The 264,914-nt window shown below is 43.9% G+C and overlaps 2 protein-coding genes and 2 long non-coding RNA genes across 15 annotated transcripts; 3 read left to right on the top strand and 1 right to left on the bottom strand.

The window, feature by feature from the left end:
- Positions 1–1,511: 1,511 nt before the first annotated feature.
- On the top strand, positions 1,512–18,218 carry DCUN1D1 (defective in cullin neddylation 1 domain containing 1). Its single transcript, XM_081862808.1, is given in 9 exon segments — positions 1,512–1,601; positions 1,603–1,655; positions 1,657–1,678; positions 8,860–9,076; positions 9,924–10,092; positions 11,112–11,242; positions 12,356–12,438; positions 13,110–13,206; positions 14,732–18,218. Coding segments are annotated over 9 exon segments (927 nt in total). The 5' UTR covers positions 1,512–1,526; the 3' UTR covers positions 14,812–18,218.
- A 3,163-nt stretch (positions 18,219–21,381) lies between these two features.
- Positions 21,382–102,522, bottom strand: ATP11B (ATPase phospholipid transporting 11B (putative)). 11 transcript variants are annotated; one of them, XR_014156699.1, is made up of 31 exons: positions 102,147–102,520; positions 84,691–84,807; positions 82,672–82,761; positions 77,800–77,880; positions 75,353–75,460; positions 75,015–75,143; positions 73,989–74,092; positions 73,036–73,083; positions 70,544–70,608; positions 68,387–68,468; positions 67,380–67,530; positions 66,408–66,605; positions 64,941–65,099; positions 63,976–64,151; positions 62,943–63,011; positions 61,359–61,432; positions 61,109–61,212; positions 60,149–60,330; positions 58,631–58,834; positions 58,222–58,375; positions 57,618–57,720; positions 56,207–56,352; positions 53,728–53,787; positions 52,572–52,699; positions 50,890–51,028; positions 46,958–47,023; positions 46,293–46,396; positions 45,385–45,550; positions 31,119–31,252; positions 23,448–27,131; positions 21,382–23,081 (listed from the first exon to the last, which is right to left on the bottom strand). XR_014156699.1 is itself a non-coding variant. In XM_081862172.1 (31 exons), the coding sequence occupies exons 1-30, from the start codon at positions 102,171–102,173 to the stop codon at positions 31,150–31,152; spliced, it is 3,423 nt and encodes a 1,140-aa protein (XP_081718298.1). In that variant the 5' UTR covers positions 102,174–102,522; the 3' UTR covers positions 21,382–25,264; positions 31,119–31,149. The 11 variants fall into 11 exon arrangements, 9 of the variants coding, with proteins under 9 accessions (XP_081718298.1, XP_081718297.1, XP_081718296.1 ...); XM_081862172.1 differs by adding an exon at positions 40,306–40,391 and having other exon boundaries at positions 21,382–25,264; positions 102,147–102,522; XM_081862171.1 differs by adding an exon at positions 40,306–40,391 and having other exon boundaries at positions 21,382–27,131; positions 102,147–102,521.
- Positions 102,523–102,730: 208 nt separating this feature from the next.
- On the top strand, positions 102,731–182,691 carry LOC309342419. Its single transcript, XR_014156795.1, has 3 exons — positions 102,731–102,770; positions 178,729–178,912; positions 182,247–182,691. It is a non-coding gene; the product is annotated as an uncharacterized lncRNA (long non-coding RNA).
- A 2,273-nt stretch (positions 182,692–184,964) lies between these two features.
- Positions 184,965–196,093, top strand: LOC309342413. Of its 2 annotated transcripts, none has more exons than XR_014156789.1 (3): positions 184,965–186,213; positions 187,341–187,529; positions 194,813–196,093. It is a non-coding gene; the product is annotated as an uncharacterized lncRNA (long non-coding RNA). The 2 variants fall into 2 exon arrangements; XR_014156790.1 differs by lacking the exon at positions 194,813–196,093 and adding an exon at positions 190,162–191,051.
- The last annotated feature ends 68,821 nt before the right edge of the window (positions 196,094–264,914 follow it).

The raw sequence follows: 264,914 nt of genomic DNA, 5'->3' as shown, positions 1-264,914 counted from the left end.
ACACAAGGATACCAGTTTTCTTCCTTTTCCTTGTGAACCACCTCATCAAAGCCCAAGTGTCTCATTGCTCCCTACAGCAGGGGTAGGCAACCTATGGGCCGCAGGCTGGATGCGGCCCAATCACTTTCTCAATCCGGTCTGCAGATGGTCCGGGAATCAGCGTGTATTTACATGAGTAGAATTATGTCCTTTTATTTAAAATGCATCTCTGGGCTATTTGAGGGACGGTGGACTGGCCCTCGACTGAAAAAGGTTGCTGACCCCTGCTCTACAGGATCATGATCCTCATTCACATGTCAGGGAAGGCATCATTAGCCGGAAGAGGGGGTGAAGGAGTGACCCTGCTCACCTTTGCCCCTTAGGGGGTCTCCATCTCAGGTGTGGCCCATCCAAAGAAGGAGGGGGAGGAAGAGGACCAAATGTCTCCTTCCCCCCTCCCCATAAAGAATCCCTGTGATAAGAGGCACGACTCATATTGCCTTGGGGTTTTTGCACAGGCGAAGATAGGATTTTTGTTAAGGGGGAGGCAGCCAAAGCTGCTTCTTTTTTTGGGGGGGGGGGGAGATTTTTTTTAAAAAAAATATTCTTTACAATCACACTTTCCTCCAGGGACATCAAATAACTTACAAAAAAAAAAGAAATTAGTCGAAAATCTAACTATAACTAACATACATCAAAATCATCCTCCTATTAGTTATGCATAACAGTATATTCTTTTTAAAAAATTCCTTCCAGTAGCACCTTAAAGACCAGCTAAGTTTAAGGTGCTACTGGAAGGAATTTTTTTATTTTGTTTTGACTATGGCAGACCAACACGGCTACCTATCTGTAACTAGTATATTCTTTTATCTATCCTAATTTTTTCCCCTTCCTCCCTCCCCCCCCCCAATTGTTCTCTCTTCAAATCTTTAACCATGTGCACAGATTAATCATTCTAATTTGGATGCCTGGGTTGGCTTTCCCTATTTTTTTGGGGGGGGGGGTAAAGATTGCCCCCAAAAGTTGAACTTTTGTCGGGGGGGGGGGGGAAATCACAGGTAAAAATACCCCCCCAAAAAGGGGGCCATTATGGGGAGCAAGCTTTCGTGGGGGTGGGGGGGTTTACTTTCGATGTTTTCCGATCATTTTGAAAATGCTCTCCCCCCCGTTGGGATTCGCCCGCCCCCCGAAGACAGAGGGGTGAGCAGCTCCACCAGGCCGCCCTTTCCCCACATAGGTCACCCCACTGAGCTCTCGCTGTCACCCCGGGAGACCCCAATCTCCGCCCGTCTTATTTCAGGCCCCTAAATGTATGTGAGTGGGGGGGGTGTCATGATCTCTTGCCCCCCCCCCAAAAAGAGCCCCCCTCAGAGGCGCCTCAGAGGCTTCCTCGCGCGTGAGGAGAAGCAGCCCCCACGGCCTATTCCTCCTCCCCCCCCCCCATCCCGCTCGCGCCTCGCCTGGCCGGATCCCCGGCCGGGCGGGCGCCGTTCTCGCTCTCCTCACACCGGTCGGTCTCGGCCCGGGGCGGCCCCGCCGCAGTGCGCATGAGCGGGTCGGCGGCGGAAGGCAGGGCCCGCGAGGAGGAGCCCCGGGAGCCGCCGCCGCCGCCGCCGCCACCGACCCTCCTCCCGCCTCCTCAGTGTCCGCCTCAGCCGGCCCGGGAGGGGAGAGAGGCCCGCGCGCAGCCCCCACCATGGTGAGGCCCTTCGGCCCCGGGAGCGAGGCAGAGCGGGCGGAGGGAGGAAGCGCCGCCATCGCCTGGCAACGCGGGGCCTAGTCGGGGGTGGGGGGGGGGGGAGAGAGAGAGAGAGAGAGTCGGGGGTGCAGGGCTTGGGGGGGGGCGCGGCCTCGGCGCCGGGGAGAAGCAGCCCGGCCCTCTCCCACTTCTTCCCACAAGCCGCCTATGCTGAGGGGGGGGGGGGGGGCTTTGAGATATAGGGGCTGGGGTCGGCCCTTGTGTGGAAATCCACTTCCCACCCCCCTCAGGGAGCTGAAGTGGGGGGATTTGGGGGTGCCCCGTTGGGGTGTATGGAGGGGCTCCAAAGGGTTTGCGTGTGGCTGGGCTTCAGGGGTTTCTGTATATGATGTGTCAGGGAGGTTTAGGGTTATTTTTCTCTCCTCCCCCCCCCAAAAAAAACACACACCTTGGAGGACTGGTGGGGTGACTGGTAGGGGGAGAAAAAACCCCTGGGCATTTGGGTGCTGCTTCATCTTGGGTGCCTGGGCCTCCTCTTCCTTGTTTCCTTTTTTTTCTTTTTCCTTTCCCCTCTATCTCTCTCTCCAACCTGGGGGAAGCATCTCTCCCCCCCCCCCTCTCTCTTTGCATGCTGCACCTATCTCTGTTTGCAGTTGCGTTTTGTGCAGACCCCTCTTTTGTTGCGGTGTGTGCGCACGTGTGCATGCAAGCAGGCGGGTACTCCAGAGAGGGTTAGCTGGGGTTAGCCTGGTTTCAGCAGAAGCTCCCCCAAGTGCCTCGTGGCACCTCAAAAGACAGTTTTAAACCCTGCGAAAGCGTCCGTGGGCAGCAGCAGCAGCTGCATGGTGGTTGTCCTTAACTGGCAGTAGGGGTGGCATCCTGGCACTTTGTCCTCCAGCTCTGCCTTGTGGCAGGCATAGTTAAATCTGCAGCACGTCATGAGGCTGGTGCCCAGGAGTTGCCGCTCACTACAGGACAGGACCTGGAAGAGAAAGTGGAGGAAATGTGCATGTTGCCCTCTGCGGCCCCCAGCCAAAAACTGCTTCAGAGTGACATAAATGATCTATGGAAAGGCCCATTTTGCCAATGGACAGCTCCATAACCCAGCGGTTGCTCACTTGCAACAACTGGCCGCCTGATAGAAGCTCAGACAAAGGGGCTGAGCCCTGCTATGAACCCAGATGCCAACTCTGCTCCTGTATTGTGTCAGGTGGTGCTATTGCAGGACCTAACGCCAGTAATTCCCCTTAGGGGCTTGGTTGCTTGCTTGCTCATCCTGCGATGTGAATGTGCCATCACCTCTCATTAATGCCTTTTTGTTATTCACGTCAAAGAAACAGCAAGATGCCAAAAAAAGGGGGAAATAGAGGCAGAAGGAAAAACGATACTGAAAAATGGAAGTGTTCAGAAGGTAGTGGGAGAGAATCTATTGCTCACCTCAAAATCGCCACATTTCAACAGAAGACTCCAAAGTGAGGCTCCGGTTTGAAATTGATGCACTACAGTTTATGAGCAAATTCGGTTCAGGTTGATTTAAGCTTGACTGGACTACAGCTTTTCTTCCCACTCCAGATGTTAAATTAGCATAGTGCACCTCGAAAGATATTGAATAGTACCACCACTGACTGCTGTTGTGAACAGTTTGCAAACCTGTTGCTATGCTGTCACTTGGATATCATGACTTTTTGACGTGTGTGTGTGAATGATTGCATCCCATGCTGTTCTTCTGTTCTTTGCAGTCCCCCTGTGCCAGTGTTCATGCTATTTAGAGGAGTGGGATGTGCAGAGGCAGCACAGGGAAGGGGGGATTCCCCTCCCCCCAAATGCCTTCTTACCTCTTTCATTCACAGAAAGCTTTACTGAATCAAAAAGCTTTCCATGAATGGAAGGACAACATTGGATACATACTATATACTATATATATCTGACGAATAATCTCAGGTAACTGCTGAGTAATCTTTTATGCATCTGTTGGAATGAGATCCAGTTCACAAAAGCTTAAGACCATAGAAATCTGTTAGTCTTTAAAATGCCACAAGACTGCTTGTGAATGCATATTTCATTTATGTTTCTCTGTGTTACACATTTTTTCTTGCTTATGAGGCAAGGAAACCATATCAACCATATTTATTCAGATGTAATCCCCTCTTATTTCATGGGGAAAGCATTTTAAGATGACAAATCATATGCACACTTACTTTAGGAGTCTGTCTCATTTAGATTGGTAGCTCTTACTTCCAGGTTGCTGTTGTTGTTGTTGCTGCTATTATTTATTAAATTTAAATACTGCCGTTCATCCGAGGATCACAGGGCAGCTTCAGGTCTGTTTGTTAGAATAGGGTTGTAAGGTGCAGTCATCCGTATTTACCTTTTAGGCTAGATTTTAAACATCATGCTAAAAGGCTTCAGTTTCCATACCATTTTTTTTTTGCCATTAGAAATCCTTACTAAAAGGCAAGCAGAAGAGGAATAGATTTTAAAAAATGATTTTCTAGGTAAAATTATTTTACAGAATTATTTTACAGAATTTATTCAAGTTAATGGGATTGTTCCATAGTAAGTCACTTGAAAATTGTAGCCATGGTAATTTAGTTTACATAAATTTAGTTGATTAGTGGGTTTCTGAGGTTCTTTCAGGTACTTTAGCCTGTTAAGCAGTTTGAGAAGTTCTAACTATTGGCTTCCTCTGCCACATTGCACAGGCTTCAGGAAAACATCATGCAAGATTCTTCAGGAAATAGAGTGAGTGTACAGAGGCTCCTGAACTACTCAAGGTGTTTTGAGTGCATTTAACTTTGGCCTCACAGCACACACACCCAGGATGTTTTCTCCTTAAAACTAATTTATTGCCTTTGCACAAATCAACACCCAACTTCCTGTGAGGAGACTAACACAATGGAGCACTTATCCAGTCTAAATATAAGCTGTGGCAAGGCATATTTATACTGTAATAAGTGTCTCAAGAGGTGTGGGACACCTTCCTCTCTCTATAAATAGTTGGGCTAAAGAACTAGAAAATGATTGGATATGTCATCTGGACTTGACATGTTTGGATATATAATTAGGTTCCAAGTTTGTTCTTGCTATCATAAGTTGGTGTTCTTCAGTAAAGGTGGGCCAGTAAATTGAAGCTGAATCTTGAAAAAATAGAGGTGCTGCTATGCGTTCTGAGTTCTTGAGTGTGGAAGATGAGAAGACGGCCTATTTTTGATGGGATTGCAGTCATCTGAAAGGTGCAGATCTGTAGCTTCGGGGTGTTCCTGGATCCAGCACTATCACTGGAGACTCAGATGTGCCTTTTTCCAACTCTGACTGTTTTGCCCCTCATGGATAGAGATGACTTGGCCACTGTATTGCACCTTCTGGTAACCTCTGGATTATACTGTTGCAATACATTTTACTTCAGACAGCCCTTGAAAACAATTTAGAAACTTTAGCTGCTTCAAAATGCGGCAACCAGATTACTGGCCAGGGTTCCTCTTAGATGTCATATAAACCCTATTTTAAAACAGCTGCACTGGTTGCCAGTGTGTGAATTAGGCCCCAGATATATGAATGAACACACACACACACACACACACTCTGTCTTCATCCAGAGGGGCTTTTCTTGGTAGTTTCACGGCCCTCAGGATTGAGAGGAATGGCAGCCTGGAGAAGGACTTTCTTTGTAAAGGGACCCCTGACCATTAGGTCCAGTCGTGACCGACTCTGGGGTTGCAGCGCTCATCTCACTTTATTGGCCGAGGGAGCTGGCGTGCAGCTTCCGGGTCATGTGGCCAGCATGACTAAGCCACTTCTGGCGAACCACAGCAGTGCACGGAAACACCGTTTACCTTCCCGCTGGAGCGGTACCTATTTATCTACTTGCACTTTGATGTGCTTTTGAACTGCTAGGTTGGCAGGAGCAGGGACCGAGCAACGGGAGCTGACCCGACATGGGGATTCGAACCGCCGACCTTCTGATTGGCAAGTCCTAGGCTCTGTGGTTTAACCCACAGTGCCACCTGCGTCCCTCCTAAACTATACCAAGTTTCAAATACAGCTTATTTGTTATAATTCTTACAATTCCCTGTCAATTTGATGTGCTTTTGAACCGCTAGGTTGGCAGGAGCAGGGACCGAGCAACGGGAGCTCACCCGACACGGGGATTCGAACCGCCGACCTTCTGATTGGCAAGTCCTAGGCTCTGTGGTTTAACCCATAGCGCCACCCGTGTCTTTCTTTGTAGCAGCCCCCAAATTGGGGAACTCCTTTTGCACAGAGGTTATGTTCTGGGGTTGGTGAATAGACATAAAAGCACATGAACAGTCTTACTTTCTAGAGGCAGTGTGCCAAATGGTCTTCACCCTCAAGCAAGGCAGAGAGCTTTAAAACTCCCACTCTCTGGTAGGCTTTTGCAAGATCTTGTGGGCCTGTTGGAGATCTTGCGAGAGCCTCCCAGAGAGTTGTAAGAAAACCAGAGAGCTTAAAAGTTCATTCTGGCATCAGCCCAGTGCCATAAAGGCTCATCAGCAACAGCAGTTTGGTCGCAGTGTGGGGGCGATGATTACTGCTCTGTTGTCCTGAACACCTGCTCATGATACTGCGTTTTGTGATTGTTCACTGATATTTAAAGAAATGTAGCCCCATTGAAAGTGGTTCACAGGTACTGAAGTGCTGAGCGACGTGGAGTTGCTGTTCAAAACGGCACTGTCCTTTCTCCCTTGTAACCTGCCACATCATAATGTCGGCATGCAACACATTTCTCTGCCTGCGCTCCACCCCTTAAATGACAGGGACGGGGAAATGCACAATACAGTGACATCACAACATGGCTAAGTGCTGATGAACACTATTGTGGGGAGTGGAGTGGAGAGACTTTAACAGGGTGGTTTTCTTTCTTCTTTCTTTCTTTCTTTCTTTCTTTCTTTCTTTCTTTCTTTCTTTCCTTCCTTCCTTCCTTCCTTCCTTCCTTCCTTCCTTTCTTCTTCTTCTTCTTCTTCTTCTTCTTCTTCTTCTTCTTCTTCTTTCTTCTTTTTTTAACAGCAACACACCTGTTATATGTAGTTCCACTCCAAGAAGTTTCCTTAAGTGTGTTGAGGTAGCAAGCCAAAATGTCACTTCCTTAAAGCTGTGCTAAGGTGCCTTATGCCCATTGTTGAGGGCTGAGTTCCCAGCCTCACTGAACAGCCAGCAAGTAGGTGGTGCTCGTTTATCTTATCACATGTTTGTCAAAGGGAAAAAGTAAACAGCCTGCCATTTTTAAAATTTGTGTAGACAGAATTATGGAATTGTATTTTTCAACTTCCTTTGTTTAAATTTGCTGTGGCTGGGATGCAAACCTAGTTTGTTTGTTTGTTTATTAAACTTGTATACTGCCCTTCATCCATAGATATCAGGGCGGTTCACAAGATAAAAATGCAAAATAGGCTAAGGTGGGCTTTAGTTTCTCAAGCAACAGCTCCCCCCCCCCCCACGGTATTTGCTTTCATGTGTTTGGGTACTTTGTGTGTGCGTAGTTGTACAAACTTTGAGACCTTTTCTGTAGGTTCTGTTCTGAGTACCCCTGAGTGCCTGTTGAGGTTTGGTGGGTGGGGATCTGGGCTAAGGTATTTCCCCCCCCCACTTGTGGTGGTGTCCCATCTCTGAGGTGTCAAGGTGGCAGCAAATTTTCTGTTTTCCAGGAGACAAGTCAAGAAGATGGTTTTTATTCTTCCATGTATTTGACAGATTCATAGCTGTCAACGTTTCCCTTTTTTTAAGGGAAATTCCCTTATTCCGAATATGATTCCTCGCAAGAAAAGGGAAAAGTTGATAGCTATGCAGATGATTTCCTTTACTGCTTCTCACTGCTCTTTTCGGTTTAAATTGTAATGCTCTTTGTTGTATGCATGTTTGTCTTGTTAGCCACCTTGAATATTTATTGTTAAAAAAACAAGGGAGAATCTATTCAAATAAACAATACAAGATAGAAGCAATTAAAATAGGAATGCCTATAAATAAACTTGTAATATAGCATCTTTCCTTCTATAAGTTGAGAGACATGAATAGGAATTCAGTGAAGCTATATTCTGTTTGTACAATTTGTGGCTTTTACACTTGCCTTCTTAAGCCAGGGGGAAATAGGTAACCATAGATAGATGTGGATTCTTATCACAGTCGTAATGTCTGAAACCACTTGCTTTATCATGTGACTGTTTGGTGTAGTTTCTCCATCAGATGATGCTACCGTATGGCCTTGTTTACTGGCTATGAATCTCCATTAGTCAGGAAGCCAAATTAATTGTTGTGTGATAATGGAGCAAATACACCAACAATTTGCAATACTGAAGACTGTGCCAGGCTGTTAGCAATAAGGCTTCAGGGAAGGTATAGGCTGTGATCTAAAGGGACATACGAATACGCTTCCTGCATGCTCCTGCATTTTTGCATTTTCATTGCAACCTCACATAGCTCTTATACAACACTTCTTCCCCAAGTTCAGCCAGTAGTTTGGGGGATTTGGTGTAAGAACAGTTTATATGAAACCTGCCAGTAGTGTCTGCGTAGTGCTGAAACCTGTTGGGCAGGTTTCTCTTCTAACTGCTCTCCTGTAAACTGACATATTTGGATGCTTGTGTGTCTCTTTGTGTCACAGCTGTTGTCCCCTCCTAAGCCCTGTAATGTGCTTTCTGTGGAACATTTAGAGCCTTGGTTCTCAACCTGTGGGTCCCCTGATTTTGTCAGACTACAACTCTCATTCCTAGCCAGCATGACCAGTTGTCAGGGATGATGGGAGCTGTAGTCCAACAACATCAGGAGACCCACAGGTTGAAAACCACTGGTTTAGAGGATCTGCAATGAGTGTTTCTGTGGCTGCTGCATCCTCCCTATCACAAAAGAGCGGGACACATCCATGAGCCAAGTTGCTGGTTGTCTCAAGTAGAAAGGAGAGCCATCACACAATGTTTTATCCTTGATTCTGTTGTTTGTTGAACTTGTGAGCTGCTTTGGGCACCATTGAGCTTGGAATTAAATTCTTAATTAGAAGGAGTTGAGCAACACCACAGGTAGGCTTTCTGTATGTCCACCTTAATTCTCTATCAGGTACCATTCACTTGAGGAAAGTGGCCCTTTTGAGCTACAGGTTGAAGCTGGATATTCCTCCTCAGGTAAGCACACGGGAGATCTCACTGTTCTTGTGTTTTCTGATACTTTTCTAGAACAAGCTGAAGTCATCACAGAAAGATAAAGTTCGGCAGTTTATGATCTTCACACAGTCCAGCGAAAAGACCGCAGTGAATTGCCTGTCTCAGAATGACTGGAAGCTAGATGTTGCAACAGATAACTTTTTCCAAAATCCTGAACTGTATATACGAGAAAATGTTAAAGGATCATTGGACAGAAAGAAGTTAGAACAGCTATATAATAGATATAAAGGTAAGTATAGGGCAGTTTTTTCTTTTTCTTTTCAAAAAGATGTGTTAAATGCATCATTTTGCTGGCAATAGATTCCATTTGGAATCCAGGCCAGAAACTTGAGTTTCAGCTGTGGCCAGAACAGACCAAGAACGCAGTGCCCTATAAGCATTACGACAAAGGCTACCCTTTATTTATGACATTTTTATCCCACCCTTCCTCTAGGCAGCTCAGGGTGGGAAACATTCCCCCACCATCCCACATTGTATCCTTGCAACAACCATGTGAGATCGGTTAGACTTAGAGATGGTTAAAGGGTCTTAAGGTGAGTGTCATGGCTGAAAGTAGATCTGGGACCTGGGTCTTCCTTCTGATTGCTACACAGATGCTCGTTCTTGCCGTCATGCTGCTAGACTTACTGGCAGAGCATCTGGGTTGCCCGTTTTTTTCTCATCCTCCCAGGCAATCATTTGTCAAGCCATCTCATCAACCCTGAGACACAGGAAAGCCTTCCTTTTCCTTTTCCCTAGAATCTTTTGTCCTGGACTGCATTTTAACTCCTCCTCACAGAGGTAAAATCCAGTCCTTCAGGGAGCACATTGGGCTGAGTCATGCTCTCTTTCTTTAAATGGGAATAAGTGACCCACCTTCCAATGCAATTGTGATTGCAGGTAAGATGAGGTTTGCAGAGGGGACACACTTAAAACAGTGCATAAAAGTGAATGCTATGTAGCAGCCGACAGCATTTAATGGCCTTAGGAAGCAGGTTCTTGAACGAGTGCTTGGCCGCCATACCTTTTATTAGAAATGGTTTCAAAAAGACGGAGACTTCCATTCATTTTATTTTGTTTCCCTCTTATACTCCAAGATCCTCAAGATGAGAATAAAATTGGCATAGATGGCATACAGCAGTTTTGTGATGACCTTGCACTTGACCCTGCCAGTATTAGTGTATTGATCATTGCCTGGAAGTTCAGAGCTGCGACGCAATGTGAATTTTTAAAAACGGAATTCATGGATGGGATGACAGAACTAGGGTAAGTGCTCAACAACTCTATGAAAGTAGGCGGGCCATGCTATTCTGTGCAAGGAAAGGTTTGTACTTCCATGCTTGAAGCAGAATCTTACGTAACTCAGGAAGAGCCATTCAAACTCTTATTCAAACTCTTATCTGGTGGAGGAATGTGTATTATGTATTTGTGTCTCTATGAATGAACACAATTTATTTCACACACACACTTGATTTCCCAGTGCCAGCCTCAGGTGCAGCTTTGCCATAGCATCTCTGGGCTCCTTTCAATGCCATGCAAAGGGCTCCTGGCAGCTCCCTCAGTCCCCATGAAGCTCCTAGGAAATCATACATACTGCTACTTTCAAGTCAGTAAAAATATAGGTCTGGGCCATATGCTGAAATTTAAAACAAAATGCTCCATGCAAATCTTCAGCTACAAGGCATTCAAACTATCTGATACATACATTTGCTCAGTGTTTTGTCTTCTAAATGCCAATAAGCATGTCGATGCAAGGTTCGATTGAGGTATGAGGGAGCACAGATGGTGTATTTGAGCATGGCATTCTTTGCGCTCCTGATAATGCATTTCTTTGAGACCTTGTCTGTTCACAAGAACAACTCACCATCTGCCAGATTGTTGAGATTAAACAGCCTGTTTTCAAATGTTGCCCCTTCCTAGCTGTGGTATTTTGCTTGATTCTTCTTTGATGGTGTTTGCCGCTGTAATCATATTCATAGATTTGAACAGAAGAGGAGCTGGTCCCCAAAGGGGGTTTCTTGTATTTCTTGGAGGGGTGGCCTCAGTCTCTGCCTCCCAGGAAAGTTCCACAAATGTGTTGGTGATAATGTATTTTCAGCACCGCTTAATAGAAAAGAGAGCTCCAGGAATGATCGGACTATATATATGTGACATTCCTTTTTTTTTTGTTAAAGCAACTATTTAGTAATGCCATTTTACAAAGTATTTAGAACATGATCCTAAACTAATGCACAGATAAACTTTTGTGTTTGTTTTTTAAACCAAATAAATAAACCCAACAACAGATGTGACAGCATAGAAAAACTAAAGGCCCAGCTTCCAAAAATGGAACAAGAATTGAAAGAGCCAGGAAGATTTAAGGATTTTTATCAGTTTACCTTCAACTTTGCAAAGAATCCGGGACAAAAAGGTTTAGGTATGTATGCCAATATTTCCTTGTACAGAAAGTGAGTGGTCCAAGTCAGGGTCCATACTGGGCTACAGCTGATTGTGATGAGAGAAAACGCCCCTTGCCTCCAAAGTGGTGCTTACACATTGAGATTACCACAGTAGGCTTCCCTAAGCAAACGTATCTTCTTGGAAAAGTGTCCTGATACTTCGGCATGCTTGTGCACTGGAGGACTGCCGATAAGTTTGGTGCGTTCAGTCGTGTTTCTAAGTTCTCTTTTCCCAAAAGCATTTTCAATTGGCAGGGAATTGTAAGAATTATAACAAATAAGCTGTATTTGAAACTTGGTATAGTTTAGGAGAGACGCAGGTGGCGCTGTGGGTTAAACCACAGAGCCTAGGACTTGCCGATCAGAAGGTCGGCAGTTCGAATCCCCGCGACGGGGTGAGCTCCCGTTGCTCTGTCCCTGCTCCTGCCAACCTAGCAATTCGAAAGCACGTCAAAGTGCAAGTAGATAAATAGGTACCGCTCTGGCGGGAAGGTAAACGGTGTTACCGTGCGCTCCTCTGGTTCGCCAGAAGCGGCTTAGTCCTGCTGGCCACATGACCCGGAAGCTGTACGCCGGCTCCCTCGGCCAGTAAAGCGAGATGAGCGCCGCAACCCCAGAGCCGGTCACGACTGGACCTAATGGTCAGGGGTCCCTTTACCCTTTATGGTTTAGGAAGCAATCTTTGTCACAGCGTGCAAAGGGGGAGGGAGGGAGAGGGTGATTGCCGCATTGAACATGGGCAAACGCCTGCCTGCACGCTGCCTTTAATATCTTGAGGAAAGGGCGGATACCCAGGATCATGACTGGGAAGCCTTGGGCCTTCCGGATGTGGCTGGACTACGACTTCCACCATCCCTGACCATTGGCCAGGCTGGCTGGGACAAACAGGAATTGGAGCCCAATCACATCTGGAGAACCACTCATTCCCCAGCCCAAGATCCCGAAACACTGTTAAGTGTTACTGTACTAAGAGAGTGTTCTTTGCAACCCTCACTTTTACTATGTAATTCCCAAACAGGTGTGTCTGGACAAGCGGGGAGGGGGAAAGCCTCAATTACTTATTTAATTACCCATTTTCTTTAATGTTGCAGACTTAGAAATGGCCATCGCCTACTGGAATTTAGTACTTCATGGACGATTTAAATTCCTAGACTTGTGGAACAAATTTTTATTGGTAAGCGCAAGTATGAATTGCCTCATTAGTAATGACTAAGTGCCCAGTTCTGGGAGGTTCTGCAGCCTGACTCTTCCCTACGGGACCCAGATCAACAATCTTGGCCGCACGTGGCATTGGTCAGCAGCTAGTGGCCTACCACCCAAATCCACACTGTAGATAACCGGCAGCTTTCCTTGCCCCAAAACCTTGTTTGATTTTAAAACTTGAAGAAAGAGGGTGTTGGGATGACAACCAAAAGCAGAAATCCCAAATGGCATTCTTTTAAAAAAGGATTATTTTGAATATCTCTTACAGAATTATTTTGGGGGTTCCCCCCGACCCATCATGGTTCTAAACCCTGTGGGACTTGCAGCTGTGTAAGGCACCTGACTGGCTTTGCTGCAAAAACGGGCCTGGTTGATGGGCTGTGTTTGACTTCACAGGTCATATGTGAACATGCAGTGGTGCTGCAGGTTTTGTATCTTGAGCCACTAGCCCAGTCTGTTCTTATTGGCAGTAGCTCCCTATGAACAGGATTCATAGCCAGTCCTAAGGGCCTCTCAGCTGGAGATAGATTGAAGCTGGGACATTCTGCATGCTCTTCCATTAAGACAAAGCCTTTCTTCTGGCCCTTCCAGAGATGTCATGTGTAGCTAATGCTTTTCACACTCTGATTTCCCTCAAAACAGGAACATCATAAAAGATCTATACCAAAGGACACTTGGAACCTTCTTCTAGACTTCAGCGCGATGATTGCAGATGATATGTCGAATTATGACGAGGAAGGTAACGTTGCCATTTGTTCCTCTTGGGGCACTTTGGCCTGTGTGGAGTGCTCTGTCCCCAAGAAGCTTCTCTCCCTAAGTGATCCTGCTTTTGCCCTGGACCTTCTGTATTTTCCTGTTGGCTTCCCCTCCTACTATAATTTTCAATTTGTTGGAAATCCCTGATATCATAAGGGGCACAGTGGGTATTAAAACAGTTTCTGGAAAAGTAAAGCCGCTTATTTCTTGCGTATACCGAGCTGAATCCAGGACTTGAACAATTCTAGTCATTGCCATCCTCATAGTGGCCACGGATCTAATTCTGGCAAGCCAGCCTCTCCACAGCAAGGAACACCTGTTGTTGTTTCCACTATTGAGTTGCTTCTCCTCTTACGCTGCTCAATTGGGTTGCCAGGTTGGCCCCTGCACCACTGAATCTGCCACACCTCCGTGTCTGATTGGCTGAAGTAGCAACCATGTGTGACTTCCCTTTCTGCCTGCCCTTGAATGTTTTGCTCAGCTCCCCAGACTTGCTCTCTTCACGTCCCTTGGGTGCGAACGAGGAGCTGCCTGTTTCTGCATGAGGGAAAAACCAAGATGGCGGGGTGAAAGACAACTCTTAGCTGTGTACAGCAGGGATGGGGGATCTTGTTCAGTTTGAGGGCTGCCTTTCCTTCTTAGCCACCTTCCTTCCAGGGGCCACTTGGCAGTAGTGGGTGGGACCAGATGTAGATGCAGATGGAACAATGAAGGTGAACGGTACCTTCATATAGTGGGCAAGCTCCTGCACATGCTCTCCCCTCCAGCCAGGCAAACGAGGCGTTTTCAGAAAACAATCCAGCCAGGAGCAACACCCCATGAAAGGAGCGAAGTAGCACAATGGGTGGTGGTCCAGGGAGACTCTCAAGGATCAGATAGAGAGGCTTGGAGCGTCTCTATAAAGAGGAGTGCAGAAAACAAGGGGGGGAGCAAGCCTTGTAAACTTCTCTTTTGCGCTGGGCAGGGGTAAGGCTGCACTTGCTTGGCAGGGAGCGAAAGGCCCTCTGCCCACATTTCGAAGCTTTTTTAATATAGCCCTTCTGGCCCATTGCTTGATCCAAAGATCTCCTTCTGCAGCAGGGTGCTGTGTGTGGCTCTATGAATGCTGATTTTTCTTTTCTTTTTTAAATTTTATTTTTAAAAATCCCAAAATTAGCATATCCAAGAAAAAAACTTAGCATTCCATCTTATAGAACCTTGTATAAAGTTTTCTGACTAATCACTCTCACTTTTTAAAAAGTTTGTGTCCAAAGAGTGGCTGTCCCAGGATTAAAAATTTTAAGATTTTAAAAATTATTATTAAATGATGAAAATAAAAATACTGTCCAAAATTGAAGGGCTGTTCTGAGGTAAAAATGCATGTGAAGAGCTTGGAACACATAAAATGCTAAATATTTTCTGGTGACATTTTCTTGTAACAGCTAGGGGGGCAAATTATAGTCCCCAACTCTTCAGATAAGGCATTCTGCAAGCTTAATAATTCCACCCCTCTCCCTCTTTTCTTCCAGGGGCATGGCCTGTTCTTATTGACGACTTCGTGGAATTTGCACGCCCTCAAATTGCTGGAATAAAAAGTACGACAGTGTAGTGCTAAATGAACCTTCTAGAATGTACATAGTCTGTACAAAATAAACAACATGGGGGAAAATTGCACAGTCAATTTCTGCTGACTGACTGAACAGGACTGAAGACCAATCCTCAAGAAATAAAGGCTGGGGGTTGAGTCAAACCTTTAAGGATCTACTTTGGACCATATCAGACGATGGGTGGTTTGGGCTTCTCATCTAGCCTGGGCCAGCCTTGCCCATTGGAAAACTCCAGCATTGTGGATATCATTCTTTTTCTTTTTTAAAAAATGAAGCACCCTAATCCTTTCCATAAATCTTAAAATGCTTTTTGGATTTTTTTTTTTTTATTTCTTGTTCCTCCTAAAGGCACATGCTGTCTTCACCAAGCAAAATCTTTTGACGTAATAATTTCACAGATCAGCATCGCAATCTGTTTCAGAAAAGCTTCAAGTAGCACACCTTTGGGCTAGCTGCAAAGACTTTGCCGAGAATATCCTAAAAGGGTGATTCGTTGGATCTGGTTCCATACTGTCCGTTCACAGCTATTGTCCCATGTGAGTGGCAAGGGGTTTCTTTGCTTTGTTCTAAAGCAAATGTCAAAAATACCCTGGCAAAAGGTCTGGGCTTTTCTGCCCGCCAATATCGGGCTATCCAGCAATGTAGGTGCTTGACTGAAGTTCTGTTGTGTCTAACAGTGAACGCTGCTGAAACGCAGGACAGATACGGCGCTCAACGGTATCCATATTTTAATAATCTAGTCGGAAACACTGGGTGCCTAATGTTGAAAGGTGAACCATCCTTTAGGGCCCCGATCCTCAGTAGCTGGGCCATGTGAATCTTGCTAAGTCTCTGCCTCTTGCTTCTTGCTGTCCCCCCTGCCCCCTGCCAACACTCGGTGGCTTCCCTTGTCTGCCAGCACTCCACCCTTGACCACTGCGTATCTTTGCAATGCCATGCATGCAGAGAGAAAGAGGCAGGGCCTGGAATACCTGTGCCCACCTAAATTAGTGATACCCTCTCCATCACCACGCCCTCAGTACTGTCTTGTAGCTAACTTGGATGACACCATTCCAGGGCGGCAGGGGTGTCCACCTTCTTCAGGGAATTGGGGCACTTACCCTTACCCCTCAATCCTTGGGGCAAAGTATCATGGGTCATGTTATTTCTAACTTCCAAGAGTGGGGTTGGGTTTTCTGATAGAAAGACCAGCAGGATTCATCCTAGAATGTGGGTGATAAGTTGCTCACAACTGCTCTTAGTTACCCAATAAATTTTTTTGTAGCATCTCTTTGTCCAGGAAATCTTTCCCGCCCCCATTAACTTCTACTGAAATGTTAAAACTTGAATACAGTACTGAATTTATAATGTTTGCTACACAATACGTAGAATCCTTGATTAGGGCCAACAGAGGTTTTTGGTCGTGGGTATAACAATGAGTGTGATATGCATTTTCTTCTATACTTGATGGTTTGAGCCATTAATACAATTTTTTTATGATGTTAGCGGTACTGACATTATGGTCCACGTCCTTCATCGGTGACAGGCAACTTACCGTATTAACAGCAAATCGCTGTAGTTGTCAAAACAGAGGGATCCCTACTCCGAGCAAAAGTTCTGCCAGGCTCTAGCACATAGACACCTTGAGCAAGCAGGAACGCTTCAATTCATTTTTGCAATCGTGGCCACAGAAATCCCTGTGCGAGGTTATTGCTAGCACAAGAGCTCTCCTGCTTAAGTGAAGCTTTTGTGTGAGCTCCAGACTTGCTGGGTTCACAAGTTTATCTTTCTCAAGCAAGTACATAGTATAACTAGCATAATCCGGCCAAATGGGTTAAGCACTATTAGTGGGAGAGTCTTAAGTGTATCGTTGACTCTTTAGTGGTGCTTAACTTTGGCTGGGTCAGGCGAAAGAAATGTTTTGCTTAACCATGGTGGAGAAACTGGGAGTGCGCTTTGGGCTCATGAACCCCTCTTCCCTTTTAGCCGTGTGTAGCAATCCCATCTCCCCAATGCTTTTAAGATAGAGTTTGAAACTTAAGTGAAGGAGCTAGTTTGCATACCTTGGTTAAAGTTGACTACAGTATTGATCTTGGTTCAAGTGCCACACTAAACATGGTTAATAAAAGGAATGGGGAGAGATCTGGCATGGGAGAGAGTTAGTGGGAGCCCCTGGGATCTTCCAGTCTTCCCCAGTGCCTAAGCAAGGGGGAAACTTTTGCCTCTGAACTGGGCTCCACTGCACTCCACTCCATCTGCTTCTACACTTGTGTCCAGTTCACAGAGTCTGGCTTTTCCTTTTGAGCCACGGCTTTAGCCCTTGTGTTTTTACATGGCAAAAGCAGCACTTGAGATGCCTTCTGGCTATAATGTCATGTAACTTCACGAGCGATACTAAGCTGTTTTCTGGAAATCATTTTGCAGAGGAAACATGAGCTGTTTTCCCCATCCGATATTAGAAGTCCTTTTCTAATCTTTAAAAAAAGGAAAAGTTCAGGCTTGGCATATTGTGTCCTGTCTCATTTATCCATAAAATTAGAAAGAAAGAAAGAAAGAAAACACTTATGCACATGCAAAATAATTTTAGGGAAAATACTTGAGTATTAATTTGCTTTATCTTTTTTAAAACCTGTATGAAGTTGTGAGAAAGGGGCTTCCCTTTTTCCCAGCTGTGCCCTTTTGGTAAAGCTCAGTCTTGTGTTAATTTAAGAAAACCATTAGATAAAAATTGGGAATCCCTTCTTCAGAAGCCAGAGTTTGCAAAGTCAAATATATTGCTTTACTGCTTGCATTGTTTCTTTTCTCTCTCTCGTGTAAATATCAGTGGAGACTTGAATTATGAAAACTACAAGGTGTGTGTGCTGTTTCCGGTCTTAAGAAAATTTGGGTACAGTTTTTTCAGAATGAGTCATTGATGTATGTATGCTGTGTATTTTTTGTGTTTTGGTGTTTTTTTTTCTTCCAAATGAGATGTACTTAACTCTGTCCCTGTGGAGAAGGTTGGGGCATAAATGCTGTGCTGTTTTTTGTTTCTTTTTAAAGATAATTCCTTTTGCAATGTTGAGGCCTTTTCAACAAAATGGATTTTGCCATCAGTTTGGTACTACACAATTTATAATTACTGTGTAATTATAAAACTGCATTACATAAAGCATTGCTGTCTTAAGTAGCAGAGAAACTAAGGTTATTTGTGTGATCGCCTCTCTGAATTTTAAGAAGAGTGTTCAGTTCAACAGGCACAAACTGGTCAAATTTTCTTTTCAGTGGGAAGTGTGCTATCAAATCGGCGCTTGGTTGGATTGTGTCCAGTGGCAAGAGATGTTTGGCTTATTGTTGGCTTGCTTCTGAATGTAAATGCCCAGCTCTTCGAGAGACTGAAAAATGCCCAAACTTTATGCCCATTTGTACGTGTGTGTTGATTTTTTTTTTTTTATTAAAAGTTGTGAACCTTTTTGGGTTGATAGTATTCATAAAATCAACCCACTCTTCAACTTGGCAGTAATCTTCCCCTTCACAAATCACTTTCTTTTGCCAAATATTAGAAAAAGTGAATGCTTAAACAAAATTCAAACCCTCGTATTTGATTTATATATATATACCAATATGTAGAATTAGAAATACCTTGCTACATGAGAATATTTGGGAATCAAGGCTTTTATTTCAGTCACGTGATCAGAATCTGTAAGTTAAATTGTAACTACCTAGAAAAATCCCTCCGACAGACCAGAGGCAATAAAGTTCCGGCCCAGTTGTCATGGTGAAACTTTCTCATGAATTATTTTGTTTAAAAACAATCCCAATTTTTTTTTAAAGCAAAAGCAATTCATGGCCAGGAATGAGAAAGCAGAACCTTGCTAACGGCCTCCTGTTTGCCATGACATGCCACGACTTTTTGGTTGCACAGTGGAGGGGTTTTTATTCCCAGCCGTGGCACATTGCTTTGAGATTACTTGGGGTGGGTGGGGGAGAGACTGAGGTACCTCCATGTTTAATGTGGTTGGTCCAAAAGCTACAGCATTGTCTCTTGAACAACCTGTTAAATAAAGTAACTTATTTCTTAAAACTGTTCTCTGATGAAAATCCATTTGAGTAAGTTAAAAGACGATTCATTATAGCTTTAATAGCTTTAAGGTAACTTCTCACGGGTCTTGTTTTCAAGATGTGATGGGAATTTCCAGAGGGCTCTCCTGAACAAGAGGAGCAGGTTAACTTAGGAACGTTTTACACATTGCACAGAGGCAGATCTCAATTTTGCCCTCAATTGTGCCACGAGTGTAAACTCTACATGGCTTCTTAATGAATGTACCTATGTGCTACATGCATTTATACTTATGATATTTTGGGTGTACACCTAGAATTGATGTGGAGGTAAGGTTGCCACCCTATGCACCAAACTCCATACCTCTGAATAAACACTTGTAGGAGTTGTTAAGATTCTTTACACATGTTGTCCTCGCTGGAATCTAGTGAAGAATTGAGGTCCAGATCTCATCTGGGGAAAAAACCTTTTATCAGCAGTGTAATGTTACAAAATCAGCAGCTTCAAAGTATGGTACACAGTTTCAATTTCTTGGCTTCCCCCAATTTGCGCTTAGGTACTATATTGATGCTTAGGTGCTTGTGAGCCAACGCCCCATTCACTAGATATTTAGAACACACACCCCCAGCCTAATTTCATGTGGGTGGCAAGGAAGGGGGAAATGGAGACTGCAATGCAGGGCCTTGCCCGCTGCCAGCTTTGTGTGCCAGCCCCCAGCACTTGGGCCAAGAGCTTCCCTTGGAGGAAACGAAGGTTTTTATCCCTGCGCTTGAGTATCCCAAGAGGTCACCTCAATCTCTTCCTAGCGCAGCGTGACGGCGGGTGCTCAGGAGTCCAAACTGAGTACCGTATTTTTCGCCCTATGGGACGCACCTTTTCCCCTCCCAAAATGAAGGGGAAATGTGTGTGCGTCCTATGGGGCGAATGCAGGCTTTCGCTGAAGCCTGGAGAGCGAGAGGTGTCGGTGCGCACCGACACCTCTCGCTCTCCAGGCTCCAGGAAGCTATCCGCAAGCCTTGCGTGCCCGGGGGAACTCCCCCCGGCGCGCAGGGCTTGCCGGCGGCAGCCGGCAGCGCGGAGCACGGGGCGCCCTTTGGAGGACGCCCCGTGCTTTGCGCAGGTGTCCGCAAGCCTTGCGGGCGGCAGCCGGCAGCGCGGAGCACGGGGCGCCCTTTGGAGGACGCCCCGTGCTTTGCGCAGGTGTCCGCAAGCCTTGCGGGCGGCAGCCGGCAGCGCGGAGCACGGGGCGCCCTTTGGAGGACGCCCCGTGCTTCGCGCAGGTGTCCGCAAGCCTTGTGCGCCCGGAACTCCCCCCGGCGCGCAGGGCTTGCTGGCGGCAGCCGGGAGCACGGGACGCCCTTTGGAGGACGCCCCGTGCTTTGCGCAGGTGTCCGCAAGCCTTGCGGGCAGCAGCCAGCAGCGCGGAGCACTCTTTGGAGGACGCCCCGTGCTTCGCGCAGGTGTCCGCAGCCTGCCGCCGGCGGGCGGGGCGCCCTGAAGCAGAGTGCCCCGCGCGCCGGACAGACATCCGCAGCGTGGGGAGCCCTGCAGGAGTTCCCCGCAGGGCTCCCCACCCTGTGGATAGCAGCCTGCTGCCTGGCGCGCATGGCGCCCTGAAGCAGAGCGCCTCGCGCGCCGAACAGACATCGGCCAGCCCCACAAGCTCGGGGGACAGCGGGGAGGCGCAGCGCCGCCATCCCACTGTTCCCCGACCTGGTTTTGGGGGGGAAATAAAGGAAAAAAATTTTTCCTTTATTTCCCCCCCCCAAAAAAGTAGGTGCGTCCTATGGGACGGAGCGTCCTATGGGACGAAAAATACGGTAATTCAAGAGCATCATTTGCAATGCTTGCTACACCTGCAGCTGCCTTTGTGGTTGTATAGCAATTTCTGATTTGGGCAGGCAGGCTGGTGTGAACTGGCCCTATTTTTCTTCTTCGATGAAAAGCACAATATAAGCCATGGCTATTTGCTGTGGTGGATTATTCGTGTAAATATAAAGCACTGTATAACAGGTTTAGGTTTTTTTAGCTTGTTATTTTAATTGTAGGCCCGACAGTGTAGGGTAACAAACAACAGATAATGGATTATTGTTCAATGGGTGAATGAGTGCGTGTTAACACTAGCTGCTATTATGGTGCATCCTAAAGAAAGCTTGCAAATATTGCAGCCCTTTTAATGGGACTAAACAAGAATCTAAACCAATGCGTTAAAATATGCAGAGTAACGATGAGGAGCTGTGGCCCTCCAGGTGTTAGAATAAAAAAGTTTGAAGGGCTCTTGGATTCAAGTGAGAGGCTACTGAAGCCTCATCCCTACTGTGGAAGCACAATGAAACACACAAAACACTGGGAAAAGCTGCCACCTTCTATTTGAACTCCTTGCTTTTTAAAAATAATAATAATGGCAGGTGGATAGCAGAGTTGCTGAGCTGCAAACCTTTTTCCTTTCTCTACCTGTGCACAGACAATTTGTAGAATGCACTAAAACATGCAATTCCTCACCCTCAAATCCTTAAGCACCCATTCTTAAGCAGTGAAGACAAGACAAGTGGCATAAAAGTCAAAAGATTTATTCAATAAATATAATTTCCATAAACTTTTGTAGAACAACCTATTGACATAGCAGTACGGTCAGCACGCTATATTAAACTCTTGTTTCCACAGAGGATCTAAAAACGACGGTAGAGGTGGCCACAGTGCCCGGGGTCAAGATTACTTGGTACCTATTATTGCTCTGGTTCCCAACAGGCAATGCTGCTTTAATGTCCCTCTTGCACAGTTTCAAACAGCTAAGGTGGGGCTGCATTTGGTGCTCCTTCCAAGGGCACCATGCAGGGGCCTTTTCAAACCCTGAAATCAGTGCACCCCACCAGGCTTGTCCACAACTGAGAATCAAGAGGGCTTGCTGTTTCTTCATGAAGGAGGACCTTGAATCAAGCATGTTTGATGAAGCGCAGTCTTTGGCATAGTAAGAATAATGTCTCATACCTGAAACCACCCTCATTTTTAAAAATAAAGTATTTCCCAGCTTCTTTTAAAAAAACACAAGTCAGTAAATATTTAATCCTGCAGCTAAGTAGCAAAATAGGCTTTCTCTGAAATGGCAATTCTTGTTGAAAATGGTGAGTACACACACAACAAGCACTATCTGTCGCACGGGATCTCATTGAAACCTAAATTCTGCCCCAAGACAGAGATTATGAGCTGCGCTTTACCCGCCCCCCGTTGATTTTAGTGAGACCGAATTACAGCACAATCCTATCCAAGTTCACTCTGCTACAAAAGTCCACCATGCACAGTGGAGCTAAGAGACAGGAGGTTTGAGCATGATCAACCATCCCTTTGCAGTGATTTTTCTCCAACTTGGTGGCCTCCGGCCACTGCATGTGGTACTTCAACAAGAGGATGCCAAGTGAAGGAAAGCACAGCCTGCATACTTCCTAATATGTCTCTGGGCCCTTCTCAGTCACTTATCATTCTACTGTCCATCAGCTGTTACAGAGGTTCAACGCATTTACATGACACATGGCAAAAAGGAGAAAGATGGCCATAGTTGTGTCTGCCATGAAATTATTGTTGGCATTGCTCCATAATAAGCACACAGGCTCTACTTGTAGTCAGTCCTTCAACATTTCCAGGGTCCAGCGTTAGTCACATTTCTCAATGTGGGGCCCGGGTTTAACACAAACGTCCCTCCTCAAGCCAGTCTACACTGCAGAAGTTTGGGTTTGCATTCCTTATCCCTGGGGAACCCTGGAAGTTCTGTAAGTGTTGGCAAATGTGTAGTACCTGCACCCAATTTCAATCCCTGGGATTTTAGGGAGCGGAGCCACAGCAGGTTTCCGCAGCATCCTTATGACAATGGGTATGTGTTACAGGAAGCCACTATGCATCAACTCCCTAGCCCATCTAGCTCAGTAGCCTACACTGGTTGGCAGCTCTTCGGGGTTCAGTCCAAAGTGTTTCAAAGCCAGTTGACGCCAGGGCCTAAACTTGGAACCTTCTGCGTTCAAAACAAGGTATCGACACTTGAGCTACCTGGCTGCTTTCCCCCAGCTTTTCCTATTGGGCATTTAAGTCATTCCTGCATGATATATAGAGAGATTTCAATATACAAATATTCTACTGATTGCATGTTAGATAAACTTGGAAAGTGAAGCAATCAAATTTGGAATATTAAATTTTAAAGAGAGATTCTATTCAGCCTTAAAAACTTTGGGGGGGGGGGCAGGTCAAAAGAATGTTTCAGACTACCTTCTTTCAGGGACGCAGGTGGCGCTGTGGGTAAAACCTCAGCGCCTAGGACTTGCCGATCGCATGGTCGGCGGTTCGAATCCCCGTGGCGGGGTGCGCTCCTGTTGTTCGGTCCCAGCGCCTGCCAACCTAGCAGTTCGAAAGCATCCCCGGGTGCAAGTAGATAAATAGGGACCGCTTACCAGCGGGAAGGTAAACGGCGTTCCGTGTGCTGCACTGGCTCGCCAGATGCAGCTTGTCACGCTAGCCACGTGACCCAGAAGTGTCTGCGGACAGCGCTGGCTCCCGGCCTATAGAGTGAGATGAGCGCACAACCCTAGAGTCTGGCAAGACTGGCCCGTACAGGCAGGGGTACCTTTACCTTACCTTCTTTCAATGGCTGAGCAATGTTTAGCACTACAAAATGCAGCTTCACACAGGGCGATACCGGTGAAACTTTACATGGGCAGAGGCTGTGCAGGCCCACTGAAGGCAACGGGACTTTGCAGGGAGTGTTTTTGGTACGATGCCCCCTCCCACAAATCTCCAAACATCCTTAAATATGCATAGCATGTTTTAAGCAGACAAAACTCTATAGTATTTGGAAATAAGTAGACTCCTTGGGGCTCTGCAGATACCCCCAAAGTATTGCAAATAGAGCTGCATGTAGGAGATGCCTGACCCACTGAGTCCCTGAGTCCCAAGCTTATTTCTTGTCTGTTGTCATTAGGAGTTTCTTTCTCCCAGCAGCTGAACTTCTGAGGATGGCCAAGTCCCCTTTTGTGGAAAAATCTGTAAAGCCTGAACTGGTTCTAAACAAGGGGACCTAAACACCTGATTTCCATGGGCATTTAAGTCTCCTCTCCACATTGTACTCTCCAAGCCATGGGTGAAGAACTCATGGCCTGCCCCATGTTAGTGAACTACAACCGCCATCATTCCAGACCACTGGCCATTTTGTATAGGGCTCGAGGAAGCTGGATGTTCCTTACGCCTGTTCTCATGATAAACAAGGCCCAATTGTCAAAGGTTATTGTGAAAGGAGGATTCTCTTCTGTTGCTTTTGAGCCAGATACATCCCAATATTTTCTGTTGAGGGTAACATTTTGGGCAGCAGCAGAAAGCTTGTCAGCAATGCCAAAATACAACAGATGCACATCGCAAAAAGACAGCCGCAAAACTCTTCCCAGAACCATTCCCACACCAACACCAACGTGGAGAGCAGGGAACATGCTCCACAATCAACGTGTGGCATTTAGAAAAGACACACTCAACTATGAATGGGGATGCCACAAACCTGGCCATGTGCAGACTGGGGTTGGAAGAAAGAACGGACTTGGCCAACGAAGCAACGCACAGAGCTGCCCGTAAGGTGGACAATCCATGTTGCCTTGTTCTGGGCATGACTGTGCCAGACAGCATGAGGCTATATGCACAATGTCACACTCTGTAAGAGAGATGGCTTTCTGAGTCACTTGAGTACCTCCAGAAGCCCCATCTAGAAATCCTAAGGAGCAAAGTCAAGGGTTTAATGCAGATGCAGTTCTCCGTTGCCAACGTTTTTGCCGAGTTCCTACCATGGTGAAGGCTTCCACAGTGATATGAATGAAGAAGGCCCTGTTCGTACATCATGCCTCTTCGCAGGGTTTCAGATTGGGAATCTTGTATGAACATTTGACTGCTGAACTGGGATTTTGCAGTTCAGATTCTTCCAGGGAATCGGCAATACGCAACGCTAATTTGACACTAGGTTTCCTTGTGTGTATTCTGTGAACTAGAGAGACTTAACAGAACTTACCCCTTACCTAAAATCAGTAAAGCAGGGCCCACTCTACTTTTACTGGCTGGTCTTAACAGGTACAAATATGTTATAATTCATGAATTTCACACTTGATTCATTTTGTTCGGCCTATGGCTGAACCTAGAACTAATCAGACCAAGAAACCAAAATGCACAAACATTATTTTTTTAAAAAAGAGATAAAATTATAAAAGCATCTGTGGTCCAATACAAAATATATTAACTCTGCTTCCATTTGCCCCAGGTCCTGTTTATCATGCACAAAACAAATGGTACAATGAAATAAATCTCTGACTTTGCTTTTCCCCCTCAGATAGAAAATTATACCTGGGCTTGGACAGATGGACTCTTATACTCTTCCTGAATTTGTTTAAATACATGCTTCTTCTGCGCCCTTACATACACTGAGGAGGGGAGGAGAGAGAGAGGAGGGAGAAATGGGAAGTTTTGAAAAAATGAAGTCAATCACTCTTCAAATTGAGCAACTGAGGACAAAAATATTTAAAAATCTAACTCTTCAAACACGCTCTCTTTTTTTTAAAGTAACTTAAGTTATACAATAAATGCTTGGAGCTGGATTATTTGTCAAGCCTGATGCCTTTTCTAACCTTTTGCCTGAAAAGATGAAATGAGAAGATGAAATGAAAAACCAGGAGGGCAACAGAATGTATGAATTAGTGGTTTATGTCACTGACAAAATGGACTGAATAAGGAGAAAAAATGGAGACAAAATCACTTATGCAAACAGCAGCTATCTGATCACAAGGGGTGTCATCCACCGGGAACGCCTGCCTTCCTTCGCGCATCTAAACTGAAATGCACGGGAGCTGTGCCAGAGTGCTGCTGGCGTCTATTGAATACCCCTCCTTTCTAAGGAAAACATGAACTTCTGGCAAAAAACACTTGCAGAAATTCCTAGAAATGACAGTATCTGCAAGCAGAGGACCAAACCCAGAGGTCAACGCAATGAGATCCAAACACGGAACGGGGTTCTTTGAGGCTTGCTGCATTTTTGGAAGCAGCCACCGACGCAGTTAGTTAAGGCTGCCTTCAAAAGCAGCGTGGTGGGAAAAGCAATGACACTTCCAATGTGGACATTTATAGGGGCACGTGGCTGGTGACAGCAGCAACCCCACTGGTGCCTGGCAAAAGATGAAGGGTGTCATGAGCTCATCGCACTCAATGCAGTTGAGCCCCGATACGGAAGCGAAACACAATGGCCTCATTTTACGCATTGTTGTTGTTTTTTCCACCACCAGGAAGATGATGCTCTTCTCAGTGTCACTCATGACCTGTTTGGCTCAAAAAGGAAACTGCAGTGGACATGCGAGCAATTTGCACAGGGGTGGCATTTTGAAATGTGAACTCCTGCACAGGGAAGATACGGGATTCATAAAAGGGCTGCCACTAAGTCTGCAGTCCCTGCAAAAAACGGGAGAATAATTAACTGCTTAAAAGTGCTCTCCTATGAAGAGGATAATATTACTAAATAAATATATGGAGGGGGGGAATGTGTACAAAAAAGCAGCCCCCTGATCATGCATGCCTGGGGAACAAAACGATTATTCATTCAACAACACTTTGCTGTGATTTTCCATGTTCAAAACTTCCAGGTAGTCTAACAAGGGTATGACAAATATTGAGTTTGTGGAGATGTTGGAGCTACCACATTAATAGTGCTAGCAACGTCCTATCTTGATTATCTTCTTAAGATTACGGATCTCTGGACAGCAAATCAAACCACATCTTTCCTTTTAAAGTAATTCCAACATAATTGTTGTTGATTGACTCGATCATGGAAAACCAAGAGTATCCATCTGAAGAATGCCAATAGGCTTCAGCTCCATTAAATGGCATTTTCAACATGGTTCGTTGCAAATGATAATCTGGAACCTTCAAAATCAATATTCTTGTAGTAGGACAACCCATAACTGCTTTCCAGCGACATTCAAATGAAATACAAACTATTCCACCCAGGCTGTTTGGAATGGAACCCAGAGGAAAATCTCCTTAAATCTTCTGCAACAATTTGGGGGGAAATAAGACACATTCCAGGACAAAAATACTTTTCTTTAAAAAAGAATTGGGGGTGAGGGGTGGGTAGCAGATTTACTAAACCAGTGGTATACTACTGAATTTGTTTGTAAGCTAGCAAACTTATGGATTTCCAAAAGACACTGAGAAAAGTCTCAACATATGATTGAGTCCATTGTGGACAACGTCAAGATGCTTCGGTCGTTGGTATAGAAGGGTTCCGTAGAGCTCCATGATCTAAAGTAACAATAAGAAAGAAGTTTTGCTGACTGGAAATGTGAATTTCTGTTTGGAAAAAAGTGGGGAGGGGGATTTTAAAAGGATTAAAAAAATAAAAGCAAACGGAAGCGAGCCAAGGGTCTATGTTTCCCCCTCTGGTGTGAATAGTTTAAAAACAGGGAGGCCTTCCAGAAGTTGCTGAACTCCAACTCCCATGAGCTCCAGCCAGCACGGCCAATGACCAGGGATGATCATGGGCATCATCTGGAAGGGCCCTGAGTTTCAAATCTGGGCTTTGTAACATTTTGGATGTGATCAACAGAGATGCAGAACATTCCCCAGAAAAATGGAGAAAAGCTTCATGTTAGAAGCACCCCTATTACTAGCTCATAATTATGTAAACAATTATGCCCCTTTACACATATGGGTCTTGTTTTCATGTAGTGGCCATGATTCGGAACCCAACTCCTGTGGAGGATTCTCAGGATTGTCTACAGGGGACTGCTGCTTATCATGCACTAGAGGTGGCTAACCTATGGCCCCCCAGAACAATATCCACCATCCCTGACAATTGGCCACACTTGATGGGGCCAATGAGAATTGCAAGTCAACATATGGAAGGGGCCATAGGTTAGTCACTCGTGGCATGCAGTGAAGAGCAGGATCGTCTAGTCATTGTGGAATATTTTCCTCTCATTGGAACGAGCGCGAAACCTTTGTTAAAGATGCGTATTAGTGGCATGCAATTGTGCCACATGTATTTCGGGAGAAAGGTGTAAATGAGCACAGGTACTGATTGGGAAGTTAAAAAAACACACACACATTCGGAACAAAAACCAAAAATAAATAATAATGGAAACATCCATCTCCATCCCAGCTATCTGAAATATCTTGAGGAAGTAGCTGTGAACATGTATCATTAATAAAACCACACGATTCAGTATTAGCACTTGAGTGACTAATGCAATGACGAACAGTTTGATTGATGGAAGACAGACGAGCAACATATTTTGGCAACTTAGAAAAGTCATGCACAAATTCTTGTTTTGAAAAATCAATGAAAGCTCAGAATAGAAATCATATTTTAATTTTAAAGCATTAAAAGAGGATTTCATGTGCTGTACCCATTTCCCCTTCACTCCAAGCATTTAACACCATTAGATGAAACAAAAGCATTCCCATTCAGAATGTCACCAGGTACTGATTTCACATTCCAGTTCTCTTATTTGACAGAATATTCAGTGCTGGTAATCATGGGTGTCACACAATGTCTTCGAGCCAATAAACCAGGTAAATTGTTAGCATGGGTAAGTCAAGAGACTTGATGGATACTGTTGGCCAAGTGGAAAAATCGTAATACTGGAAGTGGATAACTGAAATGGCTGAAACAGACATTCTACCTATACTACGAATCATATGGAAAACAGAGCCTGGAGACGTGTGTTTCATCTGACAACAGACAATCCTGGGACAGATAACTAGAAAGTTCTCAGCTCACACCCAAAGTGTTATCAGTCATAAGCACATGGCGAGTCTACTGTCACTAAGCTTACTTATTTCCCCCTGGTCCAATGACTCAGGACAGACACTGAGGCCCCCGTGCTAAGAACAGGTTCCCCATTCATTCCCAGTGCAGCAGCTGATCTGAATACATGCTCTGCAGCCTTTCATGAAAGTGAATGAGGACTTCAGGTGCCCAAGAGTTTATTCTGGGTGCACATCTCAGTGCTCCGATAGATTCGGGGAAGAAATACTGAAGACTGATACTGTCCTGTCTGTCTCAGATCACAGTGATTTGGGCAACATCTACTCCATGTCTAGAGCACAACTGCTCTAAATCCATGATTTTAGGGAATCAACTTTTACTCTACAATTGCTGCATTATAATCTTGGCGAAGAGATGAGCTACAATTCCAAACTGTCTGAGGAACGGTGCTGTGCAATTTACAAAGTAAAACTGGGCCAGGAAAATTATTAAGTCTCTTTCAAGTGATGATCTAAAGCAGCGGTTCCCAACTTGTGGGTCCCCGGATGTTGTTGGACTACAACTCCCATCATCCCTGAGCTCTGGCCTTGCTAGCTAGGGTTGATGGGAGTTGTAGTTCAACAACATCTGGGGACCCACAGGTTGAGAAAGGCTGATCTAAAGGGAAACCAAATTATTTCAGCAGAATTTAAAACCAAAACAGAAAATGCTGCGGGGTGCGCTGCGATGCTGCCAAGTCATATTCTCGGATTGCTTTTTAAGATGCATGGTAAGTTCGAGAGGGTACTATTCTGTCAAATAGGAGACTTTAGTCACACCATGCTGGCCATACACTTATAGATGATGCAGAAACAAAAGCAAAAACCATCAGAATTGTTAGCCAAAGTTGAACATGAAGCAGATTATACCTACCTTTTGTGAACACCATGCATAGCCAGAACCTTTGTGATATTGGCCTGGTTTGCATATAACATTAAACCCAACGATGGCTTAGCGAGAACAAGAAAGCTTCGCTCCACCTCCCAGTCTTGCTGCTGCTACTACTCAGAGCTAAACCACGGCTGCACACACTTGCCTTGCATAGCAATCTGTGCTCATGGTTTGTCTCACTTCCAGAAAACCATGAGCTGCAACAGGCAATTTTTTTCCCCTTGAGTAGCCGCTCGCGGCCTGTTGGCACGCGAGCCAGATTTGCACGTAACTCTAGGTCTATCCATGGTTTAGCTCCGAGTAGTACGGTGGCCGCAGGGCCGGAGAGGGAGTGAAGTGGCTTTGATTTTCCAGAACGTGGTTATCAATCGGAGGTGTTAGGAGAAACTCAGCTGCAACAGGTGATTTTCTACCCCACAAATATCTCTCTGCATTTGTGTCACGCTGCTTCCTCCCGGCTACCCTAGTTTCAGCAGAAGGACGAAGTTGCAGACAAATTCTGCAGATTCTAAAATTTGCTGTTTTAAAACGGTTCCAAACATAATAGTGCTCGTCAAGGATATTTATATGGGCTCTATTGGATATAATGCTTTTTTTAAAATAATAAAAAATAGGTATCTACAACTGAAGGAACATTTAGCACTGATTTCTGAATGGCATGTATTGCAGATAGAAGTAGAAAAGTCCCGAAAATTTAAAAACTGTTATATTGAGCTGCTTTGGCTCCGTCAAGTTTTGCTATTCAATTGTACGTATATAAAACTCCTGTTCCATATTGTTTTAAAAGTATTTTTTTAAAAAAACAAAACACTGCCAATGAACAAATAAAAGCCCCAAAATAAAACAACACCCTCCCCAAAGCGTTCCTTTTACATTTGCAGAGGAAGTTATATTTCAGGGGGGAAAATGCAACCTTTGTATAACTAGAATCAGACACTGCAATATATGACTAGTGAGCAGACAGACACTGAACAAACAAGGGATTGCACAAACCGTTTTCTAATTTGCGAACACAAGGAAGAGCTAAATCAGGGGAATAAATCAGGACAGTGATCAGATTTTGAGGAAAAGGAAATACAAGGCAAGAGAGGAGGGGGGGAAATCACATTGATATATGCACACAAGAAAAGGAGAAGGAAAAAAACGGAGCTTTTTTTGGACTGCGGCACACACACAAAGCTTGGCATGAGCAGAAACTACTCTCTTCTGCTCCCTGGCAAATGCACTCGGATCACTTGTTGGTATTGCAGAGAGCAGGGGAGCCCCGGCTCATGTGCAGCTTCATGCGTATGTCAAAGCCGCTCTAGGCACACTGCAGCTGCTGGATCGGACGACGTTGCGGGAAAAATTCAGGAAGTTTTCGGAACAAAATACCAATACAAAGGCAGCTTCCTTTCTTGCACTCCACTGAAAGGGCTTCCAGGAGAAGCAGAAACACTGATCTTTTGAGATCCAAAAATAAAAAAGGGGGGTGGGCCCTACGAGGAGTGCCTCCTGCCTTTCCTTAGACATCTACAGCTGCCGGCTCGTCGTGCTCCAGTTTATAAGAGAACCGTCGGCAGCAAAGGCAATTGAGAGAAATTCCACACCTGTTGATTCGCGTCGGGCTGCAGCTCCCCATCATTCGCTCCAGCATTCTTCTAAGAGGCGCACATGCTGTTTCTCCATCTGAGAAGCAGCACATGGAGTCCAAGCAGTTGATACCTGCACTTGTCTCAGTAAGCTGAGGGGGTGGGGAAGACAAAGGAGAGATCAGCATATCAGATTCCTTTTCTTATTTCCTTTCTTTGCTATTACAGGTCACAAACCTCTTTAGAGAAAAAGGAAGCAACACAAATCTTAGGAGCATGAACGCAATACGTATGAGCTAGCCTACATGCATCCTTCTTGCAGATCCTGTAAACTTATGTTGGGCAATTCAGTATAATGGAGGTGTAGCAGTGATGGGGCACCGTTTAAAACAGGGGTAGGCAACCAAAGGCCCGGGGGCTGGATGCAGCCCAAGCACCTTCTCAATCCGGCCCGCGGATGGTCCGGGAATCAGCGTGTTTTTACATGAGTAGAATGTGGCCTTTTATTTAAAATACATCTCTGGGTTATTTGTGGAGCCTGCCTGGTGTTTTTACATGAGTAGAATGTGTGATTTTATTTAAAATGCATCCTCTGGGTTATTTGTGGGGCATAGGAATTCATTTATTTATTTATTTTCAAAATATAGTCTGGCCCACCACATGGTCTGAGGGATGGTGGACCGGCCCACGGCTGAAAAAGGTTGCTGACCCCTGATTTAAAACCTGGACACCTTGCCATTAATGAGAGCACTTTCTTTTGCACTAGATCCAAAATGGGAAACCAAAACAACAACATTAGCTATGAGGTCTGGGAACCAGGATCCCTGACCTGGGACCCAGGACCCCTCATCCCTGACCCATGGTGCCCCACTAGCTATTTCTGCTTTCTGTTTAGGTCTCATTGGCCTAACCCAGACCATACTTTTGCCCCTGTTGTTATTTTCCCCACTTTCCAGCAGTGCCCACAAGGTCAAAAGCAGCTTTGACTCAGCAACCTACTGACAAAGTCTCATTGACCTGCTGGGTTTGAACTCAACAAGTGAGAATCACTTCTGTGGCTGCGTTAATGGAGAGAAATAAAAGGAAACGACAATTAAACCATTTTGAATTGGCATATGCCTGACATCCTGCCAACAGCTGCTGCTGCTGCTGCTATCGTGACAGCAGGGATGATTTTTATCGAGAAACAAACGAAGGGACATTCGTTTTCTTATGTGGCGTCAAGGTGCTAAACCTGAGAAGGCAGGTGATTGGAGCTCCTTGGAGGAAGTGTGTGGTACAAATACCAATGAATAAAATTATTTCCACTTGAATTAGGGAGTTTGGGGAGACAGCTGGGCAAAGGAGGGGGGGGAACATGTTTAAAGTAGTAACATTAACAACCACCAATAGCACAAAGGGTAAACAAGCAGCGGGGCATTCAAGCTGAAATGAACAACAAAAAAGTAGGCTTGTCTTATTAGTTAGTATGAAACCGGCTAGCGGAAAGAAAGGCACTGAGGACTCCCCCCCCCCAAAAAAAACCCCAAATGGTTAGTGAGGGGGAAAAGCAACAATTACATACATGGTTGAACTTCTTAGCTGAAACCCATGTCAGAAGTCTCACAACTTTTTGTACAACTTCAAAACCACATTTCAGAAATCTCACAAACGCTGCAATTGTCAATTGAATTGAAGCTTATCGCTGGCACTTCAACAGCCATTTTCTACTGTAAGACTCATAAGCCTAAAGTCTGCACACCCCTGCCCTAAATGGCCTCAGCCCAGTATAGCTGAAGGAGCGTCTCCACCCCCATCATTCAGCCCGGACACTGAGGTCCAGCTCCAAGGGCCTTCTGGTGGTTCCCTCCCTGTGAGGTTACAGGGAACCAGGCAGAGGGCCTTCTCGGTAATGGCACCCGCCCTGTGGAACGCCCTCCCATCAGATGCCAAGGAAATAAACAACTCTCTGACTTTTAGAAGACACCTGAAGGCAGCCCTGTTTAGGGAACCTTTTAATGTTTGACGTTTTATCGTGTTTTTAATTTTCTGTTGGAAGCCACCCAGAGTGGCTGGGGAAGCCCAGCCAGATGGGCGGGGTATAAATAATAAAAGTTTTATTATTATTAGACAGCTTAATGCCCTTCTCTCCTCTTTCTTCCATTCACTCCCACGTCACCACAGTCCTGCCGAAATAAAATCAATCTTCTCCCAACTTCGACTTACCAGGACATATTTGACTACATTTGAGAACCCTAAACCTAACCCCTGGACGCTTCAGGTTCCTTGCACATACCCACCCACCCCACCTCTCTGGTGGGTCCCCAACCCTCCAGTGGTGCTCAGAGAGGTCCAAGAGACTACAGGAAGAAGAGAAAACTAATGGGCCCTCCTACAGACAGATCTCTTTGGGTCCTACCCAGGAAATCCTTTCCCAGAAAGGGAAAAATGTTCTATGGACACCAAGCAACAGACCAGACTACAGGCTACAAAAATAAGAGGAACTAGCTGAAGTCTGCTACATTTCCAAGGAGGATAACCAACAAGTGGCCTTCCCATCATTCTTGAACACTGACCATATTACTAGGGGCTGATGGGACTTGGGAGTTCAAAAACATCCAGGAGGACTAGCCATCCCTACTTTAAATATAATCAGTGCTCTTAAAACGCTTTTTAAAAGACCGCAATGCAGCGCGTCCCACCCCACCCTATTAGTTCTTAATGGAATTAAGAAACCAAATTAAATCAATGTGACAATATTAGTGATCAAGTTTGTTAGGAAAAACACAAAACCAGAGGCATGCCAAGATGTCAAAAGTGCTTCATGGTGAAAAGTGCAGGGCACCGGGCACCAAAGATGAATCGATTCATGATGAGCTAGATTATTAGGATATAGAACTCGGGTACTACCTAGGGCACACGGTCACTCTCGCTGCCTAAGAGCATCTGCTAGCAGTTGCCTGCTGTCCTCCCCTCTGTGCCTGCCTTCAGTAAAATCACATGCTGGGGTGACTGAACCCCTTTCTTCTTCCATCTAAAAAAGGACACAAAAAGCAACAGACCTTATAAAGCACCCAGCCGTTCTACAGAAATAAAGACAGCCGTTACACTCAAGTAAACGAGGCGCTCAGGGCAACATTCTCGATGCTAGTGTACGCAATTTGCTTACCCACAAGCTGAAATGCCAGCGAACAGAAAACAAAAATTAAGCAGAGTAGGTGCAAATGTTTAATCAGCAATCTGTCATAAGTGTTTTCTGAAGATATCTGGTTCTGTCCTTGAGCAATGCAGCAATTGTGGCACTTTAATCCACTGGGGGACGTAACCTGCAAACCAGGGTGTCTTGAGTGCCACCCCCCCGTGTTCTGTATAGCACCTTGCACAATAATGGCGAGTACCATGAAAAAGGCTACAGACTTTTGCTTTATTGGACCCAAGAGAAGCATACTGGCACTTGAGCATGGCTGGTCTTACAGTTTCCACAGCTGGTGGCTGTAAAAATTGCAATGAATTGTGGGGGGAGATGCGTCAAAGGCTAATGGCTTAGGCAGCACACCCTGCTAGCTGAACTAGACCCAGGGACAGTGGCTAATTTAAGACAAAAAGATGTAGAAACTCAAGCCTGTGATTAGTGTCAAGGTATGGTGATTAGTGTCGGGACAACGACTTGGGAGACCAGGTTTCAATCCCCAGTCATCCATGAAGCTCACTGGGTGACCTGGGTCCAGTCACTGCCTCTCAGCCCAATCTACTGCACAGGGTTGTAGGGATTAAGTGAGATGGGGAAGAACAATGTTTCCCATCTTGAGCTCTCTGGAGGAAAATGCGGGATATAAATTCAATTAATAATAATTATAATACAATCAACCTTTCCCCCCTGCTCCTACAACTTGCTCTGAGAACAGAATGAAAAATTCCAGGAGTTCTCTTGGTTTGCCAAGGTATCTCTGATGACCACAGAGGGAGTGGCTACTTCCTCTCTTTTTTCTCTCTCTCTCTACAGCAGCTTGCAATGACTTATGGTCAAGTTGCCAGAATGCTCCTGAATCCACCCCCTGCCTCAGTTGTGATTTCACAGAAGAGGAGGAGTTTGGATTTGATATCCCGCTTTATCACTACCCGAAGGAGTCTCAAAGCGACTAACATTCTCCTTTCCCTTCCTCCCCCACAACAAACACTCTGTGAGGTGAGTGGGGCTGAGAGACTTCAGAGAAGTGTGACTAGCCCAAGGTCACCCAGCAGCTGCATGTGGAGGAGCGGAGACGCGAACCCGGTTCACCAGATTACGAGTCTACCGCTCTTAACCACTACACCACACTGGTTCCCAGAATATGCTCTTCCTTGCCGGGTAAATACGGACCTGAGCATTACTGAAGTGAGCTTCATTGAGAAAAGATTAAATGGGCGGGGATGAATTTTCATATCTTGTAAATATAATACAAGAAATCCAATTCATAACGTACATAAACAGATTAGGGCTTTAAAACAAAATAAAGGGACCACTGGTCTGCTGTTCTGCATGTGCTTCTGCTAGAAAGGAGTTAATTCCTAAAAGCTGCGTCAGCATCCCTTTTCTATGTACTTCATGTACAATATCTAATAGCACTATTCTATCGACTGTTATAACTTTTACTAAAAGCATATTTAAACCACCTTACTATTGCTTTGGGTCAACATGCTCCTGGTTCCTGCCTGATTTACTCCACAACTTCAGAATGAGCAATGAGGGATTCATTCCTGGGGAAATAATGTCATTTACATGAGATATTGTCCAAGATTAGATCTGGATGCTCTGATGGCAAGAAGTTGCACAATAATTATTTTATATTGGTAAAAGCAAAAAGCATGAGATCTAAACCAGGGTTTCCCAAACTTGTGTCTCCAGCTGTTTTCGGACTACAGTTCCCATCATCCCTGACCCCTGGTCTTGCTAGTTAGGGATGATGGGAGTTAGTCCAAAAACAGCTGGAGACCCAAATTTGGGAAACACTGATCTAAACAAATCTAAAGGTAATTACTATGCTCATTGTTTTTCAGTGCAGTACTCATCTGCAATGGGCTTTGATAATTGGTATTTATTTTGCATTTGACAAGATTCACATAGTACTTGATCAGTAAAAACCTCCAAGGGCTTTTTAAAGTAGCATACTCCCAAGTCAGCTTTCCATGAAAACTAGCAATCCATTTTTAACTGTAGTATTTGCAAGCTTCAAAATTAGAACTTCAGATTTCAGACTGCCATTTTTGAAGGCACTCTGGCCAATGCCCCACGTTCTGCAACACAGGTTTCTCCTGGAAAGAGGGAATTAGGCAGAATAGCTTTAAATTTGAGGGGGCTTGCAGCCTGAGCCTCAGAAGTAAATGCCACCAAGTTCAATGGTATTTACTCTCACATGTGCAGCCTTAGTCCTGTAAGCTTAGTGGAACTACAGGGTATTAGACATTTATCTATTAAAGTGATCCATATGCTGCTTTACAAATTTGTTCACAAGCTTTAAAGATAGAAAGCCATTGAGTTCAAGGCTTTATGCTTCTGTGGGCTCTGAATTATGGTGGCATGCTCATTCCTGCACCTCCAGGCAAGGAAGAACCGATATGACCTTAAACACTACACTGGTCCAATTGAGATTTTAGCATATCAACTCTTCCAGCAGTGGATAGTTAACAAAATAACCAAACCACATGTCCTAGGCTCAATACATTTACCGATGAAGCTACAGTGCCATGTGAAATCCTTTTTGGCCTTCCTGGTAAATGGTAATTAACATTTTACCTGGGAGGGGTCATTTATCAGTAAACCTGAAGAACTGTTAAAGCAGGATTCCTCAAACTCGGCCCTCCAGATGTTTTTGGCCTACAACTCCCATGATCCTTAGCTCAGGGATGATGGGAACTGTAGTCTCAAAACATCTGGAGAGCTGAGTTTGAGGAAGCCTGCGTTAAAAATGGGAGGTCATCAGCTAAATACTTTATCTTTTGCAGATTTAGCAAGGTATGCTGGGAAACACCCACAATTATGAGGTGCTGAATTAATGTTTCTGTCAAGTCTTAACTCCGTTCAAAATCAACATTATCCTTAATATTTCTGTTACTTGAAAGCTGCTATTCTGATGAAAGGTGCAGAAATGCTTGGGAGTTTATTAACAGAAGAAAAGCAGCATATAAATGGAGATAGAGGGACCCATTTATTCATGTCTGCAAAACTAATGTCCGGAATGACTTACTCATGTCTGGAAAACAGCAGAATCCACCACTACTTCCAGACTAAGGTTTTCTTCATTTCTATTGCTAATACATCATTAGAATTTGTTATTGTTGTTGAAAATCAAAAGAGAGATACTGGGTCATTGATTGCAGCAACCATGGAATTGGGTTTTTGATTCTGACATTTAGTAGCAGCCAGCGCCTGACTAGGAAAGGGATTTTGGATCATAGTTGATAGCTCAATGTAAATGTTGCCCTTGCATGTGGTTGCTGAGAATGGGGTAAATTCCACGGAAAGAACCCAAAAATAAAATGGGCAGCATCATCATGTCTTTATACAAATTTATGGTCTGATGGCACTTGGAATATCATGTATGATTCTGGTTGCTATACCCCATTTTCAAGAAAGCTGAAGAAAAGGGAAACCAAAATCATAAGTGGTTGGAACAAGTGCCCTATGAGCAAAGGCTAAAATGTTTTGGAGAAAAACGTGAGGAGGAGGGAACAAAAGAGAGGGAACAAAAGAGAGGTATGTAAGATTATGCATGGCATGGAGACAGTGCAGAGAGGTTTCTCCCCCTCTCATGCTGCCAGAACCTGAGACCATCTATTGCAAGATGGATGGCTGAGGATTCAGGACAGAAGGAAGCACTTCACACACTGAATAGCCAGACCAGTGTTTCCCGAATGTGGGTCTCCAGCTTTGTCGGACTACAACTCCCATCATCTCTAGCTGGCAGGACCAGTGGTCAGGGATGATGGGAGTTGTAGTCCAAAAACAGCTGGGGACCCAAGTCGGGGAAACCCTGAGCTAGTTTATGGGATTTGCTGGCTAAAGCTGTACTACGAACTTCAAGAGGTTTAATAGGTTAACCATATTAATGGAGATTAAGGCTGTCAGTGGTTACTAACCACAGTGACTACCACTGTTGGAGGCAGTGTGGTTCTAAATACCTGCTTCTGGGGACCGCAAGTGGGTAGAATGCTATGGCACGTAAATCCTGGCTTGTGAGCATCCCATAGGAAACAGGATGCTGGGCTAGAACACGCCTTTATCAGATGGAGCAGAGTTCTTCTTGTGAGATTTAATGCCTTGGGAAACATCAATATTTACTATTAAATGACAGGCATCAAGCTGAAACTCAAATCGTTCTGCAAAAGCACTCAGGTGGTTTGTGTTTTCACTGTTCTGTGTCAGTTTTCTGACCTTTCCCACTACAATTCCACACCACCACCATGGCAGAAAGACTGCTTAAGACTTTTGAAAAGAAAGATAAATGGAACGAGCCACTTTTATGGTGTGGTACAACTAGAAGAAGCACAAGTACTTCAGTGGCCAAGTTTCATTTCTCCCAGTTTCCTGCCTTCGAGTAACAGGTGATGCTAAACACACTTGGGGGCATCAACACCCAAGGCAGAAAGCAGAGATATATACTTGAGGGCTGCTCATAAAAAAATGCGGAAGGAGTAGTCAATAACCGTAAGATATGCTATCGGCTTAAACTATGCGAACTGGGGGAAATGTGCTTTGGATAGGCTGAAGACCACAAAAGCCTGTGTGATGCCCAAGAGTACCTAAGACGACATATGAGTACTTCCAAATATCAAAGTAAATGCTGACACATTATTAGTACTTATTGTGATGACATTCTACCCGCCAGGGACAAGAAGCCTCGACACTTTAAATTTTTGACAGGTCAGATCGGAACGTGCTTGTTTACATACTGCCAAGGAAACATCTGTATTGGCTCCGCTGCAAAATCAATTCAGTTTTTTCTCTTGTGCTGTCACACACCAGCCCAGTTCGGAGAAATGTATATTGACTTAATTCACTAAGGTATGCACGAGCCTTGTGTGCACATGATCTGACCTTGAAGTGCCCCTTTTTCGGCCCATCATGAAAGAATACTTCCAAGCTTAATTGACCGTAGCTCCCCATTATGTCTGAGCTGAAAAACTACAGTTACCGCAGCCAGAACTGGTCAGGACCTTAAAAGCAACTTCCAACTGTGTTTTAAGATTCCCCGATTCAGAAGCAACCTGGAACTATGGCAGATTGATCCAGGAAATGAATCGCAGTGCATCCAAAAGGAAGGACCAATACAAGGGCAGAGCACATGGGCAGAAGGCTTGTACATATCTTGGCATGTTAAGCTCGGAAAGGTAGGCATGTCTGAATTTGTAATTCACAGTTGTAATTCAGGATGTCAGTTTTAAACCTTGGATGAGAAACACCACCTTATAACATGGATGAAGAGCAGAGCTGGAGGCCTACAGGCCTTTAAACTGGGCCTTTATTTTTGTGCAAATTTCTCCTTTATTTGCTTTCTTTAGGTCCCTGCAGAATATCACCCGCTGATCAAGTGAAGTATGTTTCGGCTGGTAATGCATTCACTCAGTCTAATCAACACCGTCCCATCAACCCCTTGCTTACAATAAACACATCCATAGGGCATTCAGGTGCAAAACACAATATAAAGCTGCACAAAATTTACACATATATACACAAACCACAAGGAAGTTGCCCAGCACTTGTGCTTTTTTTTTGCTTTTTTTTTTTAATCAAATTAGCAAAAGTCAAAGTAGTCAAGAATGAGCAGTTATGTTTGCTGCAGCTGAAACTGTCCGACATGCAAAAAGCAGTTAACATCATGGATGGTTAAGTTAAGCAGAAGCACTGGGACCATGCTTGAAGGATTTTAGTTATTTTATACAGCAGAGCGGGGAGTAGACTTGGGATTCTGAACATTGATCGTCATGCTTGCAACCTCTCCCCCACCCGCCCGAGCCCCCCAATAAGAACTATTTATGTTTTTAAAATGCATGCTGCGTTTGGGTCTGCAAACACAGAGCGAAGCTAAGGGCTGTGTGGGAGACAGGAAGGCACGAATGTGCGCTGCCACTACTGCGCTCTCAGTCCACACCACTGTCCATGCCTCTTGCCCCTTTCTCTCTCTCATTGCTGGTTAGCTGGCCTTCAGCATGCATAAAAGTGGGGAAGGAGCTGCTCCTCCTACTCTACCTAATTTTGCTCAGCTGACTCGGAGCCCTGGACAATGGCTGCAGTGCGATGCATTCCTCGCTTAAAGCAACTCTGCTGGAGTACATCTACAGGTGGACAAAGAAGGGATGGAACACACAGGTCAGTGAGAAGCAGTCACCTTTATATATATATATATAAAAAAGACAGACACAGGACAGGATCTTTAAAGGCAAAGATCTTTTTTCAAAATGCAGGGACTAATCTCGTGGGCAGAGCACATAAGCGCAGGGACACTGGTTTCCGAATGGTTAACATGCGTCACCTAGCCCAATATGGGCTGTACATAATGGTTTGATAAAGGAAGAGAAAAAGCTTATATTTGCAGTAAATTAAGAATGCACTGCGCTGAATTAACACACGGCTGTGTCAGTTACGGGCAACATAGGCTCAAACTGCACAGCGTGGCTTCCCTGGCTGCATTTGTCTTTTTAACTTGTTGCAAACCAGTGTTCCTCCACATAGGGGATTTAATACAAGCAGGTCAATTTCTAACACCATCCATGTCATTTGGCCTTTGCCATCCCATTTTCAGCTTCCCGTCATGTGGCTGGTGGGTGGGGTGTGCAAAATAGGGATAGGCGAACCAAAAACCTGACTTACATCCCATTGTTTGTACCAATATTTTTAATTAAGATGTTTCCTCCGTGGGTCATTTCTTCCCACAAAGTTTTACATAAGCTCTGGTACAAAAGCCAAGAGAAGGAGGTTGCACAGCAACCATGGACTGGTTTGCACATCATGGTAAGCCAGAATACAGTTTACTGTGACCACACAAATGCACTCTCTCTCTCTCTCTCTCCTGGAGAGGAGTTTGAATCCAGTTTGCTCCTCCTTGGGGATTTTTCCGCAAGTGTGGGATGGCAGCTAAGCAAAGGTTTGACTCAGCATGTCATCCAAACAAAGGATCATGGTTAAGGCCCCCCGTCTCCTTGACCATGATTTGTAATCAAAGGGCAAACCTTGGCTACTGAACATGGTTAAGGAGGAGTGACTTTAAGCACAATCTTAGGTTCGGACAACATGTTAAGTCAAACTATGGCTTAGCTACGAGGTCAAGAAAGCCAGGGAAGGAGCCATTAGGCTCATGCTAAGCCACAGTTTGGCTTAATGACACCTGCAAACTTAGCCGCTGTGAACTGAAGCTGCGACTTTGAGCCAAAAAGGAACATTTTACAGGCACACAAAACAGGAAACAGAAAAAAGCACACCCTTAGCAGACTCCCCACGAACTATTCTTCATTAATAGGAACTGGAGCACATAATTTTAATTTAAGGCTTTTTCAAATGCCATTTTTGGTGAGTGCTTCTATTAGTACGTTAACAATGCACGCTGTAAGTGAGGGGACCTGTCTCTACAGAGGATGGATTTGAAGCCATTTATGATTAATGGAGCTACTATTTATTTCATATTTTCATCAGTTATTGGCATCGCTCACGCACAGCAAATCAACACTAAACACATTTAATGCTTTATTACTTAAGCATGAATGCAAGCTATAAAAATCGTTAGGGGGTGTGTGGTTCAAGCACTCTTGTTGTGGCACAAGACTAATTGTATAGTTAAATCACACAAGCAGCTGAACAGTAAACATTCACTTCAGCTGTTTTAATGTCACTTCGGAACAGCTAGATGTCCGCCTTCAACTCTGACTCCCTAGCCATAAACTGACATGAAATTCATTATTATTATTTTTGAAAAAGACACAATGTGGGTCTCATTGCATTCTCCTTTATAGCTAAATGCTCAGTGTTCAGTTCCAAATATATTTTTTCTCCTTTTCTGAGCTGAAAATAGCATCTTAAATGCCAACTTTAGTCAGGTAAAATAAATCTAGCTTAACAACTGATGAACTTAAACAGGAATTTCAGCTAATGCATTAAAGTGGTGTGAATATCAGCAGAGAATTCTCTAATCTGCTCTCAAATGCAGGACTAGTTGTCACTTGAGTTATCAACTGTGCCTGGGCTATACCAATTCAGAAAACAGGTGGGGGCTGAGGTGATGTATATGCAAGATATTTATATGGAAGACGGCTCAGACTAGCACATCAAACGGGAGGATTCTAGCCTAGCTGTCTTCTCCCTGATGTGTCAAGTTTTCTAGGAATAGGGGTAAACCCCAGTCTAATGTGGTGTAGTTCAGATACAGGATTGTTGCCTCTGCGAGAGTCCCACCATTGTCCACAATCATAGAATCATAGAATCATAGAGTTGGAAGAGACCACAAGGGCCATCGAGTCCAACCCCCTGCCAAGCAGGAAACACCATCAGAGCACTCCTGTTTGGATACTTTTTGTAGAAAGGTCGTTAGAAAATTTAACAATAAAGTTCAATAAAAACAATAAAGATCAATTAAACTGAGATGTAACGAGTCACTTGCATGATGAGTTAAGTGGGGCCATAAAGTATGGCAGGCGTAAGACTGCTAGGAGAAACAGAAGTACTGCCCTAAAGTGACCATGTTTGATTTTCACCTCCTGAAAAAGTATTTTGTATTAGAGGGTTGCCTGCAAAAAAGTAGTTAGAGATACAATCCAAATGCATGGAATGAATTTTGCATCCCTTGCACTTAACTAAACTCACATTTATAACTGTTTTAAACATGTCTTAAGGCATGACTCAGTATGGTTGGGAAGGATGAGACTGATTTCAATAGGCTGTATGCAAACAACAAGGAAATATGACTGGTGTTTTCAGATGCAGCTCAAATGAGACATTCCATTATTGCACAAAATACAGATCACATTTTATTAACTGCACATCACAAATTGCTGGAGGACCATTCAAGGTCTTGAAAGACCACTGATAATTATATGCAGATATTAGCTGCTGTGTTGGCAGTCATGTTTAAGAAATACCTAGAACTGGACTTTCCTAGCATCACAGGTGGTTAATGGACCGCCTACCAAGTTTAAGCTGAGGAAAATAAACATCTAAATGGAACTGAATTCCTAAAGCATAAAACAATGATTCACACACCCTGGGCTGGATCCAGGCTCCCTGTCAACTGAGTTCTGCTTATAGGGAATACCTGGAGAAAAGCAATTTTCGCCAATTCTTCTTTCCTCCTGTAGCCCTGTGTCCTATGAAAAGCGGCCCCAGAGGGTTGGGAACTTCCCCACAAACAACATGGAAGATGGTGCAGAGAGCTGCAGAGTGAACTGGGGTCTCCCTGCATTTCCTACACTGGGAGCCCCTACAGCAGTATTTCCCGAATGTGGGTCTCCAGCTGTTTGGGGACTACAATTCCCATCGTCCCTGATTACTGGTCTTGCTAGTTAGGGGTGATGGGATATGTAGTTGGAGACCCACGTTTGGGAAACACTGCTCTACAGGATCCAAGCCAATGATCCCCCCCCCCCCCGCTACTTGCATATGGAGTCTACTTCCAAGACAAATAAGAAATCAATTACAGATATTGGGAGTGCTGAAGGAGGCTTCCTGCGGCTTACAGACCTACAATTCAAAGCAATAAACAAGTCACTCTGATTGGACAGAGTGTTATTCTGTGCCAGTCTTCAGGAAGGCATTGTTTATAATGGGCTGTATTGTGGAAGACAGAGTTGTTAAGTACAGGTTCTGAATAGCCACTGGCGCAGTTTGAGACTTTGTGGCATCCTGAATGTAAGGAGGGGATTGTTCTGCTTATCAAATAATCACACACACAAAAAAACCAGGGATGGGGAAATACTAGCAGGAGACCAACCTTCACAAGCCTCACCCTAATACGAATCACCATGATGCTTCTCCATGCGTCATGTCTAGCAGGAATAGTTTGTAAGAGGCCCAGGCAGGGCTCAAGGAGACTGCCCAGAGTATTACAGCAGGAGATAAACTGCCTGCGCAAGGAGGAAGAAGCTACTGGGAAGGGGTTCTCTCATGTAACTCACTAAAAGACAGGACCTTCTACTGTTTGGCGGCACACAGAGGAAGCACTGCCTCTACGTCATCTTCTTATACTTGGCTCTGCTTGTCTGGGAAAGGAAGAATCTACTGTGAATTCAGCTGCCATCCGCTGAATGCGGAATACTGCATCTGTATAGTTAACGGGCAATATTAGCACACATGTGTGCGTGTGTATATAGAAAGGGCACATTTGTTGCCTAAATGGCTCCGGCCAAAAAGTTCCCTGAGCTTGAACCGAGACTCAGAATGAATGCTTAGGATGCACATTTATAAGACATGCTACCATGTCAGCAATGGCTGATCTCCCACTATGACTTAAATCTGTGGAACATGAACCAGGAATTAGTGGCTACCAACAACACTGAAACACAGCCCCAAAACAACAGGAGCACTAGAGCAGGAGGCCGTTACAGAGTACTTTGGGCTGCCAAGGGTCAAGAGGAAACCTGGTGTAGTATCTGGTGATCTGACAAATGCAGAGGGTTGGGTTCACAAACCAAATTTTAGACATTTTCCTATCTCCCCAGATCCACTGCAGATTATAGAGCCCAGGCTTCCCGGGGTCTGGCCTCATCCAAAACAGATCCATAATTGCCTCAGCTCTGCCATGGCGTTACTTGAGGAATTACAATCACATACACATGCCTTTTCTGGACAATGTCCTAGGGGCAAGGGGAAAATAATGGGGGCAGATCCAGGAACTATGATCCAAGGTGCTGTGCAAGCAAGAGGAGCTGAGAATTGTGGGGAAAGTAGTTCCCCTGATGCTGTAATCATGTGGATTATCAAATCATCCTCAGTGAGGAGTTGCAGTGATCGACTTATGACTAAAAGTAAAGTGAGCTAGACTGTACCTGGAAGAATTCCTAAGACCTTAAGCAAGAATATATATCACTGAAAATTCCCATCCCTGGCAATAATCACACTTTCACTCCCATTCTAGTCAAGAGACTAACAAAAGAAAAAAAGCCATTTACAATCTTCCATGTAGAAGGAGATTTCTATTTTACGCACAGCAGCATCACAGTAATTCATCCAAGAACTGCAGGAAAGGTTTCATATGCAGAGAAAAGTTCATCAGACTTGCAGGGGATCTCCCTGGTAAAGCCTCCTCTTTTAATGTTAGAAAAACCACATGTAGGTGCAAGTTACCTGGGCTTTTTCTGTACTTGTGGGCTGCAGGTGTCTGTACAGTACTTTTTTCACAATATCGAAAAACAAACAAGAGACAACTATGATGATTATGGCAAACCAAGCAGAGCCACTGGAGAGCAACTGGACAAATACGAAGTACATGTCTTGGGTGTGCAAAAATGGCCTGGAATAGTAAGAACAAGTTACAGGAAAACAGATGAATGAACAAGAACAAATCAATTTTTACCACTGGCTAAAACAGAAAAGCATGCACAATCCCACACCCCACACCCCAGCTGCCCAGCAAGGCACCAGTAGCGGAAGACTCACATTTTATACTATTTTCTAGGGGTAGCTTAAAATTTCTGGTTACAGTCATACTCCTTTTTTTGTCTTTTGAGCAGATTTTGGGAATGGCTACCTAACACACTGTTGGGATGTATGCGTGTTCATTGACTCAAGTCCTGGGATGCTCCTTGCTTCTAGAGCTTCTAGATCAGTGGTTCTCAACCTGTGGGTCCCCAGATGTTGTTGGACTACAACTCCCATCATCCCTGAGCTCTGGCCTTGCTAGCTAGGGGTGATGGGAGTTGTAGTTCAACAACACCTGGGGACCTACAGGTTGAGAAAGGCTGATCTAGATGATATACCACTGAAATACTACCCACCATTTTTTTAATCCATGGGGCTGTGACTTGCCTGCTCAGGGGAGTACTTGAAAGAGCCAATAACAGCAATCCAAGTTTCTTGGGCACATGCATATGTACGGTGACCTTGCATTCTGCTCACTGACCTTTTAAAACCTGTCGCTTAACTTATTCCCATCAATCTACTTCACTGCATTCATGGCAAACATTCCCCTCCCACCCCCTGCACAGACTACAAGATACTGACTCTTCTGTTGGCATGCAAACACACACACTTACCAGATAATTCCCCCATAGAACAAGGAGAATACAAAGTAAAAGACAATGGAACCCCAGGTAACAAAATGGTTTATCCAGGTCCAGAAATGAGTCTCTAAAGCCATCTAAAGCAAAAGAACACAACAAAGTTGGCAAAAAAATCACCAAACAGAAAATACATTTAATTAGTATAAAAGTGGTCCCCACTCTTTAAAGGCTGCGCAGTTGTTGGAAAAAAGCAATGCTGGGATTCTTTCCCAAGTTGACACCTTTTGGCTTAGGCTGGTGGCAGAACAAGTTCCCTTTAAAGAAGTCTTCCAGTGCTTCCCCTTAGGGTTCACTGGGAACTACACCATTTTTCCAGCTGGTGTATTCTTTTAAAGTTTGCCTGAGAACTCCAAAGCCAAGGAGATCCCTTTGAAACAACCCAAATCCAAAAATGTATTTGACACAGGATGCCTACTTTCTCGGCCTCACTGAAAGGTGAAATTTTCAACGTGAAAATGAAAAATGGTGAAAAGTTACATGACTAATTCAGTTCAGCCCTAGTTTACATCTAAAACTGGTTGTTCTTGAACATTCAAGAAAAAGCTAGAAAAGTAGCGTGAAAGCCTCGCCTTCTAAACCGTTAGGGAAATCTAAGACAATTAAATGTGCATAGCAAAGTCACAACTGTGTTACTATACCTTCATTGTCACTGTTATAACCATAACCGTGAAAACCAGAGTACCAAATGTCCAGTTTCCAAACATCTGTGAAAGGAGAAAGAACAAGATCCAGTGTGTTTAAAGCAGATGAAAGTTACTTTAACTCCCCCCCCCGCCCCCGTCAATGCAGCTACAAGTGATGCAACTACACTGGTCAAACTAATTCTACTGAAAGCACAGAAATGCAAAACGCTAACTATTCGGTAAGGCAAGAGGGGAAAGTGCAAAGCAAAACAGGGAAGAGGAGTATGAGTTACAACATTCAGATCCCCACCAGACAGCCAATTATACGTAAACACCCGGCTACTGAAAAATTCTACAGCAGTGGGAAAGCAAGTAGCCTTGAATTACTGGGGTTGAGATATTTTCCTTTCAATGCAGCATCACATTTAGATTTTGCAAACCAGAGCCTGCAAAACTCAAAAATAATGGTGGGCACTTATTTCAAGGATCAACTGTACAACAATTTAGAGCAAGGCTGTGCAGACTTTTCTGAAAGAAACAGTGTGAACTAAGAGAATTCAGGCACATGTCCATCAGTTGTGGTACTTGTATCCCTGCTACAATAAATGCAATCACTCCAAGTATGTAATCATTCACATCCTCCCATCTTAAATCTGAACCAGCTAGCTTTGTTGTTGTTTTGGGATATACTCCCTGGACTCTGCTATCAAAATCTGACCACATATTTTTAACTGCTACCCTAAATGACCACGAAGTCTTAAAATATTGCTGTGTAGATTAGATGAAGGTGTGAGAAGATGCATTTCATCTCACGGGTCATTCCAAGGATTACCAGAATGGAGACATGAAAGACTCTAGCCAGAAATGTACAAGGAAGGAAAGAATATTCTACTAAATTGTATTCAATGGAAACCTATAGAGAAGCAAGGGATCTTTACTTCACCCCTTTGCCACACACTGGAGGAAACCAAGTACATGGAAGTTGCTGGCTGGGCATCTTCAGCCCCAACACAATAGCTGCTTTAAAGAAAAGAACTCATGGCAACTATGAGGCCTATTTGTTGAGACACTCAATATGAAGACACCATAGTCTTCTAAAGAGGAAATTTACCCCACACCCCATTTCTTGGCTTGCCCTTCCAATTTCTCCCTAAAAACTGTACAGCAAACCCTCTTGAGAGCTACCAAAAACTGAAAACCAGGAGCACTGCTGGGCTCTATTAAAATAGCGGCCTGTGTCCTGCCCCCACCCAAAAACCACTTACTTAATGGACGACTTGTCCACAAAGACTCCCCCTAGCAAGCAAGCAGGAGGCACTTCTGACCAACAGCTTGTGGCTACGGTGATACTATTCCACAGAGGAGTGATAGATGACGGTAAACATCCGAAATCAGCAACAATTTTTTTGGAGGGTGGGGGGATGAAGGGAAGCAGCCCACACTTGCGCAGCAGTTATGCTCATCTGCTCTGTGCTCAGCATTGTAAGAAATACACTGTCAGTCTGTTTACACAGACAGTCCCTTTAATACTGGGTTTAGTACAAGGGTTTCTTCATCTATTCCAGGATTATAATATAGAAGTACTTCTAGAGTAAAATCACACTTAACACATAAAGTGTCTATCCATCACACGGTGCCACTGTCACCTGAAGTGAGACACAGACAATCTCTTGCCACCATATATTTTTGAATGTATTCACGGAGGATACATGCTGCATTCTTCACCACAGATACAAAGACACTGTATCTGCTGGTTTTTGTAGTGCTCTTCCTACAACACAGACTCTTACCATTTGCCTGTTAGATTTCAATATCTGATGACATGCACAGCGTGAAAAAAGGGGGGGAAAGAAAACTAAAAGATCAAATTGAAGTACAGTATGACAGAGTAAGGCTATGAATTAGAAAGAGAGACAGAGGAGATAGATAGGAGAGAGAGCAAGAGAGAGGCAGAGACATTCACAGAAAAACATTCTCTCTTAGCTTCAACCCTGCCAAAATTCTTGGTTGAAACCACTGTGTCCCATTTTACCGCAGATTTCAGGTTGGTTAAAAGGATCTCATGGGGAGGGAAAAGAAACTCTGCCTGCAGTGCAACTATGACCCCTAACAAATAAGCATTTAGTCACAGCTGATGCATGGCCAAACTCCTCCTTATCGCTTGACAGGGTGAAGCCAAGCTGTACCCTGGAGTGATTTTTATTGTGGCAGACGTGGACCATCAAAACCCTCAGTCTCACTTTCAATGTGGACAGGCTAGGAACGGCCTTGGAAGCAACCGAAAAAGGAGTGCCTGGAGGTTCAAACTGACTACTGAATTAGTTCAGCTATGGTACCAAGGTTGCTGGCAACTGCCAGCAATAGGTGAATTTTGCTGCAGTGACATGGATAGCACAGAACCAAGTTTCTGAATTCTGTTGTGGGACGCCACCACTAATTGCCACTCCCTGATCCTATGCATGCACAGACAAGGAGGAAAGCAGACACAATCCTCCTTCACATCTAAATGGAATAACGTATTTTTCGCCCTATAGGACACACTTTTCCCCCTCCAAAAATGAAGGGGAAATCTGGGTGCGTCCTATGGGGCGAATGCAGGCTTTCGCTGAAGCTTGGAGAGCGAGAGGGATCGGTGTGCACCGACCCCTCTCACTCTCCAGGCTTCAGAACACATCCGCAGCCTAGGCAGCCCTGCGGGAGGTCCCGCAGGGCTGTCTATGCTGCGGATAGCAGCCTGCTTCCCGGAGTGTCGTCCGGTGCTTCGGGAACACATCCGCAGCCTAGGCAGCCCTGCGGGAGGTCCTGCAGGGCTGTCTATGCTGCGGATAGCAGCCTGTTTCCCGGAGTGTCGCCCGGTACTTCGGGAACACATCCGCAGCCTAGGCAGCCCTGCGGGAGGTCCTGCAGGGCTGTCTATGCTGCAGATAGTAGCCTGCTTCCCGGAGCATCGGGGGCCCGAAAGCAGAGCGCCCGGCGCTTCGGGAACACATCCGCAGCCTAGGCAGCCCTGCGGGAGGTCCCACAGGGCTCCCTACGCTGCGGATAGTAGCCTGCCGCCTGGCGCGAGGGGAACCCTGAAGTAGAGCGCCCCGCCCGCGGGACAGACATCGGCTAGCCCCACAAGCTCGGGGGACAGCAAGGAGGTGCAGCGCCGCCATCCCGCTGTTCCTCGACCTGGTTCGGTTTCCCCGACCTGGTTTTGGGGGGGAAATAAAGGAATTTTTTTCCCCTTTATTTCCCCCCCCCCAAAAAAACTAGGTGCGTCCTATGGGATGGAGCGTCCTATGGGACGAAAAATACGGTAAATGTTGTGACTAAGTTATAAACTCATAAGTCCTTGTTCCGATGGCACTTCCCTCATAAACTTTCCAGGTAGCCTTAATGTAATTCTAAACCTCTCAACCTGCCTACATCCAATTTGCAATACAGGAAAGAGTAATGCAATCACCCCGTAGGGATTAGAGAGAATATATGTCAGCCCAATTAACACAGTTAAGTGCTCTGTAAAAGTATTTTGAGTTATTCGCCACCATATCAAGGCACTGAGTGCATTGACATGGTGATCCTCAAGTTGGGCAAGCCAACAGCATTTTTAACATTTCCAAACCACTGGAATTAAGAGCCACATGATAAACACAAAGCCCATTATGCTCTGCTATGATCTGGGCAGCCCAAGAACAAGATCTCTGTGTTATCCACGTGGAGGTACCCTCACATTATTCTTGTTTAGAAGACCACCATATGCTTTTGCACACTTCCAACAATGGTTGATTTAGCCCCGGCTGCATGAGAGGTCAAAGCCTACAGAAAATCTTATTTAAATAGTTTAAGACACCCATGGTTTAAGTATGCCTAACAAGTGATTTTGTAGTCGATGGAATATAAACTTCCCAGAAACGTTACAGGTGATTGTGATTTCTCTATCGTAAGTGTGCATTCTACCTTACCTGGCCATTTCCCAGCAATGAAGTGTCTTCTCCCATCAGAATATATGAGCCAAAGAAGAAAACAAAAGCATGAACGAATCCCAGGAAGGTCCAGTAAAGGAAAGGCTTAAAGCCCAAGTGGGCATTTTTACTGATGTCTCTGTAAAGGGAAAAGGATACAAGGCCTTTACTGCTACTTTCCAATTAACAGAAAGCCCATTTTAATTCTGTATGCACTTGAGATACAATCACCATTGCATCAGAGAGCACCTCTTCTGCTAAAACCATAAAAACGTTCTCTAGCCACCTGAGATGCAATAGGGTAAACATCTGATAGTGTCGCTGCAAAATTAAATGATGTACTGACCTTGCGGCTTCCAGGAACATTCCCCAATGAGCCAGTTTCCCCCATTTGTCAAAATACAATTGGCTTGATTGATGAATTTATGGGAGCCAGGACTTACAGATAAAATGACCTTTTAACAGATCAAGCAGTACATTTCAAGCTTTGAAACCAGAGGGCTTCACAGGTTCTTAGCTTTTGCAGCTCTGTGGTGATGTGGTTCAGCCCAGTCTCTCAAAAAAAATATCTTGTGGCATTCTTTAGCAAAATTCCTTAATTAACAAAACCTAGGATTCAAATGTTAAGGGTAGCATCTCCTTAGTTTTCAGAGCGGAAGGGAAACATCTGTGACTGACCTCCCTCAACAAATGAAGGCAGCCAGCTATCCATCCTGACATTTGATTTTGAAGTTTTACTCCGTACCCGATTTGAAGAATGAAAAGTACCATGGCAGGTTCAATAGTTTTCCAAGCAAAGAAAACTATTTTGCGTATTCTGAGTGTCATTCTGTCAAACAGATGAGAAGATGTTCTATCATACTATCAGAGAACGGAAAGGAAAGGACAGCTTTTTGGTGTTCCCTGCACCGACACAAACGTTCCTGAACGTTATTAAAAACTGACCTCATGAACATGTGGTTGCCTTATAGCAGCAGGTGGGGAACCTGTGGCTTTTCCGGATGTTGCTGAAACTACAACTCCCATCATCTCTCGCGTTTGGGACCATGCTGAGGCGGATGGGAGTTGCAGTCCAGCAACATCTGGAGGGCCAGGGGCTCCCTAGTCTCAGAGTTACAGCCTGACCCTTGGACTCATTTAGCCTAGCGTTGCCTCCCTTTCTTTGCAACAGTCTCAGCCCAGTCCTGCCGTCATAAACAGGATATGGCTAGACTGAGCAAGGAATCTTCCATGTGCAAACTATATACAGTGGTACCTCTGGTTACAAACAATTTGTTCAGAAGGTCCGTTCTTAAGCTGAAACCATTCTTATCCTGAGGCGCACTTTTGCTAATGGGGCCTCTAGCACGTGATTTCCGTTCACATCCTGGGGCAAAGTTCACAACCAGGAGCAGCTACTTCCGGGTTAGCGGGTCTCATAACCTGAAGCGTTCGTAACCAGAGGTAACACTGTATTTGCCTTGATGACTGACTATGGCTCATCCACTTTTCACTTATTCAGTGTTCACAAGAAGAATATCTGCCAGTTACATGGAAACAAGCAGGCTGGGACCATCTAGCGCTTGTGCTTTTAACAGCTTCTGGTGCCGCTGTTTTTCTACCACTTGAGGTGGGGCGGGGGGGAGTGCCCCATTACTCATTTATTAAGCACAGCCTCCTGCCCCCCAGGAGAGCATGCTTACCGATACAGCGTTGGCTTGCTGTGTAATACATGGGGATGCACGTGCTGTTCAAAAAGACTGTACATGAGGACTGGCAGGGAGGTGAAACAAATGTTGTATAAAGTCAGGTACACACTGTCGTACAGAGTCTGAAAAGCAGGAAAGGAGGGGAATTAGTGGTTCTGAAATGCAGAAACAGAAGACAGGACTTACGAGTCAAAAGTGCTCAGTTGCGAGCAATTCAAAAGCCAGGTTTTATTTCTATAAAACCCAAAGGCATCCAGTTCTATAACGTCAAAGATACACCACAAAACCAATATGCCCGCATTCCCTCACTGCAGCTTACTTACAGTGATGCTTCAAACCACAAGAACTAGTGAATGTTACGAGTTCATCATGCTCTAAATGTGTTTTTAGCTTCCTAGCACAAGTCTACCTCTTTTGAAGTTTCTTGTAGACCCTAACACCTCAGGGAAAGGAAAAAGATTGGCACCCAACCAACTGGTACAAAAATGGGTATCACTTCACTTTGTGCATCTCAAATTCTGTAGGGCAAAGTCTTTAATGACCCTTGAGGCTATTTTCACATTGAACATAAAAATCTTCCCCAAAGACACAGAAGCGTTCTTGTATATTTCTATGACTTTACAAATGATAATTTTAAAGGTAGATAGACAAAAAAAGGTAGGGGGGATAGAGAAGAGATGTGATACCAAGATGTTAAAGGTAAAGGACCCCGACAGTTAAGTCCACTCGTGAACGATTCTGGGGTTGCGGTGCTCATCTCGCTTTACTGGCTGAGGGAGCCAGTGTTTGTCTGCAGACAGTTTTTCCGGGTCATGCGGCCAGCATGACTAAGCCGCTTCTGGCAAAACCAGAGCAGCGCACAGAAACGCCATTTACCTTCCCACCAGAGCGGTATCTATTTATCTACTTGCACTTTGACGTGCTTTCGAACTGCTAGGTTGGCAGGAGCTGGGACTGAGCAACAAGAGCTCACCCTGTCAGGGACCAAGATGATACTTAAGGGTTATTTGGCTGTAGGAACAGTCATTCTGTTTTAGCTATCGTATAATATAAAATATTCTATTTTTCTTTCTCTCACTTCTCTATATCCACCCATAAATGCATTGGGGTGGGGTGAGGAACTGGAAGAAATATTCAAATGAATACTTACTTGTTGTGAAAACAAGCAAAAGAATTGATATAAAAACTGTGGTGTAATAAAGCACACATTCTGGAAAACAAAAAGTGAAGCAGAACCAGTTAAGTGACATCAAGCAAGTACAGTATATCACGGATATTGAAACGGGTCTAAGTTTATATAGGCCACTAGCCATAATGTTTAATTAGGAATCCTAGGAGGAACAGAGCAAATCCCAACCTTACACAGATGTTTAATCCTGGACACTATCGAATTCAGGATCAGGGTACAGTGGTGCCCCGCAAGACGAACGCCTCGCAAGACGGAAAACCCGCTAGACGAAAGGGTTTTCCGTTTTGGAGGCGCTTCGCAAGACGAATTTCCCTATGGGCTTGCTTCGCAAGACGACAGCCCATAGGGAAATCTCCGGGACAGTGGGGAAGCGCAGCTCGTCTTCCCCGCTGTCCTCGGACCTCCTCCGAAGCCTGGCGGCGGGGCGGGGACACCTCCTCCCGCCACCCGGCTTCGGAAGGATGTCCCGAAGCCGAGCGGCGGGGCGGGAAAGTCTCCCCCCGCCGCCCGGCATCGGAACGATGTCCCGAAGCCGAGCGGCGGGGCGGGAAAGTCTCCCCCCGCCGCCCGGCATCGGAATGATGTCCCGAAGCCGAGCGGCGGGGCGGGAAAGTCTCCCCCTGCCGCCCGGCATCGGAACAATGTCCCGAAGCCGAGCGGCGGGGCGGGAACGCCTCCCCCCGCCGCCCGGCTTCGGGGCGGGAAAGCCTCCCCCCGCCGCCCGGCTTCGGGGCGGGAAAGCCTCCCCCCGCCGCCCGGCTTCGGGGCATCGTCCCGATGCCGGGCGGCGGGGCGAGAAAGCCTCCCCCCGCCGCCTGGCATCGGAACGATGTCCCGAAGCCGGGTGGCGGAGCCGCGAAGCCTGGGCGCGCTGGCAACTCTCCGCAAGGAGCGCTCCCGCTGCTTGCGGAGAGGTCCGCGAAGCCTGTCCTGGACCTCTTCTGAAGGCAGGCGGGGGGCAAAAGTCTTTGTCCCCCCTGCTTGCCTTCCCAGGGGCTTTTAAATCGCCCGGACAGCGGAGAAGTCCTCCGCTGTCCCGGGCAATTTTAAAATGCCGCCCGCCAGAAGAGGTCAGGGGAAGGCGGTTTCCATAGGAACGCATTAATTGATTTTCAATGCATTCCTATGGAAAACCGTGCATCGCAAGACGAAAAACTCGCAAGACGAAGAGACTTGCGGAACGAATTAATTTCGTCTTGCGAGGCACCACTGTAATAAGATACAGCTAGCTAGGACACACTGGTTGGACTAAAAAGGAAAGTTCTAATGTGGGTAATATTTATGATACACTAAAATGCTCTCCTGTATCTCAGATACCATCGTTTCCATTACCAAATAAAGAATCTCAGGTCCTAAGTCTACACTAGAGTGAAGACTTAACAGCTCTGGCAATTATGGTTTACAAATGGAGAGCATGTGGACCCTGCGCCCCCCCCCCCCGGAGGGATCCCTCCTTCCTTGTCTATTGACCATGGTTTTTCATTATGTGTCCATCACATGGAGGCCACAGTTGCCTTATAAAACTAGGTAAAGTATGATCACATCTTGTGCACGATGAACTTGCACAATTTCAACCTTGTGTGGTTGAAAGCTGGCCAGCTCAAATCCTAAAAATTAATTGCACATAAGGCAGAGAGCTAAAAAGCTACTTTTGCACTGGGTTTTCCCGGCGTGGAAAGAGATGTTAAGCTCTCATACTTACACTTCCTGGGCTCCGGGATGCTCTTGTGAGATTTCACAGGAACTCGGATGGCCCTGCGAGATCTCGTGAGAGCATCCCAGAGCCTGGAAAGCAAGCTGGCAAGCTGGAAAGCTCTTTGCCTTGCTTGGAAGGTAAGGTTCACCATATGGGGGTGGTTCAAGTATATACATATTTTTTTGCGGTAGATGTGCCATCCCTGGAATGTAACCCCCGACCCATGACAAGATACTACTGTACTGAAACTACCTGGTTTGCAAACTATGCCGTTTAAATGACAATCATTTTCAGCTTGAATCCCAAGTTAAGGGAAGGGAAGTTACCATACTCTTATCCCATCTGCAAACCCCAAAAGGCTTATCTGGAAGACCAGAGGGCATTCTTGAACAATGCACGATGGAGCAAAAGAAGAAGAAGAAACAGGAAAATTTCCTTCTCTAACATAAAGTTCCAGACTGAGTCAGTTAAAGGTATCTCAGCTCGGCTAATAAATGTTAAGAATGCAAAGTACCATACTGAAGACAATTCCATATTGTAGCTTTGAATGATGTGTGTGGCAATTCAGAGTCCTTAAAAGACCAGCAGTGGATAACTTCTGAAGTTATGTGTTTGGTTAGCAGAGGTCCTGTTTAGGTGTTTCTGAATGTTCTTCCACCTGGTGCAGTTAACCTTAAGGAAGTACCATCAGAACAAAATGTTTCTAGCAATGGAAAGATGCAGTCATGATCTGCAGGAACTTACCTTGTAAAAAAAGTACTGTACAAGGGTTGCTATTCTAATATAATAAAGGTGGCCGTGGACCAAAAGTAATTTGGAAAGAAATTTAAATCTTGCAATTGCATAGTCACTGTTTCTTACAGCTTGTCTTCCTTCTTTACCCATAATACCTGTAATATATGGAGAAGAAAAGAAAAATTAAGGTGCCTTTATCACCTGCCCCCGAGGCATGCAAAAATCAAAGGCAGTGGCCTGAAACACAGTAAAACTAACACAAGCAACTGGAAAAAATGACTAGAAGAGAGGTCTTGCACGTGTAAGGTTGTGTTGTTGTTGCTGTTGCTGTTGCTGTTACCTAGTCTGGGGCTTTTAATAACAACAAGCCCATTAATGCTCAGTTCCTTACTGCAAGAATGAACTCAATTTATGTAGCACAAGTTTCTAAAAAACCACTTGCCTGTTGGTTTGGATTAGAAATAAAAAGGCCACATGTAATTAGCATCACTGTGTGAGAGCAAGTAGGTGAATAAAAATGAAGGCTTCTAATTTTTGCAAGAAAATACTGGTGTAGTATTTTCTCTGTGTAAATGGTCTTCTAGAACAGATTCTGCCCAACTCTATGCACTGTCTTACAGATGCTGTAGTGCTACAGAAAAGGGCTGGTGCTTAGACCTCCTTCTGGCATTGTGAATTGTTGCAAGTGTGTACTGAATTGTATTAATTCATCAATGGGGTTTTTTTTTGTATGCTACTGCATTTTTGATACTATTATAGCGATTGTGATGTTTGCTAATTTTCAGTGTCATTGCCATTATTGTGAGCTGCTTTGAGCACAATACAAAGGTTAAATCAATGGAGTGGAAAGCAAGCCAAGCATCTACAAAGTAAGGACACACAAACTGAAGTCCCACGTATGTTCTCCCCCCCCCCCTTCTTTACATAGGTATTTCCCCTATTTTCTTTTTGGTGCCAGGAACTTGAAGGTCAATGGAAGGGCTGCTTCTGCAGACTGGCATTTTCACCATCTGCTAGCCCCTTCCGTCACTTCCCCCTGGGAGAACCTGGACTGCCTCTCCCCCCCCCCCAAGCATATCACCCAAAATCAGCCTTCCTCAACTGGGTGCCCTCTGGATGTTTTGTGCTACAACTCCCATCAGCACAAGCCAGGCACCAGGCTGAGGAAGGCTGCTCTAAACTATATCATACCTTTGCTTTAAAAATTGTAAGCCTCTTTAGAAGAAAACCTTGGCTAAAAGGGAGCTATAAATACATTTTTATATGTCATCCGTGTGCAGACAGGGCCTCTTGTTTATCCCCCAGGTCTTTCGTGCACAAAGCAGATACGTATCATAACTCCATTTATTGAATGCAAGGAGACTCTGAAGACTCCAAAACAAAAAACCTAGATAGAACTGCACAATGAGAAGGCTCTTACCTATCCCAACATGAGCTTCCTGTATCATGCTCACATCGTTAGCTCCATCTCCTATAGCTAATGTGATAGGCTTCTCTGGAGAGGTTTTCAACAGCCGCACAACCTGTACAGAAAAACAGGGTTTTAAAAAATGGAACCCCAGGTACTGCCTTTTGGGGGTTTTTGTGGAGCTGCTCAAATAACAAAATGCCATTAGCAAAGTCAGTAGGCAGGACAGTAATTAAGAATCCACCAAACCTTGCATACATTAAAAAAATATACACTTTAAGCTCCTTGGGGTAAGGACCTACCACCTCCGGACACAGATTAAGGGAGTAATGTATTATTGGATGGTAGCTGGAAGTCTAATTTTTGATGCCTAGAGTAAGAATGTGGGCTGTTTTCACATGTTTCAGGCTTGCTCTATAACCACTCAAGTGCGGGAGACTACGTCAGTATAGAGTACTTGAATGGGAGATAGGGAGGGAGTGGCTATGTTGCTGTTTGGCTCTCAACCAGTCCATTAGCAAGGGATTAAATAAATAACAGAGGATGCTACAAGTGTTGAGGGCGCCTCCACAGCAGATCGTGGCTGCCAGATGACCCTGCAACCTGAGCAAATTACCTTTGCTTTCTGCAGAGGCGCCATGCGACAGCACAGGACGGCAGAGCAATTTCTGCAGACTTCCATGAAGAGCTTCTCATGCTGCCTGAGTGCGAGGGAGAGGCTGGTCCCGTCCACCACCAGCCCATGCTGGATTACATGGTCCTCCTCTATTCTAACAAGGGAAGGAGGAAATGTTACTGTTTGCAATCCATTCCTCCCACCCCTTTTGCTGAAGACCAAATCCTCAAAAGAACCCGAAGGACAAAGATTCCCTCTCCCTTCCCAAAGCAACTGGCTTGTTAGCATCAGGTGAAGAGTCATGCAGCAAAGATGGGAGATGCAAAGCGACTGGCTTATTTATGTATCAAGAGAGTTCTGCATTAAGAGCTGTTAACGTTATCCACCCAGACACAGCACAGCATTTTACCTTCTGGCTAGCTGCCTCAGCTGCTCTGCACATGTACTGTCTGATTTGTGTTGCACAAGTTCCAGGATGTTCATGGTTCTATGGAAGTGTCCGCAGGATAAACTGACACTGACAGCGGTTTCGTGCTTGTCGCCAGTGAGCACCCACACTTTAATACCTGCCAGTCGGAGGGCTTCTATGGTTTCCTGGACTTTGTCTTGGAGTCTGAAAGTAAAACAAGCCATTCTCATCAACAATGCTACAACTGATTTTATGATTATGTGTCTCACTGTGCTTGATTTAGTCTGGTTTCGCTAAACAAGCCCCGTTCTCAAGCCACCGGAAGAGTTATTCTAGAAATGCTCTGGTTTCTGGGATTATCCTATCTGCAGTCCGCACACTCTCAAGCATACCTTTTCCAACCACAAATGTTTAAAAACCCTCCACAAATTCTCATTACGCTGAATTCCAGTTTTAATACCAAGTTCAGTGCTATGTTTCAGGCTCCAGTAGAGTGCAGGTGGCGCTGTGGTATAAACAACTGAGCCTTGGGCTTGCTGATTGGAAGGTTGGTGGTTCGAATCCCCATGAAGGGGTGAGCTCCCGTTGCTTGGCCCCAGCTCCTAGCAACCTAGCAGTTCGAAAGCACGTCAAAGTGCATGTAGATAAATAGGTACCACTCCAGCGGGAAGGTAAACGGCGTTTCCATGCACTGCTCTGGTTCGCCAGAAGCGGCTTAGTCACGCTGGCCACATGACCCGGAAAAACTGTCTGCGGACAAACGCCGGCTCCCTCGGCCAGTAAAGCGAGATGAGCGCCGCAACCCCAGAGTCATTCACGACTGGACTTAACTGCCAGAGGTCCTTTACCTTTACCTTTTACCAGTAGAGCTTATAATGCACATTATATATGTATATTATGTATATAATACCTGCACTAGCTTCAAGAGGCACTCGTTTTCTTAGGCTTCTACACAAAGCCTTTACACACCTCACTTTTAAACATTTGTATTTGGTAACATACTTCACCAAATTCAATGAATGCTCATGCCTGCTACTGAAGTGGTCAGAGGATAATCCCAAGGAGGACTATTGCCAGGCATTTTTTCTAGTGTCAGGCTGGCTGGCACAAGGTATATAGCACAGCCACATGGTACAATTTTCCAGCCACTGAACACCCAAGGTTTTGATGCCAAGAGCATTGATTTCAGCCCGATATGTAGAAACTGCATGCTGCCTATTCACATCCCATGATAGTATGGAGTTCAGAGCGAAATTACTGCACTTGCAACTACAGGTGCAATGGCCCTGACTGTACTCTCTTGCATTCTGAGAGGGTGAGAAGCATCACAGACTCTGGCTACATGCACACAGCTTACCATGGCACAATATGTGATTGAGGGGTGGGATATATGCTCAGATCACCCCCACAAGAAGGGAACCAATCCCCAATTTGCATGGAAAGCATTAATTTGCAAGCTGCCCTGCAGTGGGTGGGCACAAGTCCCACATCCGAATAATTAGTTCAGGTAGTACATACTTGTCTTCCACTCCTGTAGCTCCAAGCAGTTCCAGGTCATTTTCTATAAAGTTATACACCTCCGACAATCGCTCTTCCCGCTGTTGCAAAGCGGTTTTTGCCTCAAAAAGGCGTTTTTCGACTTCCTGATACTCCTTAGCGGTGAATTTTCTGTAAGCTACACACAGAGTTCTTAATCCTTTCTGTGAAAAGCAAAAAGGGTTACTTCAGCATTAGATAGGCCCAGCTGACATCCATCAGATTTCTAAATGATTTACTGTTTTTTACAAGCTGGGTGGTGACCCATTCTGTACTTTACTCTCTTTCATGTATTTTGCTTTGGTTTTGTTTGTCATGTGGTGTTAAATGAGATCTTGTACATGGCATATATTTTATATGTGTTTGCGGTACAGAAATAAATAAATCATTGACACCCAGAGGCCTGTTGTTGCTGCCCCATATCTTGCAATAAACAAAATGAAGAGAAAGGATAGGAAGAGCATCTGAAGGACAAAATTAATACCAAAACCAATTCCACGATACAACTGGTTGACCATAATCTGCAAGTACTCTGGAAAAGGCAGCTTTCATTCTATTATTATTCAGATTTAAAAATTGGATAGCCTCCATGTCACTGCTCTGGCCTCTTGCAAGGGAGTGGCACTTTTTCAAAGCGTTCACATCACGGGAATGACAGTGGCCATAGAAGCCTATCAGCAGAGAGTAGTTGACACAAATTCAACTTTTACACAACTCTGCCTGCGTGTCTGAGCTCACAAGCCCCTGAAGGAGACAGCAAGGGGCGGGGAATCCCCCATGTATGAATCAGTTCTTAGTCCCACATTGAACAGTCATCAATCTTCTGTATCCATAAGTCATCTGTGTCAACCACAGCACTAACTGGTTCTCAAGTTTAGCAGAAGTTTTACCTAGATATCTACTAACAAATTTTAAAGAAAAGCAAAAAACACTTGTACATACCAAAGCAAATTCATCCACATGAATTCTGGTTTTTTCTACCTCTCCCCTTGTACTGCGAGGAAGAATAACGGATTCTGCACCTTTGGTGAATAAGAGCTTCTCACCTGCAAAGGATTTAAGTGTAAATCATGTTTACAGTTCATAGTAACCTGTTTAGCATCCAGAAGAGTCCCCAACAAGGAAACTGAGCAGGAATTTTTGGTTTTAAGAAGCAAGGTAAGGAGCAATAAATATGCATGATGTTTCTTACCTGATGGGCTTTCTACAATTACGCTCATTCTTCTGCGATTTGCATCAAACTCCAAAACATGTAGTAATTTGTACCTTCAAAAGGGAAAGAACATGTTTACAATATGTATTAAAAAACTGAAGGCAAAAATATCAATACAGGATTACTTGTTAAACCTAACAAAGAGTCTTGTAGCACCTTAAAGACTTAAGAAATCTATTATGGCACAAGTTTTTACGGACCGTACCATAATAAGTTTGTTAGTTACTTAAGGTACTCAAGACTCTTGCTGTTTGCTGCCCAAAACTAAGGCAGCTACTCCTCTAGAAATTGTTGAATCTAAAGAACCACAAGAGCTACAGAAAACTACATGTCTGCTGCTGCACTGATGAGGCTGGAGAAAAGCAGCAGCATTCTCCCAGCTCAGACACTGGGTGGATGCAGGAACAGGGAGCAGCTTTTAACCCTCAAACATGGATGAGGTGCCGAGACTCAAGGGGCATCTGAGACTCAAGACGCAGGCGTAGAGAAAGAATATGTGTACAGAAACAAGTATGTTTCTAGATATAATCCTTCTACCAAATCTCTTCCATTTATTTAGTCTACGTTCCTTGTGTTTTCAGAATTCCTTTCCTTCGGAGGAACTCAATTTAGGACCACACACTTCTCTTCATTGTATATTAGAATATACACTTTGAAAAAAACAGAATGCTCGCTACATATTTATCCGAACGTGTTTTAAAACACTGGAATGTTTTAAAGCTGTAACCTGTCAAGCAACAGTTAAAAGCAACAAGCTTCTCATTCGTGGCTTATGAAGAGCCACTGCCAATCAGACAAGAATGTATCTGTGACCGACATACAGCTATCATATTTTCAAGCAAACATATTATATAATTGGCATTTCCCCTCCCCACCTCATGCAGTTGCAATGTATCATAGATAATGACTAAATAAGCTAACTATGGTGTAGATATTGCAATCAAATCTGCCTTCAGGACTGCCTCCATTTGTCATTTATGAATAATATGACATAACTGGATGAATTGATCAATAGGCATAATAAGTCCAACCAATGGCCCATTCTAACTAAGTCTTGTTTAACCTCCACCCTAATATATCTCTCAAGCATCTCTCAAGGCAAATTTTTTAAAAATGTAGTATAAACATTGACAACTGGGAAACACTGGCCTGCAAGCTCTCCAACTGGAGAACAGCCTTTACCAAAGGTGTCATGGGCTTTGAAGATGCTCAAACTCAGGAAAGGGAGAAACGTGCTAAGAGGAAGGCATGCTTGGCAAACCCTCACCGTGATCAACTCCCACCTGGAAACCTATGTCCCCACTGTGGAAGGATGTGTGGATCCAGAACTGGCCTCCACAGTCACTTACGGACTCACTGTTAAAACTGTGTTTATGGAAGTAAATCTTACTCAGCTTCAAGTGATTGCCAAAGAGAGTTCTCCCCTGAGATTAAAGGCAAGCCAGTTAAACTGCTTTTTGCTAAGAGGGCATAATGCAGATTGGTTTGATGTATCAACACTGATTGAGACACCTTACAGAATCTTAGCAGTCTGAGAAACATTATTACTACTTAATTACTAACCTTTCTGGCTTTCCACAGCTTTTAAGCTCCATACTTTCTGCGCTTGCTCCAGTAAACACAACACCAACCCTTAAAAATTTGGAAGAAAGAAGTCAGTTTAAAAAAGTGTTCCCATGAAAACAATTTGCTTGGATAATACCAAAAAGCATTATACTGCCCTGCTCCAGCAGGAAGAATTATCTTAGAAATAAAACAATATTTTAAAGAAGAATTAAAGTCTTTGTACAAGCAATCGTGATTCCAGACATAGAACTAATTAGTAATACTTCTTAATTTCCCCTGCTGTGTCACTAGCCACGAATTGAGCTCAGAGATCATTGAGCTGTTTTGGGGTTGGTATTCTTTTTCTAACATTTCCCCCGCAAATCTTTTGGTTCCTCTAAATATCATGGTACGTCTATTTCATCACCCAGGAGCTACATTTTGACTAAAAGCTGTAAGCTGCAAATTTTTTTGTATGGGAAAATTATTGTTTTATTAAGTTTTATATTAGTTGAATACAGTCCTTTGTCCTATCAATGAAATAGTCCGTGTAATAAATTTAAGACATCTAACAATACCCCCCTCTGTATATATTTGTGTATACATCATACAAAAACAGTACCAGCGGCTGACATTCCAGCTGACCTTATCTCCAAAGCACCTTTTCATTAAAGGAAAGTTACCAATGAGGAAGGGATGTAGCTTGAAGAGGAAAGGAAGGGGCTAAAAGTCACTGCTACCCTTCTGCCAGAGATCTGGCCTTGTGCAAAGTTCCTCTGGATGATGACCTTGAGTCACTACTTCATTATGCATAGCTGCTCCAGGAGCCCCATGAGATGTTAAAGAAAGTCATACTCTCTACCATGACCGACTGGTACTCCAACAGCTATGCTTGCTTTATGAGCTAAATCAAGGAAAGGCGAAAAGCTTGTTTCATCACTCTCCTTGCTCTTCCGGGCTCAACGGGACAAACGATGCAAGTTTCAACTTCTCCGGCGTTGCCATTTTTGCCTGCTAAATAATGCACAGAACCTTGGCTTCTAATCCTCACCTGCGGGCAGCTTCGACTAAAGCCTTTTCATCTGGGGAGGAGGCATAGTACTCCAGCTGAGAGGATATGCCATTGCTACGCCAAGGACTGTCACAAATGCCATCAGTTTGGTCATTATTAATTTGTACCGTGTGACAGAGACAAACAGCTTTCAGGAAGATTTCCTCCTCTTCTGTCTGTTTTTAAAACATGAAGGCAAAACATGGTATTAATACAGGTTAACATAAAATTGACAAGCAATTCTTTTTATTCTTCTCTAAAGTTACTAAAACCTGCAGAACTTTCAGACCAAAAGGGAAGAGAGGCAACTTCTCAGCAAACAACATAATCACTTTCTTTTCTTGAACCCTGAGACTGTGACACTTGTCTACTGCCAAACCTTGGAAATATCCAACCTGGCATCATAAAATATCCTAAATGCTGCAGGGTTATAGTGGATCCACATCTTACAGCAAACATGGCGCTACCAATCCTTTGCAGAAGTGGTATTGTGAGCTCGGGCAATACACAAGGCAACATTTCACAAAATCCAGAAGTCTCTCTCACACAAAAATGAGACAAGCGGATGCACAACGTATATGGTCGTTCTTGCTAAAGGTTGCACTCCTATGCAGCACTCGCTTGGGGTAAAGCCCCACTGCAAGAAATCAGATTTGCTTCCAAGCAAGAACATGGATAGGCTCAAGATGCATGACTGCAATCCTATGAACGTTAACTTGGAAAATGCCCCATGGAACACTGTTCGAAGTAAGTGTGCACATCACCTAGCTGTTCTCTCCATATAAACAATTCATTGTCCCTCAAAAAAACAAAAAACCACCTAAACCTCTACTCAACGATCATTCAATTTTCCTGTTGAACACTTCAATAAGTCCCTTTTGGAATCCAATCTTGAGGAGTGTTAAGCTACTTAACCGGAATACTACATGAGACATTAATCAATTGAAACTGGGAGAAAATCTTACCAGTCTAGGCTGTATTCCATCTGGAACATCCTCAATCAGCCCTTCTGGAACCAGTTTGCCATTGATCTCTTGGTACTTTATACCATTAATAGAACATTCCCGAAACTGCATCACATTTTCAGTTAATGTACCAGTTTTATCTGTAAACACATACTCCACCTATGGTAAGTTGAGAAGAGACATAAGAAAAATAGGTTTAGGAGCAGTGAAACCATGTTTGTCTGTTCCCCCACCTGCACACAAAATGTTGATGTGATCTGTAGGACACAAGGCTGAACTGGGAGTGGTACTCAAATCCCATTACATAGCAGAACACTGGGGAAAAGCCACTCTCTCACCTTTAGTGCATAAAAGTACCGTATTTTTCACTCTATAAGACGCACCCGACCATAAGACGCACCCAGTTTTTGGAGGAGGAAAACAAGGAAAAATAATATTCGGAATCTCAGAAGCCAGAACAGCAAGAGGGATCGCTGCGCAGCAATCCCTCTTGCTGTTCTGGCTTCTGGGATAGCTGTGCAGCCTGTATTCGCTCCATAAGATGCACACACTTCCCCTTACTTTTTGGGAGGGAAAAAGTAAGTCTCATGGAGCAAAAAATACGGTACTTTCTCTTGTTTATCATGAATTGCTCACCACTGTTGACCTAACACACAAACACGCATCAAGATAACACAATTCTCTGGTTTCTGCAACCTGCATTATGGAAAGTTAGCATAAGTTTTGAATGTACAAAACTGTTTTAAGCAGAGCCAGGCCACTGGTCCACTGTCCAGTTGGAAGAACTCTCTAATGTCTCCTTTCCTTTTCATTTGAAGTACTGGAATTTTGAAACTGGGGTCTTCAGGAGGCAACTATGTGCTATGCAATTTGTTCTACCGTCTAGGTAATAAAAAGGATCGAGGCACTGTTGCATTGCACTGAAGCCCCAACCCACAGCAACTAAAAAGCCCATTGAATTCTCTCTGGTCTCAGAGATTTCTACACATTTTCTAAGGGGTAGGAAACGGTTTTTTAAAACTAAAGTTCTCAAGATAATGAATGTCAGTTCAAAATTCTGCACCTTTCCCATGCTTGTGTGAATTGTGCATCACTCTGCTTATAGGTAATGCAAGGTAAGTACAGTGGTACCTAGGGTTACATACACTTCAAGTTACACACTCCACTAAGCCAGAAATAGTGCTTCAGGTTAAGAACTTTGCTTCAGGATAAGAACAGAAATCAGGCTTCGGCGGTGCAGCGGCAACAGGAGGCCCCATTAGCTAAAGTTGTGCTTCAGGTTAAGAACAGTTTCAGGTTAAGTACAGACCTCCGGAACAAATTAAGTACTTAACCCGAGGTACCACTGTACACAAAATCACTGATCAATAATCGATAACAACTTTAGAATAAATTCAGCAGATACTGGAATTATAGACTGTTCTGAACCTGGGTGGGGGAAATAATATTGAAACATCCATTCTATACCTGTCCCAGCTCTTCATTGAGGTCTGAAGTATTCACTTGGGCCTTCTCATTTGTTTCTTCATGATAGAGGTCAAGATCCCAACCAATAAAAAAAGATCCTAGAAATTTCTGCATCTCAACAGTCACGTACAGTGAAATGGGAATAATGAAGTTGTAAAGGACCAGGAAAGCAAGGAAATCTGAAATAAATCTCAGAATCTGAATGAGAAAGAAAGAGAAATATTATTCACCAAACTGAAAGTGAAACATATTTATTTAAGAAGAAATAATAATCATTGCAAAATGCCCTGCTGTCCTTTAGTCACTTGTTATCAACTGGACACACCAACATCTCCTTCGAAAAGCTAACCTTTCTATTTGGGTTTATATGAAAGCTTTGAACTGGGATGATTATTTTGTTTTTATTTTATTTAGGTTATAGTTGCATCTCACCTTCAGATAGCTTTGAGCGGCATCCATGGTTGCTCTACCCCCCCCCCCCGCCATATTTTATCCACAAAGCAACCCTGTGAGGTCAGTTAGTCTGAGAGATAGCGACAGAACCAAGATGACCCAGTAGGCTTTGTTGTTTGTCAGTCGGAAACAGAACTCAATTCTCTGCAATGTAAGCCTAATCACCGTGCCACATCTTAAAATACACCTTTGCTATAAAATACTGGACCCTTTGCAAGCTTGGATGCACTGCACCATTTTCCTACGAAATCATTTTGCAGTACTACCTTCATAGGCTAATATGCCTCTGTAGACTTGGCTAGTGCATGCAGTTACTCAATGTGCAAAATGGCTTGTAACAATGGGATGTCTCTCAAACTTGGGAAACTTACATTCTGGCACTGCTCCCTAGAAGTGAAGAGAAGGAATCCCTGAGCAAGTAACTGTCTAAGCAGCATGACTACATCCCTCTAGTACTAGGCAAGGCAGCATGGGGAGAGGGGGAATCACCTAGAATGTGCACATAATTTTACACTGTACCTTGCTGCTGTTTCTTTCATGATCAGTTTGCTGGTTATACCAAGGCTCATGCCACTTTTCTTCAGACTGCCAGGCATATTTCAATATAGTACTCAAGATTGCTTCAAAGAGGAGGATTATTAGATAGATAATCAAAAAGGAATTCATAGACCTAAGGAAACAAAATTGGTGGGTGCCGATTTAATGCACAAATATCCACAGGATGGCAATAACCCTGTGAAAAAAGCTTCATTAGCAAGCATGGAAGACTGGGCACAATTCAAACACAACCATACATTGCTGCAAAAACACATCCTCATGCATATTTGTGGGTGGAGATAAAAGCAACTCCAGTTAAAAAATAAGAGGGTGATTCGGTCTTTGCGTGAATATGACCTTCTAGTTTGTAGCCAGAGGTCAAAATTGCCCACAGTAGTGGATTATCTTGCTCGGGACAGAAGGAAGGAAGAACTGTTCAGTCTTATGTTCCCCTCCTGTTTCTAACCATCTCTGGTTGCGCAAGAAGAACACTGCTCTCCCCTATGAGGAACAGGGGATGCAAAGTCAGGAGGAGAAATCCTCTGTTCCCAGCCTAGGGAGGAAAGGGACTGGAAAGACAATATGGCAATGGGGGAGTTTGGAAGGACAGGCTCATTAAGCAGAAAGTGCAGCAAAGCAAATCCTTGGAGAGTGAAGGGCAAGTAGACACGGCTCATCAGTCTTAGAATACTCTGGACTACGTCAAATATTGTTGTTGTTTAGTCACGTCCGACTCTTCGTGACCCCATGGACCAGAGCAGGCCAGGCGCTCCTGTCTTCACATCAAATATAGAAGGCCCAATTCTCATGTCATTTTCTAGCACGACACCTCAGTTCTCTTCAGAAACTTAAGAGATTACAATAGGATTCTTTTTCCATTCCCCCGAAAATTAGCACTTAAAACTTCCAGTTTTGCAGCTTGCAATACCCTATGAGAACTTTTAAAGCATTACAGTTTTCCAGTCAGTGAAAATCTGCAGGACACATACTTTTCTACTGCTGATCGTTTCTGTGATTTACTCTTGTAATTTAATGCCATCTTCGTCTCCATTCCTGTATACACTGCAACACCTACAACAAAAAAAATCAATGTTTAGACTTGATATCTGCATGAGCTGATTTTTTTTTTTAAAAAAAGAGCAGAGTGCTATTTTTATCGTTGTGACTGCAAAGCCATACAACAAACATTAGATTTGTAGCAATACTCTGTTATGAGAAACTGTGGGCTTGCTCAGATACAAAGATAAATCCCAGCTTAGCGTCATGAGAGGCTAGCTGCAGTGCACACTCCCTGCTACCAACGCTGCCTCCCCAACACCGGCAACAGCTGTAAGGAGGCCTCTGAGAGTTGTTGCTTCTGTTTTAATTTAACTGCAGCTTGTTTTGCCATCCCACACTATGGACTAACTGTCGCTCACTATGGTAAGGGAAAAACCAACTGCTAACCATTGTTTATGAAGCTATTTTATTTCAACTAATTGTTGTATTAAAGGTAAAGGTAAAGGTACCCCTGCCCGTACGGACCAGTCGTGTCCGACTCTGGGGTTGTGCGCCCATCTCACTCTAGAGGCCGGGAGCCAGCGCTGTCCGAAGACATTTCCGGGTCACGTGGCCAGCATGACAAGCTGCATCTGGCAAGCCAGCGCAGCACACGGAAACGCCGTTTACCTTCCCGCTAGTAAGCGGTCCCTATTTATCTACTTGCACCCGGGGGTGCTTTCGAACTGCTAGGTTGGCAGGCACTGGGACCGAACGACGCGGGGATTCAAACCGCCGCAGGGATTCATCCCCGCCGCGGGGATTCAAACCGCCGACCTGACGGTCGGCAAGTCCTAGGCACTGAGGTTTTACCCACAGCGCCACCCGCGTCACAATTGTTGTATTAACCATTGCTTATGCTGAACTGTGATACAAAAATGGAAGAAGCAGCCTCTGCTCTTCTCATGGTCATGCTAGAAGGGGAAAACAGGCCTGCCTGATACAAAGTTATGTCCAAACACAGCCAATTTAAGTCCTATTGTGAGCTTTTTCTGAAGTCTGTGCTAATATCCATTATACAAGGGGTATGTGAAACCCGTTAACCATAATGTTTCAGTTGTGGAATTTCCTCCCCGAAGAGTTGTGTCTAGCATTTTCATTAAGCAGTTTGCGTTGTACACTGAAGATGCACTTCTTTACTCAGGCTTTTGACCCCAAAGAGAGAGATTTTTAGGACCCAGCCTACTCTTGTGACTGCCATTTGTTTTCAACTGTTTTTAATATTGTATTTTAAATTGCTGCAACCCACCCCAAGACCTTATGGTAAAGGGCAGGCAATACATCAAAGTATTAATTATCATTATTATTACATTTCATCTAATGTACTGCAGTTGCACATGAAATTTGCTTTGAAAGTAATAGCCACCTAAGTCAAACGCTCCACAAAACTGCATCAGCTTTTTCACTCTTTGAAACATGCTTGGGAAACAGCTGGTCAAGCATATAACCACCAGGGTATTAATTAAGGCATTCCAAATGGAGATATGCTGGTTTTGCAACATCTTCATTGACTTTCAGTTGGTTTCAGAGTCCAATTCAAAGTGCTGCTTTTGCCCTTTAAAAGCCCTATATTGTTTGTGCCCAGAATGCGTCAAACTCTATCTTTTCCTAAGGGGCTCTGCTCTGTGTTCACCCAGAGTCAAAGTATGGTTGGCAGAACGGTGGTACCTGGGACAAGGCCATCTCTGGAATGGCAGAAAGTCTGTGAAACTCCTTTCCCAAGGGACCAACTCCAACCTTTCTGTTAGTTTTTAGAAGCCAGACAGACATTTTATTCTAAAAGAAGGCTTCACGGGGCTGGTAACTGCATTTCTGGTTGATGGGTCTGCTGGGTTTCTGCAGCACATTTAGTCTGTGACTATTTAGCAGTCTGCAGAAACTGTTCATTAATAATTATGGGTGTGGGCCCTTAAGCCACCCTGATTACTCAGGCTATGCTGGTGAATAGCAACGCCAGTGGCCTAGTCAAAGGGAGAGTGGGAAGATGATTCAAGGTACACCAAAGTGTTCCCTTCTGACTGACGCTCAAAAGATAACTACCGTACATTCTGGGGAACCTGCCTCAAGAATCTTTGAGCAATTTGTGAAATACTTATGTGGTTACAAACCAAAAATTTCTTTGGTGTTTTTCAATCTTGCTCCACGAAGTAAGAGACTTTCGGGTCCAAGAGGTCTGAAAAAGAGGTCAATTTTTATGTTGACAGAACACAATGTATCAACAGGCATTTGCTTAGATGTCCACTCCACCAATTCCAAAATGCAACTTGCACCAAATGAGAATAAGCAACAGGGATAAAGCTATGGTTCATTCAAGGTGAAGAAAGCTATGCGTGACATTTCATCCAAACAGAACAGGTAACATTCCTATTTTGCCTAAAGTAACTGAAAACAGAAGATGAAATGGGGAGGGAGGGGAAGGAGGTATACACTGCAGTTAACATAGCTTGTTCATAAAAGGGGCTAGGACAAGTTAATGGAAGACTGCCCTTGATAGACGTCTTAACACTATATGGACTCTCTCTGGTGTGGAGGCTACTAAATACCAGCTGATGGGGGTGGCGGTCCCCTACTGCTGTTGATCCTCAAATCTAGTTTCTGAGCATCCTGCAGGCATCTGACTGGCCACTGGAGGAAACAAATGCTAAACTAAAACAGACTTATAGCATGATCCCGAAGGACTTTTAATTCTACTGTGTACGTCTAAGAACTAAAGAACGTTTGGTTTCAATAAATTCACGCAACATTAATTATCTGCACATTTCAAAAATTCCTGCAGTAACTCCAGGATTATTTGTACCTGTAGCAAGTGTAGCATCTGCGTGTAATGCTCACACCACTAAACAGTGGCTGTATTAGCTTGTGTTTCTTTTAGAACGTCATTATTATCCTACCATTTAACAAGATGCAAACCTTGGGCAACTCACAATTTCATTTCCCTTTGCAAACAAGAGGTTGAACTTGTAAAATTACAGTTCTGTGTTATTTTTTACTGCAAGGACAAGAGTAACAACTCCAACTCCTGCAGTTACTCTTAACAGATACCCCTGGGGTGCTTGAAACTCCTGCTGTTCCAGTAGCTGCTGTACCAGCATTTAAGGACTCTCCAGGAGAGTCAAATCAGTAAATGGAGGCCCTCGGTCAAATAAGGCCGCTACCCAGATGAGTGCTGTCAGTCTCTTTCCCACAGCTATAACCCCAGAGAGGAAAGATATGGGGAAATGTTACGGGGAAACGTTGGTGTAAGGACTTGTTTGTAAGCTACTTTAGGGGAGAAGCATGGTGCACGCCAGAAACTTCTCTGATTGACTGTCTACAGAAACCAAGTCGTTTAGGCATAAATGGGGGAACAATCATCAATTGCATTAGATCACATTTCATCTGGTGGTGGGGCAGTCTACTTAGGGAAAAACAGTTTCTATAAGACATCTGTAACTTCAGGATTAGTATATATGTGAGATACATCTTCTTAAAGGATTGACATGATTAATGGATCTTATCAGCAAGAAATAAAAACTGGCTTTGCAAGTTAGTTCACTCCAAACTGGTCAAGCTGGGATACAGCAGTTCATGGCATTGCTAAGTGCAGGAAGAAGTCACAACCTGTAGCCACCTCTTCACAGTTTCTGCTACAAAGAAAGCCTAATTGCACTGGAACTGAAGTTGGCACACTCCCTACAAGCATTTATGTGCTAGCAAAACAAGCTCTGGAATAAGGAAGCAAATTCTTTACTAACTACCTGAACGTTCTCTGCTACACAATAAATATGGTCATTTTCTCATAAAAATGCTATCAAAATATTGAGGAAGTAGGGTGCTAGACTAAAATAGACCTACGGCCTGATCCAGCAGAGTTTTTGTGGGTTTTAATTCTGTTATGAATACCTGTCAAATAAGATTGGTGGTTTCAATAAATACACCAAATTTTTCAAGTAGCACAAAAGAAGGAAATTAGGGGGCAATCCTAAATGTGGAAAGCCAGCATAAGTTACAGTGGGTTAAATAATGCTAGCGTAAAGTATGCCAGAGCCAATCTCCATTCAGGAGTCTGGCCTAAGCCTGGAAGAGGAAAAACGAGTCTTTAAAACAAGAGTTGCAACACACTTTTTGCAAGCATAACTTACATGAGATTGCCAGGTCATGTAACCAAACTGAATGGGCTTAGCATAAATTAGAGGGTTTTTTTAATTATTTAACTCAACTCAGTTAAGGAACTGCAGCTCATGCCTCCATGATCCAGCAGCCACACCTATGTCTGATCTGGGCAGTCCCAGGCAGGCAGTAAAAACACAAAATTGTCCTATACAGAGCCAGGTCCTTGGCTCATTTTGCGCAGTATTTTGTACTGGCGGCACTTCACCAAGGCCTCAGGAAGATGCCTTTACAAAGCATTTCTATGAACTGGAGATGCGAGGCACTGAATCTGGAAAGTCTTATGTGCAAATTATGTGCTCTATCACTGAGATTCAAGCCATTTACTGAATCCCTGGTGGCTGAAGGATTGCCCCCAGCTTGGTGGTTCACAAGCTGTGGAGCCCTGCTGTAAACACATGCTGTTTGAATTCAAGGGAAATCACATGACCTTTACCAACGCTTGGCTTACCGTACTATTTCCTCAATTTGTTGACTTATTGTTATTCGTCCAACGAATCTGCGAAAGAGATTAATGTGTCAGAAAGACATATTTCTTCTATTCCAGCTCTGCGAGTTAGCAACAACTATGCAATAGAAGGAAGAGGATGTTTACTTATTTATAAAAATTTGTCTACCACCCTTCATCCGAAGATCATAGGGCAGCTGACCAAAAAAGAAAATAAATGCGAAACGAAAACACAAAATACATAATAAAACAAAACCAAAACAAACCAATAACCGCCCCACCCACCCCCGTGATCTGACAAAGAAATCCTCCTGGTTTGTGAAGGATTCCAGAATGTTGCAGAGATCTGTTCCAAATGCTGAAGATGTTACCACTATAGGGCAGTGCAAAAGTAACTGATTTAAAAAAGAAACTACACAGATCTCCAGAGCTTTTGAAAATTATGGGACAGTTGTTCTCATTCTACAGCTGCGCAGAGTGATGCAGATGAATGTTCAAATCTACTGACCCATTAAGTCAGGCATTGTCAACCTGGCCCCTACTGCCCACTAGTGGGCGTTTCAGGATTCTAGGTGGGCAGCAGGGGGTTCTACGGCACAAGCTGAATCCTCCTTCCATCGAGCACTGGTGGGAAAATTTTACCATCTAGAAAGATGCATTAGTGGGCAGTAGGTATAAAAAGGTTGACTACCCCACATTAACTTATCTGGTCCTTGCCAGGCCTTGCAACCAGGTTTATCATTTAAGAAGTGGATGTTTCAGTCAGGAGTGTTATGTATGCACAGTCACTGCAAGGTTCTCTGCTAGTACTTACAGATTTAAGTAGCTCATGCATTCACATAAAGATGAGAATTTCTAGAAGAGTTTCCTGCAAAATCATCTAATCCTTAGAACACTATAAACATTGCTTTCCAAATCCGCTTTGGGGGAAAAAATTATATTATAAAAAATGGCACCTGTATAGATCTGCTTCTGGTTGCTGACATTCTATAACAGCTACAAGTTTGTCCAGATTGGCAACTGACTGCAATACTGCTGTTTCGGGGACTGCAACATGCGTCTGAAATAAAAAGAAATAATCACTCAGGTTCCATTAGGTAACAATAAGCAGCATATTGTGCAAATGCTATAAAGACATAGGCTTGCAACTTACACAAAACATATACACACACATTAAACAGAGCTGTCTGGTTAAGATACCAACTAAGCCTCCAAACCGCATCTTAAATTTTCCAGTACATTATCAGCTCCCAAAGCAACACTGAGTGCACATAAACGATGATTTGTCAAGTGCTAACTTGCCAAAACGTGCATATTACCTTTTGAAAAATCAGTCAGCTGTACTGTGCTGCATCTGTTCTGTTCAGAAATCCAAAGTGTTTAGATTTCTCATCATTTAGCAGAGCAATGCAGATGACAGGCTTATCAGGTGATTTACATGCACACCACTTGATAAAACTGTTGCAGGCTTCTGACTGATGAGCAAACACGGAAGATCAATCTTGGGTGGGGCAGCCATCCCCTCAAGTTACTGACCCCTATGCGTACAGAATGCACACATCATCACATGCACATAAGCCCTGCATCTCTGGTACGCCAGTAGTACACACACATACTTTTCTTACAGATTCTTCTATCTATAGAGAGTTATAAAATTATTTTCAAGGGCAGACGGTAGTAACTATTTCAGAATCAGAATACCGTAAACACATACATCAACTGCAGTTCTGTCACTTGCTATTTTAAATGTGTACAGGTATAACTGAAATTAGGTTCATTTTTCTCCAGGTCATGTCACTACTGATGCAGACCTTGGTTTGAACAACATGCTTTGTGATTCTGATATTCTGAGGTGCACCCAGGGGAATTCAACATTCTCCTTTTCTGTAAGAGGGATTTGGAATATATCAATCTTGGTTATCAGGAAACAAAACCTAAATCTGTTTCTAACTTAAGGTATACAAAAGGTGATGAATACAGACCTTAAGATTAGTTTCTCCATCCAAGCTTGCAGTAGTAACGTAGCAAGAGCCATCTGCTCTGTCAGATGACAGAAGTACGAGATCAACAGGGAAAGTTTCATCTTTGGCTACTCTGACAATATCTCCCACCTGAGAAGACAGGCAAAAATATCTGTTCAAATACACCTTCACAAAAATATTTTTGTAACTTTCATTAACACACGCTATGTAAAGCAATGGCCCTTTAAATTGCCTTTTTAATTTGCATGTATATACACACAAAAACACACACACATATATAAACATACACGCACACTTTTGAAATGTTCAAAATCATTTTGCACCACTCACACACATACCCGAATGTTCTTTGATCTTGTTTTTACAAGGCCACCACTGCGAACAACATACACTGGAGCTCCATTCACTTCATTGTCTGCTTTATGGCGTAACCAATCTTCATAGCCCTGGAAAAGATGCACAAAAGCATTTTTGGGGGGAGGGGAAAGCCAACAATACACATAACTGCCTAAGCAAAAGACCTATGCAATCAATTTGCTGATAACTACAGGCAACTCCCAATTTATGCACATTCTATTTGCTCGCAACCGTGCACACGAGCAGTGCTGGGGAACTGGAAATGGGGAGCATCCTGGAGAGTCTGCCTGGCTCACAAACAGACCCTTCCCAGAGGATGTCCTCTCTGGGCTCCAGGCAGGTTATCCTTACAAGCTGGAGAGGCAGCAAGGCTTTATTGAGCTGCTCAGCCTAAGAGCTGACATCTAGGGTAGCGCAGCAACAGCTGTGGCTTTCCTGTGTGTCAGCTGAGAAGTCCCGCTGCGCATCCAAGCTCACGTGGAGGCTGTCACCAGAGCCCGAAGAGGAGCTCCTCTTCAGACTCTGGGGAGTGAGCCTGAGGCTTGTTGAGGTTGCTCAGCTGATGTGCACAGGAAAGTTTCTTTCCTGCGCATCAGCTAGGCTGGTTGACAAAGCTCTGCTGTCCCTCTGGCTCACGTGAGATGAACTGTGGCGCTTGTTTGTGAAATATGGAGGGGCAGCAGTGCTTGGTTGACCAGTCCAGCTAACACATGGCGAAGGTTCCTGCACATCAGCTGAGTCAGCCGGGGTGGGGAAGCAGGGCTTCCTCAGCTGACACGCAGGAAAGCTGCTGCTGCTGCTGCTGCTATTGCACCACCCTGCACATCAGCTGTAAGGCAGGGAGGCTGAGCAGTTCAACAAAGCTCCAATGCGCCTCCTTGAAGACTCTTCCGGGGGTGCTCCCCATTTTACGCAATTTTATGCACATAAGAGTCCAGACTGTAACCCCCACATAAATGGGGAGTCACCTGTATAACATTATTAAGTCAAGAACAAGGATCAGCAACTGGCAGCCCAGTTGGCTCTAGGTAGGGTGCTGCTTCCACTTTAAATTGTGTTCTGTGACCAGAAATGTAACTTTTTAGCTGGCTTTGTGATAGTTGGGCTGAGAAAAAAGTGACTTAGGATAGAAGAAGAAGGGGAAAATAAGCAGTATTTTGTATTGTTGATATGCAACTCAAATTCACTTGGGAAGAGGTGACACAGATAGCCTCAGAAACTTATTAGAATTTCCATCACAGCACCTGCCTGCAGACATGCTATGACACATGTCCTCTACAAATGGGACAGGTCACGTCCACTAATGGGATAATCTGCTAGGTGTTGCAGTTCAGCTCATGTGGAATCTCTCACTACATTGTCAAATACAGTTAATGCCGCCTTCAAGACACACTCAAGTGATTTTGCCATATTTCTGGCCAGCATGTGTATTACAGAAATGTTCCAAAAGAAGACAGAGCTGGTGTGAGAACTCCTGTAGGCATGCCTGGAGAAGGGTCATGAGAGTCTAGAGGAAGCCACAGATGTCTGGTCTTCCCTTAGTTACCACTAACTTGACTGAATGCAAGGCAGTGACAGGCTGTGACAAGGCAATTACAATAGGCCTGGAGACTGGGAAGAACAAAAACAAAAACAAGATGTATACAGCTTTCAAATACAGCATAGCCTCTCTCAGTACATAAGCTATTGTTATGCAAGAACTTACTCCTCTGGGTAAGTGTGAGGCTGCTGGAAATAAGAATTTATGATGCATACTGACATACAAAGTCCTCGCACAAAAACTGAGGGTGAGTCTGTCACTGCCCACTTAGGGGTGTTGCTATGAGTCACTGACTGCATGGCAGCGAGACAAAAATAACCCTAGGCTGACCTGCTTGATTGGCAACATAAAACATATTTACTTGTCTTCAGCTAGAAGCTAGAGTCTAGTAGAATGCTGCGCAAATCTCATGAAGGTCCAAACAGATGCAACAGCAGCAGACGTGCCCAGAACTTGGCTGGCCGAGCTCCATTGCACACAAACCATCTCCCATTCTATCTCAGATGAACTGACAAATCCATAGAACATGTACGACAAACTCATATCTGGACTCTGCTCCACAACTGTCCATTTCCGCCCAAGATTCTCCACTCAATGGTGTATAGAAATGATGAATTTGACATGTTTCAGGTCAGAATTGTAGGTCACATAAGCCATTCTTGTAGCAAGTTTATCCTCTGCAACATACAGGATTGCACAGGGAGGCATCATGACATCATGTTAAGCACTGCTTTGCAGTGTGATGATGCCAAAACGCAAGGGAAGCAGCCCTACACATTCTGGAAGACAGGGAAGTAATCTGAACATAGGGAAGTTCTGTTCTGTATTACACAAAGCATGTCCATCTGCCCTAAGCGAGTACCTTCTAAAGCACCTGTGTTTCCTTACCTGCTTTATGGCAGTCACAGTTATTACAAAAAACAATGGCAATCCACTGGTTATTGGACTTGTAGGTGTATCTATCATAAGCTGGAGAGGAAAACAAAGATGAAGACAGCGTCAGCACATGCCACAATAGTACACTGAACAGAGGGCTCTACAAGTCTTAGAATCATAGAATCATAGAGTTGGAAGAGACCACAAGGGCCATCGAGTCCAACCCCCTGCCAAGCAGGAGTAGTTGGGCTTGGTAGCTAGCCAATGTTTGTGGCTGGCATTGACTTTGCCCCATCCCCAACTCTTCTCCTCTACCACATGAACTTTTGGGAATGGTATGCTGGTTTCAAGTGGCTGCAAAGCCTGGTCGAATGTTAGGCATCTATCATTCAAAGTGCAGGGCTCATCCCTGATGTCATGTTGGGCTTTAGAAGCATTTAGGACAACAGCAAGTGGGAATGAAGAAAACATGGTGTCCATCAGTCTAGGCTGAGCACAAGGAGTGGACACAGGTCTGAAAAGTGGCTCCCTAGATTTCCACTCTCAGCACAGAGAGGACTGCTCACAGAGCTGCTGGGAGAAGGGCACATGTGAAACAAGATTTCAGCATGACTGAGACTGAAGTTGCACAATGCCTAGCAATGTACCTTAATCCTAACTAACAGGTTCCCTTTGCTCTTATTGCATAATAGGCAATCACAATTTGCCCTATTACCACTGTTGCGCTAACTGCAGCAGAAAATATCAACAAACTCTGCTTTTATTGCTTTCATGCTGGAAAGAAAACGCCATCTTGCAGGATATGCTGCATGTGTTCAGGAAAATAAATGAACGGAACAGCAATTATTCAGAAACTAACATTAATCCAAGAGACTTCCTACCTCTAAGGAGGATTTAACACATCTCTAGGAAGCTAGAATAAGAGATTTTATGCAAACATTCATGAAGGAATTTCAAGGATTAGCATCCTATATAGCCAATCTTTATTGAAAAACAGTTTAGGGCAACATAGTGACATATCATCCACTTTGAACACTTAAGTTTCACTTAAAGGAGCCAATATGCGGGACCGCCTCTCCTGGTATGTCCCACAGAGGAACTTACGATCTTCAAACAAAAACATCTTGGAGGTCCCAGGCCACAGAGAGGTTAGGCTGGCCTCAACCAGAGCCAGAGCCTTTTCGGCTGTGGCTCCGATCTGGTGGAACGCTCTGCCACAGGAGATTAGGGCCCTGCAGGACTTGACATCTTTCCGCAGGGCCTGCAAGACAGAGCTGTTCCGCCAAGCCTTTGGCCAGGGCACAGCCTGACTCCCTCCTTTGGCAATCTTCACAGAACTCTACCCAATGGTTGCCATCAACCATTTGATTTGAAGCAACTTTTTAATGAAATGATTTAGAAATGTTGTCTTATTGTTGTTAGCCGCCCTGAGCCCGGCTTCGGCTGGGGAGGGCGGGATATAAATAAAAAAATATTAGTAGTAGTAGTAGTAGTAGTCCAAATTGCTTTGTTTGTAGAGAACTAGTTTTAAGGCTTGCCTACTTATTAGGTATCAGTTTGCAGCTAAGTACCACTTGGTATTTGTTTTGACAACAAGCTTAGTCACACTTTCATGCAGCGGCATGGGAGGTGCTGCCTTGTGGTCAATCTAAACCATCTGGAAGACTGTGTGGTGCATGCAGCAGCTAACGTGAGTAAGTGAGCGAAGTAACCACACAGTGGCACCAGTCAAGTTCTTTCCCACCCACTCACTGAGGCAAATGGCACCGACCAATTCAAGCATACAGCTAAGGAGTATGGCACTGAGCAAGAGGTGAGCAAAACCCTGTGTAGGAGAGAATACCGTGAACACAGAAACAGGGCTCACACAGCACAGATTTGACTAATGGCTTATAGCTTCTTACAATCCCAGATGCTGACGCTAACCACCATAAGAACAGCACCACAAACATGTGGGAAAGGATATCTTTGAAACTGTTGGCTAGCAATGCATTTATCAGGACATGTTGTTTCCAACTCTACACCAAGAGTCCTAGATTCTGCGCTCCTGAGTTACAAGTTCATTTACATCCATTTTGCATGCTCCAAAGGCACCTTTTCCAGCATCCTTTATGTTCTGCAAGGACTTGTATTTTTTTAAATTTGTAAGTAGCATTTGACATCAAAAGGCATCTCTAATGAAAACAAAGGCTATACCAACAGCCAGGTTGAAAGAGCCTGGGCTGCAGATTCCACTGTGCATGGTAAGCCATGAAACCTGTATGCTATCTACAGAGCTCTAAAGCTCTACAAAGAGTGAAATGTTTCCAGTTCTCATAAACTGCAGCCGGTATGTCCAGTAATCAGGGATGGGAGCTGTAGTCCTGCAACATGTGGAAAGCCACACAGTCTGCGTTTTCCAAGTTTAGCATCATGCATGAATGTGGCTTATGGGACTTCACTTTTGCAACCATGAAGTCAGTCAGTAGTCTACTGGAATGAGGTACAATCGTTTGAAGAGCATTTAGGTCGGTCTTTTGTTTCCGGGGTTTTGTTTGTTAACTGTATGCTAGATGGCTTCTTGCTTTGTTTTGTGTTTTCATTGTAAATCCAGCCTGAGCTCCTTTGTGGAAGAGGTATAAAAAAATGAAATATGCTAGTTTAATCCAATTTCATTGGGGGGGGGGGTGAGGAGTGTGTGTGTGTGTGTGTGTGTGTGTGTGTGTGTGTATGCATGCACTGAAATCCGTTAATATTATCCCAGTACTGATTCTAACCTTATTTGCAAACAGAACAAGTGTTGCAAATTAAATTGCATTTTTCAATTTGTCTCCCTGACAGAAATTGAAAGCATTCAAGTACCAACTAGGAAATACACCGGTACCGGAAAGTGAGACAAATGAGCCAAAGTAGTTCATATTGTCAATGCAGTTCAAAAGAACTCGCTGCTCAAACATTAACATTTGTGTGTTTTCTTATGAACCAGCTTTTCCTGGATGTCAGGATTCCTTTCTTTCTCAGATCTATTTTTAGAGGGGAAAAGGCTTCAACAGAACTTGTGAAATAAGCTGTAAAAAGTGTAAAGGAAAGCCTGTTCCCAATGACTCACAACTAGATGACATCACTATATGCCAACCTGCACAGACTACTCAGAAGAGAGAAAAGAACCTTTATACACGTTTATTGGGAACCTGATTTTCCAGGTGCTTTTAGAGGTTTCATGGTTTCCCGCCCTCTTTGCCCTCACTTTTAAAAAATTTATTAAATGGCTACAATTGGATTTTTAATGTACTATTTTTATGCAGAAATCCCAGCGAATATTCTGAAATCACCCAGTATAGAACTGACCAATGATACAAAATGAAACAAACAAATGAAACCAAACCAAGCCCAGTTTGCAAAGGGAGTGTGCATGTGCACAATATGGAACTGAAGGTTGTGTCAACACTTGTGTCCTGTTGTCAGGGGCCAGTTACTGCTACCACACAGCTCACGCTGCACTGAATCCAACAGGCTGGTCCTAGTTGTTCTTGGTCGTGACACATCAAGGGGACTTGTTTAGTGCCAGGCTGAAGCTTATGAGCCCATGCCAGGAGGCAGTACTTTTGTTAAGACCCTCCTACCACAGCTGGGGGCAAGGAAGCATGTCTAATACCTTTAGAAAGGGTTGCCTTGTCATGGACTGCAAAGTTCTGTCATGACCCAATATTACAACTGGAGGAAAGTTGCATTAGACCAAAGGTAGAAGGGGTGGGTTGAGGTTTAAACTGCACATTTATTATCTATCACTGAGAGACATCAAGGTTGTGAAGGAACACTTCAGTAATGCTCTCTTAGGGAATTATGCTCTCTCATATACATTTCTAGAAGGGTGCTTTATGACTTTGCAGTCTAAAGTGCGTTTTGAAATTACTTAGCAGTTTTGGACAATATTCAAACTTTAGGTTGCCTGATAGGTATTGCACCTGTTATTACAAAGCAATTTAGAGGCATTTTAATACTCTGATACAGCACTGCAGCAAAACAGCCAATATAACTCCAAGCACAGCCAGCCCAAAGGCCAGCTCAACTGAGTAAGAGGGCTGATCAGGTCGCCAGGGAGAAATCTACCCTGGCATCTGACTGGTTATTAAATAAATAGCAGAGGAGAAAGAGATGATTTAACTCTCAAGCTCTCCTTCATATGTTATAGGGGATGCTCCTTATTGACACGAGTTTGAGAAACTCCCTATCAGATTACCAAAACAAGCAAAAAGGATGTCCTTTCTTATTTTGACAGTGATGGAATACATGTCACCATGCATTTATGCTCCAAAGCCGATGCCTGAGAATTCTAACTTTCCTGAATTCTTTTCTATTCATGGTAGGTGGGTAGTGAGAATATGCAAAGTGTATCACATCAAGGAAGTTACCTGGTCATTTTCTGGCTTAGCAAGAAATGAATAGAGATGACCTCTCCCACTCCCACTTCAGAGCAAATCCATTACTATTGACTATCTCGCTCTTACCAGCAACATTTGACTATAAATTTATTTCAGAGTTTTAACTCTTCCTTCTAAATTATTCAGGTAGGTAGCCGTGTTGGTCCTACGCAGTTGGTCTAAGGTACTACTGGACAATTTTTTTAATTCTAAATTATTGTATTAAAAATCAAATTCACTGGAAACCAACCCCTCATATTTGCTAAATGTCAAGGCTTAATTCTATGCATTAAGAGTCACTAAACCAAACCCTCATACACTAGCATCCTTATATTCAATAATAAACAACCATAACAATCAATTCCCATATGCAAGAGTACACATCTGTTATATATCCTAAAGCAATGCTAGATTACCCAATCACTTAGAAGCCTATAAATCACTTAAAGCTTATTTGGTATTAAGCGGAATATAAATGACTTACCTGAACCAAAAATATAATAAGAAAATAAAAGTTGGCTACCCTTCTGAACTGCTCAAATAAATTTTTGGGAACAAAATTCCATACAGTATACTGTAAGAGAAAAAAAATATCAACAGTTACAAGCAGCATCACAAGCCACACTGCAGAAGAGAAAACAATTTTCAGCTTTAAATATTAAGGAGTTTCCCCAAGAAATTTATTAAATGGATCTAAAATAAGATAACCCTCTTCCCAAAATATCATTTCAAAAAAATTGTTACCATTAGTTTAACACCACACCAAGGAAAAGACTTTAGAGAAAGCAATAAGCGACTGAAAAACTTGTTTTCCAAGTTCAGCTTTTGACCACCTAAAATCTGGCAGAGGGATGGCAACCTCCAGTCCAGAGACCTAATTTGGCCTGGTTTGGATTCTACTTTGGACCATAAAATCATTTCCCCCAAAATCACAGTCACCTCCCCCACACTTGACATCACATGTGATGCGTCTTATACATGGAAAAATACGTTGGATTATACCTAATAAAGGATTTACATTTTCCTGAACTTACACCAATGCATTATAAATGCACTTTTCCCCACAAAATGGCCATAAAATTATTTGACCTCTCTGACTTTGAATACATTAGTCACTTTGATTGTTTATATGTTTAACGAAGTCAAACTGGACTGGATAAAATGTCTTTCCTTTCTTTTTTTTACAATCCTCTATAGAATCGAACTTTTGGGGTTAGCTTTTAAGACATGGCCAGCTACCAGACTTTGTCATACCAAGTTTACATTGTGGCTTTTCCCTAATATTTCCAAATGCATGTGATGGACAGTCTTGCTGTAATCTGTAAATAACCAGTTAATTCTCTCCCCCCCCCCTTACAAAACACATATACACAATATAATACACAGAGTGGGAACTGGAGATACTACATCTCCAGTACTTCGGAGAAAATGATGGTGGGGTGGAAGACAATTTAATAGGCATAAGGTGCCAACAGAAAATGTTTTTAAGCATTGCTTGCTTTCCTTGCATTGACACAGAATGCATTGACTTCTTACTCCATAATTTTGTCCATGCAGCATTGCCTATTGTAACTATTGCCTATTGCAAAGCATAAGGTCCCATTTCCCAACATTCTTTTAGCCTTTGCAGGGTTCTCATTTCTAAAAAGTTATCTAAAGGAATAAACTGACAGCGAGTTTTAGAAACCTGCCCTGTAGAATCTACGGTTGCCGCCAGACCATTCATTCAAATTCACTCAGATTTATCACCAGCCAAGTTTCACCAAAATATTGTTCTAATAGTCATTCATACTCTGCTATTCTTTTTCAGCATCCACTGTCATGACATCTGGCCAGCACTGGGGGGAGTTTAACTTCTTATTCTTTTATGGAATACAGACACGGTCCCTAACAAATTCTCTTTTAAGCAGTGAGCAGAAAATCAGTGTACTGACCAAGAATAGGCAGTTTGGGGAATATACTGGACTTTGGTTTAATGGATTAATTGGAAAGGTCAATAATACATTAAGTATTAATTTTAAAGAAGCCCCGATCTCTATGTGAGTCACGGGATTGCTTTGTAAACATTTCCTACTTAACGAAATCATCCTCACACCCTAGATGTGCTGGTGCATGTCAAACCATGCCCCAAAACTCAGAATTAGGACCAACCCAATGATTTTCTTGTACATGTTGCAAATGGAGACGTCAATACATATCCAGCAGGTAGATGAACGGTTTTGCATTATTTGATAATGCTGTAACAGCAGTTGTTTTAGACTTTACAGGAAAACAAGGCATTCAGAAGTTAAGTGTGCTACAATCAATGTGAAAATACACTAATATGTAGGTACATACTATTGCTGGTATGAAATCTGAGCTTTTGGACATATGTTTTTTAGTTTGGCTGCTGGTTGGTTATTTTTTTGTATTCTGACATGATCTGAATAGACAAAATCAAAACCTACCTTTATCCAGCATGCTGGACAAAGCAAAAATTCAGGTAGGTAAAGGTTCCCCTTACCTTAGAGGAGATTATTCTGTTTTCTGCAAACTTCTGAGGAACATAATGACCATGCTGAGGAAAACGATTGGCTATATAAATAGTTCGGTTATCACTCTGATGTGGTGGGTCAAAACCCTGAAAGAAGAAGAGTGATTCTACTTATATCCACAAATAATTTCTACAGTGTTTACAATATGTGATATCAAGTAAGTCTTGATTTTATCCTCAGAAGATAGTGGGTGGTACTCAGCTAAGTTTTACTCAGAGTAGATCCATTGAAATTAATGATCCTAACTATGTTATGGCACTATCTTCAGTAGAGCTACTCTAATACCACCAAATAACTCCTTGCCCAAGGGCAACCAGTAGACCTCAGTGATAAGCATGCACTGAAACTAGCATTCAACATCTAACCCAAAGATTATGTTTACTGCTATAGAAATCCCCAACAGTTTAAACAATTAATTTCCACAATTAAAAAACTGCTGAATTCAACATATGGTAGAAAGAAGGAACATCTGCTATTCATTCCTGAAATGCTCTTTAATATAATTTAAATACATTGATTAATGGTATTATTTTAACCTTTGTAGTGTTTCCCAAGAGTTTTGGACAAGAGCCATGAAAACAAGTATGAATTTAGGCAGTTGTCAAAAAGTATACAAGTTTCAGAAGAAATTAGCACCTGCGGGCAGTGCAAGTTAAGGAAAAATTACTGGTTTTCTGCCAGAGCACATAAAAAGCAGGAACTGGGGTGATGGTGCAGAATGAATACAACAAAGCGAAGTGGAAACAGATACCAAAAGGCAGAAGACAGTAGAAAGTGAGGTTGTAGATCCTAAAAGTAGCAAGTGAGGTGGCAAAAGGTTTGATACAGAGCAAAACCCACAAGAGTTAGTCACCAGATACGAGACCCACACATCCGTTGCCCGGATTTCGCACCGTGAGAAGTGGGGGAAGGAAGGAGGGAGGGAGGGAGAGATAGAGAAAGAAAGACGGCAGGAGAAGAAAAGCACCGCACCCTTTGCCTGTCCCAGCCATTGTTCACGAACGCAAAACTAAGCACGTATCTCCTCACCCTACAGAGAGGAAGGAAATACAGGCACTTGGCCAGCTAACTTCCACTGCCTCCTCAAAATGACCATGCGGTAGAACTAGCTACTGACCAAGGGTGTGAAGACTACCTCCTCCTCTTCCCCAACTCCTCTGACTTGTACAGAGAAACCTGTGGTACTGGCATCTCATTTAGCTGGAATACACTCTCAAGTGGCAAGAGTCAGAGAATTTAGGGCAGGCACAGGCAAACTCGGCCCTCCAGATGTTTTGGGACTACAATTCCCATCATCCCTGACCACTGGTCCTGTTAGCATCTGGCCATTAAACAAAATTTCCTCTAATGGTTCATTCCATTCCCTAGTAAGCATTATAAAGCCAAAACGCCAAAATAGAGCAAGAAAACTCATCAATACAGAGAATAGAAAAAAACTACTTGCAATCAAAATGACGTATAAAGAACAAGAAGTAGAGCAACATGTGCAACTGAAGGTCAATAGAGAATTAAAACCATCTGACCCAAAAGATAAATATGTGTGGTGCCAAACTATGGTCAGGGTCCAAAAAGTGATTTTGTGGCATGACCAATGAATTGACTGTGACCAGTAGCTTTCTTTTTAACAAAATTCTGAGATTTTTATATATTAAAAGCAGTTTAAAGCCTTTATAAACAATAAACACTCTTTTAAAACTCCCCTGGGTTTCAAAGATGTTTGTTATGGGGCAAAATGAACTGAGGATCCCTTGGGCCTATGGTATTATGAGCCAGATTTGGGAATTAGAAGATTTTATACCTTTCTGAGTATCCTATACAACTCGTCAGTGTTGCAACTATAATTTATTTTATAACTACTAAGTTATTAGGCAGGGCGGACCTGAAAAAAGTTGGAAACTATCTTTTCAGTCAAAATTACTTAAGATGCAAAATTCTTTGCCAATGTTCCACACAGCACTGGCAAAACACCATGTTATTTTCTTAACTGGAAGGGGCAAGTCCATTACTAGCTGTTTTATTATGTAAGAATGAGTCAGTGGCAATGAGTTTGAGATTTTTTTAAAAATTGCCGGTGCACGAGAATTTTGCACTTTTCCTGCTATATTTTCCTCTCCAAATGCACTAATTCAACGGCTGGTATTTGGTCCTGTGTAGATAAAATGTTTGTTGTCAAATTCTTCAACTGAAGGCCATGGCCAACTACTCCTAGATAGAAAGACTTGGAACTGGACTTTCCTGGTGTGGGAAATTGCTACGAAGAGCCTTCAACTGTTCAGTTTCAATCAGCCTTCTCCAAAGCATTTGGAGAGCACAATTTCCATCGTTCCTACCTACACATTGGCCATGTGGCGGAGGCTGATGGTTGCTGCAGTCCAAAATAATAAATAATAATAATAATAATAAATTTTATTTATATCCCGCCCTCCCCAGCCGAAGCGGAGCTCAGGGTGGCTAACAATAAAATAATAATAATAGTAGAGAACACCAAGTACATGAAGGCCAGTTTAGAAAGGTTCTTACACTCAGAAGCAATTATTGTCCCCTGAACTGTTCATTATTAAGGTAATTTCTTCCTTATCTTACATCAGCTCACACATGCTGTGACCTAGTAGAACAGGCATAGGCAAACTCGGCCCTCCAGATGTTTTGGGACTACAACTCCCATCATCCCTAGCTAACAGGACCAGTGATCATGAATCATGGGAATTGTGTCCCAAAACATCTGGAGGGCTGAGTTTGCCTATGCTTGTAGTAGATGAAACTAGAACACATGATCAGCTAAGAGGAAGTAAGACAACCTCAAAGGTAAATCAAGTTATGAAGAAGCAATATAAGTTGTCTCTGAAGAGGTTTGTTCAAGATCACGGAATGCCATTTTCTTCTCTCAGCTGCTGTATCTTCCAAAAGCAAAAGCAAAACACCTCCCTCTCTCTTGTTAATAAACAGTAGCTATAAATAAATGGTATTATTAAAAGAAAACTGTGTACATCTCATTCACTAGTACAAAGACAAGGATGCTTGTCATCCATAGGTAGATCAGGTTATAGCCAAGTACGCTCCCCACTGAAATCAATGTACTTAAATTATTCACCCACTGATTTTAATAGGTCTACTCTAAGTAGCTCAATTGGCTACAACTAATCGTAACCAAACCCTTTCCCTGATGTGTTTTGCATGTTAATTACATGACAGAGACTAATTGTTGGGAGCTTGTCATCTGGCTCTTATCTAACAGAGGCATATTTCTGAACATTACTTATTAAATTCAGCTCTCTTATAGGCAGTGTAGATGGTGCTCCTCAATTTATCCTCATAGCCACCCTGAGAGGTAGGTGAGGCTGAGTCACAGTTACACTCTGCTATACCAACACTGGCTCCCAGAACGCAAGTTTTTCCATTCTTTTAAGCAGGTCAGTTCACTGCTGCCTACTCTGCAGCAATGCTTCTGCATAAAAACTGCAGTGTTTAATATTTCAGTTTCCAAGCCATAAAGTAAACGAGAGCCGTTCCCAGTTTCCTAAGTTTCAGCATGAAAACGTTGCCACTGATGGCACATAAATCCTCCTCAGAGCCCCTGAATTCTGTAATATAGAAAGTTCTGTAATATAGTTCTATAATAAAGTTCTATAACCTAGAAAGCTCTCGCTGAATTGCTGCATTTCAAAAATCTGACAAGGCTGTGGGTTTTAATTAGGTTTAGACTGGGATTCATGCTTCCATTCCTTTTTCAAGCATAAACGCATTTCATTTACTAAATTGTTTCTCTCCAAAATCTTTTCACAGGGAAGGAGACATTTACATAAAATAGAGCTTAGCTGCAATCGTGCCACCTGCATTCTGCCAGGCAGAGATGACCTTGTGTTTCAGGAAGTGCTTTGTCAGATCAAATCCAGCTACTGATATTTGCTGGCTCTCAAAACTTTCATGCAAGCAATTAAAAGGCTCTTGTGCTTTTTTTCCCCTAAAAGGCATGGCTATAGGAGGAGGGTTAGAAGGAGTTGTGAGTGCTGGGCCATAAGCTACAGGGGACCATTGAAAATCAGGTCAACGAAGTAACTACTGAACGCTACAGACAAGATGCTATGCTTTTAAATGAACTTTTTTTTTTTTTTTTAAGGCAATTCTATTCCTCCTCCAGGCTTCTGGGGTCAGAATCCTTCTCCCAGCCAAAACAGAGATAAAAGGTTAGCAAACACAATTTCTAACTGCAAGCACAATCAAGGAGTGGAACAAAGGATGTTTTATTGTTAACTTACTAGAAACCTTCCAAAGCACTTTTCAGCAACATTCAGTTTCTTGCTAAGAGCTCTCACATCCTCTGGTTTCATTTTAATTATAGTCCTAACCCTTATTGATTGAAGAGATGTGTTCGTAAACAGGACAGTAAAGCTGCAGAACTGCTAATAAGAATAGAACCAGGCGTGCTTCCACTACTTGAGAGAACTAGATAAAATCAATATTGTAGCATGTGAAAAGTGTGTTGTTTATGATTATTTATTGCATTTATATACCGCTTTTCTGCCAAAGCTCCCAAGGTGGTTTGCAATTTTAAATATTATTACAATCCCCTTAAAGAGAGACGTAGTTCACGTTCAACAAAGATTTGGTACATAGAATTGTAGAGATGGAAGTGACCCCAAGTCCAATCCTCAGCAATGTAGCAATCACAGCTAAATACAGTGGTGCCTCGCAAGACGAAATTAATCCGTTCCGCGATTCTCTTCGTCTAGCGGTTTTTTCGTCTTGCGAAGCAAGCCCATTGACAGCTTAGCGGATTAGCGGTATTAGCGGTCTAGCGGCTTTTAGCGATCAGCTGAGAAGCGGCTTATCAGCGGAACAGCTGATAAGCGGCTTAGCGCTTAGGGAAAGGGCGGAAAAAAGCGGGGGGGGGGAAACGCGGGAACTCGCAATATTTTTTCGTCTTGTGAAGCAACCCCATAGAGAAATTCGTTTAGCGAAGCGCCTCCAAAAACGGAAAACCCTTTCGTCTAGCGGGTTTTTCGTCTTGCGGGGCACCACTGTAATCCCCGACGGATGTCTACATGGAAATTCATCAAGGAACAGTGTACAAGCTGCTCAGTGCGCAAGGACAGTGTATGTCCACTGAGAATAGTGTACAAGCAGAAGCACAGAAGTGTCAGAAACTGGGATAGAAAAGCTAGGAGTCAAATGGCTTCTGGGACCTGGTCTCAGGTGCCAAAACAGAATGTCTAGTTGCCATTAGACAACACTTTTTATTTCTTATTTTGATAAGCATGAATTAATACACAATTTACATAAGTGACACATTGTTAATATCACATTTTTAGCAGAAATTGTTAATACATGTTTAATTTGGTGTTTACAATAAAAATATTGCTACCATATTTGCTTTCAAAACTCTCTATTTGCTTTCTACTCTTTATTGTTAAACTCCTTAACATATTATCTATCCTTAACATATACTTTGAAGCTTCAAAGTGCATGCATTTCAGTAATCCTTGAGTGTCAGCCAGGCAAGAAAAATGGCACCTGGACTTTTTGAAGTGCTCGCAAATGGAGAATCTTTAGATGCAAAATGCGCCTGGTGCCCTGCTAATTTTGAGCCCTGAGAAGCAGGTGCATATAGTTCCCCTAAACAATATTGTCAGCTTTTATTACAAATTTTTATCTTGTGAAGAGGGGAAAGTAAACCCCACCCACAGAGAACAAGTTTACTGAATTTAGTATGTCCTGGAAGAGGGCGGGGAGAGAGGGAGTTGGGATTTTGTTTTAGTATTCTTTTTTATCTTTTTTGTAATTGTTATATATTGGAAATCTATCTATCTATCTATCTATTATCTATCTATCTATCTATCTATCTATCTATCTATCTGAACTTTGCATGCCTATAGCAAAATGATCCACCAAGCGGATACGCAAAACTATTGGTCTGCCATCCACACTAAGGGAGCCCCATTAGTGCAAACATTCCTGGATCAGAGCCACCACCACTCCATAGTTAACAGTGATACAAAAGAAAACAATTCCATAACTAACAAAGATAAGCACTGATCTTTAAGCTTTGCTCCACCTTAAACAGAGTTATGATTCCATAATATTCACTCACACCCTGACCTTACAAACGTGTTGGGCATTGTTTAGAAAGACACATGGGGGGGAAGGGGAGTTTAAGCAGTAATTGTCTGCGGCCCACAAGACTCTTTGATTGCACACTGCTTGAGGTGAACACTTTGTCCTTCAATTTGATTGATAAAAAATGTAAACTGTGCACTTGGCAAGATGTGCTGGCATATCACCTCACACACAAGCATACAGATGGGGCAGGGTGGGCAGCACAGGATCTTGGAAATTACTCTTATGCAGACGTTCCTGAGAAATATTCCCGCACTCCCAAGTGTCTAGCATTGGACAGCACTGGCTGACAGTATTCATATTGCAGGTGGAAGATCTATGCACGTGGAAGTTTCCAAAAGGTTCAGGAGACACTTTCACAGATTCTAGATGGAATAGTTAAGTCCCATGGAGAGAACTGGGCCTACTCAATAGTTCATTTGCAAAGTTGCGTTCATATAGTGAAAGATTCAAAATACCATTGTAAATAATCTAGGCTACAGAAACTGGACAGGTATCAAATCAAATATCTTTATAGCGGTCCATAGACCCACAAAACAGTTTCAAAACAAGATACAGTGGTACCTTGGGTTACATACGCTTCAAGTTACAGACTCCGCTAACCCAGAAATAGTACCTTGGGTAAAGAACTTTGCTTCAGGATGAGAACAGAAATCGCACGGCGGCGGCGGCACAGCAGCAGCGGGAGGCCGCATTAGCTAAAGTGGTACCTCAGGTTAAGAACAGTTTCAGGTTAAGAACAGACCTCCAGAACGAATTAAGTACGTAACCAGAGGTACCAATGTACAGTTAAAACAACCAAACGACAGGCGAAAGAGACCAAGGTAGTCATTTTGTTATGTCTAGAGCATGATGGTCTTTTGTTTATTGCAACCTCCGAAAGAAACTTTGCCACGGTCAGTGTATTATCATTTAACCTAAAGGTATTTAATATGGGAGACTTCAGATTTTCCTGGCAAATTTGCTAGTAAGGGTATCTCTGAAAGCCTTCCTATTTGCCCAGACATTTCAGAACGTAGATGATTCTCCTTGGAATTGTTTTATATTGTTCTTAGCTTTTGATCTTGTCTGGTTGCATTTTTATTTGTTAAGTTTTAAACTGTTTATATATGTTGTGTTGAATCTTTGAATGAAAAACAGCTAAGACTTTTTTAAAAACATACAAGATGAATAAATCATCACCAATGGGGCAATTTTGCAGGTACCATACATAGACGTTGTGAAAATCCCTTTCAAATGTAGCACTCTCAGTCAAACTAATTTTCATGAAGATGTGGGATAAACAAGTTGATATTTGTATTGATTTTTAAGTTATTTTCACATTTGTGTGTGTGTGTGCGCGCACACAGTGTTTTTCATACTGGTTATATATGAACTGCATTTAAACATGCAGGTGTTTTAGCTGCTTTCATATATTTAAGTGTGTTCTCTCTCTCTCTCTCTCTCTCTCTCTCTCTGTGTGTGTGTGTGTGTGTGTGTGTGTGTATAAAATAAAAGGTATCTGAAGAAGTGTGCATGCACACGAAAGCTCATACCAAGAACAAACTTAGTTGGTCTCTAAGGTGCTACTGGACAATTTTTGTTATCATTTATATCTATATTTCTACTGCGTCAGACCAACACGGCTACCTACCTATATGTGTTTACTTCAAGATGCCTCATGGGGAACAATTTATTCATTAAATAATTAATAAAAGTAACTTTTTAAGGAACATTTGAAGTAATCTCTGCATATCCATACGCACTGCCAACTCACCCCTGCAAAGAGGATGCTGCCCAGTTGTTTGTGCCAGCATGGCGAAAGATACAAATAACAAGTTGGCTATATTGAAAATTGGCACACAAAAGAGGTTTGAGTGCAGAAAAGCAGCTGGCTGACAAATAATACTTGGAAAATTCTCAGCTGTATCTGTTCCCAGATGCAGCCTAAGTGATGCTTATTTTATAAATTTATTTTCCAAATGTATGCCTAGTCTTGTGGAACAAGCAGGAATATCTGACCTGCACATTGCTACTGTGTGGCAGGAAGGTAAACAGTGTTTCCGTGTGCTCTGGCTTCTATCACAGTGTTCCATTGCGCCAGAAGCGGCATAGTCATGCTGACCACATGACCCGGAAAGCTTTCTGTGGACAAATGCCGGCTCCCTTGGCCTGAAGCGAGATGAGCGCTGCAACCCCATAGTCACCTTTGACTGGACTTAACCATCCAGGGTTCCTTTACCTTTTACCTTACTGCTTTTTTAAAGGGGAGTTTTTACATTAAACAGGAAGCCAACGAAAGGCAAGCTAAATGTTTCAAGAACAGAGTGTCCGCTTCAGGGAGAAAGACAACAGCAGTAGCTGGGACCAATAACAAAAGGACAAGTAAAATGAGAAGAGATTTATGAATGGAACATCTGTAAAATGACTACAGCAAAGGCAATGCTTGTGCACAATATCAGAGGGGAAAAACAGCTTCTCCATCCTTCATGACACAAATGAAGACACTTGTTCTTATACACACAGAGTCAACTCAGTACAGGATGAGTGTGAAGTACGGCAATACGTTTCAGGTATTGTTATAAACCAGACTGATTCTCAAATGACTCTAGCTTTATGTGATGCTCCAATTACATGTTATTGTGAAGCTCAAGGGACCACAAACCACTGAGAATTCATGGAGCCAAGCCAGGGATATCCTTTATTCAGCCACTGTCGCCGCCAGAACCCTCACCATCTGTTCCACATAAATGATGTAACAATGCCAGAATCCCCAACAGAAAGGCTGACCTATTAGGATTACTGCACATCATCAGGAACTAGCTAGTTGTTTCAAAAGGAAGCTCAATAGCAGTTTAAAAATCCACCCTTCTTTCAGACTCAGAGATGCCTTCGGTTAGGTTAAGTTAAATCAAGCTTCAGGGGATGCTCAGACGTAAGTGCTTCTAAATGCTTTCCCTTGCAAGTGCTGCAAGTTCTGTCTCTTTCAGGCTACTTTTAACAGCTGCAACCTGTGATCTCTGTGTTTAATTCAGTTCAACACCTGGCTCAGGGCTCATCTGCACTTACCTTTTGCCTTGTGCTTTCTAAGCCCAGATCTGCACTCTCCTGGTCAGTGTCCAAGCACTTTCAGCTTTGATTTTTTTGCCCCACTGCTTACCACTTTCCACTCAAAAACCCACTCTTTACCGCTGAATTGGAGCAAAAGTCAATTCAGGTTTTCTGCAGATTGCTGTTTGCTCCGATTCAGTGGTAAAGAATGGGTTTTCGTGGGGAAAGAGCCAGTAGAAACCACCACCACCAGACCTGGACCTGGAAAGCTAAGACGTGTGCCTAGAAATGCAGAGAAAAGGGAAGTGTGGATGAGCCCTCAGCTTTCCCCATGCTCCAGGCTGCATGGAGGCAGCTATTTTCCCAGCTTTGCCTTAAGCTTAAGGAAAGCTGGAGAATAAAAGCAGATGCCAAATCAACAGCCAGGGATGAGCCAGGCTCTCTCCACCCGGGGTCAAATAAAGTTCATTTTTAAAATAATAATAATAATAGTAATATGAGATTTCAACAAGGCTAAGCCTTACTTAAACCACATTAAGACTAAATCCTTAGAACACGAAAACCCTCTCTTCCTCATACACTTATTTAAAATTAAAGGCTGCTTTTCTATGGAAACACCCATAAAGAAACAGACATGAAGTACTCTTGAATGACACAATGAATTGCAGGTTATTTTATACCGGGGTTCCTAATGAACTTGTTGAATAGCAAGTGAGCACAGGTGATTTCACCAGGATCATACAGAGCAGGTGTCATCAAGCTCTTCAGACCCAGGACAAACATTCCTTTGGGTACCAATACTTTAAACTTTTACCATATAATGGCATGGACCAGGCCACAACCCACTAGTGGGTCCTAAGCTCCTGGCCCACCAGCTGAAGACTAGTGTTCTAGAGAACTTCTAGAGATGAAATTTTGTACTCATTCCATGTCCTTCCAAACACCTCTGCAATCTATTCAGTTCTCAAATTTGTGGATATTTACGCCGCTTCCAAACACGCTCTTGGATTATACAAATGCTCAATTTAGCTCCTAACCAATATGCTTTTTGTTATAGCAACTAGTTAATATGCATGCCTGCTCAAGAAATATAAGAATTTCAAAATGGGTAAAACTTGGTTGCCTTGAGGAATCCACCCTTTCTCCTCCACTTTGCTTCAAACGTCCTGCACAACCCTGCAGGACCTTATCCAGGGCTCATGCTTCAAAACCAATGTCTATTAACACAGTATTTATTACTGAATCAGTGCAGCTGGCTTGCTAATTGCTTCTTTCCAATTTGGCTGGGCTTTTCTGCACAAATAGCTGCACCTAGCATGTTATGCAACTTTCCACAAATTCACTCAGGCTAGAGAAGGTTACTGGCTCCTTCACTGCCGATAAGCAGCACTGAATTTCATTTACATAGCACTCCTTATCTCTTCGTACTCCTCACAATAGTCCAGTTAAATCACTATTATTCCTACTGGGAAAAGGTGAACTATGGCCGAGACTTTCTTATCTGCATTCACCGCAAAGGAAGCATGTGAAACCAAGAACCTGAATCCCATGCCTAGCATTCCATTTGCTGCATCCATATCAGCTTTCGGAAAGGTTTCTCCCAGTGACAGTTTTTACAATATCCAAAATCTTTTTTACCACAAGGTCTGTTTGCAATACAAGAATAACCCAGCTGGCTCACTCCTAGCCATTCTACTAATGCTTCAGTGCTAGAAATGGGACTTGAAATGACTCCAACAACTGCTGTAGGATCTTGAACTTCTGGAATTCTTATTTATTTATTTCCTTATTTTCCTTATATTCTTTATATTTCCTTATATTCCTTATATTCTTATTTATTTATTTATTTCCTCCTTTCCTTATTCTAGTACCAGCTCTGTATCTCCATTACAATATTAGATTTTTAAAATTCCATTACGTTGCTCTTATGTACCGCGTTATTTTTTGGTAAACTGCCGCACAATCAATTTCAATGAAAAGTAATACAAAAATATTTTGAAAAAGTAATGCCTACAGATACTTCTGCTTTTTGATTATTAGAATTATAGAGCAAAGATTAATCCTGGCGAAAAGTAGATTTAGACTCATATAGTGACAAATTTGTTTGTATTCTGATGTTGTCTCTCAAATTTCTACACATATCATGAGGATGTGAAAAGTTGTCTCAGTGTATAACTGAATAATGCCATTTTGGACCAGACAGATTTGGTGGTGGTGGGGACTTAATCCAAATGAGATGGAGGTACTGTTGACTGGGAAATTTGATGATCCCTGGAGTGTTCAACTTGTCCTGAATGGGGTTACATTTCCTCTAAAGTAAGAGATTTGCCATTTCAGAGTACTCCTAGATACTCAGGTGGGGTTAGAATTGTCTCTAACCAGGTTGATCTGGAAAGACAGCTGTATGCTTCTGAGTAGGCACCAGACTTAGTTTAGTCATTCATTCATACTCTAGTCTCCTCCAAGTTGGACTACTGTAACATGCTCCCCATGGGGTTCCCAGGGTTTGGGAAGGGACTATGAGACCAGAGCATATTACTCCAATCCTTTACTAACTCCGCTGACAGCCAATTTGTTCCTGGACTGGATTTAAGGCACTGGCTTTGACTTTTAAATCAACTAACTGTCTGAGGCCAGGGCATCCCTGAATCGCCTCCTTGCATATGAACAAGCCTGAGAACTCTGCCCCTCTTTGGAGACTGTCCTCTGTGTGCCCTTGCCATCTGAGATGTTATAGATAGGCAGAAAGGAGGGGCCTTCCCAGTTGTGGCAGCCATGTACACTTGGCCCCTGTCACTGCATGCCACAGTGATATATTATCATTTTGCTATACCAGTCCTTTTTTCTATGGTGAGATGCCTCATGTACACTTGGAGAAAGGCAGGATATACAGTAAACATATGTAAGGAACACATAGAATCAAAAAAACATAGACACAAGATTAAACTGTGTATATAGAAACTGTAGTGCTCATTGCCATATAGAAGTGCTAGATGTAGGCGTTTAACAGCTGTACAATAAATTGTGATTATCATTCTCCTTTATTATATAAATTAGGAGGTGTAAAAGAACACTGTAAAGAAAAACTCCTACTTCCTAACTGAACTCTATAGCAAAGCATTTGCAGATCTTGGTGCCTGTTTGCAAAGCTGTGCAATTGTTATTCTGTTTGGACATTCTGACAGCACAGTCGTACATGTTTATGCATTATAATGAAAGCAAACAACTCTTTCAATTATTATTTCAGAGAACAGTGAGACACTAGAATTGGCTTCTTTGCAAGAGAGTAAATGCTAAAAGCCAGTGGTACATGATATAACACTATGGCAAAAATCAGTGACCATTTTCCTTAGAAAATAAAATAATTATGGGATTCTATATCCTTCCAAGTAGCTTGGGAAGGTGCTTTTGACCCCTGATTTTCCTCACCCCAATCATAAGTGTTCTGTAGCTGGAATCTCATTAATAATAATACAAGTGGGACCTGCAACAAATGTTAGGAGTTCTGTTGTTCAGAACCCCACCTGCTTTTCAATTCCCCTCCTCCCCCCCCCAACAAACATACAATATGCTTATTACACAGTATTTTGCTGGGCATGCTCAGTCCTCATTGGGCTCTTAAGGTGGGAATGGGTTTTTAAATATATTTTTAATAACTATCAGGTTTCCCACAAGAATGCAGATTTTTTCCCTTCTGGCTTCTCAGTGACCCCATTTTGGCTCCATTTTTATGGTATTCATCACCAGAGTTCAGAATTTAAAGGGAGCAATAGGAAAGAACCACCATCCCATTTCTCAAGGAATGAAAATGCAAATAGGTAAATGGTATTATCTGGATGCTACAAAAACAATCCGGTTAAATAAATGAAATAATTAAGTTATCAAACCTTCCTCTTTGCTATGGTTGCTCAAAATTTTATTCATGCTCTCATCACTGAATTTGACCTAACTTCTACACTCTTGGCAACTGCATTAAGCCTTGGATTTTAATCCAATTTCAGAACAATCGACTGTGCCGACTCTTCTACTTTGCACTGCAGATAGCCAATCTTTGGCAAGTGCACACACACAAGCTCCCTATATAGCCATTGCAAGTGCTATTGTGACAAGCTGGAGGAGTGGAACAGCTATTGGTTTCAATGGGGCACACTGATCTTACAATTCAAGACCCTATGCCATGAAGTATCCCATCCATCACATTAAATTGTTCACCATGTGGGGTCTAGTCTGGACCCCAGGGATGTCTGAAGTTCGATGAGGCGAAAGGATCTAATTGCCTTTAACTTTAAATTCCCTGCCTCATTGTACTGAAACACTAATTTTAATAAATTTTAATAAATCCTCCTTATGAATTGCTGCTTCCAACACACAAATTCAACTTTTGCTCAGCTTACATTTTTTTTCAAATCCAAAAAAATTGTGTTTTCAACAAGTATGCTACCCACACCTTGTCTCTACTGACAGGTATCTCTTCCCTATTCAAGGAACATTCATCTCCACACCTTGATGAGTTATTCTTCTTCCCTGCTATTCAGGAAGTGTTATGTACCTTGCTGCAGCTGCTGCAGCAGCAGCAGCAACCCACAACAACAACAAAAACAGAGGAAGAGAACAACCTGGCTTTGAAGGAATAGCCATGTGGGATATCACAGGTAATAAGCGCTGCAATTTGAAAGCTAAGAAAATTGACTATCCCAACAAAAGGAGCTCTCCCATGAGGGTAGATGTCTGCAAAAAAACAAGTCTATCAAACATGCATTTATTACATGCAAAAACCCCAGCTTTTGAGCTTGCAGATAAAGCATTCTCTCAGCACCACATTTAGCTTATTATACAGTGGTACCTCGGGTTACAGACGCTTCAGGTTACAGACTCTGCTAACCCAGAAATATTACCTCGGGTTAAGAACTTTGCTTCAGGATGAGAACAGAAATCGTGCTCCGGCAGCGCAGCGGCAGCTGGAGGCCCCATTAGCTAAAGTGGTGCTTCAGGTTAAGAATGGACCTCCATAACGAATTAAGTACCGTGTTTTTCGCTCTATAAGACGCACCAGACCACAAGACGCACCTAGTTTTTGGAGGAGGAAAACAAGAAAAAAAATATTCTGAATCTCAGAAGCCAGAACAGCAAGAGGGATCGCTGCGCAGTGAAAGCAGCAATCCCTCTTGCTGTTCTGGCTTCTGGGATAGCTGCGCAGCCTGCATTCGCTCCATAAGACGCACACACATTTCCCCTTACTTTTTAGGAGGGAAAAAGTGAGTCTTATAGAGCAAAAAATACGGTACTTAACCCGAGGTACCACTGTAGTATCTGGTAATATCGTAATAATGAATGAATAAAGTTAGCCCCATGTAAAGATTACTCATTGTAATGTTAAAAGGAAAAGATATCTGGTTGTTCATATGCAAGTGACCAAAATACACAACCAAATTTTTTTTCATTTTTTTTAAAAAGGCAAAAGTTAAAAACCAAGTTCCCTCCACCAAACACACATAAAACTTTGGTCATAAAATTGACATAGTACAGTTAAATATAATGGCCAGGGGGCCAAAATGTGAACTATTAGAATGCAACTAAAAATAATTATCTTTCTCTGCTCCCTGTTTAGAGCAGGGTTCCCACTGCTGAGATGTACAACTTTATGCCTGCCTTTCCACAGAGAGTGCCCAGTGTAGCTAATATTATTTAAAACTCAGGGTTTGCTTTTCTGAATTAAAATGAGAGACACACTTCACTCAGATGCAAAAAAGCTTAAACTGAGTTACACTAGAGGAGTCTACCACATATTTTTTTCTAAGAGAGTCACTGTTCTGAGCATGACAGCTGACTTGGAAGAAGGAAAAGCCAGAGGAGTGAACTGTACAGTACAGAGAAGCATCTAGTTGAGTGCTTTCGACTCACATGAGTCTTTAAGCTATTTCTCACAGCCCATTAGCAGATCTATCATAGCATGCTAGTGCCACCCTACACACATACAATAGTTTCAAGATTGTTGTGTTAGGAAGCTATTAGTTAGTTGAACCCATAAATAAAAACAGATATATGTAAGTGCAAGTGAAGACCAAGTATCAGTCATATCTGAAATATTAAGGCAGCCAAATATTAAGGCAGCCAAGATAAACCAAAGAATCTGAAAAACCTTTCCCAACAGCTGTAGTGTAATAAAAAAGAATCCATCCTAGATAACAGATTAGCAAACTGCACAGGGACAAAAATAACCCTTTCATAAAGAATTGTTCCTAGTATCATCCCAATGCGATAAAGTATCATTGGACTGACAACCAATATAAACTGAAGCTCCAACTGAAAATGCATCACTATATGGGCAGTTTGCAAAAAGCTGCCTCTCTCAAATTCTTTTAGAACAATTATAAAGATTCCTAGGATATTTATAAATAAACCACCACATGCTACTTTAACCATGGTATAAAAGCTAAACCATGCAGTAAATGCAAATATAATCAATTGCAAAACAAAGAGGATCTAAGAAAATGTACTTGAAACGTTTTTATTCATTTAGTATAGCGTTCTATAAATTTAAGTACATTGTTGTGGTTTACTTCCTAGATGACTTATATGAGCAGACAGCTGATATCAATAATTGTTTCTTCCCTTGTAAACAAGCTGCAAATTTACTATCTGTTACCATATCACGTCACTGTTGTGTAGGCATGTAATGCATTAGGACGCAACTCCCCTTAAGTCATTACTATCAATTCAACACTTTGTTCCCAAAAGCAGGAAGTTGTTGCATTTTGAATTACATTAATTACTTTACTTATTTTGTTGTAACAGTTTTCAAGAGCCTGAGTATTGAGAAATGAAGCTGAAGTGGCTGTTAGAAGATAATCTTCTCTCTCTCTTGTTCTGAAGGCATCCCTGTCTAGGGAAGTTTTTAATGTTTGATGTTTTATTCTGTTTTTAATCTGTTGGGAGTCGCCCAGAGTGGATGGGGGAAACCAGCCAGGTGGGCGGGGTATAAATAATAAAATTCTTCTTCTAAGAGGGAAATAGGCAAGAGGCAACAGTCCTGACCCTCTGTACCAGAGCTTTCTAAAACTTTTTGAAGTTGGCTTGCAGCCTGTAGCAGCCAAAAGAATCTTATTCAAATACAGTATTTACAAACTTCCAATAGGCTTAAACTTTTGCCATTGCACAAAAGTGATCCTAATCCCTGGTCAAGCAATCAGAGAAGGCTCCAACAATGACTTCCCAGTCAAATATCACTGCCATCATAGTTGCATTCTTGGATCAGGTACAAATTATTTTGAATCGTAACATCTTGGTTAAAAAGCCAGAACTTGCTGGCAATTGCAAGCCGTTATCATCAGCCCAAGAACTGCAGACCTCATCCCATGATTCATTCAAGAAACAACGGGATCCTAAGTGTCTACTCTCTAGAAGGAATAATGGAAAATAAAATATTACATTCAGTATTGAATAAAGTTATAGGTCACGTTGTAGAGTAAAAATCTTGCCCCTACAAACACCTTCAGGCTTATGAGTACCCCCAGGCTACTTCCTTCTCCACCTGGCCCCCAACCTAACTTTCCCCATATCTGTTTCCCTAACCTACTGCTACTAAACTGACTCAACCAAAGTGCTTAAATTTGAAAGTAGGAAATCGCACCTGTGGGGAGACAACAGCGAGCAGAAAGAGAAAAAAGAAGAAGATTCAGCCGCCACAAACCACAAGGAAGCGTTTTTTTAACATACTAAGGCTGGGCAAACTCAGATTTGTCACCGAGCAGGAAGCTAGCTACAAGATGTCCCACATCTCCCCAGAGAGCACACATGCATGTGCAAACTGGCGCACCCTTAAGAAAAGCCATTTCAGGCTTAGTCCTAAAAACTTAAAGGGAACAGGGCACAAAAAGCTGGGTGAGGTGGGCAGAAAGAGGACCCACTTAGCAGGTGCTGAAGTTGAAAGCAGGCAGGATTAATTGGGGGGGTAGTTAGCCCCCCCTTTCACCACTGGAAAAGTAACAAGTGGGGCGGGGAGAGAAAGAAAGCAAGAAACTAATGTAGGCAAGAAGAAAGGAGGGGGGGAGAGAATACAGTATATTATTTGAGGAGAGGACACCCCCCCCCACACACAAAAAAGGACGGGAACAGGACCAGGTGTGACACCCGCCTCAGAAAAAGAGGGAGGGGGCGAAGTAAGAGAGAAGGGAAAGTTGAAGAGGAACCCCCACACACACACACTTTCCTCGGGGGGGGGGCAAAAGCGAGCCCCCTTTTCCTGAGGAGAGACCCCTCCCCACCCCAACGCCCCACCTACCAGCTGCTGCCGGATCCACCGCCACATCCCCTCGACGGGCCTCTTCGGTGGCTCCCAGCCCCCGCTTCTCCGCGGGCGAGGCTTCCCCTCCCGAAACCCCCCCCACCCCACCCGCTTAAAATACAAAAACGGAAGCCGCCGCCCCTCAGTCCGGCACTAGCGCTGCTGCTGCTGCTGCTGCTGCTGCTGCTGCTGCTACTGCTCGTGCTGCTGCTGCTGCGGTCGCCTCCTCCTCCTCCTCCGCCTCCGTCGTCTTTTTCTTCGTCTTCTTTCGCAACCGCCGCTCCCGCTCCCCATCAGCGCAGGGGCCGGGCGCTTCCCTTCAGCGGCAAGGCGGAAGCCCGGCGGCCGCCGCCGGCAGCAGCAGCAGCGGGGGCCCGGAGGAGGAGGAGGTGCGCGAGGCGCAGGTGCCGCTGCCGACGCCGCGGCCCCATCCCGGCCGCCATCTCGGAGCACCCGCTCGACGCCGCCTTGCGCCCGTCACCAAAAAGGGTCTCCCCGCCTTGCGCCGGGACCCGCCTCGCGGAAGTGACGGCGCGCCGGGGGGGGGGGAACGGGGCGGGGCCCGGCCGAGCGCGCGCGCGGCGGGGAGAGAGAGGCCCAGTCGGGAGAGAAGCGGCTGAGGTAAATTCCAGTCCCTTCCAAGCGCCGCCTTGCAAAACTCCTCGCAGGCCTGTTTTTAAAGTAAGGTTGAGGGCTTTCCTTACGCCCCGCCGTTTTGTTTTTCTGTAAAAAATGGTAATGATAATCATAGTTGCTGTTATTACTATTATTATTTTTAAATATATAATAGAAAAATAATACGTTTTGTTTTTCTGTAAAAATAATAAAGATAATTGTTATTTTAAAGATCTAATCTAATAAGTTTTTCTGTAAAAATGGTAATGATACTAAGTGTTACTATTTTAAAAAATCTAAAATAATAATGTCTTTTTCTGTAAAAATAATAATGATGATTATGAGCGTATAAGACGCTCCCACGTAAAAGACAGCCCCTATTTTGAGGGACTCCAAATTAAGAAAACACACCTCAGCACTACCCGGGTATAAGACAAGCCCCAATTTTAAACCTAATTTTTGGGTAAAAAAAACCCCTAGTCTTATGCACGGGAAAATACGGTAAGTGGTGTTGTTATTTTAAAAAATCTTGTGTGGTTATTATTATGTTTTATCTCCAAAAAGAGTTGGAAATGTTTTGTTGACTTTCAATTATTATTGAACAACACCATGATCAGTAGCCTCCAACCTTTCCTCTGATGAAAATAGGGACGTCCTACTCAATAATAATATTTTTACTATTTATACCCCACCCATCTGACTGGGTTGCCCCAGCCACTCTGGGCAGCTTCAAACACATATAAAAACATAATAAAATATCATAGAATCATAGAGTTGGAAGAGACCACAAGGGCCATCGAGTCCAACCCCCTGCCAAGCAGGAAACACCATCAGAGCACTCCTGACATATGGTTGTCAAGCCTCTGCATAAAGACCTCCAAAGAAGGAGACTCCACCACACTCCTTGGCAGCAAATTCCACTGTCGAACAGCTCTTACTGTCAGGAAGTTCTTCCTAATGTTTAGGTGAAATCTCCTTTCTTGTAGTTTGGAACCATTGCTCCGTGTCCGCTTCTCTGGAGCAGCAGAAAACAACCTTTCTCCCTCCTCTATGTGACATCCTTTTATATATTTGAACATGGCTATCATATCACCCCTTAACCTCCTCTTCTCCAGGCTAAACACGCCCAGCTCCCTTAGCCGTTCCTCATAAGGCATCGTTTCCAGGCCTTTGACTATTTTGGTTGCCCTCCTCTGGACACGTTCCAGTTTGTCAGTGTCCTTCTTGAACTGTGGTGCCCAGAACTGGACACAGTACTCCAGGTGAGGTCTGACCAGAGCAGAATACAGTGGCACTATTACTTCCCTTGATCTAGATGCAATACTCCTATTGATGCAGCCCAGAATTGCATTGGCTTTTTTAGCTGCCGCGTCACACTGTTGGCTCATGTCAAGTTTGTGGTCAACCAAGACTCCTAGATCCTTTTCACATGTACTGCTCTCAAGCCAGGTGTCACCCATCTTGTATTTGTGCCTCTCATTTTTTTTGCCCAAGTGCAATACTTTACATTTCTGCCTGTTAAAATTCATCTTGTTTGTTTTGGCCCAGTTCTCTAATCTGTCAAGGTCGTTTTGAAGTGTGATCCTGTCCTCTGGGGTGTTAGCCACCCCTCCCAGTTTGGTGTCATCTGCAAATTTGATCAGGATGCCCTTGAGTCCATCATCCAAGTCGTTGATAAAGATGTTGAATAAGACCGGGCCCAAGACAGAACCCTGTGGCACCCCACTAGTCACTCATATCAAACATTTAAAAGTTCCCCAAATAATAATAATAATTGCAAACCACTTTGAGGTGTGTATTTGCTTTTTTAATAGTCAAGGGGTGCACAATTTTTAATGAAACAGAGCAATGAATGAGACAAACAAGGTTTTGCCACTGAGTGGAAAGTCGCCTGGCTCACAAATACGTGGTAGAACTATTAGTATTATTGCACACAGAGTCTGCTCTCTGGACATAGTGTGTTCCCAGGAAATTGTTTGCTGGGCGATCGTTTGCATAATGAGTCTAGGTTTCCCATTGATTTCTATGGGGGAATTTCAAATGCGTTCCCAACCATGGGATTTTGAGACATACACCTCAGAATGATGAGAAAACCCAGGAAAACCCTTTGAAACCTTGCAAAAGGAAAACAAGGGAAAATTGCTCTTACTTGTCCGATCTCTCCCCTCCCACCCACCATGGATCCTGGCAAAATGGCTACAGCGGACTAGGAAAACACACAAAAAAGCAATGCTTTTTAAAGGTTGCTTACTTGTTTACAGTGCTACACTCAGGTCTGTGGAGTGTATAGTGAGGTTTGGGTACTAATTCATTGTGTTTGGATAAGTGAAATTTTCATTTAATGAGCTTTTGGATCATGGGATCTGCTTGTCTTATTCTTTATTGAGTTTGTTAGTCACTTCATCTTGCCCAGCGCAACCCACAGCAATTTATGACCAGACAAACAGACAGTAGAACCCAACCCAACACAGATACATTAAAACCAAGAGGAGAGAGAAATCCTGGCCACTTCTAAAGGTCTCAGATAGTTACGAGATTAAAGGCCTGGTTATAGAGGAATGTTTTTGCCAGGCACATAAAGATATTCAATAATGGCGCCAGCTGAGCCTTCCTGGGGTGAGCATTCCACAAATGAGGAACCACTGTGTTTTAGAAGAAGAAGAGTGTGTTTTACATACAGAAGGGGGGAGAGAAACTTATGGGCCCTCCAGAAGATGTCGTACTACAACTCCCATCAGGCCCCTGCCCCAGCTTGTAAGGCCAGTGCTGGAGGATGATAGGATTTGTAGTCCAACAACATCTGGAGGGCCACTGATTCCCCTTTCCTTCTGTATGTAGTATTTCAGGCAGCAGTTTAGGAGATGGTGTTGTATTTGAATGCCCCTACCTGCCAATGTGTAAAAAACAATTTTAAAATAACATCCTGCAAGTAAAATATTAAAATTTCAGAGCAAAAGCTCTACCCCACCCTGTTCTTTGCTAGTTTTCTGCCTATAGGGAGTTGTAGGTTTTGTTCTGTTTTACTTTGGGGAGCACTCAGCAATTAAGTTTCAACACTGGGAAAGATTTCTGACAGTTGTTGCGTTAGGAATCAGTGCAGCTTTGAAAGTTTTGGTCATTTGCTTTGGCATTTAATTGCAGCCAAAGCAAAACCTGCATCCTATGTCAGGAACCACCATACAATTTTTTGTGACAATATCTTAAGAAGCGCCCATACCAGTTCAGTTTTGAAAGGTTCAGTCTGCTCTCTTGAGTCAACATGTCTTTCAATTAGAACCAGTGAAGGCGGTGAAGGTCCTGTGTGAGTGCCTGGAGGCGGTTGGAGGTTGGATGGCGGCTAACAGATTGAGGTTGAATCCTGACAAGACAGAAGTACTGTTTTTGGGGGACAGGAGGCGGGCAGGTGTGGAGGATTCCCTGGTCCTGAATGGGGTAACTGTGCCCCTGAAGGACCAGGTGCGCAGCCTGGGAGTCATTTTGGACTCACAGCTGTCCATGGAGGTGCAGATTAACTCTGTGTCCAGGGCAGCTGTCTACCAGCTCCACCTGGTACGCAGGCTAAGACCCTACCTCCCCGCGGACTGTCTCGCCAGAGTGGTGCATGCTCTAGTTATCTCACGCTTGGACTACTGCAATGCGCTCTACGTGGGGCTACCTTTGAAGGTGACCCGGAAACTGCAATTAATCCAGAATGCGGCAGCTAGACTGGTGACTGGGAGTGGCCGCCGGGACCACATAACACCGGTTCTGAGAGATCTGCATTGGCTCCCAGTACGTTTCCGAGCACAATTCAAAGTGTTGGTGCTGACCTTTAAAGCCCTAAACGGCCTCGGTCCTGTATACCTGAAGGAGCGTCTCCACCCCCATCGTTCAGCCCGGACACTGAGATCCAGCGCCGAGGGCCTTCTGGCGGTTCCCTCATTGCGAGAAGTGAGGTTACAGGGAACCAGACAGAGGGCCTTCTCGGTAGTGGCGCCCGCCCTGTGGAACGCCCTCCCATCAGATGTCAAAGAGATAAAGAATTACCTGACGTTCAGAAGACATCTTAAGGCAGCCCTGTTCAGGGATGTTTTTAATATGTAATGCTGTATTGTTTTTAATACTGATTGGGAGCCGCCCAGAGTGGCTGGGGAAACTCAGCCAGATGGGCGGGGTATAAATAATAAATTATTATTATTATTATTATTATAATTATAGGAAAACATAAACTTACTTCTTGATCTCGGAAACCATAATGCAAAATTTGGTAAGAGGTGTCCAAATGCATGCAATTTGGAATGACTTAGGGCACCATACTGATTCCAAATGACATCCAGTGGTGTTCAAACGTAGTAAAAAAAACCCCTCAGTTTCAGGAACCATCATGTTTTATGAGGTGTCCAATGTATGGAGAACAGATGGAAAGCAAACAACTTTCCAAAATATAAATATAGTATATGTACTTGAAAATGCTTTCTTTATGCTACGGTTGCAGCAAGAATACTCATTGTGACAAATTGGAAAAGTGATAAAGTCCCTTCTAGATTAGAGTGGACTCAAAAAATGATTGAATACGCGGAATTAGATAATTTATCAGAAAGAATAAAAAATAAATAAAAGGAAGTATTTATCTCAAAATGGGAAGTTTCTAAACTTTATTTGAAAAACAGTAATGACAGTTTAAAGTCTGTAGCAGCATTTGAATAACTTCAGTAGGAGTTTTAAGCTTGTTTTATATTTCTTTTTTGTGATGTATTAAAGTGAAACAATTATAATAAAAAAAGAAAGAAAATGTTTCTGTGTCATGTCAATGAATCTATGCTTGTGAGACTTGGAGTGAGACAATCACTACGGACTTGCATTGAGTACATTTTCTATTTTTCAAAAATGTTGTTTTGAGCAGTATTTTGAACATTAGAGAAAAACACTTTATCTTTGTGTGACCTGGGTCATGCCTTAATCTCAGTTCAATTTATTTTATCATAGTCAAAGCATCAAACTGAGTAAACCCTAAATCCCTATGCAGATGACCTGTTCTAACAAATAGTAATTCCTGTTTAAAATCTACTTTCTAGGGACTTGTTTTGAAGCTTTGGGAGACCAGTGCCATTACAAACTTGAAGTTAGCATACTACTGTGATGAGTACCTTAATTTCAGAACAGAGGTGGTTTGTGGAGGAGAAAGTGTTTTAACTGCAGTGGGAGAAACATCTTAAAAACTATTGAGTTGTGTATGTAGAGAGGGGGGTAATTACAAGTTGTTCCTTTTTAAAATTTATATTCCAGTCCATTAAATTTATCTCTCCTGCTTAAGTTACATCCCCTGAAGTACACTCCTAATGCCATAGCTGTAATGCTACACTGATTTGGGTCCATTATCCTAAGGATATAGAGCATGACACAGCAGCCCACAAACCTGCACCAATTAGGCCTAGTTCACCCAACAGTACCTAGAAAATATTTAGAATATTTCTGGGCTGCACCACTTCGTTCTTCAGGTGTGGAAAATCACATGACCTAAATGCTTTTTCCTATTAACACATACAAAAATGTAGAAAAGTAGACACTGGGGATGTGAATTTCTAGCCTGTACTTCTAAACTGATATATGAACATTTGGGATTTAGCCATGCATTTCCAGAATTTACCACCTTTAAACAGGATCTTAGTTCCTTCAGAGTCCCATTACAGATAATGGAATTGGAGGATATTGGTGCTATGACTAACTTGAGACCCGCTGATTTGATTTTAGAGGGAGGGGCACTGTCCAATTGGACTTGGGCTGCAATCCCTTAGTGGGGCTTAAAGGTAAAGGTAGAGGGACCCCTGACCATTAGGTCCAGTCGCGGACAACTCTGGGGTTGCAGCGCTCATCTTGCTCTATTGGCCGAGGGAGCCGGCGTACAGCTTCCAGGTCATGTGGCCAGCATGACTAAGCCACTTCTGACGAATCAGAGTAGCGCACAGAAACACTGTTTACCTTCCCACCTATTTATCTACTTGCACTTTGACGTACTATCAAACTGCTAGTTTGGCTGCTGAGTAAATCATATCATAGGATCAGGCTGCACAGTTTCCAGACTAAGCAGACTTGCTAGTAGTAAATACAGGATGCTTCTAGACAGTTTTTATTGAGCATTCATCCTGCAGCAACTGATGTGAGGCAATAGTTGAGGAATCTGACAATAAATAGCAAACTGCTCTGACTCAGTGTAAAGTGGAGATGTAAAATTAGAAAGGGCACACAACATAAGCACGTGTGTGTGCTGGCCAGCACTGGATATCATTTTTAAATCAGCATAAAATAAGGGCTACCCAAACCTCAGTGTGATACCTTTCTCAGAATATATCATTAGCCAATAAGTAAGCATCCTTATATGGGTATTACTGTGTGAAAGCAAGCCTGTGGTTGCAATGTGTTTATCATAAAACATTGGACAACGAACCTGAAATAAAATGCACAAATTAAAATGCTCTATTTGGGAATTAAATAAGCTGTGCTGAGCCATTGTGGAATTTACTTGGGAGTTTACACAGCAAAGGTGGCCGGGCTGCTGTCAAGAAAGAAACACACGCCACACACCTGGCCAGGCCATCCATGTAGCCCAGTCTTATATATGCTTGACAGGCAGAGGCCCTCCTAAGTCTCAGGTAGAGGGTCTTTCCCCATCCTTTTTAATTGGAAGTGACCTTCTTTGAATTTTAGATCTATTGTGCCTTGGATATGAAGTGGGGTTGGGGGAGAAATTTGGTTTCATTCACATTTTAGTACAAACCTGCCTAATTTGCACTTCCCAAAGCAATATGTGAACCGAAATGCAGCAGTCCTTCAAAATCCATGCTTCTCCCTATTTTGTGATGTAGTTCTGCAGCCAAAGAATGTGTCTACTAAGAGGAAACTGTGCATGTATTTGTAGAAAGAACATAGTATCATTATAGTATGGGAAATTACTTGTGCAAATGTGCACTGAAATCGTGGGACATTTTCATAAGTACATCCCCCACCCCACCCCCCAGTGCAAGCTGATGTGGAAAGGTGGCTAACTGAACTTAAGACTGGAAAAACGAGAAAAACAAAAAAAAAAAGACATTTGTCTATCCCTAATGGAGAGTAGTAGTGGTAGTAGTGGTGGGTTTGGGGAGATGGGAAATCCAGATAATGACTTATGAGAAACCATCCAGTTTTGTGATTCAAAGGCATAAATATGAAAAAAGGCTTTGATTGAGATTTTATTTATTTAAGAATGTGGATCCTTTGTCCTAATAAATATTTACTGATATTTTTAATTAATTTTTTAAAGGATGCTTTTATTGCTTTTATTATATTGTGTATATACTGCCTGGATATACATTGCTTCAATATATTTTATGAAAATGTGGATTGTGGCTATTTCAATACATAAATAAATAATGAAACACTCAAGTAGGCCAACTCTAAGCTAAAAACAAACATTAACAGACTCGTTATTATTAAAAAACCAACACTATAGCAATTCATGGTTGTGTGGTGAACCAAATAAAGAGCACCTAAAAACTGCAAAGCAATTTCTGGAGAGAGCAAAATGCAAAGTTACGGCTGGTTAAGACAGAAGAGTGTACAAAAGGTTAACAAACAAGGGGGAAGGCAAGTCTGATTTCTAGGGCAGTGAGTCCCACATCCATGATATCAGTTATGCTCTCTCCTTTGTCCCCACGTGATGCTACTTCTGACAGTGGTGGGAAATGCGGCTGAGCCTTTCTAATCACAGTGGACAAGAAGGTTCATATGGGAGAGGTGGTCCTTTAGGGATTCTGGACCTTAGCCATGTAGAAAAGTCAGTGCAATTGGTGTGAAAGAGGAGTCACATACTGGCATTCAGCACCATCTAAGAATATTTCTGCAATACTAACAAAACACACCCACACATAATCCTGTCCCCCTCCAACCCCATATTTCACTACATGATGATGTGATGTGCCTTTTATCTTTGTGTTGCCTCCCTACCAGGATGTGATTTACGGTTGGGAGGGGCAGCAAAGAAATTTCAGTAGTCATGGCAAAGACTTTCACAAGGACCTTGCTTTAATACAGCAAAGGCTATATTAAAAGAGTTAAATAAAAATTCAGCATTCTGTTCTAAGAGCATTTGCTGTGATAACTTTTTATTCCTACCAGATTGCCTTATCTGGCAACTGTTTGAAATCTTTAGGATATGACCATTGATGGCCTAAGTGTGGGTCATGTGCGGGGCTGCAGCACAGTTCGTAGAAACTGTTGCAGAACATCCTTCTGGATCAATCATGGCAAATGCCACTAGAGCTGACAATCTAAAGCTATAAGGAAGAGGGTGAACCATTGGTAGGCATGTTTGATGTTTGTGCTTTGGGGAGCGGCAACGCTTCCTAGCACATTGCAAGATTTAATATGCTATTTGCCCAGGATTTCCGGCATGTTTTATGCCTGGCTTTAGTATTGCTTTATAGCTCTGCTGGATTTTATAGTTGATTTTTGGCTCCTCCCCCTCCTCCTTTTGATGTTTTTTAATGGCATTTCTATTCTATTTCTCATTTTTTAATTTGATAGTGCCCTATAAATTTGTCAGGGAATGAAAGGTCTTAGGCAAGCTGAACTGAAAAATAAAATTTAAGGAATATTACAAGACAGACCAGAAAGGTTTGTGGTTACAAACTGGAAAGTTAATAGATGCACATTTAATTAAATTATCATCATAACTGCTACTTAATTTTTATTAAGGGCCTGTACATAGAACAATGATGATACTGTTCCTGCTTTTACACTGGGATGGGAAACCTGTGCCCCTTCACCTTCTGTTGGGCTCTCATCATCCCTGACATTTTGCCATTCTGGCCAGGCCTGATGGGAGCTATAGTCTAAAGCAGGGATAGGGAACCTTTGAGCTTCTGGGTGTTGCTGGAATAGAACTATCATCATCTTTGGCCATTGGCAACACTAGCTGGAGCAGATGGGGGCTGGAGTCTAAACAACATTTGGAGGACTATGGGTTCCCTGCCCGTGGTCTGCAGGCATGAACGCTGAGGACAGTAAAGAAGGTAAGGAGATGGAAATGGGAGCTGGGAGGCTAAGCTAAAGTAGGGAGAAAAGGAGGATAGGCGGGTGGGGAAACTCAGCCAGATGGGCGGGGTATAAATAATAATTTATTATTATTAAAGGAAAGTCAAGTTTTAAAGATTTTGAATATTGTAAGCTGAAGTGTCCTTAGGAGCAATGGTTGAATTCTAATTTGGTTTGCAGTAGTGGCATTACATTGTCTTGTTTGTGCTTCTGGTATGGCTTTTTCACACACAGTACAGGATAAATCTGGCTATTCCACCGAGAATGCAGTAGACACAGAGCTGCAGCCAGTGTTGGCTTCATGATGATGTTTTCGTTCATGAATTTTAAAATGCCTTAAGTGTATACCTTAAAAAAACACAACCTAATATGGAAATCAGACAGACCTAAAAGTGGTCATGCAAGTATTAGCTGCCCTGGGCTTTACAGCCCTTGAAGATAAGTTTGGCTGATGCTTTAATTATTGAAGTTTAAGCAATATGAATTGAAGACTATACTAGGTACATACAGGGCATAACCCATCTGTTATTTATGTCAATAGCAAAGTCCTCCAGTCCAGTGCATCAGAATTACATCCACCATGTACATGTCTAGCAAAATGAAATAGTTTAAACATGCACATTTTATCTTTTTAAAAGAACTTTTACCTAAGCAAACAGTAATTGCCATCTTTGGGACAACATTTCATTTTGCTCACAACATGCTGCAGAGTTGAATTTCAGATGGTATTACAATCAGAACTATTGATCCTGGGAGATCAGTCAACTTCTAAAACATCAGAATGACTTCATAGCAGTGGCACTTTGCCCAGACACGCAACCTTTGGAAAAATTCCTGGCCAAAGATTTTAACCAATACAATCAGCATTCTTATGCTTTTGCCTTTCAGATACAATGGAATCTGAGGCAGAAGTCAGGCTCTCTCCCAATAGGACAACCATTGCTTCTTATACTTTGGCCATAAAAGCTGCATTCTGTCAGCCTGGCTAAAGAATTCTCCCTCCCACACCCATCTGCAGATGTTCGTTGTAATGTATTGTGAACAAAAGCACCTTATAAACATCAAAAATGAGATTTGCAAAACCATTTTTCAAGGTTTTATTTGGTAAGCAGTGCTAGGATCAAATAAAGTTAATGGCTTCATTGCAGGTTGAGGGCAGTGGCCAGGATAGTCCAGGAGTGCCCAAGGGCATGGACATGCTTAGTGGGTTTCCTGACTTTTTTATCTAAGCACCAATTCCATATGACAAACTGCTTAACTTGAAGTCACCTCCAGGATGGTTAAGTCCAGTCAAAGGCGACTGTGAGGTGCAGCGCTCATCTCACTTTTCAGGCCAAGGGAGCCTGTGTTTGTCCACAGACAGCTTTTCCGGGTCATGTGTCCGCATGACTAAACCGCTTCTGGCACAATAGAACACTGTGACAAATGCCAGAGTGCACGGATACGCCATTTACCTTCCTCACCACAGTGGTACCTATTTATCTACTTGCACTGGTGTGCTTTCAAACAGCTATGTTGGCAGAAGCTGGGACAGAGCAAAGGGAGCTAATTCAGTTGCACGGATTCGAACCTCCGACCTTCTGATCGGCAAGCCCAAACGGCTCAGTGGTTTAGACCACAGCTCCAGCTGTGTCCCTTCTGGAGGAATATGTTTTGCATAAGAGGATAACTGCTCAACACCCAAGGAATGGGCCCCTTCTAAGGGATCATTTCCCCCTTCCTCAGAGTGACCACCTCATTCCCTGCTGAAACCCCCATTCGCCATGACAGCAGGGAGTGGAACACACAGCTATATATATATATATATTAATAATATTTATTAAGTTTTTAACAAAAAAAGGATTACAAAACAGTAAACAAAAAACACACAAAGAAAATACAAAAACCGAAATTTAACGTAAAAATAAAAAATAAAAATCCCTCTTTCTAATATCTTACAATCATTTACTTATTTTCCTGACTTCCTCACACCTCCCTTTTTTGTATTCCATTTAAAAATTTGTTCAGCAAATTCATACCCTCTTAATTTACCCTTAATTGTTTGTCCTCACATATTCTAACTTCAAATTTTCATCTGATATCAGTCCCTTCTTGCATATTCTTATTTTGCCTTATTGCTAGAACCACTTCGTTTCATTCCAACGTCATTAACATTCAATAATTTTACAGTGTTTCTGTAGATAGATTTTAAATTTCTTCCAATCTTCTTCCACCGACTCTTCTCCCTGGTCTCGGATTCTGCCGGTCATTTCCGCCAATTCCATGTAGTCCATTACTTGCATCTGCTATTCTTCCAAGGTGGGTAGGTCTTGTGTCTTCCAATGCTTTGCAATGAGTATTCTTGCTGCTGCTGTAGCGTACATAAAGAAAGTTCTATCCTTCTTTGGCACCAATTGGCCGACAATGCCCAGGTGAAAGGCCTCTGGTTTCTTCAAGAAGGTATATTTAAATACCTTTTTCATTCCATTATAGATCATCTCCCAGAAAGCCTTAATCCTTGGACACGTCCACCAAAGGTGAAAGAATGTACCGTACCTTCAGTCTCTTTACATTTCCAACATTTATTATCGGGCAAATGATAGATTTTTGCAAGCTTGATTGGAGTCATGTACCACCTGTATATCATTTTCATATATTCTCTCTTAAGGCATTACATGCCGTAAATTTCATACCTGTGGTCCACAACTGTTCCCAGTCAGCAAACATAATGTCATGTCCGATATCTTGTGCCCATTTTATCATAGCAGATTTTACCGTTTCATCCTCAGTATTCCATTTCAACAGCAGGTTATACATTCTTGATAGTATCTTAGCTTTGGGTTCTAACAGTTCTGTTTCTAATTTTGATTTTTCCACCTGGAAGCCAATTTTTTTATCCAAATTATAGGCCTCCCTTATTTGAAAGTAATGAAGCCAATCTCGCACTTTATCCTTTAATTTCTCGAAACTCTGCAATTTCAATTTGTCACCCTCCTGTTCCAAAATCTCCCAATATTTTGGCCAGTTGGCCTCCATATTGAGTTTTTTCAGAGCCTTCGCTTCGATAGGTGATAGCCACCTTGGGGTTTTATTTTCAAGTAAGTCTTTATATCTTGTCCAGACATTAAACAATGCTCTTCTGGGAACACACATCTATAACATCCCTGAAGTCCTCATCCACCAACCACTCTGCCTCTCTTAGCTTCTCCAGGTAGACCACCATGGCTTCAATGGATCAATATTTCTGCTCAGGGCCAGAAGCTCATTATATCCAAGATACACCCACAACTTTTGTCCAGAAAGCAGATAGTTGTACGTGTGACAGACAGTGCAAAACACTGGAAAGCGCTTTCTACCTGCATAACTTTTTTTTTCTTTTCTTTTTTGAGTTTCATTATTGAGGAACTTTGGTTGTGTTTAGGCCAAAGAGCAAAGATGCTACCTTGCCTTGACTCTTTTAGCTGGGGTAGAGAGACACTTCATCAGCTGGGGCTCCCTGTAGCTCATGGAGCTGATTGCTGATGGGTTCCTGCTCCTTCTCAGGACTAGTGTGACATATAGCTACTTGAGACTATCAGCGTCTCAAATATCTGATTGGGATGATGCATCTTAACTCTGGTAGTGTACCTGTGGATAAAGCCATATGCATTAACACTAAGGCATTGTGTGTGTGTGTGTGTGTGTGTGTGTACGCGCGCGCGTATGCCTTTAAAATGGCTTTTTAATGAATGGAGACTCAGATGTATTTAGAGTAAATGCAGCAGCTGAAAAAGAGGCTCCAAGTACTGGTGGCAAAAAAACTCACAATTTTTTGTTGCAGGAAGAGAGACATCAGAAGCATGGTCTTCTCTTCCCCCATAAAATGATTGCTGTGTGTGTTTTCTATATGTCATATGATTTCAGAAAAAAGAAGAACTTGGTTGTCTTTGTGATAATCCAGAATATGATGCTCATGCGACCAGAGGGGAGATGTATGCAGTTATTGTCTTGCTGCAGTGGAAGCGTTTGTTGAATAGACATGCTTTTGTAAGGAATTAACTGAGAAAAAGGAACGCGGGTGGCGCTGTGGGTTAAACCACAGAGCCTAGGGCTTGCCGATCAGAAGGTCAGCGGTTCGAATCCCCGCGATGGGGTGAGCTCCCGTTGTTCGGTCCCAGCTCCTGCCCACCTAGCAGTTCGAAAGCATGCCAGTGCAAGTAGATAAATAGGTACTGCTCCGACAGGAAGGTAAACGGCGTTTCCGTGCACTGCTCTGGTTCGCCAGAAGCGGCTTAGTCATGCTGGCCACATGACCCGGAAGCTGTATGCCGGCTCCCTCGGCCAATAAAGCGAGATGAGCACCGCAACCCCAGAGTCGGTCACGACTGGACCTAATGGTCAGGGGTCCCTTTACCTTTACCTAACTGAGAAAAAGTTGAAAGATGGGTCTTATTTTTGAGGTTACTTTAAACTGCCTGTAGGTAGGTAACATAGGAACAGAGGAAGCTGACTTATACTGAGTCCAAATAGCTGAGTAATCTCTACACTGACTGGCAGCAGCTCTCCAGGAATCTTTCTCAGCCCTTTTTGGAGACACCAGGGATTGGACCTCTGGACTATTTGCATGTAAAGTTTGTGCCCCTCCACTGAATTATGGCCTTCTCCAAATGACCAAATGTCATCCAGTCTTCTTTACACAAGAAGTTACTTTCTTCAAATAATGAAATTCAAAGTGAATTACACAAAATTAGTAGTCTGTAGCTTTCCCAGACATAACATAAGCTAGCCTTCGTAATTGCCACCTGCATTAGACGACATGGATGATATAACTGTAACTTTATTCGTAATCATAATGAAAACTCTTGCTTTTTTTTAAAAAAAAAAAAGTCTGATATAAACCATTGTCTATAGCAGACCTGTAAGCGTATGACCTACGATGAGCATATTGTATAATTATAATAATAATAATAATAATAATAAAAATAAATAAATAAATAAATAAATAAGTAATTTAATATTTATACCCCACCCATCTGGCTGGGTTTCCCCAGCCACTCTGGGTGGCTTCCAAGAAAACACTAAAATACTATTAAACATTAAAAGCTTCCCTAAACAGGGCTGCCTTCAGATGTCTTCTAAAAGTCAGATAGTTGTTTTTCTCTTTGACATCTGGTGGGACGGCATTCCACAGGGCAGGTGCCACTACCGAGAAGGCCTTCTGCCTGGTTCCTTGTAACTTGGCTTCTCAAAGTGAGGGAACCGCCAAAAGGCCCTCGGCGCTGGACCTCAGTGTCCAGGTAGAACGATGGAGGTGGAGACGCTCCTTCAGGTATACTGGACCGAGGCCATTTAGGGCTTTAAAGGTCAGCACCAACACTTTGAATTGTGCTCGGAAACATACTGGGAGCCAGTGTAGGTCTTTCAAGACCGGTGTTATATGGTCTCAGCGGCCTCTCCCAGACACCAGTCTAGCTGCCACATTCTGGATTTGTTGTAGTTTCCAGATCACTTTCAAAGGTAGCCCCACATAGAGCGCATTGCAGTAGTCCAAACGAGAGATAACTAGAGCATGCACCATTCTGGCGAGACAGTCTGTGGGCAGGTAGGGTCTCAGCTTGCATACCAGATGGAGCTGATATATAAGAGATGCGGGTAATGACTGTTTTGCACTTGTTCAATATGTACACAACCGCGTACACGCACATTGCCACAACCTAGAAGTGGCTGGAAAAGGGGAGGCGGAGCAGGCTTATGTGCACTTTTCCAACGGGCCTGGGGGTCAGGAACGTAACCCCCACGCAAAACAGTTTTCTGTATAGAAAAATAGTGATGGTATTATGAGATATGCGTGAAAAAGTTCACCCAAGAGATGCAGACTTAATGCATTCTTGTTCCCCAGGCACCCAATTACTGAACAGGAGCATCAGTTACATGGAAAATAAGCAGCTGGTTTCCCATCACAAGACCCAGTGTTTACACAGGCCAGACCTGTCTAACTTGTGATCCACCAGTGCTTGCTCAACCCTCTAGCCATACATTCTGACTTTCCTAGGACTGAATGAACCTCCTGTTTGTACCATCTACCAGGAACTGTTCAAGAGGATCAGAATTGTACAGGTCTATTTATCTCATTTGGACAAAGGCGTGCGTGCAAGATTCTATGACCTTTGGCTAAACTTGGATCAGAACCAGGATACATATATGAGAAAATGGGTGCGAGAAGTGGGTGGCAGAAGCATACCTCCTGCTATATTTGAATGGATCGAGATAATTAGGTCCAGGGCTTTTTTAAAAGCCGATATTCACTGGAACTCAGTTCCAGCACCTCTCAGGTGGGCGCCATTGCCATTGTAAGAGAACGAGGGAGGCGACCAGGGTGAATTCTGGCACATCTTTTTCTAGAAAAAGAGTACTGATCGTAACTACGATTAAGCTTACTTATTATAAAGTAATATATATAAACCAGCTTAACGGGTTTATGGAAAAATATGTATTTCTTACAACATTTTAGAACAGCAAGTTCAGTGATAATGGACAGCCTTACACTGCTTTCAACCTGCTGTCACGGTATTTCTTTATGCTCTTTTTCTTTCATTTCTTTTGTTTATTAATAAAATAAATTTATTTGGGTTTTTTTTAAAAAAAATAGTACAGGTCTGAGTCAGATCGCCCAATTTCATTCTGTTTTGACAATCCTAGAACATCTTGTGGATGTTCAAAAATTTAGAGGTACTGGGAAGTATGACAGTCACAAAAGATAGATCTGTCAATCCATCCTTCCATCCACCCAGATATTCATAAAAAGTTAACTAGACAACCATTCTGATGTAAATATCAACATTCATGAAACTTTGGATATTCGCTATAGCAGTAACTCAGTGCCAGACTTTTAGTGTGTTTGCCCCTGTTCTGTGGAACTGTATTTCTGTTGAGATTCAACAAGTGCCCACTATCTACACTTCCCAGAAACAATTGAAAACATTTTTGTTCCAACAAGCTTTCCCAGTTGGAAGGTGAAATATACTCAGAGTCGCAAAGTGATGTCATGCTCTTTATTCAGCTCATAGTGGTGAGGAGGAATGAATGCATGTCCCCCCAAAGTATCTGCTTTATATACATTATTTACACAATGGGCTGCACATGATTGGCTAATTCCGGAATTCTACTGTAAGCCAATCAGGTTGTGGATTCACTTCTATCTGGAGCATGATTGGGTAGTTCCTGCCAACCAATCATACTGCTGCATTGTTCTAGGACCAATCAGACTGCTGCAGTTTGGATCCTATTCAACTCAGTACATAACAGAAGGTCTTCGCTGTGGGTGTCTACCTTGCAGTGTTTCAAAATTTATCTGCTGTTGATGGTTGTGTTGTTGGCAACTGTTTCTTTTAGCTTTATTGTATATGGTACATCACCATATAACAACTTCAGGCACCTCTACCTGAATAGAAGCTGTGTCACCAACACATAGCCACATAATGTACCTGAAGTTTTTATTTTAAAAAATAAGAAGAAAGGTTGTTACAGAAATTTTACAATATACACATAAGTACATGGAACAGAAGTTCAGTCATGTTCCATAAAGATCTGCAGTAGCTTTTTCCCTAAGTAACCAATAGTAGACCTAATCGCCCCCCCCCAAAAATGATACTGTTACAGGTTTTGAGTACCAGTCTGTCTGTGCATGTCACCCATAAATAATAAAAAATATAATTATTATTAACACCAAACCCTGGTTAAGTGCTAAGAACACTTAATAATTATTTATTATTATTATTATTATTATTATTATTATTATTATTATTATTATTATTATGAACCCTTGACTCTTGTGCACCACTAGGCAGAGACTAGGGTGGCCAGTAACATTGCATATACTGACTGGCACTTTCCTCCCCATGTGTACAGCAAGTCGTGAGACTCCTGGACCAGACTTGAGTCTACAGTGGGGACAGACCCACCCCATTGTCTGGATTCAGATGCACTCTGGTGCTTGCTTTTTACTATCTCAAAATGTTCAGGGGAATGCTGATTACATTAATGATGTTACATGAAAATTGGCGCACACAGCGAAGACTGGTATGCGCTGTGTACCCATTTAAAACATAGCATGGGAAGTATCCCTCGCAGCCACTCAAGCTAGCCCCATTCTGCTTTCATGGCTTCAGATCCCAGATAACAGAGCCCTAATGTTTTGTCCTCTTAAATCATTTTTGTTTATTGCAGGCAACATTGAACTAGACAAACTATTCTTCTTTTTAAGCACTTCACTCATTATCCCAGTTTACTTTTGCTTTTCCTCTGAAGACTGAAAGCTCTGAGTCATAATCAACATGTATATTTAGATACTGGGCCTTATGATGGGAAATCAGCTGTTGACTCTGTGTAACCGGTGTTCCCGCCTAGTAATTGAATATCTGGGGAATAAGAATGCCTTAAGTTAACTATTTATATCTTAAGCAAACATTCATTTATGGGTCTTGGCAGGCCAATCATTAGTTTCCTATAGATGAACAAACACAGAAAATATATTATCTTTTCCTTCTTTGGCGATCACTCATAGCCAAGATTGTCTTCCATGAATATGGTCTTAACAGTGTGTCTGTAAGTGACTGTGGAGGCCAATTTTGGATCCGCACATCCTTCCACAGTGGGGACATAGGTTTCTGGGCGGGAGTTGATCACAGTGAGGATTTGCCAAATGTGCCTTCCTCTTAGCTCCTTTCTTCCTTTCGTCCTGAGTTTGAGCGTCTTCAAAGTCCATGATGCCTTTGGTAAGGCTGTTCTCCAGTTGGAGCACTCACAGGCCAATCATTGCCTTGGCAGTCCAATCATTAGTTCCCTGTGGATGAACACAGCCACATGGAACCCTGGTTATCAGTAAAAAAATTCCCAAGGGATGAGTTGAACCATACCTCTACCAAAAATTATTTTTTTAAAATTGAGGGAACCAAAGAAGGAGGACTGCTTGAAGGAATGTGGTGCCCACAGATGCCACATTGGGGATCCCAACTTTGGACCATGTTCTGGGATCAAATCTTATCAGGAGTATCCATTGACTGACACCACCAATTCTATGCAGTTGAAAAATTCAATCTGTTTACCTACACACAAAGGAATAGTCGCTTGAGTGGAACAGACAAGGTAATGAAATATATGCTTCGCAGGAAGAGAGGCCATTCCTAGACGAGAGGGTAGTAAGCCGTACTCCAGTTCATTTGCTTCATTGCATGATGATCGCTTTGTGCGGCGCTTAATTAAAATACGTGCCATTTGTAGCTATTAAGATCGATTTTCCTCCTCTGTGATTGCAGCTCCATTGTGCTCATTGACCTGTTCGCTGAGTGGGTTGTTTGTGTTGTTTTTGTGAGCCAACCCAATGCCAATGCATTGCTGCTAATGTGCTGTTTAATTTCATCCTGCATCAATCATGCACATTGTCTCTTTTGTTTTTGACGTTTCAAAGCCAATAAAGAAAGCCAATACTGATTAATGGGGCCCAGAAATCTTGACAGCGGTTGTTTATTTGTTGAGGAGAAAGCATAGGCAAAAGATTTTCATGTAGAGGAAGTGGGATAGAGAAAAGTTTTTCTGCCTCTCTCTAGAACTCGAACTCAGGAGCATCCGATGAAGCTGGATGTTGCAAGATTCAATACAGACACAAACATCTTCTCCACTACTCTGCGCTACAAAGATATCTGCAAACGTGACATGAAGGCTGGCAACGTCCAACACCCATCCTTGCAGACGACTGCAGTGCCTGGAGACAGACGGTCAGGTCCTGCATGTATAGCAGAAACCAGAGGAGGAATGACTGCTTGGGACTCCAAAATTCAGCACCCCTCCACTTCTCATGCTCCTTTCTATTATGTAATCATTTTTATTGGTTTTACAAATACAAAGTACAAATAAACACAAGCGAGTAAAAACATATTGACAACATTTTGGAGGTTCCAAGTCACAAGGTGGTTAGGTTGGTCTTAACTAGGGCCAGGGCCTTTTCAGTACTGGCTCCAACTTGGTGGAACGCTCTGTCACAAGAGACTGGGGCCCTGTGGGACTTGACATCTTTCTGCAGGGCCTGCAAGACAGAGCTGTTCCACCTGGCCTTTAGTTTGGACTCAGTTTGACCCTTATGTTTCCCTCGCCTTTATGGTTTTGACTTTTAAAATGAGGCTGCATTTTAAATTGCATTTTAACTTGTATTCTAAATTATTCTTTTTCTTTTTTCTTATTATGTTTTTACTGAAATTTTATTGGTGTTAGCTGCCCTAAGCCCAGCTCTGGCTAGGGTATAAATAAAATTTACTATTATTATTACTGTTGTTGTTGTTGTAGTTATTTTTATTATTATTATTATTTCGGTATACGGAGATTCTCCGAATCTCAAGACATCCCCTCCACGGGGTCTCATTTTAAACATCTACAACTGCATATTCATCCTTACTCCATTTTTTATATGAAACCATATCGTCCATAATAATTTTTACACTACAAGTGAGTCAAAATCCTGCTCGTTTCCATCTGCTTAGCTTACAGTTTTTTCCCATTCTTTTATAAAGTTTTTATCCTCTTGGTTTTTGAGTCCTTTCTAAATCATAGTTGGGGCTTCCCTGAGGCTCTGTGCTCAGTGTAGCCGAAGCAGACTCACTCCTATAAATCTGCCTCTGCTGGGTGGAGAGCAGTGAGAAGAAACACCAGCAGGCGCTTCCAACAGTTTGACTTCATCCCCAAAAGGTGCAGCCCTCCATTGTCTCCCGAGACAGACGGATGTCAACCAACCGACCACACCACTTTAACAGTTGTGGCTTCCCCCCTCCCCCACCAAAATCCTGGGAACTGTAGGTCGTTAAGGGTTCTGAGAGTTGTCAGGAGACGCCCCACACAGAACTACAATTCCCAACATCCTTTGCAAACAACAGTTCCCAAGATTCTTGGGGGGGGGGAGGAGAGCCATGACTGTTAAAGAGTGCTTTAAATATGTGGTGTGACTCTTGTTATTTGTGGCATCGTACGCTGCAGAGTTTCACACACAGCTAGCAGTTGAAGTGCTAGCTGAACGGTGTGGCGTGGAGAAGTACATTTGAGCATCACTGAAATGTGGGTTGAACATTTAAGTTTTCTGCAACAGGTTCACCCGGAAGGAAGAGGTCTGCGTCTCGTGTCATGCAGCAGAACAGCTCCAAATGAAAGTGCCCTGCTCTCTTCCCTCCAACCCTGCCCCCAACCTCCGCGTGACATCTGTACAAGCTTTAAATGAACAAAGAGAGCATTAGCAGCAGTTACAAAAGCCAATTCTCGGCTAATTTTTAGCACTGACATAACTACTTTCCTCCCAGAAACACAAACGGACCTCTTGAGGGCGGGGCAGCGGAAGTATCTGATTTCTGCAAATATTGCCCTGCAGCAATTGCTGTGGCCGCACATGCTGGATAATGAATTGGTGTTGCTCGGAAGTCAAATTTAGGCCAAATATTACATAAGTGCATAAGCAATGCTAATCTTAATCCCTTTCCAGGCATCTCCCTTGCTCCATCTAGGCCTGCTGCTGCTGCTGCTCTTAAGCTAAAAAGCTCTTCTCCCATTTGTGAATTGCCCAGGGCACTTTCATTTTCATGGCCAGATTTGTTTCTTGGGGGCTGAGGGGGTGGGGGATTTGTGGGTGTTAGAGGGAGAAGCCACCAGGGTATTGCTAAAGACAGATAATTGCTAGATAAATGTCTGCAGTCAGGACGCGTGAGGCATGTGCAGAATGCAGAGGAGAAGGATCTGTATATTGCAGAGACCCTTGGATGGGGACCAATGGCACCGTGGGAAATTCTGGAGTGTAGGCACTCTTAATCTATTCATTATTAAATTTATATCCTGCCTTTCCTCCCAAAGGAGCCCAAGACAGCAAGACAGCAGCCTGCCCATCCCACCATGTACCCCACTACTGCCACCACATATTGTTTGGCTGAACTGTAATATTATTATTATTATTATTATTATTATTATTATTATTATTATTATTATTTATTTGTACCCCGCCCATCTGGCTGGGTTTCCCCAGCCACTCTGGGCGGCTTCCACAGAGACCAAAAATACACTAAAATGTCACACATTAAAAACTTTCCTGAACAGGGCTGCTTTAAGATATCTTCTGAATGTCAGGTAGTTGTTTATCGCTTTGACATCTGATGGGAGGGAGTTCCACAGGACGGGCCCCACTACTGTACTTCTTGAGACAATAATTTTTTTTTTTTTAATGCCAAGAAACAAACAAACCAGCCATATTCCTTCTCAGGCTATACAGCAAAATGATTTTTTATTATTATTTGACCCACACAGACCTGACGGCTTCAACACATTTCTTAAAATTGCTTTAATATTCAGTCTAAACCAGCCTGCTTGCTATTTGGTGACATTTTACTTGGTCATAATAGAGGATCCACCTGTGCTGGGCCCGGGGGTAACCCGTGAAACGCGGTCCAGGTCCAGTCCAGAATCCGAAGGTTCCACTGGGAGTCAGTCTGAGAGGGCCAAGGAAGGACATGAGGCAGGAAACCAGGCAAGGACAGGTACAGGATCTCAGGCAGGATCTAGCATACAGCAATGTTGCTCCCGCAACCTGGAGCGGGGTTCGACAGCCTTTTATCTTTGTTGGGGTAGTGGCCGGTCCTGATCCCCCAGAGACTCACCTCCCTGTTTTGCCTGAAGGCAAGCACTTCTCCTGCGAGTACTCAGGTCTCTCCTTCTCTCAGACCTTAGTCTTTGCAGCTCTGGAGACGTTGGTGGGTTACTAGACCCAAGGGCCGCGTCAGCCTCCCCTGACCAAGCCAGTAGTGGAGCAGCTGTAAGTGATGGCCCAGCTGGAGGCAATGAGGTAATCCCCACATCTGGAGCCAGGGCAGGCTCAGGCCCCTGACTTGGCCCAGCTGGTGTTTGTTGCAGGGGAACCTGTGCAGACTGGGACTCTTCAGGATCAGGCCCCAGACTTGGTTCAGATGATGCCTGAGGCAAAGGATCCAGTATGGACTGAGTCCTCTGGTTCAGAGTCCGAGCCCGAGGCCATCACCCCCCCCCCAAAATAATGGCAGCCATGCATACTACCCAATCCTTTGCTTAGCATATACAGTGTGTTCCCCTCTGAGAAAACTCATTAATTTGGCATGTGGAGGATTGACAAACTTCATCCCAAGAAATGACATCATTCGTCTTTCTGTGATCAGGGCTGTCTTTACCTGGGGGTGCAAGGGGTGCGGGCACCCGGGCGCCAAATTCTGGGGGGCACCAAATGTATACCTACTGTATACCGGTCCCTCTTGATTGGCGGCAGTGAAAAGCAATGGATCGAAAGTCCTCGCCTACCACCGTCGCTCTGTTACTCCGTAGCGTCAAATATTCCTACGGAGTCAGGAAACAAAAGCAGTTTTTTCTGCTGCGTCGTCATTACAGGTGAGCGATTCCCCCCCCCCACACACACAAAAAAGCTCAACAACTTTGGCTTCCCCCCTCCCCCCAAAAAGCTCAATAAAAGTTAATTCTGGGGCGGCTAAACTAAATTTGGGGGCGCTGGGCGGATCTTTGCACCCCAGCAGCACATATGCTAAAGACGGCCCTGTCTGTGATATAAGCATTCATGCTTTGTCCCTGGAGTGTTTCTGCTCCACTACACCACTGGAAGCGATGTGGTCATCCACTATGTTTCTGTTCAGAGTAGGAATGTGCCCATTTTGGTTCTCTCCATTTCCCAGTTCTCCGTCTTTTGCAGCAATTTATGGTGGTGTTTTTTAAAAAAATCCTCATGAAAACTCTGCAGCATGTTAGTGTGAACTTTTCCCAATGAGCACTTTTATACACAGCTTTGACTAATGTACACATTCTTGCAAATGACTCCCCCTTTTTACAATGCATTCTTATATGCCGTTTTCACTAATATCTTCACTCTTATGCTCCCTTTCCCCCCAACATTTGCATTTTTGTAAACATTGGTTGGAGAACTGCATTGCAAAATTTGGATAGATACGGATAGCTGTGTTTTGGTTTGCATAGTGTTTTGGAATGTGCAAATTTGATAAGATTCAGCTTTAAATGTGACCTGAATAGAGTTCCTCCTGCATCCCTAATGCAGAGACATGGTGCTGTTAGGCATGGAGCTCTTGCGTTGGAGGCTGGGTCACCAAGGGATCTCAGGAAGATCAAAGCTCGCCTGGATGACTTGTGTCTACTTCTGGATGCTGCAGTTTAAGGAGGATCTCAAGAAACAAATGCTTCCAGAGAAGTGTGATAATAATGACGAGGGGCCTGGAGTCAAAATCCTATGAGGAAAAGTTGAAGAAGTTGAGTATGTTTACTGTGGAGACAAGAGACAATTAAGATGCCATATGAGAGCTAACTTTGAATATTTGAAGGGCCGTCATACAGAAGATGTTTCTCCAGAGGGTAGGACCTGAACCAGCAAGGGTGTAGAGTATGGGTAGGCAAACTAAGGCCCAGGGCCTGGATTCGGCCCAATCGCCTTCTAAATCCGGCCCGCAGACGGTCCAGGAATCAGCATGTTTTTACATGAGTAGAACGTGTCCTTTTATTTAAAATGCATCTCTGGGTTATTGGGGGGGGCATGGGAATCCGTTCATTTCCCCCCCCCCCCAAAAATATAGTCCTGCCCCCAACAAGGACTGAGGGATAGTGGACCAGCCCCCCCGCTGAAAAAGTTGGCAGACCCCTGGTGTAGAGACTAAACAAGAGAAAGAACTTCTTGGTGGTGTGAGCTGTGGAACAGGCAAGCTCTGACGTAGCCTCCAAGTCAAAGCTTGCATTGCTCCTGGAGGAGATCAACTGATGTGGTCAAATCCAGTTCCAACCCAAAGACCACTCCTGAAATTGGCCCACTGTGACCTGAACCAACTAGAAAGCAATGACCAATAGCTCCTTTTATGCTTCAGTATTGAGTTCTGTTAAGTTCTTGCTGTTAGCACTGGGCTGTTAGCTTAAATTTTGTAGCTTCTGGCTGTCCACAAATTGAATTCTCAGGGTAAAGGAAGAATCTTAGGCAGAAGATACAAACAGCTGCTTTTATCACTGAACTGTGTCAGCCCTTTGGAGCACGGCTGGAAGTGTTCCATCTGAAACTAATGGTACTTGAAACAGATACAGTCAAAATGCATTCTTTGACTTGCATATATTTTTAATGAGGTGCTTTCAGCTTTCAATTAGGTGGTGCCAGCAGAGGTAGCCCTTATTCAAATATCCCCCACCCCAGTACCTTGGGGTGACCTATGGTGTACATAAACTGCTGCTCAAAACTTTTAGGTTGCATATACCATGGCAGAGATTTGAATCAATGTAATTAAAAGGTTTCTCTCTAAATAGATCTGGGTTTTCCCTCTTTTCTGGCTCATTGTTTTATTTCAGCGAGAACCACAAAGCTCAACAGCATATGTGATGTCTCCTTAGATATGGTTTTGATGTGATGTTTGATTAACTTGTTTCCTAAGAATGTAAGAAAAGTCTTGTTGGATCAGAACGTTGTCCCATTTCATTCAGCAGCCTGCCCCTGGGAAGCCCACAAACAACACCCAGGTCTCTGCTGGCGTTTTCTTACCAAAGAGTACTTGCCCCAAACCTGGCTCTTAGCATCTAGGAATTCTCCTTTCTGTGAGGGATTTTTTCCCCACTAACACAAAGCAGGTGGGAGGAGGCAGGCTGAGGGTAAGTGTGCTATTGTGTTAATTCACAAAACCTGGGTCTGAATTATCTTAAAGGCCACCTGATTCATATGTTTCTCCTTGCTCGCTGAGGTCTTCTGATGGGGCATGGTGCCCTCACATGCCCCTGAGGTTCAGCCAGTCTTTACCAGAGACCAAGGCTTTAGGAACTCCTTGCCAGTAGAAGTTTGGCAGGAGCCATCTCAGCTCGCTTTTAAAACTTGTAGATCCTGAAGCTGAGGCTCCAATTCTTTGGCCACCTCATGAGAAGAGAAGACTCCCTGGAAAAGACCCTGATGCTGGGAAAGATGGAGGGCACAAGGAGAAGGGGACGACAGAGGACGAGATGGTTGGATAATGTTCTCAAAGCTACCAGCATGAGTTTGACCAAACTGCGGGAGGCAGTGGAAGACAGGAGTGCCTGGCATGCTCTGGTCTATGGGGTCAGGAAGAGTCGGACACGACTAAACAACAACAATTATTCAGACAGGTCTTTCAAACCTGATAGGCTTTGCCACCTAGCCTTGACTGATATGTTTGACATTTTTAATTCTTTTTTACTTTATTACTGTGTTTTTGTTTGTTTGTACACCACCTTGTGATATTTTTACATGAAAGTACAGTTTATAAATGCCTAAACAAATAAAACATACTGCATTTTGATTTAATGTAATTACTGCTAACACTGAAACTATACATATAAATTAAAAAGGTAAAGGACCCCTAACAGTTAAGTCCAGTAGCGAACAACTCTGGGGTTGCGGCGCTCATCTCATGTTAGTGGCTGAGACAGCCAGCGTTTATCCGCAGTTTTCCTGGATCATGTGGCCAGCATGACTAAGCCGCTTCTAGCAAAACCAGAGCAGCGCACGGAAACACCATTTACCTTCCCGCTGGAGCGGTACCTATTTATCTACTTGCACTTTGCTGTGCTTTTGAACAGCTAGGTTGGCAGGAGCTGGGACCAAGCAATGGGAGCTCACCCCGTCGCGGGGATTCGAACCACCGACCTTCTGATCGGCATGCCCAAGAGGCTCAGTGGTTTAGACCACAGCGCCACCCGCGTCACACATATAAAATAGGACATGCAAATTTCATGTATACTTGTGCCCTTTTCAGTGGGGATGCATTTATGTGTCTTCCTTTTGGTGATGGTCACCTTCTTTTATAATAAGCTCAATAACCCCTACTGACGGGTTGTGGGAGGCAAGCTGTCTTCCAGAAAACTTGCCTGCCATGACTCATCTCCTTACTGATGAACCTTTTCTAAGCTTGTGGGGTTCCTTCGAACATTGTTTGAAAATGTCTGTCTTTGATATACCCATCCTTCAAGCTTATGAAGTTGCATTGGAAGTGAAGCTTCAGAATTTGCCTGCATTGTAACACATGATTGACGTTTATTGCCATAGAAGATGCATTTTTAAAAAGTTGTTGGTGGTTGTTTTTTAAATAAAATGTTGCTGAGATTGGGAAAGGTAAAACTGCTGCTTAGACTTTAATTTGGCTCTCAGGTTTACTGCCTCTCTCTCAATGCCAAAATATATTATATTTCAGCGTTCTAGTGTTGACTACCAACCTATTTAAATATTCACCAGGAGCCCATTGCCAAGATAGATTAATTCATGGCATCGTGTCCTAGGCAAGCTGTCAAATTGTCAGAATTATTTGAATTGTCAGTGCCCTTTGTGACAATGTCCTACGGGAAGAAGCAAAGACTCCCTTGCAGTTGGATACATCTCCAGGAATATATTTGCCCCTTGTTTCTTTAGCATCCCCAACCCCTGACTCAAAAGAAAACTGAATGTGTTAAGTGATGCCACAAAAAGGTCAAAGCATACTGTACTCAGAGTTGAAGCCTATTTACAAACATCCCTACAAGTAGAGGGGTTGATGGATACTTAAAATCCGCAGGGCACGGGACCATGGCACAAGTTTGCATAAAACCAGCCTTCTGAGCAGATTAAGACAGTAAGGCTGAGCTCTCACCTGCACTGCGCTCTGCAGTCTTATGTTAAGTCAGCAGGCAAAGAGACTGTTCTTAGCTATTGCCCCACCGATCAATTTGAAATAGGTCCCTAGTGAAAAAATGAGTTTGAAGGGATGCATTCCCCACTCCCCTTTTAGTGTTATTCCTAAAGGCGGCATACTGAGATTTCTAGCATTTGTAGAAATGAATTGTAAACAGGCGAGTTGGTGACTGGGGAAACATGAGGCCACCTTTGGAAGGTAGATTATATTTCAACACAGGCTCCCACTTTCATAGAATCATAGAATCATAGAGTTGGAAGAGACCACAAGGGTCATCGAGTCCAACCCCCCGCCAAGCAGGAAACACCATCAGAGCACTCCTGACATATGGTTGTCAAGCCTCTGCTTAAAGACCTCCAAAGAAGGAGACTCCACCACACTCCTTGGCAGCAAATTCCACTGTCGAACAGCTCTTACTGTCAGGAAGTTCTTCCTAATGTTTAGGTGGAATCTTCTTTCTTGTAGTTGGGAACCATTGCTCCGTGTCCGCTTCTCTGGAGCAGCAGAAAACAACCTTTCTCCCTCCTCTATGTGACATCCTTTTATATATTTGAACATGGCTATCATATCACCCCTTAACCTCCTCTTCTCCAGGCTAAACATGCCCAGCTCCCTTAGCCGTTCCTCATAAGGCATCGTTTCCAGGCCTTTGACCATTTTGGTTGCCCTCCTCTGGACACGTTCCAGTTTGTCAGTGTCCTTCTTGAACTGTGGTGCCCAGAACTGGACACAGTACTCCAGGTGAGGTCTGACCAGAGCAGAATACAGTGGCACTATTACTTCCCTTTCAGTAAGCAAACAGTAGCATTTTGCATCCCACTTTTGCATTCATCTTAAGCAGACTTCTCAATGAAAGATCATTACACCCCCCCCTCTCTCTCTTTCTTTCTTTCTTTCTTTCTTTCTTTCTTTCTTTCTTTCTTTCTTTCCCCTTCCCACTTCTCTCTCTTTCCCCCCACCAACCTCACAATGCATATGGCAGCAAAGTCTCACATTGAATGTACTGACATGTAGAATGGACTCTATGAAATGAAACCGTTGATACCCTCCAACATTTTTCCAATGAAACTAGGGGTGTCCTAAGGAAAAGCGGGACATTCCAGGATCAAATAAGAAACCAGGACGGCTTCTGTAAATATGGGACTCTCCCTGGAAAATATGGACATTTGGAGGGTCTGGACTTTATATGTACCTTTGTCATCCATTAAAATCTTTTTTTAAAAAGAAAGAAAAACAACAAACTTTAGGAGTGCAAAGACACCATTTGAACTTCGTACAAATGAAGTTCCTTGCCACCTCCTCACATTTCTCCCATTAGAGTTAATTGCTTAACATCTTCAGGTGATTAGCACCTCCTCAAGGGGGTTATATGAAAGAGACCATGGAGACAAGAGTGGGTTGGATCTCTTAGGGAAGCAGAATAGCTAGAGATGGTTAGGCCAGGTCAAACGCTGAGTCTTGAATCATTTCCTGGGGTATCAGGTGGTGGTTGACTTGCCCACATCTCCAGAGGCATTCTATGTTGCTGTGTTGAAAGCAACCATCTTACTTGGTACTGGAGCTTGAAGTGAAAAGAAGTTTAGCAATAAAATAAAATCAGAATTTACCTGTCAGGGACCAGGAGTCGGATGTCTCTTCAGCGAGTGATGGAGGTGAGGGCTCCACACCTAAGGGGAAAAAGGCACTATCCTCTGGCTCACAGGTCTCTGCTTGCAATGTTCTGTTTAATGATGATCAGGTCAGAGAAGTTGAACATAAATAGTTTTATTAAATAACTATGTACATCTTGCCTTTTCTCCCTCAGCTACCGTACTTTCTCCTCTGCTTCCCACCCTGCCCCTTGCTTCGGCCTAACCTCTTGAACTAATTCATCCCCTCCCACACTTTGAAGCCAAAATCTAGGACGGCATCTTTCCAGATGCCATTTCCACCCCACGGCCCCCACCCCCAGCGTTTTCTCAGGGTACGGTGTGCAAAACGTGTGTTTTGTGGCACCGCATGAGATTACGCCCCTGAAAAAGTGCTTTTGCCATGGGGAAATTGCACAAGAACCTAGCAACAAAAATGGCTGCCATTTTCTCACAGAAAAGGGATGTCCTGGAAAAAACCTTGCAGTATATGCTGTGTGTGATGCCCCTAAAGGTATAGACTGCTGTAGAAGACCTGAGGGTTCTTCTCGGCAACATTCAAGAAAAAACACCATAAAGCCTTAAAAAATATTTTTGTGTCATGCACCGTTAACGAAATACACCTGTTTGTGTATTAAATTTGCTTACTAATTAAATATATTAAATCTATTTTTAAAATTATATTCTATTAAGTTTCAATATTTTTAACATATACTGTACAATCAAAACATACAAATGCATTAAATCTCTTAATTGTGCATTTAATAATATATATTAAATATATCAATTATGTATATGAAATAATAGCAAATACGGTATATTGCCAACACTTTACGATATGGAAATTCAGTTCAGTGTGTGGCCCACAGGTTCTGTGGTGAAGTACTCTTGCAGCCCACTTGGCATGAAAAACATTGGACTGCCATGTAACATCTGACAGCTCAGGTATGTTAACCATCACCCTGCACCTGCTGCTATTACTATGTAATGTCTCAGTTTCAGCTTGCTTCTTGCTAGAGCAGCTTCAGATGTCTGTGTTTCCTACAGGACAGCCTTAACCTCACCTGGTCCAGTGCCTCAGTTGAGGCTTGCCACAGAACAGCACATTAGCCCCATTCAGAATTTCATCCTTCTGACTTTTGACTATGAATTCCTGAATTTGAAATTCAAGGTGGCTGGGGCTGGTGGGAGTTATTGTGTGGAACATCTGGAGAACGCCAGGCTGACTGCCTTAGACCAGGCTTCCTCAACCTCGGCCCTCCAGATGTTTTGAGGCTACAACTCCCATCATCCCTGACCACTGGTCCTGCTAGCTAGGGATCATGGGAGTTGTAGGCCAAAAACATCTGGAGGGCCGAGGTTGAGGAAGCCTGACTTAGACCTTCTGTTACACTTGGTTTTTAGTATGGTTATTTTGCACTGGTTTTAGGACTGTTTGTTCTGTTCGAAATGCAATGAAATAACCAGTTTTATTGGGTTTTACAGCAGTGTTATGATTGATTTGTTGATACAGTGGTACCTCAGGTTAAGTACTTAATTCGTTCCGGAGGTCCGTACTTAACCTGAAACTGTTCTTAACCTGAAGCACCACTTTAGCTAATGGGGCCTCCTGCTGCTGCTGCGCCGCCGGAGCCTGATTTCTGTTCTCATCCTGAAGCAAAGTTCTTAACCTGAAGCACTATTTCTGGGTTAGCGGAGTCTGTAACCTGAAGCGTATGTAACCTGAAGCATATGTAACCTGAGGTACCACTGTACTGTATATATTGTTGTAAAGTGCTTTGGGAAATATGCACTGGAAAGCAGTCTATATAAATTGCTTAATTTTTATTTATTTTTAAGAATGTGAAATTTTGTCCCAAAAGATCAGTGTCTTTGACTTGCTGGCATCTCTTTGTTGTTCTGCATTTGGCAGGGAATCTCATAAACTGTCACTTGTCAGATACTGTCAAATATTGAAATCAACTGTCTACCACAGCTTCCAGACTGTTGCTTTATTTTGGGGTGGGATTTGATCACATACCAGCTAATTCAGGTTGTGCAATTGAAGTTTCTTTGACACTCTTGCACAACAAACTGACACACACACACACACAGAGAGAGAGAGAGAGAGAGAGAGAGAGAGAGAGAGAGACTGAGACTTGCCTTGGCCTAACATCATCTAACCTCCCTGCAGAGAAATCAGAATGAATGCTGAATAAATAGCTGTCATCATCTAAGCTCCCTGCAAACTTTGTGCAAGCGAATAAGGGTGAATGCTTAATAAGCAGGTTGTCTGGAAGTGACCTAAATTACCAGTTTATTTTCTTCCTTACCAAGGGGATGGGTAAAGATATAGCTGGGGAATGAAGCAAGGAGGGGGGAAATACAGAAATGCAGTGAAAACCCTCTGGCTGCATGAATCTCTGCCCTGTTTATGTCAGAAGCTGCACCAAATTAAGGCTATAATCATTCATTCCTGTTATATTACCCCAGTTTTATCATCTGGCATTTTCTTCTTAGGTAACCCTACTAAACCTAGCAGGTTAACCCTGTTTTGCATTAAAACTCTGCTTCTTTGTGATAACTTCCATCACTATAAGGCTCTCTAGCAACAAAATCTAAACCTGAACAATGTTATTTGCCATCCTAAAGAAAGCATTTTATTTATTTGTTTCACTTATACTTCACTTTTCCTCTAAGAAACTCAGACCATGAGGCAATCTCCAAGTAAGTTCTTCTCAGAGTAAACCCACTGATTTTAGTGGTTCTACTCTGAATATGGCTAACATTGAATCTCACCGAAGGTGGTCTCTGCTCCAAGTGGATTATAGAGCCAGATCTATGCACATGTTTAAAGAAGATGAGCACATTTTGGGGATGGGATTCACAGATCAGCAGAGGCAAATTAGGCCACTCACTTTTAAAGAACTGGGGCTTGGATAAGGGCTAGCAAGCTAAATGGACCAGTGGCCTGTTTTAAGTTGTGGGTGAACATATCAGACGACACAGCGATTCTTCAAACAACTCTTCTTTATTCAGAGGCCAGAACAGAACTGGATTGAAGGGCTCAGTCAGCCTGCTTATATAGAGCTCCAGTACCACGTTACTGTAACAACTTTCTAAAACTATCCAATCACTGAACATCACTTTCGATCCTTCATTTGCATAACTATCTACAGTATCCCCCTGCTGGCCCAGGGTGAGAACTTCAGTACATAACAGCCTGGCTCCAATATTCGGGCCTGGCAACCCTGGCAGTGATTTTTTAAATTATAAAAGCTTTTGCCTTCCTTTGTCCCTCACCCTTCTTCCCTCAGGACCCTTGTTATTCTAACAACAGCTATTTAAAATGGTTGTTTTTGCGATCGCTATTAGCACTTCAGACTTGCAGGTCTTGAGACCTTGTGTTTGTTTCTGAACTTGTTACTGGTTTGGAAGCTGAATCAGGACTCAGATCTTGGATTGTTCCTCTTTTGTGATGGATGAACGCTGCCCACAAAAGCCCACTTTGCTGAGTTCCTGAGGTGGTCTGCATCTCTCCCTCCTGGAACTAGATTGATTCTGCAACGCCTGAAATAGCAAACTTGCATTTGTCAGCAATGGCGAGAAGCTAGGGCACTTGGAGATCAGATCTCTTTGCTAAGGAGGAACGATTTTTGAACAGGCACTTTTCCCATCTGGCAGGAGCACCCTCCCTTCTTCTTCCCGCCGCCCTCCCAGATCGCAATTCTCCCCTGCCCTGTTTTGCATCTCAAGTGCCATAATGCAGAAGAATGCATCTGAAAGTGACAAGGGAGCCTGTATGCTGGAAGGCCGCCTTCCATGCAAGGAATATATTATAAAAGGCCTGCAGTGACTCTAAATGGATTACGGAGCCCACTTCCAAAGCGCCGAGCTGTCCCGCAAGCTGTTCTTGCGCTATTGCGTATGATGTTACTTTTATGGATTACACTGTGTAATTGCTCATCTGATTGAATTACTTTTATCAAAGCACTCTGTGCCGAACAATGCGGCGAGGTCAGGGGAGGCTAAAAATAGATTGGGAGAGCAGAGAGTTAATTAGATTCTATGAATGTGAGAAGGGAGTCAGTCCTACAGCCTTTAAGGCAGGGGTAGGCAACCTAAGACTCGGGGGCTGGATGCGGCCCAATTGCCTTCTCAGTCCGGCCCGTGGACGGTCCGGGAATCAGCGTGTTTTTACATGAGTAGAATGTGTCCTTTTATTTAAAATGCATCTCTGGGTTATTTGTGGGGCATAGGAATTCGTTCTTTTTTTTTTCAAAATATAGTCTGGCCCACCACATGGTCTGAGGGACAGTGGCTGAAAAAGGTTGCTGACCCCTGCTTTAAGGGGAAGGCTGTGGCTCAGTGGCAGAGCAGAAGACCCTAGGTTCAATCCCTGCCATTTCCAGTTAAAAAGGGCCCCCTGACCATTAGGTCCAGTCGTGACCGACTCTGGGGTTGCGGTGCTCATCTCGCTTTATTGGCCGAGGGAGCCAGTGTACAGCTTCCGGGTCATGTGGCCTGTATGACTAAGCTGCTCCTGGCAAACCAGAGCAGCACACAGAAACGCCATTTACCTTCCCGCCGGAGCAGTACCTATTTATCTACTTGCACTTTGACGTGCTTTTGAACTGTTAGGTTGGCAGGAGCAGGGACCGAGCAACGGGAGCTCACCCCTTCGTGGGGATACGAACTGCCAACCTTCTGATTGGCAAGTCCTAGGCTCTGTGGTTTAACCCACAGCGCCACCCGCGTCATTTCCAGTTAGGGTTGGGAAAAACTTCTGCCTGAAACCCTGGAGAGTTACTATATTGAACTATCACTGTAAGCTATACTGAGCTGGATGAATCAATGGTCCATCTCAGAAGAAGGCAGTTTCCTATATTCCTTTAGTGGTACCTCGCTTTACAGATGCTTCAGGTTACAGATGCTTCAGGTTACAGACTCCACTAACCCAGAAAGAGTACCTCGGGTTAAGAACTTTGCTTTAGGATGAGAACAGAAATCGTGCAGCAGCGGTGTGGCGGCAGCGGGAGGCCCCATTAGTTAAAGTGGTGCTTCAGGTTAAGAACAGTTTCAAGCTAAGAACGGACCTCTGGAACAAATTAAGTAGTTAACCCGAGGTACCACTGAAGACGCCATAGAAATAACCACAGAGCAGACGGGAGCCTATACTCTGAATGATGTGGTGGTTACACTACGGTTGTCACCGCATGAAAGAAATGTTGGTCTGTTCATCAATTTTGCTTTAATGAAATTCATTTTCCACACACATGCAAATGTCTCAACCTACAGTTTTGAAGGGAAACCGAATCTTTCTTGTAAATGGTTAAAGTTGTTGGATATTCTCTCTGTGTGAGAGAGAATCAATTATTTTCAGAAACGGAGAAGAACAGAGAAGAAGTTTCAAGAAGCAGCAGAAGGCTGAGATTGTTTTGTCTATGCAAGGATGTTTTCTGTGGGAACTGTTCTTTGGACATGGTCAGTGTGACAGGAAGTACTGATAACAATGTGATAACTTGTGAGTCTCTTGCTTGTGCCTTGCGGTGAGAGAAGCAGAGTCTTGGACTCTAAGCAATGCTTTGACCACAGCAGTGGTGAATGTCGGCATATATTTGCTACCAATATGCTTTTATGCCTGTCAAGTCAGCTTCTACGCTTGACTGAATTGTTATGGCGTCCAGGAGTGTTTATTGCATACTGTGTGTACCTTCAACCCTGAAGACACTCCCAAGGAAGGAGCTGCGTTGAGCTATAACTCTGCTGCGTATGGATACTGGCACACACACACACAGCGAAAGTGATGCTGGACCCAATCCTTCTAAATCATCCATCAGAGGTTGATGGATTGATCCAGTACAAGTTTGTGGCAGCGGATGCCATCTTAGAAGAGCCCGTTCTTCCTGTGTGAGAGAATGAAGGCAAGGCAGCAGGTGGGGATGCCTCTTCTAAAATGGTGGCTGTCACCTGCAGTTTCTAGAAGTGCTTTTATGAGAAGCAAATTAGTGGTGGTTTCTTTTTCTTTCTTTTACAAACCAGGTTGCCCTATACAGTGGTACCTCGGGTTAAGAACTTAATTCGTTCCGGAGATCCGTTCTTAACCTGAAACTGTTCTTAACCTGAAACTGTTCTTAACCTCGGGTTAAGAACTTAATTCGTTCCGGAGATCCGTTCTTAACCTGAAACTGTTCTTAACCTGAGGTACCACTTTAGCCAATGGGGTCTCCTGCTGCCGCATGGTTTCTGTTCTCATCCTGAAGCAAAGTTCTGAACCCAAGGTACTATTTCTGGGTTAGTGGAGTCTGTAACCTGAAGCATCTGTAACCTGAAGCATCTGTAAAGCGAGGTACCACTGTATGTGCATTCCTTTTCTGTGCTGTTAAATTTAAATACCTCGTGTTACGTTTGCTTCATGTTGCGGCTTTTCAGGTTACGAACGCAGCAAACCTGGAAGTGTTTACTTCTGGATTCGCCGAGCGTGCAGAAGCGCTCTATCGCGCTTCACGCATGCGCAGTAGCGGCACTCTACTTACGGACTTTTCAGGGTGTGAACGGCACCCCGAAACGGATCGCGTTCATAAGTAGAGGCACCACATAAACAGAACCAGGAGATGGAAATGCGCACAGTCCTAATTGTCATCATTACGTAATTCTCATTAATATAATTGCATTTATATAATTGCTTTGATTTTTCTGTTGTATAGATATTATGCTATGGAGTAGCATTTGTGTTCTGAGTTGCAAACCACCCTGTGATTTTTTGACAAAGGAGTTCTGAGCCAATTCTGATGCGGTTGTGGCATCTCTCCAGCTGTCAGCACAATAAGGATGGTGTCAGCCTTTGCACTGAGCTTCCTTTGCCACTTTGGTTCATGACCTGAGTGTTACTTAAACTTGAGAAGTGAAGCTATTACCAGGCTCTGTAAGGTAAGCCAAGGAGACAGTGTGCATTACCCCCTAATATTTAATGAAGTCTCAGTCCGTTTACATCCCACACCTGCTATATTCTTCTTTGTCGGTTTAACCATTATGGCCTCCATTTTTGGCAGGTACCCCATAGCCCCTCATTAGGCACATACATTGCCACACCTCCTCTCCTGACTCGTATTGGTCCTCCCCACCCAACTCTCCTGGTAAGTCACTGTATCAGCCTGCCTTTTCATTACTATCAACAGACGAGGCTCTCTTGATGGTCCCTGCTCTGAGTGAGGTGTGCAGTGTGAGAGACCTATAGAAGAGTCTTTTCAGTGTTGGCTCCACAGCTGTGGAACAATCTCCCCACTGACATGGACCTTGTTTCTGTAGTGTATTTGTTTTGGCACCATGTGAATATTGCAGATATTAATGTGCAGCTGGAAGCAATAAGATGAATTAAAACTGACTCCTCTTGGAATAAAAATGGTCCAGACCCATAAATATGATTCAAAAGCTTTACTAACACAACTGGTTCCAAAAACAGATACAAAAAGAAATCATGATACATCCACCTAGTTATATAATGTCATGTGCATGTCCAGCACAGTTTCATCTTCTTACAAATTTGAAGTAACTCCTAGCAGACCTAAAATTAGAGGCCTGTCTCTCCCCACAGCCTCCATTAACCTGGAGCTATTTTCTCTCCAGGAGAGACCTCATTATCACATCCTTTGTTCTCTGTGGCTTCCAGAGGAAAATAGACAACTCCCTTCAAAATGGTGATTTGAAACTTAATAACCCTCTCACATGATCTAAAGTTAAACACCATATGAGAGAGCAGAGAACATCAACAGTTAATTATCAACCAGTCAGGTGCCCAGAGAGCTCTTGTTAGTTTTAGTATAGCCCAATTGAATTTACCATGGCAAACCTTCAGCAACACTTACTCAAACACACACAGGGTTATTTGCCATTTCATTGTCAATTAAACAATTATACTTAACAGCGAAGACACACCTCTCTCACCAATCTTTTAGCAGTGGAAAGGTGTGATGGGTGAAGTCAGTTTTAAGTATGACGCTGCTACTTTAATAGTTATGGAGGTATTTTATGTGACTCTGTTCTAACAATTGTATTATGCATTGTGTTTTGTTGCATTTACTTTACAGTGCTTTGTGGCTCCTGTTGTGAAAAGCAATATAAAATATCAGAATAAATAAATGTTGTACTTTCCACCCCCCACAAATATCTACAATTCACTGTCATAACACATCAGTTGAAGTCATTTGGGTCAGTTTTCCATATGAAGATCACCACCATCCTTCTTGGACCCATTAAATTACAGTAATCATTACTGTTTTTGAATTGGCATAGGCAAATTTTATGCAAATCTCTGCCAACGTTTTTTCTGCTGACCTGTTAAGTGGGTAATCATACCCATGTCTACTCAGAAGTAAGATAGAGTAGATCAGGCCTTGCTCCCCTGGTACTGGTCCATGCAGCTGGAATAACACTGCAATGAAATGCTCTGATGCCAATTTTTGTTAAATGTATGCTTTGAAAAAAAAAGTTCACTGGTAAGATATATATTTTCTTCTATTTCTTAGGCATATAATCAACTCCCTCTCTATTTAGAGCATCCAGTTATTATTATTTTAGTATTTTAGATCTCTTTTCCAGATGTTCTGTTTTATTGGCGCAACTTTCAGCCATAGAACAGGGCCTTGGATCCAGAGGAATTTGTGTGCATGTCAGGGACTGATCAGAGGAGACCACATCCCCAGCCTGACCCTTCTGGAGAAGAGGAAGACGACAGTTCAGAATTACAACAGGGGTTTGAGGGAGGTCACAGCTCAGAGGCAGAAGAGGGAAAAGCTGGGAAATAATGGGAGAAGAGGGATCACTAGGAGTGCGACAGCCGACAGACACAGTATCTTTGGAAAGCATTCCGGACCCCCCCTCCCAGAACCCGGACAGCCTTGAATGTACAGTGGTACCCCGGGTTAAGTACTTAATTTGTTCCGGAAGTCCGTTCTTAACCTGAAACTGTTCTTAACCTGAAGCACCACTTTAGCTAATGGGGCCTCCTGCTGCTGCCGCGCCGCCGGAGCACAATTTCTGTTCTCATCCTGAAGCAGAGTTCTTAACCCGAGGTACTATTTTTGGGTTGGCAGAGTTTGTAACCTGAAGCATATGTAACCCGAGGTACCACTGTAGTAGAGCATAGAGCTCAGAAGCCGAGGGCCCTCAGTGTCACCCATAGGGAAGTTACAGATAGGTAGCCGTGTTGGTCTGCCATAGTCAAAACAAAACAAATTCCTTCCAGTAGCACCTTAAAGACCAACTAAGTCAGTTCTTGGTATGAGCTTTCATGTGCATGTATCTGAAGAAGTGTGCATGCACACGAAAGCTCATAACAAGAACTGACTTAGTTGGTCTTTAAGGTGCTACTGGAAGGAATTTGTTTTGTTTTACCCATAGGGAAGATGATGACAAATGACAAATGAAGCAGTGGGAGAAAAGGGGGCTGCAGTCACCCAGGACAACGCCGTTATCCCAAGTCTCTCTCTGTAAATATTGAATGAAAAGCAGATGGAAATAACTTTTCCTTGTATTGTACGTTCGCGGCACCCGGCCGTGGGAGTTGCTTACTGTCGCCTGACAATGCATGTGCAAAGTGCTATTGGCCAATTTTACCACATGAGGTCGTGTTCCAGAGGGCCTTGAATCTTTGGGGGAAGACTTTCCATGGGGCTGCCACTAGAAGTTAAAATCTGAAAAGCTTCCATATACAGTGGTACCTCGGGTTACATACGCTTCAGGTTACATTCGCTTCAGGGTACAGACTGTTAACCCAGAAATAGTGCTTCAGGGTAAGAACTTTACTTCAGGATGAGAACAGAAATCGGGCTCTGGCGGTGCGACAGCACCAGGAGGCCTCATTAGCTAAAGTGGTGCTTCAGGTTAGGTTAAGAACAGTTTCAGGTTAAGTACGGACCTCCGGAACGAATTAAGTACTTAACCCGAGGTACCACTGTACCAGCAGAAGTAACCTTGCGTTTTTCTGGAACTAAATCAGCATTTCCAGTTCTGAGATTTTAAAAAACAACAGCTATGAAGCATCGAGGCATACAGTGACATATATGCTACCTTTGGGAAGAGCTGACCTACATCAGAGGGAGATCTTGCATCTGAGCCGTAAAGCTGCTAAGCCGCATTCTGTTCTAAGATGCACATTTAATAGTCTTGGCAGTGACCTTGCCGCAGGACAATGGCTAGTTCCAATATTTTCTCACTGCCATCCACAAAAAGTACCACTGCCTTTGCTTAGTTTGCTTTTGTTAGGGCAAACTGTAAATCTCCTCCACTAGGCTGCCAGCAAATAGGACACTTTCCCCCTGCATATAGGGTCATTGTGCAAATTGTTCAGTGCCAAGTCGGTTTGCTTATTTATTGTTAAATTTATATTCCACCCTTTCTCAAAAGACCACAGGGTGGTTTGCAACACAGAACGCAAATGCCACTATATAGCATCATATCTATATAACATGGAAACCATGCACTGGAGAAGATGGAATTCCCATATAAAGTAACAAGCTTTCTGCTGTGGAAAGGCTATGTAAGTAAAGTGGTTTGTATATATATCCCTTTCAAGGTTGAAACAGTGATACGTTTGTGTCATCTCCTTCGTACAGTGCTTTTTCCGGTGTATGAGCTGACTCCTCAAGAACTTTCTTCTGGGCACAATCCAATCATTGGTCAGACCATTACAGTGGCTTCAACCTCCAAATCCAGTCCTCAGCCGAATGGGCACAGTGTTCCCGTCGAAAACTAGATTGCTTGCCTTTCTTTTTTTTAAAAAAAAAAAAATAAATTTTGTTTAATTCAAGAAATTGTTTTTTGTTAAAATAGTTCATCATTAATACACATATATTATAGATATACAAGCATACAAACATACATTTCATACAATCCTTAAAAGTGTTCAAACATACTTACACTCAATCCCACAAATAATTCCTTTTCCCATCACCATCCACCACCCCTCACCCCCAGCTTTGTGTTAGACTTCCAATCTACTCAGTTGCAATTCTTTCCACTTCTATTACTTTCTTTCACACACCTTTAGCCACATTTCACACTTCTTTTTCTATTACACATTTTTATCCATCTTATTCAGTATTTCAGTGTTTGAAACGGAACTTGTTTATTCTAGATTGCTTGCCTTTCAAGGAAACCAAAGTGTAAGTGGGATTTGCCCTCTTTTGAGACCCCTAGGCGAAATTCACTGGCCAAATTAAAAACTGAAGATCAGGCCAGCTTGGCCCTCATTTGGGCCCACAAGGCTATTCCACCCCCCCCAAAACCCCTACCTGCATCATACTTGACATCATATTGGCTACAAAGGACCAAGTGGGAGCTTAAAGTGAGCCCCAAGTTGTTCCGATCAGCGAACCCCACTGAGACTGGCTGCACTAAGGAGTTCCCCATGCGAAACTCCCTGTTGCAGCTGAAAGAGTTGCCTGTTAATGCTGATCTGCTGATTGGTGCTGTCACCAAGCCTTCTTTTGTCCATTTACAGGTATGGTTGGAATCCAAACTGCACCTGCAAATGGACTTCAAGACAGCTCATTGTGACTCTCAGTTGGCAAAAACATCTGGAGGGCCGTGGTTGAGGAAGCCTGGGCTAGAGATCCCATCCAACTCTAAAACTCTTAAGATGACAAGCAGTGCACATTCTGGGATATACAAAGCAGGGAAGTGTAGCAGCGCTTTCAGACCCCCAAGGGCTCTTGCGGTGTTAAGGACTGTGTGTGTGTTTGTTGTGCATTTCATGTACAGTGGTACCTCGGGTTACAGACGCTTCAGGTTACAGATGCTTCAGGTTACAGACTCCGCTAACCTAAGGTTACCAGATGTCCCTGTTTCCCGGGGACAGTCCCTGGATTTACAAATCAGTCCCCATACAAAATCCATTGAAGTTGAAAAGTGTCCCCGGATTCATTGAAAAAAATCTGGTAACCTTACGCTTTCTCAGAAATAGTACTTCAGGCTAAGAACTTTGCTTCAGGATGAGAACAGAAATCACACTGTGGCGGTGGCAGCGGGAGGCCCCATTAGCTAAAGTGGTACCTCAGGTTAAGAACAGTTTCAGGTTAAGAACGGACCTCTACAATGAATTAAGTTCTTAACCTGAGGTACCACTGTATAATTATATCCTGTTTCCCATTTCTGACCTGCTAACGGCAACCATTGCATGCTTGGAGATCTCCTTTTGGATTTCTCTTCAGAGCTTTTAAAATGAAGATTGAAATTGCAGTGCCACCTTGTGGAAAGCAGTGCAAGGCAAGTGGTTCTTGCTGCAGCGAAATTGCTTTGCTTCCTTGGTCCTTGTGTTAACTCCTAAACTTTGCCCCCCTCACCAATCCCTGGCCATTAGCTATGCTGGCCATGGTTGATGGGACCTGGAGTCCAGCAACTACCAGCTAGGGAACTACGGGTTTCCATTTCTGCTCTCAACCCTTGTAAAGATGCTGCAGTTTTTGGAGACTTGATAACACAAAGGTAATTCTTTTGCTCGGAGTAGAGAATATCGATATTTGCTTTCCAAGTTACACTACTGGGAAAACTCCATTTTCTGTTACTTGCCCTAGATCGGTGGTTCTCAAACTGTTTTCTCTGGGCCACACTTTCAGAATAACAATTTGCTCACACCACACCATTTCTTCTTTTGTTTTATTGGTAAGAAATACATTGGAAAACAAAAAGAAACAACTTTTGCCAGTGCCTGAATTGTAACACAGAACATAGAATATGATCATGGGACATCCAGGCAGTATAAAACAATGTTGCTACATAAGAACATGAATCATCCCCAAAATATAATTATAAACAAGTCTCTTACATATGTTCCTTAAGTATGCATGCAGACTCAGTGAGAGGTGTGCGCCTGCTTTTGCTGGGTAATCTCATTTATATGGGGTCTAATTTGAGACAGACAAACTCTCATCTCCTCATCAACAGAAAGAAACCTTTCTTCCTTGATCACAACAATATAGTGGTACCTCAGGTTACAGATGCTTCAGGTTACAGACTTTGCTAACCTATGATTACCAGATGTGTCCGTTTCCCGGGGACAGTCCCCAGATTTACAAATCAGTCCCCATACAAAATCCATTTAAGTTGAAATGTGTCCCCGGATTCATTGGAAAAAATCTGGTAACCTTACACTAACCCAGAAATAGTACCTCGGGTTAAGAACTTTTTTTCAGGATGAGAACAGAAATCGCACAGCGGTGGTAGCGGAAGGCCCCATTAGCTAAAGTGGTACTTCAGGTTAAGAACAGTTTCAGGTTAAGAACGGACCTCCAGAATGAATTAAGTTCTTAACCCGAGGTACCACTGTATGTCATAGAGAACTTCAGAAGAACAGTAAATGCTCTTGAATATCTATCCATATTCAGCAAGTAAATAAATGAAATACTTTGACACTATACCAGGAGCCAGCAACCTTTTTCAGCCGTGGGCCGGTCCACCGTCCCTCAGACCTTGTGGTGGGCTGGACTATATTTTTTGGGGAGTGAAATGAACAAATTCCTATGCCCCACAAATAACTGAGAGATGCACTTTAAATAAAAGCACATATTCTACTCATGTAAAAACACCAGGCAGGCCCCACAAATAACCCAGAGATGCATTTTAAATAAAAGGACACATTCTACTCATGTAAAAACACGCTGATTCCCGGACCGTCCGCGGGCTGGATTTAGAAGGCGATTGGGCTGGATCCGGCCCCCAGGCCTTAGGTTGCCTACCCCTGTACTATACAATACAATACAATACAATACAATACAATACAATACAATACAATACAATACAATATTGAAATGTTTAAATGTTGCTTTGATTGTCCTTGAATCTTCCTGCCACACCAATGTGGCATGCCTGTTCAAAAATTGTTTTGATGTTAGGGACGGGGCAGAAATTTGATTCAGTTTGCACCTAAAAGCAAACCTATCTAATTCACATTTTCTGAAACAATACTAGAACTGAAACACAGCCATCCTGGACAGTTCTCTGAATTTTGCAGTGCAGTTCTCCAGGCAAGTAATGTGTGCAAAAATGCACACAGGAAGGAGGGTAAAGTGTGAGGTGTGTGTGTGGGGGGGAAGCATACAAACATGGATTATATTAAGGTAAATTGGATTTCAAAAACATTTGTGTTAGGCAATTTGCATACAAATGTGTTTATATTACGAGAAATTTGCACTCAAATGCTGATGAGCTTCCAATAATAATAACCTGGAAACTGGTGTGGGAATGATGTGAAGCTAAGATTGGGAAAAAAGAGAAACGGAGAGAAACGGAAACGAACAGGTTTCCCCATCCCTAGTTGATAGTAAATTTTGTGTAAAAAGGAAAAGGAATTAATCTATTTGGGTCGGAATATTGGGGAAATATCTCTTAACAGAAAGTAGATCAGTTGGGTGTCGTTCTAGAGTGATTATTTTGAATAATTTCTTTTGTGTAACTGACAGAAAATCAGAAGTCCTTTTTATTTTTCTTCTCTTTTCTTCTCCTTTTCTGATTTGGCTTTGGTGTTTTCTCTTTCGGTATATCAGGCTTCTGTTAAAAGCACAGGAGCAGAGGCAGCTAAAGAAGAAAGAAAGGTGGCAATGGAAGGCTAATCAGAGTGCAGCCATGTGCCACCAAGTGCATAGCCTGGTGCCATGGAAGAGTTGGCACCCGTGCTTTATTGAGGAACACCCACCTCTCCTTTGCCTTTGCTTTTCCATCACCTATAATTCTATAAAGAGAACCGCAGGCTGGCGCATGGCCTGTGGTTTGAGCGAAGGTGAATAGAGAGAAATCAAGCATTTCAAAGATTAGGTGGTACAGTTTCAAAGCTGTTCAGGGAGCCGCTGTGGATTTTACAAGCAGGTTGCTCCTGTTCCTCTGGAACGTTCTGATTTTTTGACAACTTCCCTATAGCAACGAAGTGCTCACCCACACTTCCACTTGTCCCACGCTTTCTAGTTTTTCTTTCGTCCCACCACTTACCCCTGGAAAACCTGCTGTTTACCTCTGAATCATAAACATCAGTTGGGTTTTCTGGGGATTGACGTTTGTTCTGATTCAGTGGCAAACGGCGTGTTTCCCTGGAGAACGCAGCAGAGCAGAAAAAAAACCTCTCCGACCCATGCCTAGAAAACACAGGACACTCGGAAGAAAACATGGGACAAAAAGAATTGTGGATGAGTCTAAGGCAGGGGTCGGCAAGTTTACCTCACCTGGCCCAGTTCACTCCAGCGGAGATCCCTCCATGGGCCAGAGCACGTGTGCGTGTGAGTGCGCACGACTGTGATTTCTGGCATCTGCGTCTGCGCAGACACAATTTCCTGAGCCACGGAAGTGAGTCCCCCTGCCATGCCGGTGTCACGGCTAAAATGACCGCTGTTTCTTTCATGCGAATAAAGCTGGGTCAGCATGACTCAGCGGCCTGCAGCAGGTTGTATATATAAGTGAGAAATGTTAATTTGTGCTGAGGCTGGTGTTTTGGGTTGGTTGGTTGGTTGATTGGTGCTGGTGTGTATAGTTGTTCAGTTGTGTTTTGCACAAAGACTTTTAAGAATAAAACTCTGCAAGGATATTCTCGTGGACTCTTTTTGTGCCAACAAGGAGACTGAGGAGACAAAGGGAGGTCAGAACCCTTTCCTTCTTTTTTTTGCTTTTTACAAACACTGACAGCCGGTTTAGCGCAGCGCGCAGGGACTCAGCAAGTGGGCAGCTCGGTTGGGGGGCGGCTCATGGGCTGCTTGTGGCCCATAGGCCTTAGGTTGCTGACCCCTGGTCTAAGATAAGGTTACCAGACGTCCCTGTTTCCCGGGGAGAGTCCCCAGGTTTACAAATCCACTGAATTCGACTGAAGTTGAAAAGTATCCCCGGATTCATTGGGAAAAAAATCTGGTAAAGGAATATCCTGCTTTGGAGCAGTGCACTATGAAAGCTGGCAGGAAGGTTGCCACATCTTATATGCCCAGAATTTCAAAACCCAAACCCCAAACCCAAAGTGCTGTGAATCAGATTTCCTAAATTTATTCATGTGTTAACGCTCCACCTGGAGGGCTAATGTACGGTGGGGAGAGTGGGACTGTGTCTCCTGGCCTCACCCCTGATGCCAAGTGTCCCTCTACCCACACCCCCATTTCCATATGCCCTCCCTGCTCCACCCGTGTGACCGCCACGATTGGCAAAAGCACGTAGGGCAGGTTGGCTCTATTCATAAAGGTTCCTCCACATGTTCTGGAGACCCTGCCATGCCTCAGCCGTAGGATTCCTCATCAGGGGACAACCTGTAGCCCCTGCTACGTAGCGAAGCCACAGACCCAAGTCGATCTGGCGATAAGGACAAGTTGGGATTCTCGGACAAGCTTGCCAGGCAGCTGTTGGTGCAGCAAGAGAGTTCAACATGGGCCCTGAGCCAGTGTGAGCAACTTAAATGGCAGGTGGAAACCTGTCCCATGAGGAGAAGGTCAAGACTTTAAGGAATGACTCATAGTTGGAAGGAATCCTAAGGGAATCTCAACTAAAGCATCCAAGGCAGATGGCCATCCAACCTCTGCTTAAATTCCTTGAGAGTCAAGGTCCTCCTCGTGTGTAAGGTCCTCCTCTTTGACAATTTTGTTGTTGTTGTTTAGTCGTTTAGTCGTGTCCGACTCTTCGTGACCCCATGGACCAGAGCACACCAGGCACTCCTGTCTTCCACTGCCTCCCGCAGTTTGGTCAAGCTCATTCTGGTAGCTTCGAGAACACTGTCCAACCATCTCGTCCTCTGTCGTCCCCTTCTCCTTGTGCCCTCCATCTGTCCCAACATCAGGGTCTTTTCCAGGGAGTCTTCTCTTCTCATCAGGTGGCCAAAGTATTGGAGCCTCAGCTTCAGGACCTGTCCTTCCAGTGAGCACTCAGGGCTGGTTTCCTTAAGAATGGATACGTTTGATTTTCTTGCAGTCCATAGCTGATGGAATTCAGGTGGACCCTGGGTGGGGTTCCAAACTCTTTTTTTCAGTTCTGTCGAACACATATTTTCACAGCTGAGGCCAATTTCTAATGAGCAGGCTCTGACTCTGGCCTTGAGCACCCAAGAGAACACAGGTATTGGTTCTTGTGATCTCATCCCTGTTTGAAGAGAAAGAATATTTTCTCAGAGGCCTAACTTTTGTTCTGAGGCCTGAGTTGGGAAACTATTTTCTAGCACACACAAAAACCACTTTTCTTTCAAATAAGATTTTATTAAAGCTTTTTCATAATACAATAAGATAAAAGAAACCAATACAGTGGTGCCCCGTAAGACGAACGCCTCGCAAGACGAAAAACCCGCTAGACGAAAGGGTTTTCCGTTTTGGAGGCGCTTCGCAAAACGAATTTCCCCATGGGCTTCCTTTGCCAGACGAAAGCCCATAGGGAAATCTCCGGGACAGCAGGGAAGCGCAGCGCGTCTTCCCCACTGTCCTCGGACCTCCTCCGAAGGCTGGCAGTGGGGCGGAGAGACCTTCTCCCCGCGCCAGCTTTGGGAGGGCTGCTCTGAAGGCTGGCGGTGGGGCGGAGAGACCTCCTCCCGCCGCCAGCCTTGGGATAGCTGCTCCGAAGGCTGGCAGTGGGGCGGAGAAACCTTCGCCCCGCGCCAGCTTTGGGATGGCTGCTCCGAAGGCTGGCGGTGGGGCGGAGAGATCTCCTTCCACCACCAGCCTTGGGATGGCTGCTCCGAAGGCTGGCAGTGGGGCGGAGAGACCTTCTCCCTGCGCCAGCCTTCGGATGGCTGTCCTGAAGACTTGCGGTGGGAGGAGGGTTTTCCTTCCCACTGCCAACTTTCAGAATGCTGTTCTGAATGTTGGCGGTGGGGAGGAAAAACCCTCCTCCCACCGCAAGCCCCGGGAACAGAGGAGAAGCGCTGCGGGCCTTCCCCTCTGTTCCCGTACCTGTCCTGAAGGCTTGCGGTGGGGAGAAAAGCCCTTCTCCGCACCGCCAGCCTGGCAAGCGGTCTCCATAGGAACGCATTAATTGATTTTCAATGCATTCCTATGGGAAACCGTGCTTCGCAAGACGAAAAACTCGCTAGACGAAAAAACTCTCGGAACGAATTAATTTCGTCTTGCGAGGCACCACTGTATAAACAAAAACAAAAACGAAGAGAGAGAGAGAGAGAGATATAAAAGAAAAAAAGGGTTCTCTCTCAAAAAATAACTTGTCTCACACAAAAAGTGGTGGATCCAACACTCACTTGCGAATTTTCCTTTCTTCTTCCAGTTTCTCACCTTGGGAGGTCTTCCCTTTGTGTGTGTGTAATACTTGCATCCCTAAAATGGACCAGAGCAGAGGACACCAAAAGAAAACAAAAAAATGGAAGGGGGGGCAGAAATGAAAGATAAAAGAAGAAAAATAAAAAGGATTTTCTGTCTGTCAGTTACATAAAAGAAATAACTCCAAATATTCACTCTAGAATTACATCCAACAGATCTACTTTTTGTTAGGCAATATTTTCCCAATCTTCTGACCCAAATGTCTCAGATTAAATCATTTTCCTTTTCACGCAAAAAGTCCAAAAGGGTTTTTCTAATTCTTGTCATTAATAAATGCCAGCAATGGTTTCTCTCTAGCTTTTTTGACAAGTATCAGGCTGAAAGTATTTCTGGAATAATGCATTAAAAATTGTCTATAATATGCCTTCTGCCTCATCCTCTGCTTGCCTGGAATTTATGTGCCTTTTTATCGGGGTCCATAGCTTCCCATCAGATTCTCCAAGATGTTTGCGACCCAAAAAAGGTTGAATCACCCATTTGTCTTAATCCAACACACCTAATCCAACAGGAACAGCTTTTCTACCCTGCCTTTTCTTCATGGTTTTTCAGAGCTGAAATGTCATGATTTCAGATTATTATTCCAAGTATCTATCTGCTGAAAATTCAAAATGTTTGCCATTTTTGGTGAGGTATTTAACATTTCCATGTGCTTTGGCCGGAACCACTTTCAACAAAGGAATAAAAGTTCACACTTCATTGTGGGTTGGGGTTTGTGTCAGGTGTCAAGTGCTGTGAGGTTGGCGACATGTTTCAGTTCATAATAATAAGGTTCTGAAAAAGGGCGGGGGAACTGCAAAAACTGTGTGAAAAGAGCGGGAAAATGACTAGCAATCCCAGGAGCCTTTGCAACTACAGTCCCACAGCCTAGAACTTATCAGGCATGCCAGTCTGGTAAGTGCTGCTGGTTTTTAAAAAGTGTTTTCCCAGCTTTTCCAGAGGGTATTTTCAGGCTTTTTATATGGTTTCCCCTTTTATGCATGACTTTCCATGTATGCACGGTAACCTCCAAATATGCGGGGAGATGCCTGTATTATTATTAATAATAATAATAATAATAGTAATAATAGTAATAATTTATTTATACCCCACCCATCTGGCTGGGCGTCCCCAGCCACTCTGGGCGGCTTCCAACAAAATATTAAAATACAGTAATGCACCAAACATTAAAAGCTTCCCTAAACACGGCTGCCTTCAGATGTCTTCTAAAAGTCTGGTAGTTGTTGTTCTCTTTGATATCTGGTGGGAGAGCGTTCCACAGGGTGGGTGCCACTACCGAGAAGGCCCTCTGCCTGGTTCCCTGTAACTTGGCTTCTCGCAGTGAGGGAACTGCCAAAAGGCCCTCAGCGCTGGACCTCAGTGTCCGGGCAGAACAATGGGGGTGGAGACGCTCCTTCAGATATACTGGACCGAGGCAGAGGCAAAACAAGGCAGAGACCCAGTCATCCAGCTAGAAAAGCCTATTGGAACAAAAATGTCTTCAGTTGGTTCTGGGGAAAATGTGGATACTGTAGAGGGGCTTGGAAGGGTAGAATTGATCCCTGGACTTGAGGTTCTGTGTCCCTGCCTTAACAGGGTTGCTGTAGGGGTACAGCTGCAATAATATATGTGAAGTTTTCGAAAGCACAATATAAATGTCAAATATTATTTCACCCTGAAGAGTGGCTTTCCCCCCTCCCTTCGATGCACCGAGCAACCACAGCCTAAACTTTAGGAAGGCCAATTGGTGTTCGGAATTGTGGGATCAGCTGGCAACTCATTTCTCCACCTAGGCTATTTGCATGGCAATGAGATACTCGACAAACAGACGAAAGTATGTATAACTCAACGGTAGCTATGAACGAGGGGCTACCTTTAAAGGAGGAGGGAGAGGAGGAGGAGGGAGGGAGGAAAGATACCATCTCAGCAATATTGGTACTTTTGATAAACTTGTTTTATTTAATTCCACAGTCTGAACATATGTTCTATCAGCCCTGCGCGAGCGTCGAAATTGCATTTTTCATAGCGATGCTAAGGGGTGTGTGATTAATGCAGGATGTGGGAGGTGTGCTCACAAATCCTGTTATCAGATAATGGGATTAGCACGCATACCTCCCGAGCGCTGCCGCCGCTTTGAAAAATTTATTTCCGAATCTACATATTCAGCTACACAGAACCAGCCACATTATGGCCATAACAAATAAAAGTGCTGGGGATGCAGTTTGAAGGGCCTCTATCATGATTACGTTTGCCGCCGCGGCAGCAGCAGCAATGAAAGGCTAAAATCGGAGGCTAGACACAGCACTGTCTCTCTTTCTCTCTCTCTCTTAGGGCTGCCTCACGTTATTGCTAACGCGGAAGACAAGTTTGCCAATTGTCTGCGATACCTTGCCTTGCGAATACCATAGGGTTGGAAGGGGCGGGTGGGGTGAAATGAGGATCCGAACTCCAAAAACAAACAGCAGACACACACCAGAGAAATGGGCATCGCTGCCTGTTTGGGTCATGACTCAGTAGCATAGCACTCTCAACCTCCTTCCTATTCCTCCAAGAAGCTTGGGGGGTTTGTGCATCATTCTCCTACTCGCCACTTTGTTCTCAAAATAAAGTAGGATAGGAACAGTGACAGACACAAAGTCGCCCAGGCCACTTTCACACCGTACATTTGAAGTTCTGTGATACCACTTTAAACAGTTGTGGCTTCCCTCAAAGAATTCTGGGAGCTGTAGTTTTTTAAGGGTGCGGAGCTACAATTTGCAGAGTGGTTTAAGTAGGAAGGCAGGGTGTGGAAGGGTTGCCAGAAAGTAAGGTGAAGCATCGCCATCCAAAGGTTGAGGCTGCAATCCTATATACCAGTGGTTCCCAATTAGCTAAGTGCTGTGAAGGTAAAGGGACCCCTGACCATTAGGTCCAGTCGTGGCCGACTCTGGGGTTGCGGCGCTCATCTCGCTTTATTGGCCAAGGGAGCCGGCATACAGCTTCCGGGTCATGTGGCCAGCATGACTAAGCCACTTCTGGCGAACCAGAGCAGCGCACGGAAACACCGTTTACCTTCCCGCCGGAGCGGTACCTATTTATCTACTTGTACTTTGACATGCTTTCAAACTGCTAGGTGGGCAGGAGCAGGGACTGAACAATGGGAGCTCACCCCGTCGCCGGGATTTGAACCGCCGACCTTCTGATTGGCAAACCCTAGGCTCTGTGGTTTACACCACAGTGCCACCCGCATCCCTAGGTGTGTGTATAGTGAAATGCAAAAATGCATATATTAGGGTAAATTATATTGGGCATAAAGGTAAAGGTAAAGGGACCCCTGACCATTAGGTCCAGTCACAGACAACTCTGGGGTTGTGGCGCTCATCTCTCAGACCTTGTGGGGGGCCAGACTATATTTTGAAAAAGAAATATGAACGAATTCCTTTGCCCCAGAAATAACCCAGAGATGCAGTTTAAATAAAAGGACACATTCTACTCATGTCAAAACATGCTGATTCCCGGACTGCCTGCGGGCTGGATTTAGAAGGCAGTTGGGCCGGATCCAGCCCCCAGACCTTAGTTTGCCTACCCATGATATAGAGGCTGTATGGAAGTCACCTCACAACTGGGCCTGGAGAAGGAGATGGCCTCTATAATTTTTGCTACCGTAGCTTTTCTTTTTGGCTAGCTTCTGTAGGCTAAAGATGTACTGAATATCTACCTCCACTAAGAGGAGCCCTAGGCCTGGAACTCAACCTTCTCTTCGTCCTTTTAAATAGAAGACAGTAGGGCAGATGGAAGTGGAGGAAGCACTTTTTAAATTTTCCAACTGCAGCATAAATAGAATTAATGAGTTGCTTGTGAGTGCAAGTGATTTTGCATGCTTTTTTTTTTTTTAACAGGCTTGCAGTGTGGCAATGAAGAGTGCTTGGGCACTTAAAGGCAGAGGAAAGATACAGAAGCAAATGCAATTTTGAATCTTACTAGCAAATGTAATTGGACATCTTCCTAGCTTTGGTACTCAGCGAAGCCTGTTTTCAGAAAGCTTCTTCTGTAGACAAACAGCAAAGCCTGTTTTCAGAAAGGCTCTTCTGTACTCAGTCTTAGATGAAAGGAAAGACAGACAGGCCTGAACTATCTAAAATATTATCTGCAAATGGAATGTAGACTTCCAGACAATAGATTTCACCAAGAACTTGTTGACATGAGAAAATACTGCTCTGCGATTTATTTTGAAAGTTGTTTTTAGTAACAGGGTGGAAATAGCTAATGGAAAGTACAAAAGAGCCTGAGCTTATAAACTTCGGTATACCTCCGCATTGTAATTAGTTGTCTGATAAAACTGAATAATGTGCGCCTTATAGCAGGTGGAAGGGCACTCTAGTCAATTCTGGGATTCCAAACATTTTGTCTCTCCCCGTATCACTGAAATGTCCCACCCACTGAGACTGAGATCAGGATGATAGAAGCTCTGCAAAGGGAAATGGGAGGGATTCACCAGCAAAATTTTCTGTTCTGTTACCATCCTTTTCTGCCTTTCCTCCCCAAACCTCACCCCTATTGCCATCTTCCTGATTGCTCCCAAGCTCAGACCTCATGCCTATTGTAGATATTAATATTGTGCAGTTTCAAGCAACTGGAATCAAAAGAACTGACTCCTCATTCTGGAATAAATCATTGTCCAGTCCCATAAAAATTATCCAAACTTTTACTTGCAGAACTCTTCAAAAACAGAACATAAGCATCAAAGATGCATCCAAAATATCCCTACAATGTCTTCTGCTGTCCAGCAGAGGCTCCGCATCTTAGAAAATATGAAATAATTCAAACAGACCTAAAGAAGCAGAGGCCTGTCTCTCCCCACAGCATCCATTTTCCCTGGATCTGTTTTCTCTCACAATCATAGAGGGTCATTTACATGTCCTTACTTCCACAGAGTTTGGGACAAAATACTTAAAGGCAACTCCCTGCAAAATGGATACTTGCAACTCAATACCTTTGTCACTTGATCTAAGGTTACAACACTCACCTGTTAGCAGAAAACAACAGTTAGTTAATTATCAACTCAGCGAGAGCTCAGAGTCCACTTAGAAAACTACTGTGGAAAAATCCTAATGTTGGCAATACACATTTAGCCATTTTCCATTTTAAACCTTCATTAATATACAGGCATTATTATTTCAGTGTCAATTAAATCAACTAATACTTAACAATGCCCAGCACAGATTTATTTAAGAGCCAGTTTACAAAGTCATAGGTCCAAGTACATTGATAAACAAGTAACTTAATGCTCCCAATTAAGTCAGCTCCTGCCTTGCAGTTGTCTGTTTTATTAATGTATTTGGACTGACCTGAAGAAGGAGACAAAACAGAGATTTTACCCAGATGTCTCGCTGTCGGAGTCCTCCTCGAACACAGCTTCTTATCTACAAGATTTAGCACAAAGAATCTGCACTCTGGCCTTCAGTACATTACAGCTGAACTCTTGAACCCGGTGACATTGAACAATAATTTGTACTATTGTATATCTCTTTATTTGAGACTGCATATATACCACGGCTTCTGATTGGCTGTGGGAGTTTTCTGCAGCCAATCAGAAGCCGTGATTTGGTTTTCGAATGTTTTGGAAGTTGAACAGACTTTTCGAACGGATTTCATTTGACTTCCAAGGTATGACTGTACAGTGGTACCTCAGGTTACAAACACCTCGGGTTACAAACACTTCAGGTTACAGACTCCGCTAACCCAGAAGTAGTACCTCGGGTTAAGAACTTTGCCCCAGGATGAGAACAGAAATCACACAGTGGCAGCGGGCGGCCCTGTTAGCTAAAGTGCTTAAGAACGGTTTCAGGTTAAGAACGGTTAAGAACGGACCTCCGGAATGAATTAAGTTGGTAACCAGAGGTACCACTGTATATTCTTTGAGCCTGCATTATTTTGAGTTTTAGCACATGTTGCACTGAGGTATTTAGTTGACAATGTAGTCTTATTCTGCATACAGAGTTGTGCTTGATGAGATTCTAATTTCTGCATTCCTCCTTTGTTTGATACTGAGCTTGTGCCTAGCTAGTGCAGCCAGCCAAGTGCTCGATAACCAGGTAAACAGTAAAAGCAGGGGATGTTTGCCTGCTGCTTGGTGATCTGCCTACCCTGGTTGAATGGCCTGCAGCTGCGTGTCAGCTTGGCGGGTTGCACAATTTTCCTTTTTTTTTTAATGAATATTTATTAGCATTTCCAAATTTCCAAATTAATACAAAAACAAAAAACAAAAACAAAAGAAAGACAAAAAAATACAAAAATGCAAAACTTAAAAACAATTAAAAACACATAGAATTTCAATTGCTTACTTTTCTTTTATCTTATTTCTCAGACCTCCTCACCCCTCCCCTCTCTGTATTCCAATTCAAATTGTTAACTCAGCAAGTCCTCACCTAATTTAATTCACTTTAAAAACCAATTTTACTTTGTCTCGTCTTAGCTCTCATCCAAACTTATACATCAATACTTATTCTTAAACCATTTTCTAAGATCGACCACGAATTTCCCAATTTTCATACAAATAATAACATAAAAATGAAAACAAATTGTAATTATATATCCTTTAAATTCCCAATTTCTGTTCCACCCATACCCCCTTCCCGGTTTCTGTCCCCAACAAATGTCTATTAGTCTCAATATGGAATCAGCCAGGAGATCTAACATCTGAGGCTCTTAATTCTCTCTCACTTCCTCTCTGCCGGTCTTTTTGATAGTCCTTAATGCTGAACAGCAAATCTCGGAGAAGCTCCGGCCCAACAAGATCCATATTTCTTCCGGTCAGTCCTCCATACTTAAAGGTGAAGCCTATGGGGTAGTCCAAATCTTGTTTCATACTCCTTTCAAGTCTGATTGTCCCCACAGCTCCAACCTCCACCTTAATCAAATTTATAATCCTTAGGTCTTCAGATCTCCACATAAGGAGATCTCTCCATTTTTCACTCTCCAATTCAGGCCAGACTTTCCACATCGCATTTTTATTTTCCTTTGTTGCCATCATGTCAGGCCTCAAGTTACAGCTCTCCTTTGACATCTGCAAAATTACAGCTCCTCCTTCCTTTTCTTTCGGGACAACATATATCTCCTTCTCCAAATTCTCAAAGCTCTCAAGTTTCTCTGTTTGTCCAGTTGAATAGGCTTCCTGTTCCAAATCCTTATCAAATTCAATGATGGTGTTTACTGTTAAGTCCAGAGTTGTAACACTTGTAGCCAAAACATCAATTTGGCCTTGTAACTTTCCCAAGAGAACAAATGCTCTGTTCAGTTCAGCCTGAATTTTCCCTCCTCCAGCCATTCTTGTAATGTCCCCAAACCCCCTCTAGAGGGATTTTAGCTCCTTAATGTTCCTTTCAGCTCAAGTCCAAAAGTCCAATTAGTTTGTATCAGCCCTTCCTTATTTTCAAATAATTGTAACAAATATAACCAGCAAGAGCAACAGAAACAAATTTCTCTTTTTCCGTCTTGACAGCTAACTTGACAGCTGTCAAATTCTTCAGTACCTCAACAGGCTCTCTCGCGGAACACTCCCGGGTCCGGGGGGGGGTGGCACTTCAGCTCCCAAAATTAATTCTTTGTCTGCAGGCTCCCCTGCTTCCAGTAAAATTTCATATAATGCCAAACCGTGAAATTAAAGTCTTTTACAAAAAGAAAAAAAAAAAAAGATTTTCTCGACCTTAGTTAGCCGGTCCTTTGCTTTAGATTGTTTACAAAGAGGGAAGGCTGACTTCCTGTTTGAACCTTCCCCGATCGTGCCTAATTCATAAAAAAGAATTTTTCTTTAAAGTTCCGATTTCCGTATTACTCATGGGTTGTTACTTTAGAGTCCAATTGCTCACAAGAAGAAGTCAGCGCTCTCCGACCACAGCTGTGCGGCTTCACTCCACGGGAGAAGCAGTCGACTCTCAGCACCGCGCCGCTCACCCCGTACCGTTCTGGAGCCTTTTAAAATGCTCCTTCGCAGCTTGGGGGGACGCAAAAGGTGCCCGCTGAGTCCCCACGCTCACAGGCTTCTGCGCCTGTGATTTTTAAGGGTACCCGCTTTGCCGCATTGGCAAGACCCGATCCCGCGGAGCCGATCCCTCCGGAGCTCAGAGAGAATCCGCCATTAGTCGGTGGCGCTAACCCGGAAGTCCGACGGGTTGCACAATTTTCCAGGCCTGGGACAGAGAGCTCTTACATTTGCATCTGCAGAACTGACCTCTTTCCTTCCAATTCTACGATTCTATATGTATGGTCTAGTTGAGATTCTTGCTTGGCCAAAGGTTGGATTAGAAGCTTGTTGGGTAATCTTGGGCCAGTCATAGAATCATAGAATCATAGAATCATAGAATCATAGAATCATAGAGTTGGAAGAGACCACAAGGGCCATCGAGTCCAACCCCCTTCCAAGCAGGAAACACCATCAGAGCACTCCTGACATATGGTTGTCAAGCCTCTGCTTAAAAACCTCCAAAGAAGGAGACTCCACCACACTCCTTGGCAGCAAATTCCACTGTCGAACAGCTCTTACTGTCAGGAGGTTCTTCCTAATGTTTAGGTGGAATCTTCTTTCTTGTAGTTTGGAACAATTGCTCCATGTCCGCTTCTCTGGAGCAGCAGAAAACAACCTTTCTCCCTCCTCTATGTGACATTCTTTTATATATTTCATAGAATCATAGAGTTGGAAGAGACCACAAGGGCCATCGAGTCCAACCCCCTGCCAAGCATGGCTATCATATCACCCCTTAACCTCCTCTTCTCCAGGCTAAACATGCCCAGCTCCCTTAGCCGTTCCTCATAAGGCATCATTTCCAGGCCTTTGACCATTTTGGTTGCCCTCCTCTGGACACGTTCCAGTTTGTCAGTGTCCTTCTTGAACTGTGGTGCCCAGAACTGGACACAGTACTCCAGGTGAGGTCTGTCCAGAGCAGAATACAGTGGCACTATTACTTCCCTTGATCTAGATGCTATACTATTGATGCAGCCCAGAATTGCATTGGCTTTGTTAGCTGCCGCGTCACACTGTTGGCTCATGTCAAGTTTGTGGTCAACCAAGACTCCTAGATCCTTTTCACATGTACTGCTCTCAAGCCAGGTGTCCCCCATCTTGTATTTGTGCCTCTCATTTTTTTTGCCCAAGTGCATTACTTTACATTTCTCCCTGTTAAAATTCATCTTGTTTGTTTTGGCCCAGTTCTCTAATCTGTCAAGGTCGTTTTGAAGTGTGATCCTGTCCTCTGGGGTGTTAACCACCCCTCCCAGTTTGGTGTCATCTGCAAATTTGATCAGGATGCCCTTGAGTCCATCATCCAAGTCGTTGATAAAGATGTTGAATAAGACCGCGCCCAAGACAGAACCCTGTGGCACCCCACTAGTCACTCTTCTCCAGGATGAAGAGGAACCATTGATGAGCACCCTTTGGGTTCGGTCAGTCAGCCAGTTACAAATCCACTGAGTGGTAGCATAGTCAGCTGTAGTCAGTCACTGCCTCTCAACCTAGCCTACTTCCCAGGGTTGTTGTCCATATAAATTGGAGGGGTGGGGACCAAAGTACACCGCCTTGTGCTCCTTGGAGGAAAGGCGGGATAAAAAATGACGAATAACTGTCAGATTCAAACTGAGTGATTGTGTTGTAGCCTTATTGGAGTTCACCGATTGGGTCTGCGTTGCTCCCAGAGAGGAGGAAGGAATTCAAATGACACCAAGGGTTGGTTCAGAGAAAGAGTTCTTTATTTCTGCTCTCCGGAACAGCAGAAAGGCACTTGCGTGGTCATTCCACAGCAAGTCCAAAGAAATGAGAAATTTCATGCAGTATATATACCCTCCAGGCACCCTCTCCCTCCTTCCCCAGGAATCCAACCACGTCAGCCTCTACACGCAGGTTGACATCACATATGTTCCTGCTCCGGTATTCTTAACCATAAAAGGGTATTCCTTCCTGTACTTCTGACCATAAAAGGGTATTCCTGTTCCTACTCTTATCTTGGAGCAAGAGGTCACCAACTCCAAGAACACACTCGGGCGCTGTTCCCAGACTAGGTCTGTGCGTCAGGATGTAAGATAAGACCTAGACATGTCATCCCTACTACACTGGAACAGCCAAGGTCATCCTTGCCGTCACAAACTAATAAAGGAGAGGGCTCTGAGCACTTGTTTATACAGCCGGGTTTTTGTTTATACATTGACTCAGAGCTCAAGTTAATGGATTTTAGCTAAGGAAAAATAGGGATTTCGGTACCCGTTTCAAACTGCCTGCACAGTCAGTTTTTGGGTTCGGGAAACCCATTCCTTCAGTGTCCCATCTCCAAAAAACAGGAATTAAGTCATTTATATAGAAGACATTTCTCTAAGCTGCGCACTGCACATCCTTTGTGATAGCTTCCCCACTAGCTCAGAATTACATTATTGAAGGCCCTCTGTGTCGCTAGATGGCCACTAGAGGGCAGGGTTGAATTTGGATAAGGAAAGAAAGAAAGAAAGAAGACTGTAGAAAGAACGAGTATTGAGTATTAGAGAATCCCGCTTGACCAGGAAGATAGAAAGAAAAGCTCTAATTGATTTTCAACAGGTAAAATCTCTAGGAAGCAGCTGTCTGTGATAAAAGGCAGGTAAAACCTGTGGCCCTCTCTGTGTTTTTGGCATATCCAGTGAAGTTCTGGATCGCAGATCTATTGCTGGATGAGCCATCAGTTATGATCTGGGCTATAGCACCATTAGATATAACAGAGGCAGAGCTTGATTCTGGTTTACAATGTGGTGCGCGTTGTGAACAAAGAGGAGGCAGTCTTGATTCCAGCTGAAATGAACTTTATGGGCAAATTTCTATTTTTCCACGTAGAAATCCAGTTTTTAAAATTCAGAATCTCAACTGCTCAGATACTGAAATTTAAATTCGGAATTCTGAGTACATTAATGGATGTATTTGTGTGGATGCATAGATGGCCATATATCAGTGGCAAATGGCATATGTTTTCGGGTGCTCAATTTTGATTTGTCTGACCATGCGAAACCACACTTTCAAATGTTGAAAATGTGGTTGTGGGGGGGGCAGGGGAGCCTAGGCTGCAATCCTAAACACATTTTCCCAGGATTAAAACCCAGTGAATTCAATGGGTCTTGTTTCGAAGTAAACATGAAATTTTGTCCATTGATGTCAATAGCTCTACTCTGAGTATGACTGCTACCACCCATAATTTATGAAACAAAAAATAATATGATAAATATGATTTAGTGACATCTGGAGGGCTGAAAGTTCCCCTAATAATTGCTCTTCCATTGTAAACTTTATATTTGACTCATTTAGTAATGTTTTATGTTGATATCTTTAATATTATATTTTATTTTCCTGTTAATTATGTTGCTTTCTATTTGACCTCCTTCTACAATGTTTTATTTTGGATCGTTTTATTTGATGTTTTAATGTAGGCTAAGGTAACCAGATGTCTCTGTTTCCCGGGGACAATCCCTGGATTTACAAATCAGTCCCCATACAAAATCCTATCATTCCTACTGAAGTTGAAAAGTGTCCCCGGATTCGCTGAAAAAAATCTGGTAACCTTAATGTGGGCTGTAAAGCATTTTGAGATTCCCCCTCCCCTTAAAAATATGAAGCAGTATAAAAATGAAATGAATACATGATAAATGAATGCAACATACTAATTGTATTTACACAAATAAGTAAATAGTAATTCAGTAATCAGGACGGGGATTCTTAAAGGGTGCATCCATATCACAGTTTATTGTGAATTCAATGCTGCTCATGCCTGCATGAATGCTGGTGGTTTGATCCCACCCAGGGACAGCTGTGGGCGAGATTTCTAACTTGCGGGGGTTGGACTAGATGACCCCCGGGTCCCTTCCAACTCTACAATTCTATGAGTCTATGTTTTTCCTCAGCCTCTATGCAACGTCCTCATCAAAATGCCATTCCGTATCGCTCCTCCCTAGTTTAACTCAGATTTACTGCTTCAACATTTTTTTTTTTTTTTTTTACTTACTGGATTTTCAGCAGAAGCTCTAAATCCGGATTAAAATGGGGAAATGATACGGGCATTTGGTTGAGGAGAGCAATGTGCGGATGCTCCATAAACCTTGAATGCAGGCAGCACCAAGTCTGCAATAAACTGCCTTCCGGAAGTGCCCCAAAACTGCAGGGCGGGAAGACTATTTCCTACCCTACCCAGAAAAATACTCTAATCATAACCCCAAAAGTCTAGACAAACGAGTCTTTGCTTGGTGCTGAAATGACAAAAAGTGTCATTGTGGCTTCTGTAATTTCCACGGCGGAATTTCTTCCTCAGTGAAAGCTGTTAAATTTCACCACCCATTTTTTTTCCAGCTACGGAAGGAGCTTCAAGGACCACAGACAACAGTGTGGCCTTGCTGTGTGTAATTGCCTATAATTGCATTGAAGGCACTGAACATTACAGTCTCGGAAACTCTGGCGTATCTGTTGTTATTGACACATATTGATCGCATGGGCTGGAGCCCCGCAGGCTGCTGGGAGGGGGGGCGGTCTCTTAACTCTGCTCTGTTGCCTACACACCTCACACACCTCAGGCCTACTTTGACAATTTGCAGAGACTGTGGCAAGCCACATATGCTTCTCCCCAGGGATTTCCGTCTTTTGTGCAGCAGTTGCGAATACTTTACACTGTTGCGCATTCTCCATTTCCCCCAAACGGTGAGAAATTTTCAGGGGTGGTGTTACTCAGGTTTCCTTTCCTGTGAATATGAGAGAGAGAGAGAGAGAGCACAAGGGACATGTAGTTTTTGTAGAATTTATTTATTCACAACTATAAGCGAGAATAAAGATGTTTGGTGAGCGTTCATACTGATTTGTTTTCAGCGAGGTTAGACGACACTTGCTACTCACTTGGGTATTCATTCTGATTTAAAAGCAGGGAGTTTACATAACATTGGGTCAAGCAATTGTTACCTCTCGCTTTCTAGTGCATTTTCACGTCACTTTCCTGAACTGCAAAAAGTCTTATCTTTGGGGGGAGGCGGGTTTGCTGCCCAAGACGTACCTATAAACTGTAATTGCACAACCTGAACTTGCCAGTATGTGACTGAATACCACCTGAAAACAGTGGCAGTCTGTTGTTGTTGTTAAAATTTGTATACCACTGTTCATCTGAAGATCATAGGGTGCTTCACAACATAAAAATACAAAATGAGAACACAAAATACATAAAAACAAAAAGAAAGCATAACACCCACTCCCACATACAATTAGCATATGCAGATGTGACACAAATCTTATCCTCTTTATTGAGGGACACAGTTTCTCATTTTCTTGCAGCTGTTTCAAGTGGCTATCCTTCTGCAGCCCACTGAGCATTTTCATAACATTGTAGTCGTAAATTCCCTGCTAAGAATTTTTTTTGCCACATTTTGCATCTTTCAGCGAGTCATCAAGGGGAGCATTTGTTGTTGTTGTTTAGTCGTTTAGTCGTGTCCGACTCTTTGTGACCCCATGGACCAGAGCACGTCAGGCCCTCCTGTCTTCCACTGCCTCCTACAGTTTGGTCAATCTCATGCTGGTAGCTTCAAGAACATTGTCCAACCATCTCGTCCTCTGTCGTCCCCTTCTCCTTGTGCCCTCCATCTTTCCCAACATCACGGTCTTTTCCAGGGAGTCTTCTCTTCTCATGAGGTGGCCAAAGTACTGGAGCCTCAGCTTCAGGATCTGTCCTTCCAGTGAGCACTCAGGGCTGATTTCCTTAAGAATGGATAGGTTTGATTTTTTTGCAGTCCATGGGACTCTCAAGAGTCTCCTACAGCACCATAATTCAAAAGCATCAATTCTTTCACGATCAGCCTTCTTTATGGTCCAGCTCTCACTTCCATACATCACTACTGGGAAAACCATGGCTTTAACTATAAGGGCCTTTGTTGGCAAGATGCTGTCTAGGTTTGTCAGTGAGGGGAGCATTAGAGAAGTACATATTGCAGAACTGTAGGCATCATGACCCTGGAGTCAGATTCTTCATCTTCAGGGGAGGGGAGCAAGGACTCTGAAGCAGAAACATGCCCACTGGAGGAGCCATCAGTGCTTGTGTCTTGGGCCTGATGGTACAGCATTTTCTAATCCTCAGATTTTGGACTCAGCTACATCAGTCAGTCAGTTATAAATGTGTTATATATTTTTTAAAAAATAATATTTATTACTTTTAAACACTACAAAAAAGGAAAGAAAAAAGAAAAAAAGACAATAGAATACAATATAAAAAAATTACACAACACTAACACAATAAACTAAACTAAACAAAACAAAAACAGTTTAGCACACATCATACAATTTCAGTATCTTATCTTTCATTCACTTGTTTAAACGACCTCCTCACACCTCCCTTTTTGTATTCCACTTCTATTAATTGTTTCAGCAATTCCTTTCCATCTTCCTCTATTTTCTGTCCTATAATTATCTAACATATTCTAAGCTTATTTTTCCTTTAATACTCTAATAATCTATTTATACCTAATTCCTTATAACATTTCTACTAAAGCCATATAACTTCATTCCAACATTTTTCTAACATTCATTAATTTTACAATATTTCTATAAATAGTCTTTAAACTTTTTCCCAATCTTCTTCCACAGACTCTTCTCCCTGGTCTCGGATTCTGCCAGTCATTTCCGCCAATTCCATATAGTCCATCAACCTGGTGATCTTCTGTCCGATGCTCTTAGCTCTTTTCCAGGTCCCTTCTGCAAATCTTCTTCGTATTTATACAAAAACTTTACTTTGTCTTCTACTGATCTTATTTTTATTTTCCTTCCTTTAAAGCTGAAGAATAGACCTTGGGGAAACTCCCACCTAAAGATGATTTTATTCCTTCTCAGCAGGACAACCAAATCTCCGTAGTTAGACCTAAGATCCAAAAGGTATTTTGGGACGTCTTTAAAAATTTCCACTCTTGGCTGTTGTACTTCTAGGTTCTTCTGGTAGTGCCAACAGTCTCTTATTCTGTTCTTCTCTTTTTTCACTCCTCTTCCAAATCTGAAGGCCCTCACAGTTTTAAACTCTTCTTGACCCAGATCCAAGTCCCAAAAATCAGCAAATTCCTGTGTGAAGAAGTCTATCAAACTTTCCTTCTCCAATTCAGGTAGGGCTCTGATCCTCAAATTCGTCTGTTTTTCTTTAAATTCAATCATAGCAAGCGTCGACTTATGGTCATCAAGTTGCCTCTGTAAGGCTGGGACTCTCTCTCTCACCAATTGTGTTACTTTACATTCAGCAGCAACGGCTTTCTCCCTAGCTTCCTCCACAGTCTGCCGTATCAAAGTAGATTCCTGTATCAATTTCTTGATTGTTTCTGTATTGATATTCACCTTTTGTCCCAGATTTTTTTTACTTTCTGTATTTAAGTCAATTTTAATAGTTGCAGCGTCCACTTTCGCATTTGTCACATCTATTTTCTTGTTAAGCTGTTCCAGCGAATCACTTATCTTACTTAATGCAACCGCTAAGGCCTCTTCTGTCGACATTCCTCTTGATTTTAAATATACTGTTACAAAAGCAATAGCGGAAGAAGCAGGGGGGCCTGATATTGAGGCTCTCCTAGATTGCTGCCAAGTCCTCCCAGACCTTAATGTTTTTTTCAGGAATTGACTAGTCCGTTTTTTCCTTTCCATTTGCCACAACACTTAACCGATTCAAGGTCAGTCCCAGAGTCTCACAGCTTTTTATCTTGCAGCTGGAAATTCCCCAGCCCAGCTCTTGTAACAGTTTCAAAAGCTTCCTCTAGGGGGAAACAGTTTCTGTTTATATTAGTCAATAATGTCCTCTTTTAAACACAGCTCAAACAATGAAGTTAGTTTCAATTCTCAGTTACTTTTACTCCTTTTTAAAAGCAGACGGAGACAGTAGAAACAATGTATTTCTCTTGTTAGCTAGCTGTCAACGAACGTTCTAATCGCTGTCAGTAAGCCTTCCAAAGAACGTCAGTCCTGCTAGCAGCCCGTTTCCAGGGTCTGAGCGGCGGTATTTTAACTCTCTTCGCTCTCTCCCATAGGCATATTCAGTTCACAACTCCCCCCCCTTCTCCTGCCTCCAAGGGGGGGTTTTATGTTATTTACCGATGGAAATTTAGTCCTTTACAATAGGCTTTCCAAGGCTTCAGCTTGCAGCCTCAATGCTTCAGTCTATTTACAAAAGGGGAAGGCGGACTTCCTGTATTGAAGCTCCCCGTTACGATACCAAATTAAACTCTTAGAAATCCAATTCTCCCACTTCAGCTCTACTCACGGGTAATTACTTTAAAATCAGATTGTCCACAGGAAAAAGTCAGCGCTCTCCGGCAACAGCTATGCGGCTTCGCTCCGTGGAAGAAGCAGACGATTTGAAACACCGCGCCGCTCATCCCACGTCGCTCTGGACCCCCAAAACCGCGTTTCCCCACGAGTAGGGGAGGCGCAAAAGGTGCCCGCCGAATCCCACGCTCACAGGCTTCTCCCGCCTGTGATTTTTTGCGGGTCTCCGCCTTCGCCGTGACGGCCAGACCCAAATTCCCATGGGGCAAATTCCTCCCGAACAGAGGAATTCCGCCATTACCGGAGGCACCAACCCGGAAGTGCTATAAATGTGTTATAATACCGTGGCACCAGATGCCGCCTTAGAGCTGAAATTGCAACTCGATTATATTTTCCATTTGGAGCTTTACAACGGTTTTTTTCTCTGAGCATTTTTAAAGCGTCTTTTTTCTAGCTGTGTAGATCTAGCCTTAGAAGACTAAAGTGCCAAAGGCCCAGTCAGATCAGAGTTTCTCCTGCCCTGTCACAGTACGTGATAGGACCCTAAGTTGGGGACAAACAGCAGACAGTTCTTACAAAGCAGCAGGAATACATATGATGGCTCCGGACAGAGGATGTAGCTCAGTGGTGGAGCATCTGAAAACAGGTGTGGTGAAATTGAGAATGTGCCCATCAGCTTTCATTGTCATATTTCCATCTCTAGGTCACTGTGGCCCTGGGGAAATATATCTGCTTGAATTCAAACATGAAACATAAATTGCATATTAAATATACACACAAAACACCATATTCTATGTTTCTTTAAAAAAAAATTATCAAATTTCAGAAACATAGAAACACAGGAAAACCTCTATGAAGGCAAAACACAAAATGTATAAAAGGGCACCCATGTAGAGAGAAGGGATGGGGAAAAAGGCAAAATCAGACACATATATTTTATGGTCTGCATGGACTTATTAACATCTTCCTTTCCTTTTCCTTTTTTAACAGTGGAACTACCATATCCCATGCTTCTGATACCTCACAGCAAAAGAGAAATTTCAAACAAATTTGCAAATCTAGAATTCCAAACCGTTGAGTTAAACCAAAGGCCCCGTTTAGCTTGGCCAAAATATTTCCAGGGTGTTCACAACACATAAAGGTGCTGTAATGGTTCTAGGGGTTGCTCGTGCGTAAACCGGCGCCACACCTGGCTGGGTTGCCTGAGTGAACCTTTTCTGTCCGGACAGCCACTCGCCTGTGGCTGTCTCAATCACTGGCAGAATCCGTCAGTGGGCGTTTCTTGAACTTCTTCCAGCAAAGAAGCTCTTTGACACCTAGTCTCCGCCTACTCTCCCTGCGCGGAAGCCTTCTGCGCAAGGAGGGTGTGGGCAGCGGAGGACCCTTACTCTCCTCGCTGGTCCCCGGCGAGGAGTCATGGGACCGCCTCGCCGATTCCCCCATCTGCCCCCCTTCTCCACTGGTGCTACGCTTATTCCCTTCCCTAGAAGATGGGCTGCCTCTCCCCATCCCGGGACGCTCTCTGGAATCCCTCTGGAGCCCTCCCTCTCCCTCTGGCCCTGATGGCAGTTCCCTGACAGGTAACTTGATTGGGGAAGGGATGGTGTAGGATCTCTAGACAAACTGTCCTGTCAACAACTCCTCCTGCTTCTTCCTCTCTCCTTCCAGCACCATCCTGGCATTCATGGCACAAACTACAGATTCCTGCAGGCTGTTGCACAGAACCCTGAAATCCATCCAGTGACTTCTGCTGATATGGAGCAAGGGTCAGGACAAGAAATGGCACCCCTGATTTGCACTGAGCTTCCACACACCCAAAATTCTGCTGAGCATCACATAGGGAGTTGCTTCTGCCCTTGCAAAACCTTTCATACTTTTACTTCTGGTTCTGCACATAATCTTCATCCAGGCCTCAACTCCCAAAGTTCGTAAAAAATGGCATCTTCTTAGCAGGTGAACAAATACAGTCAGAAATGCAGGTAAGGACTGTCAGTGAGAAACCCTTTAGATAAGCAAAAGAGACGTTTTCTAAATACTTAAATCTGCTGATTTAAAAGAAACCTTTGATAAATATTGTTGTTCATGGGGGCAAAAAAAGAGAGAAAAAGAAGAGCGAAATCATTTTTTTTCATTTTGTAGCTGAGACAGCCGTGCTGAGTGCTACATAATCTTTGGATTCATGTGTCGGACAATTACTGTCTAATTAATTAATCATCTGATAATTAAAATGACCTCCTTTGGGCTGATACCCGATCTGTGCGAGGTTCAAAGGAAACTTGACACATCGTGTTGTGTCCTGTTCCAGCATGACCTACAGGCATGTTATCGTGTTATGTCAAATCTGGTTTTCCACAAGGAAAGCAAGCCAAGGTACAAATTAAAGGAGGCAGGGGAGGAAGGGCACAGCTGCACAGGATTAGAAACTGTGTAACTGGTCCTTCTACCTGGCAGAATGCATACATCAGGAAACTCCCAAGAGCATCCGTGCACAAAGCGTGGGATGGTAACGGCTGAAAGTGTTTGTTATGCTACGGCTATTGTACCATTGTAGGTAAAGTAGATTTTGCATGCCAATTAAATTAGCTAAGCCACTGTTATGGACTACAGCCACCATAGGTGGTGTTTCAATGGGGCAAGTGAAAGTTGCAGATTGCTGGCGCTTGCAAAGGCGAAGAGGGAGCATCACACAGGTGTTTGCGAGAGCCACAGGTGATGCCCAGCCACATCTTTACCTGCCCTGTGCCTGACGTCAAATATGACATCAGAGGTGGGTTGTGGGCCAAATGGAAAGGCAACCCCAGGCTTCTTAGGCTCACAGGCTAGCATTTCTCCTGTTGACTTAGGCCAAGTCTTCAGCCTTCCCAGATCCACCTTCAACTTTGACCGATAAGGGGCTAACTTCTAATTCACATCACCTACACATTTTAACCCTTTATCTGGGCTCCTTCCTACCTCCCATATGCTTCTAATGCAGCCTGCTTGAGGTTGGTTCAGACCAGGCATAGGCAATCTTGGCCCTCCAGATGTTTTGAGACTACAACTCCCATCATCCTTGACCACTGGTCCTGTTAGCTAGGGATGATGGGAGTTGTAGTCCCAAAACATCTGGAGGGCCGAGTTTGCCTATGCTTGGTTCAGACCATTGTAAATCTTAGCTCCCCAGGTGACATGTGCTTAGGGTTGCCATATTTCAAAAAGTAAAAACCAGGACACCCCTAAAGTTGTTGGGTTGTTGTTGTTTTTTGAAAAACCAAAAGTTGATGAGCTTTCTTTTAGACAAACCCCAAAGCACTGCCTTTTGGACCCCCCCCCCCGGCGTCAATCCCGTCTTTGAAATCCCGGTAATGTGCTGTCATGTGTTGATAGAATACAACAGTCTTCCCCAAGCAGGTGCCCTGAAGATATTTTTTGGCATAATAATAATAATAATAATAATAATAATAATAATAATAATAATAATAATTTATTTATATCCCGCCCACCCCAGCCGAAGCCGGGCTCAGAGCGGCTAACAACATTAAAATGATACAACATTCTAAAATCATTTCATTATAGAATCAATTCAAATCAGATTAATGGCAACCCTTGGGCTAGAGTTCTGTGAGGATTGCCAAAGGAGGGGGTCAGGCTGTGCCCTGGCCAAAGGCCTGGTGAACAGCTCTGTCTTGCAGGCCCTGCGGAAAGATGTCAAGTCCCGCAGGGCCCTATTCTCTTGTGACAGAGTGTTCCACCAGATCGGAGCCACAGCCGAAAAAGCCCTGGCTCTGGTTGAGGCCAGCCTAACCTCCCTGTGGCCCGGGACCTCCAAGATGTTTTTGTTTGAAGACCGTAAGGTCCTCTGTGGGACATACCAGGAGAGGCGGTCCCGTGGGTACGAGGGTCCTAGACCGTATAGGGCTTTAAAGGTTAAAACCAGCACCTTAAACCTGATCCTGTACTCCACCGGGAGCCAGTGCAGCTGGTATAGCACCGGGTGAATGTGATCTCGCAGCGAAGACCCCGTAAGGAGTCTCGCCGCGGCATTCTGCACCCGCTGGAGTTTCTGGGTCAGTCTCAAGGGCAGCCCCACATAGAGTGAGTTACAATAATCCAGTCTGGAGGTGACCATCGCGTGGATCACAGTGGCTAGGTCAGGGCGAGAGAGGTAAGGAGTCAACTGCTTAGCTTGCAGCTCCCATCACTCTTGACCATTGGCCATGCTGACTGGGGCTGATGGGATTAGCAGTGCAAAACATCTGAAATGCACCACATTGGAAACAGTTGCTCCAGGAAGCCAACCAATCATCGTTTACAGAGAGGCATGGTTAGATTGGAACTGCGGATGGGATGGACATTTGCACTTCCAGCCCATACCAGCTGAATATAGGTGGAGACCACAAACCTCAACTCACCGTGTCAGCACTGAGGTTTTGTTCGGTGCAGCCAAGGTTTTTGTTCGGCTTTTTTTATTTTTCAAGGCAAAATTGAATCTTTTTGGAGCTAAGGTGCTAAAAAGACACATCAAACTCTGCTCTCCTGCTGGCAAGATAGTAGCTAAGAGACTGAGCTGTGAATCTGGGAGTCTCCAGTTTAAAAAAATCTCAAGTCTTGTCACTAACTCGTTTGGCAGTCATGGGAACCTTCAGAATCTTTTGAACCTTTCTACTGACTGTATTGCAGATATCAGTATGGTATTTTTGCTTTGGCTAAGAGAGTCAGAAGGCAATTGCTGTGAAGACAACTAAGACAAAGAATTTTAGGCGTTTCACAAATTTTAGAAGTGTCATATTGATAATCATAGGTGATAACCTTTCTTAGAGTTATGCAGACATGGGGAGAAAAAAAAGATGAATTCTTTAAAAATGTAATTGCAAAAACAGAACAGCTGCTCTACAAGTAGAGAGACCCATTTACAATCCTTGTATTTGGATCCATCAGTTTTTTGGACTATTTGGGAAAATTTCTATTTGAGACTATTTGTATATTTTCTACAGATCCCATTTTGAATATTAGTGTGCTTTGAGCTTACATGCTATTTCCCTAGAACAGGGTTTACCTTATTATACAGCTCCTGTTTCCTTTTCTCTTTCATTGTTTTGTACTTTAAATATATAGATTATTGCGACCAGCGTAGATGATCTGACCTTTGAAACCCTGGAAACAAAACCGAGAAATGGATTTGCAAGAAAGCCGAGCTGTTCCAGTTTAGCGGCAACGGATTTGCCCAACTGCATCAGATATTCTGACTCTTTCAGAAGTTGTGGGTGATGCTGGCCTCATCTCCAGGGGATATTAGTTTTCTGTATATAATTAATAACAAGAAAACTGTATCCTGACTTGAGGGCCTGCATGAGCATACTGGAACAAAAAGGGCCATAAATTAACATCAATTATGTATTAAAGTTCCAATTAACCTGGCTGATACTGATATACTTTAACAAGGTACACTTAGATAAAAGAAGCCAACTCTCTAATTACTTGGAATGGGACCTTCTGACCCCCTCCTCCCTTTTATGCCAACACCACCCTAATGAGGAAGGAAGTGAGAGGTAGGGGACCCTTACAGAAGGTGAGGTTCTGAGCACCACCAGATGCCCCCCTGGGACATGCCTCCATCTTCTTCTTAAAACTGTCAATGATGAATATTTCATTGCTCTCGAAGCCTTTTAACCCTTGGAGGAGGCAGATGGTTCAAGCTCAAAGGGGCTAGGAGCATCCTTCAAGCACTGAACGTTGAGCGCTCCATCTACTTTACATATTCACTTCCCCAACCTTTTATGAGCTTCCTCGTTCTCTACTCATAAGACGTACGTGTTGGATTTGTTTCTAAACTTCACCGCTGTTTTACTATTTAGATCTCTTTTCTGCCTTAACCCAAGAATGGGTCAGTGTGACCCGTTCCAGCAAGTATCATCTACAAACTTAGCTCCTGTCTCTTCCTCTCCTTTCTCTTTGTCCCCACCTCTCCTCTCTTTTCATCATCATCATCAATCATCATCAATCTTTATTACGGTCCAGAGACCCAACAAATTGTTACAAAGCAATACACAATTCATACAGCCTACCTCCAGGTTAAACAAGCATTTTGTTCAGAATATAGGGATCATTCGTTCTTACAACCACCGATAAAAACTTTGCCACTGCTAATGTTCTAGCGTTTGTCCAATCTTCCAATAGGAACCTGACATAGTGAGCCTCTGATTTTCCCGGGAAAGGTACCAGCAAGGTTAATATCAGTTCAGCCCTGACTTGCTCATATTTTGCACAGTGCAACAAAATATGTTTTAAGGAATCGATGTCTTGAGCACACGAGCAAAGTCTGTCCTGGTAGGGAACTCCTGCAGTGTTGCCATCCAACACTGCAGAAGGAAAGACGTTTAGTCTGGCTTTGGTGACTCTTTTCAAAAGGTGGTCCTAGTGCCACTGATATAACCTACCTTAGCTAACACGGTCTACTGGAAGACCAGGGAGTCACAGCCGGTTTTTAACCTCTTGGGATCCCTGTGAAGACGATTTAAGGGTGCTTCCAAATGGGTGCTTCCATGGCAACAGGCCATTGAGATGTTGCAAAATGGGTCATTGGTAACAGCTATATTTTTATTTTATCAGATCTCCCCAGAATTAAATGGGGGAAAATACTGGCTGGCATTTTTATGCTAGTGATGTCATGTGGACACTGAAAAGAAGAACACAACTTGCATGCATGAAGAGTGCCTTTGGAAGTATCCAAATTGCTCAATCCTACACGCACTTCCGCAGTCCTATGCACATTGGCGTAAACCCCACTGAATTACCTCTGAGTAAAAGGGCAAGTTGAGAGAGGTGGTAGCATGAATTTCTTTGGACCCCTCATGAATCCCACCCCCTTGAATAACAGGACTCCTTGCAAATAGAAAACTAGCCCAGTGGAACAAAGTTTCAGCTACGGTCTTCTTTTTTACTGATGCGCAAGTTTTATATTTGCAAATGTTGTTGTTTACATAGGGGAGCATCCAAACATCACTGTGTGAATAGGGTTCCTCTACGCAAGTCCCCCCCTCCTCCATGCTTAGAGAAGTTCCACCTCCTAACTCTCCAGGTGTCTCTCAGAAAGATGGCTATAAAAACTCCCTACATCTTTGTGTGAGAAGAGAGTGTGGTGTGGCGTAGTGGTTAAGAGCGGTGGACTCGTAATCTGGTGAACCGGGTTTGTGTCTCCGCTCCTCCACATGCAGCTGCTGGGTGACCTTGGGCTAGTCACACTTCTTTGACGTCTCTCAGCCCCACTCACCTCACAGAGTGTTTGTTGTGGGTGAGGAAGGGAAAGGAGAATGTTAGTCGCTTTGAGACTCCTTCGGGTAGTGATAAAGTGGGATATCAAATCAAAACGCTTCTTCTTCTTCTCTTCTACTTTCTGTTTGGTAGGTGGACCACTATAGGGGCAAGAGGAAAGACCTGTAAAGTTGATGGGGTTTCAGGGAGAGAGGAGGACCATTGAATTAGCTGCCCTGCTCCCCACTTCTTACCTGAAATGCTCTTGGTCGGTATCCTGTCCCACCCCAGTCTCAATGTGAAAGCTCTGCTTTCAAAGTGGTATTGCAGAGTTTATGTGATTTTTTAAATAACTCTGACCCAGTCTTCAAAGTAATATTTTTAACTACTTAGAGTTGTGGGTGCAGGGTGGGGGGAGAGAAGAAAGATAAAATATAAGCACTTTGACACAGAATTTCCTGTTATCTGGCTGTATGCGGGCCTTTCCAGATCTAGGATGTGTTGCCCACATACTTCTCCTTTTCACCAGGAATAAATTTATAAATAATCTTGCCCACTCAGGAAGCCCCATTCTCTTTAGAAAGACCAGGGATTTGGCCAGAAAGAGGATTATTGATAACACGGAATATCTTTATTATAGTGATGTCCGCAAGCATGGCTGTACTTAAAGGTCTGTCAGCATTTTGATTTTATATATATTTCTTCAGAGGTTTATAAACTCGCACGCAGGGGAGAAAAATTAAATGCAAAAAAAGTACTCAACCCTAAAACTTGGCATGCAAAGGATTTAGCTGCCAGAAAGTTGGGTTTTATCAGTGTTATTTTTATTTTCAATTAAAACGAAATTGGGTTTGCCATGACTTATCGCAGATTAAATAACTAGCTCTGCCTATTGAGCTGCATAGCTTAACCCCTTTGCTCCAGCTGAGTCTGGACTGAAGAAGTGGCAGAAGTGTGTGTCCAACGTCTCCTGACCGTGCTGGGACCTCTCACAACAGCCCTGTAAGGAAGACCAGGTGATGTGCCTCAGACAGACAATGGCTAGGACACCATTTAGCGAAGGAAGAAGAAAGGGTGTCCTTGATTCCCTGATGTTTCATGTGAGAAGTGATGAAGTACAGTGGTGTGAAAAAATATATCAGCTTCCTTCCTCTCTTTGGGCTTCTGCAACCTATTTGATTTGCTTCCACAAAGCTTCCACCAAGGTTAGATTAGCTTTATTGAGCATTTGTTCTGTTGTTGTTATTTTTGGGGGAAAGTTATACGACAATAAGCATCCACACTGCATCCTGATGTGGGTGTGGGGGTGTTTATGCATCCACCCAGTAATCATTTGTCCGTCCCATGCCTATTACCGGTACTTTCTTAACTCCCAACTATTCAATTAAAAAAAAATAATAAATAAAAAGGTGGCTTCGTTGTGCTACCGCTTTATCTGTTTTAATTGTGCAAATGCAAATTGCCTAGTGCATTGCTTGAATTCATCCTGCAAAATGCTGACTGCATGGGGGTGCCCTTTGATAACACCTTCCGTGAGACCTCTCTGGACAAAGTCTTGCCCAGCTATCTGTGGGCACTAAAATCCGCATTGTTCCACATCTAAAGATAATTTCCCTGCTTCATCCTGCCCTCCCATCTGCATGGCTCACCAAAATGCTAACTGAGGTACTTGCAGGAAACTCCTGAAAGATGCACATTTGCTTTCTGCTACCCTATTGGAGCCCTTGTGAAGGAATGGAGAGTTTTCTGTCCTCCATAAACAAGCATCTTTGCCTAATTTTCTTTGTTCTTCACGCTCATGGCTAGGAGTCAAGTTCTTGACTCCTCAGCCCCAGGAGCTCAGGTGAGTTTCTTTGCCTCCTGCCTATAAGCTGGTTTAGAAACACGAGTTGCTCCATTTAAAGTTTGCTGTTATTGCAAGTGTAGAATATCCCCAAGTTAAGAATCAGGAAGATGCTCCTGGCTTGAATTTTGCACCTGCTATCAATTTCTTATGTGCTTGCTTGCTTGTTTTTACTTTTATGCTGTTTTTCCTCAATGAGCTGTGCCCAAAGCAAATTACAAACAAACATTCAAAACCTCAAAACAGAGAACACTGGAAGTAAAAATATGCAAAATGCAGAATGTGTAAGCAAGTTCAAAATAACAAAAGCTAACAATTTAGCAAACACAAAATAAGCTCAATCATAGAATTGGAAGGGACTCTGGGGGTCATCTAGCCAACCCCCTGCAATGCAGGGATCTCAACTAAAGCATCAATGACAAATGACCACCCGACCTCTGCTTAAAAACCTCCAAGGAATCTTGTAACTTGAATCCATTGGTTCACATCCTAGCCTCCGGAGCAGGAGAAAACAAGCTTGCTCCATCTCCCATTTACAGATAGGTAGCCGTGTTGGTCTGCCATAGTCAAAACAAAAAATTCCTTCCAGTAGCACCTTAAAGACCAACTAAGTTAGTTCTAGGTATGAGCTTTCGTGTGCATGCACACTTCTTCAGATACCAATGTATCTCCCATGTATCAGCACTTTAGATGTTTGAAGATGGCTGTCATATCTCCTCTTGGTCTCCTCTTTTCCAGGATAAGCATACTCAACTCTCTCAACCATTCCTCATAAGGCTTGGTTTCCAGACCCTTGATCATCATGTTAACCAACCAACCAACCAACAAATCTAGGCTTAAGTACATAAATACAAAGCAAAACCAGAGTTGTTTGTTACAAAGCTTCTGGTCCTGGTCTTGCTGCACTCCAAGAAGCCTGACTTAGATACATTTCAGACGACATTCAGCTGGCTCTCACATCTCTCCTCCAGAGAAGACGGACAGTGGCAAAATGCAAATGTCAGGGAAAGAGATGATGGCAAGACTCTTCCACAGCCTCCTGGAAGTGCCAGCTGCTGGTCCAGGTCTTATTGGCCTAATCCAAGTCTACTCCATTCTCCCCATCTGTAGACAGAAGGTAACAATACCATTCCATACCTTGCAAGTGTCCTAGAAAAAAGGGGCCTTCTGTTTTTTCTCGTCAGAGAACAGCGGCTCTTTTGGACACTGTGATCTTGCACAATTTTGCACTGAGATTCCTCCCCCCAACCCCCCCCCCGCTTTTTCCGGGGCCACAATCTTACTCAAAATGCACAGAGGGTAAGAATTAGGGCTGCTGAGGAGGGTCCCAAAGGGCCGCATTTGACTCCTGGACCCGAGTCTGCATAGCCCAGCTATATTGGGACAAAACAGCATTTCTTCTTGGGTGGTGAGAACAACTTCACATGCTGCTCTTATACAACAGAGATTATATGCATACACACCATGATAGGGTGGCACAGTTAAAAAACGCCATTGCCATCCTGCTTTCCTCTTGACGGCTAGAGCAAAGACCCATATCATGTTCGCCAAACATATACGGGGTTTTTTTTATGTGCTTTAAGCACAGTTAAGTTATTTAAAGCCCTTTCTTCTCACTGTACAATTTATTCTTTCCTTCATGTCTCTCAGCATTTCCTATTTGTGGTCAGCGGAATTGTATCTTTCCTGTACTGAATCGTACACAAAGGATAATACTGTTCTGTTTTGTCTGTTGACAAGATCTTCAAATCCTACTGCCCCACGGACGCATAATCGAAATTTAAAGGAAAATGTTTCCATCTATTTCCCCACCACCACCACCCCAATATATACACATATATATGTAGGGATTTAGCTAAGACTTTGACACCATGGAAACTAGGCCCTAGGCGATGATCCTGTTCCTTCGAAATATTATCCCCTGACTTTCAATTTTGCTTGAGGTGTGTGTGTGTGTGTGTGTGTGTGTGTGATGAAAGACCTCTTTCACAGAAACTTATTTTGCCCTTTAGCTCACATGCTCCCCAAACATCTAACTGCAGCGGATGTGTTGGTGCCTATGTACAAACATTGATATTCATTTAAAGCACAAGCCATAAGGGCATCATTCTGACATGTGAGATGTTTGTGAAGGGAAAGGGGTTCACTGCAAGGCCTCCCATGGTGCATGTATGCACACTCACATGTAAACACATACTTGGGATCCTGTCAAAGATGGCTGGGGCACCTAGCGTCAGAGGTGATAGGTGGCATCTGCTCTTGTCTTGTGCTGTTCAAGGCCCTGATGACCCTGCAGTGTATGGGGAGTTCAGCATTAGAAATAAACTCCCCCTTAGCTCCAACGATAGTCTCCCCCAGTAACATACCATCCAACATCTCTCCAATGAAAATAGGGACGTCCTGTTCCATAACGATAATTTTACTGTTTATACCCCACACATCTTACTGGGTTGCCCCAGCCACTCTGGGCAGCTTCCAACACATATAAAAACATAGGGGGGGACACACCCCTGACCATTATGTCCAGTCGTGACCGACTCTGGGGTTGCGGCGCTCATCTCGTTTTATTGGCCGAGGGAGCCGCTGTACAGCTTCTGGTCATATGGCCAGCATGACTAAGCCGCTTCTGGCCAACCAGAGCAGCGTACGGATTCGCCGTTTACCTTCCCACTGGAGCGGTACCTATTTATCTACTTGCACTTTGTGCTTTCGAACTGCTAGGTTGGCAGGAGCTGGGACCGAACAATGGGAGCTCACCCCGTCGTGGGGATTCGAACTGCCGACCTTCTGATCGACAAGTTCTAGGCTCTGTGGTTTAACCCACAGCGTCACCCGCATCCAATAAAAACATAACAAAACATTAAACATTTTAAAAAAACCCTTCCTTATACAGGATTGCCTTGGAGCGGATAACTCCATATCCTCCAACATTTCTCCATTGGTGTAGGGATATTGCGGAGTGGACAGTGAGGTCCGGAGAGAGCACACTCCCCACCAGCAGGCAGCCACGGTCTGCCTGCACGCGTGACCTTGGGGTGCAGGGCAACCCACCCCCCCCTCAGACAAGCCATGGCTGTCGGAACATCGTCCCTTATGTCTGACCTTTTGCGGTCTCAGCAGTCAGCGGTGTCCTGTCTGTAACCTTTGTCCCTGAGACCTTTTGTCTCCTTCGTCATACACTGCGCAAGGGGAAAATGACGCTGTGGAAACAGGTGCCAAAATAGCTTTGTACCACCCCACAATCTCGGGACGGAAGATGTGTAAAGGTCACAGCCCAAAATGTATCTGCCTGGTTTGCATATTTGTCTTAATAAAAGGAGGCTCCACAGGAATGGCAGCAGCTCGCTTCAGCCCACCTGTGCGCAGCTCACATGATGATCAACACCTGTCTTGGGCCTTCACTTCAATTGGAAATAGGGGCATTCTAAGGGAAAGTGGGACATTCCAGGATCAAATCAGAAACAGGGATGGCTTCCCGGGAACATCCCTGGAATAAGGGACATCCCTGGACCATAGGAGCACTTGGAGGGCGTTGCCGGGGTGGATTTTTACTGAGTTTGCAGCTGTGGAAGGTTTACATCTCCTCACCCTGTGCACTGTGAAGCCCTCTTCCCTCTCTCTCTCTCTCACACACACATCCCTTGTGACTTTAAATTTTTTAAAAACCTGCATGATCAGTCCTTAAGAGGAGATTTGTTATGTCTGAACAAAACGTGAAGCATTTGTTTCCATTGCTCACATCTCACATAATGTATGTTGGTGGAATGTCTGCACCCTTAGTGGGTAAGATGAACAATGATTGCCATTCTTCTTTCTTTCGGAAATCGCCGTCAGTATTTTGAATTATTTTTGGGGGGAACGCTTGGCACTTTAACCTTCTCTTATCCCAATCACATTATTTCTCTCTCTTTCTCCCAAGTGTTCTCTGATCTTTCTTCTCCTTCTGCAAACCTGTTTTCTGGCAGCAACCTTATCAGACCCAAGGCCTACCTTTAATCCAAGGTGGCAGCATGGGAACCCAATTTAAATTGTCCATCTTTCTCCGTTTCCCTCTTTAGGATGGCCAGATGTGACAGATGATGGCAGGGCTCTTGCACCATTAATACTTGCACAGAAGAAGGAATTTTAGCAAGAGCAGTTTCACATGGAGAGTTGAGAAAAGGGACACATCCTGGAATCACCTATGCTACCCAATTATTGGAGTCACAGGAATCCGCGTCCTCCTTTGTTTAAATCTGGCAAGTTTCTTTCTCTTTCTCTTGTTTATATTTTTTTAAGCTAAGTTGCATTGAAAATAAAAAAGATGCTGATTCTACTAGTAAGACCCATGAGGTTAGGTTGTGACCCACTTGTGCCCCCAGCTGTAGACCAATGCTATATAGAATGAAAGCGATGCATATTTTCACTGGATCAGTGTATGAACATGCACCTTAAAAGGTTGTCTTGAAAATGATTGTCCATGTTACATGCCATTCCATTCAATGTTGCATTATTCTGTTCAATTATTGAATGAACGGAACTGGAGAAGGGAAGGGTTGACTCATACCGGTGTAGGGATGAAATGTGAATATTCACAAAGTTTCTACATTTTGTCCACATTCTGAAGAAAAATAAAGCCCTTTCTTCCATCTCCTCCTGCCTCACATCTGATGGGGGGGGGTAGCCTGAGAAATGGGGGGCAGCCTGAGAAGAGCTCTAGACCCTCTAGAAGGACTCTAGAGGGTCTGCTCTGGAGAGCCCCATACCTTCTGATTGTGGGAGCTGGAGCGGACAGGAGTGGAAGAGAAAGCTCTGTTGCACATACTGTAGTTGGCTGCACCAGCGCAGCTGCAACCTTGGAGACAACCCATATTTCCGAATGTCTTTTCTTTCAAAATACGCATTTCTAAACATACTGGGTGATATTCAGCTGGGTCATATTAGAGGCCCATTAGAAGTATTGGATTTAAGTCACTTAAGTCCACTGGTTTCAATGGGTCTGCTCTATGACTGTTGGATAGCTCCCATTTTCTCTCGAAACAGCTTTTGCCACTTATCTTGAGCTGGAAACTCAACGTTTGATAGGCGGCTACATTTCAACCCACACGTTAATCTTGGAGGTGCGGATCAGGTCAGTCAGCACTGTATCCCACAAAGATGGATTTCCCCAAACACAAACCCTGGAGGCTCAAATGAAGAAGGAAAGAAAGACGACCTCAGGACACTTATAGTTCTCTCCCTTCATACATTATTCTCCCTCCTAGACACAGGAGGAGAACAAGAGACTCACCTTCCTCCGCATGGGTCAGCTTGCTAATTCTAACCAGCTTGTTTTTATTTTTAAGTGCCAATCAACGAGAGTTATTTCTTGCCTGCTCAAGACAACAGAGTTTAAAGCTTAAAGAAGAAGAGGAGACACACAGGAGGCTCTGGTGCTAATGTCCTCTGTTCTCTGAACCTGTCTGTTCTACCAGTGACCCATAGAGGAGCTGTGTCAGCTTATCAGTTAGCCAGCCATCGCTGACAGACAAATACCTTAAGACCGAGGTTGGGAGAAACTGCTACAAATGTGCCAACCATTTCAGAGCCGGCAAAAATCCCTTCATTCAGGTTTTTCAACCATGGCTAGAGATAACCACATCTGCAATAATAGGCTATATGCTTTCAGGAGTATTAGACTAAATTTTTTAAACCATGAGATGGGCTTTGTATTAATTTTATTTTTTTTGTTTTGGTGTGGTATTGATGGCACTGAAATCACAATGGGAGGTTTCCATTTCATGGTTTCAATTAAAATGAAGCCTGAGAGTCGTATGTGTTTAAGCAGGTCTCAATTCAGTTTGCCTCCCTAGTCTGAGCATTCCAAAACTACTTCAACCAAGACACAGCCATCCTTCCAAATGCACATTTTTCCAGATTTTGTGAGGGAGTCCTCCAGCCCAAGTAATGTGCACAGAAATGCATTCACTAGGCTAAAGTGTAAAATATTAGTGAAAATACAATACAAAAATGCATTGCATTAGGGGAAATTGCTATTTGAACAAGAAGTTTGCATTAGACTGCTGATGAATTTTCAGGAGGACTTAAATTGCAAATGTGTGGGAATGTGGAGAACTGAACTTATATTGGGAAAATGGCCTAGAGAAACAAAAAGTGACAGATTAGCCTCTGTTTGGATCTGCCTCCATAATCTGCCAGTGTCTGGTTGGTCATTGGGTGGGGGGTGGGGCTGGGTTGCAGGGTCCTGGACTTTGGATTTGGGGTCCAGCCATCTCTGCATTGTATGTGCAATTCAGCTCCTTCACTGCACAAAAGATGCCTTTTTAAAATTAGGCCAATCATCCCTTCATTATCTAGCTATCTAGGAGCCAGATTTTTTTTTCCTGAGCCAAATGTCCTGTTTTTAAAAAAATGATTCAGCAACCCAGAGGGGTACAGTTTTTAGGCTCTAGGCATTACTGAGCACCTGGATTTCTGTACCCCAGAATATATTTAGACTGAGCCATCTTTTAAATATATATTCAGAGCAAAATACAATAAAATCAAATAGTGGGAGAAAATAGTAAATTATCTGGGAAGTAGAAAACATTGCAGTAAAACCATGTGCACAGCAAGTACAGCAGAAATCTTCCAAAAACAATGCAAACCTATCATCTGGAGAATTAAAAAAAAAAAGAGCTAAGAAAAGTCTTTTGAGATGAAAGTGCAAAAAGACAGGGCACTGGAAGGGGCTGAGCAGACATCACTTGGATAGGAGTTCCATACATGGGTGCCAACACTGAAAAAGCCCTGCTTTGCATTCCAAATGGCATTCATAGGAATGATCCATGTTTTTTCATGCATGTCTGCCTTTCCTTACATAATTTTTACAGTGACCCTCATTTCAGATAATGTCTACACTTAAGCAACCGTGTTAAAAAATAAGAATCAGTTGCACTAATAGTGCAACTGTCGCCACTCCACAGGTGCTTTATAGTTTTAAGAGAAAATGCAAGGGCACTATGAAGAAAGGAAGGAGGAGGGAGAAAGGTTGTACGGCTGAAGTGTGCTCAGAGAAAGCTGATCCCATAGTTGAAAATGCCAGCGGGTTCCTAGTCCTGAAACCCAAATGCTTGTTGATTTTGGCTGAATGCATCTGTTGAGTACCGAGTGACATTTACCTGTGCAGGCAGCATCTTGGATTTCAACACAAACTAATCTAGCCATCCTTTTGGCATCCATCATTCCCAGTGACCCAAGCTAAAGAGCGGCATGCAACACCTTGTATGCTCTTGCTTTCAGGCGGGGTATCAGCTAGCAATTATGGTTAGTCATTTGTCCAAGCGCTTTTGGAGGAAAGGGGTGACCTGCTAGGGTCTGCACGTATTGTCAAACAAAGAGAGGCTTGGATCATGACAAGAATGCCTTTGCAGGTTCCCACCCAGCCAGTAATCAAGTTCTATCTTGAAAAAATAACAGGGAAGGCAGAACACACAACGTTATCTGCCTTTCCTATCCATTTGTCCATTTTTTGCATCACTTAAGAAAACACATTTGGTATGGGGTCTGGCTTCTTAATGTGTCAAGCTCGCTTTCTTTCTTCTTTTTTTGCGGGCAGGGGTTCATATTAACAGCCAGCTGATGTCAGTAGACATGGAGGCCGAATGACAGGACCCATGCCAAGGGGAGAGGAGACAAAGGGTTTCTTCCCGAAAGCGAGTGAGTGTGTGCAACAGAATGCATCTCCCCCCAAATACCTTTGTTTTGCTGTTCTGCTTTCCTAGAATATCTAGATTCGGTTAAGTATGCAAGTAGAAGACACCGTTGTTTTTACTTTAGGAGTGACGCAGGAATTCCCATTAGGACGGCATAACATTGCTAACGTTCAATCTGTGGCAACATGGAAAATGGAAAAAACCAAACAGAGAGATTGGTACCGTGCTGAAAGGTTTAGTCATGCAAATAAAATAAAGTCATATCAACCCCAAACACATGCTGAATGCAACATTTCTCAATGACAAAGCAGCCTGTTGTTCTTCTTTCTTTTCTCAATGAGAGTTCCCTTGGGAGCCTTTTTTTTCTAGAAGGATGCCTAGATCACTCAAGAGAGGTCCCCTGCTCTTCATATATCTAGAAAGGCTCTAGGAATGCAGAACCTGTTACTCTCCAGAAGTTATGAAACTTCCAATGCCTGCCAACCCTGGCCAGCATGGCTAGTGGTCAGGGATGATGGACATTGTCCATCTAGAGGGCCACAGTTTCCCCAGCCCCGTTCTAAAATCTAACGTGAGGATGGCTTTCCAGGTATTGTTTGACTCCAGCATCCATCAATCCCAGCCAGCTTCAGGCCCATCCCTACCCAGCCTTGGTTAGGTATGATATTGACTAAACATCAGGAAGAACTTTCTTGTGGCGAGAGCTACTTGATAGAGGAACGGACTCTCTTGGGAGGTGGTGGACTCTTCTTCCTTGGAGGTTTTTAAGAAAAGTTGGGTGGCCATCTGCCATGGATACTTTAGTTGAGATTCCTACATTGCAGCAGGCTGGACTAGATCATCCTTGGGGGTCCTTCCAACTCTACAGTTCTGTGATGGGAACTATAACCCTCATCTCTGACCTGGAACAAGATTGCAAAGATGCTCCAGGCAATTGGACTGTATGAATAATAAGAAGAAGAGTTTGGATTTGATATCCCGCTTTATCACTACCCTAAGGAGTCTCAAAGCGGCTAACATTCTCCTTTCCCTTCCTCCCCCACAACAAACACTCTGTGAGGTGAGTGGGGCTGAGAGACTTCAAAGAAGTGTGACTAGCCCAAGGTCACCCAGCAGCTGCATGTGGAGGAGCGGAGACTCGAACCCGGTTCCCCAGATTACAAGACTACCGCTCTTAACCACTACACCACACTGGCTCTCTATGAAACTCTATGAAATGCAGCATGGGAGCTATCTAATGTGCCTATGACTGTATTTCAGTTGGTTTTTATAGTTGTAAGTTCCCCTGAAAACTTGCTTATAGGATGGCAAAGGAATGCTTAATATAACAGAACATCCAAAACAGTTGCATCTATATTTAATCACTTGATGTGTGTCTAGTTCTAGCTCTTTATCATCCCAAATCCCCTTTGTTCTGTTCTGTTTGTTTTTAGTTGCTTAATTACCTATTACACATGAATATCCCTTTTGTTCTTTATGGGGCACTGTATTGTTCTAAGTAATTGTTATATAAATGAAAATTTCTTGAAATAAAGGGTATGTACTTAAAACAAACAAGGAAATGACTGCCTCACCAAAACAAACTCTCACACATCTGTTGTAGCTCTCCTGGCCATGCTTCTGGGTGAGAGCCCTGCAAAGCTATTGCCTGTTCTTAGAACAGTGGTTTTTAGATTTTGAGAGCCAGCATGTTGGCATCCATCTCTCTCAAGAGGCAATGGAGTGCGCCTCCGGGGGTGAAGTCAAACCACTGGCGCTCACACCGCCTGCTGTGACTGCAGAATCCAAAGCCATAACTATGGGGGAAGCAAGACTCTCTTGGGGTGTTTATGCTGCGAATCCCTTCATCGTAAGGTTCAGATTGTATCCGTGTAAGTAAACACAGGTTGAATCCTGACAAGACAGAAGTACTGTTTTGGGGGGACAGGAGGCGGGCGGGTGTGGAGGACTCCCTGGTCCTGAATGGGGTAACTGTACCCCTGAAGGATCAGGTGCGCAACCTGGGAGTCATTTTGGATTCACAGCTGTCCATGGAGGCTCAGGTCAATTCTGTGTCCAGGGCAGCTGTTTACCAGCTCCATCTGGTATGCAGGCTGAGACCCTACCTGCCCGCAGACTGTCTCACCAGAGTGCTGCATGCTCTGGTTATCTCCCGCTTGGACTACTGCAATGTGCTCTATGTGGGGCTACCTTTGAAGGTGACCCGGAAACTACAACTAATCCAGAATGCGGCAGCTAGACTGGTGACTGGGAGCAACCACCGAGACCACATGACACCGGTCTTGAAAGACCTACATTGGCTCCCAGTACGTTTCCGAGCCCGATTCAAAGTGTTGGTGCTGACCTTTAAAGCCCTAAACGGCCTCGGCCCAGTATACCTGAAGGAGCATCTTCACCCCCATCCTTCAGCCCGGACACTGAGGTCCAGCGCCGAGGGCCTTCTGGTGGTGCCCTCACTGCGAGAAGCCACGTTACAGGGAATCAGGCAGAGGGCCTTCTTGGTAGTGGCGCCCGCCCTGTGGAATGCCCTCCCACCAGATGTCAAAGCAATAAACAACTACCTGACATTTAGAAGACATCTGAAGGCAGCCCTGTTCAGGGAAGTTTTTAATGTGTGACATTTTAATGTATATTTAATCTTTGTTGGAAGCCGCCCAGAGTGGCTGGGGAAACCCAGCCACATGGGCTGGGTACAAATAATAAATTATTATTATTAATATATTCTAAAGGAAACACGAACCCTGGGTGAACGCCTGGAATCTTTCACCGCTTGAATATTGGGGTGGCGTACAACAATGTGTAGTGCATTTTCCATCCTCCAGAAAAACTTTCCATGATGACTTGAGTGTGTTGCAGATGATTATTGGACACATTCAAGGGCCAGGCATCAGCCATGCCTATTGAGGGCATGACTTGGAACATATCCCACAGGCTGCTATGGCTGCACATTGCAGAGGAAGATTGGTGGTGATGGATGAGCTCTCATTCAGGGAAGCTTGTTTCACCAATCTTTTCAATGAGGACACCCCCTCTCCCAATAACCTTCTAGGGAACAATGTGGTTCCACAGGAAGATACTGCCTGAAAAGAAACGGACCTAGAGACCTGTAATGGAAGCACCTTATGAACACAGGGAAAGAAGACCCCACCACCATTGTTTAGCAGCAAGGAGGCCTCAGTCCATTGCTACGTCCAGCTTCTTCATCTGTTGTCGTCACATATATCGCCATGATGAATCTAGGTACTAAAATGTCCCTGAAATGGAGCAAATGGTTTTGATTCAGGCTTCTTATGATGGCTTAAAGAAGAGACAGTGGTCCTAATAATCCAGGATTAGAAACAGAAAATGTAGAAAACCATGGGGTCGCAATTGGAAGGAAGATCATTCATTTCAGTTCAAGACAGGGAATAAATGCAAAAGACTTCGTTTTCTCGTGTATGGAAAGCAGGCTTCAGATAAACAACGTAGTCCAGAAAACACACGTTTGTGTGGTAACTCTGTTATACACACCAAGCTCAAGGCGAGACGCGTCTATAAATAAAAAAACGCCCCACCCACCCTTCGTCGAAATCTGTGGGGAATTTAGTGAGTGTGTGTTTTTGTAAGATATTTCTGTTCAATTAGGCCACACCGTACAGTGGCTTTATATGAAAGGCGGCCTAGAGACAGAGCGAGCGCAGGGTGGCTCTGTGGAAGTGAGAGTACATTGTAATGATAGCAGCCATGCTCGGGTTGCGAGTGTCATTCACCTCTTATTCTTAATCAAAAGGCTTCCAATCCCTTCTTGAGGCACGTCCTCTGGAAATGAAGGGACTGCCAGAGGAATCATTTGAATGTGGCAGCCCTTGATAATGATGAAATGAATAAAAGGTTCACTTTTTTATTTTATTTTATTTTATTTTGGTTTGGGTGAGGAGGAATTCAGCTCACGGCTCATGAAAAGGCCGCGGTTTAATAGCGGCCGACGGCAGCCGCGAGGGCTTCTAGTTATCTGCTGTGCGGCCTCCTTTGTAGAGATAATGGCTGCAACAAGGGCTTCCCCTCAGCCTACTCTCAAGGCCTGACGGAGCAGAGGGAAGCAGCCTGAGAGGAATGGAGAGCCTGGTTCACACAATCACTCCTTGGAAATGTGCGCCATGTCATACCCGTGAGAGCATGGCAGCCATTTTGGGCGCCGTGCTCGTGTGTGTGTGTGTGTGTGTGTGTGTGTGTGTGTTGTTTTTTGGGGGGGGGGTGAGATCTTGCGATCTGATTAGTGTTGGGCAGCCCCTAGTGGAAACTGCCATTTAAATTTCCCACAATGCCTCAGTGCAACTCCATATTATGGGCATCCTAAGGAATGGTGCCTAGGCAAAAACAACAGCAACAACCATTTTGTAGATTGGGTGTTGGGCAGGTAATTGCAGGTATCTCTGTCTGCTGGTCTCTGAGAGCATGCTGGGATCCTGATAGCTTCCTGAGGCTGCTGAGTGCAGATGTCAGGCCAGCCTGGTCCTAAATTGCCCAAATGGTTATACAGTGGACCCTCGGGTTAACTTACCTTTGGGTAACGTAACTTTCGGGTTGCGAACGCAGCAAACCCGGAAGTATATATTTCCGAGTTTCACCATGGATGCATGCGCAGAAGCACTCTGCACGCCGCACACATGTGCAGAAGCGCTCTATCGCGCCGCGTGTGCGCGTGCAGAAGCGGCACCTCTAGATGCAGACTTTTCAGGATATTTACAGACCTTCGGAACGAATTAAGTTCGTATCCGGAGGGTCCACTGTAGTAGGGTTTGGTGTTGCCAATTTGTTGCAATCTGAAGTGCTGTTCAGTGACACTCTCTCTCTCTCTCTCTCTCTCTCTCTCTCTGTGTGTGTGTGTGTGTGTGTATGTATGCAATACAATATTTGTGAAAATTGTCTGTTTGCATGTATATATTTATTTATAACATCACTGGGCATACGCCTACGAATAACCTCAGGGCGGGGTACTTGCATGTTTTCCTTCGCAGAGCTCAACAGTCTGTTTGAAACGCCGTCAAAGGACAGCCCTTTCTTTGCAGGAGTCCCCTTATGAAAAGGGGTGTCTGGTCCAAGTCAAGAAGGGAGAGCAGCAGGAGTCTTCCGGTTGCCCATCAGCAGTTGGCACCTTGGTAGCAGATGGAGCAGATACACACCTGGCCACAGCCTTTCCTGCTATGGTGAGATGTATTGTTGTTCTGTTTAAATGGTTGTCATTAATAATAAATGTGCCCATGTTTATACTGAAATTAGCACAGGCAAATTTCACACAAACCTGTATCCTTTTTTCTCCTCTTTTTTATGATGCCTAAGTTGCCACCTTACAGCAGGGTCTAGCTAAACTAATAAAAACTTTTGGCAACTGACTTAAGAGCTGCCCCTCACTCCACTGCCCCCTTCAGACTGTCTAAAGTAATTTGATATTTCCAGGCTGATTGTGCGTCTCAGATGCACAGAAATAGGAATTCATGACACAGTTGTGTACAAAGGAGACCTTTCCCCCCCCAGTTTACTTGTTTATAACATCTGTCGGTTTCACTCTCGGTCCTAAGGCACTCGAGATGATATACACATTTTAAAGATATGAAATGATAATCTTGTGTACTGTTATTTCTTTTGTAGGGCTGACAATTAGGGGGTTTGGAGACTCAATTTAGCAGCCAAGATTGACACACACACACACACCCTGTCTCCAACAGGACCATCCTAAAGATGCCCCTCAGATGCTTGGTATTAATTAATTAGTTAATTAAAATAATGTAAATGCCTATTTAAAAGATAACTAAGTTTCAAAGCAGCTTGCAACTGAACTTAGAGAATAAAAGAACATGACAAAATAGCAAAATAATGACAAACAAAGTTCAAATGCAAAGCACACACCCACACCCACACACACCCACACACACCCACACACACATGTTTGGAAAATAGAATATTCTCTTGAACATGAAGACATCTCAGAGAAAAATCAAATGCAAAAATATAGCAAAACTTCACAAAACAGCATCATTAGCTGAGATAGAAGCTGCACCCGCACTCTCCCCCCATAGCAACCTGTCCCAGATACATTCCTAGCAATCTTCCCCATACAATATTCTCTCTTTAGCATTCCCACCAGCCACACAGATAACACAGATAATCCCCAGCCAACCGCTTGTTACAAGGCTAGCGTTTGGACTACAAAAAAAACAAAACAAAACAAAACAAAAAATACCTGGCAGCTTTGAGCATAATTTGCAGCCAGCTCATTCACCCAGCTCCATCTAGGGCAATACAGACCCACCACGCCCTCTTTGTCTGCCACCCAGGTGGGGCCATACTCCCTACCGGTTCAGTTTTTCACACTGAGCAGTATTAAGCAACTTTGAAACGCACAAAAACATTGTGAGCCAGACCCTTTTGTACAAGCTGAGACACAGTTTGTGGAGGTTTTTGCAGAGTTCAGTTGCTGAAAAAGAATTCTGGTGATCAGTCCAAAGGTTCGTCTAGCATTCTGCATTCTTGCTTCTCCCAATCTGATGCCTCTGGGCTGTGAATGTACAGTTGTTCCTTATGCTGTGATCCTTTCTAACAACTGATATTCACTGGCACGCTGACACTGTGGGGTAGTGGTTAGAGCAGTGTTTCTTAAACGTGGGTCTCCAGCTGTTGTTGGACTAGGGATGATGGGAGTTGTAGTCCAACAACAGCTGCAGACTCATGTTTGAGAAACGCTGAGTTAGCATATCAAACTAGGATAGGACCTGAGAGACCAGGTTCAAATCTCTACTTGGCCATGAAACTCACTGGGTGACCTTGGGCCGGTCACCAACTTTGAGGCCATCCTACCTCACAGGAATGTTGTGACAGTAATGTGGAGAGGCAAGGAGTCCAACACCTTGAGCTTCTTGGGTGGGAAGTGGGACATGAACGTAATAATAAATACTGCACCCAAAAGCATTTTACAGTAGAACAACATACCGTATTTTTTGCACCATAACACTCACTTTTTTCCTCCTAGAAAGTAAGGGGAAATGTCTGTGCATGTTATGGAGTGAATGCCTGCGGGTGGCGGGGGGGATCTGCTGCAGTCGTGAGCAGAGGATCCATGGTTCCCCTTCCTTCCCTCCTCTGTGGTTACAAAGCATGGATCCACATGGATCCTCAGGATTTTTGCATTGGGCTACTCCAAACTCACTGTCAGATCACATGCCTGTGGCCACAGCATGAACCACAAAAATCATATAGCCACTATTTAGTTTAGAATATTTTTTTTCTGGTTTTCCTCCTCTAAAAACTATGTGCGTGTTATGGTCTGGTGCGTGTTATAGAGCGAAAAATACGGTATATAAAACAGTTAAAAGCAATATAAAAATGCAAAACAACAACAACAACAACAACCATTCAACCATTTAAAACCAACAGTACATACTTGATATCAATGCCTCTAAAGCCAAAACCTATTAATTACTACAATCACAATAACAGGAAAAGCAAAATGGCAGGACTGAAAGAAGAAAAACAGCCGATATCATTGAACTATGTAGGGTCAGACCAGAATAATCTATTAAGGAGGATGTTTGTTAAAGTTTACTTCCCTCTTCCGTATGTTGAGAAGGTTTCTAGTCCTCATGGGAAAGGCCTTGAGGTGAAATTTAATTCATCTAACTCCATTTAATTCATCTGACTCAATAGTTATTGTAACAAACAAACAATATTCACTCAATATAATGTCAATTTCAACTCCAGTTTTTAAAACCTAATATTATTGCCTTCTAATTCATCAATAGGACAAGATTTAGAGTGCTGCTTGCTGCTGCTTCTTTTTTTAAGGAGCCATTCAAGTCAAATGTCAAGAGCAGAATTGGAATAGTTTCAACATTCTGCCCCACGGAAGCCTGCCAACGTGTTGAGTAATGAACTGGGAGCAGCAGGTAACAGGAAATGGGTCCTCGTGAGTCAAACGGAGAGTCTGCAGGGCCTAGGAAATCTCCTAAAGAATACAGATGCTATTCCCACAAGAGCCAGGGCTCGAGTGAGACTTAAGTATCAGCACACACTTGATACTGGTCAGTTGTCTTCTGACTACCGATGATGGAGAGAGAAGAACAGCTGTGGGTCTAGCATAGCAAACTCACTTTTTGCATAAGGAAGAAGGCTGCTTGCCTCTGAATAGCACTTGCGGGGAATTGCAAGCGGGAAGAGGGCTGTTGGACCCAGTTCCTACTTGCAGGCACGCTATGGACACCTGGTTGGCTACTGTGAGAACAGATATGTTGGATTTGATGGGCCTTTGGCCTGATCCAGCAGGACGCTTAGGTTCTCATTCCTATAGCATCCTCCCTGTCACTTGGTTCCTGCTTTTATGATGGACACTTCTCAGAAGCCTTTAGACGTTTTTCTGTGTGGATTATCAGGATCCCTCCTAATCTTGTGATGTGGAACAGCGCTTAGATTGAAGAATGTCACGCCTAATGCCTTAAATAAATAACCTTGGACAGCGTGTCAGAAATTTAGCTGCTGAGATCCTTCATTCTTGCTTGCCCTTCCCCTCAATGTCCCTCCCTTTCTGCTGTGTGCCAAACCTGTTTGCCAAGTACGGCCATTTTGCTAGGTCACAAAATTCTTTGCGACTGCAAAGGAAGGTGATTTGCTTTGGGCAATCAGATGTTTTAGGAAGATTAGGACAAAGGAAGAGCGGAATGAAATTAATGGAGTACTAGGCAAGACCAAGGGGGCAAAGACTGGAAATAGAGAGAGAAGCAGAGGGTGGTTAGATGGTTGGTTAGTAGGTTAGTTGCGTCAGCTGGGGAAACTGATGGTGCTGGAGGTGGTGCTGGAGATACCGTATATTTTGCTCTATAAGACTCACTTTTTCACTCCTAAAAAGTAAGGGGAAATGTGTGTATGTCTTATGGAGCGAATGCAGGCTGCGCAGCTATCCCAGAAGCCAGAACAGCAAAAGGGATTGCTGCTTTCACTGCGTAGCAGCAAAAAACTAGGTGCGTCTTGTGATCTGGTGCGTCTTATAGAGCGAAAAATACGGGTAAGTGGGAGGAGGAAGATGACATAAATTAAGATGGGAGCAAGATTTAAAGGCTGGAGGTAGGGATGCGGGAGGAATTTGATTCATTTAAAGGCAAACCTATCTAATTTGCACTTCCTGGAAAATACAATTAAATGAAACACAGCCAGTGTTTGAAATAATTGCTTCTCCAAATTTTGCAAAGCAGTTCTCCAGACAATTAATGTTTGCAAAAATGCATATATTCGGCTAAAGGTGCACAAAAACCACAAATGGATGTGCAAATGTGGGAAACCGGAATTAAGATTGGAAAAAGAGGAACGCCTTTTCCTAGGTGGAGGTGGCCTAGGCAGGTTAGAAGACAATGTAGTTCAGGGCCAGACCGGCTGACTGACAGTTGGAAAGGGATGCAGCCGAGCTGGATGTCGTGGGCAGCAGTAACAATAGTGGTTTGCAGTTGTTGCAACCTATGGCTAGAACACTCGAAGCCTCTTCCAAGTGTTATTGTGTCCTGACACAGCACCATAACGGGCCACCGTTACACAGCTACCAGAGGACCACCGTTACTAGGCTCAACAAAGCAGGAAACATTGTCAAGGAAGTGTGAAAAGGGGTGTATAGTTTTACTCTCGGCTGGAAGTTCTCAGAGAACATTTGACCTAAGGTGCACAGCCTGAGAGTCATTCTGGACTCACAGCTGTCCATGGAGGCACAGGTCAATTCTGTGTCCAGGGCAGCTGTTTACCAGCTCCATCTGGTACACAGGCTGAGACCCTACCTGCCCGCGGACTGTCTCGCCAGAGTGGTGCATGCTCTGGTTATATCTTGCTTGGACTACTGCAATGCGCTCTTTGTGGGGCTACCTTTGAAGGTGACCCGGAAACTACAATTAATCCAGAATGTGGCAGCTAGACTGGTGATTGGGGGCGGCCGCCGAGACCATATAACACCGGTCCTGAGAGATCTTCATTGGCTCCCAGTACGTTTCGGAGCACAATTCAAAGTGTTGGTGCTGACCTTTAAAGCCCTAAACGGCCTCAGTCCAGTATACCTGAAGGAGCGTCTCCACCCCCATCATTCTGCCCAGACACTGAGTTCCAGCGCCGAGGGCCTTCTAGCGGTTCCCTCACTGCGAGAAGTGAGGCTACAGGGAACCAGGCAGAGGGCCTTCTCGGTAGTGGCACCCGCCCTGTGGAACACCCTCCCACCAGATGTCAAAAAGAAAAATAACTACCAAACTTTTAGAAGACATCTTGAAGGCAGCCCTGTCTAGGGAAGCTTTTAATGTTTAATAGGTTATTGTATTTTAGTGTTTTGTTGGAAGCCGCCCATGGGCGGGGTATAAATATATTATTATTATTATTATTATTATTATTATTATTATTATTATTATTATTATTAGAGTGGGATGCCTGTATTGTCACATGGTGAAACTGTGAATCACAGGCACTGAAAATGATAAAGGTGTTAAAAAGGATGGTTGCACCTTTCTTTCGCCACTTGGGGGCGCACTTGCACAACCATTAAGGATGGAAGACTAGCAGGTTTTTCTGATCTCATAGTTTTGAAAACCTGCTAAAAACACACACGGGGGGGGGGGGGGAGGGACGGGACAAACAACATGTAAAGCTCACCCTTTCTCACACAGATTTCAAAACCCTGCTATTCAGCTTCAGCAACTGAAGAAAGGGTAAATTTAGCTGAGGAAATAGTTTTTGTCATGCTTGCGCATAGTGTAATTAGCTTAATAAGAGAAGCTATTTTTAAACGTTCGCTCCGGTGAAGTGGTCTTGGCTTCTCTCCATGCACGTTAATTCACACGGCGAAAGGGTACCGGCCCAGTAGGTCTGGTTAGGCCTGTGGCTCCAGCCTGGAAGACAGAAGAGGGTCCCATCAGAACTGTCACTCACTTTGACAACTTGATTTGCTACACAGCATTCGATGCCATGGCAACAGGAAAATCCCAAATTGAGCAATGATTTGCCGAACATTACAGGCAAGGGAGGGGCTCTCCAATTCTACTTTACGAAAACAGATCTCAGAGTTACTAAGATTGAAAGAAAAAAAAAATACGTGCTTTGGGATGTGAGTTTCACAATAAAAATAGCATCACAAACCAAAGCCACAGCACACTCATTTGCAGTTGCCCCTTCTGCTTCTGGCCCACCGTTTAAAAATAAAATAAAATCCAGACTTCATTTCTTCTTCTCTGGCTATATGCAAGTACCTCAAAACTCCCTCAGACTTTTTTAAAAAAACATTTTGGATTTTAGCCTCCAACTCTAACAAGTTCCTGTGACATATACTTCAGCTTCAAAGAACATTAAATTCATGGCTCTGACACCTGCACCTTTCGCTAGGGAACTATAGAGAAGCCTTCAGGAACTACGATATATTGACTTTGAAAAGTGAAGAGTTCTACCTTGGACACCCTTGTGAGGAAGGACGGGTTATAAATTGAACAACAGCAACAACAACAATTTATGGCTGTAATCATGGCAGGATTCAGATAAGCCCTTCACAAGCTCAAAGATGGAATACTCTAAGCTCTGCCACCAATGTTGTGTGTCTCATGACTGGGTTGCAGATTTGAACCCAAGTCTCCCAGGTCAACGTTTGACATTCTAAGTACTACAACACTCTGGCTCTCTCTAATGAGAGTAATGTGCCCCCAAGACATTTCAACTGGAGGTACTACCCCTAATGATAATGCTGGCATCCTCCTGAAAGTTCATCTTATATGAATGCACACCCCACCGTCAAATCTTGACATAGCCAATGTTAGTCAGAGTCCCTGGCACCTGGATCTCCCCTCTACCTGTTCTTCAAGAATTCTCAAAGATTATAGACAGAGGCTCTGAGATCACACCTGCAAGCTCCTTTAGTACCCTTTGGCGCAGCTAATCAGGCCCTGAAGATTTGAATTCATTTAAAGTAGCTAGGTGTTCCCTTACCACCCTCCTTGTATTGTTTACTCTGTTCTCCCCAGGTTGGGCAATGCATTCCTTTGGGTGAGGACAGTGACAAAGTAGGTGTTGAGCTGTTCCCTCTGCACCCAATAGCATTTCTCCATCTTCTCCACATAGAGAACCTACTATTTGCTTGTTCTTCTCCTCAACCCACCAGGTTTCAGTAATGCCTAATAGGTCATATTTGCCATCCTGTATTAAAAGCTCCAATTCGTTTTGCTTGTTTCCCATACTCTGTGCATTAGTATAGAGACAGCTGAAACCATGAGCCATTTCATCCAGCTGCTTCCTTCTTGTAGTTTCCTGCCCATTAGCAAATTTGCTAATTCTTCTCAAGTTTGCAACAAAACTCAATCCAGTGAATTAGCATTTGCAGTTGTTGCTTTCGGTCTATAAATGATACATTTCGCATTGTGTTTCCTATGCCTTGAAACGAATGGATCGGAATAACATAACAACCATGTAACTTACTGACATAATTTCTCTACAGCAGCCAGCGAGGCAAATAATGTAATTTTTGGTAGAAGGAGAGATGCAGTGGAATAGAAACAACGCCGTATGCAACTAGTAGATGGCGGGATGGAAAACAATGCTTTTTTACATCCCTCCTTCCCAGTAACTCTTATTTATTTCATTGCAAGTATACTGTAAGCAGCTTCAATAACTAGTAGGTGGGATGTAAATACTAATTAATAAATATTGCTGTGGAGACCCCTTCCCTTTTCTGCTTGAAAGGACGCCAGAAACTTTCTAATCTCTTGCATGTTTGTTCTGCCCACACACCTTGATCATATAACCTTAAAGGGGAGTGGGGGGGGGGCACCAGCCAAGTGCATATGAGGCTACTTGTGTGCTTTCTGTGGCATTAGCATCTGCCGGGGTGCTGCGAGTCCTTGTATGTAAGAGAAATCCTCCCCGCGGGAGTTGCTTAGTGCGAGAGAATGATTAGCAATTGCTAGTGATTAGTAATTTTCTCCCACAGATGGCTTTTCTGCATTCCTGTAGAGCTCCACATACACGGTGGCTCTGCCAATGCACTGCAAAGGCAGAAAACACTATGTGGCAGGAAAGGAAGAAATATCTGGCAGGCTTCTCTCCCCCCCCCTTTTGTGTTATTGTTATAAACAAGCAGCCTAATCGTACTGGCAAATAAGCAAGAAGGGGAACAAATGAGCTGGGTTCTGAATTATTTTGTACACATGGGGCGAGAATCATTCCATGTAAATCAAAGTTCTCCAGGGGATCAGGGCTACATTAAAGTGCATGTTGGGGTGGGGGGAGGTAAACGCCCGGTAAACCAGGCAGCTTAGAGGTTGAATTGCACACTTCCCATGAGGTTAGGAATCATTCTACCAAAATAATAATAATAATAATAATAATAATAATAATAATAATAATAATAATTTATTTATACCCCACCATCCCCGGCCAGAGCCAGGCTCAGGGCGGCTAACACCAATAAAATTACAATAAAACATAACAGGGGAAACAAACAAACAAACAAAAACAAAACCAGTTTATTAAAATAAGGGTTAAAATACAATTTAAAATGCAGCCTCATTTTAATAGTAGCCCATAAATCAAAACCATAAGGGGAGGGAAACATAAGGGTCAGACTGAGTCCAAACCAAAGGCCAGGTGGAACAGCTCTGTCTTGCAGGTCCTGTGGAAAGATGTCAATTCCCGCAGGGCCCTAGTCTCTTGTGACAGAGCGTTCCACCAAGTCGGGGCCAGTACTGAAAAGGCCCTGGCCCTAGCTGAGACCAATCTAACCACCTTGTGATTTGGGACCTCCAAAGTGTTGTCATTTGTGGACCTTAAGGTCCTCCGTGGGGCATAGCAGGAGAGGCGGTCCTGTAGGTCGGAGGGTCCTAGGCCGTTGCTTTGGTTGTCTTGTTTTATTCCCTCCAGCCCCCCTGCAAGGTAGGCCAGTGATATTATCTCCAGGTTGGAGGGGGAGAGGAGCCTTGCTTGGGCAACCCAGTGAGCTCATGGCAGAAGTAAATTTTAATTTTTATTTGTTGCTCAGTCTCCTGGCCACCACGCTAAGCAATATTTCCATGTGCTCTGGCACTCGTCATGGTCCTCCATGCACCAGAAGCAGTTTAGTCCTGCTGGCCACATGACCCTGAAAGCTGTCTGTAGACAAACGCTGGCTCCCTCGGCCTGAAAAGCAAGATGAACGCCACAACGCCACAGTCGCCTTTGACTGGACTTAACCATCCAGGGGTCTTTTACCTTATTTACTGGAAAGGTAGGAAATAAAAATAAAAACGTGAAGTGTTAGAGAAATTTGACCCACAGTCTTCCCAAATCTGCTCCTGAGGCTTGGGGAACACCCTAAAACAGATTTGGGGAGGTTTAGGGGAGGAGAGGCAGAAAGTTCCATTGTGTGCTTTGGCTATACCCCCACACGTCTTAGTTTTAAACTGGGCCTAATCCTGTGGCCACCACCACATTTGGTAGCAATGAGTTGCAGAGGATAAGTGCACAAAGTGTGTGGAGAAAGGACTTCCTTTTTATCAGGCCTCAAGCTCTTGTCTTACTCATTATTTCTTGTTTGCGTATTTTGCAAAGACTGTTGCGTATTTTGCAAAGACTGTTGCAAAGCCAACAGTTTTAAGGCCAGAAGCAGCAGCCACAACAAAAAGGATTGTCATCGTATCCCTTAGAGACGGTGGATGATTCAGGAAAAGTCTTGCCAAGGCCACACAGGTAGACATTCTACCGTCTAAACAGGTGTAATGACTGAGGGGACGGAGAAAAGGAGAGAAAGTGAGAGATTTTTTCACAGTACAGGAAAAAGAGTGATTCCAAGTAAAATGAATACTTGGTGGAACTCCTTCACCTGAATGGGACTGAAATATACTTGGAGTCGAGAGTGGATTTCATGCTATTTATTCAGCTCATAGTGGTGAGGAGGAATGAAAGTTCCTCCAGAATGTCTGCTTTATATACATTATTTACACAATGGGCCCCACGTGATTGGCTAATTCTGGGATTCTCCTGTAGGCCAATCAGGTTGCAGATTCACTTCCACCTGGAGCTGGATTGGGTGGCTCCTGTGGACCAATCAGACTGCTGCATTTTGGATCCTATTCAACTCAGTACATAACAGGGACGTTTCCATTAACAAATATGGCCTTCATCTTGTTTACTTTTGAGAGTGTGTGCGTAGGGGGGAGATTAATGCATCCCTGCAGCTTGAGCTACTGGGGATTTAATTAAAACCACCTCTAACCCACATTTAAAAAGTCTTTTGTTTTTGCTCTGTACAATGAGATGGACGTTAGAAACAAACCACAGTGAAATTAATTTCCACATGCCCAGTGAGTCGCGAGGTGGGGAGAGAGGGGAAAATATTGCACAGGCTTCACTCAGAGTCTTCGTTGATCTCTGCTGTGGGCAGAAAGGGCCTTCAGCATGTCTCTGAGGACAAAATGTTGGAGGGCAGCTTGAGCTCTTGCTGCGATAGCCTGGGCTACCCACCTTTCTGCCTTAGCTCCAATGGGAGCCGCATGCAACATTTAGCCAACTTATCGGTTAGCTGCTCACCTGCTGTCCTCCAGATGTTGGGGTGACAACTCCCATCATCCCCAAGCAATGTGCATGTTATTTCTGTTGAACATATTGGTAGCTGCTTCTGCTGCTGCTTCTGCTGCTGCTCTTCATCAATGTGCATGTTATTTCACAAAGTCAGCTAATGTGCAGTAGGGGAATAGCATAGGACTAGGACCAGGCAGACCAACGTTCAAATTCCCACTTCAACGGGTGACCTTGGGCCTGTCACATAGAAGATGGAACAACCTTATCGGTCATGATCAAATGGGCACAAGATATAGTGAAGGAATGGGTTTCCTAAATCTAAAAAATCTGACTGTGTAGTCAGTCTGGAACGGGCCCCAAAATCCACATTTTTCCTTCTCCAAAGGAGCATTTCTAAAATGCTTTAACTTGAGCTCTTGAGCCAAAACCCAGCTGTATAAACAAGTGCTCAAAGCGCTCTCCTTTATCAGTCCGTGACGAGAATGGATGACCTTGGCTGTTCCAGTGGAGCAGGGATGGCACGTCTGGGTCTTATCTTACATCCTGACAACACTCTGACGCACAGACCTAGTCCAGGAACAGCACCAGGAGACCTTCTTACCCCAAGATAAGGAATACAGGAACAGGAACACCCTTATATGGTCAAGAGTACAGGAAGAGGAACACCCTTTTATGGTTAAGAATACCGGAGCAGGAACATGTGTGATGTTAACCTGCGTGTATAAGCTGACGTGGCTGGATTCCTGGGGAAGGGGGGAGAGGGTGCCTGGAGGATATATATACTGCATGAAATTTCTCATTTCTTTGGACTTGCTGTGAACTGACCACACAAGTGTCTTTCTGCTGCTCCGGAGAGCAGAAATAAAGAACTCTTTCTCTGAACCATCCTCGGTGTCTTTTGACTCTTTCTTCCCTCTCCGGGAGCAACGCTCACCCAACCAATCGGTAAAGTCTAATAAGGCTACATTTCGACATAATATACAATTTGAGGACTGCGGAAAATTGTGGAAAGTAAATTTGAAATTTACAGACTGTTCTCTTTTGAAAGAAAATTATATGAAAATGATGTACAGATGGTATATTAAACCAGTACAGATAGTAAAAATGTATAAAACCGGGTCAAACATATGTTGGAAATGTAAAGAAAAAGAAGGGACTTTTTATCATATATGGTGGGAATGTAGAGAAATTAAAAAAATTGGGGAAATGCTATACAATGAATTGAAAAAAATGTTTAAAATGACATTTGTAAAAAAACCAGAAGCATTTTTGTTAGGGATTGTAGAAGAAGACCTGCCAAGAAAAACAAAGAATCTATTTATGTATGCTACAACAGTGGCAAGAGTCTTGATAGCACAAGGATGGAAGAATGAGGAAATCATTTTCAGTGGCAAGAAAAATTGATGAGCTATGCAGAACTGGCTAAATTGACATACAAACTGTGGGACAAGGACAACTGTGACTTTAAGGAAGAATGGGAACTTTTTCCAAATTATCTAAAAAGACAACAAAATGAACTGGACTCCTTGGCAGGTTTTGAATAAACATACACAAATTTATTGGTTGACAACATGATAATATGGACAACGCAAGGACATGTATAATTCTATAACATGCAAAGAATAATATGTGCAGAGAAATCAGAGAGAGGAGCTGAGGGAGGTCCCTGGTGTGGGGGGAAGGGAGGGATGGAAGGGGGGTGGGGAAAAAGGGGGGGAAATAATGTATGTGATTATACGGTTTGATAATTTGTTATGTTGAAATTGCTTAATAAAAATATTTTTTAAAAATAAAAGAAGATGGAGCAAGCTTGCTTTCTCCTGCTCTGGAGGGTGGGACTCAAACCAATGGCTTCAAGTTACAAGAAAGGAGATTCCAACTAAACATCAGGAAGAACTTTCTGAGAGCAAGAGCTGCTTAACAGTGGAAAGGACTCCCTCAGGAGTTGGTGGATCCTTCTTCCTTGGAGGTTTTAAGCAGAGGTTGGATGGCCATCTGTCATGGCTGCTTTCGTTGCATTGCTGGGGGTTGGACTAGATGCAGGTATAAATGCAGGAACCTTGGTGCGAATTAATAGAAGCATGGTGTTCAGATCGTGAGATGCATAATATCTCTAGCACTCCCATCACTTGATGTGGAAAACTGTTATGGTTTCTGGTCGGGTGAGTGGCGTTTATGGACAAAACTCAGTAGACATTGGGTGTGTGTGGTTTTGGTGTGGTGGTGGGGAATAAGTCATTCTCTCATAACTCTGGCAAGTGGCAAGTTGACATGCCTGCTTAGGTAATGCATTGGCTTGCAGTGCACAGCAGAATCTCATGTTAAAGTCTGCACAGACTACATGTAGGAGATGTCGTCTCCGTTGCAATGCTCCCCTGTTGAAATATATAGAAAATATATAGCATGCCAGAGAGAATGAATCCCAAACTGCGGTCCACAGACCATCCGTGAACCTGGATGTTCATGCAGGTGGTCTGTAAAAATAGAATTAAAAATCAGGCGGCATCTAGGACAGCACTTTACAATAGCTGCAAGTGGCGAAAACAAACAAACACATTAAGAAGTCCTCAAGAACCACTGGCCTAGTCTTTGCCCTGTGGTGTTGTTTTTCTACATGCAAGGGGATTTTTCTGTGCATTAAACAGAACAGAACAGAACAGAACAGAACAGAACAAAACAAAACAAAACAAAACAAAACAAAACAAAACAAAACAAAACAAAACAAAAACAAAACAAAACAAAACAAAACACAAAACACCCTCCTTGTGCAGCCTGTAGTGATATAGACTGAGGAAAAGTTTACTACTTCCCTGCTGGTTGTATAACTTGGCCCAGAGTTTCCAGTCCTTACACAGTCTCCTGAAGCCTAAATGTGAAAAATAGACCCTCTGTGCTCAGAACAGGCCCTGGCATGTTGAACTGAGAGACCAGGGTTCAAATCCCCATCAGTGGGTGACCTTGGGCCAGTCATTGCCTTGGTTTACCTCACAGGGTTGTTGCGAGAATAAAATGAGGGGGAGCTATGTATCCTACTCACAGGAAGCGTGAGATACAAATCTAACAACAGCATAGAACAAAGGTACACCTTTGGTACCCAAACTCTGCTGAGTATGAAAATTTCTCCAACATCAGGTTTTCTTGAACCGGGAAGCATGTTTCTCAGCCCTGCCTGCCTGTTCACTCCTGTCAGACATTCCTGGGTTGAGTTGAGGGCCAAAACTGAAGCGACCAACCAGCTGTGTTTGTTCTCCTTAATCCTCTGTACAACTACAATCAGGTGCCAGGTGACGGGCATCTCCCCCTGCTTTCTGCCAAGGCTTATTTCCGCATGCGTTTTGATATTTACCTCATACGGGGTGGCGGCAAGTAGTCAAGTGTAGAGAACTGGAAATCCTAGTTTATTTTGGGACTTTTGTAAAGTCCACAAAACAGGCATTTGGGGGCAAAGTCCTGACAAGGGGTGGAAATGAGACTGAAGCCATGTTTAACAAGGCAAAGGGACCCCTGACCATTAGGTCCTGTCTTGACCGACTCCGGGGTTGCAGCACTCATCTCGCTTTATTGGCCGAGGGAGCCGGCGTACAGCTTCCGGGTCATGTGGCCAGCATGACTAAGCCGCTTCTAGCGAACCAGAGCAGCGCATGGAAACGCTGTTTACCTTCCCGCTGGAGCGGTACCTATTTATCTACCTGCACTTTGATGTGCTTTCGAACTACTAGGTTGGCAGGAGCAGGGACCGAGCAACGGGAGCTCACCCCATCACGGGGATTCGAACCGCCAACCTTCTGATCGGCAAGCCCTAGGCTCTGTGGTTTAACCCACAGCACCACCCACGTCCCTCTAAAGCCATGTTTAGAGAAGCCTTATTGAAATTCAGTTACTATACTTAACATCATGACACTAGGCCCAATGGCTCCCGACTTTGGCCTTCCCCTCATTCTTCATATTGCAACCGTCTGCGTGGCCCTTGCAAGGATTTCCACTGCTCAGCCCCATGGCTGGAGGAGACATTTAGTTTGAGGACTGCTAAGCCGCTGGGGTCTAGAGGACTTCCTGGCTGCACAGAGCACCTCAGGCAGCAAAGCTACCCCTCGTCAGGTGCTTTGTCACCATCACAAACAAAATTCCTTGTGTTCAATGGGGTGCATAGTGTGCATAGGACTGCAGACTCGGTACATGACAATGTGTGGCTTGATAAGGGCCTACAATAACCATTACACCATTAGCGATCTGTTACAACCTGTGGTGTTGCAAGAAGCCCTTTGGTGTTGTATTAATTTTGCTCCACCAGTGCTGAATGGTTGAGCTTGTTCATAATTCAGCAGCTTACAAAGGGCTGTTTTAATGCTTAATCTGCTGGTAGTCGGCAACCCTAAAATTTACTGCCAAGGCAACGAGATTTGGTTTGCAGCCTCAGCCTCCCCTTTGCAAGATGTCCTTTCCCCAAAGAGCAGGTACAGCCTTGCATCATGGGAGCTGGGCATTTCTTTTTTAAAAAACCAACACTTCTGATTTCTTTCTCCTTTGTAGCCTGGCCCGCGGCCGTTGTATTTCAGAGTACCCTCTTTGTTCCTCAGGCCTGCTGTCCTTAAACAGAGAAATGGCTATTTAAGGAAGAATGCAAAATGCTTTAAAATAAAAATATTCACACACACACACCCTTAGAACTACCCCCTCCTAGGGTATGGGGTAAATCAGCAACAACAACAACTAAAAGATGTGGATAAGGCTTGGCCTATATTTCCACCCCCCCCCCATATGAAGTAAAATGTTGGCCACCTGGTGCCGCTGTTTACTTACGTTTTGGCTGGATTTCGGAGGCTTGAGCCGTTCTGTTTGACTCTTACAAAAGAGCCAGAAACAGAGAAGCTGCTGAGTTTGAACTGAATTGCCATTGGCAAAGCTTTGAGGTTCAGCTAAGGATAAATTTGTCACCTAGGGCCTCTCTGGAGCATCCTAACTTTGTGTGCAAAGAAGATAACAATTGAACATCTTCTTGACCCTCAAACAGCAATATTCATTTGCAGGGAAAAGCAATTCTCAGCTCCGGCCCCCCAGCTAGAAATCCACTGCAATTTTGAGTCCAGCGTGGAATGTACAAGTGTGAGAGTTACTGGATATGTGTGTGTCTATGAATGTAAGAAGGCACAGAACTCCACGCCTCGCATGCAGAGCTATTTCTGTTCCGCTGCAGATTGGCTTCCCACGAAAAGCAGCACTTGCCTTGCTGTCTGCTCTGGTGGAATTTTACATGATTAATTACATTACTCCACACCATTCATTTCAGTGCAAAGGAAACACAATGGTGGGTGGGAAGTAATCAATTACGTATTGTCTGTGGACAGAAAATAGAAACAGGGCAGACCCCCTGTATTCGCTGGATTGATTTCCATTCTAGTCCTGGAACGGATATGTGGGCACTGGGAGCTTCTGCTCCCATTTCCATCAGAATTCTCCCAAAGCCCTTAGTATTACTATTATTTACCTGGCCTTCACCCTAAAGTCCCTGGGTGGGCATAGTATTAAAAGCATAGTATTAAAAGCATAGTATTAAAAGCATAGTATTAAAAGCAGTTTTAAATGACTTGGAACCTGAGAAATAAGGAGGGTCCTAAAAGTGTACAAATGTTGAAAGCCAGGATAAAGAGGTGCATCTTCTATATTCGCCGAAAGCTGTATAATATTGATCATAGAAATGTAGAGTTGGAAGGGACCCGTGAGGGTCATCTAGTCCAACCCCTGCAAATGCAGGAATAAGCTGACATAAGAACATAATAATAACCTGCTGGATCAGGCCAAAGGCCTATCTAGTCCAGTATCCTGTGGCCAAACAGATGCCTGTGGAAAACCAAAGAGCAGGACCTGAGTGCGAAAGTACTCTCTAAATGACTTAGAACCTTAGAAATAAGGTGGGTCCTAAAAGTGTACAAATCTCAAAAGCCAGGATAAAGAGATGCATCTTCTATATTTGCCGAAAGCTGTGTAATATGAATCATAGCAATGTAGAGTTAAAGGGACCCCAGGGGTCATCTAGTCCAACCCCCTGCATTGATGGAATCTCAGCTAAAGCATCCATGCCAGATGGCCATCCAACCTCTGCTTGAAAACCTCCAAGGAAGAGGCCAAATGGCCGAAATATTGGGAAATTTTGGAACAAGATGGAGACAGAATAAAATTGCAGAGTTTTGAAAAATTGAAAAACAAAGTGCGAGATTGGCTCCATTATTATCAAAAAGGAAGGAGGCAGTCTTACAGGTATTTGAGACCCAGGTTTTTTAGGGTGGTGCTGTGGTCTTTTTAATGCGTGACATTTTAGTGTAATTTTGATCTTTGTTGGAAGCCGCCCAGAGTGGCTGGGGAAACCCAGCCAGATGGGCAGGGTACAAATAATAAATTATTATTATTATTATTATTATTATTATTATTATTATTATTGGTCAGAAGTAATAGTAAGTAATAGTAATTTATTATTTATACCCCACCTATCTGGCTGGGTTTCTCCAGCCACTCTGGGTGGCTTCCAATGGAATATTAAAATACAATAACCTATTAAACATTAAAAGCTTCCCTAAACAGGGCTGCTGCTTCTAAAAATCTGGTAGTTTTTTTTCTCTTTGACATTTGGTGGGAGGGCGTTCCACAGGGTGGGTGCCACTACCGAGAAGGCCCTCTGCCTGGTTCCCTGTAACTTGGCTTCTCGCAGCGAGGGAACCGCCAGAAGGCCCTCGGCTCTGGACCTCAGTGTCCGGGCAGAACGATGGGGGTTGCTCAAATCCCCGCGATGGAGTGAGCTCCCATTGCTCGGTCCCTGTTCCTGCCAATCTAGTAGTTCGAAAGCACATCAAAGTGCAAGTAGATAAATAGGTACCGCTCCGGTGGGAAGGTAAATGGTGTTTCTGTGTGCTGCTCTGGTTTGCCAGAAGCAGCTTAGTCATGCTGGCCACATGACCCGGAAGCTGTACGCTGGCTCCCTCAGCCAATAAAGCGTGATGAGCGCCACAACCCCAGAGTCGTCCGTGCCTGGACTTAATGGTCAGGGGTCCCTTTACCTTTACCTTAATTTGGCCTGGAAATGAATGGGCAACCAGTTGTAGCAGACCGTGTCACTAGTGATGGGCAATGTGCCTTTTCTGCTCTGCCATTTTGTGTGTTTTTATTTTACATATTTTATTATTTTATTAAATTTTCTGTTTTGCAATTTAAACAAACTCATTTTACACCCTTAAGAAATCAACGACTTCCCTTCTTCTCTTACCATGGTTCATTTTACATATCATAAATCCCTGCATATTTTACAAAAACTGTACCGTTCAGTATTCCATTATTGCATCCATCAAAACTTATTCACACTGTTGAATTTATCTTCATGCTGCCAGCATTTTCAGCTGTACACAATTATTTCCCATATATTCAATAAAAGTTTTCCAATGTTCTTTAATGGTATGTTCATCTTGTTCTCTTATTCTATATGCTATGTCTATATGGTTGTGTGTTTTTAAAGCCCCCCATGTCCTACACTTAGACACAGTGAATTAACTGTGCCGATCCAATCTCTAGCCTTCTCTCCCCTCCAGTTTCCTCTCTTCCCTTGGCCTGGGCAAAACTCTGTCCAGACTTGTGTTAACAGCTCTGTATGTGACCCTTGCTGATAAACTGACAAAATTAGCAGCACCTATGCAGAGCCTGAACCCCAAAGTCAAGATTCAGCAGGCAACGAGGACCCAAGCTTTGCAGCGCAAATGTCTGGATGTTCCCCAGTAAATGCAGGCTTATTTGGTAGGCCAATAGACTAAAGCTTTAAATAATTTATTGCATAAAATGTATACGCCACTTGATTATTATTATGATTATTATTATTAAAAAAACCTTCAAAGTGGTTTACGAAAAGAATAAAACAAAATTATCGCGAGAAACAGCGAAAAACTACTTCAAACATTTTTTAAAAAGTGATAAACTAAAAAACACACTGGCATTCTACATAAACATGGACTCAGCTATACAGCTGCAAATATAACATTTTAAGTGTGTTTTAAGTGCATTATACAAATGTGGCACTAGATGGCGATGGTGAGCTAATGGCAAATTCAATATATATTTTAAATCTTTTTTAACAAGCATTTTCACTGTGTTTTTTTAATATATGCCTGGATTCAGCCACGTTCTATGTTAATTCATGATAATATTCTTGGTTTTCTTCCCCATAATCACTGAGGGTCTATTTTAATATGAGTTGCTGACTTCTGAGTAGACATGTTTAGGATTGCACTGTGAAGCCACATTTGATACTGATCTCCTCAGCTGAAACTTTTGAGGCATTTTGAGGGAAGCCAAAAAGGCACTTCGGATAAGTGTGGTGAAATCTGCCAATTTCGTTTGGCTGCTGGTTGCCTAAAGCAAAATTCGAAGCAATTGTGGGGGGGGGGTTTGGTCACAGAGGGAAGCCAAAGGATTTTGAGAAGACTAAAGAGGTTTCTCAAAGGGTGCATGCCTCTTGAAAATCCCAAGTTTTTCATGACAGGGCCTGAAATTAACAACCCACCTTAATCTTTTAAAGACTGATTTGGTGCTGATCTGTTAGTGAACGGTAGATTTTGTTCATTGAATTAGAATTCATCCATAATTTCCACCAGTGCTTCATAAATATTGATGTTTTATCAAATGCACATTGTAATTCATTGATTGGTTGGCTGAAAGGCAGATGGGTTAACTGAATAAGAATTCTTGAATCATTTGGTGGCCCTGCTTTTTTGTTTATTAAAATGATGTCATTTTATTGGGGCACGATCCAATCAAAGGTAAGCAAATCCAAGTCCCCTTGAGCTCAGTGGGAAAATTAATTGGGCATACATAGAAATCAGTTTGATTGCATCAAACAGCTTCCAAGGTTGTGCACTCCTCCTCTCTATGGTTGGATAAAATATCTGATGATATATATTTTTTTAAAATTGCAAGCAGTCTCCACAAAGCTACCCCACACCACCTGACTTTTGCAGTGCTTCCTGTATTGCAGGGGGTTGGACTACATGACCCTCAAAGTCCCTTCCAGTCCTATAATTCTATGATTAAAAAGATAAAGGGACCCCTGACTGTTAAGGCCAGTCGCAGATGACTCTGGGGTTGTGGCGCTCATCTCGCTTTACTGGCCGAGGGAGCCGGTGTTTGTCCGCAGACAGTTTCCAGGTCATGACTAAGCCGCTTCTGGCGAACCAGAGCAGCACACGGAAACGCCGTTTACCTTCCCGACGGAGCGATACCTATTTATCTACTTGCACTTTGACGCGCTTTCAAACTGCTAGGTTGGCAGGAACAGGGACTGAGCAACGGGAGCTCACCCTGTTGTGGGGATTCGAACCGCCGACCATCTGATCGTCAAGCCCTAGGTTCTGTGGTTTAACCCACAGCGCCACCTGCGTCCCTATAATTCTATGATTACATGGTTTTACTTTGCATGCCGGGTAAAGCATTGCACCACTGGTATTAGATCAGGGCAAGCATCAGTACAGCTGTATAAAACCAAACTGGGTTTTTAATTTTGTCATTGGAAATGTCCAAGTACCAAGAGAACCTGAATGCTCAGTATCAGCTGAGGGAGATTCATACACTATTATTATAATATTATTGTTTTACTGTATGGATTTGGCACTTTCCTCACAAACGGCTTACAAAAACAATACCAGTTATATCAAACGAAACCAATAAAATCCACAACACGTCTGCATAGAGAAAATACAGGCCTTACAGGTCCTACCCCACTAAAAGAGCCACAAACAACTGAAACTCTTCAAATTAAGGACCAAAAGCCTGGATAAAAAGAAAAGTGTCTGCCTGGCACCTAAAAATAGATAAGGATGGGGCTGGGCATGCCTCCTTGGAGAGACCATCCCACAAGTAGGGAGCCAACACTGAAAAGGCCCTGTCTCATGCTACTTTCCAAACCTCTCATGGAGGAGGACACATGAAGAAGGGACTCAGGTGATGATTGCAGGATGTTGGTTGGTTCATGTGGGAAAAGGCCCTTGGGGTATTGAGATCCTCAGCCTCATAATGCTCTCTTTTGATAATAATTGTTATTAGTTTTCAATTGCAATCTCATAATAGCCTCATTATATTAATACCAATTTATGATACAATTATTTTAGTATATGTGCTGCCGAAGCGAGCACTTTATAATACAATTATTAATACCAACTGTTCAAATACCGAATTATATAATTTAGATAAGGTGCCCCCTCCCCATGCTAGAATTGATGGCTTCATTATTTGCTTTATTTCTGCATTCCAAAATCTTATTAATTTCCATTGCATTCCGGTCATAATAATAATACAGTGGTGCCTTGCAAGACGAAAAGAATCCGTTCCGTGAGTCTCTTCATCTAGCAGTTTTTTCGTCTTGCGAAGCAAGCCCATTGACAGCTTAGCGGATTAGCGCTATTAGCTGTTTAGCGGCTTTTAGCAGCTTTTAGCGGCTTATCGGCTTATCGGATAAGGGGATAAGCGGCTTAGCGGCTTAGAAAAAGGGGGGGGGAAGGAAAAAACCCCCGCAGGAACTCGCAAGACATTTTCGTCTTGCGAAGCAAGCCCATAGGAAATTTGTTTTGCGAAGCACCTCCAAAACGGAAAACTCTTTCGTCTAGCGAGTTTTCCGTCTTGCGAGGCATTCGTCTTGCGGGGCACCACTGTAATCTCTTATACAACAACTGCTGTATTAATAACTTCTATTCATGTTGACACATTAAATGATTTATAAAGCTACAAGTGAGGCACTCAAACTATATCCTTGTTCTTCCTGTGTGTGGCAATTATTCTCTCCGTGGTGTTTCTTTCTGTCCTTGTAAGATGTTATGTCTTTCTTTCGCCCGGTTGTTGCTGTTATCCATCATGCCTTGGGTGTAGCTGATATCCCATTGTTGTTTCAGAAATTTCTCCATTGCTCTGACCCATGCTTTGTTGTTTTGCAACTTAAACAACAGCTGCAAAAATCACTCTGTCCCAATAAATAACCTGTTTTCCCAATTTTTCCTCTCATCTTGGGAAGAAGAGTGGTCTGTCGAACTGAAGATGACTCAATAATGAACCTTATCAGTTCCCTGGCACGTTCATAGACTCCTTTCATCCTTCCGTCCAACTGAAAATAAATGAGCAATTATACTTCCAATTAAATTAAATTCCAAATCCTCTTAGTATTATTCTGTTCACTGTAAATAATAAAGGATGGGGAAAAGTCAGCTCTAAGTTTCCATTGTAAACCTTTTGCAAAACAGAGCTTCCCTCCCATTTTCCTTTTTTTTTACACTCACACAGTTCCATTTAATATTATATTCCATATCTATAATCCAATTTCTTCCCTCCTCACTTGTATAAATATAATTACTTTGAACTATCATTTAGAGGAGGGTTGCCGAAACATAAATGTAGAGAAGAAAACTTTAAATAAAGAAACTGTAGGCTCCCCTCCCCCAACCGTCCTTTGCAGCAAATCAAATCTTATCTCAATTTCAAACCTTAAAGTACTTGCAGTTGTTATTGTTCCACAGTCTGTGATTTCATCTTTTCTAGCATGCACCTGCACTTTAGTCCAATTAAACTCTAATTAACAGGAGAACCTCTGCTTCTTAATGGCGGCGTTGGAGGATTTTTGGCAGGAAAAGTGCTTTTGCACTCAGTGCCTCCCTGCCTCCTGCAATCCATGCCAGAGCGAGACCCAGATACCGAGAAAAACTGCGAGTGAATCCCATTCCCCCCTGTCCCTGGGGGGACTTTGCAAGGATAATTACCCTCAATCATCCTTGTTTTTCCTTTGCCAATGATCTCCCGCTGTCATGGGAGCTGCCTCCGGAACCGGAAGCTGCCTCATAACGCTTTCTAGGTCAAACCAGCACTTCAAACTGAGCCTAGAAACTAACTCACAGCCAGTGCACCTTCATTGAACAAGTACATTATGCTGTTGATGTTCCTGTGTGCACAAAGATTTGAAGACTACACTTGTACAGTTATTCACAGGTAATGTTTGACAAATGCACAGTCCACGTACCTGCATACACAAATAGCTGAGCTGTACAAATAGACAAGGGTATACAAACACTTGTACATGTTATAGAGATAGCTTGTGACTGTGTTCAGTGTCACATGCCAATAAGCCTAAGGAATCAGTGGACACATTTAATCACTGGCGCCAACTCTAGAGGGCCCAGGGGGCCTGGGCACCCACCAAATTTTTTTTTTTAAATAATTTTTATTAACAAACCAATCAAATCACATTAATTCCAAATTACAGAGCCAAATTTCAAATTTTTGTGGGGGGGTACCCATATTTCGAGCTCCGAAAGGGATCCGACCATCTTATTGCTGCTGCTTTGATGTTCACAGTTCTGTCCAAATAATGTTCACAATTCTATCCAATCCTCTCTTTGTTGTTTTCCTCATCTCTTCTTCTTGTTTTCATATATTTTTCCTTTCTCTTTGTGACCTCTGATAGTCTCCGCAAGCGAGTTGAAAACAAGTATTTTTATAATCCTGTGTGGGTTTTTCCATTCATCCAAGAGTCATATTCAGACGGCAGACGCATTTCATCACTTCCATAGAAAAAACAATCTTACCGTCTACTCATTAATCTTCGCAGGCCTGTCACTCCCTTCTCGATCTTCTAAGGGGGTTCTGCCAGGAGTCCAATATAATAACAAAGCCATAGCTTCCTCCCCCTTGATCATCAATCCAACAACAAAGCCTGCCAACATGGCGACTCTCTTTTTATAACTGCGTCATTCCAAAAGCCTTTCATTCTTTTCCAGAACTCCATAAGCCAAGCCTTTGGTTAGTAATTCATTTCCACACCGTTTCTTAATCATTCTTAATCAGGGTAGTGCTTTACCAGCTGCACTGGCTCCCAGTGGAGTACAGGTTTAAGGTGCTGGTTGTGACCTTTAAAGCCCTATGCATCCTAGGACCCATGTACCTATGGGTCCGCCTCTCCTGGTATGCCCTGTGGAGGACCTTAAGGTCCACAAATGACAACATTTTGGAGGTCCCAAATCACAAGGTGGTTAGATTGGTCTCAGCTAGGGCCAGGGCCCTTTCAGTACTGGCCCCGATTTGGTGGAACGCTCTGTCACAAGAGACTAGGGCCCTGCAGGACTTGACATCTTTCCACAGGGCTGCAAGACAGAGCTGTTCCGCCTGGCCTTTGGTTTGGACTCAGTCTGACCCTTATGTTTCCCTCCCCTTATGGTTTTGATCTATGGGATACTACAGTGGTACCTCGAGTTAAGAACTTAATTCATTCTGGAGGTCTGTTCTTAACCTGAAACTGTTCTTAACCTGAAGCACCACTTTAGCTAATGGGGCCTCCCGCTGCCGCCACACCACCATTGTGTGATTTCTGTTCTCATCCTGAAGCAAAGTTCTTAACCTGAGGTACTATTTCTGGGTTAGCGGAGTCTGTAACCTGAAACGTATGTAACCTGAAGCGTATGTAACCCAAGGTACCACTGTATTAAAATTTAAAATTTAAAATTGTATCTTAACCCGTATTTTAAATTGGGGTCCCCCCCCCATTATGTTTTTATTCTAATTTTGCTGGTGTTAACGGCCCTGAGCCCGGTTCTGGCTGGGGAGGGCGGGGTAGAAATAAATTATTATTATTATTATTATTATTATTATTATTATCATTATTATTTATGGGACGGAAGCAGTTTTGTTCACCTTGGGGGGGATGACTTACACCAGGAACTGGACAGGGGAAGTGTGTCCCTGTTGGTTCTGCTGGACGTCTCGGCAGCTTCCACTACTGTCCACCACGGTATCCCTTCTGGGCTGTCTTCCTGGGATGGGACTTTGAGGCACTGTTTTACTGAGGCTCTGTTCCTTCTTGGGGGGGGGGGCGAACCCAGAAGGTGCTGCTGGCTGCTTGCAGTCTGGGCTCCCCAGCACATGGCATCAGCAGGGGTTGCTAATGCCAGCCTTGCTCCTGTGGTTTCTTCCTAAAGATCTTACTGGAGAAGTATGAAATGCAAGTCCCTGCACTTTTTTGGCCATCCTCTCTTTGCCTGGCTTTCTGCCTTCCTAGTCCTGGGCAGACCTCCTGCAAGATTGCCCTCCCTGGGCTCCTTTGGCAGAAAGGGAGGAATGCTGCATAAGTTTAATAGATAAATTAAAAGATAGATAGCTAAATAAATAAATAAATAAGATCTGCCAGTGCATTCAAATGACTGGGATTCCTGCCTTTAGCACCCTCTGTGGATGGCTGCCGGAATCCCAACAACCAACTGGGGACCACTCAGGGCTGGCACAGCCATGAGACAGAGTGAGGCCACATCCTCAGGCGGTGGAAGCCCCCAGGCAGCACCCCCACAAGCACCTTGTCTGGCTGCCACCTCCACTGCCAGCATCGGCGCTGATTTCGGGCGAGACTGTGCTGGTTCGGGGCGTGGTCTTGCCGAAATGGTGCAAGCTACTGCCACAGCGCATGAGATCTTGTGCGATTGTGGCACTATCTCGCCCAAAATCGGTGTGATCTTACCCGAAATCGGTGCCGATGCCGGCAGCACTCCTCCCCTGACGGCAGAGGTGGTAGAGCGAGCGGTACAGCCAATGGCAGTGGCTGCTGGGAGCACCGCCCCTGGGGCCACTAAATGGGGGAAGGGGCCTTTCCAGGTCACCCTTTGGCCATCGTTGTCCTAGGCTTACAAGAGCCCTTAAGTTTCAGTAGCAGAGCGCATACTTTTCAGGCAGCAAACCTCAGTCCTCCCAATTGGGAAAGGCTGTTGTCTGGCATTCTGAAGAGCTGGTTCCAGTCTTTGCAGACAATGTTGAGCTGCAGAGAGCAAAGGTAGCTCCACATGTTGGCTATGTTGCGCCATTTCTGAAGTAAAACGTGCCAGGGAGCATCCCTGCGGAGAGAACTACCTCTTATTAAGAGACCACTGGGTAATCTAATTATCAGCGGAAGCACGAACCACACCTCCTCTCCCCATCCCTGCAGATGTTTCCACCATATTTTCCTCAAGGCCCAGTTTTGTTTTAAGTAATAAAGGAATGAATGACTACCAGCAGACGTATTATTCAATATTGAGCATTCTTCTTTGAAATGTGGCCTCTCTGTGTTTCACATTCTGTGGGTTGCGCTTTTTTTTAAAATCCACACGGCATAATTGATAATTGCATGAAAAGCTTTGGGAGGTTGGACAAGATAATAGCAGTTTTGCAAGAACCCAGGAGACACTGCAAACTTTTGCAGGATTTTCTTTTTAAATGTATAATTATTATTTCCCCCCCATTTCCCCCCTCATACTTAACAGTTGTTCCTGGCATAGTTTTAAATGGTTGGGTGGACAGTGTGTTTAATGTGGTACTTCTGTAAGATGGATTTGGGTTCTGCCTCTGATGTGTGGGATATACCATGAACCCACCCCTATAGGAAAAAGGGGTGGTTATCGACAACTGGTCTTGTAGCAAAGTACTGAATGGTGTTTAAACCACAGCCATGAATTAAGATAACAAACCTGCTGTCGACCAATATCTAACTGAAATGAATGTAATAATTGCAGCATTAGACCAAAGTCAGCTTCAGAATGAATCACTCTGCCGTATCTGGAACATTTTGCCTGAGAACTGCAGTATGTGGCAGTCAGAGCTGGTGGTCACAAGGCAAAGAAGAACCGAAGAGACAGTGTGCCTTAGTGGTTAGACTGTTGGACTAGGACCTGGGAGACCAGGGTTCGAATTCCGCCTCAGCCAGGAAGCTCACTGAGATGACCTTGCGCCAGTTACCATCTCCCAGCCTAACAGGGTAGAAATTTTGACTTTCGCTTAAGCTGCTTAACTGAGGAGCAGTGTTCATAGATTACCAGATTTCCCTTCAGATTGCGGAAGAAACTCCCTCCAGATTTAAGCCAAGGTTAACTTAACACACACCTGCATAAGGTGAGATATTTTAAATTTCTCTACCCCCCCCTCAGTATTTTGGATGCAATAAATAAATAAATGTCCAATTCGGACTTAGTTTAGTTAATGTTGATACTTTGGACTTTGACTATGAAAAGCGTTCCATATGCATTATGTCAGCGGTTTGTACAACAACTCTATAAGGCAGCACAGCATCATTATGCCCAAACTGCAGGTGGGGAAAGAAACTGAGGCAGAGAGATTGTTACCTGACAAAATGTCCACATATCTCCCCCTTATTGCTCTCTGCGTTACTATATTTATTTATATAATATATATTTATTATACTGTCCTCCTGACTTGAGCTCTAGGGAGATTATTTATGAAGTGTGTTGTCTGCCAACCTTCAAGAAAAGCAAGTGTGTGTGTGTGTGTGTGTGTGTGTGTGTGTGTGTAGATTATGGTGTCTGAAAGCCTATCTATTTTCTTTTACCTTAGTAAACTTCTTCTAGATTCTTTTGAAGAAGAAGAAGAAGAAGAAGAAGAAGAAGAAGAAGAAGAAGAAGAAGAAGAAGAAGAAGAAATATCCAGACATATTATTAGCAATAAAATAGCTTGTTGGTGGATTTTTTTTTAAGGGCTAACACCGTTCTTCACGGAAACAGTATTTCTCATTACATTAATCTACAGCCTTTCAGGAAAGCTACTGTTGTAGCAGCCCATTATGTCCTGCTGCGATGACGCCACGGGTTTCTCTTTCTTTTTTTTAAAGACAAAGATTTCAGGGCCTTATTTCTCTCTCTCGCTCTCTCTTTCCCACTCCCCCCCCCTCTTTTCTTCCTTTAAAGAAGGAAGCTCCAGCACAGCACACCGAACACAGAAAATGTTACCCTGCCAAAGCTCTTTTGGGTAGAGGCTTTCATCTCCACCCTCTGCTTCCTCCTCATATTGTAAAGCGTGGTGTAAATTCCTTTTGTGTTCCTTATTCCTCATTTCTTATATCCTTGCCAAACCACAGAGGTCTTTGTGGGAGTCATTGGAGTGACCCTCCATGGCTGGGAGGGATGTTGAGTTGTCAGGTCTCTTGGACCATGAGATTTCAGGGCCCACACCTGAGAGCTGGGGTGGCTCCAGGTGATGTCCGGGGGAGGGGGGCAAGGCCTAGTGATGTCACAGGGGACAGACCCCAGTGATGTCATTACTCACGACACATTGAGATGACTGAGAGCATGCCATTCAAATAATAATAAAAACCCCACGAAGTCTAACAAACAACCAAACGTGTCACTGGTTGGAAATTAAGAGAGATGCCACAGAATAGTTGGATGCAGAGGAATTGGGGGAGGCACCAGTTGGGGAACCACCAAGGGAAGAAGTCCTGGGAGTGGTGGTGGGAGAATGGTGAGTGGTTCGAGGGAGGAGACTGCAAAGAGGAGGTGTCGGAAACTGAAGAGGCATCAGGGCTCAGTGAGCAGGGGGAGTCTGTGGCCGAGAGAAGTCCAGAATTGGGTGCAGAAGCTGAAGCAGGCAAGTGGGAGGAGGCAGAGATAAGTCAGGGAACGAGTCACAGGGGTCTCCTCCTCCTACTGCGACAAGCTCCCCTCCCTAGAACCAGAAGAGGGCTGAAAAGGGCGGAGCAGCACCAGGCTACACGCAGGCACAGTCTTCGATTACTTGAAACAAAAGCCCTGCAGAGGAGCTGACTTAGACAGCTGTGGGGAGATGGGAACTTTCAGTCTCAGCAACTGATCCATGCAGGAAGACCTACATGTGCAGATTGTGTTTTAGCCAGGGGTGCCGACTTGGGTCCCAGATTGTGGGTTCCCAGCAGTGCGCAACACCACACAAGGCCTCAGACTTGAATTCTGTCTCACAGTGCCTCGGACAACCTCCCTTCCAAGGCTTCGGCCTCCACCTCCAATGCCCCTTGTGACTTCCTGTGGTTTGTGAGACAACGGAAGTTGCGCCAGAAGCCTTGCGAGGCCTCGGACGTGACTTTCACTCCTTCTTGAGGCACCAGAAATCGTGTCGGAGGCCTCGCGGTATGGGTACAGAGCACCTGCAACAATATTTTTTGGGTGCTCAGGACCCCAGGGCCCCCTATAGTTGACACCAGTGGTTTTTGCCAGTAGTTAACTCAAACTTTGAATGGTGTGATTTGCCGCCGGTTTGCTCTGTGACAATAGAAGACTTTGATAAAGGCTGTATTTTAGCTGAAGTGAGGGGAACTTGCCTTTTCACCTCAGGAGAGTCCCAAGAGCCACACAGAGAGTTTTGGGGGCCCATATTTGATTTCTGGGCCTGAGGTTCCCTGCTCCTGTTCTGAAACATGCTAGAATTGATGCATCACAGATCACAAAAACTAGAACCTTGCAGAGAGAGAGTTGGTGTGGCAGAATATATGCTGCCCTGTCACCAGCTGCAAAGTGAGATTCAACTGTCAGTCCTGTTGGCTTCTGTATGAGGAATGAGAGGGGTGGGAGATGCCATCTTGTTGTTTGCCTCAGGCAGCACAATGTATTGGGGTGCTAAACTTCTCCCCACATATCTCCTCCCCACAGTGTGCTGACCAGGCAGGGCCTGAGAGGCAAAAATATCCAACTTTTATTTTATAGAGACATCAGCAGATGCCTTTCAGATCATGAAAGATATGAGCATAATAATAACAAATGGAAGTCAACAGCACTTTATACACAAATGACTCTTGAGGAAAGGAGAAATAAGGAACAGCGTATGCAAATAATGATTATATGGAAAATTATATGTCCCCTCGTCATTTCTTCCCAGGTGATCTTCAAGGTCAAAAATGATCCACTTAAGAGGCGGGGCTTCTGCAGGAAAATCCTTAGCAGGCAAGAGAAGGGTTAAGCACCCCACCTTTTACCTCTTAGGAAAGCTCTCATGTTACCATTACTTGGCAAGCGTGAATTTGGGAATGCGTACTTGGTGCTTAATATGCAGCTGCAGCCAGAGACTTCACCTGCCCCATGAAAAAAGCTTTTTTCAAATGCGTCGTTCCACGTAGCAATATGGAGACATGCACTCCTATTCCATAGTTGTTTCACCTTTTAAACAAGATTTCCCCCCTCCTTCTTTTGTTTCCCCGCAACCGAGTTAATAGATTTATTCATCAAGTTCTCTAAATTTAGACATCAAACTGATGTCTTTCTCCCACTGTTAATTTTATTCTTAGCAGCTCTTTACTTAAATAGTTCGAAAGAAGCAGGAAGCTGGAGTGGCTTGGGAAAGGTTAGCAGCAGCAGCAGCAGCAGCAGCAGCAGCAATAACTGAGGAACGGCCAGTAGCAGAGTGTCTCTGCCTTGCAAGCAGAAGGTCCTAGGTACAATCGCTGGAATCTCATTTAGTTGAAATTCCTGAATTGCAGGGGGTTGGACTAGATGACCACTGGGCTGTTACGATATGGATGCAATGCGACCGCGAGCAGCAGGTGGCTTGGAAGCAAAACATAATGGGAATGTTGGTTCTGTTCCGTGGGAACAGAGGGAGGGTCTGTTTTCAGTGCAAAGCACCGGAATTAGCTCAGAGTGTAATATGACCTGTACAGGAAGTACAGGAGGTGGAGTTTCACTCTCTTCTGATGGACTCTGATGAGAGCAGACGTGTTTTCTCTGTAATGCTGCAAAGACAGAAATAAAGGGATGTAAATACATTTCTGTCTCTCTCTCTTTCCCCCTACCTGGGAGGGGGGGAAGAGCGGTGTGTTCTTCTCACGTGGAGGAGGATCGCCGATCGCGACCTAGCCTGCATCTGCCGGGAATGCAGACAGGGAGGTCACCAGGAGATCGTGCCGGGTGCCTGGAGAGTGGCCAGTTTCTCCTGATATGGCAGATTTCCTAACAACATGGGCTCCCCTCCCAACTCTACAATTCTGTGATTCTGTAGGACGCTATAATGCAGATGGGCTCCCTCATCTCTCTCAGTCTCATTTTATATAACTTCAATCAATGCACGCAGTGCTGTGAACACATTTTGCTGGGATTCCGTTTCGTACGTCAATGAGGGGGGATAATATCTATCCTGTGTACAGTGGTACCTCGGGTTACAGGACGCTTCAGGTTACAGATGCTTCAGGTTACAGACTCCGCTAACCCAGAAATAGTACCTTGGGTTAAGAACTTTGCCCCAGGATGAGAACAGAAATCGTGCTCCAGCGGCGTGGCAGCAGCAGGAGGCCCCATTAGCTAAAGTGGTGCTTCAGGTTAAGAACAGTTTCAGGTTAAGAACGGACCTCCAGAACGAATTAAGTTCTTAACCTGAGGTATCACTGTATATATTTGGAACCCATTCAGTATAAATTCTTCAGGTTTGTTTTTTAAAAGAAGATTGTTTCTCCCTGCAGACAGGACAACTAATCACTCCCCCCCCCCTTGATGCTTAAACTTGTCTCTTCCATTTAGCTTAATTATTTGAGCCTCCAGTATCCCTGAAGCCCGTGGTCAAAGGGCTTCTTTCTCTTCCCGGTACATGGATGTCATAGCCATTAGTATCAATGGGAGTCACGTATGCGCCCCGGCACAGAGCGTAGAGGGAAACACTGGCAGAAACAGGAAGAAGAGGAGCGGAGGGCCAGTTAGCTAACAAATAAGTGTAGTCGGCTCTCTTCCTATGCCAAATAATCTTTTAAGATAAACTAGACCCATTGTGATTTATTGGTCCAGACTATTGTTTCATAAGGCACTGCTAGGCGCATGATCAGCACATGCAGGGCTTTGTAAAATTAACCTTGCTCCTTCGCTCTTTTTTCTTAACTGGCCTCTGTCCAACGTGGCAGAAAAATAACCTGTGGCCCATTCCAGAACGCGGGGAAAGATTGTGCTAACCTGATGGTGGTCACTCCAAAGTAAATTGGAATTTAATAATAACAACAACAACAACAACAACAACAACAACAACAACAATAATAATAATAATAATAATAATAATAATAATAATTTATTTATACCCCACCCATCTGGCTGACTTTCCCCAGTCACTCTGGGCGGCTTCCAATCAAGTGTTAAAAACAATACAGCATTAAATATTAAAAACTTCCCTAAACAGGGCTGCCTTCAGATGTCTTTTAAAGAGAAGATAGCTGCTTATTTCCTTCACATCTGAAGGGAGGGCGTTCCACTGGGTGGGCGCCACTATCGAGAAGGCCCTCTGCCTGGTTCCCTGTAACCTCACTTCTCGCAATGAGGGAACCGCCAGAAGGCCCTCGGCGCTGGATCTCAGTGTCCAGGCTGAACGATGGGGGTGGAGAAAAATTGGCAAAGAAGCCTTCAGGAAGTTCACATTTGTGCAGGACAGGGCTGCCATGGATGCTTCAGTTGAGATTCCTGCATTGCCGAGGGTTGGACTAGATGACTCCTGGGTTCCCTTCCAACTCTACAGTTCTACAATTCTTTGTTTAGTCATTTAGTCATGTCCGACTCTTCGTGACCCCATGGATCAGAGCACACCAGGCACTCCTGTCTTTCACTGCCTCCCGCAGTTTGGTCAAACTCATGCTGGTAGCTTCGAGAACACTGTCCAGCCATCTCGTCCTCTGTCGTCCCCTTCTCCTTGTGCCCTCCATCTTTCCCAACATCACGGTCTTTTCCAGAGAGTCTTCTCTTCTCATGAGGTGGCCACAGTATTGGAGCCTCAGCTTCACGATCTATCCTTCTAGTCAGCACTCAGGGCTGATTTCCTTAAGAACGGATAGGTTTGATCTTCTTGCAATCCATGGGACTCTCAAGAGTCTCCTCCAGTACCATAATTCAAAAGCATCAATTCTTCGGTGATCAGCCTTCTTTATGGTCCAGCTCTCACTTCCATACATCACTACTGGGAAAACCATAGCTTTAACTATATGGACCTTTGTTGGCAAGGTGATGTCTCTGCTTTTTAAGATGCTGTCTAGGTTTGTCATTGCTTTTCTCCCAAGAAGCAGGCGTCTTTTAATTTCGTGACTGCTGTCACCATCTGCAGTGATCATGGAGCCCAAGAAAGTAAAATCTCTCACTGCCTCCCTTCTATTTGCCAGGAGGTGATGGGCCCAGAGGCCATGATGTTTTTTTGATGTTGAGCTTCAGACCATATTTTGCGCTCTCCTCTTTCACCCTCATTAAGAGGTTCTTTAATTCCTCCTCACTTTCTATGATTCTATATCCCACTATTTGTTTTTTTTTCTCCTAGGAACTCAGAGTGGGGCATATGGCTTTCGCTGTCCTCATTTAATCCCCACAAAAACCCTGTGATGTAGGTTTGGCTAGGAGGCATGACTTACCCAAGGTCAACCAGTGAGCCTCACAGCTAAGTGGGGATTTGAACCCTGGCCTCTCAGGTCCTAGTCCAGTGCTCTAACCAGGGGGCCGCACTGCCTCTCACACTGGCTATATCAGATCGGTGTCCCATCTAGTCCAGCATCCTATTCCCATAGTGACCAATCAAATGCCCCCTTTTTTTAACCTTATTGACACCCACACTACAAAAGTGTGGTGTAGTAGTTAAGAGCGGTAGACTCGTAATCTGGTGAACCAGGTTCGCTTCCCCGCTCCTCCACCTGCAGCTGCTGGGTGACCTTGAGCTAGTCACACTTCTAAAGTCTCTCAGCCCCACTCACCTCACAGAGTGGGGCAGGAGGGGAAAGGAGAATGTTAGCTGCTTTGAGACTCCTTTGGGTAATGATAAAGCGGGATATCAAATCCAAACTCCTCCTCCTCTTCTTCTTATCCCCCATAAGCCGTGCATTTATCAGTTGACCAACCATTCATCCATCAAGGTGAACTAAGATCTAATGGAGAAAATGCACAGCATCTCAGGAAGCTACATGGTCCAGAATTCTTGGAGTGGTGGTGCTGTTGGCATGATAATTAATATGGTATGAAGCCAGTTTGCCCCACTTCAGCCCAAATGGTCGTTTAGTAAAAAGCTTCTCCTTTTTTACAACTTCTGAATTTATGCAACGCACCTGCAGATACATTCCTACGAGCTGCCTGAAAAAGTTTGCGCCCAATCCACCGCAGTCTACCAAACCTCTTTTTTTTGGAGGGGGGTGGTAAAACAATTATGTGAAAAACAATGGGGAATGTGAGTCTTTCAAACGATGTGTGATGTTCATAGTTATGGCTTTCCCTCTCTCTCTCTCTCCCCCCCCTCCCCGGCTCTCTTTTGTTCTAGCTTACTTTGAATATTTAATAATAAGATCAAGATATTGAAGATAAGAATAATCAATCACAGTGGGGAAACTGATGTGAATGAGAAGCCCGCGCAATGTGACATGGGGCTGATCAGGCATATTTATTTGGTTGCTGAGGAACATTTAACAACACACACACACACACACACACACACACACCCCAATCTAAGACAGACACCCTAACTCCCCCCACTACATGCATCCTTTATTTACAGCTGTTCACTTAGTTCTAGATGAACGCAGCCGACTCACTAGTACATTCTCTCTCTCTCTCTCTCTCTCTCACACACACACACACACACACACACACATCCTTCCTTCTCCCCCTCTTGTGTTGTAGCTTTATATGCGGCTAATGGAGCAAGGCAATGCTCAAACGTCAAATTAAACTGCACAGCTCTGTAATCACTCAGACTGACATGCCATAAAAGGATAATTAGTAGTTCATTACATGGGACATTGTTTGTTCAGCTAAATTGATTTCTCTCAGCTGCCCATGTTTTCTGTTTATTTAGCGAGCGCTCCGCTGCACATTTTTTATTTGTGAACGAGGAAATCCCTTCTCCTGAAAGTTTTTTTAAAAAGTAACCCACCTCACCAAACCATTCCCCTCTCCCCCATTTTGGTCCCTGAACTTAAAAAGATAAAATTAAAATAAAATAAAAAATCAGTTGCTTGAGGTAGGTGAACTACCAAAGCAGGTGTACAAGGAACAATCACTAGTGTAGAGTGATGTACTCTAAAAACTGAGCTGTGTGGTAAAGGAGGCTTGTTGGATGAGCCCATGAAAAGGCCCAGCACACCCAGTTGGTTTTGTGTGCGAAAATTCCTTGCTTGGCTTTTCTCTCTCTCTTTACAGTTAGAGGGAACCTTCCCTTTCTTGTTTGGTCTCACGAATGGGCACAGAAACAAAAGCAGAACCCACATAATCCCTCTGCACTCAGGGGCGGAAATTTTACAACAAAGTCTTCTGACAAGCCTCTCTCTTGCCCCGCGAGGCCTAGAGAAAAGAGAAAGGTGGGTTGTTGTTTTAAGCAGGCTGTTCGTTCCAAGTCCCAACACAAACACCTGACTTCAAAGCGTTCCAGCTTTGCTACTTCATTATTTCGTGGAAGCAAGTAGCTTTCACAGCGAGTGTGACAACGAGAAGGGTCCAAAACACACCTGAACTTTGTAGGGAGGTGGTCCCACTAAACATGGTGGCTCCTGTGAAAGGTGAGAAGAACATCGTTGAGGAAAAAGTATTCCTCTCCCTAGAGCATCTTCCCCCAGCTGTGAGGGTCATCCCAGGCTTGTAATGAAAGACAAAGAGGACTAGAATATGGTTGTCATTGAGGGCCTTGAATCCATGTCTGGGCTGATATTCTTGTAAAGAAGCTGGTAAAATGCGGTCTTGACTATGCTACCACTCAGTGGATTTGTAACCGGCTGATTGACTGAACCCAAAGGGTGCTCATCAATGGTTCCTCTTCATCCTGGAGAAGAGTGACTAGTGGGGTGCCACAGGGTTCTGTCTTGGGCCCAGTCTTATTCAACATCTTTATCAATGACTTGGATGATGGACTCAAGGGCATCCTGATCAAATTTGCAGATGACACCAAACTGGGAGGGGTGGCTAACACCCCAGAGGACAGGATCACACTTCAAAACGACCTTGACAGATTAGAGAATGGGGCCAAAACAAACAAGATGAATTTTAACAGGGAGAAATGTAAAGTATTGCACTTGGGCAAAAAAAATGAGAGGCACAAATACAAGATGGGTGACACCTGGCTTGAGAGCAGTACAGGTGAAAAGGATCTAGGAGTCTTGGTTGACCACAAACTTGACATGAGCCAACAGTGTGACGCGGCAACTAAAAAAGCCAATGCAATTCTGGGCTGCATCAATAGGAGAATAGCATCTAGATCAAGGGAAGTAATAGTGCCACTGTATTCTGCTCTGGTCAGACCTCACCTGGAGTACTGTGTCCAGTTCTGGGCACCACAGTTCAAGAAGGACACTGACAAACTGGAACGTGTCCAGAGGAGGGCAACCAAAATGGTCAAAGGCCTGGAAACGATGCCTTATGAGGAACGGCTAAGGGAGCATGTTTAGCCTGGAGAAGAGGAGGTTAAGGAGTGATATGATAGCCATGTTCAAATATATAAAAGGATGTCACATAGAGGAGGGAGAAAGGTTGTTTTCTGCTGCTCCAGAGAAGCGGACACAGAGCAATGGTTCCAAACTACAAGAAAGAAGATTTCACCTAAACATTAGGAAGAACTTCCTGACAGTAAGAGCTGTTCGACAGTGGAATTTGCTGCCAAGGAGTGTGGTGGAGTCTCCTTCTTTGGAGGTCTTTAAGCAGAGGCTTGACAACCATATGTCAGGAGTGCTCTGATGGTGTTTCCTGCTTGGCAGGGGGTTGGACTCGATGGCCCTTGTGGTCCCTTCCAACTCTATGATTCTCTGATTCTCTGATTCTCTGATTCTCTGATTCTATGTCCCACTGCAGATGACATAAACTAATCTGAACACTAGCCGTGCCTGTGAATACCTTCTTTATCCTGAGCAAACCTTTTTGTATGATTGGGTAAGGTATAGTATGAGACTGATATTTTCTAATTTTAATGGTTTACTACACATTGTAACTGGAGTCCTGTTTTGTATCATGCAAAACATGTATCGGACTGGTAAGCGTGTAGCAAAACCTGTAATATATCCGGAGAACAGGTCTCCTTTTGCCCACTTGTGTTATTCTCACCAGGGCGGTGGCTTTGATTTGCCTTCCCGTGACTGATCCATGTACACGGCTCTGTGTTTCCAACTCAAGACCCATTGAAGAACATCTCATCCAGTTCAATCTTTGAAAAACAGCTTTGAAAAACTTTTCCATATTTTCCGGTGTGCCACCCTTGCCGTTGTGGCAGCACGGGGTTGCCGTTCCGTGATTGGACTGACGCTACTTGTTGAACGGTTCATTTATCCAGTCTGTATAAAGTTTACTGTACATGTAACTTGTTAAGACAGGAGTTGTACATTTATCCACTCCATGTTTACAGTATCTCCAGGCTTTGTCTTGTACATGGCACCTTAGTATGTTTGTTGTTTGAATGGTTATAAGTCTATCTCTATTCTAGCTATTATTCTAGTAAATTTGGTTTTATATTTATAAGCCAGTTTGTGGAGTTGTTTTTTTGTTGTATAAACTACAAACGACATTCCCATTCCATGCTGGCACTTAGGCTGAACTATGCCCCCCCCCCCAGATATCAAACCTAATCATGGGATGACATCAGTGTCCCACCCCCTTGGCCTAAGTTTGGAAACAGACCAGGTATTAACTCATTTGTGCTTCCATCCATTAAATTAAAAGACGCCTGCTTCTTGGGAGAAAAGCAATGACAAACCTAGACAGCATCTTAAAAAGCAGAGACATCACCTTGCCAACAAAGGTCCGTATAGTTAAAGCTATGGTTTTCCCAGTAGTGATGTATGGAAGTGAGAGCTGGACCATAAAGAAGGCTGATCGCCGAAGAATGGATGCTTTTGAATTATGGTGCTGGAGGAGACTCTTGAGAGTCCCATGGACTGCAAGAAGATCAAACCTATCCATTCTTAAGGAAATCAGCCCTGAGTGCTCACTGGAAGGACAGATCCTGAAGTTGAGACTCCAATACTTTGATCACCTCATGAGAAGAGAAGACTCCCTGGAAAAGACCGTGATGTTGGGAAAGATGGAGGGCACAAGGAGAAGGGGACGACAGAGGACGAGATAGTTGGATTGTGTTCTCGAAGCTACCAGCATGAGTTTGACCAAACTGTGGGAGGCAGTGGAAGACAGGAGTGCCTGGCGTGCTCTGATCCAGGGGGTCACGAAGAGTCGGACATGACTAAATGACTAAACAACAACAAAGCTTCCATCCGATTTCACAGCGCTTCACCTCTAGAACGGTTTCTCATGAATCACGGACATAACAGGCCTCAGACGGGGGACCTGAGGGCTTTTCCCTAGGAGGTCCTGCCGCTTGGCAGGTGAAGAAGCCACCGCCAAGGAAGCAACGTCCTCAGGTGCAAGGTCTGTTGAAGACCAAGGAGCTGTTCCCATGAGCTTTCCGCCTATGGCTTCCTGAGCTGGGTCCATATGGCCAGCAACTTGTGCCTGTCGCTTGCTCTTGCATTTTTATCATTTCCCCTTCACATTTATATCCCATCTTTCATCTATCAGCATACATTTATTTATCAGCATTTATAAACCGCCAAATATCTTTTTAAATCTCTAAGCAATACAAAAAACCCTCCATCCCATATTAAAACAAATATACAACCTAAACCCAGTGAAACAGCTGCATAGAAATATGTAAACGCATATCAAAGACAAAAGAACAAAGCCCCAGCAGTTTCAAGCGCTTAAAACAGCGCCCAATCTTATGAGTTAGGCAAAACCTGAGCAAGGTATGTCTTTTGAAGATATCTGAAGCAAATGGTGGTTGCTGCATCATCACCATCGGCATCATTAACTACCTGTTGATGATCAACTACCTGTTAAACAACTACCTGACATTCAGAAGACATCTGAAGGCAGCCCTGTTCCGGGAAGTTTTTAATGTGTGACATTTTAGTGTCTTTTTGGTCTCTGTGGAAGCTGCCCAGAGTGGCTGGGGAACAAATATTACATCATTATTATTATTATTATTATTATTATTATTATTATTATTATCAGCACCACCATCATTATTTACATTTATATACCACCTTTATCTTCCAAGGATCTCCAAGTGGTGAACATGGTTTTCCTCCTTCCCATCTCATCATCACAACAATCCTGTGAGGTAGAGATGGTGACTGGCCCCAGGTCACCTAGTGAGCTTCATGGCTGAGTGGGGGTTCAAACCCTGATCTCCCAATTCCTAGCCCAACACTCTAACCATTATGCCATGCTGGCTCTATGTATGGCAGAGGGAAGGACATTCCAAAGCATATGTGCAACAGCAGAAGGTGCCTGGTTTTCATGTTCCTGGACAGTGCCCGTCTAGACCTATTATTTTATGTACTGTGGCTTGCCATTGCTTTATTGATTATAGTTTAGAAATTATTTATTGTAACTGTTGAGTGGATTTCTGGTTAACTTTTATATGTTATTATTATTATTTAATACTATTCTAATGATTGTTGAACGTTACTGTTTTGATGTAGGTTGCCTATTTTAAAGTTACGTTTTATTATCACATTTTTGTATTGCATTAGATTGTTATAAGATGTACATTTTTTGTTTCTTCAGCTTGTAAACCACCTTGAGTATTGCAAGATAGAAAGATGGTATACAAATTAAAAATGATGATGATGATGACCTAGATCTGCTCAGCCTCAGCAATACGGTGACCTCATACGTCTTCAGACCACACCCTGTGACTGACAGATGTTGGGGATGCATTGCAATATGCCTTTCTGATAACATGGGACCCTCTTGTGCCTCATGTATAGCTCACAATCTTTCTTGATCTGCTCTCTGGAGAGCTGGAACGCAGATGACTTGAGGAAACCCTTCCATTCTTTTATTTTACATATATATATTTAAAATAATTTAATATACTTTTTTAAAAAACACAACAAGTTATCTGCAGGAATTGCAAAGTTTCCAAGTGATTGCCTAGCAACAAAGCCCAGAAATCCATTTGCAAAACATTTTTGCATTCTTCTTTTGACAGATGTAGATTCAACATACCTTACTGACTTGATGGAGGCTGCTTTCGCTGTGTGTGTGTGTGTGTGTGTGTGTGTGTGTGTGTGTGTGTACAGAGGAAAAGAGACATGCTTCTTTCCCATGGCCGTTTCCCTGACATTTCCCTAACCATCAATTTCTGCATTATATTTGGGTTTTTGCACAAAGTCAAAGTCACTTCTGGAAATTTAGTGGGATATGGTGGAAATTTAATGCTTATTTCCCTGCTAATGGCTTCCAGAAAAAAAATCCTTCTGCAACCCCATTAACCCGGCAGAGAGACGAAATTTGGGGTGATTTACTGACATACATTCTTTCCTGCCGTTTTCATGGATGAAGCACACAAATCGCGGGAAGGGTATGGGAACAACAACGTTGTCTGATAGGTAAAGGTAAAGGGACTCCTGACCATTATGTCCAGTCGTGACCGACTCTGGGGTTGCGGCGCTCATCTCGCTTTATTGCCCAAGGGAGCCGGCGTACAGCTTCCGGGTCATGTGGCCAGCATGACTAAGCCGCTTCTGGTGAACCAGAGCAGCGCACGGAAACACCGTTTACCTTCCTGCCAAAGTGGTACCTATTTATCTACTTGCACTTTGATGTGCTTTCGAACTGCTAGGTTGGCAGGAGCAGGAACCAAGCAACGGGAGCTCACCCCGTCACGGGGATTCGAACCGCCAACCTTCTGATCAGCAAGTCCTAGGTTCTGTGGTTTAACCCACAGTGCCACCCGCGTCCCTACGTTGTCTGATGGTTTGTGTCAAATCCCACCCTCTGGTGAAATTAAGTGTGACAGGCATGTATATTGGTCAAAAACCATTGACGTGACATAATGCAACATAGCGTATCAGAGCTATATATCACAGTATGGTATATATCTCTATATAATGATAAAATAATAGATATCAACCAATTGCACATGTGGAACATTCACATATGTACAAACAATTTCAAATACCAACTTGGAAGGCTTGTTGGAAGAGGAACATTTCCAACAGGCATCAGACAAAAGAGAGGTGGTACCTGACTGACATGCTGATTTCCGTAAAATATAATATTCACAAATATTTGACATTCGATAAATCTTCTAGTTTCGTGAAATTGTGGATTCAGCCTCTAAACTTTGGGTGCCTTAGGCTGCTGGCTGCAATTCTAAACACACTTAGAATAGTAGAATGGTAGAGTTGGAAGGGACCCTGAGGGTCATCTAGTCCAACCCCCTGCGATGGAGGAATTTCAACTAAAGCATCCATGGCAGATGGCCATCCAACCTCTGCTTTAAAATAGCCAAGGAAGGAGTCTGTTCTAGCATCAAACAGCTCTCACTGTCAGAAAATTCTTCCTGATGTTCCGGCGGATTCTCCTTCCTTGTAACTTGAAGCCATGGGTTCGAGTCCTACCCTCCAGAGCAGGAGAAAACAAGCTTGTTCCCTCTTCCATGTGACAGTCCTTGAGATATTTAAAGATGACTCTCAGCCTCCTCTTTTCCAGGCTAAATATTCCCAGCTCCTTCAACCATTCCTCATAAGGCATTGTTTCCAGACCCTTGATCATCTTGGTTGCCCTCCTCTGCACACCTTGCAGCTTGTCAATATCCATCTTAAAATGTGGTGCCCAGAACTGGACACACTACTTGGGAGTAAGCCCTGCTGGACCCAAGTTATTGTAACAAACAGGACCAGGCTTGCTTCCTCAGTGTTATTGGGTTGGGGAACGGGGTGACACAATGTTTCTCTAGTGACATCTTTTCATTTACATGTAAAATAAGGTGTAGGGAAACTGATAATTAATGCCTAGGGATGGAAGAGAAATCTGGCTTGATTCAGATTTCAGTGTGAACCAACTTAAGTTGAACTTCCTCAAAACAATGCGCAAACCGAAACACAGCTACGCTTCATAATTCGCACGTTTCTGAATTTTGTGATGCAGTTCTCCAAGCAAATAATTTGCACAAATGTGTGTGTGTTAGGGGAATGTGTACATACAAATGCATATATTAGAGAGCATAACCTAAAAATGCATTGTAATGGAAACTTGTTGGCAAAACTGTTTATTGGGGGGGGGGCATACAAAAATATGTATACAGTTATACCTCGGGATGAATACGCTTCAGGTTGAGCGTTTTCGGGTTGTGCTCCGCGGCGACCTGGAAGTAACGGAACGCATTACTTCTGGGTTTCGCTGCTCGCGCGTGCGCACTCAAAATGACATCACGCGCGTGCACGGAAGCGGCGAAACACGACCCGCGCACACGCACACGCACAGTCGCGTCTTACATTCACTTCAGGATGCGAACGGGGCTCCGGAATGGATCCCGTTCGCATCCAGAGGTACCACTGTATTAGGGAAAATTGCACTAAAATGCTAGTGAATTTTCTTGAATCACAGACTGGTGAAGAAATGTGGAGAGCTGAACTTGAGACTCAAAAATGAGACCAGGGATTTCCAAACCTGTGGTCTGTGAACTACCACTACCCAGAGAACACTTCCCAGCACTGAGGCTCCACGATTCAGCATAGGAGAATGGACACTGTAGGTCACATAGGAAGGTTCTATGGGCTACATATGTCTGTGGGCCTGCATTTCTCCATTGCTGGGACCAGGAGCACCAAGTGGGGGACCAGGGCACCCCCAAAATGTCAAATCAAAGGGCTGGGCCCCCAAAAACTTGGATAGTGTTCTCGAAGCTACCAACATGAGTTTGACCAAACTGCGGGAGGCAGTGGAAGACAGGAGTGCCTTGCGTGCTCTGGTCCATGGGGTCACGAAGAGTCGGACACGACTAAACAACAACAACAATGTATTTGCAATGGACATACAGGGTTCCTTCTTCCCTCTCTCTTTCCCCCTCCATTTAATTACATTATAGATGTTGGAGTGGGCTGTTGGTATAGAAATAAAAAATTCATTGCATTATCCTTTTTTAAAACAAACCAGGCAAGGTTATTGTTTTGTCTCAGTGTATCACAGTGAAGGGGAAATGATGACCTAAATATCCTCTTGTGCTGGTGGGGAGGGCGGAACTGTGGCACTCAATCTGTTTGAAACGAGTGCTTCTTAGGAATTTAGAATTTTCAAGTAAGCATGGCAGAGCTTTGTAGTTCTCTGTAAAGGAGATGATGTGCTTGAAATACCACAGCACATCTTTGTAATTAGTTTTAGAGTCACAAAGAAGTGAAGCAGATTTTCGACAATTACTCATTTTTTTAAAATTAAAAAACCCCACAAAATAAAAAAAAAACCACAAAGGTTAACGGTATGAATTTTGTTTCTCCCGCAGACAGCTTTATATAACCGCTGTACAAAATGGAGTAATTCAACCACCAACATAATGGCATATCTTAAATGCAAAATTGCTTTCGAAGGGTTGACGCAACGGCCTCCCCTCTCCATTTTACCTTGGACTCTCTTTAAAAACAAGGCCCTCAAAGCAAGGCTTGCTATCCCACCTAAGGCTGAGTACTCTGTTGTATTGCATATTGATCCTGGCTGCTTCCAGACAGGTGGCTCCTAACTCTCGTAATAATTGCTACTCCACTGTAAGCAGCAAAAAGAATTGCCATTGATTTCCCACGCATTCAGTTTTTCCCAGCTATGCAAAGTCACTAAAGGAGGGTACAGAGCAGGATGAGTGAGGGGCGTGGCCTCAATAGGGGCGTGGCCACAGGCTTAGGCTTGTGCTTCCCCACCCCTGGAAAAAAATTGTGACAAGTGCAACTCTTCGTTAGCAAAAACGGAATCTGCACAGGAGTGTCAGGCTTTAGGAGCACAGAAACTCATCTCCAGCAGATCTCCCCATGAAGCAGTTGCTGGCAGGGGTGTACGAAGTGGGGGGCAGAGGGGGCGGGTCGCCCCGGGTGCCACTCGGGGGGGGGGGTTGGCAAGATGACCCCTGCCTCCCCCAGCTGTAGAGCTCTTGCATGCCATGTCCATACATACTATTGCATACTATGTCCATACTGGCATCCGTACGGGCTGCCTCTTGCACGGTGACTGTACGGGCTGCCGCGCATGCGCACTCCATACGGGATGCCACACATGTGCACTCCATACGGGCTGCCCCGCCCCAGGTGCCGGAGAGGGTTCCTTCACCACTGGTTGCTGGGACTGAAGGTCCCTACCTCCCCACAGCTGCCTAAGTCCCCTCTTCTCCATGGTCCCCCCCCTAAGCAATTGGAGACTGTGTTTTCATGCCTCTTCTGGTTCTGGGAGACAAGCGGGGAAGGGAGCTTGTCACAACAGGAAGGGGAGACACCTGTGCTTCTTCACCAGCCTGACTCATCTCTGTCTCTTGGCCTCTCTCCTCCCACCCTCCTGCTCCAGCTTCTGCCTCTGATTCTGGACTCCTCTCTGCCACAGACTCTCCCAGTTCACTAAGCCCTGTTAGCTCCTGACACCTCCTCCCAGTCTTCTCCCTCTGACCACTCATCATCGCTCACCACCACTCCCCAGGCTCTGAACCTTCTTCCTTTGGTGGTTCCTCAGCTGGTTCCTCTTGCCATTCCTCTGCATCCAGCCAGTCTATGGGAGCATGTGTGCGTGAAAGATAGAAATACATATCTGCGAAATATACAGGATTTTTGTGGGGGGGCAGGTTTAGCTGTGCAGTGTTGTTGTTGTTTAGTTGTTTAGTCGTGTCCGACTCTTTGTGACTCCCTGGACCAGAGCACGCCAGGCACTCCTGTCTTCCACTGCCTCCCGCAGTTTGGTCAAACTCATGCTGGTAGCTTCAAGAACACTATCCAACCATCTTGTCCTCTGTCGTCCCCTTCTCTTTGTGCCCTCCATCTTTCCCAACATCAGGGTCTTTTCCAGGGAGTCTTCTCTTCTCATCAGGTGGCCAAAGTATTGGAGTCTCAACTTCAGGATCTGTCCTTCCAGTGAGCACTCAGGGCTGATTTCCTTCAGAATGGATAGGTTTGATCTTCTTGCAGTCCATGGGACTCTCAAGAGTCTCCTCCAGCACCATAATTCAAAAGCATCCATTCTTCAGCGACCAGCCTTCTTTATGGTCCAGCTCTCACTTCCATACATCACTACTGGGAAAACCTTAGCTTTAACTATACGGACCTTTGTTGGCAAGGTGATGTCTCTGCTGTTTAAGATGCTGTCTAGGTTTGTCATTGCTTTTCTCCCAAGATAGCTGTGCAGCAGTCACCTCTAAATCTGTCAGTCACTTCCCTTTAGAAGCCCACATTGTTGCCCTTTCTTTGGGAGGCCCAATCTCCTCCTTCCTGCTAGTCTTATCTGAAGAGCCCCGTTGGCTGCATGTCAAGAACCAACGCTCTCAGAAGTCATTTAAGGCTCTCCCAACTCTTGAAACCATAACAAGATTAAGATGGAAGGGACTGGGATGAGAAAGGTCTAAGCTCAGGCATCTGTGGCTCTTGGAGGAGATGTGAAAACCAATGCTTTAAACATAAATTTCTCCTTCCTGAACTCTGGGTGCTGCCAATTTCTGCTCAAGTTCAGCTTGTTATCATCAAGATGCTGACTTTCAGCTGCCTTCTTGTAGGGATGATCTCTCTCTAACATAGCAGATCCTGCCCAGACAAAGAAATGCTTCCAAAGACCTGTCATTTGCCTATTAAAAAATAAAAATAATTTACTAACAGAGGCTGTCATTCAAAGTCTTCTCTTAGTTTTAGACTGGACTGCTCTTCTGTATTAAAAGTTAAGAACCCTAAGAAGGGCAAACGAGACATCTTACTAGAGACCCATTAAGCCTCTTGCTTATCAATACTTTTAAGATAATGGTCTTTAAAATGATTGCAGCCAGCAATGAGGCAGAAGTTGAGATTCATGATAAAGCAATCAAGCCCCTGTTCAACTCCTATCAGACAAAGGTATGGTTCTATGGGCTTTTTAACTGCAGCAATTTGTATTTTACAGCAGCCGAACTTTATCTGTATTAAGGGATTTCCTTTCAAGTTAGTTTTTTTTAACTAAAGGACAACAACATGCATTGTTCTTCCAGTGAAGGCTAATGTGCACAGCAATTTTGAGGATGTAGATTCAGATGCATATTGGCCATGATTTATTGGCTGTAGATTCAGATATTGCCCTACCATGTGTTGTGTGTATGAATTGTGTACAATTCTTTGCAAAGAGGAATGTAGATTTCATAATGCTTTATTAAATCAGCCAGGGCTATACTGAATGCCACTGTACATTAAGCAGAGGAGTTCTCTACAGCTCGGGACACAAGCACACACATATGGCCAACGTTAGCTATGGGGCCAGGCATTTGCCCAGGTACAGTTGCTAGGCCTGTATTAGGGAGGGTATGTGAAAGTGTCAGCACCATAACAAACAAAAAAAGTCCATGTGTGTCTGTTCCTCTACCTGTCTGCATCAGAGAAAGATGACAGTGAGACCTCCCCACCCTTGGCTGAGCTGGGCAAACCTGTTGATTTCAGTTTCTCCCTTTTCCAATCAGTTATGAGACGAAGAAAAATCCCAGTGAAAATTCACCTGAGAATTTATCTTGATGCATTTATTTATGTTTGCAATTTTCCTTAAAGGAACCCATTTTTGCACGTTGCTTTCACCAACACACATCCACAGTTTACCTGCAAATTTGCACTTTTGTCTGCATTGCTTGCCCTGGAGAACTGCATTGCAAAATTCGGAGAAGGGAGGATTTTGAGAGGCGGCCGCGTTTCGGTTTGCCTGTCCTTTTGGAAAGCGTGGATTGGGCAGCTTCTCCTTTAAAGGTGAGCTGGACCGAATTTCTCCCCCCCCCCAATTCAGAATCGAAAAGCTGAAATAGGGCTGGGGAGGGAGGGATATGTCTGCAATGGAACAAATGACCCCAAGGCAGGGGGAGGAGATGGCCTGGATGGAGATATGATGTCACAGATCCCTTGGTGTATGTATCCCTTTATCTGCCAATTAGATTAATCCCTCCCGAGTGCAATTTGTTGCTGAGGGGGCATTGGGTTTCATGCAACAAGGCCGATGACTTTCCTTTTTTGTTGGCCTTGGAACATACAGTATCCCTATCTGGAGATCAAAGCCCCCTGGAAAGTTGGTAAATAGAATATTCTACCTTTGATGCGTGCATAACTTTCCTTGAACACATACACCTCCAGAGGAAAACGTATCCTTTCGGCGACACAGTAATGTACGCCCAGCTCTGTCCTCTTAACAGTTGCTGGCAAAGAGGAACAGATTTCAGGGAAGACTTAACAAAAATATTTCCCCTTTGTTCTTTCTTGGAGCTATTACAGTGCCTTTTCTGTGGGTGATGAGGGATCTTTCCTCCCCCCTCCCCCCGCACCCTCGGCATCTTCTAAACCAGCTCAATAGCTTTCCAGAGCAGGTAATATATAACCAGGTTCATTGTGATGCTAAAGAGTTCTATTTAGCTGTATTTAAACTGGATATCATGACTCCACACGATGACCTTTCACTCCTGGGAAGTAGTTTTAAATTCAATCCGCGATAAAGGGAAAAATCCTTCCAATTCATTGGCTCTCAAAGGTCACAAGTGAACTGTGTTTTGATGCTATCTGCTGCTTTGTGGCTTCGGTTCTCAATATACATGAGCACCGCAGCAGCTTGAATTGCCTCTTTGTCTCGCTGGACGGAGCTGCAAGGAGCCTGAGAAAACACGGAGCCAGGGCAAGGATACCTGGCGAAAAGGGCCAAGCTGGAGGGGCCAGAACTGAACTGAGCCCAGCACGTGCCCATAGGAGGTCTTGGGTTCAACAAAGGACAGCCCATTAAGAAGGATTTGGTGTTACTGGGCTGGGAAAGTCCGTTCTGAAGTTTGGGAGTTTGTGATAGTAGCCAAAACCCCTAGAAGGATCTATAGCAGGAGCAAGTAGTGGGGTTGGAGAGCTGAAAATAATTTCACATCTGGCAACCAATATGCCTCTTGGGTTTCATACATGGGTAGACAAGTCTATTCACAGCCCTCTAGCGGCTATGGTGGGTCATTTACCATAAGTAATGTATTTAGTGTTAATTCTGAAAGTGTAGACAGTGGTACCTGAGGTTAAGAACTTAGTTCGTTCCGGAGGTCTGTTCTTAACCTGAAACTGTTCTTAACCTGAAGCACCACTTTAGCTAATGGGGCCTCCTGCTGCTGCTGCACCGCTGCTGCACGATTTCTGTTCTCATCCTGAAGCAAAGTTCTTAACTCGAGGTAATATTTCTAGGTTAGCGGAGTCTGTAACCTGAAGCGTATGTAACCTGAAGCGTATGTAACCCAAGGTACCACTGTATTAGATTCTGACCAAACTAAACCTCCTGATGCATATTGTTCTCTAGTCTGGTCAGAATCGAGTGCACACTTCCAGAGTTAACACTAAATACATTACTTCTGGTAAATGTAAATAGAACCTTAGCCACTAGAGGGCCATGAAAATTGGTGTCCCATACTTTTTAAACTCGTCTACCCATGTTCTTTCTGAAACCAAAGGGGCACATTGGTTGCCAGATGTGAAATATATTGGCATTATTTTCAGCTCTCCGCTCCCACTAAATGGACCATTCCACAGCCCAAGGGCCACATTCCCTTCTGAGTAAGCTTCTGAGGGCCAGATGCTGGTGATGTGCGGGTCCAGAGGCGAAAGTTGCTACAGCAAGAAATGTGAATTTTACCTTTGCACCGTAGACTAGTTTCTACACACACAGCCTTCATCCAGGGGCATCACCAGTGTTGAAGGGACGGGCAATTGTCAATTTTCCTTTCGAAAAGCCCTGCATGGCAGCTACCACTGTTTTAATTTATGGGGGAGTCCCAGGGTGCCGGGAGGCCAGCTTTACAGAAAACCTGGCCTTGTGCACAGCCTTGCCTTTTGTGAACTTTTGGGGTCCTTCCAGCTCCTGAGACTAGTGTTGAGAGCAGGGATAGCCAATATAGAGTCCTCCAGATGTCTGCTGAAGGACAGCTCCCATTACCCTGACCATTGTCTGTCAGGGCTGGATCAGCAGTAAAGAGACAAGCAGTAAAGTCAATTCCTTATTCAAGGAAACAGACTACAAACAGAGAAACCCATGGAGAGACTGGCTGCTGGTAAAGCAGTTGCCAGAACCGACACATTGGGCCTCCTACTTCCCCTTAAGTCTCCCCATCCAGCTGTTTTCCCATAGAACCAGCAGGCTCCTGTGAATCTGTTCCATCCCCAGCTCCCACCTCTTCCTCGGTTGCCTGTCCTGTGTCTGCAGTCTTTTCTGCCTCTTCTTCCTCTCTCTCACCCAAGCCTGCTGCTTGTTCATCATCCAACCATTTTGTTTCTCCTTCATCCTCTGACCCGTCTTTTGCGTCCCACCCACCCCGGCTTACAACTAATTACAACTAATCCAGAATGCGGCAGCTAGACTAGTGACTGGGGGCGGCCGCCGAGACCACATAACACCGGTCTTGACTAGACCTACACTGGCTCCCAGTACATTTCCGAGCGCAATTCAAAGTGCTGGTGCTGACCTTTAAAGCCCTAAACGGCCTCGGCTCAGTATACCTGAAGGAGTGTCTCCACCCCCATCGTTCTGCCCGGACGCTGAGGTCCAGCGCCGAGGGCCTTCTGGTGGTTCCCTCATTGTGAGAAGCAAAGCTACAGGGAACCAGGCAGAGGGCCTTCTCAGTAGTGGTGCCCGCCCTATGGAACGCCCTCCCATCAGATGTCAAAGCGATAAACAACTACTTGACATTCAGAAGACATCTTAAGGCAGCCCTGTTCAGGGAAGTTTTTAATGTGTGATATTTTAGTGTATTTTTGGTTTCTATGGAAGCCGCCCAGAGTGGCTGGGGAAACCCAGCCAGATGGGCGGGGTACAAAGAATAAATTATTATTATTATTATTATTATTATTATTATTATTATTACTCGGAGTCTTCCTCTTCCGAAGTTTCCTTAGGGGGTTCTACAGCTGGAGCCTCTGACCATTCCTCATCGTCCAGCCAGTCCCTGACATTGCCCATGTTGGCTGAGGCTAATGGGGCTGGGGCTAATGGAGCTAATGGAGCTAATGGCTAATGGAGTTGAACAATGTCCAGAGGCCACCACACTAGTCCAGAAAATAGAGAGCATCTCATAATGGCAGAAGTGGGCCATCCCTGTTGTGTAACATCTCATAAGCCTGCTTCCCTGCCCCCAATTTGGTTCCGCTGGCCCTTCGCAGCAGCAAATGTAGTGTCAGAAATTCCCATGTCCACTCTGTAGAAGGTCAGGTCAGAAGGTCATTGCTTGAGTGAGAGATGGCGAGCCAATTTCACCCTATGGGATATCCCACGATTCGATGTAAATTCCTTTTGCGCTCCACTCTGACATAAAGATCACCCTTGTAAGCCCACCATGCTCAGCGAGGGCCTTGGACGATGGCTGCCTGCGGCTAGTTTAAACTTGCGCATTCAAAGTCAAGACTAAATAAATGGTACTGTAAGTTTAGCATTCATAAATTAACGTTCCCTTTGGTTTTCCTCCTCTGCCCTTCGTGACTTCTGCCCTCCTCTCCCAGATACCCAAAGAAAGTCCCATTGTGTTTAAAAATAATGCCTGACACTCCACATAGATTAACTAGAAATGACACTTCCAGACACTTTCAGGCTAACACTCTGTTATATGTCAAAAGTACGTAGGCAGATCTCTTTAGCTCTCAACATGAACAAGTCTCCTTACATATACAAGTCTCGCAACAGCAGTGGCAGCCTCTTTTGAGGTTTGGGTTTCCTCCAATCTTGGGGTGCAATAGGTGGAAAAACTATAAATGGTTATGCTTTAGTGTGTTTACATTCTCCATTTTCTCAAAGGAGCTCAAGATGGAGGATATCCCACTTGACTGTCACAAGAACTCTGTGAGGTGGGCTTAGCTGAGGGAGGGTGGTAGGCCTCAAGTCGCCCAATAAGCAAACCGGCTCTCCAAATAGTTACAGGTGCAAGTCTTCTTCTTGTCCCCCTCATTAGTTCACATTTTGCGATAGATTTAATAGTATTGTTTTCCCTCTCGGTTTCTTTCTTTCTTTCTTTTTTTAAAAAAACACAGTTTATTTCATCATTATTTCATTAATTAATATGTTCATACAAATGACACTTGATTTCTCCCACATGTGACACTGGATTCTTAGTAGGTGGATATGTGAGCTGGAAAAACATTACAGGGAACGGCCAATTTGTGCGTGCCCAGTTGACTTCTCTCTCTCTCTATATATTTTTAAATGTGCCATTGATGTAATAATAGTGCAATTGTGGTGGATTTATACTGGACTGTCTACACATCATCCCGCTTCAGTCATTGTTCTGCAATGCTCCCCCAGTGTCAATGCGTGAGTGTGAGTGTCTGGAGGCGGTTGGAGGATGGATGGCAGCTAACAGATTGAGGTTGAATCTTGATAAGACAGAAGTACTGTTCTGGGGGGACAGGAGGCGGGTGGGTGTGGAGGACTCCCTGGTCTTGAATGGGGTAACTGTGCCCCTGAAGGAGCAGGTGCTGCAGCCTGGGAGTCATTTTGGACTCGAAGCTGTCCATGGAGGTGCAGGCCAATTCTGTGTCCAGGGCAGCTGTTTACCAGCTCCATCTGGTACTCAGGCTGAGACCCTATCTGCCTGCGGACTGTCTCGCCAGAGTGGTACATGCTCTGGTCGTCTCTCGCTTGGACTACTGCAACGCGAGCTATGTGGGGCTACCTTTGAAGGTGACCCAGAAACTACAACTAATCCAGAATGCAGGAGCTAGACTGGTGACTGGGAGCAGCCACCGAGACTACATAACACCGCTCTTGAAACACCTACATTGGCTCCCAGTACGTTTCTGAGCACAATTCAAAGTGTTGGTGCTGACCTTTAAAGCCCTAAGTGGCCTCGGTCCAGTATATTTGAAGGAGCATCTCCACCCCCATAGTTCAGCCCGGACATTGAGGTCCAGCGCTGAGGGCCTTCTGGTGGTTCCCTCGCTGCGAGAAGCAAAGCTACAGGGAACCAGGCAGAGGGCCTTCTCAGTAGTGGCACCCGCCCTGTAGAACGCCCTCCCACCAGATGTCAAAGAGAACAACTACCAGACTTTTAGAAGACATCTGAAGGCAGCCCTGTTTAGGGAAGCTTTTAATGTTTGATGCATTACTGTATTTTAATATTTTGTTGGAAGCTGCCTAGAGTGGCTGGGGAAGCCCAGCAAGATGGGCGGGGTATAAATAATATATTATTATTATTATTATTATTATTATTATTATTATTATTATTATACTGCATTGTTGCCGTCTGGAGGGGCACTCTGACACTTTAGCACAACAAAAGTGGGACCAAAAAAATAAAAAAATAAACCAGAACATTTGTGGTCTGAAAAGTTACAGGATTTCAGCAGGAAATTACAGGACAGGCACTGATTGGAAACAAAACAGTATATTTGCCCTGAAACTTTCATCCATCTTTGTAACAAGAGCAGCACCAAGAAAAGAATCAGAGGACCTCTGTAACCTTATGCACTCACTCATAGACTCCAAGATTTGACAGGTGATGCTTGTTCATTTGTTACTGGGGCTACGCAAGAACTATTCACTTCTTTGCAGAAACAGGAGTGTGTGGTTTTTTGCACTGTCAATTCCCCCTGCCTTTTTGAAGATTGATTGGCCATGCCTATGAAGTATTCACCTGTTTATTTGCATTGCCTTCTCTTGCTCTGCCTCTCCACTCGTTTCATTTGCCTTCAGTGATGTAATCACATAGCCCAATCTGATTGTGCAGCGATGTCATTACAGTGGTACCCTGGTTCTCAAACTTAATCCGTTCTGGAAGTCTGCTTCAAAACCAAAGCGTTCCAAAACCGAGGCATGCTTTCCCATAGAAAGTAATGCAAAACGGATTAATCCATTCCAGACTTTTAAAAACAACCCCTAAAACAGCAATTTAACATGAATTTTACTATCTAACGAGACCATTGATCCATAAAATGAAAGCAATAATCAATGTACTGTACTATAAAATATATGACAGTGTTGTAGATGATAAAAATTAGCATCCACACAGTCACAAAAACAAATTAACCGAAAACCCCTCAAAAACAAAAACGTAAAATAAACAGCAAAAACAAAAGCGCCAAACTTAATCCGTTCCGGAAGTCCGTTTGACTTCTGAAATGTTTGAAAACCAAGGCGCAGCTTCTAATTGGTACAGACGCCCCGGAAACAATAGCCGACAACTGTATCAGACATTCAGCTTCTGAAAAACGTTTGAAAACCGTCTGGGTTTCGCCAAAATATTGGGAAATATTAGAAAAAGATGGAGACAATTGAAAATTGCAGAGTTTGGAGAAAATGAAGGATAAAGTGCGAGACTGGTTACATTACGCTCAGATTAAAGAAGTTTTTAAAAATGACAAAAAGTTAGGGTTCCAGGTGGAGAAATCGAAGTTAGAAACAGAATTGTTAGAACCAAAGACTAAGGTACTATCTAGAATGTATAACTTGCTGTTAAAATGGAATACACAAGACGAAATGGTTAAATCGGCTATGATAAAGTGGGCGCAGGACATTGGGCATAACATTATGTTTGAGGATTGGGAAAGGTTGTGGACCACTGGGCTGAACTTCACGGCATGTAATGCTCTGAAGGAAAATGTAATGAAAATGATATATAGATGGTACATGACCCCAGTTAAACTTGCCAAAATATACCATTCGTCTGATAATAAATGTTGGAAATGTAAAGAAAATGAAGGAACATTCTTTCACCTCTGGTGGACATGCCCTAAGGTGAAGGCCTTCTGGGAAATGATATATAATGAGCTGAAAAAGGTATTTAAGTATACCTTCACTAAGAAACCAGAGGCCTTCCTTCTGGGTATTGTCGGCCAGAAGGTGCTAAAGAAGGACTGAACATTCTTTATGTATGCAACAACGGCAGCAAGGATACTCATCGCAAAAAACTGGAAAACTCAAGATCTACCCACACTGGAAGAGTGGCAGATGCAGCTGATGGACTATATGCAACTGGCCGAGATGACTGGCAGAATCCGAGACCTGGGAGAAGAGAAGATTGAGGAAGACTGGAAGAAATTTAAGATGTATCTACAAAAACATTGTAATTTGGTTGAATGTTAAGAAGGATGCTAGATTATAAAAAATTGGCCACCACTAAATTAGATTTAAATTTGATGATAAGTGAGACTAAAGAAAATATAAATTTTTTTGGAAGAATTGCTAGATTATATTTGAATGAGTGGACACGAGATTGTAAACAAGTTGATAATTTGTTTGGAAAAATCTTTTAACGATGTAAATGGGAGCGGGAGATGCGAGGGAGTCCAAAGAAGTGATGAAACTACGTTTGTGATAGAAGTAAGATTGTTTATTATTTGTGCATTCATATTCAAAAACTTTAATAAATATTTATAAAAAAAAGAAAGAAAACCGTCTGGGTTTCCGGCGTTTGGGAACCAAGGCGTTTGAGAACCAAGGTACCACTGTACATTTGTTGCGTGACTGCTGATTGGTGAGTATCAGCCTTGTGACTAATGTGGCCTAACTTACTTTATTTGCCCTCTTCTGAAGCTATCCTTCTATCTGTGATCTCTGATTGCCTGGGATCATTCACACGACTAATTCAGGAAGAAACACAGAGCAAAAGGAATGAGGTGGCAGCGGTGGAAGAGTCACAGAACCGCCATCGCCAGGTTGCAGGAGAAACAACAGCACACCTGTATGAGCTGCATTCATTTACTCAGCAATACCGTACCTTGTACTGCTATAAAAGCAACGTGGGTGTTTTGTTATTTTAGTTAAATCTGCCGGAATAACATAATTGTGTTATAATGTGTTGTCGGCAGTTGCGTGGTGTGAGTGGCTAGCTGTGCACTGCATGGTGGCTAAATATCATGTGAATGTGCTAATCTGCATGTGTACTATAGACATGCCTTCCCTGTGCACAGAGTTTAACTTACAGAGATCTAAGAATGGCTAAAAATCAGAAAAATGACAATTCTAGCAAGTAGCAGATCGGAGTAACTCTGTTTTTTAAGGCACCCCTTGCTCAAATCTCCCCCCAAATACACAAAACGAGGAAAGCAAGTTAGAGATACACCAAAAAATAATCAGCATCATTCCTGAGTGTATACGAATCACCTACTAAGCAGCCAAGACAATCTTCTTCTTCTTTCAACTTTTATTTAACACGTGGACGTCCTCCTTGGAATTTGTGGCTATGTGTTTTTAATACTGTCAATAAATGTCTTTCCTGGAGACTCACGATGGCAATAATGGAAGCTGTTAACAAAGTGCGAAAGGCAGAGGGCCAGCAAAGGTTAATCATATGGCTGTCCGCTAATGACCTCTCCAGCCCCTGGTTTTAAACCCTCCGCTACTTGTAAAGACCAATCACGTGAGCAATTTCCTGTCTGAGGTTGCCTTTATGGAGAAGAATAAAAGGCTGTCTTTATGGTGAAAAAAGAGAGCGCCCAGCAGGGGTGGAGGTTATTATTTTTAAGCTGATCTAAACACCTGGGCTTCCCAGTAGAGCCTATTAAACGTCCTCCATTATGTCTAAATATTTCACTAATTCCCAACCCCATAGTAGATTAGAGTATTATTGCTTAAAGCAGAGAAGGCACAGAGATTCTGGACACATGGGGCAAAAGGTTGTACCCTGCATAAGCCACTGGCGGGAGGCAGCTGAGATAGCATTGGGCATTTCATTTTGTTCACGTGAATGTGCAATAGACAGTTGTGAATTCTTATTCAGCTGGCAGCCAGCAGGGAAATTATTGGTTTTTAATTGCCTTGTACTCACCCTGTTGGCCTCGGTCAGTCACTTATCACTTATTTGTGATGTTAGCTGCTCTGAGCCCAGCCTTGGCCGGGGAGGGCAGGATACAAATAAAATTTATCATCATCATCATCATCATCATCACCACCACCACCATCATAGAATTGCAGAGTCGGAAGGGGTCCCGAGGGTCATCTAGTCCAACCCCCTGCAATGCAGGAATCTCAGCTGAAGCATCCATGACATACAATACGATAATCTTTATTGTTGTTGTCCCATACAGAACAACGAAATTGAAAAAATCTACATCAGACATTCGAAAACCAACAAGCCTGCTATCCCAGCCTGGTTAACCCCCTAAAAACTCTGATACCCCATAATTAAATACAATATACTCCCACAGAGACTACCTTACACTACGTTTAAAACCAAAATCCCATTTGGATAGAAACTGTTTCTCAGGCAGCTAGTCCTAGTCTTTATAACCCTGGACCTTCTTCCAGAAGGCAGAAGCTGAAAGAAATGATTTCCGGGGAGCGCACTATCCTGCGCTATCTCTGCAGCTTTCTTATGACACCCGAAAGCATAGATTTGATCCAAGGTGGGAAGAGTGCACCCAATTATTCTCTCCGCAGTCTTTACAACCCTGGACAGCATTGTTTTTTCCCTGACCGTGCAGCTCCCAAACCACACACACAGACCATAAGTTAATACGCTCTCAACAGTACAATGGTAAAATGCCATCAACAGGTCCTTTGAGAGATTATTTTTCCGGAGGATTCTCAGTAAATATGACAGGTGGTCATCCAGCCTCTGCTTTCAAACCTTGAAGGAGAGAGAGCCTACCACCTCCTGAAGGAGTCGGTTCTGCTATCAAGCAGCTCTTACTGCCAGCCTCAGTACTTTGCCTTCTGTAATGTGGACACTGTGGCAGCTAATATGGAGTCCATGGCAGTTAAAGAGTTGCTTGATATTGGGGGCTTCAATGCCACCTTTGCAAGGTTTGTGCATCTTGAGCAAAGAATTTGACTCCACCTAGTCCAGAATTAACCAATTTAACCATGGTTAAAGCTATGGTTTTCCCAGTAGTGATGTATGGAAGTGAGAGCTGGACGCTAAAGAAGGCTGATCGCCAAAGAATTGATGCTTTTGAATTATGGTGCTGGAGGAGACTCTTGAGAGTCCCATGGACTGCAAGAAGATCAAACCTATCCATTCTTAAGGAAATCAGCCCTGAGTGCTCACTGGAAGGACAGGTCCTGAAGCTGAGACGCCAATATTTTGGCCACCTCATGAGAAGAGAAGACTCCCTAGAAAAGACCCTGATGTTGGGAAAGATGGAGGGCACAAAGAGAAGGGGATGACAGAGGACGAGATGGTTGGACAGTGTTCTTGAAGCTACAAACATGAGTCTGACCAAACTGCGGGAGGCAGTGGAAGACAGGAGTGCCTGGCATGCTCTGGTCCATGGGTTAACGAAGAGTCAGACATGACTAAACAACAACAAGTCCAGAATTCTGCTTCCAATAGAGGCCATTCAAATGCCTGGGAGAAGGTCTCCCTGTTGCTTGTCCAAAGCCTACACTGTTTAGAGACATGGGACCCTTTCACACTGTACAGCGGTACCTCTGGATACACACACCTCCAGTTGCATATCCTTCAGGATGCGAACGTGGCAAACCCGGAAGTATTTTTCCAGGTTTTGCCCCCCCCCCGTGCATGCACAGAAGCACTCTACCACGCCGCATGCCACACGCATGCGTAGAAGTGGTCCCTCCGGTTGCAGAAACCTCAGGATCCGACCAGCGCTCTGGAACAGATCCTGCCCACAACCGGAGGTACCACTGTACTTTATTGGGGACTCAGTGCTGCTAATGCATGCCTTTATTTATTTATTTATTACTTTATTATTTATTTTGCAGCATCTACACAACGTCATCCTAATCAATGTCCCGTCCCATATTATTTGCCTGCATTTAATCTGGATTTACTGTTTCCACTGCAAATCTGACACAGCCCTGCCCTTGTGAAAAGAGCAAATCCAGAGTAAAATTGGGAGATCGGACCCAAAGACCCACCTTGTTCAGCATTCCATACTCTCCAACATTTCTCCAATGAAAAACCGGACATCCTATTCCACAATAATAATAATTTTATTATTTATACCTTGCTCATCTAGGCAGCTTCCAACATATATAAAACGTAATAAAACATTAAACATTTAAAAAAGAAAATCTCCCCTATATAGGGCTGCCTTTAGATGTCTTCTAAAGGTTGTATAATTACTTATCTCCTTGGCTCGGGGGTCACATAACTCCATACCCTCCAGGGAAAATAGGGAGGTCCTACCATACCCTCCAACATTTCTCTGATGAAAATAGGGACGTCCTAAGGCAAAGTGGGACTTTCTGGGATCAAACCAGAAACTGGGATGGCTTCTGTAAATCGGCCACTGTCCCTGGAAAATAGGGACACCTGGAGGGTCTGGAATTCTCACAGTGGTCAACCAGAAGAAGCCTGCCAGAGGACCATGGGAACCCCACAAACCGGACATGAGTGCAACAGCACACTTCAGACCGTGACCCCCTGCAACTGGTGTTCAGAGATACGAATGTACGAAGAGCCCCACTGGATCAGGCCAGCAGCAAATCTTTGTCCACTGGCACCAATTATAGGGTGCCCCTGATGCCCAAGCATCCAAAAATAATCGTTGTGGGGACTCAGCACCCACACTGCAGGGCGTCCGATGCGACTTCCGGTACCTCACGAAGCACCGACACCGGAAGTCATGCTGAGACCTCACAGGGCCTCAGAGGTGGTGTCCGAGGCCTCACTGAGCCTCGGACATGACTTCCAGGGTCTCCAAGTGCTGCTGCAGGGCACGCAATGTCAAGACCTCATGTAATTATTATTATTATTATTATTATTATTATTATTATTATTATTATTTTATTTATACCCTGCCCATCTGGCTGGGTTTCCCCAGCCATTCTGGGTGGCTTCCAACCGAATATTAAAAACAATACAGCCTCAGACATTAAAAACTTCCCTAAACAGGGCCGCCTTCAGTTGTCTTTTAAAAGTAAAATAGTTGTTTATTGCCTTGACATCTGCTGGGAGGGTGTTCCACAGGGCAGGCGCCACTACTAAGAAGGCTCTCTGCCTGGCTCCCTGTAACCTCACTTCTCTCAGCAAGGGAACCACCAGAAGGCCCTCAGTGCTGGACCTCATTGTACACCACTGGTCACCCACAACGTGGAGCCCTGTCCACTGGCAGAGGAAGAGGAGTGCAGGGGGAACGCACCACCCCTGGGAGCGTGATCCCAGTGGGGTGCCATCGCAGCTGCCCCCCTGCCTGTGCTGGGTGCCACACCCCCACAGGTGGTGTGCCACACCCCAGGACACGTGCCATGCCCCTGCAGGTGGCACGCCACACCCCCAGGATGCGCGCCAGCCCCGCCCCACCTGTTCTCCGCCCCCCGGTGCTGGAGTATGAAGCTCCACCACTGGCCCTGTCTTGGATGGAGGGGAAGTTGTCGTCTCTGCCTGCCTTCCAAAAGAGGGCGGTCAAGAGATGGTGAGGGTGCGGCTGCAGAGCCTGGGCATGCAATTGTTCATTTATTCCTGCTCGCTGCTTCCTGCTACTTAACCATTTCCTGGCCAACGAGAGCACCTCTCCTGCTAAGCTTACTCAGCAGTCTTTGGTTGGGTACCTTGCTGAAAGCTTTTTGGAAGTCCAAGCACATTATGTCACCTCTAACTATATGCTTGTTGACATTCACGAAGAACTGCAATAGGTTTGTGAGACAGGAGTTGCTCATGTTGACTTGGCTTTAGCAAGGCATGTTCTTCTATTCTTATGGGAAGCCCATGAACAGGACATGAGCTGGAAAGTCTTCTCTCTCTTGTGTTCCCCAGAGGCAGAGCCTTATTGTCCGCGGACTTATCTAATCCAGTTTTCTAAATTGGTGGCTGCCACCACATCTTGAAACAACAAATTCCATAGTTTAACTACGTGCCGGTTGCCAACCAATTATGGATTGTCTGGAACAGTTCAGAAATTGGACCATGCTGTTGACAAAACATTTGGCCTCTCTAGCGGATGTCCAACGTCTAGAATGTAGCACCAACAATACAACGCTAAATATATTTTCGCTTTTAATGTAGGAACAGATTGTGAGAGGCTGGCTTTGCATTGCACACTTGTAACTATGGCTGCCACCGTTTAACCTGATAGATTGCGGACAAACCTGATGTACGCCCTATCCGTGGGGCAAAATGAACGTGACATCAAGGGCCTTAATGAGGACATGGTATAATCATTGGCATCTAGTCACATTGTTTTAATTATTTTAATTGTTAAGCACAGAGTGGGAAATCAGGTTCCTAATGCTTAATGATCATTATATAGCCTCTTATTATCCTACACAGCAATTTCCGTTGCTATTTTTTCAGAGCAGGTCTAGCATACAAAATAACACTATTATGCATTATTTTCTTACAGAAACAACTGACACTAGTTGTTTTTTTAAAGAAGAAAACTTATCTTCTGTTGCTCTTGAAGTTACATCTTTGTTTCAGGGATGGATACAATGTGTTTTTATTGCATGTTAATGAAAATGAGCACCAGCAGTTCAACCTTCTAATGTCTGCTCAGAAGTAAGCCCCATTCAGTTCAATGGGACTTACTTCCAGGTGAGGATTTCAGCAAATGGCACCATGCAGTACACAGCCTGCCAGTTCAGACCTGCAGCCACGCACATCTCTACTGAACAGCAGTTAGCCTATTTTAGGCGCATGAAGTTTTTTCAAATTTCTGTTTCCCCAGAAGAAGATGCACCCTTCCGACTTTCAGTTTGAAGGAAGAGGAGCAATTGCAGAGTAAATGAATGGAAGACGGGTCTTTCAAGGTGCTTCAGCAGCGGTCTAGGGTTATAAGAATTGGAGTACAACAAATGTATTTCTGTTCTGAACTGCAAAAATTTGAGGGTCTGATGCAAATGTACCCACCCACCAGAATTATAGAATGGCTTTGTTATAACAAAGTATTTCTTACTGGCATAGCTGGCAACCTTAGAATATACTTTCCCCAATTTTACCCCATGGGAGGATCCTGGTGAAGTACACTCTTCTATTTCTAATAATAATAATAATAATAATAATAATAATAATAATAATAATAGTTTATTTATACCCTGCCCATCTGGTTGGGTCTCCCCAGCCACTCTGGGCAGCCCAAAAGAATATTAAAAACACGATAAAACTTTAAACATCAAAAACTGCCCTAAACATGGCTGCCTTCAGATGTCTTCTAAAAGTCAGATAGTTGTTTATTTCCTTGACATCTGATAGGAGGCGTTCCATAGGGCGGGCACCACTACCAAGAAGGCCCTCTGCCTGGTTCCCTGTAACTTTGCTTCTCGCAGTGAGGGAACCGCCAGAAGGGCCTTGGTGCTGGACCTCAGCGTTCGGTTTGAACGATGGGGGTGGTGATGCTCCTTCAGGTATACTGGGCTGAGGGCATTTAGGGTTTTAAAGGTCAGCACCAACACTTTGAATTGTGCTCAGAAACATACTGGAAGTCAATGTAGGTCTTTCAAGACTGGTGTTATAGGGTCTCGGCAGCAACCAACTCCATCACATAACCTGCTATTGCATCTACTTAATAGCTACAGCTACAAACCCTACAACCACCTTCAAAGCCCTCTTCTTAATCCACTACATATTTTGTCTTAAGAATATGTAATTTTCTTAATTTCCATATATAATTTGGAGGTGAATTGCATATGTCTTCTGGCTTGGCACATTCTAGCGGTGCACCCTGTGCTTTAGAGACGAGTAGTTTATGAGCATGTTCAAGAGAAAGTCAGAACCGGTTTTTTAGGTTCTCCTTTTCCGAACCATTCTGCACCCAGCTTTAGACGAAAGGCACCTATCATTATTATTTTTATTTTTAAAAAACTGCTTGCAATTGGACTAATTAAAAACTCTCATTGGTCTCTCCCAACCCTGTACTTATTCCCTGCCCGCTTTAATTGAGCTCCTACTTTTGCAGGCTAGTGGAGATGCGAGAAAAGTTTCTGCAACTTCAAACAAGTTTTTTTTTAAAGTGTGTTTTGATTGTTGTGGGAGCCTCATTGCTATTCCCAGAATGTCGAGTTGAGCTTATGCTGATCGGCAGGATTTAGAAGCGTGAAACAGAAAAAAAAAGGAGAGGGAAAAAGGGTCCTTTCTTCTCTTCTCACTCCTTCATGGTTCCCCCCTCCCCCCTTCCCCATTTACATTGAAAGTTGGCCAAGATCAGATCACGCTCTGTCTGTGGCCTCTGAATTAAAATGGGGCTAGTTGCCCCCCCTTAACTTTATAGTTCTTGCAGAACTTCTTCTTGAGTTTAGTCCTTCTTGAGAGAAGTGTTCTTCTCTACCCCCCCTTCAAATGAACTTCTTTTGCTTTTTTATTATTATTTAAAGAGGTTGGAGTTTGGGTTTTGTTTTTTAAACTCCCCCTTTTTTCTGTCCCCAGATCGAGAGTTTGCATTAAAAGAAGGGAGGGAAAAGAAAGAATGCACTGTTTGCGTCTCGAGGTAAAAAACAGTCTGCTCACCAGCAGGTGCAGGGGTCCACAAACAGCTGTTTTACTGCTCTTGAGTTGAAGCCTATCACGTCCCCCCCTCCAAGCCAAGAGCTCTTCATTTAATCCTCTCCTGCAATTCACACTGTAATTGCCGGAGATCCAGACAGCCGGGGTGGGGTGGGGGGCCTCGTTTTATTAGTTGTATTCCACCCCCTCTCCACAAATAACAAGATCCTTAGCAAATAAGGGACAAGGCCTTTTAATTAGTTTTTGAGACTTTGAGCACAATCTCGTGGGGGTGTCCGCAGTGCGGGCTTTGTTGACAAAGAACGGGAGTTTGCACACGCCCAGTTCAACAGGGCTGGGGCAAGAGATGTACCTCGTGGATTGTGGCCCTGGGCAACTGTAGCCAAAGTAAGCCACATGAAGCCAAATGGGCATCCCAATACCTTGTTGTTGTTTAGTCGTTTAGTCCTGTCCGACTCTTCTTGACCCTGTGGACCAGAGCACGCCAAGCCCTCCTGTCTTCCACTGCCTCCCGCAGTTTGGTCAAACTCATGCTGGTAGCTTTGAGAACACTGTCCAACCACCTCGTCCTCTGTCGTCCCCTTCTCCTTGTGCCCTCCATCTTTCCCAACATCACGGTCTTTTCCAGGGAGTCTTCTCTTCTCATGAGGTGGCCAAAGTATTGGAGCCTCAGCTTCAGGATCTGTCCTTCCAGTGAGTACTCAGGGCTGATTTCTTTAAGAATGGATAGGTTTGATCTTCTTGCAGTCCATAGGACTCTCAAGAGTCTCCTCCAGCACCATAATTCAAAAGCATCAATTCTTTGGTGATCAGCCTTCTTTATGGTCCAGCTCTCACTTCCATACATCACTACTTTGAAAACCATAGCTTTAACTATACGGACCTTTGTTGGCAAGGTGATGTCTCTGCTTTTTAAGATGCTGTCTAGGTTTGTCATTGCTTTACTCCCAAGAAGCAGGCGTCTTTTAATTTCGTGACTGCTGTCACCATCTGCAGTGATCATGGAGCCCAAGAAAGTAAAATCTCTCACTGCCTCCATTTCTTCCCCTTCTACGGGGCTCCAAATACCTGAGAGACCTTCTCCTTCCCTACAGGTGCTTCAGATCAGCGGTGGGGGCCATCTTGACAGTTACACCACCCTCCGAAGTTCAGGGTTGGTGGCCTTGGAGAGGGTCTTCTCTGTGGCTGCCCTTAAGTGATAACCACCAAGTTGTACAGCTTTCATGCACACATTTTCGTGTGTGTTTTCCCATGATATGTGTGCATGCTTTGGTTGGAGAAGCCTCTATTCACACTGCCAAACAAACTCTACTTTTCAAGGCAATTTGTAGTACAGATTTTACAGAATTTCCTCAGATAGTTGCCTGTCTTTTATATATGGATTACATAATGAACATACGGCACACAGAAAATTTACAAAACAGAGACACATCAGATATAAAAAGGAGGAGCTACATTGATAAGAAATATGTCAATATTTGGCTGAAACAGAACACTGCAATATAAGTATTCTGGTGTGCTTAAATGAGAAGAGTTAATTTTCCTTCTGTTTATTATTTTGCAAGCTACCTCATGCTTTCTCAAGTTTGCTAGATGCATATATGACAGAGTTTTGGTAACATGCAGATCCATTTAAATTTAGATGGTAATGGTATACCTGTCTACTCAGAAGTTGTAGTTCAATAGGTCTTGCCTCCTCTTAGAAGTGTGGACCCATTAATTGGTTGAAAGACAAGTAATCAAACTTAAATAATCTTGAATAGGTCAAAAATTTTAACAAAAGCACAAGTTAACAAAAGTCTAGAAGACCCTCCATACGTTCTGGCACTCTAACTGCCATTAGTCATAGCCAGTGGTCAGAGGTGATGGGAGATGAGGTTCAACAGCATCTAGAGGCCTGTGGATTAGTCACTCCTGTCCTAGAATCATGATTATGGGACATCTGAAATATCTGCCTTTTGGTATATGGAGATGTTGATAATTTTATAAAGTACATAAGAGTACGTAATATAAGTTTAATTTGGCTGGATTTGCCATGCTGACTTTACTTTATCACATTACTGATTATTTACTCTGCTATGTATTTTGGAAAGTGATTTGTGTGTCTATTTGCCGGTTCTTTATGCAACCAGATGCCTTTTAAGCTCCTGTTGCCCAGTTTGTCACAAAGGTTCCCAAAGTAGTGGTGGTGGTCTTCATCCATGTTTGGACACCGGACACAATTTTTGAATCAAAGCGGTGGACCAAAATGTTCCAAGCTGCACTGATTTGGTCACCTCCTGAGATATGTTTGCCCAATTTGGTGTGATTTCCAGAGAATGAGGAGCGGGTTTTGACATACATTTAGAGACTGCCAGACATCATTTTGCATTCAGATTGAGAACTGAGGCACCTTAAAAAGTGCCAGTTTAGATACCTCTAAAGATACCATAACACAATCCAACATGACTTTGCCCAGTTTGGTGTGATGGCTCCAAACTCAACTGATTTGGATGCCTCTGAAGATACTGTTGTCCTGTTTGTCATGACAGATCCAAGCTGTGGTGATTTGGGCGTATCTGAAAATATTGTTTCACAATTTGACACGACAGTTTCCAAGAGAAAGGAGCAGGTTTTAATTTATGTTCAATACGATTGGATGCCATTTTGAATTAATATGACAGACTGAACCTTCCAATTTGGACTGCCAATTTGGACACCTCTGAAGATATTGTCACCCAATGTGGCAAGACACCACCCAATTTAGTGCAACGGTTCCAAACGGCGTTAATTTGGATACGTCTGAAAATATCAAGGATATCTAAAGATATCGCAAAATAGTTCAGTGGCCAGCCCACATCATACGTCTTTCTTCCTTCCCCAACCAAAATACATCCACGGAATTCTGTCAAACAAATATGGGTGAGGCCCACCTCAGACTTGCTTGAATGATATTACCTTGTTTCGATTTTGGTTTGGAATTATGGTTTCATCTAATTTTTTAAACCTTCTTCTGTTGTTGTCTTCTTCTGATTTAGTCCATTATTTTTTACAGATGCTATGTTGTTTTAACATTTTAGAAACTGCTTGAAAAGTGGTGTATAAGAGTTTAAAGCAAAGAAACAAATTCCCAATGGGTGGTGCTATGAGCACTACTCTGGAATACTTACTCTTCTGTTAATCTCTCTCTCTCTCTCTCTCTCTCTCCCACACACACACACACACACACACACACCAGTGCCATCTGCAAATCTCATGTTGCTTCCAAAGCTCTTTGCCAATCCAACACGCCCCCCCCCCTCCTGGCGCAGTGGTACTTTCTTCAGCAAAACTTTAGGTCTCCCCCACCACCAACAGCCCCTGTCAGTTCTCAGGCAACCCTCTTCCTTTCTAGATTTGACGGGGAGTGAGCCAACCAAGACTAGGGGAGCAGAGTGGGAAAGACTGGCATTTGTAGATCCCGAGGGCAGCTTTTCACCCCCTGAGGGAAACGGGCAGTTGGCTCCCAGACACTTCCCTTTTATGAGCCAAAAGGGACATATTTGCCAGAGTTGTTCTCTGCTCCCGTTTCATTCCTCTCTTCGTTTAATTTTCGGAGTGGGGCACCTTCACCATTTCATAGCCCTTCTGCTCCCCGCTGTCTGTTATCCCTTGTCCCCCCTTTTTTCTTTTCTTCCTTTCCCTGCACTTCCCCCCTCCCCATTTCTGCCCCTTTCTGAAGCCCCCAAGATGACATGGCTCATTGATGCATCTCCCTCATTAGCATTTCAGCAGCTTGGCCCTGGAGTTTCAGAGACTATCCATCATGAGAAAACCGAAGAATGTGCCCCATTTGCATGTTTCTGTGCCAGAACGAAACCCTTCCCTCCCTCTCAGCTGGTCATTGTGCGAGCTTTCCCATGAAGTCTCAGAAACCATATTTGAGATTTTGCAGCGCCCCTGTGAAAATGCTTGGCTAGTTTTCTTAGAAGTGCTTCTTTAAAAGGGGAAAAAAAGAGAGAGTAACTTGCATGCACCCCAGCTTCGCAGTTAATTGCGTCAGTAGATTAATCCGTAATAATATGTTTATGCTCATCTGTTGCTGTCAAAAAGCTTTGCCTAAGATGAGATGAATCAATGATTTTGAAGCAGCAATGCGGGGGGAGGGGAGAAAAAGGGGAGATTGATAGCGGTGAAAATGAGTGGTCAGGCACAAAAGACAACCATAAGTTAGCTATCCTTCCCTCTAATAGCAAACTTGGGTGGTTGAGTGCTGATCAATTTGGTAACAAACTAAGGCCACCTACAAGCAAAGCAGAAGTTTCAGTGCGCCCAGGGGAGCCTCAAGGTATCTAGAAGCACACACTCTCTCTCTCTCTCTCTCACACACACACAGACACATTTAAACATTGTTGTTTAGTCATTTAGTCGTGCCCGACTCTTCATGACCCCATGGACCAGAGCATGCCAGGCACTCCTCCATTCCACGGCCTCCTGCAGTTTAGTCAAATTCATGCTGCTAGCTTCAAGAACATTGTCCCACCATATCGTCCTCTGTCGTCCCCTTCTCCTTCTGCCCTCCATCTTTCCCAACATCCGGGTCTTTTCCAGGGAGTCTTCTCTTTTCATGAGCATTTAAACATAGCCTGCGCAAAAAGGAGCTTGCTGGCATCCTTCTGTCTCAAGAGATAGTTGAGTGCACCTTCGGGGCAAAGTCAAAGCGCTGGAGAATCACAGCGCCTGCTGGGGTTGCAGAAACAGGTAACTCACAACTGCTGCCTCTCAGTGGCGTAGCGTGGGTTGTCAGCACCCGGGGCAAGGCAAGTAATTTGCGCCCCCTAACCCGGGGCAAGGCAAGTAATTTGCGCCCCTAACCCCTAACCTGCCGCCGCTGCCAGCTTCTTCTTGCTGCTGCCTTGGCTGGTCGAGTGTGGTTCTCTCCCGCGCTCTCTCTCTCTCTCTGCTCCGCACCGCAACGCACGCCTGGCACCCTCCCCCTCCACAGTGGGCGGCGACCCGGCAGCTCGGATCGGATTCGCACAGCCAGTTCTGCAGTGAGAGAGAGTGAATGAGCCAGGTAGGGGCAGAGAGCTGCGAGTGCGAGCGCGCCCCCCCAAATGTTGCGCCCGGTGCGGCTGGCCCCCCCTGCACCCCCACGCTATGCCACTGCTGCCTCTTGTGTTGTTTCTGCTGTGTTAGCAGCACCAAAGTGACTTCTCTGGGGTGCAAACCTGGACAGTGTATATGGAGGCCCTGGGCTGCCTAGACGGTGAGACCCCACTCTCCGCCTCGCCAATGTGGTCCAAAGGAAAGCAGATCAACACGTTTGGCGACAGCTTGATGTCTGTGGATGTTGTGTGCAGCCTCACTCTGCATTTTAATCCCTCACTGTTCCTTCTGCTCTATGCCGGAGGCTTGTGTGCCCACGTCATTGTTGGTGTTTTCAAAAAGGCCCACAGTGGGTGGGATCACGTCAGAAGAGATGCTTTTTCAGCCATCATCTCTCCACCTGTGCTCACTGATCTGGAGGCTGGTCTCAGCTGACTCACAGCAGGAGAATCCTGCATCAGGTTGGAGGTGGGTGAGGCAGTTCAGACTTTGAGGGCGGCTTTGGATTTGGAGACCTTTTACTCATTTGGGTGGGGGGTGGGTGGGGGGGTGGGGACCGTGACAAAAAACCCAAATAAATAAAGGGGGTCTGTGACATTGGGGTGTTTGGGAGATATGTGCAGCAATGGAAGTTATTGTGTATGTGGAAGGAGTTTGGTAGGGGGCCCTGACCAACTTGGTATGTAGCCTGGGAGGAGGGTTGGGGAATAAATTCAACTCAGTTCACAGTTAAAGGTGAACCTAATTTGTACTTCCCGAAACAATATGTAAACTGAACAGCAGCCAGCCTTTGAAATTCCCAGTTTTGCAGTGCTGTGCTCCAGCCACATAATTTATACAAAAATACTTATGTTAGTGAAACTTGCATAAAACGATGCATTATGTTAGGAGAAATTGCATACATAAATGAGTATATTAGGAAAAATTCACACAAAAATGCTGGTGAATTTTCACCAGGCCTTAAAAAATTGCAGACTGTGGAGAACTGAATTTAGGGCTGGAAAAATGAGAAATGGACATATTTACACGTCCCTAATTGGGGCAGACATGGGTGTCAGTGAACAGGATAATCATAATCATCTCTAGTATTCCATGTGTCTGGACCATTATTGAGCCCAGTTCCTTGGGCCCAATGTTTCACTGTCTGTGTTGCCTCCTGTGAAAATCCTTGTTATAGTAAATTGAGAATCAGTCCAGTGCAACAAACTCACCCGGCCCTCAGCCACAGAAGGTCATAGTGACCCAACCAGGATATCTCAACAAGTAGCAATTTCTAAAAGCCAGTACATAGAAAATTGCTCCCTGTTAGATTTGGTTGCCTATGGATGAGTGGAGCAGATAATCAACTATGTGAATTTTTTTTTTGGACAAGCAGTCTTCCACGCCAATCAGTATGGTTTAAAGATACCTGTTGATTATGGTAAGGTCCCTATCAGGCTGCTCAGATGAGGGGCAGGGGGAGACAGTGGACTAAGTCAGAAATCCTGATAGCAAGTTAGTAATTTCTGGGGTAGTAATTTCTGGTCTAAAATCATTAGCTGGGGCCCTAAGTTGATAGCAAGGAGGTAGAAAGATTTTGACAAGTAGCCACTCTTATCAATCAGAGTGAAATCACACATTATAGGGAGAGATGTGAGTGGGATTGATCCATGTATGCCCCATGAGACGCAATGGCATCTTGTTAGTGTTTTCCAATGTTCTGCTTTCTTTTACTGCTTAGTGATTAGGTAGTTAACATCATGTACCATTTTCATATATTACATGTTCCTGGGGAGACACCCGTCAGCATGCCCAAGTCTCTGCTTTTCATAGAATCATAGATTTGTAGAGTTGGAAGGGACCCTGAGGGTAATCTAGTCCAAACCCCTACAATGCAGGAATCTCAACTAAAGCATCTCAACTTGGATTTCAGAGGGTTGGACTAGATGATCCCTTCCAATTCTAATGATTCTATGACAGATGGCCATCCAACCTCTGCTTAAAAACCTCCCAATGAAGGAGAGTCCACAACCTCCAGAGAGACTCCGTTCCACAGTTGAACAGCTCTTACTGTTAGAAAGTTCTTCCTGGTGTTTAGTTGAAATCTTCTCTCTTTTAACTTGAATCCATTGGTTAGGGTCCTACCCTCCGAAGCAGAAGAAAACAAGCTTGCTGCATCTTCCATCTGACAGCTCTTTAGATATCTGACTCATATCTCCCCTCAGTCTCCTCTTTTCCAGGCTAAACATACCTAGCTCCTTCAAGCACTCCTCAAAAAGCTTGGTTTCCAGACCCTTGATCATCTTGGTTGCCCTCCTCTGCACATGTTCCTGCTTGTCAACATCCTTCTTAAATCGTGGTGCCCAGAACTGGACACAGTATTCCAGGTGTGGTCTGACCAAGGCAGAATACAGGGGTACCTCAGGTTACAGACACTTCAGGTTACAGACTCCGCTAACCCAGAAATAGTACCTCGGGTTAAGAACTTTGCTTCAGGATGAGAACAGAAATTGTGCGGTGGTGGTGTGACAGCAGCGGGAGGCTGCATTAGCTAAAGTTAAGAACAGTTTCAGGTTAAGAAAGGACCTCCAGAAAGAATTAAGTTCTTAACCTGAGGTACCACTGTAGAACAGTACTATGACTTCCCCTGATGAGGACACTATACTTTTGTTAATCCATCCTAGAGTAGCATGAGATTATTTTTTGCTACTGCATCAACCGTTGATTCATGTTAAGCTTGTGGACTACTGAGACCCTTAGATCCTTTTCACATGTACTACTGGCAATCCAAGTGTCCCCCATCTTGTATTTGTGGAGCTGGTTCTTTCTGCCTAATTGCAGAACCTTACATTTGTCCCTGTTGAAAATTATTTTGTTAGTTTTGACACAGTTTTCCATTCCGTTAAGGTCCTCTTGAATCATCATTCTGTCTTCTGTGGCATTAGCTACTCCTCCTAGTTTGGTGCCATCTTCAAATTGGATGAGCATCCCCTCACATCATGGGGCACTTGGCGGAGGATAACAAAATGATACGGTGTGTCTTATGCCACATGGGAAGCAGGTCAGATTGTTTGTCCATCTAGCCCAGGGATGGGGAAACTGTGGTCCTCCAGAGGTTGCTGAACTCCAACTCCTTTCAGCCCCAACCAGTATTGACAGTAGCAAGTGATGATGGGAGTTTAACCAGCAATATCTGTAGGGCCACAGGTTCCCCAACCCTTGATCTAGCTCAATATTGTCTGGGTCCCTAGTCCAGGATCTCAAGATGACATGGACTGCTCTATGCTCCAGATGCCAGGGCCTGGACCTAGAACCTTCTGAATACAAATAATGCACTGAACCACAGCACTATTTTCTCTGGACCTTTGAGAGGCTGCTTCTGTTATTTTTCAGAGTGGGAGGAAACTGGAGAGATGACATTTGGAGTTTTGTTTATTCCATATTATGTGCCTGGGTTCATAAGTACTCTAATGAAAACTACCTCTACCCTCATAGAGCCCTTGGGAACTGGGTTAGGCTGCACTCTAGAACAAATAATGAGAGGGTTTTTGGGTTGTTGTTTTTTTAAAAAAATAGTAATCTGTTGCCATACAAGTTGAAAGTCTGACAAAGACTTCCTGTAACTGGCCAGTCAGTGGAAATATATCAGCTGAAACTAAAGCTACACACAATCGGGATGCTTTCAGTTCTTTTACCTGATATGTCAAAAAGAATTGGTGGAGACAGAGAGAGAGAAACCCAGCCCTCTCTGTGGAAGTTCAGGAGAAACTACCGGCTCATTGAGATTCCTGTATTGCAGGGGGTTGGACTAGATAACCCTTGGGGTCCCTTCCAACGTTACAATTCTATGATTCTACGATCTGAACCATGCCAAATTTGGCTTACATGCAGGATTTTTTTTTAAAGAACTCTGTAGTCTATAGTTGAAGTTTTCTTGATACAGCAGACCACAATTGCAACAGGTTTGAGTGTTTGTTTTTTGAAGGTTTTTTTCTGTGTTTTAATTGTTTAATCAGGTGTGTGTTTGCTACCCTGGGCACGTTTGGGAAGAAGTACAGAATATAAATTTAATAAGTATGTAAGTAATTTCCACACAAGCCAAAATAAATTGCTGACCAGTATTGCTTGGGAAGAAAAAGATCTATACAGAATTAGCCTATTTCGTCTTCCCCTCAGAGCATAACAATGAAACAGATCTGGTATTCTATTTTTTTTTTTAAACGGTGGGACAGGGGCATCCTTAATGTATTGCTAGATGTTATCTGAACTGGGTTTGGTGGGCGAGAATAAAATTGAGGGTTGTTGCATTTTTAAGTATCAGTTAATGCTCGCCTCCGTTTTAAAAGTTCTCTTTTTTAACATCTGGATGCATGTTTAAGTAAATAATAATAATAATAAATACTCCCCCACTCAACCCTTTCGACCGGGCTGTGGATTTAAATGAATAAGATGTGTTTGTGTTCTGTTTACAGATGTCCATGCTAGATTCATGCCAAATGAAAGAGGAACGAGGGAGCAAAAACCTTTACATAGCCACTTTTGAAGGGGGGGAAAGTTTGTCAAAATAATAATAAAAAACCAAGTTTTTCCTCTACGTCCCCCACCACCTGCATCTTCACCTTGGAGTTATTTTGGGGGAGAAGGAAAGGGTGGGCGGGGGACGAGGGTGGAAGAGAGAGAGAGAGAGAGAGAGAGAGAGACATTGGAGAGGGCCAAAAATGCTGACCTTAATTAATAGAAGATCTACTAGAGCCAAAGAAAAAAGATTTGGCTCTCAGGCTCGGGCCTCCCCTGATCCTCTCCTGGGTGTAATGAGAGAGTTCAGCTTCATTATTGCCAGCTGAGGCAAAGGGTCACTGGCGATGGATTTGTAAGGCCTGCATTGAGAGACTCGCTCCATGCTGAGAGGAGCTGGCCATGTTCTTGGACACCTGGTCATTAACATTGCTAATTAGTAGCCATTAATCAGGGCTCTCGTTCTTTCCCTCCTCCCCCCGCCCCTCTGTTGTATGGCACCGGCTCAGAGGAGCCCAGCGAACAACAGGACTGTTTCATTACCTCCACAAGAGGTGGAATAAAAGCCGTTCCCATCAACTCAAGTTGAGATGGATTAAGGGAAAGGTTAGACAACAGTTTAAGATGAGCTAGAGCTCCGGGAGGAGAGGCAAGGCAAGGGAGGAGGGGAGGGGGAGCGTGGGGAGGGGGGGGGGACCTGAGCTGTCCTCGGAGGGGAAAGCCAGTCACCTATAATTAATGACATCTTCCGTGACCTAATTCTAATCACCGTGTGAGCTTTCCACCAACAACTGAACCTCTGTATCTTAGAAAGGGCTCCAATTTATCTGTTTGCACATGAAATTAGCCAGCAGTCAAAGTAGCTCCTTGTTTAAATTTTGCGCATGGAGTGCCACAGGTTTCAGCGAGATGCCAGTCCATAGATATGCCATAAAAGTGTCTACATGAGGAAGAAACAGTAGCACTGTTACCTCACCCTAAGAGGTTATGCTTTTCCATCATCATGCAATACACAGTTATTTCTATAATTAAGCAAGCCCCACATTTCTCTCTCTCTCTCTGTGTGTGTGTGTGTGTGTGCGCGCGCGCACGCACGCACACACATGCACGCGCACACACAAAATTGTGCATTGCGGTTCCATGTTAAGAATTAACAGGAGAGAAGGGAAAAAAGAGGAAACTCAATAACCTATAAGAGAGGTTAGAAAACGACAAAAAAAAAAGGTATTTAGGTAGCTTGTAAACGTATTGCGGTAACCCATAAAAATATTTAGCTAACTTGTCACAAGTATAAGGATATTTCTCTTGCAATGCTTCCCTCTAAAACGGAATGTTGGGGGAAGTAAAAAAAAGTCCACAATGCAGGGGTAGATTATATCCAGGTTTTAGTAAGCATTTGTTCTGATTGTTCTGAGATTTGTGCAAACAAGTCAGGTAGACTCAAGAAATAGGATGGCATGGCCCCTGGGTATCATCTTTTCATTTATGCTATGGTTGTAAGGAACAAACTACAGTGACAATCCCAAGCTATTTTTTCGCATGTCCATTGTTGGACATTAACCAGGCAATGCTGATAATCACATGGAGGTGATTGCAAACACTCACAGATATAATAATAACAACAATAACAACAATAATAGCAATAATAACAATAATAATTTATTTATACCCTGCCCTTCTGGCTGGGTTTCCCCAGCCACTCTGAGCAGCCTCCAACAAAATATTAAAATACAATAGTCCTTCAGCTATTAAAAGCTTCCCTAAACAGGGTTGCCTTCAGATGTCTCCTAAAAATCTGGTAGTTGTTTTTTCCTTTGACATCTGGTGGGAGGGTGTTCCACAGGTCAGGCGCCACCACCGAGAAGGCCCTCTGCCTGGTTCCCTGTAACTTCTTGCAGTGAGGGAACCACCAGAAGGCCTTCGGAGCTGGACCTCAGTGTCCGGGCAGAACGATGGGGGTGGCGACGCTCCTTCAGGTATACTGGGCCGAGGCTGTTTAGGGCTTTAAAGGTCAGCACCAACACTCTGAATTGTGCTCGGAAACATACTGGGAGCCAATGTAGGTCTTTCAAGACCAGTGTTATATGGTCTCGGTGGCCACTCCCAGTCACCAGTCTAGCTGCCGCATTCTGGATTAATCACAGTTTCCAGATCACCTTCAAATGTAGCCCCATGTAGAGTGCATTGCAGTAGTCCAAGCAGGAGATAACCAGAGCATGCACCACTCTGGCGAGACAGTTTGCGGGCAGACATTCATGACATATCTTCTGGGAGTTCTATCAAATCTTATGCCATATTTGCTGTGACATATGGGGACAGCCAAAGAAATTCTAGTTGATAAATGGTCCAGATTCTTCAAGCATTTAATTAAAATTTTGCAGAAATCTGCATGCAAATAAATTCTATATTTATAATAAAGATTGACATTTTAAAAACCCAATAGGCTACTTTGCAGGCCCTCCTCCTATTAGTCCACTGGCTTCTGTGAAGAAGGAGGAGGTTTGCTTTGGCATAACACACTCCCTCTCTCACACCATGTAATAATGCCTGGATAATGTATGTTTTTAAACCACGTTGATCTGGGGGATATTAATGTGGTGGTAACTACACCTGCAGGATACGGAGCCTAGCGCACGTATATAAAAGCTGTTATTAGTTGCATAACCTTTCACTAGCGCTAATGGCCATTTTGTCCGGACATATGGAAATATGAAAACAAGCCCTTGCTGGACTTAAAAAGCACTCAGTACACAGTTGTCCATAAACCCATCATATAAATATAAGCTCCGTACAAAAAAACGTGTCAAAGACATCAGCACACATTACATTACAGAATAACAATATCCCATAACACCTGTTTCCCCTTCGTTCTCGGCAAAATTGCTTTAACAGCCCTAACGGTGTGTTCAGTTTTGTGTCGCTGCTGAGGGATCTCAGTTGCCTGCGTGTGGCAATTGTGTTGCTTCTGCATCTCTGAAATTCAGTGCTTGTTTCATATAACACAGGGAGTTGGCGGTGTGTGCTGAAGCGCTGCCTCCTGTCATGTGCATTCTCTGCACCACAGTAGCCCAGGTCATAGGATCACAGAATCGTAGAGTTGGAAGGGACCCAAGGGTCATCTAGTCCAACCCCCTGCAATGCAGGAATCTCAACCAAAGCAGCCATGACAGATGGCCATCAAACCTCTGCTTAAAAACCTCCAAGGAAGGAGAGTCCACCACCTCCCAAGGGAGACCATTCCACTGTCGAACAGCTCTTACTTCAGAAGGTTTTTTCCATATGTTTAGTCGGATCTCCTTTCTTGTAACTTGTAGCCATGGGTTCAAGTCCTACCCTCCAAGGCAGGAGAAAACAAGCTTGTTCCCTCTTCCATGTGACAGTTCTTGAGATATTTAAAGATGACTCTCAGTCTCCTCTTTTCCAGGCTAAACATACCCAGCTCCTACAACCATTCCTCATAAGGCTTGGTTTCCAGACCCTTTGATCATCTTGGTTGCCCTCCTCTGCACATCTTCCAGCTTGTCAGCATCCTTCTTAATATGTGGTGTCCAGAATTGGACACAATATTCCAGGTTCGGTCTGATCAAGGCAGAGCAGAGTGGTACTCTGATCTGGACACTATGGGCAGGGTATAATAAACAAACAAATTATTATTATTATACGTCTGTTGATCCAGCCTAGAATAACATTAGCTGTTTTTGCTGCTGCATCACACTGTTGACTCATGTTAAGCTTGTGGTCCACCAAGACCCCTAGATCCTTTTCACATGTACTGCTAGTAAGCCAGGTCATTGGACATGCATGACGGTGTGCCACATTTGTGCAGTTTCTCTCATTACACATTATTTGATTAGCTCTTGCTAGACTTGGCGAAGACCATCGAAGGGGCAGAAGCTCCACACCTGATCTCTGGAAATATTTATTCGGTAGTGGTGCCCGCCCTGTGGATCGCCCTCCCATCAGATGTCAAAGCGATAAACAACTACCTGACATTCAGAAGACATCTTAAGGCAGCCCTGTTCAGGGAAGTTTTTAATGTGTGACATTTTAGTGTATTTTTTATCTCTGTGGAAGCCACCCAGAGTGGCTGGGGAAACCCAGCCTGATGGGCGGGGTACAAATAATAAATTATTATTATTATTATTATTATTATTATTATTATTATTATTATTATTTATTACTCCTCTGACTTCTGAGTTTCACTGGCTTTTATCCATATGCTCTCAGGTATATCTCCATACAGCAGTCACGAAATTAAAAGACGCCTGATTCTTGGGAGAAAGGCGATGACAAACCTAGACAGCATCTTAAAAAGCAGAGACATCACCTTGCCAACAAAGGTCCGTATAATTAAAGCCATGGTTTTCCCAGTAGTGATGTATGGGAGTGAGAGCTGGACCATAAAGAAGGCTGAGCGCCGAAGAATTCATGCTTTTGAATTATGGTGCTGGAGGAGACTCTTGAGAGTCCCATGGAATGCAAGAAGATCAAACCTCTCCATTCCGAAGGAAATCAGCCCTGAGTGCTCACTGGAAGGACAGATCGTGAAGCTGAGGCTCCAGTACTTTGGCCACCTCATGAGAAGAGAAGACTCCCTGGAAAAGACCCTGATGTTGGGAAAGATGGAGGGCACAAGGAGAAGGGGACGACAGATGACGAGATGGTTGGATAGTGTTCTCGAAGCTACCAGCATGAGTTTGACCAAACTGCAGGAGGCAGTGGAAGACAGGAGTGCCTGGCGTGCTCTGGTCCATGGGGTCACAAAGAGTCGGACACGACTAAACAACTAAACAACAACAATATCTCCATAAGGACTAGAAAACTGTGTGTGTCTTATCTCATAGAAATCTCCTAGAATCATAGAATTGAAAGGAACCCTGGTCCAACCCCCCTGCAATGCAGTAATATGCAGCTGCCCTGTACGGGGATCAAACCTGCAACCTTGATGTTGTCAGCGCCACACTCTAACCAACTGAGCTATCCAGTCTTATTGAAAGATTCTCAAGAGTACTAGATCCTGATGTTTTTCTGAACCCTTGCAGAATTGTGGCAAACACAGAGGCCCTGGCCATATACCTTTTAGTAGAGGGAAGTATGTTTTTATGCCCACAAAACTTTCGTTTGCTGCAGACTTTCTCCTATGCCAAGAGAAAAGAAGGAGAAGGTAGACCATCTGCCTTGTGTGCAGAAAGTCCCAGGTTCAAATTCCTAGCATCTCCAGCTAGAGCTGGGAGGGAACCTTGTCCAAAATCCTGGACAGCTGCTGCCAGTCAGTGTGGACAATACTAGATGGACCAATGAGTCAGTGTAAGTGTGTTTGTGCTTCAGGGAACGGCACACTGTGATTTCACAGTCCCCGAATTCAGTGGCGTAGCGTGGGGGGTGCAGGGGGGGGGCCAGCCGCACCGGGCACAACATCTGGGGGTTAGGGTTACAGGGTGCAAATCCACGGGTTAGGGGGCGCAAATTACTTGCCTTGCCCCAGGTGCTGACAACCCACGCTACGCCACTGCCTGAATTACGACGCAAGCTGCAGCTATGAAACCAGCCCCGTTGGAGTGTGTGTAGAACTTCAAGCTTTGCCACATACTATATATAAAGGGCTGTGACTCAAACGTTGGCTCCGTATGTTGCAGCCACACCCATACCTCCCACCTGGAACATGCAATGCATCTATCTGCTTGTGCATGCTCAATATTTCCTTCTTTTGAAACATTGCCCAGAGACACAGAATGTTTGCTTTAATAATTGGGACATTAGCTTACATGCTGGCATTTCTCCTCGGAGTGGAATGGGCCTTCTTCCCCACAGGACTTTCAACTTTAATTTTTATTTTTTTTATCCCCCTGCCCCAGCTTGATGATTTTATCCACTTTTGACAACAAAGCGATCGGATAGATTTCCTCACCACCTCCTCCTCCCCCTACACCTCTCCTCCTGTTTTTCTTTTCTTTTAAAAAAACCAAATGCACCTGGAATCAAATTTTCTTCTGCCAAAAACTCAAGTGCGCACCTGGAAGCACTAAATCTTTCTTTCTTTTTTTAAAAAAATAGCTGATATTTTAGTAGGAAACTGCATCTCCTTAAGCCTGACTTTTATGAGCGCAAGTGTATTGTGAAATAACTATGCTCTGGTCGCAGCGCGTAATTTGCAAAAAGATGTTCCTGGGGTTTGGAAACTGCACTCTTGTGACCTGGGGATTCTGCACCCTAATCCTTCAGGCCTGTGAGAGCGAGCTGCGATGACTCAGTGTTGAGAGACAAATTCTTCAACTAGGGAGATCTACTTTGCCACCCAGCCAACTTGTAGAGAAGAAACTGGAAGTGAAGATGGAAGGAGCTATCAGTTTCAGTTTGCTCAGTTTTTCATTTTTCCAACCTTAAATTCAGTTCTCCAAATTTTGCGGCAATTTCTGATT

Source organism: Podarcis erhardii (assembly GCF_964252035.2).
Source record: "Podarcis erhardii genome assembly, chromosome: 5".
In the NCBI taxonomy this organism is placed as follows: Eukaryota; Metazoa; Chordata; class Lepidosauria; order Squamata; family Lacertidae; genus Podarcis; species Podarcis erhardii.
This window is presented reverse-complemented; position numbering and strand designations above follow the sequence as displayed.

What these genes read in the sequence shown, in the direction of transcription:
- ATP11B (XM_081862168.1), bottom strand. Translation starts at nt 102,173, where the DNA reads ATGTGGCGGTGGATCCGGCAGCAGCTG. An exon ending in GGTGGATCCGGCAGCAGCTG is followed by an intron (nt 84,808 to 102,146) that starts GTAGGTGGGGCG and finishes TTCTTCTTTCAG; the next exon opens with GGTTTTGACCCACCACATCA. An exon ending in TTCTATGGGGGAATTATCTG is followed by an intron (nt 45,551 to 46,292) that starts GTAAGTGTGTGT and finishes TTACTATTCCAG; the next exon opens with GCCATTTTTGCACACCCAAG.